At 40.0% G+C, this 251,045-nt stretch overlaps 2 protein-coding genes and 3 long non-coding RNA genes across 11 annotated transcripts; 3 read left to right on the top strand and 2 right to left on the bottom strand.

The window, feature by feature from the left end:
• The first annotated feature begins 5,993 nt into the window (after positions 1-5,993).
• Positions 5,994-10,844, top strand: LOC108403410 (uncharacterized). The gene is made up of 3 exons (XR_001854674.3): positions 5,994-6,763; positions 7,133-7,399; positions 10,747-10,844. It is a non-coding gene; the product is annotated as an uncharacterized lncRNA (long non-coding RNA).
• An 8,345-nt stretch (positions 10,845-19,189) lies between these two features.
• Positions 19,190-152,595, top strand: CC2D2A (coiled-coil and C2 domain containing 2A). 6 transcript variants are annotated; one of them, XM_073237816.1, is made up of 37 exons: positions 19,190-19,328; positions 23,470-23,529; positions 25,548-25,628; positions 27,414-27,534; positions 42,188-42,276; positions 42,612-42,713; positions 45,384-45,485; positions 46,240-46,425; positions 49,450-49,612; positions 53,864-54,000; positions 54,596-54,727; positions 60,240-60,449; positions 60,933-61,039; positions 65,193-65,333; positions 68,323-68,479; positions 69,285-69,526; positions 72,431-72,608; positions 93,924-94,080; positions 96,261-96,408; positions 98,859-98,997; positions 100,908-101,111; positions 102,614-102,706; positions 103,620-103,711; positions 107,414-107,581; positions 109,956-110,061; positions 110,254-110,363; positions 111,645-111,741; positions 112,503-112,601; positions 115,522-115,698; positions 119,917-120,120; positions 125,853-125,942; positions 127,703-127,816; positions 129,807-129,941; positions 138,947-139,069; positions 140,293-140,351; positions 142,144-142,321; positions 149,448-152,595. In XM_073237816.1, the coding sequence occupies exons 2-37, from the start codon at positions 23,491-23,493 to the stop codon at positions 149,634-149,636; spliced, it is 4,869 nt and encodes a 1,622-aa protein (XP_073093917.1). In that variant the 5' UTR covers positions 19,190-19,328; positions 23,470-23,490; the 3' UTR covers positions 149,637-152,595. The 6 variants fall into 6 exon arrangements, with proteins under 6 accessions (XP_073093917.1, XP_017526054.3, XP_073093921.1 ...); XM_017670565.3 differs by lacking the exon at positions 19,190-19,328 and adding an exon at positions 23,217-23,389; XM_073237820.1 differs by lacking the exons at positions 19,190-19,328; positions 23,470-23,529 and having other exon boundaries at positions 25,617-25,638.
• A 138-nt stretch (positions 152,596-152,733) lies between these two features.
• FBXL5 (F-box and leucine rich repeat protein 5) lies at positions 152,734-195,652 on the bottom strand. Its single transcript, XM_036990616.2, has 11 exons — positions 195,459-195,652; positions 182,804-183,019; positions 180,343-180,438; positions 178,885-179,071; positions 176,871-177,053; positions 174,478-174,603; positions 171,643-171,791; positions 170,949-171,031; positions 169,327-170,052; positions 160,886-161,034; positions 152,734-153,528 (listed from the first exon to the last, which is right to left on the bottom strand). Exons 1-11 carry the CDS (start codon positions 195,540-195,542, stop codon positions 153,452-153,454), a joined length of 2,076 nt encoding a protein of 691 aa, XP_036846511.1. The 5' UTR covers positions 195,543-195,652; the 3' UTR covers positions 152,734-153,451.
• Positions 195,653-240,077: 44,425 nt separating this feature from the next.
• Positions 240,078-241,895, bottom strand: LOC118967409 (uncharacterized). 2 transcript variants are annotated; one of them, XR_012131175.1, is made up of 4 exons: positions 241,719-241,895; positions 241,470-241,527; positions 241,034-241,129; positions 240,078-240,379 (listed from the first exon to the last, which is right to left on the bottom strand). It is a non-coding gene; the product is annotated as an uncharacterized lncRNA (long non-coding RNA). The 2 variants fall into 2 exon arrangements; XR_012131174.1 differs by having other exon boundaries at positions 240,078-241,129.
• A 93-nt stretch (positions 241,896-241,988) lies between these two features.
• On the top strand, positions 241,989-250,277 carry LOC140849658 (uncharacterized). Its single transcript, XR_012131797.1, has 2 exons — positions 241,989-242,137; positions 249,893-250,277. It is a non-coding gene; the product is annotated as an uncharacterized lncRNA (long non-coding RNA).
• Positions 250,278-251,045: the final 768 nt, after the last annotated feature.

Genomic DNA, 251,045 nt, shown 5'->3' with positions numbered 1-251,045 from the left:
GGGTGTTGAGTATCCAAGGACTAGCAACAGCAGAAATCCATCCCCACCCCAAGGCCTGAAGGCAGTGGAGAGGCCACAGTGGCTGCTAAGTGCGGTGAGAGCTGGAGACCTGGAAGAAGGGGTGTCCTCCAGGAGCCACGCCCAGAGAAGAGCCCAGCCATGGCCAGAACTACAAAGAAGCAGGAGGGATCGCCTGACCACACCCTCCTCCGAGCCCTAAGTCTCCCCTCTGCACCTTCTGCTGATCAGACCCAGCGACTCCAGAGGGCAGGGGAGTCCGGTGGGGGCAGTCCGCAGGGATGGGCTTTCCGGGCCAAGAGCAGTGCAGAGAAGGACAAACAATGGATGGGGAGCCGAGGGCAGGGTGGGAGCAGAAGGAAATTAAATAGCATAGGCTCCTCTCTTTGATTCCTTCCCTGTCCAGATTCTCTCTAATGCTTCATGCACCTGGTGCAATAAAACAGGGGCCCCATCTTGAGAAGGGCAGAAGGGACACCTGCCAGAGCTGCTCACATCCACCTATAATTTATGCACAAGGAGCCCTCGGGTCTCAGAGGGCTAAGGCCTTACAGCAATGAATAGATTTTGCCAGTGTCCCCTTTGTCAGTCTCTCCCTTAAACTTTCAACAGCCACAGGCAGCTGGTAGAGCATTCAGGGGTTCAAGATTTCAGCCAAGTAGTTTTCCAACTCATCATGAACTAAATGCTTGTCTTATCCTATTAGAGATGAGGAAACTGAGGCACAGAGCCATTGACGAGTTTGCCCAAAGCCAAGCCTTAACAAACGTGGTGTTCAAACTCCTTCCTGTCAGCCTCCAACAGTCATGCTCTGTCATGAGTCCTCACCTGCTGCCCCCTGCCTCTCCAGACCCCTGCAATAAGACACGGTTTCAGACAGATCACTGCACCGTCGGGTAAATGCTTCATGCCTCAATCCTCTTCCTTTGATGCTGGTAAACATCCTTTCCCTCCTGTTTCCGCTGGGGGCTGAGCCCGACACAATCAGCACCAGCCCGTGCGTGATCAGAATATTCAGTGAGGCTCGGCCAGGGGGCTCTGCAAACTCTAAGGAGCCCAGAGTGCACCAACCTCCTTCACTCTGCACAAGGTACAGACGCGGTCCCCCAGGCACCGGCACCAAGTGCATGGGTCTGGCTTAGTTCTGCCAAGAATTTGGGCTGTCTTTTAACGCCATTATTTTTATCATCGTGCTTAGAAGTATCAGGCAGCCTGAAATCCTCTCAGTTTTCCTCACAAGACAGGTCCCTATAGTAAACACACACACACACACACACTCATGTCCAGATTAATCTTAACAGAAACCACGAGCAAGCAGGATCACACTTCCCGCAGGCTTCACGGGGCCCTCAGGGTGGCTTGTAGATCAAGCACTGGAAGTGCCAAAACATTGGGAAACTGAAGAGTCCTTTGGAGGAAAAAAAAATTTTTTAACACATAAAATTTGCAGCAAAGATTTTTTAAATTCTGTACCAGGGTTTCCAAGGAACACACTGACATTCTTTTTCTTTTTGTTTTACATGAGGGTTTCTCAGTCTCAGCAATATTGATATTTGGGGCCAGTTCACTATTATGTGGGTCTGTCCTGTGCATAGTTGAACATGTAACGGCATCCTTGACCCACCCCCAGTGGGTGCCAATAGCAACCCCTCCAGGCATGACCATCAGAATTATCTCCAGGCACGGCCAAATGTCCCCTGGGGACCAAAATTGTCCCCAGCTAAAAAACACCACTGTGTGATCTGGTTATAGGCACAGGGTCTACACCGTCCCCACCGTCTACCTGTTTGCCAACCACCCTTTTCCAACTTACATATTTTTTTTTTACAGACATAACCACATGGGTGGTGACCACTTAAGGTGACCATTCATTCCCTTCTGAGGGAACCCCTAGCTGCAGAGTACCCTGTTCTCAAAGGCACACGAGAAGCAGCAAGAAACTATGCCCTTATCCCAATTCCACCTTGCTGGAGCCAAAATATCTTTTTTGTTACAAAGTCTCCTATTTCTGAGAATTTATTCCAAGAATATAATTAATAATGTGTGTAAAGATTTAATTACGGAAAGAGTCTTGCTGCAAAGTTCATGATATGGAAAATTGGGAAATAACCTAAGTGTCTGATTACAGACTCTTGGTTAAAGCTGCGCTACATTCATCCAGTAGAATATATACGGTGTCCTTAAAAGTGAGAAGGACGGTAATGCACCGCCTCCCCAGCACGCTCATGAAATACTAACAGAACAAAGCAGAGCACCAAAAAATATTTTTCAGTAATTTTCCCACTTTTAAAGTATGTTTGCACATATGCGTTAAAAAGTCTGAATAAAAATAAGTTATTAATAGGAATTTTAAATTTATACCCTTTTGATCTTTATTTTCATTTTTATAATAAACATTTTATTTTACATAAAACCTTTTTGTATAAGCTCTTGGATAGTTAGCATAGTTGCACATTATTATGCTCCCAAAGGATCTCAGAGCAAAAGGCTAAGAAGAGAGAGGGAAAAGCCTTAAAACTAGAGGTTGAGAATGAAACATCATCCTTAAGTTTGCTGATAGCATATCTGGGTATCTATTCCAGAGGACTCTTTAAAGCAAGAATAAAACAAGACCATCTTAGTTCATATAGACTTAAAATTATCCCACCCTAACTTGAACAGGGAAGGAAATGAGTCTTGAGTTGACATCATTTTATTGAGTTTTTATTAGTCCGGAACTATAAGCCCAATGGGCTAGCCACAGTATGAAGTCATTTAGAACCAATGCATTTGTCAGATGGTAAAGGTGTTTATGAGCAGCAGTATGAAGACGACCGAATCCATGGCTTCACTCCAGTGCCATTACAGAGGTGGCAAAATTTATTAAAGTAAAGGCTTGCTCAATCTTGTCAGAATTCTAAGAAATGATCTGAAAGTACCGGATCTAGAGACCATAAACTCGACGGGGTTGCATAGATGCTCTCACATTATAAAAGTGCTATCTTTTATAAGATTGCTTATGAGAGGCTGCCTTAGCTAAAACAAACAACAGGAAAAAGTAAGGTCTCTGTAGTCTATCCCTACCACAGTTTTGAATAACACTCGTGGCACAGCAATGCATCCCTTCTGTTACTGAAATCACTCTGGAACAATGATAGGGAGTGGCAAGGATTTTCTACAGAAAACACCCAGATCTTACTATATTCAGAACTACAAGCACAGCTCCCTGAGGTGTTCAGTTGGTCAGACTATTGGGGGGAAAAAAATAGATGCTTGTAGGAAGGATGGTCAGGAAACCCAGGATACATACGCATCAATATATCAAGGCGCACGCGCGAGAAGTCCTTACCCACGTGACCCTCCCTAGGCATAAAATTCAGAGTAAATTCACAACATCCAATCAGAGTTTCAGATAGACACAACATAATTGTTTAGTATAAGGATATCCCAAATATTTAAGTGGGTGCCTTATATTCTTATTTGCTAAGTCTGGCAACTCTGGGCCCTAGAATTCACCTGAAATGGCAATAATATGAATCCCAGAGACTTTCAGAAGGTCTGTGCTTATAATTTCTCCTACAAAAAGGAGCAGCTTTCCTTAAAAGAAGATGTTGTTAGCTTCCCCCAACGAGTATCAAAGGGTCAAATTTGGCTAAATCCAAAAGACGTAAGAAAAGCTGGGTAGAAAGTCAGAAAACATAAGATTTATCCCCAACAGTCCCAGTAACCAGCCTTGTGTGACTTTTGGACAAGTCGTGTAAATACTGTAGGTTTGTTTCCACATTAGATCCACGGTGGAAAATGGGTGGTTGCCCCTCTTTCTCTGTACTGCAGGCTGACTTTGCTAACCCGTCACAGCATTCCTTCTCCCACCCGCCCCCCGCCCCGTGTCCAGGGCAGCCTCAGTGCTGTCAGCAAGGCTTCCAGGCAGCCTTCAGCCACCAGCCATCAGCCACCAGCCATTGGCCACCAGCCATCAGCAAAGATCTGCCCGTCAGATGAAGCCTAGTTGTCTTCCCTCAAATAAACAAGCCTTGGATTTCCTATCCGTCTCTAATGAAAGTTCCGAATTCTTTGTATTCCCCTTCAACTCTCACAGGCAAGATCACACCTAGTCCCACATCCTCCATTAAAAGCAAAACATGACGACTGTCCTCAGGTAGATTTTCTTTTTCAAGTCCAGAGCAGGCATAATGGGCGCAGGAATACTGCTTTGATCAGACCTTGTAGGAGCTGGATGGCTCCAACTGACCTCAAGAACCTGAGTGGAGGACACAGCAGGTCCCCAACCCTCCCCTGATGATGACCTGGATTCTCCCCCTCTTCATGCTGCTGCTTCTTGCTGCATCGGTGGGCTTCTCATACTACCCACTGGCTTCCACACCCTCTATCTACTTTTTCTACTCATAAATCCTGCTTTCTCATGATTTCCACTCTCGTGTCCTCTCATAGTCCAACGCTAGTTTAGGACACACTTTGTGCTTCAGCTGCCCCTGCTCAGTCTCTGCCTGATTCTTTATTTCCCCCAGAGTGAGGCTGGCTGCCGACTGAGCCAGCATCCTTCATGGATCCTGCCAGCCGGGACTGCAAACCCCTGGTGTAAAACAGAGTTGCCGGGGCAAAGCCCATCAGCAGGACATGTTGCAGGTTTTGCTTTTTTCCAAAAGGGTGTGATGATGTGCATAACTTCACAAGGCCCTTCCAAGGACCAAAAATGATCGAGTATGTCAAAAGCAACTGTTTTTGCTGGTTTGCCCCAGAAACAGACCCTGAGGCAAGGCTTTGAGTGTAAGTAGTTTATTTGGGAGGCACTGGAAACACCAATAGGGTGGTGAGCAAGTGGTCCAGGCAGGGGAAGGCAAGCAATATGTGTTGCTATGCAAACTGCTACAGTAGCTGACTCAAGCTTATCCCAAAGGGAAGCTAGAGGAAATGGGATAAAATGCATCCCCCAGAATGAGCTCACACCAAAAGTGAGGAAACTGGGGCATTTAAAGACCAACTTCCAAGAGTTGTTGGTGGAGGACTCCCCTCAGAATGTCACTCCCCCCAGCACCTTGGGTGCTCCAGCAGAGAGGCTTTTCGAGGTCCTGAGGAAGTGCCTCAGGTGCAGAAACGTGGAAAAGGCAGCCTGAAATCTACCAGGACACCCTGGACTGGCTAAGGACCCAGGAATATGGGAGAGGCCCTGACATCACCTGCCTTAGCACTTGGTCATCTCTCTGAGGGCAGCTCTGTGGGGCGGGCACATAGTGCTGGCACATAATAGGTGCTCAGTAAACGTTGGTGTGATAAATGAGTGAATGGATAAATAAATGAGTGGGTAGATGATAGAAAGTTCCATATAAATGAATGTGATTGTGATTACTGGGGTCACGTTGTAGAGCCTTCTCCTTTTTACTCCTTATGCCAGTGAAGAGGTGTCAAGTCCGGGGAGAGGAAATCCCGGGGCAAAATACCTCTAAAAACCGAAATCAGTCAAAGGGAGAAATAAAGCTTAAGACCCGTGTATTGCTTACAAACTGCAGTCCAGGGCCGTCTCTCTCCTCTGCTTCTAAGGAAGCAAGCAAGCAAACCAGCCCCTCCCCTTAACCTCTCAGGTTCAGACACGCCCTTGGTTGCCCAGGTGATTACCCATCGATGTGGAGATGAACTTCTCTCCGCCCTGAGCACGTGCAAATGCACCAAAGCCAGGCAAGATATTCTAGAAATATTACAATTTTACCCACAAGAGGGAATAAGATGGGAAAAAGCAGTAAAGGGGATAAAGGACCACCAGCTTATACCAAAAGGGCTGAGATTTGATACCAATTCTTTTTGCACCACTACTAAGACGTGGGCAAATGTCTTTCTCCTGCATATACTCCTTAAGTGGTATTTTAATGACTTACTTTTACTATTTGTCGTTTATTTTCATGTTAGTTTGCTTTCTGCTGCATAAAATGATGACAAACGGGGAGGGCAACATGTCTTCTTTCCCCAGTCCTGTGCTCCATAAGGACAATTAAATTCTACAACCATGTGACAAACAAGCCTGCGGTAGGAAGTACTGTGAGCGGATAACACGACCCACCCCCGCTGATCGGATTTGAGCAGGGCCTCCACTTGACCCCACTCCTCCCCTGAGACAGTGCAAAGCCAATTGAGAAATACACTCAGAAGCCACAAAAGGACCAAAAGCTGCCCTTCCTCCTGTATGTAGCACTAAGCCAGAGAGCGCAACGTGGATGTGACGTCCAAACACACGACACAGTGGTTACTTCTGGATCTAGACCTACAGATCAGACATTTCTCCCTTCAGCCTCACAGAGGATCGAGGTCTGCTTCACCCCAAGTCAGATTCATAGACCCCAAGACCGGCCACACCTGCAAGTGGCTATTTACACGCAGCCCACTCCTGGGAGAGACTCAGAGGACAGTGGGTTCCAACTCGTGCCCTCTCACCAGGCAGAGAAATTACTCCTCCTAACCTCTCCCTTTGGAAGGAGCCACTGAGAAATAGAGATAAGTCGTTGCCAATTTCAAGCTAATAGGAGAATAGAAGTTCCTGTTTCTCAGGGTGGCAGGATCTCAGGGAGAGGAAGGAAATCATTCCTTCCCCATCTCCCATCTGTGAGAGAAGAAATCATCTACAAACCTATTTCTCCTTTAATTCTCAGTGAATGGATAGGAGCAAGCCCCCACTGGATATGCTGAGGGGCCTGCTCTGCAGAAGAATCATTTCAGTTTCTCTTTCATCCTGGCACACGGACATCAGCGCATTCAGGTCCGTGCAGAAACCGTATAAGTGCTTCACTAACCAGGGCTGTATCCGCCTCTAGCTCTGCAGAGAGTGTCTAGCACAAGGCGTTTAGGGGTGACAAGCTTTAGTACGTTAAAAGGAAAACTGTTTCTTTGGGAATAATTCTTCTTTCCCAAAACAAAGTTAAAAAAATAGTAATTTTGCTTCTGCTCAAGGTTTACTTTGGTGGCGGAATGGAATGCGACCAGTTTACTTTTTAAGGTACTGACCTCTAGCGGCCAGCACCTGGAACTACTCCACTAAAGGACACATTTTCTTAAGATTTTACACAATCCAAGTGTGAGCTGGGAGAGGCTTTAGAGATCATCTTTCTCTTCCCACTTGATGTTACAGAAGAGGAAACAGAGATCCATAAAGACGAGGGACTTGTCAGTGGCGTCTAATACAGGACTGGAGCCTCAGTCTACTGCCTTCCATTCCGTTCATCTCCTCCCAGTGCCCAGCAGACATTTAAAAGCTGCTCTTCCACAAACGCTTCAATTAACAACAAAATGGAGCGACAGGGACAACACTGCAGTTGCTACTGTGGCTGACCACAGGCCTGACTGGATAACTGTGGAGAGAAGCTCCAATCCCCCTTAGATGGTAAACAGCTAGACGGTAAGGTTTTTTTATCTTAAACATCCCTGAACCTCTTATACCTGCCACCCAGCAAGTCCTTAATAAACATCAGATGCATGGATAGATAAATGTGCAGATAATTTATCATTTGAAATCAGACATCACCTAAAACCAAAAAGCGACTTACCTTGCTATCCAATCAGCAAATGGCAGATACTAAGACCTGAGGCCAGGGGTCCAGTTGTACTCCTAGAACTACCATCCTGACCATTCGCCCTAGGAACCCCTTTTACTGATGACAGGCTTCCTGAACTTCACAGAAGTAGCTTTTCTGGCTCTGGAATCAATCTCACTGGTTCAAGGAGAGATTGTGCTTCTCACACTCTTAGACATAAGTCTTTGCCCTCAAATAATGAAAACTCCCCCTCATGTGTTGGTTTTTTTCCTTTAATCATTCAACACGTATTTATTGAGTGTCTACTATGTGCCAGGTATTACCCTGAGTAATGAGAGCCGAGTGGGAAAGACAAATGATGTGTCAATTGTTATGCTAGTGGTAAACGCAAGAAAGCTAGAGAAAGAGGGAAGCCTTGTTAATAATGATAGATGGTTCTCCAAGGTTAGTGAAGATGTGAGTTAAGATAGCCCTGAAGCATTGTGTGTGTGTAAACCCAGGATCCCTTAGTAAAATAACCCAGGTTGGTAGCGAAGGAGGAGAATTTTCATAAGGTAAATGGCAAAACTCATGTCTCCCTCCCCCAACTAGAAGTCATCTGCCTTTTGAGGATTTGAACAATCTCTACCACCATTCTATTCCTAAAATTATTCTTATCCTGCTGTGCCAAGATGGATAGAAATCCTTTCTGTTTATCCACAGCGCAGAGGACACTATGTTGGAACAACTGTAAGATTTTACTAAAGTCCCCAAGAAAAGAGAGAGGAATTATAGCAGAGTGACTAAAAACTGGCGACTAGATGTGAGAACATGTGGGACACACAGGCCACCCTCGAAGTTGGCCAGTCTCCTCCTGTAGGGTCGCTTCCCTGGTTAGACAGTATGTAGCACTGACCATCTTTGCCTGCTACCCTAGTAAACCCCTCAAGTATGTCAGAGCCCCTCAGAGTCCAAGCCTAAAAGAGCAGAATGATGCAGAGTAGCAAGTGTGCCTTTGCCCTCTGCTCCAAATTCCATCTCCCAAATAGTGAGAACACAAGCAGCTACCGACTTACAGAAGGCCCCGACTCCACAGATCTGCTGGCTTGACAGTTCCCTGGAATCGGCCATGCATTTCCAAAAGCATCAACAGTGATTGAAATCAGAGGCAAGTCCAAAGCAGCTCTATTTATATCCTGGTCCATCTCAGGACGTGAGAAATACAGGCTCCCACTGTGGGCAGAAATCAGACAGTGAGAACAGATGCTCCTGGGTACTCTCTGTATCAAAATATCATCTGGACCAGTATAAAGACCCAAATCCCCCTTCCAGGTCCCCAAGAATTGTGTGTCAGGGGACAAAGCACAATGTCTCTACGGGGGCTTGTGGCTGCAGGCAGCAAGACATAAAAATTCTTGACCTGGAATCAGTAGAGAGTCCATTCCTAAATCAAATCTCGCAAACTGCCTATGTTTCCCAAGCGTTTTAGCTTTTGCTGCATTTGGAGGAAATGCAGTACAATTTGTGGTCTCACAAGACATGAGAAAATAATAGATGGGTCAGAGTGCCTTGTGAACCAGACATAATTTTTTTTTTTTATCGAGATACTGTCGGCTGCTCCCCCTTCTAGGGATCCCAGCAAGTCACCTTGGATAAGATCTTGTTTCAGTGAAGGCTCATTTGAGCGACTCTTCTCGATTATGCAAACATAAGACAAGGGACACCCATCTACTGCCCTGGCAAATGGGGATATAACCGGATTTTCTGTGACATGACTGATGTGCCCTTTTCACATGCCCCTTGTAGTCCTTAATGACAGCGAATAAATTTACAAAATGGCCAAGGAACCTCCAGGGGAATAAAGGAATTTAGACACTAGGCCTCTTTTCTCCTGAATTTCAATAGTTTAAAACCTCTCTGATAAATCTGGCTGGTCCTAATGGCATTAATCAGCCAGAAGGGATATTGGCACTATGGTGGGGAACCCCAACTTGAGGAGAGGAGGTTGTGGACTGTGAACTGGTCACCCAGGTCCAAATCACAGCTCAGAAGGCCACAGGGAGATGAGGGGGGAGTGGAGTTGCTGGCACAGCTTGTGACTGAGATCTTAAACCTTTGCAGATGCTGGGGGCGGTGGCAGATCATATCGGTATAAATGATCATATTAGAGAAACCCGGGTTTCTCAGCCTCCATGCTCCGGACATTTTGAACCAGATAACTGTGTAATGGCAAGGGAAGTGGGGGGCTGTCCTGTGCATGGAAGGATGTTTAGCAGCATCCCTACCTTCTACCCACTAGATGCCACTAATGTTCCCTTGGGACAACCAAAAGTGTCCCCAGACTTTGCCAAATGTCCCCTTGGGAGGGCAAAATCAACATTGGTTGAGAGCGTGGGTATAACTAAAGAAGGTAACCCTAGAATCTCAAATGTGAGGAATCTGGTATGAATATTTGGACTATCAGACACATCAGCACAGCTGCAGGCAAGGGTGTGGGTTCCTGGGGCGCCATCTCCTGCAGGAACCAGCTAGACGCCTCTGTTCTTTCTCCACTGGCATGTGGACCTAGGACTACCCTTTGAAAGGAGTAGGCCTTTCAACAACTCTAACTGAAAATGAGGCTTCAAGGGGGAGACAGTGGACGTCCTGCTGATGACAGTAGAAGCCCATGTTCAAGCGACTACAGGCGTGCTTCAGGGACACTGCGAGTCAGTCCCAGAGCGCCACAATATGCAAATATCTCAAGAAAACGAGTCAGATTAATTTTTTGGTTCCCTAATGCATATAAAAGTTACGTGTAGACTATAGTCTATTTAAAAAGTTATTTGTACGCTGTAGTCTATGTGCAACAGTACTATATCTAAAAATACAATGGACATACCTTAATTTAAAAATATTTTATTGCTTAAAAATGCTAGGCATCATCTGAGGCTTCGGCAGGTCATGATCTTTTTGCTGGCAGAGGCTGCGAGTTGATGAGGTGGCAGTTGCTGAAGGCTGGAGGGGCCGTGGCAATTTCTTAGAATAAGACAACAATGAAATGTGCTGCATTGACTGACTCTTCCTTTCACTGACAATATCTCTGTAACACGCGATGCTGTTTGGTAGCATTTCACCCATAGTAGAACTCTTTTCAAAATTGGAGTCAGGCCTCTCAAACCCTGCGGCTGCTTACCAACCGAGTTTATGCCATACTCTAAATCTTTTGTTGTCATTTCTACGATCTTCACAGCACCTGCGCCAGGACTACGTTCCACCTCCAGAAGCCACTTTCTCTGCCCATCCGTTAAGGAGCAGCTCCTCCGTCTGTTTGTTTAATCACGAGACTGGAGCCGTTCAGTCCCGTCTTCAGGCTGCACTCCTAGTTCTTGTTGTCTTGCTATTTCCACTACATCTGTAGTTACTTCCTCCCCTGAAGTCTTGAACACTTCAAAGTTTTCCATGAGGGACAGAATCAGATTCTCCCAAATTCCTGCAAATGTTGACATTCTGACCCTTTCCGTGAATCACAAATGTTCTGCATAGCGTATAGAACAGTAAATCCTTCCCAGGTTTTCAAGGGACTTTGCCAGATCTACTAGAGGAATCACTATTTATGGGACCTATAGCCTTATGAAATGTATTTCTTAAGTATGAAGACTTGAACGTCGATCTCTCCTTGATCCATAGGCTGCAGAGTGGTGCTGGGTCAGCGGGCATGCAAACGTTGATCTCCTGGTACATCTGCATCAGAGCCCTGAGGTGACCGGGTACATTGTCAATGAGCAGTCATATTTTGAAAGGAATTTTTTTCTGAGCTGTATGTCCAATGGTGGGCTTAAAATTGTCAGTAAACCATGTTATAAACAGATGTGCTGTGATCCAGGCTTTATTGTTCCATTTATAAAACATAGGCAGCGTAGATTTATCATGATTCTTCAGGCTCCTAGGATTTTTGGAATGGTAGGTGAACTAATTCCAATACTGTTGTGTCTTGGTGAATAGGAAGGCCTGAGGAGAGGGACAGAGACAGGGGAATGGCCAGTGGGCAGAGCAGCCAGAACTCATACATTTGTCAGTTAAGTTCACATTCTAAGGTGGGCATGTTTTGTGGTACCCCGAAACAATGATAATAGCAACATCAAAGATCACTGATCACTGATCACAGTGACAAATATAAAAATAATGAAGTTTGAACTACTGTGAGAATTGCCAAAATATGACACAGACACAAAGTAAGAAAATGCCATTGGAAAAAGTGGTGCCCACCGACTTACTTGATGCAGGGTTACCACAGACCTTCAACCTGTAAAAATTGCAATAGCTGAGAAGTGCGATAAAGTGAAGCACAATAAAATGGGAAAGCCTTTAATTAGAAAATGAAAGCATTCTGAAGATATTTGTACCCTGAGCTAGGGAAGCAGGTCATACCAGTGAGATGTACTTCAGGGAAGTAGCTGGAGAGAAAAGAACGTAAAAATTGTAGGAAAATAACCTTTCCAACAAGAAAAACATGAGAATTCTCTGTTCATATTAGAGAAGCAGTTTTCTCTGATATGTCAGAGTGTCTCCAATTAGTTCAGATTATGACATAAGTGTCTAAAGAAAATGAATCTCATAGCATTTTATTCTTAATAGCTCAGAGAGCTCTGTTAGGAAGTGAGAATGCTATGAAATGAAGCAAATCAGAAGAAAGTTGTTGTAATTCAAAACAGGTTGAAAATCATCACCCTGAAGGGAGAAAATTAAATGCCTTTTATCTCCAAAATAAAAATAGGCTACACAACCAATATATCTGAGTCAATAAGGGTTGCTCCCCATTTACTATTAAAACAAAGGTTCGGATTTGCTGGACTTCAAGTTATATTTCAGGAGATGTATATAATTCAGCAAATTAGAAAACATAAATCAAATGTTGAAGAACATGGTTTCATAAAATTTATGATTCAAAGGTAATTCTCAAGTTGGGCCTTGTGTTAGTGATGAGTTTTCCCTTGTGATTTTTCTTTCATGGAGAACAAATCAGCTACAATCAAAAATATTATAAAATTCCAAGAACTGAGTAAGAATCACACATTCATCTAAAGCTGAAATTGGTTCAGGCGTGAAAAACATATTTTAACTATTTGTTGTCCTAATAGAGTACCATTGCAGTTTTCCTCCAAGGAGGATACAGCATAATAGTTTCATCTCAGGTTCTATAATTTTGCCATAATTATTTTCGTGTCCTAATCTCCCAAAGAGGCTTCAAATCCATCATGATGAATGGCATTACCCTTGAAGGCATCAAATGCCTTTGCTTTTTTTTTTAAATATACCTGTAAAATTATATGCTTCAGAACCCCATCCAAAACACAGTGACCTATTTTATTTGTTCATTCGTTCATCTATTTATTCATTTATTTAAAGATATGACTGCTACAGTTACTATTGCTGTGTAACAAATGACCCCAAAATGCACTGGCTTAGAACAATTATTTCATTATGTACATGGATTCTGTTAGCCAAGAATTTGAACAGAGAACAACTAGTTGACTAATCTGTACTCCACAAAATCTGGGGCCTCAGCTGAGAAAACACCAAGTCCCTTGTTTTTGTGAAATTATGTTTTTCACAATTTCACAGCCTCAATGTCTAGGGTCTGGAATCATCCAAAAGCTTGTCCACACCCATGTCCGGAGCCCTGGCCAGGAATGACTCAGAGACTGCCAAACAGAGTACACACATGACCCTTCAATGTACCTGGCTCCCTCACAGTATGGTGGCCTCAGAGTCACCAAACTTCATCTATAGTGGCTCAAGACTCTAAACACAAAAACTCTAGCAAACAGCACAGAAACCAAAACAACAGAGAAAACAAAAGTCATCTTCTGTTACTCAGGAAGTCAGCCAGCAAATCCACATCACTTCCACCGCACTCTATTGTCAACGCGGTTGTGAGTCCACTCAGATACAAGGGGAAAGAAAATAGGCCCCACTTCTTGACGGGAGAAGATTCAAAGGATTTGGAGGTTTTTTTTTTTCAACCACCACAGGGACATAGCAAGAAAGTGCACAGAATTTTTATTAGGAATAAAAAAAAGGATATAGATACAGATATATCAAGTTTAAAAATAATAAGGAATATTGTGAAAAACCTTATACCAATCAATTTCAAAACAAAGAAAAAGCAAAATTTCATAAAAGTATATGATATATTAAAACTAAAAGAAGAAATGTAAAACCTGAATAGATCAATAAGCATTCAAAAAATTGAATCAGTGGTTCAAAATTTAAGCTACAATCATCCCCCCCAACACACATTCTCCAGAAAAGATTTACAGCTAGCCAATAAGCTCAATGAATTATAGTGTTCAACATCACTACTTACAGGGAGACGCAAAACTAAAACCCCAGTAAGATACCACTTCCTATCTACTAGGATGATTATCATCCAAAAATGGGAAATAACAAATGTGGGTGAAGTTATGAGGAAATTCGAATCCTTCTACATGACTGATGGAATGTAAAATGATTCAGCCACTGTGAAAAACAGTTGGCAATTCTTCAAAAAGGTAAATATAGAATTACCGTATAACTCAACAATTCCACTCCCAAATATGCACCTCAGAGAGTTGAAAACAGATTCTGTAACATCCTTCTATACTGACAGACAGCAACTGTACTAGTGGGGGTGAGGATTTAATAATATGGGAAACTATTGAACCACTGTGTTGTATACTTGAAACTAAAATAAGACTGTATATCAATAAAAAAAATCAACCTGTCACATCAAGAAATCTGTGGGGCTTCAGAAAGCAATGTTATAAAGAGAAAATACCAAGGCCTGGGGAGAAGGAGAATGGGAAGTGATTGCTAATGGGCATGGGATTTCTTTTTGGAATGATGAAAATGTTCTAGAATTAGACAGCCATGATGGATGCCTAACTACGTGAATATATTAAAAATCACTGAACTGATAGCACTGAAAGGGCAAACTTTATGGTATATAATTGGCTCAATAAAGCTGTTATTTACAAAAAAAAAAGAGTTGAAAACAGGAACTTGAACAGATACTTCAAGTATGTGACTTGATTGATACACAACAGCATGTGACTGCTCATTGCAGCATAATCTCGCTATCCAAAAGGTAGAAATAAGTGTTCATCAGCAGATGAATGGGTAAGAAAAATGTGATATATCCATACAATGGAATATTATTCAGCCTTAAGAAGAGATAAATACAGACACATGCTACCATATGGATGAACCTTGAAAACATTATGCTAACTGAATTAAGCCAAATACAAAAGAGCAAATACTGTGTGATTCCACCTACAAGAAATAACTAGAATAGGCAAGCTCACACAGGCAGAAAGCAGATTGGTGGCTACCAGGCACTGCACTGTCTTTCCACAATGTAGCGTTTTGTTTAATGGCACAGACTTTCTATTGGGGTAGTGGAAAGTTTTGGAAATACATAGTGGTGATGGTTGCACAGCACTGTGAATGTAACTAATGCCACTGAATTGTACACTTAAAAATGATTTAAATATATATTTGAAAGTTGCTAAGAGAGTAGAGCTTAAAGATTCTCAATCATAAGAAAAAAATCTAACTTTTTGTGAGGTGGTGAATATTAAATAAACTTATTGTGGTAATCATTGTGCCAGATTATGAAATATTGTACTGTACACCTAAAACTAATATTATGCTATATGTCAAATTATAACTTGGAAAAATGGCTAAAATAGCAAATTTTGTATTGTATATATTTGCCACAATAAAAAAAAAATCTCACCAGACCCAAAGAGCTTTATGGACAACTTTATAGAACATATAGTGTGTTTGTGTGTGTGTGTGTGTGTGTGTGTGTGTGTGTGTGTGTTTGAAAAAAAGAAAGGAACAGAAACAGAGACAAAGGGAAAGAGACAGAGGGACAGAGAGAGAGATTAGTCTGCTCTTTTGGAGATTAGAATATCCACTTACTAAAAGAAACAAGAACAATAATACAATTTCAGTGGTGAATATAAAGGCAAAAAAATATAAGTATTAGAAACTAAGTCTGACAATTTTTTTAAATATCTTGACCAAGTTTAGTGTATCCCAGAATTACAAGAAAAGTTCGACATTAAAAAGCTTGTTAATGTAATTCATCACATTAAATGATGAAAGAAGAAAAATCATATTTGAATATCTCAAAAGAACAGAAAAAAAGCTAGTGATGTGTGATTCAATGCTTGTTCTTGATTAAAACCTCTTTAACCAGCAAGGAACACTTAACTTAAAAGAATGAGATTTTTGCATTTTGATTTAAAACAAATCTGCCAAATTCATTTATTTTACTTGTGTAAGAACTTTTTCAAGAAATGATGTTTTTGAACTATGCTTTTTAGTAATTTCAGAATGTTATGAGTATAATTCTTATGAACTGGTTTGGTTTAGTTGAGTTAAATATTAAAGGATAAGGGAAGTCACAATCAAAAGATTAATTAACACAAAAGTAGTGAACAAATCCTACTGTTATGGCAGGTGACCACTTCAAGTCAATCATCTCTTACAATAAACATCTGCTATAGGCTGAACTGTGTCTGCATCAAACTCACATGTTGAAGCCTTAAACTTTAATGTGTCTATTTCCGAGATAGGGATTTTAGGAAGTAACTGAGGTCAAATGAGGTCATAGGGGTAGAGTCTTAATCCAATAGGTTTGGTGGCCTTATAAAAAGAGGAAGACATTTCTCCCTATCCAATGTACCAAGAAAAGGCCATGTAAGAACAGCAGGAAGGTGGCCACCCACAAGCCAGGAAGAGAGCCCTCACCAGGAACTGAATTAACTGGCACCTAGATCTTGCATTTCCCAGCCTGCAGAACTGTGTGAAAATGAACCTCTTTTGTTTAAGCCAGCCACACTACAGTGTTTTTCTAAAGCAGCCTGTGCTGTGTAAGACAACACCCATTACTGTGGGCCAAGACTTGACAAATACTAGTTTAACCAACCTCATAACAACCCTCTGGAGTAGCTACTGTTCTTAATCTCATTTTACAGAGAGGAAACTGAAACCTAAAGAAGTTAAGGAAGTTGACCAAGATCCCTCAGGATCCCTTAAGAGCCAGCATTCAACTTGGTCCTTTCTTCTGTCTTCCTGGGACTCCAGTAGCTAGAGTGAACCTCCTCAATACCTCCTCTGTGTCTTTCATCCACTTTTCCTGTTCTCCTTCTCTGTGCTAAATTTTAATTTCCTAAATCTCTGTTTTACATCATTAATTTTCATTCCAGCTCTCTCATCAGTAGGTTGACCCATCCTTTGCTTTAAAAAAAAAATTATGACTTTCTAATTCATTTCTAAACACTCTAGCTGGTTCTTTTTTACATTTGCCTGATCTTTTTGGTAGTGCCTCACTCTTCTTTCATATTTTCAAAGCCTCCTTTTAAGTCCTGGTCATTCTTTTGTATATTCTCCATTGATCACTGTAGTATCAAAAGCTCTTGGGTATCTAACCATACCTTCTGGTGCCCATGGACTCTATTGTTTCCTCCTGTGTTGTCTAATTTTTGGATTGTGAGCCTGTCAGTAAGGTTTATCTGAGGCCATCCTGAACTGACTACTTGAAGGTGTATCCCTCCAGAAAAGTTTTCTATCTACTCTTGCCTGGCACCCCTCAGAGATACAGCAGCCTGAGAACACTTTTTAAAATTTGTCCCTTAGGGGGTTCCTAAATGATATACAAGTAGCATAAAAATGCAATTAAATAGCATAGTGCAAGCCAATGGTTATGAATTCTCTGGAGAATATTTTCCCACCATACACAGGCAGAGAAGACAAGTTTTATTGTTGTCTGCTTGTACCAGCAGTCTTTCAGTCTAAGACTTTCAATCTAAGCAGTCTTTCTATCTAAAGACCTATTCTTTCACTTCTGAGAGTTTTTCTTATATTACATCTTCAATAAGTTATACCTTTTCATTTTCTTGGTTCTCTCTTTCCATAACTATGAGTGTGGAACTTCTTACCCTGAATCCTCTCATTTTCTCAGTAACACATTTTTGTAAAGGCAATGATGCTACTTTTTTCATTGGAGGATCCAGAAATATCAATATCTGGAATCTGTTCTTTGTGACCATTCAGTTTCTCCATAAAATACTTTTCCATGTTTTGCAGTTTGGTGATGGTGGAGGTGCAGTGGGAGAGCCAGAAGTACATGTTTGGTTGCCTCAGTTCTGTGAGAAGGAGAGTGCCCTGCCCTCCTCTCCACTTCATACCCAGATTCCCGCAGAGACAGACCTGTCCTCTGCCATACCTGGGAACTTGAGACTGGAGCGTCTCTTGTTCAACTTCCCCAGAGAAGAAACCTCCAATCTCTTCTGGGTTACAGAAGAGGGGTTTGGGAGGAAGGGCGCATTCCTCAGGCTGCCAGGAGTACAGGAGGGTCCTCAGGGTCTAGCACTTTCATAGACAGATCTTCGCATCTTTTTGCATTTTCAGCTCCATAACCCTCCCCACTTTCCTTGGTCTCTGACTGTATTAGGTGCCTGGGGCGACTATAACACAGCACTGCAACCTGGGTAGCTGGAAACAGCAGGGAAGTATCATCTCACAGTTCTGGAGACTGGAGCCTAGAAAGCAGTGTGTCAGCAGGGTTGTTCCCTCTGAGGGAGCCCTGAGGGGGGATCTGTTCCAGGCCTGGCTCCTAACTTCCCGGGCTTCAGGCATTCCTTGGCTTATAGATGCTGTTCTCCCTGTTCTCACATCACCTTCCTGCTGTGCATGTCTGTCTCTGTGCCTAAATTCCCCTTTTTAAAGGACACAGTCATATTGGGTTGGAGCCTACCCGAATGACCTCATCTTAAATTGATCACCTCTCTACAGACCCTGTCTCCAAAAATGATCGCGATCTGAGGTATGGGGATTAGGATTCCAAAGTCTTTTCTGGAAGGACACAAGTCAGCCTGTCACACCAGGGAGCCACTGAGCCAAATCCTGAGTCTTTCTAGAGTTCTGCAGAGTGGATCAGCTCATTTCCTCATTCTTATGCCTAGCTGCACCCCTAACACACGCACATACCCTCACATACAGAGACAGCCGAACACAGACACAGACACAGATCCACATGCACACACACAATCATATGCACACACATATATTTGAAGTGTGGCTTTCCTTGGTCTCCACCCACATGGTCTCTTCCATCTGCTTTGCCTCTTCTCCCGTTGCCTTTGCTGTTTGGAGCCGTAACATGTGTATCCTCTTGTGGCGATTTCAGTGGGATACAGAGAAGAAGTCAAAATTAATCTTGTACATTCAATCTCCCCCCATTTAACCAGAAAACACTCCCAAGCCACACTCTCTGGTGCCCAGGAGCCCCTCCACGGAGCCTGTGCTGCAGAGAAGTTAGACATCCCCGCCCTGTCACGGTGACCTGTGCGGTTCTGGGCCTCCCACCTGGGAGCACTGCCTGCCCTTCACCGGAAATGCCCGCGGACGCAGGGGGCGTGCGGGAGGGGCTGCTCCTGGCACTTGACCTAATTCCTGCGGCTCCCCACGCTGATCTCTTTGTCCTTCTCTGTCAGCTGTGCTCCACGGCTCAGCGGCACGTTCATGTCCCACTACTAGAAGTGACCTGTCACTTTAAAAGGAAAAAAAAGCCTCCGGGTGACCTTCCTTAGGAACGGGTTGCTAAGTGGGTGTTTTTGTGGAGACGCGGCTGCAGCTCCAGGAGGCAGCCCAGGGGCCGCCCCAACACTCAGCCTTCCCCTTTGGACTCTTCTAGAAGGTTCAACAGTAAGATCGTCTCTCTCCACTTCCCTTCATCCCAGGAAACGGAATCTGCCAAGTGCCTTTGTAAAGTTTCTTAAGGTAAATCAGTTCTTACGCAGCAGGGCTGCGGCAATGCGTTCTGCTCTCAGTTACCTGGCTTGGAGTTCCGCCTCTGCCCTCTATACCTTAAGATTTCATGAATTGTAAATTTAGGGACTCTCGTCATTATTATTTATGTTTCACTCTCTGGAATTGAAACACACAGCATTGCTAGGGCTGCTTTGATCTGAGCTGCTGCCTGGTGTCTGGTTTGCAGGAAATGTAAGTCTGGCCCGTCACAGCCCCCGGATGGAATCCTCCCAGCCTGCCGCTCCTGCTTCTTTCCTGGGACTCCAGGCCATCGTGGTGCATTCCGGCCTCCCGGAAACATTTGCTGCATGTTGCATTTGTGGGCCTTTCGGTTCAAATTGATTACAGGGGTGAAGTACTGGTTACTGCAAGCTTTGCTCTGCCTGGCACTAACCATAGAAAGGGCTATAAACAAAGGGCTGAGGATGGCTGCTTTCTCCAAAAGGTATCAAGAAAATTTGCTGGCTGCATTTTAAACTAATCGTTTCTCTTCACTGCAAAGAGGTGCTATGAAAAGCTAATAAAGTCTAATGGGAAATACACGTCTGTTATTGGATTTTCATATAACCCTTTCTGCAAATTAAATCAGCACCAGAAAAAAATATCTCTCTATATCTACCTCCTAGAGCTCATTTAAAGTGTCATTCATTCAAACATTTATTGAGCATCAACAATGCACCAGGCAACATGCTGAAGTTTAGAGTATATGCAAAAATGAATTAGACCAGGTCAGAAGCTCAGAGTTTACTGGGAAGATAGACATATAAACAGTTAACAGCAGTACAAAGAGTTGAGTGCCATACAAGATTTACAAAAGGGTCTAAGGTGCTTAGAGCACAGCAGACTACCCCCAGGGAAGGCCTGGGGGCACTTAGTTCATCACGAAGATGCCCTGGCACACATCACCCAGCGCAGATCAAGCCTGGCATTGTAAGTACCCTTCCAGGGGAACATATACTGCATCGGGCTGATTAAATGATTCTATAAAGCTGTATGCATCAAGCTTCTATTAAGGGAAGCTGTAGCTGGGATAGCTTGTCGAATTAGTGAATTCAGAAAGGATGGATGGTGCACTGCTAAAGTTCCAGGTTCCAGCTGTAACAAGACAGGACAGAAAAAGCCAAGTGCTAGACACAGAAGAAAATACCCATGGGGGTGAGGGCAAGGGAAGGCTTCAGAAGCACCATAAGTGAAAACAGAAAGGAAACTGCCCTGGGCCCAGCTCAGGGAAACCAGGAGGGGATGGAAGGTGGGCACCAGAGGTAGTAATGGGGGCGTGAGTGTCACCTAAGGTCTTCCTTTTGAATTCCTCTTGCCTCTCCACCTTCCTTCCTCTGCTTTCCCTCTCTACCACGACCTTTTCTTAAGGATAACACTTTATCAAGACCCCAGTCCAGGCTACTGTCTATCATTTAGCCCTCATAAATCAGTCTTCAAGGGAGGTATTAGGATTGCAAGTTTACAGATGAAGAAATATATTTCCCAGAGATGAAGGCATTGCTCCAAGCTCACAAAGCTGATAAACAGAGTGGGAATGTAATACAAGCTTTTACAGAGGCCGCACTCTTTCCATACCCATGTTTTTCCTGTTCCTCAGTAGGATGCGCACACTGTGTTATCTTTTAAGCAGCCAAGGCTGAAATGCAGTGCATCCGTTGCTCCCCTGTCATTACACCTTCATGCTCTGGTCCCTACATCCGCAGTATTTATCACAGCGTCCTCTAGATGACACTCCGACCCACTGCTCACCCTCAGAAATCTTCCATTTGTCCAGACAGTGTTAGTACTTGCCTTGAAAAATGTCTTCGGGTTTTCTGCACTGAGTTAAATAAATCATTGACCTGAAATTGCCAAAGCTCTTTCTCACTGGGGTGAATGCTCTGCCATTTTCCATTGTAAATATTTCCAGAATAGTGGACTAGCAGTGACTGGTTACAGTAACACTGCAAAAGCAAGAATAAATGCTAAGACAGGTAGAGTGGCATGGGAGAGAACTCTGGAGTCACAGAATCTTGGAGTCAATTCTGAGTATGACATTAATTACTATAACCTTGGGTAAATCATGTAACCCCTTCGAGGTTTGCCTCAGAGGAAACCTTATGTGAACTAAAGCAAGCTGCACTAAGCCATGAGTGCCATTATGAGGCTCTGTGACAACTTGCATCGAGAGACAGAACAAAGTGAGTCTGCAGTAAATCATGGCTCTTATTTTGATGCTGCCAGTAGGAATATATTTAGAAGTGCTCAATGCATATGGGGATGACAAGCTGCATATTAAAGTTAGGCAGTATTGATTTATCTTTTCTTAGCAACCATGTTCATAACAAAATATATTTGGATGTCATTTGATTTCCTTAGACTCTCATTCAAAGGTAATGATCAGGAAAGAATGAGAAGAAAAAAAAACCCATTGCATTTTTCATTTTCTACTTGTATTTCCTTCTTTCATACATAAAAGCTTTCTTAATTTACTGAGAAAGAATCTTTTTTTCGTTACTAAAAACATGTCACGTTTTTTTTCCAGTTCATAATTACCAGAGTTGTTTATTAGAGAGCTTTTGTGTCTGTCAGCATTTCATTTTTATTGTCTGCCCCCTCCTTCTTTCTAGATTATCTCCTCGCTTTGATTTTCTTAGCTGCTTTTATCGTTTCCCTTCATCTATTTTTTGTAGCCTGTTAGGGGGTATAGATGGGAGACAGTAGCATTTCAGATGCTTTGTTTCCCTTTAACATGCAAATTCCCCATTTTTGTCAGTGAGACCTTGAACACTTCAGGCGAGCTGCTTAGAGGACCCAGTCCCAGTTAGGATTCAGAATCCATGGATATTAGGAAGGGCTGATGACCTGTCAGCCCCGGTATTTTTCCCCATGTTTATTCATTTAAGATTCATGGCAGCCCAAAGAGAACAATGATGTTTGAAAGGGCTCCAGCCTGTGGCTGTGGCAGATGCAGCCAATAAACAATGATTTAGTCATTCACTGGATACACATTTATTGAATGTCCATGGGGTGCCATAATCCCAGGCCAAGGGGAAACAGGGGTAAATATTCCTGCCCTCTTTCAGTTTACATTCCAATGGGAATGTGTGTGATAACAAATAAGTGAAAACATCCACTGGTGATAAGTACCAATGGAAAGAGAAATCAGTATAAGGTGGTTAGGGAGCTTAAGGAGGGCGGGGGTCATCACTGCATTGTGAGTGTTCCGGGACAACCTCTGAAATGAAATGGAATCTGAGCGGAGTCCCGAAGGAACCAGCAGAGAGAGAGGGCTGTGCAGGTATCTTGGAAAAGTTCTAAGCAGAGGGAACAGCATCCCTGAGGCAGGAGGATTCAGGTGCAGATCATTGAAAGGGTTTGGATTCTATTCTCTTGGAAAAGGGAAGTCATTGGAAGATATTGAGTGGATGAATGACATGACCTCACTTAAATTTTAAACAATTCACTCGGGCCTCAATGTAGACAATAAAGTACAGGGAAGTGGAGAAGTTATGAAGGTTTTTGATAGACCACATGAGAGATAATGGTGCTTGACCCGGGTGGTAAGAGAGGAGCTCCTTCGGAGGGGTTGGAATCCCAGCATAATTGGAAGGCTAACCTGGCAGGATTTCTGATGGACTGACTGCTCGTGGCTTATCACGCATCAGAGAGGAGTCAAGGATTTCTAGCCTGAGAAAAATGGTGTCCTGTTTGTTGCAACAAGGAAGGTTGCAGATTCAGGGGCAATGACAGTGCAGCGAGCAGCAGGGTGGAGAGCAGAGAGGGAGGAGGGGTGGGACGGTGCGCTTGTGAGAGGAGGGGAGGTGCTGTGATATAATCCCTCCCAGGCTGCCTGCCCAGCCAGGTCTCTGACCGCAAGGGCAGAGGCGTCCCTCAGTCCCGCCCGCTGCGGCAAAGCCAGGCTCCCAGCCACGCTCACGGGGGCGGAAGGGTCTGGCATCTTTCCTTTCCCTCTGGGGTTCATCTCCACAGGAACAGAGTCCATGCGGACGGAATGTCTACTCAGCTCAAACGCTTCACAAACCATCAAGGTCATCTCCATATGTACTAATGGTAAGAAAGATGTTTCGTTGGTTTCAAAAGGCCTGACCTCTTTATTCTTTCTCGTCAGGGAGCTGCCACCACAGCCAAGATGAATCCCAAGGAAGAAAAAGTAAAAATAATTACAGAGGTAAGTGTTGTTTGGATGTCTTCTAGGGGTGTGTTTGTGCGTAGGGAAATTAGGTGAGAAGCAAGCATTTATTGCCTGCCTGACATGGGCGAAGGAAGTGCAGCCCTGCCGGGCTCATGCAGTTTACCTCTGCAGGAATGCCCTGGAGCCTCTGCCACCCTGTCGTTAAGAACGCCACACAACAGCCCTGAGTTCCCACCGACCACCGGCTCCAGCCCTGTTGAAGCACATTGACTTCTAGAGAAATTCAGAATGACGGTAGCATTCGTAGATTATAACCACTAAGAAAAGCCTCCATCTCATGGAGTCCTGCAATTTCTAACTCATTGTGTACAAAACATAATTAAACACAGTCTAGAATGGAGAAGTTCTGGAGAACTCTAGGCCTCCAAACAGAGGAGAAAGTATCTCTTTCAACCCCTTGCTTCTCTTCTGGCTCCAGGGCTCCCTGACTTGAGACCACAGAGTGAGAAGCCAAGATATACACTGTTTTCAGCAGAGTATTTTGAAAAGCATGAAGGAATACATTACCCTCTTAAAGCCATGCAGATTTACCAAAAGTAAGATAACTGTATGGACAAGCCACAGAAACAGACAGCTGCTTATTCATTCAGGGGACAAATATGTAATGTGCCTCTGTTCCCTGGGGATACAGCGGGGGCCAAAACCCTGTGCCCTCATGGAGTTTGCATTCTGTCTAATGGGAAGTCCTGCTGGACAGTTTTCCATTGATGAAACGTTACTGGAAATTTAAAAATGGCCTGTTTTTCTCACAAATTCATTTTAAGCCACTCAGAACTTAGACTTGAATTAAGAACCACACTTGCACACCTAAATACCATTATCATCTTGTAATCTAAGATGGTCATTCCCAAGCTAAGAACACCCCCTACCCAGTGGGCCCTGGGTCCGAGGCCTGAGTGAGAATGGGCTAGCACCCTCAGGATCAGGCAGAGAGATCAGGTGCCACAACAAAGGAAAACACAGGTTACACCCATTGCCCGGTTGGGACCTTAGTTTTCTCCTCTGTAACCAAACTTCATGTCTTCTCTGACCCTGATGGCCAAGGGCATTGACATGTAGTTGGAGGCTAACTCAGCACCTTGCATGATATTTCTTTGAAATCTTACATCAAATCATTAAAATCCATGCTTTTGTGTTCCACGTCTGTTTCAGGATAAAAAACAAAAAAAATTCTTGCTTTAGGAAAAAAAATGTTCTCAAATTTGTTGCACCAGGGAGAGGTTCTGCTTTATCTTGCAACTCCTTTTATACCCAGAGATGCTTGCACCCAGTTTGTAAAACTCTAGGACTAGAAAAGTTTAAAGTTTGAACATGTTAGAAATTTCAGCTCTAACATTTTAGGACTAGAACTTTACAGAGCATAATCTGAAAAAAGAAAATGAAGTTTACACTGTTAAAGGATTTCCGTCTTTTCCAAAAGAGCTGCAAAAATGTCCTTTAAATGGAAACTTCTTCAGTGATTCACCACGTACTTGTCATTATTCTCTACCTGGCAGTTAGCTGGGAACAGAGAAGCTCAACCCTTGGAATCCCTACTAAGACTGACATTGGCCTGTTCTAAACCTGTGCTCCTTCTGAGCCAGACCATCCTGGCCCTGGAAGATTCACTCATTTGTGACCTTCATTAGATTGTGTTTTGAGGACAGGGTGTATCTCTTTGTTCCCAGGACCTAGAACATAATAAACACTCAATAAATATTCTATGCATGAACTAGGGACCATGGAAGTTCCAACATCATCTCATTCATAATGTTTCAATATGGATACAACTTTTTCAAGAACAGGTCGATTTTGAGGAGAGTAGGTGATGATGGCTCCTTAGATCACACTGGCTGTCCCTTCATTCACACTCAACTTCAGTGGATGGAGGCCCCAGAGCAAGATGGTGATTTTTATGTCAATACCTAAACATCATACCCCTCTTCCTCCCCTTACCATTGTTTATGACGTACAGACATACCAAGTGATGACTCTCCCATTTGCATTTTTACAAGGAGTTCACTGAAAATGATGAGGATGCAGATGTGGGAAGGCAGAAGATCTCCAAGGCTCCAAGACAAAAAAGAAAGAAACGGGTATGGAGTGGTAAGAAATGTGTGTCCGTCTGCCTGCGGGGCTGCTGGCTGACAACCTGTCTGTGCCCACAAGGGGCCACACATCGTCCTGTGGGTGCCCACAGCCCACAGTTGCAGGGATGTGGGTAGGATGGTCTGGCATACAGGACCCTGTGTAGGGCCTTACAAATGATGGTCACACTGAGACCATGGTCAGTCCCTGGAGCATTTTTCCTCCAAGGTTTTCCCATCCCCTGGAAGAAGTCTAGAAATGACAGGAGTCATTTTAGTGTTGTCACCAAAGGTCATAAACTAAGACCGGCGATAGATGGCAGTGCAGGATCACAAATCTTGGGAATCTCCCTTTCTGCAACTGTAAGCCCCAATCCTGTCTCAGTCTTACTGGTTCTCCCAGGCCTGCCAGCAGTCCTCCGCCCCCAGCGCTCCTCTCTTAAGGAATTGCCCTCCTGGCTGGGAGCATCCCCCTGCAAGGTCGCCTTCCCAAGGTAAATAAATTCCCCAAGTCCTCATCCTCCGAGGAGGGAGGCAGGAAGATCTTGTGGTGGGTGGTGTGCTTGGAATAATGGAGATGCCAGCAGGGCGGGGGAAGCGCCATTTTGAGCCAGCAGCCAAGACTTGTAGCTGCTGGGGGAGGGTGGCGGCGGTGGGGCAGTGGGGAGGACGCCGGGAGAGCCCAAGTGAGGGAGGAAACCTCCCCTTAGCACCCCCTTCACCAAGCGCACTCCTGCTGGGACAAGCTGGGCAGGGATGCCACCTTCTGCTTCTCCAGCAGCTGGGTTGGAGCCGCCCAGGAAGGGCCCAGGGGCGGGAGACACTGCCCATCCACGTGGCCTGTCCTGCCGGCCACTCAGGGAGCTTTAACCTTTTCCTGCAGGATCGGCTGGTAGCTCTGCAGCCAGGGGCAGTGCAGACAGAAAGAGTGCAAGTCCCTAGCTCAAGGGCCACAGGCACAGCCAGCAACGGTGACCAGGGACAGTAGAAAGGGGCAAGGATGGAGAGGGGAATGTGACGCACTACTAGACACCATCTCATTCATTTTTCCCTGATCACAGACAACAAAGCAGTCTTTCGGGCCACGCAAGAAATCTAAAATAGTGCTTCTTAACCCTGGCGGCACTTGGGGGATTTTTTTTTTTAATTAGATGCCTCAGGTCCACCCCAGGCCATTTATTTAAATCAGAGTGTCTGCACTTTGCCTGGGGCCTGATACACCCCAGGGCTAAGAGTGGGCTGGGTCTGTTTCCCTCCTTTTGCAGACGAGGGAGGGAGGAAGGGAGGAAGGTAACAGCTCGCCCAGAGCCGGGTCGTGACTCTGAGATCCCAGGCAAGCCTCTGTCCGGCCCCAGAGGCCATCACTCAGCTGTGGCCTCCCTTGCCACCTCTGCTCACCTGCCTCCCCTCATCTGAGAGTTTGGGGAGGCTGTTTTTGTCCTGGATTTTCCAGGGGCACTTGAACAGTTGTTTCCAATAACTTGGAGCTGGGACCAAATAGTTTGATTGTGACTCCCCTGCTTCCCTTTTCCCCTAAACTACTGCAGAGCTACACTTTGTACCTAGAAAAAGTGAAACTATTCATTTTAATGTGGGAGCCTCAGAAATTTCCCGAGAAACCTCTTGGAGAAACTCCGGAGTGGCACCGCTTCCCTGACACAGGTGACAGGGGCCAGTTATCTAGGTCTGGATAGTGTGAAGGCCTGGCCCTGCCTAATGACCCACCTCATGCCAGGATAGGATCTCAGTCAACTGAAGCCCTGGGAGTCACAGCCTCTGACCATCTGCCCACAGCTACTGGCTGCCAGTCCCCAGGAGATGGTGTCGGAAGAATCCCACCCGAACAACCAGGAGCCCGTTTCAGAAGATTCGGACACTCAGCCCCTGAGCGTGATGACCCGACGAGGCCCACGGAGTAAGTGTCTCTCTGTTCAGTTCAACCAGTACTTGGTGACTGCTTCTGCGATCAGCACAGAGCAGCATGGGAGGTTTGGATGGGTTTTGCTCTTCACACATGGCACCACCCCTCCACCCCACTACACTCCAGCTCTGTGGGCCATTTTCCAGGGTAGCATTTGTCTAAGAGACAGGACACACAGCTTCAGGACATATTCATGTAATCACATATGTTTGGAAGCATTAACTGCAATAGAAATGGGGCAGATGATCAAATAAGTAGAAATGCAGTGGAGGATGAAATAGGAGGAAGGCATGTGTGTCACGAAGCGGGACTTGAATTAGATGCTCGAAGACATGCGGGAGTTTCTGAGGCTCTGGGTGACCTTGCCCCTTGAGGGCCCCTGCACTTAACCTTCTCCCCACCCACACAAAGTCCCTTCTCCCCTCCAACAACCCAGCCTGTATTTTACAGCATTTGTTCCTCACCACCACGATGGACATCATTAATAACTGCTCATTGTGGAGAAAATGATTACCCCTCACTTGCTTTTCATGAAGAGTGGATTGGACCAGAGGAGAAGGCGTGTCACATTTCCACCCTTACCTAATCATCATGCAGTCATTGCCCTGCCTCCCTGTGCGAGGGCTGGGGAAGAGCCCTGCCCTCTCTGGCTGTGTAGCCATGTGGGAGAATCAGCTGATCAGAGGTCACAGTGAAGCAAGGCAGGCCAGCGGGTAACAGAGTGTCCTGGCCTCCATGCACCACGCCCTTGCTCTATGAGGCTGTGAGGACGCGTACTGGGACGCAGGCTTCTCCCATGAGGTCACATAGGCTGGCTGTCTTTGGAGTAAGAAATTTTTATCACTCAGGTACATTTTCTCCTTGACCATTTTTTAAATTTTTTCTTGTGAAACAGGAAACACAACTTTATTTCCTTTATTAACAACTCTTCAGCCCATCTACTAAGGCTTTATGTATATAGTAGTCAAAATAGCTTTTAATGTTCTCAAAGTAAATCAAACATCACCAACACAAGTGCCAGGTCCTTAAGATCCTAAATGTAATACCCTCTGGGGCCCCTGTTTTCCATTACGAAAATTCAAACATGGACTCAAAAAAGTAGATAAAATACAGTCAGCCTCATGTGTCCATCACCAGGTTCAAAAATTAACAAGATCTTGCCACATTTGTTTCAAGTATCCTTTTTCTCTTTTTCTTTGTTGTCTTTGCCAGAATATTTTTATTTCTAATGTTATAAAAAAAACACATACACAACATAATATTTTCCACCTTAATTATTTTTAAATGTATAGTTCAGTAAACTATATTTATAGTGTTATACAACAGATTTCCACAACTATTTCATCCTGCAAACCTGAAACCCTATACCTATTAAATACTAACCCCCATTTCACCCTCCACTTGGCCCCCCCAGCAACCACCATTCTACTTTTTGTTTCTGTGGACTTGACTACTTTAGACACCTCATAGAAATATATAAAATATTTTTAAAATCATGCAGGACTTTTTTGTGACTGTCAAATTTCACTTAGCATAATGTCTTCAAGGCTCATCCATTTGCAGCATGTGACAGGAATTCCTTTTTAAGGCTGAGTAACATTCTATCGTGTGTGCATACCACATTTTGCTTATCCATTCATTCTTCATGGACATTGACGTTGCTTTTACATCTTGGCTTAATAATACTGCTATCAGCATGAATATGCAAATATCTCTTCGAGGTCCTGCTTTCAGTTGTTTTGGATATATACCAAGAAGTGAGATTGCTAATTCATATAGTAATTCTATTTTCAATTTTTTGAGGAGCCTCCATACTGTTTTCCATAGTGGCTGCACCATTGCCACCAACGGTGCACAAAGGTGCCAGCTTCTTCACAGCCTCACCAACACATTATTTCCTGTTTGTTTTATAGTTGGGTATGAGGTAATATCTCCTTGTGGTTTTTATTTGCATTTCTATAATGATTAATGATGTTGAGCACCTTTTCATATGCTTGTTGACCAGTAGAGTATATCATTTTGGAGAAATATCTGTTCTTGGTCTACTTTCTAATCAAGTTATTTGTTGTATTGTTGAATTGTGGGAGTTCTTTATATATTCTGCATAATAATCCTTTATCAGATAAATGATTTTCAGATAGTTTATCCCATTCCATAGTTCACTTTTTACTCTGTTGATTGTCCTTTGCACAATTTTTAAGTCCAAGGTAGTCCCATCTGTCTAGTTTGGCTTTGGTTGCTTGTGCTTTTAGTGTCATGTCCAAGAAGTCATTGCCAAGCACAACGTCATGAAGACTTCCTCTGTGTTTTCCTCTAGATGCTTTGTAATTTTGGTCCAACATCGAGATCTTTAATCCATTTTGAGTTCATTTTTGTACATGGGGTAATGTAAGGGTCCACCTTCAGTCTTTTTATGTGGATAGTCAGTTTCCCAACACCACTGCTGAAGAGACTGTCCTTTTCCCATTGAGTGTTCTTGGCATCATTGCTGAAGATCATTTGAGTACATGGACTGGGAGTTGTTTCTGGGCTCTCTATTCTGTTCCATAATTGTATGTCTGCCTTCATGCCAATACCACAGTTTTGATTACTATAGCTTTGTAAAGTGTTTTGAAATCAAGAAGAGTGAGACTCACTTTGTTCTCTCCTTCAAAACTGTTTTGGTTATTTTGAGTTCCCTTAATAGTCTATATGAGTTTTAGGATGAATTTTTCTATTTCTGTGAAAAATGCCACTGAGATTTTGATAGGGATTGAATTAAATCTATAGACCACCTTGAGTACTATGGACATTTTAACAGTATTAACTTTTCCAATCCATGAACATGGATGACTTTCTATTTATTTGTGTCTTCTTTAATTCTTTCAAGAATGATTTCTAGTTTTCAGTATATAAGATTTTAATCTCCTTGTTTAAGTTTATTCCTAAGTACATTATTCTCTTTCATGCTATTGCAAATAGCATTGTTTTCTTAATTTCCTTTTTAGATTTTTTACTGTCACTGGATAGAAACACAACTGATTGTTGTGTTGGTTTTGTATCCTGCAACTTTGCTGAATCCATTTACTACTTATAGTTTTTTGGTGTGGAATCTATAGGGTCTCCTATATATAGAGAGAGAAGACCATGTCATCTACACCCAAGGGTAATTTTACTTTTACCTTTCCAATTAGGATGCCTTTTGTAACTTTTCCTTGCTGTCTTAATCTGTCTGGGCTGCTTTAACAAGACAGCAGAGACTGGGTGGCTTATGAACAACAGAAATGTATTTCTCAGTTCTGGAGGCTGAGAGTCCAAGATCAAAGCACCAGCAGACTTGGTGTCTGGTAAGAAGGACCCACTTCCTGGTTTATGAATGGCTCTCTCCTTGCTGTGTCCTCAAATGGTAGAGGATGCAAGGGCGCTCTCCGAGGGGCTTTTCATAAAGGCACTAATCTCATTATGAGGGCTCCACTTTCATGGCCTAATCACTTCCCAAAGGCCCCACCTCCAAATACCATCACACTAAAGCTTCAGTTTCAACATAAGAATTTGGGGAGGACACAGGCTTTCAGTCTATAGCACGTGCCTCATCGGTCTGGCATGATCTTCCGGTACTATGCTGGATCGAAGCACTGAGGGAGCACCCTTGCCTTATTCCTGATCTGAGAGGAAACACTAAGTTTTTCCCCATTTAGTATAATGTTTGCTGCAGGCTTTTCATATATGGCCTTTACCACGGTGAGGCAGTTTCCTTATATTCCTAGTTTGTTTAAAGTTTTTATCATTTAAGGATGGTGACTTTTGAGAAATGTCTTTTCTGCCTCAATTGAGATAGTCCTGTGGTTTCTGTCCTGAGTTCTGTTAGTGAAGTGTATTATATTGACTGATTTTCATATGTTGAACCTTCTTGGCACTAACCCCACCCTGGACTGAGGCTAATCCTCTAAAAATGGCTCATAAGGCTCGTTCATGACTGATAAGTAAATGCTCTTTACCTACATTTCCCTAGGCAAAACTTCAGATTTAGAGGTTTCCCTGTCCCCGACCAGAAAGGGTATGCTAGCAAAGCTACAGGACTTTTTAAGCTCATATGATCCCACTCCATTTTTCTTCCCTAAGCACTTACTAGTTTGCCTGAAGCATCCCCTCCCCACTCCACCTGCAGAGAGAGAGGATAGATAAACACATAGACAGACAGGTTATTAGATAGACAGATGCTAAATCTGACAACCTTGAACTCTGAGATCTTCAGACCGTGTCTGAGCCAGGCAGCAAATTTCTGATACGATTTCCATCAGGATTCTTCCTTCTCTTTCCCTGCCCGTATCCCATTATGTTGCCCAAGATATTAAGAGAAATAAACATGTCAAGCCAGCAAACATTCTGTGAAACCTATAGTAACTGAAATCAGACTTGTTACTACTTTGGGTCATGGGACCTTGAGCAATAACCTCATCTTCCTAAGCCACAGGAACCTCGTTTATAAAATAGGGATAATAAAAGGCCTCATTGCAGCTGTTATGACAACGAAATCAGCTAAAGTACAGAAAGCTCCCTGTAGAGGGTCTGGCACATACATGGCATCCTCCTCCAGCTGGAAGACCTTGACGCTAAATACCTAGCGGAAATAGTTACCATTTTTGAGTGCTATGACATGTCAGGCACCATGCTCAGGTCTTTATGTGCATCACATTATTTAATCCTCAGAACAGGCCTATCATCAGGCATTGTTTTGTAGACTAGGAAACTAAGGTGCAGGGGGAACCAATAGCTGGAGGTGGTGCAGCCAGAACTCAAACTCTAGTCTGCAGACCTTTGGAAACTTGTCCCGAATTGCCGCCCTAGGGCATCGTTCCACACCCACAAATCTTACCCTTACCAACCTCCAGAGCTCACAGTCTAGAGTCACCCACAGAAGGGACAATGGCATTGTGACAGCCAACACTGTCAGCTCCCAGGGCCCCCCAGAGGATGCTTCACATGGAGCACAGGGTCAGCTTAGAGTCTTCACAAGACTGTCAGTCTGGTTGTGCCTCAGTTTTCTCCCAAAAGAGTGTCACTCCAGTAAATTACCCACCTTACTCTCCCCACCTAGACCAACCCTCCTCTATTGGGGGTTTTTATTACTTGTTTTATCCTAGGTATTCACTTTTCCAAATCAATATCATATCACCTCCTCTGGAAGGTCCCCCATACCCCAGGCTGGGCCGAGTAGATTTCCCTATGCTTCATGGCCACCGTGCCCACGTGGTTGTTTAAAATCATCTTTGTATAGGTAGACAGCCTCCCCACTCCACTGGACTAGAAATCTGTGAGGGTGGGGACTATCAGCTCTGCTTAGCATAGTGCTGGCACACAAGCAGCGCTCAGCAATGCTTGAGTGAACACACGGCTCAAGCTGGCCTCTCTGTGGTAGGTATGCTCACTCACACTCACCACATCCTTCCAACCAAGTCTGTTCGCCTGGGTCCACATCTTAGACTCCCTCCTGACATTTTCTTTTCAAACCTCTCATGGGCCTAGCCTGCCCCTCAGTGCTACCACCCCAGCCCACCTCTCCATGCAGCCTTCCTGCAGGTCTCCATGTGTTGTCAAGGTCAGACCATACTCAGGTACTCGGATAGCAGCACCCCTGATGATGTGGCCTCTCCCATGGCACCAGACACATGCCCAGAGGGGCGACCTCCTTGACTGACAGCTGCGCAAATTCCAAGCAATGAAGCTTTGGCTTCCAATTTGCTATTCACAAACATACACGTAGTCATGACATTCCAAATAAAGAAAGCATTTCACTGAATAGGCAATAGTTCCAAATCAAATAAACATCTAGAAAAAAGTACACACGTTTCTCCGATGATTCCAACTTGCACCATCTCTTAAGGGAGAAACTATCAAATGTTAAGTAATTTCTTATGAACATAAATTTCTTCATTACTGACATCTGTTTTCCATTCATTCATGTTCATTTCTCTGATTAAAGCATCATTTCAGAGCCAATTTCTCAGTATTGCTTGAAAAGAAAGTTCGCAATCTGGTGAAATTTGATGCAGATGAAAGGAAATAGATCATTCATTTTAGGCATACTTGTTAAAGTCATCAAGACCTGGAGAGACTGGAAAGAAATGTGGTAAAGTACAGTGTGACACACAGGAGAGAGCTGCCCAGAGGAGCTGGGTGTTGGGAGTAATGCAGAGCCCAGCAGCTGGAGAGGGGAAAGAACATTCTAGTCAGAGGATGTGCATTGGGGAATGTCAGAAAGGTCAAAAAGCTCACCAAAGCTGGAGTTTCCTACCTCACATGGCACTGCAGGGACTGAATGAAAGTCCTAAGACAAGTATCAATAAGTGATACATTGCCTTCCATAATTTTTTTATTTTCTGAATGTTATGTTTGACATCTTAAAAGAAAAAAAAACCTTTCTGTTTGCAAAGATGGTCCAATTATTAGAGACAACAGAGGGACTCAGCCTGGAGCATGCCTTTGATATGCACACTCGCCAACGCAGAGCCCTCCCGTCTCAGCCTGGGGCTCAGACCCTCTCCCAAGAGGGGGCACTCTTCCTCTACCTGAATCGGCCCAGGTCCTGGTACCAGGCAACTACAGACCACGCCCCTAGCCTAGAGCCCAGCCCCAAACTGTGCACCCTGCCTGCCCCTCCCTCAGAAACCCCAGGGAAGGCATAGCCTAAAGCTCTCGCCCTGTTCCCTTCCTCGGCCTCCTGACCACCTTGGTGTCCTTACATGTGGCCCTGGGTGGCGTACCCTGCCTCCTGGCTCTACAACCTGGGGTTTCAGGGAACTTCGTTTCCTGAGTCTGTCCTCTGTCTCCTCCTGTGGCCCCACCTGACTGACCACCTCCTAAAAGAGTACAAAGCATAGAAAACACATCCGTCATTAGGATTGGTTACAAGGAAAGGCATTTTCCAGAAAGCTCCTTTACAGGAGAATTCCTCCAGGGTCTCTATTCCCATTTAATCTCCAGTCCTGAACGCGCTTCAGTCTGATTCACACCCCTAGCCCCATCACAGTTGTTCCTGCTGAACTGCGTGTGCACTAAACTCAATGATCAGTTCTCGGGCTTTGCCGTATTGTGTAGATATCATGTATATAACTGTCCAGTCCCAAATTTTCATCTCCAGCCTGCTCCTCTCTCAGACTAAATGTGCAACCACCTACTCAACAGCCACTCTGGCATATCTAATAAGACAACTCACATTTCAATTGCCTTATTGAAGTATAATTTACATACCATAAATTCACCCATTGTAAGTATACAATGCAATGATTTCTAGTAATTTCTAGACTTGTGCAACCATCACCACAATCCAGTTTTAGAACATTTTCATCACCCCAGAAAGTCCCTTTATGCCTATTTGTAGTCAATCCCCGCCTCACCCCCAGCCCTAGGAAAACACTGATTTGTTTTATGTCCTTATAAATGTGCCTTTTCTAGACATTTCATATTAATAGAATCAGACAATATGTAGTGTCTTGTGTCTGGCTTCTTTCACTTAGCATAATGTTTTTTGAGATTTATAAATGTAGCATGTATCTGCATTTTGTGCCTTTTTATGGCTGAATTACAATCCATTGTATGGATACGTCATATTTTATTTTTTCATTTACCTGTTGATGGACAGTTGGGTTATTTTCAGCCTGGAGTTATTAAGACTAATGCTGCTCTGAATATTTGCAACATGTCTTTGTATAGACAGATATTTTCATTTCTCTCGATAAATAGTAGAATCTCTGGGTCATGATTAATTAATATTTAACCTTCTAAGAACCTGCCAATCTGTAAAAAGAGGCTGTATCATTTTACTTTCCTACCAAGAGTTTCGTGGGAGTTCCAGTTTCTCCATGTCCTTGCCAATAATTGGCATTATCTGTTTTTAATTATAACCTTTATAGTGAGTATATAGTGGTATTTTATTGTGCTTTTAACTTATATTTTCCCTAGTGATTATTTTTTCATATGCTTATTATCCATTTGTATATCTTCTTAGTAAAATGTCTGTTTAAATGTTTGTGCATTATTAACTTGATTATTTGTCTCACTATGGAGTTGTAAGAGTTTTCTATGTATTCTGGATCAGATATATAATTTACAAATATTTTCTCTTGTCTTTTCATTGTTAGTGATATCTTTTGAAGCATATAAGTTTTTAATTTTGATGAAATCACATTTATTACTTTTTTTCTTTTATGTATTGTGCTTTAGGGAGTGTATCTAAAACTTCTTTGTCCAATCACAGGTCATGAAATGTTTTTCCTGTATTTTCTTCTAGAAGTTTTATGCTTTTAGCTCTTATATTCAGTTAGGTCTATCATCTGTTTTCAGACAACTGAAATTCTACTTGACTGAAACTGAGCTCTGATCTTCTCCCAATCCAACATGTTTCTGCTACAGTCTTTCCCATCTCACTAAATGGACGTTTTATTTTTTCTGTGGCTTGGCTCACCCCTAACTCCCGTTGTTTCATCTGCCCACATCCTATCTGTCATAAGACCCACTTGCTTTACCTTCAGAACAGACCTGAACTATGACCGTCCCTCCTGCCTCCACCACTGCTCTCCTAATCCAAGCTGCCTTCACCTCCCACCTGGAACACTGCAGACCAGCGTCCTTGCTTCCTTCCTCACCCCCCATTTCCAACCTAGCAGCCCAACTGGTCTTATGACTATAAAGTCATGCCATCCTCTGTTCAAATCCTCCAGTGACCTTCACTTAATTCAGAATTAAAGACAAGTTCTGTAGGGTGACCGACACAGTCTTTCTCCTCCTTACTTCTATGGCCATATATCTAGTAACCCATTTCTCACCCCCTGATTATCCCCTTTCTGCTCTGGCCTCACATTTGGCGGGGCCGTATCTCAGAGTCTTTGCACCAGATATTACTTGTTGCTAAAATGCTCAACCCCCAGATATCCACAGAGCTTGATCACTCATTTTTTTCACCTGCCTAATGTCACCTGGAAGCCTTTGCTTGGCCACTGTCCTTAAAACTACAATTCCCCTCGTCCCTGGCCCTCCTTCTCCCCAATTCTGCTGTGTCTTCAGACCACCTGTCACTGTCTGCCATACTAAACAGACTCTATGTTGGTGGACTGTCTTCCCCACTAGCAGACACACTGCATGAAAATGGTATTTGTTTTGTTCACTGTTTTACCCCTCGTACCTTGTACACATAATAGGTGTTCAATAAATGTTTGTTGGTCGAATGCTTGAAAAGTGAAGAGATTCTCCAATCTAGCACTTCCCAAACATGATGGTGCGGAGCACAGGGGCAGAGAGCAGGCTTGGCAGGCCCTGTCTGCTGCGTCTGATGATCCCTGTCGCAGTCAGCGTCGGCTACCGTAACGAAGTCTCATAGACTGTGGGGCTTACACAGCAGACATTTATTTCTCACAGTTCTGGAGGTTAGGAAGGCCAAGATCAAGGTGCTGGCCAGTGTAGAGCCTGGTGGGACTCTCTTTCTGGCTGGCAGATGGCCGCCTTCTCCTATGTCTTCACATGATGGGGAAAGAGAAAGAGCTCTGGTCTCTTCCTCTTATCAGGACACCAATTCCATCATGGGGTCCCACCCTCGTGAGCTCGTCTAAACCTAATTACCTCTCAAGGGCCCCCTCCTCCAATTGGGGTTAGAGTTTCAACCTCATTTGGAGGCAGGGGAATCACTATTCAGTCCACAACACTCCCCAAGCCCGGGTGGTGTGCTGAACGGTAAAGAAGCAGAAAGGGGCGGTGGGCGGAGCCAGCATCCTACGGTCCAAGCACCCTGCGTCAGAGGAGGTTTATGCCTTAGAGTAAACGCCTCCAGTGTTCAGGTCACGTAAACGTAATGTTAACGAGACTATGAAGGAAACTCCTGAAAAAGTGCTCAAGGAGCAAAGGTGAACCATCAGCAGGACTGAGGCTTAAACCCCAGTGCAGAGCCTGCTGTTCTCAGCCTGTTTTGACTTCCCATTCTTATAACCCAGTGACAACCACCAGTCACCTTAAGACCCTTCCTTGTGCTTGGACCGACCCCGCCAGAGGAAATCCTGTGCTCCCGGACGGCTCAGGGGCTGCAAGGAGAGCCCGTGTTCTGACACCCGTGTGCTTTGGTGACCGTCCGGCTGATTGTCCAGCTCACTACATTGTTCCTCTCTGGTCTTGGGGGTATTGCCTCCAGTTTTCAAGCTGGCTTCTGCCCCATGCTCTCCCTTCCCCCCAGCTCCATATTGATGTTCTACCCCTGGAATTTTACAGCAAGGGGAAAATTATTTACGACAGGAAGAGGAGAGGTGGCAGTCAGAGGCTTTCAGGCCAGAGTCCTCCCAACCCTCTTGTCCACTAGCCCTGTAAGAATTGTGCTTATGTGTAAGTTGTCATTAAAAAAAAATGTATCATACTTTTGAGTAATATACAAAAGACTTCATCTATAGCATATTGGGCATATTAATGTTTTGAAATAAAATTGTGTATCATTCTTAAAGCTACCTAAAAGAATTCTCAATGGGCCAGTGATTTGATAACCACCATCACCTATTTCAAAAATCATAAGCTCTCTGAACAGTTGGAAATTTTACCATTCCCTTTTCTTCTTTGGACTCCTTCATTCAACTCCCCCACTGAAGAATTTTAAATAATATATTTCTGGGCTTAAAAGTCTTTTATCACCCATCATATTAACAAACTGAACTTTTGATTGAGCTATTGTTATAATAAAATAGCACACAACTGATGAAAACATAAAGATACTATAAAATTTGGTAAATATTTGTAAATCATAAAAAGTAAAATAAAGAAATAAAACCTTTTAGAAGCTATCCTTTAACTAGAGCAGGAAGGTGGAAGAGGGAAACCCTCAAACAAGAATCGGCACTATGCTCCCCTATTCTATAACCCATGTGAATTCAGATGACTCCAGTGCAAAGCCAAACTCAAATACCCCATTTTATAATTTTATGTCAAGTTCTTGGAAAGTCCCTGTATTCCCCAGGGTATACAAAGAGCCCTGGTCTAGGCAATGATATTCACAGAAAAATGGCCTAGTGAGAAGCATGGGCATTTCTGCAGAAGTAAGCAGGGAGGCCTTCCAGGTGGCGGAATAAGGCCCTTAGAAAAACCCTTTTCTCCCTAAAGGCAGTGAGGTCCCATCAACTCGGGGACATAAAATGAGAAAATTATTTCAAAATGCCTTGTCTATTAGGAGACAGTTGCATTTTCTGGTTCAGGTATCAGTGAAGAGTGGTGAAGAGAAAAATGGAACGTGTTCACCATTTTTTGAAGCCATCTATGAAGGAGAGTGAAATGGCGGGTTTGGGTGGCTGGGAAAAGGAAACAGAGCTCCAAAATTGCTGGAAGCCCCTCGCAGACATGAGGCTGATGAAGGCTTGGGATTAACGGATTTGCTGGGCAGCCAGAGCCACACTGTGGAGCATGTCATCCTTGCTGCCGCTGATGAAAAACATCACTTTGTCAAGGAAATCCGTATTTCATACTAATTAACATTCATGCATTTTAATGGGTGTCTTGACATCCTCTCATTATCCATAGGTTATTGCATGCCCCCCAAATCAAATCTTTAATGATTTTAAGAATTATTTCCACCAGACTCCTTGCATGTGATGCTGCAGAAACGTCATTCAGGCCAGGTTTTCTTAGCTGTGTCAAGGAGCTTCTTTATGTAAATATAGTTTATGTAAATCACACCCTTCCTCAAGCTTAGCAAACCAGTCCTTATCCTCAGGACAGGAAAAATGGTGATGGTTTAGCCTCACATAGCTGATTTGTAACTGGAGTAAATGAGAATAAATTAGGGGAAACATGTTTTAGGAGGGTCATTGGAGTACTTCTAGCTGTTTAAAGGAACACCGTTCTCCATATTCCACCAAGATGAAAATAAAAGCACTTAACACCTATTAGCTGTTATGTCAAAGGGAGTGAATTAGCACACATGGTTTTCCATGGACATCATGTTAGTAATATTACCTTAAAAAAACAGTTGTCGTCATCGGGTTTCATCCAGATGAGGATTATATATGTTTTGTTTGGAATACCACCCTAATATCCCTCATAGCCTTGTGGGTCCTTTATATGTTTCCCTTCAGTGATTTAGTGCTACAAAGTATCATGCACAGAAGTCCCCAGCAGGGTCCTTGCCCTTAAGCTGGTCACATCCTAGCTGGGAAAGTGACTCCTCACCAACCAGTTGGACAGATCAGATTTGGAAATCTTTATACCCTCTCAATGTCTTTCACTAGCACAGACTTTTTTTAAAAAGTTGGGCAAAAACTACTTTTAACCATTCCAAATTTTTCAAGGTTTTACAAAGTAATACTAAGCAAGCCTCTCCAATTTCTGTATTCAGAGGAGATCATTTTTAATAAAATATCTGTCTCTTGTTTAATGATCATTCATTATATTATTCTAATGAGCCACATATAGGTAGCAGCTATTTTAAGTAAACTTGAAAAACTTTTTTTTTTAAAGGAGAGGGAGTAAATACACAAGATTTTTGTGTGGGTTCAGAGACATTTATTGTTAACCATAAAGGGCAGAAGAAAGCTGGGTGGTCAGCCAGAGGAAAGGGTAAGTGGGCGGCAGGAAGCTCAGCCGGAAGCCCTCCCTGACCCACCCACGGGGTCCATATGCACGAGTGACCCTCAGCACCTGCCCTGTGCGTCTGGGGACCATGACACCCGAGGCAGGAAATGGGTATTAACCTTATAACCACACACACACACATAGTCAAAATGTGATAGGTGGGATATAGGAAAAGTCTTGGGACTCTGTGTGTATAGCAGGGGATATGCTCTCCCACAGTTACATGACCTTTAAAATAGAAAATGATGCGATATTTTTGAGTTAAAAAGAACGCCTAAGGCCCTTTCATTGAGCTGATCGATATTCTATTAAAGAAACTGAATCTCAGCCCACACATGCAGGACTATACTATCAATATCTCACGCCTCCACAGAGGCATTGCATACGTGGCGTGCTTGGAGCCTGATGTAAGCAGGGTTTTCTATCTTCCTGTCACAAAAGGAGGGGAGCACGGCCTGAGAAGCTGAGTGGCCAGGCGCCGGCCGTCACCGTCTCCTCTGACATAAAGCAGATGCTGAGGGAGCCTGCAAACCCGTGGCCTGTCGCCTCTGCCCTTCCGTCTCTCTGCCGCTTCCCTCCTACCTTCTGATGAGACATCTCCACTTGTCTTTTCCTCTCACTTGTCAGCCTTCCTCCCTGGGCAGTGCTGATGGCCACAGATGTCAGCACCCTCCTCTTTCTGCCTTCCTTCTAGCCGGGCCCCTTTCCGAGCTCAGGTGTCGTAAGAGCACACATTTCCACATCCCGCGAGCACCTGCAACTTGTCCTGTTGCCACACAAACTCACATCTGTGTCATCTCCTGACACCTTCACCTTCTCCTTCTTAACCCAGGGGTCCTCCAACTCGATTGTGCATTTGAGTCACCAAATAGCCACCAAACAGCCACATTCCACCTGCATGTGCTGAGTCAGTAGGTCTGGGCGGCACCGAGAGCTCATATGCCCAGCGAGTGCCCAGCAGCTGCTGCCGGACGGAACCCAACTCCGCCCTCCCTCTCCCACTGGGTACATGTCTTTTCCTGCTTCTGGCCTCTCCTCAGTCGCTCCCAAACTGCCTCCCCTTAGAATCTCACCAGGACATCTGAGCTGGGGCCCCTGGGCCCTTACCCATCCACCCCAACTGTCCTGCACCTGCCACGTCAGGTGCACCTTCTCTCTACGCTCAGCCCTGCCCACGGGCTGGAGAACACACTCTAGACTCCTTCGCATGACGTGAGAGGCTCCCCGAACTTGGCGCCAAAGTCCTTCAGCAATCATCTCCTGCTTCATCCCAGGAGGGCCCTTGTGCTCCAAGCATGGGAACATCCTGTTTCCCAAACACTTTGATGTGCTTCCACCTCTTTCCTAACAGGCTGGACCATCTGGGCACAATAGGAATTGGACCGAATCCCGTGCATTCTTTATCCTAGGTGTGGGATCATAGACACAGTCACTTATCACAGAGGCTGTAGAGTCTCCACCTGCAAAGTACCTGGTGGAATGACATCTGTGTCCTGGCAGGGATGGCGTGAGATGGATGAGAAACTGCATCCAACACGTGTATCAGAGCATCTGGCATACAATAGCTGCACAACACTGCATGATATTTATGTATATATTTACTATGTCCAAAATACATGCTGTCTCTATGGTATAGCCAGGGGCAATGGCCTGGGCCTGTAGAAAAGGGTTTCTGATTAAAGTTTGCTGTTGACAGTTGAACCCCAAAATCACTGAACCCAAAAATTAACCTGATAAGCCTGTTTCTCAAGTCAACAAACTTGAAAGCCTCTTCCCAGTGGCAACTGAGTTGGAAAATATGTCTGTGCCTTGAATAGTCAAGTGTCATTTGTTTTATTCTTAGTTAAGTTGATGTGACACTCCTGGCAGGACTGAGGTTTTTGCTGTCAGTCTCAAAAAAGCCAAGACATGTGCTTATTACGTCAAATGGACAGTTGTCAGCATTATCTCATGCTGCTTATGTAAAGTTCTAAACTTGCAAAATAAAATTACGTTCTCATGTTATTTTTTAATCTAATCTTCCCTTTGGAAAAAAAATATGTGGTTTTAAAGAACTTTCCCTGTATTTTTTCAGGCTTACCTCCAATTCCTTCGGCTTCCAGAACAGGCTTTGCAGAATTTTCCATGAGGGAGCGCATGAGGGAGAAATTACAAGCCGCAAGGGTGAGAAAAGCCCCGTGACTGTTTTGCTGGGTGCTGATTGCCGCTCTCCGGGTCTTGTCTGGCTCATTTGTTTGCTCAGAGCTGCGTAGATTTGAATATTGTTGAATTTGTTTTTCATGTTTCACATGTTAATTCAGTATTTAACATCCTCACAGAGGAAAATTATGCTCAAGAAAAATTTAATGTAATTTTTCCCAACTATGTCACTTGCTCTTCTCCCTTAACGAAGCCTACCATGGATTTTTTACTGATTATTTTCTATGGGGACAGTGACTGAGGGTTTCACAGCATTGCTGACATCATGTAGGCAGTAATTTTCTCTGTGACTTTTTTAGTCCAAAGCAGAAAGTGCATTGCTGCAGGAAATCCCCACCCCTCGGCCCAGGCGCCTACGAAGTCCTGATGAGAAAGAAGTGGAGACTGAATTTGGCACAGAGGTGAGAAACGGGCCATCTCCACTTTACAATCAAAGACACTGAAGCAGAATATAAAAATTCCAGCCAAAGTTTCTCGAACAGCGCTATGCACAGAGGAGACATTAAATGCTTATTAATAATTGTAAGAGCTACTATTTATGGAACACCACTCGGGGCCAGGCATTTTGTCTATTTTCCTGTTATCAGATGTCATACCCTATACCCCGATGGGGTAGGCACTATTTTTTTTCATTCACATTTGTGAGATGGGAAAGCTGAGGTTCAAAGTGGCTTCAAAGCCATCCCCAGGTCACGGCATGTATGTGGAGGAGTCGGGACTTGATCCCAGCTCTGTCTCATTCTCAGGCTATCTCATAGGTTCGCCTTACTGAACCCATAGATCTTGCTGCAAAGTGGAGAGAGAAATAAGAGTGTGGTTGGGAAGTAGGGTCCCCAGGGTGATGGGGGCCTTGAATGTTATATGAAGAAGCTTCAATTGTTTGCTACAAGCTGTGCTGACCAGATGGGGAGGTGGTTTGATGCACTGGAGTGATTTTTGCTTGAATCTGACGTGCTGATGGGGCATCTCAATGTGAGCCCCCCCAGAGAGACATCCAGAGGAGGGCCTGGAGAAGCAGGCTGAGGGTGCATGTCTCCTGTGGTGAGTTTTGAAGCTTTGAGTGTGTCTTTGTGTCCTGAGAAAAAGAAGGCCGACTGAGGAGGGCCTTGACCTTACAGAGACACTGACACTAGGCCCATGAGTTGGAGAGGAAGCAGTAAAAGATAAAAGACTTGTCAGGGATGTTGACTGTTTTCGCCACTGAAACAAACACAAGCATTCGAGATATTTCTGTGAAACAACCATTGATATCTTAGATAATGCCTTTTCTTTTTCTATGGTGAGATGTTATGAAAGTTTACCTATTCATCCCAAGCAAGCCAAAAATTGCATGAATCCAAGGCAAATGACAGCCCGGCTCATGGCTCTTCAGTAGAACTCAGTCCAATGAAATGGCTTTATGACAAGCTGCTACTCTATTCTACTGGGAGACATTTCTTCCTCTTGGATTCCAATACATTTCTTTAGTGTAAAAGCCATAATTTTAAAATATTGGAAATAATTTTTTAAATTCCTGAAATACCATCAGCCTGATGCCAACACTTCAACTCTTTTGGATGGTGTATAAATTTCAGCATCAGCATCTGGTCAAGTGGTCTGAGTGATAGAAGGGGTATCTGGTCCCTTATACCTGGGCTTGCCTGTAGCTTATAGTTGATAATCATTATACAAAATCATCATTGCTCTCATGTCCCAGGCAGGCACTTCTGAGAAGCGTTCTACACGACTCCTCAGAAGGGCCCAGCAGGATCAAATTCTGGTTACCCATGCAGTACCAGCTTAATAACATTCTCTTGAATTGACTCTCACTCCTGTTTTATTCTTCCCAGCCCCCAACTCCTGTCTTTGGTGCCACTTCTCAAAATAAGCCATAGGTACCAAAAAACCCTTGCCTCAGGCTCTGGTCTAGAAGGCTAAACTACAACATTTATAGTCATATTAAGTACATACAAACCAGAGAGAGGAAAGATAGACATGTAAGAAGAAAACTGATACATTGACAATAGTTACTACTAATGAGCCACAACAATATGTATGCTTTAGGCACATTCATTGCCTTATTTGATTCTCAAACAAGTGGTCTAAGCTTTAAGTGGTAGAGTTGGGATTCAAAGCCAGACAGTCAGATTCTAGAACCCAGGGCTTTGATTACTAAACCATACAGAACAGCAACCAATATGACTCAGATAATAAGATTCTAGCTGAGAAAGCTCATTTGAGGGCGGTGTAGTATGAGAAAGGTAAGAGCTTTGTACAGTCTTAAAAAACCAACAGGACTTATGAAGAGTATGTTGAAGGGACTCCAGTTTGGGTATACTATATCCCATGCATAATAATGGAACTATTCCAAGCTGTGAAATAAGTCTCAAACTAGACGATAATCATAAAGCTTCCATCACAGGTAGCATAAGTTTGTCCCTTATTATGAATGTCTTGATATATATTTCTGGGATGGCTTAGGACTACTCAAAAGGAAGGCTTGGCATTTGGATCATGCTACGGTACAAAGGAGTGGTTAGATTCTAGAATGGGTGGATTAGAAGGAAAGATGAGGGCAAGGTAGAAACAGCACCTGGGGATTGGCTATCAGAGGAGAGAAGGGCCGTCCATAATGAGAATGAGCACCTGCCGCCAACAGAGGCAGACGGCTTAGCCTCCAGTGGGGACAGCAGGCTCAGAGGCTGACAAGAAGGACAGGCCTTGTACCCTGGAGGGTAGATGTCAGATTTATTTACAATCAGACATTATTGATGCTTTTTGTCATTGACTGTTTGGAAATGATCCTCTGTGAACCAATCTATTGATGTTCAAGAGAAAGAACACTTTTCATTTTAGGATTTATTGAATATGAAACTTTACATCTGTTTAGTCTTGAGAGAGACAGAGCTAAGACAATATTGAGCAACATTAACCTTCAAATATACTTAACATTTATAAGCATTCCATTCCTTAGGAAGGGGGGTCTGCGTCAGTGGTCAGAGATAAGCCTTTTGAGGGTTAATGCTTATTCTAGACCATCCTTAGTTTCTTGATTTAAATGGCTTATCTGTCATTTTTTCCCACTCATACAGCCAGGTGGAAAGGTACAGAGGGCTCAGCAGGAAGGGGACTCCCAGAGCCAGTCAAGAGTGAAGTTCCGGGATTCTGCACGAAAAATCAAGTCTAAACCCCTGGTAAGAAATTCCATCTTTTAAAATCATGTTTGTTTTCAATTATGCATGCTTTAAATCATGTTTTTTATTGGTGTGTTTGTATTTTTCAAAAATATCCAATAAGTGATGACTGCCTACATCACCTGACTCCTAACACTATGGAGTTTGCAAGAAAAAGTACGAGAAAGGATCCTATTTTTAAAATCCTAGAAACTAGCTGGAGAGATTAGAGTGCTGCCTGATTTGGGGAAGGGAGACTCATGGAAGGTCAGGAAATGTTAGTAAGACTATTTGTTCAGCTCTGACGTTGCACCAGCTTTCATCATGGGGTAAAATGGGGGTTATTAATTCAGAATCAAAACAAATAAAATAGCTTTTTTAAAAAAAGAGATAATAAACCCTGTATTGCTCATTATTCAACAAAACTATCTCAGCACTGGCCTATAAAACACTGAATCCACCTTTTGGCCTTTTAATCATCTTTTCTAAAGCTTTTACTGCTACACATAATATCTTTGTGCTTGTTGGAATGTAAAGAACTGCTGGTTTATAAAAAAGTAACTCATTAAAGTTACTCATTAAAGAAGGCCACCTGCTGCCTGTTGTACTTGTTCAAGTCCATTACCTCTGATCTCATACCTTTAACAAAAGTAATACGCTGAGGATGCCCAGAACGTCCCTGACGCCATTAGCATCAAGCCAGCTACCAGCGGGCCAGGTGGAGCTCATTTCCATTTCTATGATCTGCAGTCCGTTGCTCACTGCTTCTCCTTAGGTTCCACCCGGCTTCCCTTCTGCTGAAGAAGCCTATAACTTCTTTACTTTCAACTTTGATCCCGAACCAGAGGAAGCAGAAGAAAAACCGAAAGCGGAAAGAAGAGATGCAGCTGGTCAAGAGGAGGAGGAAGGGGAGGAAGGGCAGGAAGGAGAGCCGCCTGCACAAGAAGAAGTGAACAAAACGGTACTTAACATAGGGATGGGGGTGAGGACGGGGATGAATCCTAGCCAGGAAGAGGGCTGAGGGCGGCCCGGCCACCGCCACACAGAGCAGCTCAGCATGTCTTTGCTGAAAGCACTACAAGTACTAGGTTCACATTACTTTTCTGTAGCCTTGGACTTCACCCCACAGTGTGGGTAGAATGAGTCTTGAGTAAATCTGTCCATATCTCTTTTGTGGGGAAATGAAAGTAGAACAAGGTGGTTTGCCTATTTTTCTCGCTAGACTCCACACAATGATGAGCATTCATTTCGTACACAAGTCGGTTGCTTGTCCAAGGCAAGTGAAACCTTGTGTCTATCTCCCCACAGCCATATAGACAAGCAGATTTTTGTGCCCCCACCACACCCAACTCAGACTCCATAATCACGGGTGGTATGTGCAAGATAAAAGAAAACACACCATTAAAAAATGGGCAAAGGACTTGAATAGATACCTATCCAAAGAAGATAAACAAGGCTGATAAACACATGAAAAGGTGCTTAACAGCGCTAATCATTAGAGACATACAAATCAAAACCACAGTGATATACTACTTTATAAGAATTAGATGGCTATCTTAAAAACAGAAAATAACATATATTGGCAAGGCTGTGGAGAAACTGGACCCTTGTGTGTTGCTAATGGCAACATAAACAGGATCATTTCCAAACAGTCTATGACAAAAAGTGTAGCTCCTGTGAAATACATTCTGATCATTTCTCAAAAATTTAGATATATAATTACCGTACAATCCAGCAGTCCCACTTCTGAATATATACAAAATTACAGAAAAGCAGGCATTCAAACAGATATTTGTACACTCATATTGATAGAAGACTTATTCACAATAGCCAAACAGTGGAAGCAAGTCACTGTCCATCCATGGATGAGTAGATAAACAAAATGTTACATACAATGAAAAATCATTCACCATTAAAAAGGAAATTCTAATAGATTCAGAAAAAGCATTTAACAAAATTCAATATCCAACCATGATAAAAACTCAACAAATTAGGCATGGAAGGAACATATCTCAACATACCAAAGACTTTATATGACAAGCCCACAGCTAACATCATATTCAGTGGTGAAAGGTTGAAAGCTTTTCCTCTTAGATCAGAAACCAGACAAGGGTACCCACTGTCATTACTCCTATTCAGCATAGTAGTAGAAGTCTTAGCTAGAGCAATCAGTAAAGAAAAATAAATAAAAGATATAAAAATTAGATAACAATAAATAAAATTGTCTCCACTTGCAAATGACACAATTATATGTAGAGAAAATCCTAAAGAATCAACCACAAAACTGTTAGATTTGATCAATGAATTCAGTAAAGTAGCAGGATACAAAATTAACATAAAAAATCAATAGTGCTTCTATATACTGACAACAAATTTTCTGAAAAAGAAATAAAGAAATCGATCCCATTTGCGATAGCATCATAAACAATAAAATACCTAGGAATAAGTTTAACTAATGAAGTGAAAGATGTATACTCTGAAAACTGTAAGACACTGATGAAAGAATTCAAAAAAGCCACAAATAAATGGTCCGGGAGGAAGTTATCTCCCTGCAAAACCTTTGTTGTCTCTGCATGAGACCCCCTATCTGGGCGGAGTTAGGACGGCTTTTTCCTTCTACCTTATCTGGGTGGCTTCTTCTCTGAACTTTACCTTCCCCCTTTTCCAGGTGCTCATGTCTATCTTCCTACCTAACATTCCTCCTCCTAACAGTAGGAGGCCTCAGTTCAGACCTCCCCAGAAAAATGCCTGAGTGTCCTCATGATGTGACAGCAAGTGATCCAGTAAAGAGCAAGGAGGAAGCCAGGTGCCTTTCATGACCTCGTGTCAGAGGCCACACACCCATGCTCATATTGCGCGTATTAGAAGCAAGGAGGAGAGGCGGGGTCTGCTTTTGGGAGACACGACTCTCAGCAGATTTGTGCGCTTCTTGAATCACGACACTTCTCTCCAAAAGCCGCTTCCTTTTGGCTTGTTCTCCCCTGGGAGCTGTGTGTTTCTAACAGCCCCTTTAAATCATGCACACTTTGAAGCCCCTTCCTCATAGTTCATGCTCTAATCTGCACAGATCCTTTTCAGGATCTCATATCAAAGTGGATTTAGTCCTTAGCGGAGGTTTTTGATCATTTGCAGGCCTCTTTACTAGCTTCCCTTTTCTGCCTTCTCTGCAGTTTTTTTCCATCTGTTTTGCTCACCACAAAGCAGAGGTGGGTCCAAGCAAGAAAAATCACACACTGATAGCAGGGTTTTATTCTCTTTTTATTTTTTTGACTCTTTTGAAATTCTCTGTCTTCAAGTTATGCTGACAGTGGTTATCATGTAGATTTCCTTTTCTCTCCTTCCCGTTTTGTATAGTTGGGGAGAAAATTCAGGAGGCAGAGAGTTGCGCTACCCCCACTATATTCAGCCACCCATAAATCTCCACAGGATTTGTTAAAATGTTGCTCATAAAGGCCACCAGGCTTCAATTTTAAAAAGAAGAAAGAGGAGAAAGAGAAGGAGATTAGTAAGAGGGAAATGGAGAAGAGAAGGAAAGAGGGAAAAAAGTTTGGAAAATAATTAAACAAAATTAACCTACTTCAGCTAACATATGTGAATACGGGTCCTGTGCTTAGAATTTTTACAGGTGTCATTTAACTGTATACCTACAAAACCATAAGAGGTCATCTTTACTAATATCTCCATCTTAGAGTTGAGAAAACCAAGAATCTGAAAGGTAGATAAGTTCTCTGAAGCTTAGCAGGTCTCTTCAGCCCATTCTGATTTTGACCTTTTCCAAGTACGTAGAATAGTGTAAAACAAAGAAAATCTTTTTGTTAAATATGAAAGACCACATAGTTTCATGTTTTCATTTTTAAAAAAAAGATTAATAAATGAAAAAGGTAACTTCATCGTAAAATATGTTGTTTGATGAGTTTAACGTTATCATTATTCCTAAGAAAACTAATAATCTTGGCATGACCTCTTATTTTTTGATGTAATGCAGGACAAGGAAGAGCTGCTTAATGGTAAAGATGCTGAGGATTTCCTATTAGGCTTAGAGCACGTGGCTGAAGATTTCGTGGCAGTCAGACCTGCGGATTACGAAAGCATCCATGTTAGGCTGCAGATGGAAAAAGAGCTCCTGTTCACACCCAGCAGGCAGACAGGTACATGCCCTTTTTATCTTCCTCCTTGCCTTGGACAGCATCATTTTCCTTCAGATGAATGTGGCTGGTATGCAAGGAGGTCCCATGTGCACAACTGGTCCCAAGTTCTAATCTGATTTAATAATCAAGAAATATCTTCCGTTTAAAAGTATAGAACATGGAAAGATACTCATTCAACAAACATTTACTGTTGCATTAGCAGAAGAAATACCAGGATGCTGGTGGGGGCGGGGGGTGAGGGCCCTGCATCAAATCAGTGGCCAGTTTTGGGGGCAGAGTATATGAGACTCTGAGATCCCAGCTGTGAAAACGAAAAACATCTTCTGCTCACACTCAACACTTCTTGAACACTTCTGTGCCTAGGTTTTTCCCACACTGACCAATTCTCCGACACCAGCAGGCTGTCCCACCATTCAATTCTGACACTACCGGCCTGGGCTTAGCACAGACCCCACAAACTAAGGGCTCAGCCCCACAAGACTGCCTTCTACTACAGATGCCAATCACAGCCAGTGGGTCCCCAGGTTCCCACACTTCTATTTGACTTTGCTACAAATCAGGGACCCCCAGGATGACCTCCTCAGGCTCAATAACTTGCTGTAACAGCACATAGAACTCAGGGAACCACTTCCTCATAGCTGCTGTATTTATATAATGATGGAGGATACAGATGAAGAGCTGCATAGGGCAAGGTATGCGGGAAGGGGCACAGCGCTTCCGGGCCCTCTCCAGGCGCAGCACCTCCCAGGACCTCCCCACAGTCACCAACCAGGAAGCTCTCACAGCGGAACCTCTGCAGGGAGGATATTCCGGGTGGCTTCACTATGTAGGCGCAACTAATTACATCACTAACCTCGGTGATGCAATCTCTAGTCCCTCCTCTCCCAGAGGTGGTGGGGGTGTGAGGGCTGTAAGTCCCAGCCCTCAACTCACAGGGCTGCTTCTCCTGTCTACCAGTAAGGTCAGGGACTCTTCGGGAGGTCCCAGCCCTGGCCCTCTCATTAGCACACGAAAGGACATTGTCCCTGCTGAGATTCCAAGGGTCGGAGGAAACACTGGCCCCACCAGCGGCTATAGGGGAAATGGCCAGGGTCTGGCTGCCGGGACCACAATTAACTCCTGGTTGCCGCTCCTTGCCCCCTTTCTGCCCTGGAATTTCCTTCCCTCCTGAGAGGGCTTGAAGGATCTCTGCAGCTCAGGATGCACACTGAAAATGTCACTGCAGCCTGAGTGCTGTAAGGAGCCCCCTGGGGCTGGCAAAGGGGCCTGCGTTCACCTTACTTGGAAGCTGGATTTCTTTCGTTTGTCGGGTTCTGAGTCCCAGTTAAATGCTGAGCCAAGGATACAGGACTGTTATGTTTTGATGAGTCATTTTCAATCACGTGTTCAAAGTATTACAATTTGTTGGACATCCCAAGTTTCCTTTTCAAGTAGGTAGCTGACAAAAGGGCCCAAAGGTTATAACTTGCAATGGTAAATAATAATCATAATTAGAGTGAATGCCTTCTATGCATTTACTCCACCAGGTAGTTTTCTAGTGCTTGATGTGTATCAAGTAACGTGGCCTCACCCCAAGACTGGAGAAGGGGTCTTTTTATGCCCATTTTACAGATGAAAAAGTAGAAGCAGAGAGAAGTCAGGGACTGGCCCACAACCATGAAGCCAGGAAAGTGAGGGAGGCAGGTCGCTGATGTGGGTGACCTGCTCCAGGGCCATGTGCCTAGCACAGTGTGTCCTGATGCTCCTTAGGGGTCTGGAGAAGCGCGTGCAGCAGCCCAGCCAAGGAGGAGCTGTGTCACCTGTGCTTTTGCTCAGAGTACTCACGGTTAGGACTCTCCCTGCAGCCTGGCTGGGTTGGGGGTGGAGGTTAGAGCCCCGACAGCTGGCTCACACAGGGCTGGAAACAGGAGTTGGCAGTGGTCTTGACAGAGGTTTAGGGAGTTCTGCAGCTTGCTCTGGGTGGGGAGCCAGAGCTCAGAGCCATCTTCCGTGTTGCTCTGCCCTAGCGGGGGGAGGGCCTGTGAGGAGGGGACCTATCCCCAGGAGTTTGGGAGCCACACAGGCCCAGCTCCGCCCTCCCGTCCTTCCTGAGGTGCGACCTGGGGAGAGTGCCTCTAGTCTCAGGTGCCCCCCAGGAGACCGGAGGCACGGAAGCTATCCTATAAGATGATTCTGAGCACTGATTTCTATCTTGAGCCTTGAGGAAATAATATGCGTGAAGTGTCTCTGTTGGACAAGCACAGAGCAGGGGATCAAAAATAACAGCCTGTGTCCCTGTTGCTGTTACTCTTGCTGCTGTTTAGACGGTGGTTCCAAAGCAGGGCACATCCACCCAGAGACGTAGGAACAAAGCATGAAGACTTCTACTTACATTTATTTTTAAATCTCATTTTCTTAATTTAACTTTGAACATGTTACGGTGCATACATAATATATATATGGTGAGTACCCAAAACTGTTTTGATGCACTGATGTCTAGACATGCAAGTGGATGGGTGGGGAACAAAAAAAAGAGTGAAACAATAGTTTGCCCAAGTTTTCTGGGACTGGGAGCTGAGTTTACTAGGACTCCTGGCATGAGTTGTTTTCTGTGGATGGGTTTGGGATGCAGGGTGTCCACATGGCCACATGCAGGAAAATTAGCACATTCAGGGATTTGGCATGGTTTAGAGTGAAACAAAAGCAAGTCTCCACCTTTAGTTGTTAATTCCCAAATCATTCTGACTTCCTAGGCCAGCCTCTGCTGGCTCTTCTATTTCTCCTCCAACCCACTCTGGCAAAGCAGGCTGGTGATCTTTCTAGAACTGAAAGTCCGCTCGGCCACTCCCCAGGACAGAGCCCTCAGTGGACCCCCCCCCTCACCTGCAAGCTCTCTCTCTGCTCCCCCTGACCCCCTGCCGCTACACCAGCCTCACCTGCAGGGCACCCCACCCCCGTCACAGCTCTGCAGCATTGGGGGATCACTGTCTTCAGACCCACCCACTCCTTAGGACACCTGCTTCCTAGGCAGATACACTTCCTTGTCCCACCACTGGCGCCCTCCTTCTCAGCCTTCAGGTGTCTGGGCCTGCATCCCTCACAGAATAGCCTTTCTCCAGCACTATTGCTCGCGTTTATCCCCGCACCGCCAGGAGGTACCTTCACCTGGACCTTTTCCTCTCCATACTCACCACTTGCTGAAATGATCCTGCTCGGACCTTTGCTCACCATTGCTACCTGGGGCCCCCCTGATTCTGCAGAGCCCCCTGAGTGCCTGGCACAGGGAGACTCAGAAAAGATTTGTTCTATGAGTGAATCAGGGTGAGGGAATCAATGAAGTAATGGACAAATGAACAAGGAAATTCACAAAGCATTTCCTCTGTTAAAAAGGAAGACACAGACCCAACACAGTGTCACTCCTGCCAGGCCGCATCACCGAACTGGGGCTTCATACTTAACCTAGTCAATAGTTTCAACCTCCCCCAGAAATGTAGCCGGTCAGGAATTTCCTGGTGAGCAGTGATAAGATAATGTCCCATGTGTCCTCTCCATCCCCAGAGGCAGATGAGGTCATCCACCTAATGAGACCCTTTCCTTGCCCCCTGCCACATATACAGATAGCCCTGGAATGTGTCCAGCATGGTCCTTTAGGACACTAACTAGATGTATGCATGCCACACTGGTTGATGTATTGATAAATGTAAACATCTTTCCTGCGTGTATTCTCTTCTGTAGAGAAAGTCCTTAAGATGTCTCCGAACCCAAGGGGCTTTAGAGTAGTTTATGAGAGCACCCTGACAGGCCGCTCCAGGGCCACGGTCCTCAGCAGGACTGTGCATAAACTATCTTTCCTAAATGTAACAGTCGTGTTGATTTCAGTCAACACCTCATACTTTACTTCACTGCATTCTGCCAAGGACCCAATGAGTAGGTATTCTCATCCCTTTTGTACAGAAAGAAAGAGTTCAAAGGAATGCCTGGCCAAATGCATACACTTATGAGCAAGCAAGCTGGTTGTCTGGCCTGCGTTTCCCGGCCCTCCCAGCCTGCCACACTGCTGAGTTACTGAATCATTTCATGCATCTACAACATGATCTTGTTGCAAGTAAGCACTTTGATCTTTCTCTTGGTTCCACTTGTAGAAATTAACTTGCTGCATTTGCAGTTTATAAGAACATAAGGAAATCTCCAGTGGTTTTAATTCACCAACTTGCAGTTTGAAATGCTTAAGCTGGCACTAATGTTGCTCGTATTTATTCGTAAACTATCTAGTGCCTACGTATCAAAAGCTTCCTGAGAACGTGCAACCCAGATTCCTGGAAGACGAAGGTCTATACATCGGGGCAAGGCCAGAGGTGCCACGTGCCAATCAGAACATCATGGAGAACCGATTGCTGAAACAGGAGCCCGTAAGCACACAGCCCCTGCCCCCAGGAGCGACTCATAGAAGTTCTTGCTCCTGGCTGGGCAGTCATTGCACCATTGTACCCATTTCCTCTTGGGTCCACAGACAGTGGTTCGATATATCTTCTTTTAATTTGTCTCTTGGTATGTTGAGTGATCCTCAAACAACGCACCTCTCCACTGCTAGAACCCATCTGCTGCAGCTGCATTCAGGCTTCTGCTAAATCAGATGTTGGCAACCCTCTCCCAACCCTTAGAAATGTTTAATTGTCCCCAGGAAGAATATTCGTGATTGTTTTTCTCTTGTGGCTTTGTTTTCTCTTAAATGTTTAATGAATAGAAAGCAAGTTTTTTCTTAAGCACTCATTTAAGCTTTTTCTTTAGCTTTTTCGGGGTGTGAGGACTATCTCTTAAATTCATTCTAGGGGGTGTTAGTGAAGACTTTAATAGAAACAGACACTTTAAAAGATTTACCGGGACAGGGGGAGGGTGCATGAAATGTGTATGTTCACACAAAGTTTTCCTGCAAATGTTTATTTTGTAAACCATTTTCTGGCCGATTAGAAGAAAATGTTGTCCTTCCCTCTGCTTGATCTGCAGGGGAGAAGGTGGTTCGGAGATGATGGCAGAATCCTAGCCCTGCCAAACCCCATCAAGGCGTTTCCTTCAAGGCCACCCACCTTGGCACAGGAGCCAGAGATTAAGGCAGAACTTGAAACCTTGTATAAAAAGGTAAGCACCCTCCTGCCATTTTTAATACATGAATGTGGTTGAAAGTGCTTTGCTCTTTGAATAGCTGGGGAACAAAATCCGTGCCGTACTACTTTGATTTGGCAGGTCCTTCAAGTAATTCCCTATCTTGCACATAAAGCACAAGCAACAGGCATATAATACAAGTGAGTCTCTGGTACCCACCCATCTCCTTCCTAGGGTAGGAATGGCCAAGTCAGCGTCTTTATTTGTACATTCAGGTTGACTGCCCTTAATTGCCTTCTTTTCTCTCTGGCATCTCACATATACTGCAGGATTAACTCCCACTTGTGTTCTCTTTACCATATAGCCAAAAATGTTCTCTCCCGGCACGTCCTCTTCACTGTTTTCCTAAGGTCTGGTGCCAAGCTGCGTGAGCTGAGTCTGGCATGACCACACTCTGGACAAGCGGCCCCTGATCTCTCTGTGCTGTAATTTCTTCATCTGTCAAATGGGCATAATAATAGCAACCACCTCCTAGGGCTGTTGTGCAGATTGGCTGAGATAATACACATAAGTGCTTAGAGCACAGGAAGTGTTGGCTCATGTTAAATAGACAGATACCTGCCTGCCTTCAAGTTTAATTTTATTGTTCCTGTTTTCTGGAAGTGCTGAGCAAGGACCATCTCCACCATTCTATAAAGCCCGGTGATGAACAGAGAAAACATGAGCACAATTCAGAGAATCTGAGCAGAGGTGGGCTATCCTACTAACTAATTTGTGACTTTGGGCAAGTCCCTTAACCTCTGGACCCACTTCCTTGATTGAAAAAGTGGAACAATGATAATCTTCTTTACTCATAGGACCCTTGTATTGAGATGGCATATCTGTATGCCTTTTTTCTAAATGTGCATTTCTATAAAATATTGTTAATTACAGGCAAGTATTAATGAGTAGCTACTTTGTGAAGAAATGTGATCCAGGGAGGAAGTAGATTTACAAAATGAGCATTAACCCTAAGCCCCAGTCCATGAGGGATGTATCCTTTGTTTATATGACAAAGACACATGATATAATTAGTGATCAAGACAGTTACCAACATATGCATATATCTAATAATCCACCCATCTCTTTACCCATCCACCCATTTCAGCTTGAAACACTGATATAATAAATCACTAAATTATAGGCTAAAATTAGAAAACATAAGAGTAATTACTATGGCCAGTGGGGTACTGAGGGAGCCAATCAGTCTTATCTGTCTCCTTCAGAAGTTCTGAACTAACTGGGAAATGCACTGGAGTCAGAGAGGGCTGCAGATTTCAGTTGCACTAAGAGTAAAGTGAGAGTGAAAAATTGGGTGGCAGAATGCCCCTTCGACCCAAGACCAGATAGGCTCTGGCTCCATCACCCATGAATTATGTTCCCCATCTGGACGCAAGCTGGGCAGCTAGAGAAATGCCCGGGTGAGTCCCATACAGAGTGTCAAGGAGGACACATGGGGCCAATGAGCAGGCTCTCTGAGAAGGACCTTAGAGCTCACTGGTTACTGTCCAACAGAGAACGTGGACCAGTGGATCTTGGGCTCCAGCTGACTCTCCAGTTAGACACTTCTTAGGAAAGTGGAGAAACAGACAGCTCCGCTAGGAGGGACTGGTCACCCAGCCTCACAGAGCAGAAGCTGGGGAAGGGAGAAATCCAAAGGGCGTGAGTCTTCCAAGATCATTTCTTAGAGGGAGCCAAGTGTGAAGAGTACATTAGAAAGCATGAGAAAGATGCAGAGGGGTTTCAGTTACAGGAGGAGATACTATACCTGTCTCTCTCTTTCTCCATAACAAGCTACTTGTAACCTTTCTATTGATTTGTAAATCTCAGTCTTTCTCTTTAATATGGTCGTGGAACCTTCCTGTGATTCAAAACATAATGCATTTCTTTCAAAATAATCATTTTTCTAGTGTTATTGATTTACTATTACCCTTTCCTACATGTATTCAGATCTGTCCAATACCAAAACCCATGCTTTTGCTACATGTAATAGGCTTGCCTTTAGGAAAAACTATTAAATGCCCATGGCCTATATTTTGCATCTTATGTCCAAACATACCTTTTGTCTGGGAGCTTTGACCTGATGCAGGAGCAGAGAAATAAACAGGCAAAGGCTGTTTGATTCACAGCCTGTCAATCCACCATCTCTCTCCCCCCTCTGCTATCCTGAAAGTGGATCCCGGGCAAAGACTGGGTTTTCTTCTTTTCCCCCTCGCACTGAGGAGGAGGCTGGCACATAGGAACAACTCAATAGAAGTAAAAATTGAATATCATTAAAACGATTTAGCTGAACTGAATGGATCTGGAAGAAATTCCTTCCTTTCTACTCCACTCCTCAGCTGTCTCTCCAGCAGAGCCATGATTTTTCTAGAACCTGGCTTAATTCTGGCATCCAAGTGATGGGAAACCAAGCAGGATCAGGAGTTGGCCATTCCTTGGGCTGTTAATGGAGGCTTGATGAATTTGTGCCTCGGCGTTCACAGGTGGGACGATGACCCGCAGGCTTGACCAAACCCTTCCCCATCCCCCACCCCCGTTAGAGTCAGCCGGTTATTCTTTGATTTGAAATACTAGATTGCCATTCATATGATGGATTATGTGCCTTCCCATTAGACAATTTAGGAGTTTTGTTTAGAAGGGAGTTCATATTCAGCCCTACTTTTTTTAACATCTTCCTTAATTATAGAGGGAAAAAAAGTAATTTTTTAAAGTGAAATAACCCACTCTTCCTAAATGGAGATCTTTTTGAGAGACTATTAAAAACCAAGAAATGCAGAAAGAGATTAGATACTGTGCAAAGAACAAAGTTAAACCTCAAATGAGGAATAAGTCAAATGAAGTCATCTTAAGAAGGAACTAATCCAAAACAAAAAAAAATACAAATGCCAAAGGGGACATTGCATGCAATGAATTAGTAAAACTGACAGTCTTCAGTTCACTAATAGTGAAAAGTCTCTTCAGAAAGTCTACTATAGTCTGAAATACAACTGAAAGTCTGCATAGTCCCAGTGGTGCTGAACCCTGGGGATGCTTTGCCTTAGAGAGACTGTCTGCCATGTGGGGAGACTGAAACGCCATCAGAGTTAAAGACACTGGGATTACAAGTCATCCTGGCATTCCTGGGGCCATGTGTGTGGGAGCCTCCCCTTTTCAAAACTGTTTACCAATTTGAGGAGTTCATCGTGATTCCAGCCCCCTTAATTACATCACCACTTGGTGAAGTGATCACTTTCCCTCCCACTGTTCTCACCTGTTTTCACAGAATAACGTTGCACAGTCTGTTAGAAGTACTGTATTAGGCGGCTCTTTGGGCTGCAAGGGACAGAAACCTGGTGCAAACTAGCTTAAGCAAAGAGAGAGCTTGGTGGCCCACAAAACTGGAAAAGGGCTGGAGAGAAATCGTAAAACCGAAGGAGGGGCTTTAGGAACTCAGGGGCTGGGACCAGGGACTCCATTGCCAGCAATCTCTCTCTCCACCTCTTTTTTCTGGTTCTCCTTGAATGTTGACTGGCCTCATTCTCTCCCAGGCAGCAGGCCAGCATTCTCCACATGTTAGGGGATGGATGACCCCTGATAATCCAAATCTAGCAGTTCTAGAGGAAAGGATCATCTCTTTCCCCAAGGCTCACATTATCTGTACAAAGGACAAGCTGGCCAGTTGTAAGTGGCTATGGGCCCCCTCCCCCAAACCTCATATCCAGGAGAAATTCCCAGAAGATGGGGACTGCCCAGGGAAGACCAGAACAATGGCTGTAGAATCTGCTGAAGGTGGCAGGCTGGATTCAGGCTCTGTCACTATTATTTGCCCAGAGCAAACACAGAAGCTGGTTTTTTAATCCCACCAGGGATTATTCTTTTCTCTGTACAACTTTAAAATGTTCTCTCCATTGGCATGCATCTCTGTGTGTGCTGAGTGCCCTAGCAGACAAGCATCACCTCTGACAGTTCTGGTGTTTGCTTTCAAATGAAGACTAAAGAATCGAGCCACTTTCCAAATTAAAATAATATGCCCTATGAATAGTATTTTATCTCTTGTCTTCAAAGACATTGGTGCTACTGTTTACATTATAGTTATGAGTGTAATAAAAAGGAATATAAGAAAAGGAGTCAGGATATAAGAAAGGCAAACAGATGTAACAAAAAGAAAAACAAGGAACTGGACTCTTTCTCCCTAATAAGAAGAGAGTTGGGGTCTTTGGGGCAGTCTAGCCCATGATTACCAGGAGTTCTCGGAGGTTTTTTAACTTAATTGAGCTGAACTTAAGGCAGAGACCACCAGCGACCATCTGAACTTGCGCTAACACAGATTTGGGGAAGGAAGCAAAGTGCGGTGATAGGTAACATTTCAGGGAAATAGAACCCAGCCACCCACGTGACTTACACCAAGGACAGTATGAGACGGAACCTGAGGGCCGCCCTCTGAGTGACTCATGGCTCCAGGACCCCCTGGGGAGAGGAACGCCAAGCATGGACCACCACGGGCACAGCAACTAGAGAGGAATTTCCTGTTAAGTCCGTGGAATGACATTTAGTTGTACATGTCCTTCTGAGGTGGATGTGTTTTAATTAATCCAAGTAGTCTGGCTGGTCATAAGACACAGAGTGGCCACATGCAGATTAAAAACTTCTGACATGAATGCAGGTTATAATTGAATAATTTTATCTGAATGAAAGAAAAAAGAAATGGGCCTCCGTTGTCACAGTCCGAAGTGTAGGGTACCAATCATCAGAACTGAAGCTTTTCATAAGGCATGAAATATGATCTCCATAGGCTGGTATTTCCTCCCTATAAATCCAAATGGGATTCAGTTCAGCGTATTTTGGGAGGTACTAAGAAATAGTCCATTCTTACTCACCCCTACCATATTTGCAAGCACATCCCAATTTTACAAGGACTTTTTTTAATTTAAAAAAATCTATAGGTCTTTTCATCAAACACAGACTGAATGTTATTTTATAGGAGAAAACCTGTTATGTTATTAAAATAAATGTAGGATACACTGTATTGGAGTCCAGTCCTAAATATACATTAATCGTCTACTAATCTAGGGGGAAAGAGTATGAAATCGAATGGCTAGAGAGAAAAATATGTGTTCTTACTTGGGAATCCCAGTACAAAGCAGACAGCAATACAATCCAAAGACAAGTTTACTGGTAAATGAAGACTTGTGTCTGCTTTACCCTAGATGTAGTATAGGGACTGTTTTGATGACTAGTAGTAACTGAAAAGCAGATCACCTTATCTAACAAGCGAGAATACATTTCTGTCCATATACACACGTCCACACACAGAGTCTGGACCTCTCCGTTCTGTTCTGAGACTGACAGGGCCCTGAGAATGTTAGGATCTTACAGTGGTAGGACTCCAGGAAACAGGGAAAAAAGCAGATTCTCCTGGCTTGACCAGGGTGGGCGGTATTTTGCATCTATTTTCCCATCATGCATAGTTAGATCTTTATCTAGTAAGTGCTTCGACTGTGTTCCACACACACTCTGCTCTCTCTGGCAGGCAGTGAAATACGTCCACAGAAGTCAGCACCTGATGGGCTCTACAGACCCTCCTGGAAATTTCCAACTGGACATTGACATTTCAGGATTAATCTTCACTCATCATCCCTGTTTCAGCCGAGAGCACGTTCTGGCAGCCAAGCTGGCCCAATTGTATGACCAGTACCTTGCAAGACACCAAAGAAACAAGGCAAAATTTCTTACTGACAAGGTACGTTCTTCCACACTTCCTGCTGATGGGCTGGTTCTTCTGATCAGCCCAAACATCTTCCTCTTTAAAACCTTATTGCCCAGACAGGACATGATTCCACAGCACTTCCTTTTACAAGTTTCTTTACATCACAAGAACATCACTGTACCTTCAGGAGCCAGAAAAATCTACTTTTAGCCTCGAAAGAAAACTTACTTCTGAGGCACACATGAAAGTAACATTTGTCATAAGCAGTTTGATTATCTGGGCCACAGACCAAGGATGGGTATACACGGTTCTTTATTACTCCATTTTTTTAAGAATAAGAACTATTGCTCTGTATCAGAGTTCATGATGGTAAAAGTATGGAGACAGCTGGGTATTGAACATCCATACACAGATAGCTGGCATCATTTTTCCCTGGAGAAGTGAGTGGGTCCAAGCATGTAACTTGCAGTTGGGAATAAGTTTCTAGCTCAAAACTTGTATTCATTTCTTTTTAAGCTCCATGCTCTAAGAAATGCTGTTCAGATGAGTCTTAATCCAGCAACAACTCGTAAGTCTCTTGACACAACCCAAAAAACCATCAATGAGTATAAATCTGAAATTTGGTGAGTGAACTTTTTCCTGTTAGATGTCTACATGTTGAGATCTTATATTTTCAGTTGTTCTGAATGCATTGAATACATGTGAAAGTATGCCAAGTGAAGTAATGAGATACATCCAAGATATTAACACTGAATTTGAAGTCCAAGAAGGAATGAAGATGTAGTAGGAACTAGCACGCTCTGCTGGTGGAAACAAACACTACTACAGTACCAACTACAGAGAGCAGCCTAGCCACAGGGGAGCTCAGTGTTGAAAATGCTGGTAAAGTAAGAGCCAGAAATACTGCTCTAGGTGTGTGTACTCTAATGAGCTACATGCACATGTGCACATGGAGATGTGTGTAAGGATTTCACAGCATTGTTTACAAAGGAAAAAACTAGAAATAACCCCATACCAGAATGAACATATCTGGTAGAGTCTTAAACTAAATGTCTGTACCACAGTTAAAGTGATGCTGGATTAGATCTGCGTACATCACTGTGGATCAGACAATGTTGAATGAACAAATCCAGGTGTAAGAGGATACTCGCTGTGTGTATGGTTCACTAAACTTAACACCTGAAGCAATACTCTTGTTCTACGTACGCACATGCGTGGTACATACAGACAGAGAAGACACCTTAGGGAGGGAGAGAAAATGGAATGGGAGAGGTCTTCACTGCAACTCTAATATTTTGTTCAAAAAAACCCTAAACAAAACTCTGAGTGAACATGACAAAATGTTAACAAGTGTCATATTAGCTATTGCAGGCCCTTTCTATTTCTTGGAATTTTTTATAATTAAAATTCAAAAATTAAAACCTGATCATTACCAAACAATAAGGAAACACATAATGTAGAATGTGAACATCTTCTAGAGTGCCATCCCAAAGGGGAAGCTGTGGGAACAGCTTTTTGCTGCTCTTCCACATATATTTATGTGTGTGTATTTGTACTCATACTTACATAGATGTGTTTGTGTGTCTATATTAAGAAATCACTGCATGTACCATCTTGCAACTTTTTTATTTAAAATGCATGTTAGGCCTTTGTTACAGTACATCTAGCCTATATCATTGTTTAAAGGCTGACATAATTTTATATCCTCTATTGATAGATATTTGTATTATTCCTATTTTTTTCATTATTTAAGTTTCACTACCATTCCTATGTATGTATATTTGTGTGCCCATATGAGTATTTCCACAGAATAAATTCTTAGAACAGGAACTAATAATCAAGATGTTTAAATGTATACTTCTGTTTTTACAATCTAGCCTTGAGTTGGAAATTCTTCCAGCAAATTAGTGATGGTTATATACTGTAATTGTAAAAGTATGAAGAGTATGTTTTAAAATGAGAATTCTTACTTATGAGAAAAAAAAAACACACTGCAGCCTCCTTGGGAAAGTAATTTTTGTTCTAGCAAACACTGGGTAAGGAAAAGGGGCGAAAGCTCTTCTGAATACAGTGACAGTTTTATATAGAATTATATTTGTTAATCAGTATTTGAAAAACAGTAGCAGACCTGTGGGTGAGACCTACAGACAAGGCGGATGGGACCCTGTGAGCGGACCGATGCAGTTATGCGGCCACCCGTGCGATTCAAGCCTCTGAGATTCAGCATTTCTGACGCAGTGAAAGAGTGGAGTTTAGTCCTTCACAGACCTTTCACTAGGTGGTAAAGCAAATTCTAAGCAGATGATCTCTTCCAGATGTCCCATCAAGTGGGCCTGTTCCCTGAGCCCCCAGGAGCTGCTGATCAGCTGCCCTGCAGACCCCGGGCATCTGTGGAACCCTCGGCTGAGCAGCTAACCTCAGCCAGCAGCACATTAAGCCTTTTCCATCTTGTTTTCCATGAGCGGCATCAGGACCACACTGCCTGTCCTCTGAACTGGAGCCGGCTCTAAGGCAGGCAGCATGGGCATTCTTGGACCGGAGAAGAGCCATATTTCACCCTCTCGGCTGGATCTTTACCCTCAGACATGCTTCATCTTGAGCAAATGCCAATTCTGACCCCCGATCCCCATCCAGCTACCACTTTATTTCTGCGGTTCCTTCACAGCCCAACCGTTGGAGAACATTTACCATCCATGCTGCTCTCCCCTCTCCCCTCCCCCCGTCCCATGCACCTTCCAGCCCATCCCCCTTCCTGGCCCTGCCTTTCCTCGGACGCTGATCTTGCCACAATCGCTGGAGACCTCCGTGTTGCTAAGCAGAGGGGAACCTCTCTGCCCCGCGTGGTACGTGGCCTCTGGGCAGCATGAGGCACTGTCCCTGCAAGGCGCCCACGGAGACGTTCTCTTCCCTTCACCCCCCTACACCCTCTCCTCGATGTCCGTGCGCCTCCCCAGCCACCTGCCCTCACCATCCTTGGCCAAATCTTCCTCATCTGCCCAGCTTCTGAATGTTCAGAGTTCCTCATATATTTTTTCTTTTTTAACCTATCCTTCCTGAATCCATGTTTTCTCTGGAGCTGAACCCAGTCCTGTGGTTTTCGATCTCATCTGGATGCTGGTGGCCCCCCACTTCTGGGCTGGAACTCCCTCCACATTCCAAACCCCATCTGCATCTGGCTTCAGAAAAATGTCACCTGGATCCCTAGTCAAAATTGCTTTTTAACTCTTTCTCCACAGCTCTGGCCCCAATCTGTAGTGAAGTATTCTTTTGCGATTCTTTGCTTCTTTAGCTCATACATCAAATTTTTCTTGCTTAGCATTCTTTTTAGTATTTCTGAGAAACTGATTTCTCAGGTACTAAAAATGGAAATACAAAACCTATCAGATGGCCTCCAGGAGTCACATAATTTAGCAAAATAATTTTATATTGCAGTTTATAAAAAGGAGGCAGGGAGACAGCAGCTAGAGGCATCAGAGAAGAACAGACCACTTGATGAGGACAGATTAACATTTGTGGATCGCTTACCACACGTCAGGCATGATTCTTTTACGTCTTCCAACCGCCCTGTGAAGTAGATTCTCCTGGCATCCCTAGTTTACAGATAAAATGTGGAGATGATAAGCCAGCTGCCCAAGGCCAGCTAGTAAGCAACAACCTAGATGTGAACCTGGGTGCGCTGGTTCCAACATCTGGACCCTCAACCACAATGATTTGCTGCTCCTCAAAAAGAAAGCTTCTTATTCTAGTTCACAGCTTTCTTGTTGTTCTAAGGTCTTCAGAGGGTCCTGAATCTCAGCCACCCAACCCCTAACAGGCTGTCACGTTCTGCCATCTTCCTTTCCCACAGACACCCATCAAATGATTAGAAAGCCAGACCCTGTGCTTCTCTGTACCTTCTCCACAGACCAAGTCATCACAAGGATAGAGTCAGGTCTTCCTTCCGGAGCTCAGGAGGTGCTAATTCATGAAATGTCACCTCCACGGTTTCATAAGGCTAAACTATAAATTCCCTGAAAACAGAGATACTTCCTACCCCTACACACTTCTGAATCCCTTGTAAAGTAATAGAAAAGAAGAGAAAAAGTTGTCTAGTTAATTAATTAGCTAATTATTTGATGGCATATTAGAGTACATTTGGGTCTGGAATTGGTTATCATTCATAGAGTGAGTTGAAGTAAGCATTAACTAATTCCCAAACACTTTAAATAATGGAAGTAAAAACAAAAGCATTTTTAAATAATGCCTCTTCAAATCAAGCAAAAAATCTTATTAATCTATTTAGCACTGAAAACTCACTAAGACAAGTAATAATAGCATGACTTCATCTCCTAAATGCAGAACTTGTGATTTGTGTTAACACAGACTTTAATATACTTAATATAACATTTAATAATATGTTAACCAGGACAGCAGCATACTTTCCTATGTTTATAATAATTTAAACCATGAGAATTGCATTTACTGGGCCCCTTATTTTCATTACTTCAAAGGTGGCTCTTTGTTTAAAGAGTCATAGTAGTTGGAAGAATTTTTAAAGGAGACTTAGTTTCATTGAAGTTAGCTTCACCTAGAAAAAACAAAATCAAATAACCTCTCAAAACAAATCATCATCCTATTGTCTTTAAATTTGCATTCATATTTTTGGTCTTCTAGGACTTAATATTATAGCCACCAAATCAAATATACAACCACTGTAGCATTATTAGTTTCTTCTGGAAAATTTGGAAACATGCCTGAATAACTTTTTAATATACAGCCATGTATTATGCCTTCTAGGCAAACAAGAAAACTGCGTGATGCAGAACAAGAAAAAGATCGAACACTGCTCAAGACCATCATAAAAGTCTGGAAAGAGATTAAATCCCTTCGAGAGTTCCAGAGATTTACAAATACACCCTTGAAACTTGTTTTGAGAAGGTAAGCTTCTTTCAAAAATTGTTTACTGGGCTGTGTCATGCATGGGAAAAAATGTATACAATATAGATACAGTTTAAAAATAATTACAAAAAAAATAGTTACAAATGAATAGCCATGGAACCACTCCCCAGGTTAAGAAACACAACACTACCAGTGTCTGGGCAGCCCCCTGCCCCGGTGCTCCTAAACCCAACTAACATCCCCCCCATCCCAGCAGTAACCATTTTCTGGACACTTCCGATAGTTGTTTCCTTACTTTTATTTATACGTTTGCCATCTCAAGAGATCCCTAAGAACATATGGTTTACCATTGCCTGTATTTAAGATATCCATAAATGAAAGTAGGTTGTGTATATTCTTGAGTAAATGTATGTTTCTTTTTTTCAGTACAATGTGAGATTCATCTGTTTTATGGCACATAGCCATAGTTTGTTTTTCATACTTTATAATACTTCATTACATGAATATAACAAAACTTGTCCATTTTACTGTTGATGGACAATTGAGTTGATTCTATTTCTCAGTGGTTATACACAGCACTTCTGTAGACATTTTTGTACATGTCTTTTAGAGTATGCATGCCCAAGTTTCCCAGAAATATACTGGAAATGAAATTGTTGAGTCTTAGGGGATGAACTTCTCCAAATACTTAGATGCTGAGGCCAAACCCTTTTCTAGATTTATACATTAATAAGTGTCCCCATCAGTCCGTATCACCCATATCATACCGTGTCACCCGGCCTTGTCACACAGTAACATTTTGCTAGTCTGTCAGTTTGTTTTAATCTGTATTTCCTGCGCATGAGCTGGCCATTTGGATTTCCTCTTTTATGAAGTATCCGCTCAAGGTTTTTGTTGGCTTTGGAGCTGGATTGTCTGTCTTTTCCATCTTTTTTATAACTTGTAGCAGTTTGGCATAGACCCTGGCCAGCAGACATTTATTGATGATGCTTTTCATATATGTCCTCATCCATTCTGTGCTTGTCTTTTCATTCTTCTTTACAGCTTTTTGAAGAACTGAAGTTCTCAAAGAGTTAGAATATATTAGTCTTTTCTTTCATGATCGGTGCTTTCTGTATGCTGCTTTAGAAATCCTTCTCCCAAGTCACCTAGATACTCTATTGTCTCCTATAATCTTTATAGTCTTTTACATTTATCTTTAATCCACTTGGAATCGATCTTTGTGTTTGGTGTGGAGAAAGTACACTTTGATTATATTTTTGCGCCTAATTCACTAGATTCAATCCATGATTAAGAGTACAGCTGTTACAACAAAATCACACTCCGTATGTTAATTCAAGAGCGTCTCTGCTGTTTTTGGTCCCTTCCTGACTGTTCCTTCTGAGTAAGTGCTGTGCCCCTACAACTACGTGCAATGACAAATGTGGGCAATTATCTGATACTTCGCTTTGAAAACAGACATGTTTTGGTCAAATGGAGCTACAAGTTGTAATTTTAGGGGGTTGGAATTATAAGACTGAGAAACATCCTACTGTTCTGAGAACAAATACAAAACTGTGCTTTATGAGGACGGGGCCTTGTCGCCATTAGATATCTGGTCCCAAACAGAGCACCTGCCACTTATCTGCTCAGTTAATATTAGCCGACAAAAACAAATTCAAATAGTTTGTCCCACAGAAACCGTGGGTGTCTCCCAGAAGTCCCATTGTTTCAGCTTCCAAATTCCATCTCCCCGAGTACCCCTCCCACCCAGAAGCAGAACATAAATATTGACCATAGTGTTTTCTTTCCTTTCCTTCCTTCCTTAGAAGCTTAGGATAAATTAAAATGTATAGGGCATTTGCCCTTAAACTAATCTCTAAGTTGCAAACTTCCTTTTTGTGAGACTTGGCACCCCTCCCCGCCAAGCAGCTGACTCCTAAGTTCTTGTGGAGTGCCCCTTTTTCACATTCTTGATTCATCTAGCCACTTTATGACTCTGCATAATTGTTTTTCCTGTAAAAGTATTCCAACTTCAGCTAGTTTATTCATGCCTCTGAATAACAAGCAGAAGAGTGAATGGTTCTCTCTGATACATATATATCAGAGGTAGAACATAATTCTCCAGCCACATTTCCCCAAGGTTTATAAATTTCAGGTACCACTGTATTTCCAAAGTGATTTCTTCATGAACATTCTAGAGATCTGCAAAGAGACTGTGCCAGGGAACCCTTAGCTGCTAAGCCACCAGGCAACATGTGTGCACAAGCACTTGACTGAGTTTCTCTAAAGGGACAGGAACTTTCAGATCGAAGCCGTAGGCTGTGAGACTCAGGTGAGCTGTAGTGACTCCACAGTGCCTAGGGAGCATGTGTTGGATACATGGTTTCCACTCCCTCCTGGAGAATCAGCCTGTCTGCAAAGATGAACAACAAGGAAACTTTCACATTTGTTTGATCACAAATGTTTGATTTGGCCACGGCACCTTTTTTTGCAGGGCATCCCCCAGACCTAATGTTCTACAGAACACCCCGGGGGGAGCACTGCTTTGGATCTGGGCAAGTTCCTAAGGGAGTGTCAGCAGAGAAAAACTCAGATCATTCATCCACAGTCAAATAAGTGGTTTCACAGACTTGGTAGCAACATATTGAAGTAGTTCTTCAGAGACTTGAAGAATTAATAAAATAACTACAATGAAACTTTTACCACTGTCAGTTGAGAATTTACAGGCACTGTGTCAGGATGCCAGGTGGATCATCTAACTCAGAGTGGCATTGTTCCTTAGCAGTAAATAGAGGGCTCATATGCCAGCTCTTCCACTCACCAGCTGTGTGTTATTGGGCAACTTACTTAACCTCTCTGTGCCAGTCTCCTCATGTATAAAATGCAGATGGTAATAGTATCTGCCTCACAAGGTCATGAGCTGACATATGCAAAGCTTTTAGAAGAGGATCTGCCACATAGTGAGCCCAACACAGGTATTTGCTATTATTATAACTCTGTTACTTAATTTCAAGAAATTACCAAGGTACTGTAAATTATTTTAAAGGGAAAAAGTTGAGCAGGAAGCTGATGAAACAGCCTATGAAGCAGAAATTCAAGCTGAAATAAGTGAATTGTGGGAAGAGTCCATGGAGGAGTACCAACAGAGGCTGGAAGAATACAGAGGAGCCCACCAGCAGTGGAAAGCGTGGAAGAAGGCCCAGGTGCAACAGGCTGACCCTCGGGACAGGAGGGGTCTGGGAAGGCGCCCTTGAGATGGGAGGAGGGAGACTGGGCACACCCACTGGGGTCCCCTGCTAGCTCTGCTCTGTCCCCCTGCTGACCCCCTTGCAAGGGGACAAAATTTGAGTGAATGAACTGGTCAATGCACTTGTTTAAAAAGCCACCCAGCTAGCTGCTACCGGAGCCAGCTGTTTCCAGAGATAGCTCTCTGGTGTCACTCTGTGGCTATTTGAGGAAACAAGCCAGTAAAAACATGGTAATCGCTCATGTCTGTGTCAAGCACTGTGCTAACTATTTTACATGCATTATCCACGGAATACAGGGTACTGATGCTTCTGGGCTTCCCTCAGAAAGTGTGTGAGTTTGCACACATGACCCTGCAAAACTGAATCCAAGGGCAGTGAGAGATCAGGGCAAGCTGCAATGCCAGTTGTGCTCACACTTTAATTTCAAGTTGTTCTAATTTCCTTGGCCTTTAGAACCCATATTAATGATCACACAAATAATGTTTTTTACACTCTTTCTACTTGCCAGGCACCGTGGTAAGTGCTTTAGAGCCATTACCTCATTTCAGCAGCCCTGGGAAGAGTCTCCTATGACTGTCCCCATTTCGTAGATGAGAAAACTGAGGCGCGAAGCCATCCAGCAGCTCAGTGAGTGACCTGCCTGAGTGCAGGCAGCTGGCTGGGATGGAGCTGAGTTTGCTTCCCTGTCTGGTTCTGAAGACTGTGCTCTTAAATGAAACCCCAAAATTCCTCTTACGTAAGGTTGCTTCTTACCCAACAGAGGGCCAAGAAGAAGAAAAAGAAACAAGGAGCTGAAGAAGAACCACCCGATGACGAGGCTGAGGAGTCACGTCCCGGGGAGGATCCTGTGAAACCGGTCCCTCCGGAGCCCACTGACCGCGCGGTGATGGAGCAGCAGGTGAGGGAGAGAGCGGCGCAGAGCAGGAGGCGGCCCGGGGAGCCCGCGCTGGCCCCGGAGCTGAGCCTGGCGGGGAGCGTAACGCCCAACGACCAGTGTCCCAGGTAAGCAGATGCCAGACCACAAATGCGGTGGACATGTGACACACGCGGGCACCTGCGTGCACACACACTCACACACTGTGGAGCGTACGTCTGCTGACCGGCACGATATGATCAGAAGAACCATTAACTCTGTAAATATGTATTAGGCTGAACACATGAAATTGCAGCTATTTGTCCATACTTCGGTGATTGATAAGGTTCACCTACCTGATGCATCCCACGGACCTCTCAGGACGCAGTAAGTAGGGCTGCCAGCAGGGGGCGCTCCTCACGGTGGCATTTCGTGTGGCCTTTAATTTGGCGGTTTTTGCTGCAACCACTGCGTGTCTTTTCTGTCCACTGACAGCGCAGTGCCCAGACTCTCTGACTCCTTGGCCCTTGATCTCAGCGGCTCCGGAGGCCAGCTTCTCTCTTTGAAGGGCTCTAGAGCCTCACATAGGGGCTGTGGATGTTCCCTTGTGCTTGGATTGAAGTCAGACCACCTGAAACACACCAGTTTGATAAACATATTTCCAGTCCTTCATATGTGATGCTGTCTCACCAGTGGGTTTCAGCCCCCTCAAGTTCACTCCTGATTCAGTCAGACAGAAAAATGACAATGGAACGTCCTTGGGGTTTATACCCAGCTTTATTCCCACGGTGGCAGGTGAAGAGCTGGAATCCCCTCGATCAGCCTCAGGGCGAGTCTGCAGGCAGCAAGCGGGCCCCTGCCTCTGTGCCTCTCCCCCCGGCAGCCGTCTCAGTCTCTGTCCTCAGCCCTGCCACCACTCCAGCCTCTGCTCTCCTGCAGCGGTTCAGCCCTGAGCACTGGGCGGAGCTGTTTATACAGGGTCAATAATAACATCCCACACGTGTGCAGTGACCCAGGTGACCTGGGCCAGGTGAGAATCCTCACCGTAAGAACTTTCATTTTCTCCACAGATGCCTAAGATAGAAACAATCAGAATCTACCCTTTATGTATTATACACATAATAAATTTCTAAACATGCATGCCTATGTTCATCCTCTTTTTTAAAATTATAGTTTAGTAAAAATATTTTTTAATTTATTTCCTACACCCTATAGCAATACTTCTCAAAGCACAGCCAGGGAGGGACTGCATCACTGGAGAACTTGTTAGAAATGCAAGTTCTTCGATCCTACCTGAGACCTACTGGATCACAAACTCTGGGGCAGGGCCAGAAAACTGGGTTTTCACAAGATCTCCAGGTGATTCTGAGGCATGCTGTAGCACATCATAATCAATTAAAGGGAACCTATTAAAATAACCAATATGACCAGATCCCAGGCTTGATGTCCTGGCAAGCATATCATTCTTATAGCTAGGAAGTTAAAAAAAAGTTAAAACCTCCAATAAATAGAAGACTCACTATGAACACAGGAATACCTGAGTCTAGAATCTTCAATATTCCAGCAGAGGAAGTGAGAAATCAGTCAAGTTGGTCATCCTCAGAAGTACTTAGGATGCGGAAATTAATTAGGATGTCATTATAAGACTTCCTACAGCTTCCCGAGTTTCAAACTTCTGTTAGTGTACTAACAACTTGTTTATAAGTTGTAGCCCTTCTTGCACACTTCATGTGTTCTCCCAACTTCATAGCATCAGATACTGTGCCTAAACTATTCCCCAGCACTAAATTAGCTATTATCAAGCCACAAATAGTATAGCATGTAGTTTGGTAATGAACATTCAAAGTATGTGATTACAGGTTTTCTTAAGAGATCTGGGCTTGATTTGGCAATCTGTTGTGATGAGTCCCATCTTGGGGCTGTAACCCAGGTTCCCCCGAACCAGTGATGTTGTGGGGTGGGGGTGGAACACCATGCAGAGGCACAGCACTTCTGGGAATAAGCCTTCAAACGACTCTGAGTGGGGTCTCTGGGTATCTTCAATACTTCTTGAAATTTGGTTTTTAATAGAAAAAAAAATGTTCACGTCATTTGAGTAGCTTTGTATCTGAGATGGGCCTAACTAATGGAGATGTAAAAAGTTACACCTACCACCCAATATAATAGATACCAAATTTCTATTTGGGATGATGAAATGTTCTGGAGAAGAATGGTGGTGATGGTTGCACAACATAGTTAAGGCCACTGAATTGTACACTTAAAAATAGTAAACATGGTGTTATGTTGTGTATGTCTTTCCAGAATATTTTTAAAACATTATCAGCCAAGAACCTGAGTGTGTTTTGGATTTTTTTTCTCACCTTCGGTCCTCAACAAGTGTGAGCTGTTACTCACTTACATTTTGGTAGTTTGGGTGGGCATCTCTGCAAATATATACAATAAGATTAAAGACAACTCTTGGAGGTTTGATTTTTTTTGACTTCCTACCTATAAGAATTATATGCTTGCTAGGACATCTTTTATTGGAATTAAAATACCTTTAAACAGAAGGGACATTTCTTAATCCCCTGCATCCATGAGCAGACACTCACCATCTAAAGTGTTGAGAAAAAGCTTGGATGGTGGAGAGACAGACTCGACCTGTTATAATATGCTCTTATATTTTTAGGATAAAATGTCCTACCCAAATATAAATCATGGCTGACCCATATGAACTGAATTCACTCTATTTAATAAGGAATATGTTTCTTAAAACTCTGGACACAAACATAAGACTTGTTTGAAAAAATGAAGGAGACCGTACGGAGTGAGGTGAGCAATGCCTGGACCTCAGCTGAAACCTGTTGTGGCCTTTTCAGTGCCTCTTGGTCCCTATCGCACTTTTTTATTATATGAAGCTCTGCAAGACCTGCGTCTGTTTTGGTGCAGTGATGGATAAAGTGACTGCCAGTGTATCTTATTCTGGCCAGCTGCCATTTGTTAAATGCTCCAGTTATCCCTGGAAAATTAAGGATAATTTCCTAATCTCAACTGCTAATGGTCTCACTTTGCAGGGCCGAGGTCTTGCGAAGGGAGGATGTCAAGAGGCGCTCGGTGTATTTGAAGGTGATCTTCAATGACAAGGAAGTGTCCAGGACTGACAGTCGGCCACTCGGGGCAGACTTCCGGGTTCATTTTGGGCAAATTTTCAATTTGCAAATATTCAACTGGCCAGAGAGTTTAACACTACAGGTATGCATTTTAATTATAGTCACCATCTCAAGGATTTTTGGTCATCACAGTTGTGAGGTGGCCGTGGGTCCCAAGGCCCTGGGTGCTCAGGGCTGCATCCACGCCAGCCCTCCCTCCCTCCCTTCTCCTCTGGGGCTGCTACTGAGGTTGAATGCCTGCCCCACTGGGAGGGCTCCTCTTCCTCTGTCCTCACAGCAGAGCTCTGTCTGTCGGGCTCTGGAATCCCGCTGCCTCACCTCCCTGGAACACTCTGTGAAATGCACCATTACCTGTGCCCTTAACTGGCATGGACCATGGTTCAAAGCCCCAGTCCCATGTCAGATATGTTGGAATGAGAAAACCCAGTATTCTCTGCAGCAGTGACACCTGGTTAAAAGAGGCCTTTCTTTATGGGGATTCCCTGCAGCACAGAGCCCTTCTGTTAGGATGGTGAGGGCTTTGGGAACACTTAAAATCTGAATGCCTTTGTGGGGAGGGTTGCTCTCTGCTGCTTCCCACATGAACCCTCCTGCCCTGGCCCTGAGCACGTGTGCTTCAGCTACAGTTTCAAGTAAAACTTCCTGCACAAGGACAGTTGTCTAAATTAAGAATAAAACTTCATAAAGTAAATTTACACAGACTCCAGAAGCCAGCTTGATGTTTTGGGATCACCTGCCCTTAATACTGAGGGTTGCTGGAGGCCCCTCCGTGAGTCTCTCCCATTCTACATGCACACAGTAGCAAACATTTCAGTTATTCAGAATCTGTCCCCTCATTTGAGATTCATCCTTAACCAGTCCTCTCCATGCCTCCCTGTGGAGAAAAAGCTGATGCAAAAAAGACCAAGATTAACATGAGAAGACCAGATAGAGAGCTAGGGTGAAGCAAGGGAAAGCAGCAGATGAGATGGCAGGTCGGAAAGAGAGGGAGCCCTTGAGGGGACACCCATTGAAAAGAGTCCAAAGGACAGGTACCCAGCCTGCCCCTGCCAACTGGTGAGAGCTCAGACCACCTGCTCAGTCTGTGAAACCTCCTGCTCTGGGCAGTTCTACATTTTTCTGAATTACTATGGAAGGAAACACATCCTCTACCTTCCACTGGTGTACCAGTATTAGTTCACATATATTTCAAGATATAAGGAAAGCCTCCTGTACTATCTCCTACATACTATCTTGAATAGCTTGCTGTGAATCTTACAATCAAAAACGGTAATGTTTTTGTAAGTAATGTGAAAAGATCATAGAAAACATTCTATAATATTATGAAGTGAATTTTTAAAACAAGCAAAGTTTTATCCTTTGCTTGTTTTAAATACTCATAGGCAATTGTCTTGGCCCTAAGAGCTGAATCATGTAATCTTTTAAAAATTATAAAGTAAAGGAACCTTGGCTAAATTCTTAAGCTATCTACAGGGATTAGATAACTGATCCCATCACATATCATAATGGCTCAATGTCATAATTGTTTATGATTAAGTAGTGGTTACAGAAGAAATTAATTTCACAGATATTGTATTTCAACTCTCCAGGAATAGAACTATGCCATTTGGAAACTTTTCCAAATAATTGCAAGTTTTGGATTGGGGAAGTTTCAAGCATTGCTGGCAACTTTAAGAGGGTAAGAAAAAATTGCCTTAAATGCATCTGTTTATGCCAGTGATATCAAATTCCTAATTTTAGAATCTAATGTAGTTCAGAAAAAGTTCCAAGGTTCTCCAGATGAAAATGCATCAAATAATGACTCACCAAAAAGCCATGAGTGTTTGCTGCTTGATGAAGAGCCATCTGAGTGTGTAATACTGAGCCAGGGGTGTGGCGGAGAACTGGACACCATGAATAAAAAGGGGTGCACATAAAAATGGTCCTGTGTTGGGGAGCTTTAAATGCAGCTAGAAAACAAGAGGGAGAGAACTCAAAGCAACAGTACTCAGCAGCATGCAGGTGTCAAGGACCATTGGCGGGAAGAGGGTTGATGGTGACTGATTTCTTGGGTGGTTTGAACCATGAGGCTCGGTGCTTCCTAGGCAAGCTTGAGACAGGAATGTCAAGGCAGTCTGGCAAAGCAAAAGGTGAGTCCAGGGACTGGCACAAAAAGCCAGCAGAAGAGGATAGGATTGGGGCCTGGCACTGGAAATGGGAGCAAGGAATTAATTAGAGCAACATCAAACCTTGAAAGAAGGGATTGCCAGGACATGACACTTGGATCTGAGAGAGCGGAGGAGTGAGTAGATCACAGGCAGTCCCAAGGAACCGGTGAGATTGGGTTTCACCAGCAGGGCAATGGGAACAGGCCCCAAGTCCTTCCACAAAGGTCTTGAAAATCTTGACTTATAACATCTTGCCAAAATAAATGCTTGGCCTTTCTCAAAGATGAAGTTTGATCTAGAAATATTATAAGCTTTGTGAGGACTACCTTCATCTCTTTATCGCTCACATCTATGGTGTCACCCCACATTCATCTCCTTGGCTCGCCAAGCTAACAGCTGCTGGGTCATGCTGCTGGGAGCTTTCGCATCATCCAGCACAATTACTTTACCTTATGAATCAGTCCTGTCGAGCTGGCCTGTGGATTAAGAGAGGGGAACTTTCCTTTGCTCCTAGATGGCCATTACTTGAGTTTCTCTTTCCAGGTCCTCTCCTGACTCCTGTGGTTCTTCTGTTCATGTGCTGTTGGAAAACAGTTCTCTTTGGAGACATGTCCTTGTTAACCCCCAGCAAGCTCACTTTGGTGGGTGCTAGTGGTCTTTGTGGACGAAAGTCCAAAACAGATTTACTTTTTCACATACGTCTTACTTATGCACTCACCTGGATGACAGTGAGGCAGATCCTTGAAAGCTGACCCTAGGGACCAAGAAGAGTAAGTGTGCCAAGAACAGCGAGCAGGGCAGGGGCTGCCGCAGGGAGGATGGACTGCCAGCGGCAAGCTAACGACAGGTGCAGTCACCGAACTGTAGGAAGATGAGGACTTGGACTGGCAAGTGGAGACCGTCTCTAGGAAATAACATTTATTAAGCACCTGCCGCGGGGTCAGGTTCTCGGCACAGGCTAGCTCATGCTGCCCTGGGAAAGCCATGAGCACTGGATCTCTCCTCATTTTAAAGATGGGAACACTGAGCTTCCCATTTGGGGAAGGAAGACCTTCCCGAACTGAGATATTGGGTAGCTTCATAGCACAGAGCAAGTCAGGTGGCAGAGGAGAATTCAGGCACAGGTCTGTCTAAATGTTATGCTCATTTCACCATATGAATTGGATATACTGGTAAAGAAGAGCAAAGCCCCAAATTTGACATCTCCCTGTCCTCCAAGAACTAGTTACTGTGGGAGAGGTCTTTGAAACCAATCAGGTATCACTATGTATTGGGTTGTGTTGATAGTTAATGATGTCTAGTCTAAGGTAACAGTTGTTGAGCACTATAATATGCAAGGAACCGTTTTTGTTTATAAACTCAGTTAGTCTTCACATTAATCCTGTGGTAACTGTGTTGTTATTGTCTCCATTATACAGAAATGTGGATACACAGCCAGAAAGTGCCAGAGGCAGGGCCCAGATCCCAGAACCAGCTGCAGCTCTGTGTAGTTTCTACATCCAACCCCGCAAATGTTTTATTAAATGTATACACTGCACAGGGCACTGTAAGATGCAGAAGCTGAACTACACGTTGTATCTAGCATGGCAATTAGACTGCTCTGAGGAAGTGACATGAGGACTTGGTGACTGGGGTCTGGTAGGACAACGGGAGAGAAAGTGAAGCCACCACATGAAGGCTTCTTTCAAAAAACTAAAAAGAGAAATACTATATGACACAGCAATTCCACTTCTGGGTATTTACCCAAAGAAAACCAAATCACTAATTTGAAAAGATACATAATTCAAAAAGATAAATGTTTGTTGCAGCATTCTTTACAGTAGCCAAGATAGGGAAGCAACCTATGTATCCATTAACAGATGAATGGATAAAGAAGATGTGATATATATACACAATAGGACATTTCTCAGCCATAAAAAGGAATGAAGTCTTGCCATTTGCAACACTGTGGGTGGACCTAAAGGGTGTTGTGCCAAGTGAAGTCAGTCAGTCATAAAGTAACCGCACTAGTGGGGATGAGGATTTAATAATAGGGGTAACTGTTGAATCACTGTGTCGTATACTTAAAACCAATATAAGATTGTATATCAATGATATTTCAATAAAAAATTTTAAAACTTAAAGAAGAAATAAGTCAGAGAGAAAAAGACAAAAACCATATGATTTCACATATATGTGGAATCTAAAAAGAAAGAAACTAACTAAAAAGAAATAGACTCATAAATACAGACAGTGGACTGTTGGTTACTAAGGGGGGACAGGAGAATGGGTGAAATAGGTGAAAAGGATTAAAAGATACAAACTTCAGTTATAAAATTATGAAACAAATTAGTAACAGGAATGGAAGGAAGCACAGCATAGGGAATATAGCCGATAATATTGCAGAATCTTGGTATAGAGACAGAGGGTAACTATACTTACCGTGGGGAGCATTAATATAATTGCCAATTCGCATGCTGTGCATCTGAAACCAATATCATATCAACTATATTCCAATTTAAAAATCTATGAAAAAATAAAAAGTAAATAGAATTCATGTCATGTCTGTGAGGTAAATATGTTTTTCGCCACTTTAGGTGAGAAAATGGTTATCAGAGAGGTAGGACCTTGCTCAAGGTTACACAGTAGTTGGTGAGAGAGCTTGGAACCTTCCTGACCAAGGAAAGAAAGCGAGAGAGAGAACAGAGGCTGGGTGGGGAAGGGAACCGGTCGAGGGACTTGAAAGGGGATCATGGATTCCTTTAGGGCGCATCTGACGGGGGCTTGTTTGTCAGCCATGAGAAAAGCAGCCACTGCAGAAAAGACTGATGCCTTTGAAAAATCCAAAGGAAGTAGTGGTGGGTGGGGAGGGACCAGACAGTACAGGACACGGGTGGGATCAAGGGGGGTGGTTCCGAGGCGGCAGTGACGACCCCTGGGAGGCAGGAGGGCAGGACTGTGAGGGGCTCACATCAGATGCCCGCAGCCCATTCGGTGAAGGGGGTCAGTGGGCTCAAGAGTAGGAAAGGTTTGGCTCAGGCCCGAGGGAAGTGGGTCATCAGCCAAGACAAGCTGTGAACAGCATCGCGGGAGGCGACTGCAAAGAGCAGCCACTTGGCCGAGATCCAACACTACTGGGGGGAAGATGTGGGACTGTTCTGTGGTGTTTTGTTTTAAAATACGAGAATCATGATTGAAAACCATGCAATACAAACTCTACACCACAATGGAATATAATTTTTTTATTTATCTTAAAGGCTCTACGTTTCTAAGGTTCATCCTATCTCTACAATTTTAAACCATGTTAGCAGGGAAATACGCCCCAGATTTTTGAGTTAAAGCAGACAATATTCCAAATGCAGGAGGAGTAATAGTAATGCCATAAATAGCCTCAGTTTGGTAGCACTTGGTGTGATTGCCGCTCCAAACTCACTGCTTTCCTTAGGCAACAGAGCAATGTTTGAACAATTGAGTGTAAATAAAATTGTAATTTCTTTCACATTTCTCCACTAACATTCCACCTTCAGATACACACACACACACACACACACACAAGCACACACAAGCACACATTTGCTTAAGCAGTGCTTCTCAAATAGAGGTCATTTTGCCCCCCACGGGGGACAGCTGGCAGTGTCTGGAGACATTTTTATTATCATATGTGGTGGGGAGCTACTGGCACCTCTAGTGGATAGAGGTCAGAGCCATTGCTGAACAACCTACAGTGAGCCCAGCAACTAACACCCCACAACAGGAACGATCCAGCCCAAAATGTCAAGAGTGCTGAGGCCGACAACCCCTGACTTAGAAAGAAAACAGGAATTAAACAATAATTATACAGAAAGCCATTTACAAACACCTATTTAAAGCCCAAAGTGCCCATTTTCTGATTTCTAAAAAGAGCACTGCATCCTAGCATTAAATAGAACGGCCAGCACCTTACAAACATAGGTTGGAAAGTTTGGGGGAATTTTGGAGGCTTTTCGTTCTGTCAGATGGAATCTGTTTTTCCTTATTTATAAAGGTTATAACTATCTTAGGAGACAGTCCTCCCAATCAGCAGGCACCATCCCCTGGAGTTCATAATTGCCTCTGTGCTACAGACAGCACCAACAGCCCCCACTCAGTTCCACTGTGACACAGGAGCATGGTCCCGACACTGGCAACAAGGACCTTTCCACTGACGCCCACCAGAAACACCCTGTATGCATAACTACATGTCTTATTGGTCAACACTAAGCATAGGCGCCAGCACAGGGCAAACCCACAAGGAATAAAACCCAAACAGAAAAGCCCAGAAGCAATTCTTGTGGTCCCTTCCACAATAAAATATTTGATGCTCTATTCAAGTCCAGCAAGAATGTTTTTGCAAAATCATTGGAATCATAAAAAACTTTGACCTGTACAGCTGAGTAAACAAACACTGGGTTCTTCTATTATGGAAGGAGATGGAAGATACTGAAAAATATGTGGATCTGTTCATATTTCAACATGTTCCACACTCTGATTTGCCTGCACTGGCCAGTGGAGTGTTTGGAGTTCGGCAGTCATAGAAGTCAAGAGTCACCAGGTCAGAGACACATGGCTTAACCAAACACTAAATACTACATTTATGTCACTTTTGAAGCATTTTTACCATCACAAATGCTATTTTCTTATACCGATATGCTTTCTCTTCCCCTGACTTGAGGTAATATCAGGATTTTACTAGATCCTGAGTTTTTAAAGCATTTAAGCCATAATGTAGTTCATTTTTCAGCTTATTTTCAACTTCTTACCAGAAATATAGGTAATTTAATTAAAAATTTGGATATGCCATAAAATTCCTATAAATCCTCTCCAGTTTAATGTCTTCCTTGAAAAAAAATTAGGGTGTTTTGAAAGACAGATCTTACAAGTTTAAGTTTAATTTATTTATTTATTTTTTTTTTTTGAGAGGGCATCTCTCATATTTATTGATCAAATGGTTGTTAACAACAATAAAATTCAGTATAGGGGGGTCAATGCTCAATGTACAATCATTAATCCATCTCAAGCCTAATTCTCGTCAGTCTCCAATCTTCTGAAGCATAACGAACAAGTTCTTACATGGTGAACGAATTCTTACAGAGTGAATAAATTCTTACATGGTGAACAGTACAAGGGCATTCATCACAGAAACTTTCGGTTTTGATCATGCAATATGACCTATAAACCATCAGGTCAAATATGAATATTCATTTGATTTTTGTACTTGATTTATATGTTGATCCCACATTTCTCCTATTATTATTATTATTTTTATTTTTAATAAAATGCTGAAGTGGTAGGTAGATGCAAGATAAAGGTAGAAAACATAGTTTAGTGCTGTAAGAAGGCAAATGTAGATGATCAGATGATCAGGTGTGTGCCTATGGACTAAGTATTAATCCAGGCTAGACAAGGGCAGCAAGACATCCACGGATGCAGAAGATTTCTCTCAAAGCAGGGGGGGTGAGGTTCTGAGCCTCACCTCTGTTGATCCCCAAATTCTCACCTGATGGCCCCCCTGCGACTGTGCCTGTCTTAGGTTGTTCCTCCCTTGAGGAATCTTACCCGTCTCTGGCTAACCAGGCATCTTCCGGGGCCATACAGGGTAATGTAAAGTTGGTATGTGAGAGAGAAGCCATATTGTTTGCAAAGGTTAGCTTTTTACTTCTTTGCAGATTTATGCCCTGTGGCTTCTATGCCCAGCACTTGTCTCGAGGTATCTTTACCACCTGGAGGAATTATGATACTCGGTAAATTCGATATGAGGCACGAATTCTATTTAAGGTTTGTAATTAGGAAGGAAGAAGAAAAGCTATAGATGTAGCATATGAAGGAAACTTGGGAGGATTGATTATTTCTTTGACATATCTTCTTGTATAGTACCTTAAGTATGTATAGGTTTTAAACTACTAACTAATTTGCACACACATATTAACATAATAGGAATACGGTGACATAAACAAAGCAAATCTATAATTACCAGCCATCTCCAGTGAAGCCAAGAAAACCATTTAGGCACCCTAGGCATTTGTGAAAATTTATCTATAATATGATGGATATTTTCCAACTGTACTTGAACCATCAGACAAATTAAAGCAGCCCATTTCTGGGATCTGTTCACATCCCATATGTTCTTTTAACCATAGATAGTCTATAGTCATGAGATTTTGGGGTGCTACAACTTGCACCCCTCCCAACTCCTGGTTGAGTTCCAACAGTACAGATCCAGTCAAATTCGTTGTCTCACTGTATGCACATGCCAGCCTAGACATCTCCCTCCTCCTTCTTATGGCAAGTCCAGGAGACGGTGGGCTGGATGCAGCCACAACCGCAGCATCGTCCGGATCCCTGGGGAGGCTTTTTGATGATCATCCCCCGGCACGAGTCCTCCAGAGAGTGCTGATGCCGGAAGCTCCTCCTCATATCGTATCTTATTTCATTTTCTGGGTATCCAAGCTAGGCCTTGATCTTCTGCGTAGAAACAAACAGACCCTTTGCCCACACTTTAACATGCCCTCTATACCACTGTGCAGAACTCATTGGAGGTCAGCACACAGTAACTGCTTTTTTTTTTTTTTTTTTTAATTAAGAGAAAGGAATATTATCAGAAAAGAGTACCTCCATAGCTGATCATCTGACACCCTTTAAGTGATCAACATTAAGGATATTTAAAGCATGCGTTGATCTTTGATTTACCAATAGTTTTATCCTGTTAACGAGTAATCCCCTTTTCTTTCTTTCTTTCTTTCTTTTTTTTTTTTTTTTTTTAAATTTTTAATCTACCCTTACATGAAGAATACTATGTTTACTATGCTCTCCCCTATTATCAGGTCCCCCCTAACAACCCCATTACGGTTACTGTCCATCAGCTTAGCAAAATGTGGTAGAGTCACTACTTGTCCTCTCTGTGTTGTGCAGCCCACCCTCCCCTTTCTCCCTCCCCCCCATGCATGCTAATCTTAATACCCCCCTTCTTCTTCCCCCCCCTTATCCCTCCCTGCCCACCCATCCTCCCCAGTTCCTTTCCCTTTGGTACCTGTTAGTCCATTTTTGGGTTCTGTAATTCTGCTGCTGTTTTGTTCCTTCAGTTTTTCCTTTGTTCCTATACTCCTCAGATGAGTGAAATCATTTGGTATTTCTCTTTCTCCGCTTGGCTTATTTCACTGAGCATAATACTCTCCAGCTCCATCCATGTTGCTGCAAATGGTTGGATTTTTCCACTTCTTATGGCTGAGTAGTATTCCATTGTGTATATGTACCACATCTTCTTTATCCATTCATCTACAGATGGACATTTAGGTTGCTTCCAATTCTTGGCTATTGTAAATAGTGCTGCGATAAACATAGGAGTGCATCTGTCTTTCTCAAACTTGATTGCTGCGTTCTTAGGGTAAATTCCTAGGAGTGGAATTCCTGGGTCAAATGGTAGGTCTGTTTTGAGCATTTTGATGCACCTCCATACTGCTTTCCATAATGGTTGAACTAATTTACATTCCCACCAGCAGTGTAGGAGGGTTCCCCTTTCTCCACAGCCTCGCCAACATTTGTTGTTGTTTGTCTTTTGGATGGCAGCTATCCTTACTGGTGTGAGGTGATACCTCATTGTAGTTTTAATTTGCATTTCTCTGATAATTAGCGATGTGGAGCATCTTTTCATGTGTCTCTTGGCCATCTGTATTTCTTTTTTGGAGAACTGTCTGTTCAGTTCCTCTGCCCATTTTTTAATTGGGTTATTTGTTTTTTGTTTGTTGAGGCGTGTGAGCTCTTTATATATTCTGGACGTCAAGCCTTTATCAGATCTGTCATTTTCAAATATATTCTCCCATACTGTAGGGTTCCTTTTTGTTCTATTGATGGTGTCTTTCGCTGTACAGAAGCTTTTCAGCTTAATGTAGTCCCACTTGCTCATTTTTGCTGTTGTTTTCCTTGCCCGGGGAGATATGTTCAAGAAGAGATCACTCATGTTTATGTCTAAGAGGTTTTTGCCTATGTTTTTTTCCAAGAGTTTAATGGTTTCGTGACTTACATTCAGGTCTTTGATCCATTTTGAGTTTACCTTTGTATATGGGGTTAGACAATGGTCCAGTTTCATTCTCCTACATGTAGCTGTCCAGTTTTGCCAGCACCATCTGTTGAAGAGACTGTCATTTTGCCATTGCATGTCCATGGCTCCTTTATCAAATATTAATTGACCATATATGTTTGGGTTAATTTCTGGGGTCTCTAATCTGTTCCACTGGTCTGTGGCTCTGTTCTTGTGCCAGTACCAAATTGTCTTGATTACTATGGCTTTGTAGTAGAGCTTGAAGTTGGGGAGTGAGATCCCCCCTACTTTATTCTTCTTTTTCAGGATTGCTTTGGCTATTCGGGGTCTTTGGTGTTTCCATATGAATTTTTGAATTATTTGTTCCAATTCATTGAAGAATGTTGCTGGTAATTTGAGAGGGATTGCATCAAATTTGTATATTGCTTTCGGCAGGATGGCCATTTTGACGATATTAATTCTTCCTAGCCATGAGCATGGGATGAGTTTCCATTTATTAGTGTCCCCTTTAATTTCTCTTAAGAGTGACTTGTAGTTTTCAGAGTATAAGTCTTTCACTTCCTTGGTTAGGTTTATTCCTAGGTATTTTATTCTTTTTGATGCAATGGTGAATGGAATTGTTTTCCTGATTTCTCTTTCTATTGATTCGTTGTTAGTGTATAGGAAAGCTACAGATTTCTGTGTGTTGATTTTGTATCCTGCAACTTTGCTGTATTCCGATATCAGTTCTAGTAGTTTTGGAGTGGAGTCTTTAGGGTTTTTTATGTACAGTATCATATCATCTGCAAATAGTGACAGTTTAACTTCTTCTTTACCAATCTGGATTCCTTGTATTTCTTTGTTTTGTCTGATTGCCGTGGCTAGGACCTCCAGTACTATGTTAAATAACAGTGGGGAGAGTGGGCATCCCTGTCTGGTTCCCGATCTCAGTGGAAATGCTTTCAGCTTCTCGCTGTTCAGTATAATGCTGGCTGTGGGTTTATCATAGATGGCCTTTATTATGTTGAGGTACTTGCCCTCTATTCCCATTTTGCTGAGAGTTTTTATCATGAATGGATGTTGAATTTTGTCAAATGCTTTTTCAGCATCTATGGAGATGATCATGTGGTTTTTGTCTTTCTTTTTGTTGATGTGGTGGATGATGTTGATGGATTTTCGAATGTTGTACCATCCTTGCATCCCTGGGATGAACCCCACTTGGTCATGGTGTATGATCCTTTTGATATACTGTTGAATTCTGTTTGCTAATATTTTATTGAGTATTTTTGCATCTACATTCATCAGGGATATTGGTCTGTAATTTTCTTTTTTGGTGGGGTCTTTTCCTGGTTTTGGTATTAGGGTGATGTTGGCTTCATAGAATGAGTTTGGGAGTATTCCCTCTTCTTCTATTTTGTGGAACACTTTAAGGAGAATGGGTATTATGTCTTCTCTGTGTGTCTGATAAAATTCCGAGGTAAATCCGTCCAGCCCCGGGGTTTTGTTCTTGGGTAGTTTTTTGATTACTGTTTCAATTTCTTTGCTTGTAATTGGTTTGTTTAACTTTTGTGTTTCTTCCTTGGTCAGTCTTGGGAGGTTGTATTTTTCTAGGAAGTTGTCCATTTCTTCTAGGTTTTCCAGCTTGTTGGCATATAGGTTTTCATAGTAGTCTTTAATAATTCTTTGTATTTCTGTGGAGTCTGTCGTGATTTTTCCATTCTCGTTTCTGAGTATGTTGATTTGTGTTGACTCTCTTTTTCTCTTAATAAGTTGGGCTAGAGGCTTATCTATTTTGTTTATTTTCTCAAAGAACCAGCTCTTGGTTTCGTTGATTTTTGCTATTGTTTTATTCTTCTCAATTTTGTTTATTTCTTCTCTGATCTTTATTATGTCCCTCCTTCTGCTGACTTTAGGCCTCATTTGTTCTTCTTTTTCCAGTTTTAATAATTGTGATGTTAGACTATTCATTTGGGATTGTTCTTCCTTCTTCAAGTGTGCCTGGATTGCTATATACTTTCCTCTTAAGACTGCTTTCGCTGCATCCCACAGAAGTTGGGGCTTAGTGTTGTTGTTGTCATTTGTTTCTATATATTCCTTGATCTCTATTTTGATTTGTTCATTGATCCATTGATTATTTAGTAGCATGTTGTTAAGCCTCCATGTGTTTGTGAGCCTTTTTGTTTTCTTTGTAGAATTTATTTCTACTTTCATACCTTTGTGGTCTGAAAAATTGGTTGGTAGAATTTCAATATTTTGGAATTTACTGAGGCTCTTTTTGTGAGCTAGTATGTGGTCTATTCTGGAGAATGTTCCATGTGCACTTGAGAAGAATGTATATCCTGTTGCTTTTGGATGTAGAGTTCTATAGATGTCTATTAGGTCCATCTGTTCTAGTGTGTTGTTCAGTGCCTGTGTGTCTTTACTTATTTTCTGCCCGGTGGATCTATCCTTTGGGGTGAGTGGTGTGTTGAAGTCTCCTACAATGAATGCATTGCAGTCTATTAGTATTTTGTTCTGTTAGTTCTGTTAGTATTTTCTTCACATATGCTGGTGCTCCTGCATTGGGTGCATATATATTTAGAATGGTTATATCCTCTTGTTGGACTGAGCCCTTTATCATTATGTAGTGGCCTTCTTTATCTCTTGTTACTTTCTTTGTTTTGAAGTCTATTTTGTCTGATATTAGTACTGCAACCCCTGCTTTCTTCTCACTGTTGTTTGCCTTAAATATGTTTTTCCATCCCTTGACTTTTAGTCTATGCTTATCTTTGGGTTTAAGGTGAGTTTCTTGTAAGCAGCATATAGATGGGTCTTGCTTTTTTATCCATTCTATTACTCTATGTCTTTTGATTGGTGCATTAAGTCCATTTACATTTAGGGTGACTATTGAAAGATATGTACTTATTGCCATTGCAGGCTTTAGATTCGTGGTTACCAGAGGTTCAAGGTTAGCTTCTTTAGTATCTTACTGCCTAACTTAGCTCGCTTATTGAGCTGTTATATACACTGTCTGGAGAGTCTTTTCTTCTCTCCCTTCTTATTCCTCCTCCTCCATTCTTCATATGTTGTGTGTTTTGTTCTGTGCTCTTTTTAGGGATGCTCCCATCTAGAGCAGTCCCTGTAGGATGCCCTGTAGAGGTGGTTTGTGGGAAGCAAATTCCCTCAGCTTTTGCTTGTCTGGGAATTGTTTGATCCCACCATCATATTTAAATGATAGTCGTGCTGGATACAGTATCCTTGGTTCAAGGCCCTTCTGTTTCATTGCATTAAGTATATCATGCCATTCTCTACTGGCCTGTAGGGTTTCTGTTGAGAAGTCTGATGTTAGCCTGATTGGTTTTCCTTTATAGGTGACCTTTTTCTCTCTAGCTGCCTTTAAAACTCTTTCCTTGTCCTTGATCCTTGCCATTTTAATTATTATGTGTCTTGGTGTTGTCCTCCTTGGATCCTTTCTGTTGGGGGTTCTGTATAATTCCATGGTCTGTTCGATTATTTCCTCCCCCAGTTTGGGGAAGTTTTCAGCAATTATTTCTTCAAAGACACTTTCTATCCCTTTTCCTCTTTCTTCCTCTTCTGGTATCCCTATAATACGAATGTTTTTCCTTTTGTATTGGTCACATATTTCTCTTAGTGTTGTTTCATTCCTGGAGATCCTTTTATCTCTCTCTCTGTCAGCTTCTATACGTTCCTGTTCTCTGGCTTCTATTCCTTCAATGGCCTCTTGCATCTTATCCATTCTGCTTATAAATCCTTCCAGGGATTGTTTCACTTCTGTGATCTCTTTCCTGACATCTGTGATCTCCTTCCGGACTTCATCCCACTGCTCTTGCATTTTTCTCTGCATCTCATCCCACTGCTCTTGCATTTTTCTCTGCATCTCATCCCATTGCTCTTGCATTTTTTTCTGCATCTCTGTCAGCATGTTCATGATTTTTATTTTGAATTCTTTTTCAGGAGGACTAGTTAGGTCTGTCTCCTTCTCAGGTGTTGTCTCTGTGATCTTTGTCTGCCTGTAGTTTTGCCTTTTCATGGTGATAGAGATAGTTTGCAGAGCTGGTACAAGTGACCGCTGGAAGAGCTTCCCTTCTTGTTGGTTTGTAGCCTTTTCCTGGGAGAATAGCGACCTCTAGTGGCTTGTGCTGGGCAGCTGTGCGCAGACAGGGCTTCTGCTTCCTGCCCAGTTGCTTTGGGGTTTGTCTCCGCTGTTGCTGTGGGCTTGGCCTGGCTGGGGCTGTTCCTCCAAAATGGTGGAGCCCCGTTGGAGGGGGAGCAGCCAGGAGACTATTTATCTCCGTAAGGGGCCTCTGTGCTCCCTGCTGCCCAGGGGGTTAGAGTGCCCAGAGATCCCCAGATTCCCTGCTTCTGGTCTAAGTGACCTGTCCTGCCCCTTTAAGATTTCCAAAAAGCACTCTCCAAACCAAAACAACAACAGCAACAATGAGAGAGGGAACAGAAAGAAAGAGAAAAAAAAAAAAAGGAAAAAAAAGGAAAAAACAAGCGATTTTTTTTTTTTTTTTTTTTTTTTTGTCCTCAGGTGCCGGTCCCAGGCACCCGCTCACTGGTCCTGCTGCCCTGTCTCCCTAGCACCAGGGTCCCTGTCCTTTCAAGGCTTCCAAAAAGCACCCACCCACCGGTCCCGCAGGGAAGGAACGCTCAATATTCTTTGTCCTCAGGCACTGGTCCCACGCACCCGCTCACCAGTCCCGCCGCCCTGCCTCCCTAGCACCGGGGTCCCTGTCCCTTCAAGGCTTCCAAAAAGCACTCGGCAAAAAGAGAGAAAAAAAAAAGGGGAAAAACGCGCGATTTCTTCCGTCCTCAGGTGCTGGTCTCAGGCACCCACCCACCGGTCCCACAGGGAAAAATGCGGGATATTCTTTGTCCTCAGGTGCCCGTCCCAGGCACCCGCTCACCAGTCCCGCCGCCCTGCCTCCCTAGCACCGGGGTCCCTGTCCCTTTTAGGCTTCCAAAAAGCACTCGCAGAAAAGAGAAAAAAAAAAGGGGAAAAACGCGCGATTTCCTCTGTCCTCAAGTGCCGGTCTCAGGCACCCGCCCACCGGTCCCGCAGGGAAAAACGGGGGATATTCTTTGTCCTCAGGCGCCAGTCCCAGCCACCCGCTCACCAGTCCCGCCACCGTGCCTCCCTAGCACTGGGGTCCCCGTCCCTTCAAGGCTTCCAAAAAGCGCTCGCCCAAAAGAGAAAAAAAAAAAAAAAGGGGAAAAACGCGCGACCTCCTCCATCCTCAGGCACCGGTCTCAGGCACCCGCCTCCAGGTCTCGCAGGGAGAAACGCGGGATATTCTTTGTCCTCCGGCGCCGTTCCCAGGCACCTCCTCACCGGTCCCGCCACCCTGCCTCCCCAGCAACGGGGGCCCGTCCCTCTAAGGCTTCCAAAAAGCGCTCGCCAAAAAAAAAAACCGCTCCGGTTTCTCTCCACCCGCCGGGAGCCGGGGGGAGGGGCGCTCGGGTCCCGCCGGGCTGGGGCTTGTATCTTACCCCCTTCACAAGGCGCTGGGTTCTTGCAGGTGTGGATGTGGTCTGGATGTTGTCCTGTGTCCTGTGGTCTCTATTTTAGGAAGATTTTTCTTTGTTATATTTTCATAGCTCTATGTGTTTTTGGGAGGAGATTTCCACTGCTCTACTCACGCCGCCATCTTGGCTCCTCCTCCAAGTTTAATTTATTTTTTAAGTATCATTAATATACAATATTATATTGGTTTCGAATGTACAACCCATATTATTAAATCCTCACCCCCTCTAATGCAGTTACTATCTATCAACATAGAAAGATGTTACAGAATCACTGACTATATTCTGCATGCTGTACTACCATCTCCATGACCAATTTTTATTGTGATTGTAAATTATTGTTCCCCTTTATCCCCCTCACCCACCCCTCTACCCACCACAGCTCCTTCCCCTTGGTAACCACTAGTCCCTTCTCAGTGTCTATGAGTCTACTGCTGTTTTATTCCTTCTATTTTGCTTTGTTTTTATACTGCACAAGTAAGTGAAACCATATAGTATTTGTCTTTCTCTGCCTAGCTTATTTCACTGGGCATAATACCATCTAGATCCATCCATGTTGTTGCAAATAGCAGGATTTCTTTTCTTTTTATGGCTGAATAATATTCCACAATGTATATGTACCCCTCTTCTTTATCCTTTCATGTATTTATGGACACTTAGATGCTTCCGTATCTTGGCTATTACAAATAGTGCAGTGATAACAAAGGGGTGCATATATCTTTTCAAATCAGGGATTTTGTTTTCTTTGGGTAAATTCCTGGATCAAATAGTATTTCTATTTGTAGTTTTTTGAGGAACCTGAATACAGCTTTACATAGCAGTTATACCAATCTATATTTCTACCAACAGTGTAGGAGGGTTCCACTTTCTCTGCATCCTCGCCAGCATTTGCTCTTTCTTGTTTTTTGGATGTTGGCCATTCTAACTAGTGGTGATATCCCATTGTGGTTTTGATTTGCATTTCCCTGATGAATAGCTATGTAGAGCATCTTTTCATGTGCTTCTTGGCGATTTGTATTTCTTCTTTGGTGAAATTTCTGTCAGGTCCTCCACCCATTTTTTAATTGGGTTATTTGTTTTTTGGCTATTGAGGCATATGAGTTCTTTATATATTTTGGATGTTAACTCCTTATCAGATGAGTCATTTGCAAATATATTCTCCCATACTTTAGGATGCCTTTTTGTTCTGCTGATAGTGTCTGTTGCTATAGAGAAGCTTTTTCAGTTTGATGTAATCCCACTTGCTCATTTTTTATTTTGTTTCCTTTGCCCAAGGAGATGTGTCCAGGAAAAAATTGCTCCTGCTTATGTTCAAGAGATTTTATCTTTGTTTTCTTCTTAGAGTTTTATGGTTTCTTGTCTTATATTCAGGTCTTTGATCCATTTCAAGTTTACTTTTGTGTATGGAGTTAGGCAGTAATCCAGTTTCATTCTCTCACATGTTTAGCTGTCCAGTTTTCCCAACACCAGTTTTTGAAGAGACTGCCCTTTCCCCATTGTATATTCATGGCTCCATTATTGTATATTAATTGACCATATATATGTGTGGGTTTCTATCTGGGCTGTCTATTCTGTTCCATTGATCTATGGGTCTGTTCTTGTGCCAGTACCATACTGTTTTGATTACTGTAGCTTTGTAGTACAGCTTGAAGTCAGGTTGTGTAATCTCCCCAACTTTATTATTCTTTCTCAGGATTGCTTTGGCTATTCAGGGTCTTTTGTGGTTCCATATGAATTTTAGACCCATTCTAGTTCATTGAAAAATGCTGTTGGTATTTTGATAGGAATTGCATTGAATCTGTAAATTGCTTTGGGCAAGATGGCCATTTTGACAATATTAATTCTTCCTATCTCTGAGCATGGGATAAATTTCCATTTATTGGTGTCTTCTTTAATTTCTCTCATGACTGTCTTACAGACAGTCTTTCAGAGTACAGGTCTTTCACTTCCTTGGTTAGTTTATTCCTAGGTATTTTATTCTTTTTGTTGCAGTTGTAAATGGAATTGTTTTCTTGATTTCTCTTTCTGCTAGTTTGTTGTTAGTACAGAGGAATCCAACAGATTTCTGTGGATTAACTTGTATCCTGCAACTTTGCTGTATTCAGTTATTAGTTCTAATAGTTTTTTTGGTGGAGTCTTTAAGGTTTTATGGTTATGATATCATGTCATCTGCAAATAGTGACAGTTTAACTTCTTCCTTATCAGTTTGGATGCCTTTTATCTCTTTCTTTTGTCTGATTGTCATGGCCAGGACCTCAAGTACTATGTGGAATAAAAGTGGTGAGAGTAGGCATCCTGTGTCATTCAAGTTTAATTTAAATAAAATAAATTCTTATTGTGTAAAGTTTATTAAAGTCAGTTGATTAGCAAGATTTAATAAGGCATTTGAGAAATGCAATCATGTTTATGAAAGACTTTTGTAAACCATAAAGTGCTATAAAAATGCATATGCTTATTGTCAATTATATGCCTAGAGGAAAAGAAATATTTATTGAGCTCATACAGAAAAAAATAGACTTTTCATCCATCTCAGCTAAGCTTCATCACTGCTTCCCTGCTGAAGTAACATCCTCAGCCTACAATGAGAGCACAAAGTGGTGGAAATGTCAAGCCCAAAGTCACACAACATTTAAGTGTCAATATCAGAGTTCGGGCCCAGATCTGTTTGAACACAAGGCTGCTCTATCCAGTTCATCACATTGCCCTCTGCAGGCTGTAGGAGGAGTGACAGTCAAATGGAGAGTAAAGTGAGATAGGAGAAAATCTTGAGAGCCACACTACACCCAAGTCTACCAGCTGTTCAGAGAAGAGAACAGTTCCATTCCACAGATTCATCCTCTAATGCCCTACTTCTAGTAAGAGTTAACATGATGTCTTCTAAGTATATGAATTCCCTGTTGGCAGCCCTGGGCATTCAAAGGGAAATCAAACAATAACCTTTCCCTGAGGAATTTCAACATCTAGTGAGACAAACAACCCATAAACAAGAACCTCAATAGAGTGGATAATTGTTTCTATAGGGAAACCACAGGGCATGGCGGTGTTACATTAGTGGGTATCAATAGGCAAGGGGCAGCTTACTGTATGCTCATGTGGTGCCCAGTACAGGGGCACCTTACAGTGAGCTAAAACACCTGCACTGAAGTGAACATTGCACCTTTGCTGAGACAGCAACCCTCTTCAGAGTTCTGGGCAACCACAAAGTCTGAGACCAGAAGAGCTCCAGGGTCTTTCAGTTATGATTGCATATGCTTAATTTGATTAGAGTCTGCTCTGATTAGAGCCATTGTTTTTATAGTACTTCCATGTGTCATTGCTCTTTTGTTCAGATTTTAAATTCTCTTTCAATCACAAGTTCTCCCCGATTTGTCTAACCTAATTATATTTTATGGTTCATGGTAATAACTTTAAAAGGACTCTGAATTGTTTAATCACCTTTCTGATTTTCTCTGGCCCGTGAGGAAAACATAGCAGAAAGTGTATGAGTTTTAAAGTGAGGTGGTTGTGGATGCTGGTCTTCAAATTAAGCCTCCAATCTGTCACCTAGAATTGCTGGGTCTGGTTTCTTACTTAATCTTCACTACAAACCATCCTTCATAAGAATGTGGTAAAGATTAAACAGGATAACACAGGTGAATGCCCCTAGTGGGATTCACACAAAGGGTTGTCTCAATGAATTACAATTTTGGCAAAAAAAATAAAGCTTAAAAAAGGAAAGAAAACACACCATTTTCTCAAGCTGAAACTTCAAGATAATGGATCTATAACTTAAGAGGTCAAACCAAGGCTTCCTGTGCAAGTAAAGACAATTTGCCCTTTGTTCTTTAAGCTCTGTAAGATCCAAAACAGCAGGCTCTTATGAGAGGTTGGGACAAGCAATAGATGGCACTCCTTTTTCCACTAGAGTTCTGAAATGATAAAAATGTGGGGAAAAGGTGTTGAGAAGTAACAGATGTATAAAAAGAGAGGCTGGGTCACCCATAAATTAATAAAGGCTTGAGAGACTCACTGGTCAATTGTAATGTATGGAATACATTTGATCCTTATTCAAACCAAGTATACCATAGTGATTTTTTGCAACTCTGGAGGAAATTTGAAACTTACTGATACTTGACATTATTAAGGAATTACCATAATGATAGTATCATAATTATACTTTTTAATATCCTTCTCTTTCAGAGATACATACTGAAATATTTACAAGTGAAATGATGTCTGGCTTCCAAATATTGGTGGAACGGGAAATGGTTGAGTGCATAGATGAAACCAGATAGGACATAATGATAGTTGAAGTTAGGTTATGGGTTCAGGGTATATCATTCTTCTAGAATTACATGTTTGAAATTTTCCAAAAAATGTTTTTTAATATAAATCAAAATATAATCTTTTTACTGATAAAGATGCATTTGGAGAGCATGGGTTAAGTGTGCCATTCACAGGCTTCTCACTGAGCCCCTGAATTAGGCAGATTTGGCCACTTGGCACATATAAGCCCTGAACAGTACAGGTCTCTTGGAGCACCGGTCTGTTAGAATTAACTCACATGCTATTAAGTCTGGGGTCCTGAGTTTGGTTTCTATGCAATGCTTGCCTTTATCTTTGCCCTGGTAGCCCCTCTAAGCTCAGTCAGCCATCCTGCAGATGTGAGCTGGTAGATACTAGGGAGATGAGGCTCTGGTGGCAGACCAGCACAAATTCATCCTCATCCCCATCCTTGGCAAAGAATTCATATCATACACCCTATAAGGGAAGGTGGGTGGAGAGAATGTATAGTGTCATCTTTGTGCATTTGAGTGGTAAGTGGAAAGTATTAATCACAGGGGGACTAAATTGCATAAGAGGCGAAATGAAGATTCGATCAGTAGAAATAAAAGGAGTAAAATCAGCCTCTTAGACAAATGTGTACCAGGCAGAAACCTCCTGGAGAGAAAGAATAAAACACAGGAAAGAAGTCAGCAAAGCTGTGGAATATTTTATCATCTTCTTATCACAAAAGTAAAAGGATCCAAGAATACAAGGGAAATTTGATCAAATGGAGCAGAGGGTCCTATGAAGGCTGCATTTTATATTCATAATCTGTGGTTGCCCTGACGATGGGTTGTTCATCTCATAGTGATGACATTGTGATAAGATATACAACAATAATTAGTATCAGAGCTGCAGATAGTCCAATTGGCTCCATCTCGGGGGAGGTCTGAGGAGAGCTGGTAGGGTTTCAGCAGCTAACAACTAAAATGAGGTCTTAAAAGGGAGAATCTGATAGATTAATCAAATAGTAGATTTTAATCGGATACTCTACAGTAATAAATTTGGTGCTTCTCCTATTGACTTTGAGGTTTGTCTAGATAATAAGTCATCTAAGAGCAGCATGTCCACATTATCTCACCCTTTCTACCTGATGCCATTTGTCTCTGAAATAACATCAGTCAGGAAAAGGAGGAAGTCCATTCTCCAGGTTACCTGTGTATTAGTTTGTTCACCTTGGTTAACCTCTCCACCCCAGGAGATCAGACTAGGCAAGAGGACAGGTGTCAACAAGTTGGCTACAAATAGCATGTAATCTGGCCTCATGGGGACCATAGTAATACAACTCAGCTTTGCATTCTGAGGTGGGTGCTCTGGCCTTGCACAGTGATAAGCACAGACAAATGGACTAATTGAGATTGAGCACATTCTACTGATGCTTTTATTCGTTTCTCTTCTTTGACTTCAGGTATATGAAACAGTGGGACACAGTGGTACCACCTTGCTGGCAGAAGTGTTTCTGCCTATTCCCGAAACTAGCGTTGTCACTGGAAGAGCTCCTATTGAAGAAGTGGAGTTTAGCAGTAACCAGCATGTGACATTGGATCATGAAGGAGTTGGAAGTGGTAGGGAAGACGAATTACCCTCAATGGCTCACAGTTTCACTGTCATAGTTGAACATCTTTTTTTTCCCTTGTCAAACAACCAGATAACTATAAAATTGCTATCAGAATTTCAACTTAAAACAGGGATATACAGCTTTTTGCAAGGTCATTATTTACATACTGTTGGTAGCCAGTAAATTCATATAACTATACAAACATACAGTAGTTTGACAGTGCGAATTAAGGACCTTTAAAATGCCTTGGAGGCCATAATTCTTCTTCTAGGAACCTTTCCTAAGAAAATAATTTGAGAGGAAGACAAAGCTTTGTACATAAAAATACATACATCACAGTGTTATATATGAGGCTGAAAAGTTTGGAAAAAAATTAATTGGGTGAATTTTAATTAATATTCTCTCTCTTGTCTCCTTTGACAAGTCTCTTTAGATATATGATGGACTTTCTCTGTCCACGTTTCTTACCCTCTCTATAATATATTTGATATCTTCTTGTTTCACTGATACATTCTGTATATTTCTTTAAATCTGTCTTCCCAGTCATTTATTCTCTCTTTGACTGTGTCTTATCATTGAAACTCATCATTGAGTCTCTCATTTCAGTTATTTTATTTTTAACCTCTACAAATTCTATTTAGTTATTTTCCATTCAGTCTGGTCAATTCTGATGACTTTTTGTCCTTTCTTCAAATTCTCAATCATTTCTTTTATCCATTCATTACTCATTTTTTTTAAAACATTAAAAATATTTGTATCTGATCATTCCAATACATATCTGCTTATTGGTTTGATTCTGTTTCCTCTTGCTCATAGTGGCTTGTTCCCTCATGTGTCTGTTTTTATTGAGCTCATATCTGGAAATTTATCACAATTTTTATTGTGAGCTCATATCTGGAAATTTATGTGCAAGGATTCTTTGAATCTTAAGCCCAATCACCAGTCTAAAAGTTTGAACCTAGAGTTTAGTTCCAGCTCTGACACTGACAAGCTCTGTGACCCTATTAATTATGCAATCTCTTTGAGTATCATTTTTTTTATTGATGAAATGAATCTAATATACCCCCTTTAGTGTTTTATAGGGTTATTTTGAGGATCAAGATGGGATATTCAATATGAAGGAAAGACTTTTGAAAAACACAAAAATGCTATCACAGAATACTAGTGATATTGTTTTGCATTAGAAATATTAACTGAAACTCCAGAGTGTAAAGTTGCTATATTTCATGCTTGAAAAATCTTTTCTTCCTTTAGTTGATTGAACATACTGATTAATTTCCAATTGGTGGAGGCCAAATCAGTGAGGCTTTGCTGTCACCACAGTAGCTTAGCAATAGCTAACATTTGTTGAGTGGCCCCTGTTTGCCAAGCACTGTGTGTTTTGCAAGTAAACCTCACTTAGCTCACTCTTCCTCAGTCTAGGCACACTTCCACTTCAGAACACTTGCACTACTTGTTCCTCCTCCCAAGAATGCTCCTTCCCAAGATACCTACATGTCTTATCTCCTCACTTTCTTCAGGCCTTTATTCAAAGGTCCCCTCTCATGGAGCCTCCCCCGGCCACCCATCCAAAAGTGTAACCCTCTCCTACCTTCCCAAAACACATTTTCTGTATATCTTCCCTAATTTATGCTTCTCCTTCACAATTATCCTAAATACTACACATTTCTCTTACTTATCTTGAAGGCCCACCATGCCTACTCACATATAAACTCGATGAGAAGAGGCATTCCTACCAGTTTGCTTCTTTACTGTCACCTCCATCACCTAGAATAATGCCTGGCATGCAGTAGGAGTTCCAATAAGTATCTGCCGAATGAGTACATAAATGATGTCTTTACAGTAAACTTTTGAAGGCAGTGTTATCATTATCCCTGTTTTATACATAAACTAAGGTTCAGGGAAGTTAAGTAATTTATTCATGGTCACACAGCTGTTAAGTGACAGAACCATAATGTACACACAGATGATCCCACTCTGAAGTGCCTCATTCATTAAAAATATATACACTCTGCTGTCATAGACAGAGCCAGTGACCAACTGTGAGCATCATTACCTGGAGAAGCTCAGTGGTGTTGATTTGAATTACATGTCCCTTCCCCCACCCCCTTTTGTCTGCTTTCTTACCAGGACTGGGTTCACTCCCTTTTTCTAAACAGCATCCTGTTTAATCTGGTGTTTCCCTAGGAGTGCCCTTCTCATTTGAAGCTGACGGTAGTAATCAACTGGTTCTAATGACCTCAGGGAAGGTGTCCAACAGTGTGGCATGGGCCATTGGAGAAAATGGGACACCTCTAATTCCTCCATTGTCACAGCAGAGCATTGGATTTAGGAGGTAATGTGTGGTGAGAATAAACTGATGGGCAATGACAGTGTTCACATTAATGATGTTCAGTAGGAAAAAAGGTTTGCGATACCACATTCTTTCCTTTTATTCTCATGTACATGTTTTCAGGGATTTTTATTATTCTTAAGGTGAAAATTAAAATATTAATAGCATAACAAATATTGAATGTTTATCAGTGTACAGTGAAAAGCACTTTATCTGATTTAGTATTCCCAGTAACTCCCCATTTTATAGATGGGAGAAGTGTGTAGTATAAAGCTGGCTTTATTTGGTCCTCAGTAAAGGTTTGTTGTGAATAATGATTGGTGTAGAACCTTCTGGTTATATGAAAATCCCTATTCTCAGTCTCTGTCCTTGATTGCTAGATCCCAAGGTTTCTACTCAGAAGAGAAGAAAGGGACTCTGGGCCTCGCCAGTTTACTCCTAGGCAGGCTCTATCTCCTCAAGGTTGATGCCTGACGAGGCAGCCTGCCCTGCAGGAGCCAGGTGCCCTGGGTTGGAGTCTTGCTTCTGTCTTTCCCCAAAAGATGTGTCTTAACTCGATCCTGGGCCTAAGTTGCCTCCACTGTAAAATAAAAGGACTTACCCTGATCATCAAAAAAACATTTTTCATCACAGACAGTCATTTTCAAAATGTGGAAAAACAGAATGGAGCTTATTTACTCCCTTTATGTGCTCTCCATCCCGGGACAAACATCCACGTCCAGGTGGTGTGAGTGCCAAGGCACTGCTGCCCTTTACCTCCCCAGTCAGGGGATTGGTGGCCATCACCAGGGGAGGCTTGTCTATACCTTTGAATACAAGCATTTTGCTTTTATCTCATTGAGTTTTGCACTGGGGAAATTTCCTGGGGATCAAAGCTCCAACTCCTCAGGATGGTGCTATAAATGCAGCACTGTTACTAAAGCCCCAGCTCCCCCATGGCAGCCCTGGCCTCCTCAGAATTTAGTCATTTTCAAGGTTGGTACTTAAGTTGGCTGCATGTTTCTTTTTTCTCTTTTATTTTAGCCTCAGCTGCAAGTGGTCCCCAGCTGTCTGAGAAGTGAGGCTTTGGGGTGTCCTGCACTAGATGCAGAGACTCCTTTTCACCAGCCTGGGTCCAGGGACTGGGGACACTTTTGTGTACTGGGAAGTATGGCAGGAATGGGTGACATTTACTTTCCTTACATTCATTCTGCTTTTTTCCCAGTTGTATTGAGATATGGTTGACATCTAACTTTGTAAAAGTTTCAGTTATAAAACAAAATGATTGGAAAATGTATATATTGCCAAATTATCACCATAACAAGTTTAGTTAACATCCATCTCGACACCTAATCACAAATTTTTTTCCTTGTGATGAGAACTCTTAAGATCTACTCTTTTAGCAACTTTGAAGTATGCAATGCAGTATCATTAACTCAAGTCACCATGCTCTACGTTAGATCCCCAGAACTAGTTTATCCTATAACTGGAAGTTTGTACCTGTGGACCACCTGCATGCATTTCCCCTCCCCACCTCAGCTCTGGCAACAACCAGTCTGCTCTCTGTTTCTATGAGTTTGGTATTTTTTAGACTTTTTTTAGGTCATACAGTATTTGTATTGCTTTGCTGACTCATTTGTTTAAAATGATGCCCTCAAAGTCTGTCCATGTTTCAAACAGCAGGATTTCCTTCTTTGTATGTCCAAATAATAATGCATTGTGCAAAAATGTACCACATCTTCTTTATCCATACATCCATGACTGGACGCTAGGTTGTTCCCATGTCTTGGCTATTGTAAAAAATGTTGCAGTAAACATGGGGGTACAGATGCCTTTCAGGATAGTGAATTCTACTTTCAGGAAGTAGAATTCTTGGATCATATGGTAGTTCTACTTTTACTTTCTTGAGGACCCTCCCTATTGTTTTCCACAGTGGCTGCACCAATTTACATTCCCACAAACAGTGCAGGAGGGCTCCCTTCACTCTGCATCTTACCAGCACCTGTTACTTCTTTTCTTTTGGATAGTGGCCATTCTAACAGGTGTGAGGTGACATCTCATTGCAGTTTTCACTTGCATTTCCCTGATGATTAGCGGTGTTGAGCACCTTTTCATGTACCCACAGGCCATCAGTATGTCAACTATTCAGCTCCTTTGCCCATTTTTAATTAGGTTATTTGTTTTATTGCTACTGAGCTATATGTGTTCCCTATTCATTTAGGATATTAACACCTTATTAGATGTGTGGTTTGCAAATATTTTCTCCCACCAGTCATACTTCTTTATTATCTTCATAACATCTATCTAACAGCAGTCATCAAGTAAAGAAAAAAGGCAAGAGTCCTTCCTTAGGACCAGCTTTTCTCTCATAGAGGCAAATAGCCTCCTGAAGCGGTGCTGTCCCTGGGATCTTGTGGGCCCAAGGCAAACTGCTCTGGGGTCAAGTCTGTCTCATGGAATCAACTTTTTTTCAGTGCTTTGAAGAGAGCAGATGCCATCTCATCTATTGGTACATCAGGACTGACAGACATGAAAAAGTTGGCCAAGTGGGCAGCAGAGTCCAAGCTCGACCCGAATGACCCCAGCAACGCCCCGCTGATGCAGCTGATCTCGGTAATGTGGCAGGAGAACTGTGCGCACGCCCTTTCTCGACTTGGCAGGACAGTATTAGAAATTGCTCACACCTTACACACTTGCTGTTCACACCATGCAGTAGTGTGTAATAACGACATGAGTGCTGGGCTGAATGGCAGGTTTAAATTCCAGCCCTTCCCTTGCCTGCCTGTGTGACCGAAACGAGCCCTCACGACCTAACCCCGTGACGCCCTCACAGTGTGGTTGTGAGGCACTGAGCCGCAGCCTGCCAGCCCTCAGCCTCTAACCTCTGTAAAACCCCAAAGAAGGCTTTATTTGACCCCCCTATAGAGAGGAAACTGAGTTCCGACACTCCGAGTTACTTGCTCAAAGCCACACAGCTCGTGAGTCCTGGGATTCTAGTCGACCCGATTTCTGATCCCCTGCGTTCTCCATCACACCCGGAAGGACTGAGGGGTGTTCTCAGAAACAGTGGCTTTGCTTGTTTGCTTCCTTGTTTGGTGATTTGCTAGATCATTTAGGTTTCATTTAAGTATTTATGAGATAGATTGCTTGTATCAATCATGTCATTTAAAAATTCTTCAGTGAATCTATAAATAAAATGACACATATATTTATCAGTAAATGATTTTTCTTGGTATCCAATAACAATCACTTTTACTGCAGTGTCCATAATTCCCACAAAAACATAAAAAGTAAGGTGGCCCAGGAAGTGGCCACTGCACTGTGGTGCTCACGTTCGCAGCGTGAGTTCACCAGCAGGTGACCGTGCCCAGGATGAGCGTATCCATCTCTCTCCTAGTCCCTCTAAGATAAATCCCAGAGCAAGCTTTGGCTTATTCTGACTTTTGTCTTTATAAACTCTCCTTCCAACATACTTCCTAATGTGGATTTGAGAAATATTAGAAAGAATAGGCCATCTTACCTAAAATGTCATCTATTCCATGTGAAGTTTTCAAATGACATTTCAATTACTATCTTTCAATCAGTAGCAAAGTGGTACATGTATCACCTTCATTTTTTTCTATTTAACTTTTTGCCTTCCCCTAGAAGGATAAAACACAGGAATGGCCTGCCTGACTGGTCTCTTTGTACAAACCAGGATTTTTGCTTCCCAGTCACACTTCTCACTGGGAAGCTCAAGCAAATCTGCACCCCCTGGTTTGCCCTCTGCTCAGGAGGAGGTCACAGCGGGCAAAGCACCCAGCAGAGGGTCCAGCAGATGCCTGAGCAGAGTGCGGCCCCCAGGCAGTTCCCTGAACTGTCCTTTCTGTGCCAGCGTCAAGGGTATTGGAGGTTGGCGCCTGGTTCCATCTGCGGCTCTCTCCCCAATGACTCAAGCTACGAGGAGCTGTTCAGAGACAGGAGAGAATGCCCATGGGGCCCAGGGAAGCTGCTCGGCTGATCTGGAGCCTTTATCTACATATGCGATTAGATATATTTTTATAGTTATACTTAAAAATATTTTAAACTGTACTTTATTAAAACATTTTTAATAGTTTAGTATCTATATTTAGTGTTTGTAATACTTAAATATATTTAAAGTGCATCTATTCATTTTTATATACATTGTATATATGAGTAATCCTATTTCCAGTAGGCACCTAGTAATGCACTGATATAAATATCTCATCTTTCAGTCTGTATTTTTGTATAACATCTATTAGGGAAGCATATATGCCAAAAATGAACTTTTAAATTTATTTTTTGAAAAAATGATTTGTGGTACTTTCTATAGCTACTGGATGAACATTAACAGCATCTGCCTCATTACTTTTGTATTGTATTTTGTCTTTAAATGAAATGCTGGAGGTTTCAAGTCTCTCAGTCTATGACTGTTAAGCTTCTATTTCCAAAAGCTTGGAGCCAGATTTCAGTGGATGAAACCTACCTGTCATCTCGAGTTTTGCATCTTCTTGTTTTCAAAGGTGGCCACCAGTGGCGAATCCTACATCCCTGATTTCTTTCGACTGGAACAACTGCAACAGGAGTTCAACTTTGTTTCTGATGAGGAATTAAGTAGATCCAAACGATTCAGGCTTCTTCATCTTAGAAGCCAAGAGGTGCCAGAATTCAGAAATTACAAGCAAATTCCAGTGTATGACCGAGAAATTATGGAAAAGGTATTCCAGGTAAGGAATTACCATAAAGGAGTTAATAAAATAATAAAATATCTTCTGTACTATTTGCTATAAGATTACATAGGTATTTTGTTGTTATTTTCTCAATAGCAATACTGATTTCTCTTTAGCACTTTCTTTATATAACTTCTCCATTATTTTTCTTGATTTCGATGCTTAAATAAACTTTTTGTCTCAACGTAATGACATATAAATCAACAAAATGTAGAATTGTAGGGTTGAAAAAATAGCTTCAGTGCTAATATGGTAAATTATCCTGTTTTAGACAGGAATGCAAGTCCATTTTAATCCAGTAAATATTTACCAAGCACAAAGCACAGTGTGAACACTGGGGGGAGAGCCAGCCTTGGGGAGCCCCGGGGAGGGCGGGGCAGGAAGGAAGTGGGGGATAGGGCTGGGCGTCCTGGGCCAGGGCAGAGGCGGGATCTGGCGGGCGTGGGGGTGGGGAGCCTTTGAGGAGTTGCTGGTAATCACGCTGTGTAGATGAGACAGGCCAGTGAAAGCCAGCCAGGCAGGTTTGTGTTCCGTGAGGTAAATGGAGAGCCATTTACCAGAGATTAATACCAGTATGATTTTATGCAGAAGCTATTTTGGTTGGTTGGTTCTTCTTTGTATTAGTTTGGATTTGGGATTGTCAGTGATAAAAACCCAGTTTGAAATGCCTCAGGCATAGGAGTTTACTGGATAATGAAAAACCCCACGATAGGGTAAAACGTCTAAAGACATGAGTGCCAGGAATTAATCTGTGTCTCAAGACACCTGATCCAGGGCCTGCATGCTGCCAGGACCCCTCTCCATCCTGCCCGGGCCTCCCGTGGGACTGTGGCTTTATTTCTCTTTGTGGACAGATTCTCTACGTGGCTGCACAGTCTCCAACATCATCCAAGTTCACGTCCAGTAGTTTCAGCCACAGGAGGAGATGTGTCCTCTTGTCCCAAGTTTGAAAACCTCGGCAACAGGTCTCGAGTTGCCTCGCCTGGGTCAGGGGCCATGCTCGGTACTTCAGAGAAGGACTGAAGGGGGACACTGCAGTCCCCTGGGCATTTTACTGAGAGGAAAAGAAAGACAAAGCAGCAAGACAGGTGGCCCAAGTCAGCTGCAGCCAGATGCTGCTTACCACCTTTACAATGGCTTTACTTACAATAGAAAAGGCAGGATTAAGCAGAGGCTTTGGCTAAGTTGCTTGGGTGAACTTAGCATCTTGAACTGTAGCAGCTCTCTTTGACCTCTATTTCTTCCTGCATGAACATTTTAAGCTGTAATTACTCTATGGATTTATCTTCCACTTATAAAGCAATTCAGCCAACTGATTCTGAATTCTGGATTCTGCATCAAAGATCAATTTTGAACCAAAAGTTAAGAGGAAGGTGGAAGAAACATTTAGAACCATAATTTGTAACTTCAACCCTATGTGATAAATTCTCTAATCTCAGGAAGGGTATGAGGGACTACTAGTACTTTAAAATCATAAACTTATTCCTTTTTAATTTTAGGACTATGAGAAACGAATACGAGACAGAAATGTAATTGAAACCAAGGACCACATAGATACCCATAGGGCCATAGTGGCCAAGTACCTCCAGCAGGTAAGAAAAATCAGTGTAAACACTCCTCACAGGGGGTAAAATAGCCAGCATCCTAATATGGGGAGAAATGGGTCTCTATTCTTTTAAGTATCTATGTGGTACTTAAAAGTCATGTAATCTCTCTAGACTTATTTTCTCATAACTACAGATATGCAATTGATTAACAGCTATCTTCATCTTTTGAACATGCGAAAACACTAGGATGAGTTGCAGTTTATTATCACTTGTTATCTTAACTGGGGTTTGATTACAAGGGACTCAATTTTTAAGTCAGGATTTTTCTAATATTTGAATGTTTGCATCCTATCTCCTTTGTAATACAAAGAAGTTTTATAAACCATACAGTAACTGCCCTTATGTACTAGAAAATCAAAATATCCTTTTGTGCTTCCTTCCTTTAATAAATTTAACTTGCATGAAATGCTGTGGTGACTACAAAATATTTTTCCCATCCAGTTCATCTAACCTGTGACCTACGTATAAAAAACCCATTTATGATATGTAAGAGGTCCTGTTTTTAAGGAATAATTACAGAGTAAGTCAGTCTGAATAGGGGAAGAACTTAAGGATTAGTTCTAAAATGTATGTCCTTCAAGACCCATCCTACTTTTTGTAATTGTAAACTCATTCATTCAGCAAAGTCTCACTATCTCTTCTGGCAGCAACTTGCCCAGGTCTCAAGAATATAGCAGTGAACAAAACGGAGACACCGTGCCTTAGGGAGCTAACACCAGTGAGGGGAGCTGGAGGGTTTACAGTGGGAGGAGATCGGGGCTGGGAGAAAAGTGCAGGTGGGCTACAGGGGGACAGGGGCTGCACTGAGGTGACGTCAGTGTGAAGGCTCAGTGGGAGCGGGGAGTGAACTGTGACGTTTCTATGACAAGAACATTTTAAAGCATATTTCTGTCCTCAGGTTAGAGAATCAGTGATAAATCGTTTCCTAATTGCAAAACACCATTTTCTTCTTGGGGATTTGATAGTAGAAGAAGAAGTGCCCAATATCAGGTAAAGACAAACACATCCTTTGTTACTTCTTATAAAAATGATTTTTATTGTATTATATGAAAACTTCCATGTACATATAATGTTTTTATCTTTGTGTGGCACATGCATTGGGCCCCTGATAATCCTGGAAACTCGTAAAACCTAACGCCTAATGGTTACATTAGGTGAGGGGTTTCTGTTAGAACAAGTCACACGAGATCCTCTCCATATGCAGACCCCATGTCCCCCCGCCACCTCGTGAGCTTTGCCAGCCATTCTGATCCCACTGCGTGCGGCAGCGCTTCCCTCGGCACAGGCTCCACCTGCTCTCATCATCCCAATGCCGGCCTGACTCTCCCACGACAGGCAGTGGGGTGGCTGAGAACTTGCCCACTGAGGTTCTGAGTGGCAGGGAGAGCTGTTTCCAGCACCACAGCTGGGAGGCAGAGGCTGTGTGTGTGGTGAGGGGCAAGGGCTGCAGGGAACATGTATATTTACAGAGCACTTGGGAATTGGCTGTATTTGCTTACTTCTCTCCCTATCATTTAGAATAAGTCCTCAGGGCATCTCACCTTGGGGTGAATGCATAAAAGATGAAAGATAACTTCCTATGTCAGTGGTCTTATGCAGGCCGTTAACTCAGGACCCTTTCTATGATTAAACCCTTGGTCTCCTAAAAAGGTTGTTTCCTATTCATACTTCTGCTCCACCATCAATTTGGGGAGGAGATAAAAATTGCGCCATCGTGGCTGCCCCTGTCTTTGGCTTTGTCTTCGTCCATACATGGAGGGGAGGCTGTGCCCACATAAATTCATGCAAACCCTTTCTTGTTATCCAAGGCCTAGAGTCCAGTGAATGCATTTCTTTTTCAGTCATGAAAATTACCCTTTAGAATGCATGATGATTTTGTATGCTGTTTTCCCATTTCTTTTCTTTCTTTTTCTTTTTCTGCTTTACTTTCTGCATTAAGTTCTGAAGGCTCAGGGTATGTTCTTTCTTCTTTTAATTTTGGTTTGTTCTTGGCTTTAAAGTATTTCTGTATTTAATGTAGAGAATATGTATGTATGTATATATATATGTGTGTGTGTGTGTGTATATATATATATATATATATGTATATTTACATATATATATAAACCAGCCACCAGGATGTCCCCATGCTGACCACTAGGAGGGCAGCAAAGTGTTAGGGCATGATTCCCCTCTGGGGAAGAAAGGAAGTATTGACAAAGGGAAGGGATGCACCATATAGGACCACCTGGCAAAGGTCCCTGGGCCCCCAGGTTAAGTAGCCATCCTGGCAGAGTAACTGAGATCTACTGTAATTTGCAACAACCTGGACCTTGGTGGTATTATGCTAAGTGAGATAAGTCCCAGAAAGACAAATACTGCGTGATCTGACTTACCCAGGGAATCAAAAAAGCCACACTCAAAAACAGAGTAGAGTGGTGGTTACAGGAGCTGGAGGGCAAGGGGAACTGGGATGTCTAAGGAGACAAACTTGCAACCAATAGGTAATTAAGTTCTGGAGACCTAATGACAGCACAGTAAATAGAGTCAACAATATTGTATTACAGACTTCAAAGTTACTAAGAGACTAGATCTTCATTCTCACCACAAAAAGAAAAATAAAACAGTAATTATGTGAAGTAGTAGAGGGATTGGCTAATACCACGGTGGTAATCATACTGCAATATGGAAATGTTTCAAGCCACCATGGTGTCCACTTTAACCCTATACAATGTGGTATGTCAAATCTATCTCAATAAAAATAAATTTAAAGTAATAAAAATAAGATGCAGCCAGTAAGCCACACACAGAAAAAGATTTGCAATGAAACATGTCTCTCTTTGTTTTGGAAAGGATAGTTATTTTTCATAGTTTTACATTATGTTCGTGTGTAATGGGTTTATTCTTATTTTAAATGAGTTAATGAATAAATATATGTAAGTACTAGAAAAAAAAAGAAGCAGGACAACATAGATGGAACTAGAGGTATTAGGCTCAGTGAAATACGCCAGGTGGAGAAAGACAAGTACCAAATGACCACTCATTTGTGGAGTATAACAACGAAGCAAAACTGAAAGAACAAAACAGCAGCAGACTCACAGACTCTGAGAAGGGACTGGCAGTTACCAAAGGGGAGTGGTTCGGGGGAGGGTGGGTGGGGAGGGAGGGAGAAGGGGATTAAGAGGTATTATGATTAGTACACATAATGTAGGTGGGTCACAGGGAAGGCAGTACAGCACGGAGAAAACAAGTAGTGACTCCACAGTATCTTACTACGCTGATGGACAGTGACTGCAACGGAGGGGGAGGGAACTCAATATTATGGGTGAATGTTGAAACCACAATGTTGTTCAATGTTGTTCATAAGATTGTGTATCAATGGTACTTAAATACAAAAAAAAAGAGGCAGCAGCAATTGGACTGTGGCTTCCGTGATCGGAGTTTGAACCCAGCCCCTCTCCTCCTCCTCTTGAGCCTTCAGCAAGTCCTGTCACCTCTCAGAGCCTCCAGTTTCTTCATGCAAAAAATGGGGTCAATATTATCCTCGCGAGGATTAGAAACACTCTATGGAAGGCACCTAGCACTCTGCCCAGGTCGGAAGGTGCTGACAAACGCGCTCTGTGGGCAGGACACCCTGGGGAACAGACGGAGAGCAGCTCCCCGGGGGCCGCGATCCCGCCAGCTGGCAGGTGGCCCTCAGGAAGAGGACTGCAGGCCAGCGCAGGGGCAGCCCCCGCACGCGGGGCGCAGGGAAGCGTGAGCGCGGCAGCCTGCGGGCCTCTGCGCAGCTCTGGCTTTGCCCGGTGCTGTTGGCTTGGTCATGACGTCGCCTTCCAGATGCAGGCACATCTGTGTTTCTGTTTAGTCTCTGGGCCGGAATTTAATTATTGGCTCCTTGGCCCTTTCTGCTGTGATTCAGCAGCTGTGTCGCTGTCATCTTGCAAGAAGTGTGTACCCAACATGATCCTCCTGCTCCCCTGCCCCTATCCTGTCCCACCTCCTCCTCCTCCACCAGAATCGCTGGCATCCATCGGCATCTCTCCAGTTACCGTTTTAGGGCATGTGGAGTTCTAGACCAGTGTCCGGTGCTTTGCACACACCTCCTCACTGTATCCTCTCCACACTACCCCCAGCTTGGCATCATTCTCCCCATTTTACAGAGGATGAGATGGAGACTTAAAGAGGTGAGATGATTTGCTCAGGGTCATAGCGGAGCTGGGAGGCATGCCAGTCTTGTCCAACTCCAGAGAGCGGGACTGCCCAGGACGTGGCCGAGCAGGCCAGGCTGGAAGCGTCAGCTGCCATTCTTGGGGCCGGCTGAGGAGCGCTGGGGGGAGCTGGGCCTCTGCAGCAGGGAGATGTGGCCCTGAAGAGTGGGCAGTTGAGGAGGAGAGTGGAGGGGGCGGTCCATGTGCAGGGCCAGCTCCAGCAAAGGCAGAGAGCAGGAGAGCAAGGGCAGGTGTGGGACTGGGGAGAGCAAGGCAGGGGATGCAGGGAGCGCCAGAACACGCTTTGCTTCCTCCCAGCAATAGTAGCCAAAAGAAATGTCAGCACTGTCTTCCCCAAATGGATGTCTTGACGATTTCCATCCCCCTTAAAAAGACAGTTTTTCAGGGCCTGTGAGGGACTGTAAGTCACAGTTTAGGAAATTGTCTCATGATTTTCCAGGCCTTTCTTTTCCTTTGAGTCCTAATCCTGCCCTGTAATCATTAGCACTTTGGGGCTAAGCCTTTTCAAGCTGGCTGAACAGAAACGCCCACTGAGGCCAAGGAGAAAAGGTCGGAGGAAGGTGACAGCCCCAAACCTGTCTGATGGCGACATAAAGCTGCTGGTGAACATTATCCAGGCTTACGACATTCCAGTGAGGAAGCCAGCAACAAGGTGAGAGCCCTCGAAATAGCCCTGGGGTGGAATGTGCAGGAGCTCAGCCAAGCTGATGGCTCCTTTATAGCATGTTCACTCCATTTTTAACAGTTGTTACTCTGCTGGGGCCAGGGGGCTGGGGTGAGGGGCGGGGTTCCTGCTACAGTCAAAGTCCCTATTGGTGCAAGTAACAGAACCTACTCAGTCACGTTAGGCTAAAGACTAAATTTCCCAAAGAACTCAGGACGAGAGGCACAGATGAACTCCATCGCAGACTGTAAAGATGAAGATGGTTTTCCGAGGCCCCTCTGCCTTCCTCGAGTACCTCCCGCTGTGGATTTGCTTCATTCTCTCCATGGGATAGAAGTACCCCATCCACATAGGGTACCACCCCCAAGCACCCGCTTCTCAGGAGAGAATCTGAAGGTCCTGACTTGGATCGGGTGTTGATCCATGTTCTCATCAACTACAGCCAGAGAGGCAGGGTCGTCAGGACCAGTCCTGAAGGTGGGAACGTTCTCAGAGCAGTGGGTGTAAGCTGGGCAGATACCCAAAGGTATACATGCTGATTCTGAAACATACATGCCAGGAGCATATACACGTGACTTCCCTCTATCTGCTCAGAGAAGCAAGGCATGCCTACAACCTGTCACTATGCTAGGGCAATGGGGACCCCTCCACCCCAGGTCAGGTGAGCCTGAACATCTTATCCCCTTAGAGAACAGAGATAGAAGGACCAAGAATCAAAACTTCTTTTCGCTGGTTCCCTTGCCCGTGTGATGAGGGCCGCTATCATCTGTTGTACATTCACCGTGTTCCAGGCACTCCGCTAGGCACTTCCATATGCATTATTTTACTTCCTTCTCAGTACTACCACTGTCCCTACTTTACCAAAGGGAAATGGAAGTACAGGGACACCCAGCGCTGTCGGACTCCCAGAGGAGCACCGTTCCAGCTTTAGGAATCTTCTTTCCTCACTAGATTCTTCCCTTTAAATGTATCCTGCACCCCACTATTTACCTTATTTTTTCTTTTTACTGACCAACTCCTCCACCCCTTACAGACCTGATCGTAATCAACTGTTCCCAACATTTTGTTCTTGTAAATGTCCATTTAAGTCCTTGAGTGTGGCAGAGCATTGCTTCCTGGAGCCATACCCTTTCATGGCTAAGAGCAAAGCTCAACTGTGGGGCAAAAAACTTTTTAAGACTTTATAGGTGTTTTTATTTTGGTCTCTTTAGAGTTTATTTTTAAGAATTAACCCATTTCATTCGAATAGTTGCAAGGAAGCAAAGCTGATTCTCTGTGTTACACACTTCAGTTAGACTCATCAAGACAGTGCAGATACCAATTCTTGCATGAAGTCTGCCCAAATCTTTACCCTCTCTCCTTGTATCCAACTAGACAGGATTTTTCATCTCCCTCTCTATACTCTCATGTCCCATGCCCACCCCTCTAATCTAACGTGTATCCCTCTGCACGGTTAGTCTTTGCAGCCCGTCCCAGTCTGAGCTGAAGTGCCTTACTTGTCTCGCAGCCCCAGCATCTGATACAGGGCCTAAAATGTAGCAGGTGCTTCTCAAACGTTTGTGCAGTGCTGTAGTTGATGGTGTTCCTGAGAGAAAAAGGCTTTCTTTAGCAGCTGTTGTGTTAAATGTTCCACTTTTATTTTTTCATAGTTTGTCTGGAGAGAAGTATGATGACAGTCTGGTAGAAAGAGATGATTTATCCTTTGCCCAGTGATCAATGTGAGATACTTGGTAACCATAAAGTTCAGTACAAATATTCAGGGCATTGCTGGGATGAGGGGGAAGGTGTATGGAAGAGATTCTCTAGATATGATCTTATTTTCTTCCTTTAAGAATAGCAGCTCAATAGGGAAAGAGGGCAAAACCTATTGATCCTAAATCAAGCTGGGAATCCCTGACCAGTGCCTGGTCTTTTCCCAGTGAGGCTTGGCAAGCCCAGGGAGAAATCGCTTACTTGGGTTATGAAGCTCGAGCTTCCTGGAGAGTACAGGCTCAAAAGAAAATGCAGTGGGAGAGCAAGTGGATGGAGTCAGGGCAAGCTGGTCGGAGAGCTCAGGATCCTGCCACCTGAGAGGGATTGAGGCTCTCATTTATGGAGGAAGGCAGGCCACCACTCAGGCACTCCGAGGAGAGAAGGAGAGAGCCAGACATGCAGGCCAAGGGGGAGAAGCTGGAGAGGGTGTAGCAATCACTGGGGACTGAGGAGGACAGGTGCATACTCAAAGTTTTCCGAAGTGTCCACACGCTGAGAGTATCTGTCGCCAAACCCATCAGGGCCATCCATCTTTGGAGAAAGCATCTTGCTCAGTGTATCATTTGACTTTCTCCATCATTTATTTTTTTTCATACATTTTCCATCCTAGCAAATTCCAGCAACCATCAAGATCATCAAGGACTTTCAGCGAAAGGCATGCTGCCTCCCCAGTGACACACAGCCCGACCCACAGCGCTGACTACCCCCTTGGCCAGGTGATACCCACATGCGGAATCCCAGCTTAGAATCTCACTCCTTATGTTTTTAAGAATTGCCTAGAAACTTCATACTCTGTTTTCTGCTTTGTTTTATTTGGCAACACACTCTTTAGTAAACATATTCTACTCCTGCTAAGAGCAAAACCATTCAACTGTTATGGACCCTTATGATTTGCTCTTGATTTTAAGGTTCTAGTACGCCCTTTTGTAGAAGTTTCCTTTCAACGAACTATTTGCCACACGACGACGGCTGAAGGGCCAAACCCCAGTTGGCATGAAGAACTTGAACTTCCGTTTAGGTGAGCATATTTTCCTCTGTAAAGAACTATAGGATATTTTGAAGAAATGTGAAGCAAACAGAGGCTTGGGGTGGGGGGTGAACGGCTAAGGGGAGAGGGTTTATAGCTAGTGAGCCGGAGCAAGAACCAGGCGTCCTGACCCCAGGTCCCGTGGTTTTCCTCTTGAACCACAGCTTACCCCAATCAAGAATAAAATGGGAAAAAGGCCAGCTTTTGACACTCAGGCTCATTGCTGGCACACCTCCCTCCTCTCTGAGCTCCAGCTGCTTACAGTCTAAGCCTGCCATTCCTCGGGCCCCCTGCCCTACATTGCATTTCCCTTCTTCCTTGTCTCCCCAGCTCGGCAAGCTTTAAGTCAATTTGAAACTCCCTAGTTCTCATACATAATGTCTTCTCCCTCACCAGAAATACATAGACATTTAAAATTTTTGATTGTATGATTTTAGATATTAAAGGACTCACTATTTCAGGTCTTGAATAACCTTAGAAATCATCCAATGCAGAACTCTACTTTATAGGAAAGAAACTGAAACCCAAAGATGGACAGTGACTTGCTTAAGGCCACACAGTAAATTAGAGACAGGGCAAGGATTAGAACTAGTTATGTCAGAAGAGAGGGACGGCTACCTCTATTATACATAGTACAAGCAAAAAGAGTAAGGAATGTAAAGGCAAATGCTCAACAAAATGCATGCAATAGCCCAGCCTTGAGCTGGGCCATGGAGCGGCCTGGGGCCTGGCCCGGCTGGACTGAAATCCCAGGTGATATTACAGGAGGTAAACCCCCTCTGCATTGCTTTACTTACGTATGGGGAAGCAAGAGGGAGGCAGGGACCATTCAACCAGCCGTATAATAAGATGTGGTTAAGACGGAATGGTCTGCTAGAGAAGAACCTTCCAGAGCCCAGTTCCTTAGGGAGTCCACATAGCAGCGCCAGTGTGCAGCTGGAGACCTTGTATGTGGCCCATCTGCTGAGCCAGCTCAGCCCCAGCCGCTGGCGCCATGCAAAGATCACCGATCACCATAGGGGGGATGGAGGCCCCCAAGGACCAGCCAGCAGGTTTCTCTGTATGCAGCCTCCAGATGAGTCCCTTCCCATTGGAGTGAGGGGTATTATGCTATAGGATCCCTGTAGAAGCATAAATCCTTGAAATGAAAGCCCTACTTTTGTTCTCATAACTATGCTTGTATTTGGGTATTTTTCAAATTTTGATATTAGAATACTCATTATTTCTGTTTTGCCTGTTTTCATGCTTCTGGTTCCATGTGCCTATTTGCAGGGCCCCTAATGGGGATTACAGCACAACCAGTTTGCAATCGATAAAAGATGATGTGTTCATCAACATTTTTGATGAAGTACTACATGATGTCTTAGAGGTAAGTTCACAGTTCTCTACCCCAATCGTCTGCATTCTAGAATAACCCTATGAAGGAGATTTGTTATTGGACCCCAAAGGCCAGGTTCTTGAGTTTCATTGTTATAGAAATGAACACTGAACTGGAAAGAAAGAAAGCAGGTGGAGATTATTAGAGACAGCTTGTACACAGGGAGTGGACAAGAAAGAGAAAGTCAGGGGCTCTTGGAAAGTGGCTAGTGTGGGGTCTGTAAAGGCAGCCTTTGAAGGTCTAGGGCTTCAGAGGTATGACAATGATTGCTCTTTCTTGATGATTTCATGCCTATATGTCTCCGGATGAGGCACTACTTTGACATTTAACAGATGTCAGTTTATAATCTCAGTCTGTTAGTCAAAAGGTTTCTTTGATGCCCTAGAACAGAGGTCTTTCAGAAAAAAAGAATGTTAATAGTAAATCATCACAGGTGAGGTTAACCTAAAACTTGTGCTTGAGCAGGTGCTCATCCAAGGATATGCTTTCAAGTTAGGTACACATCCCAAGATGGGGTCCCACTTGTTCCATCCCTACCTGTTTCAGACTGTTAGGTCTATAGCTTATCAAAGAAGAAGCTGAGATACAGAGAGGTTAAATGACTTTCTTAGGGTCACAAAACTACTACCTGCCTGAACCTAGTCTGATAGTCTAGCCCACGTGCTCTCAGCTGAAATGCTTTCCTGTGACCGAATTAATGAAATAAATGTCTGGAGTTATTAGACAATTATTACTTCCCATACCTCCTTTAGGATGACCGGGAAAGAGGAAGTGGAATCCACACCCTTATTGAGAGACACTGGTTGGGATGCGTGAAAATTCCATTCAGCACAATATATTTCCAAGCAAAGGTAAGCATCTGAAGTCAGAATTCCATAGGGAACTGCCCTCCCCATTTCACCTGTTAAAGCCTTCTTTATGGGTATATACTGTCAACACTGCAAGCACTTGTGTGCAGGCTGCTATTGGAAAGATAAAAAAAAAAAAATACCATGCAAAGCCACTGACCTGTCACATCTTCATGACTGCTCAAACACCCAGCTCCTGCAGAGTAAGCGGGTCAAGTGTGGCTGATCCAATCTGAGAATTTTTCTAACATTTAAATAGAAGCAAAGAAGAAGGTGGGACAATGTGGAAAATTGTCAAAATGACAGAAGTGGAGCCCGGGAGTGACTGGAAGACAACAATCAGGACAGTTGATGGCCGCTTTAGTCAGTAAAAAATGACAAATACACACGCAACTGTACTCCAGTGTGCTGGAGGTTTGCTTCTGGAGTCCTCACTGTTTCCAACAGGAGAAATGGTTAGCAGGGACTTGCCCAGCACCCTTCTTTAGCAATTCTGCTTCAGGGGATCCATTAGGTTAACAACTCTCCAGTGGCTTAGCCGCCCTAATCTGGAACAGCGAAAGAGTCTGATGTGGCTTTAATATCCCAGCATTAAATCCATGCAACAGGAGGCCTTGAGCCACAAGACTGTAGCTGATCTCACACTGCAACAGACAAAACAGTTCAAGTCCACACATGACGGCCACGTGGAGCACATGCTGCCAGGGCTGCAGAGCCTCAAGCAAGACCAAGACTGAACCTCCTGAGAGGCTGGGTCAGTTGGGATCTCACGGATCAACTGGAATCTTCCCTCGGTAAAAGGGACAGTCTGCAACGGTGTCCTTGCCAAAGAATTTACATTTCCCTCCTGGAACAGATCTTAAATGAGAAAAATTTTAAAGAGCCTATATTGCTTTGCATTTGAAGCAGCTCATGTTATTTGTCATTGCTTAATTTCACATTTGAAAGGGTACTCAGAAGTAGCTACTCCAAACCCCTTCTTGATAAATATATCTCCATTTCTGTATCTTGGTAATATACTCTACTTGGATGCCTCTAGAAACAGGGACCTCATTACCTCATACCTCACTACCTCCTCTTTTGCCAATAGCTCTAAGTTTCTTCTTTGAACTGGGCTGTAATCTATGTGCTTCCCTGTATCCCCTGTTCATAGGTCCTGTTTGGAGCTCACATAACAAATGGAATCCTGAATCAGTAATAATAACAGGATAACTATATTTATTGTATTATACACCATTACTAGCTACTTTATATGTCATGTCGGTTAAATCTCACAATCCAGAAGGCTTTATCATCCTTTTTACAGATGAACAAATAGAAGCCTAGAGAGGTGAAGAACCACTCAGATCCCCAAGTTTACAGCAGAGTGGGACACAGCATTACCAACTTCCACATGCTTACATTGCTTATCCCTGAGGAATGAGACTGGTAAAAGGAGATAGAACTCTTCAACTTGTAGGTTTATACCTTTCAGTATTACTTTTGAGAGTTCATTACATTTGTCATTTTAAAAGCTTTGCCTGACCAAAGCTCATGCCGTTGAACAACCCACAGGGGACACTGGCAATATCTGGAGACATTTTTGTTGTCTCCACTACCACTAGTGGGGGTGCAACTGGCATTGTGTGGAGGCCAGGCAGGCTGCAGACATCCTACAATACACAGGACAGCGCCCACAACGAAAGCTGTCTGGCCCCAAACATCAAGAGTTCCCAGGTGGAGAAACCCTGTCTTACATTGTCACACCTCAGGTATTTGGAGACAGTGTCTATTCCCTCCTGGGTCATTTTTACAGACCAGATGTGCTCAGTTCTTAGCTGTACTTTATATGGCAGTGTTTTTGCACCCTTCTTCTCCCTCACCCTCTCATCTGCCTGACTACAGACTTTGGGACACTCTACCAATGTGAGCTGGAAAATAAACAACAGCTTACTTAATTCCTCCCTAGAAGGCATGTTCACTGGAAGTTTAAGTTCTTTCTCTATTTCTCCTGAGCATAAATGCCACTAAAGACTCAAAAAAAATTGGGTTCTTTGCAAGTCTGTGAATTTCAAATTCCAGCCCTGAATAGTTTCTGTCGCACTTGACAGCCCTTAACAAACATTGTTGCTTTGACTACAAAACGTGCAGAGTAAAAAGTTCTGCCTTTTTGAGCCTTTATATAAGGTTATTTTACATATGTGGCTTGTAATCCTTTCAGCCCACATTCTTTTGAGCACCCGCTGTGTATACAAAACACTGTTATATATTGGGTGGTACCTAGGGAATGAAATACAGATTCTGTTCACAGACAGCAATTGTGAGAGGAAAATGATAACTATGCATGCAACTATAAGGGCTGGCAGAATGTGTCAATGTGACAGGTGAGAGAAACTACATGTGAGGCTGATGGAGATAACAAAATAATTCATGAAGGAGACAACATCTAACCTGAGTCTTGAAAAATTATTTAAATTCTGAAAGGTGGGGATGAGATACTGGGGCATTCCAGAGGGGAATGGCTGCACATGAACACTCACTGAGCACTTACCACATGCCAAGCATTGTCCTTAGTGTTTTACATCTATTCACTCATTCAGTACATACAGCTACATAAGCTACCAAGCGGGCACTATGATGGCCTCCTTTTCACAGATGCATAAGCTGAGGTGCTTGAAGTTTAATCCAGGATGTGAAGCCAGGCAACCTAGTGTCCCTGTCAACCTGAACACTTGGACTCGCTCTGCTGAACCAAGACAGGGCAGGGAAATAGAGTGCCCTTTCTGTGAGAGCTTGAGAGACAAGCCTTGAGAGATGGGGTACACCGTGAATGCCAGTCCGAGCAGTTTTTATTGAAATCATCAGACCATGGGGAGCTGGCACCTGTCTTTGAACTTCTATTGGAAAACCACCAGGTTGCTTACAAGTTGTATTTTCTTCACAGATTGAGGGAACATTTAAAATAGATATTCCCCCAGTTCTTCTGGGCTACAGTAAGGAGCAAAGTGTGACCACTGAGAGGGGACCTGACTCTGTCCGAGGCCTGAGTGATGGCTCCTACCTGACCCTGTTCATCACCATGGAGCCTCAGCTGGCTCCCGGGGAGTCAGTGCGACAAAAGGTAACTCTGCTTACACCTTGGAATCGCGTGTCTGAAGTTGACAGAGCATCAGAAACACTTGCTAGGCTAGTTTTATAAACTTGCATGCAAGGCACAAGCGGCGCCTCCTTACTTCAGAATCCATTTCTTCCTCTTTCACTTTGGACAGAATGCAGGTGAAAATTGTGGTTTTGACCCTCCATTGAGCCAATAATTAAGTCACTCAGCAAATGAAACTTTTAGGCAAAATAAGACAAATATAAATAAGCTCCACTTTTAGAAGAATTTTCTCAATGGGAGAAAATGAAATATGACAAACTAGAAAACAGATTGCTCTTTCAGCTTGACATTTATTGGCAAGCATGCTGAAATACATCCCACGTCTGACCTCACATCCTTGTTTGCGCTGCATGTTGAATTGCCTCAAAGGACTGTGAGGCTATGTGACCTTCAGGGGTCACCTCATTCCATTTCAGTGCCTTTGGAGTGAACAGATAAATATAGGCACAAGCACTCTATTTTTTAACAGCTTTATAAAAAGAGTTTCCAGAACTTACATTTGTTAGTGACTGTTTCCCAGCCTTCCTAGTTGGGGGGTACTTTCTTAGCGTAACCATGCTCCTGTAGCACTGATGCATCCTGCCCTCACTGGTTTAGGGAGAAAGTATTGATCATGATCTCTTTTTACCCTCAGCACGAGGTCAGACATTTGACATGTGTTCTCCCCTTTAATGCTCACAGCAGTCCTGTATGACGGGTCTCCATTCCAGACAGAAAACGATGCTTAACTCACCAAGTTCACCCAGGCAGTATGGCAGATCAAACAATTAAATGTCTATCTACCTCAAAATCAATATATATTTACCTGGCACCTTCTACACAATAGGCACTTTTTATTCACTGGTGATACAGCAACCTAGAAAAACAGATAAAAATTCTACAGAGTTTATATTCATGTATAAACCCAGTTGTTACCTACTAAGCTAGACTAGATTAATATGTTGACTCTACTTTATCTGTTGAAATTAAGTCTCAAATGGGGGATGAAAAAATGAGCACAATCAGTGTTACAGTATTACAGAGAAAAATACTATCACTATTTCTGCTTAGCAAAGAATAATTGGAAAAATAAATCTACTAAACTTCAAACTAATCTTACCTGCTAGCCATTGTCACTAAAGCTGTGACAAGTATCTTCTCTAGAAAACAGGTTAGAATATATTTGCATTTCAAAATATTTCTAGAAAGGGAAATCTATTCTGAATTTTTTCTTCATGTATAAACTCAAGAGAAAGCCAGCAAGCAGGTTTATGCAGAAAAATGCTCACAGACAAAAGAAGATTTTTCTATTTCTGTGTATTCTTAACAGAAGGAAAAATACTCCATCTGGAGGTGAGCTTCCAAAACATGTGAAAGCCCTCTGTGGCTGCCTGGAAGACGAAAACCAGAGACTCCTTAGCACTTGGTGTACTTCCCTGGCACTGACCTCCCACTGGACTTTTAAGAGGCTTCCGGGGCTCTGAAACCACCCCCCAAGCCCGGCAGCCTTCCTTGCCCAAAGCCAGGAAAGGAGGCTGTCTGCTGCTGCCTTTGGTGGTGTTTCACTGCCCCGTTGTGGCTGTGTGAAGCATTTCTCTTAGACTTCTAAAATGAGGGCCTAAGAAAACCCCCTGGCAGGCAAATTCATTGCCACTCGGTAGGAAGCCACTTGGCCTAACAGGAACCTGACGTTCTAAGTACAGTAGCAGAAAATACCACTCAATGATACCCCTGCAGATTACTCAGGAAAAAGTTCCCTCCCTGAAATAAGAGAGAAGACCACAACTTGACACTGTTTTCCACTTACAGCAACTTACTGAGTTAGTAGATTAAGAGTCTCTCCTCTACCATCATCCCATATGATTGGGGTGATTCCATGTGATTTTTTAAAGGAACTTACTCCTAGGATTTTCTTAAAAATCAGTAGCAATTCCTGAAACTCATACCCCACTTTATATGTCTTGGTAAAAACAAGTTTTTTTAAAAAAAAGACTATTTATATTAACAAAGTCTTCCTCTCATTTTTTTTCTTTCTTGCATCTGATAGATGAGTGACATGCTTTAAAAGGTATAATGTTTTCTCATTCATCAGCCAATAGCTATTAGGCTTTAATTAGCTGCTTTTGTCCCCTGCCACTTTATGGGCCCTGATGTACGTGTGATGGCATCCTAGTAGCCTAAACAAATTAATGACCATTAACAGACCCCTATTACATGCTTACCTTGTGCATGCTCGGTGCAGAGAGGAGCACAGAATGATTCAAACATGGCTCTGCTCTCAAGAATACTAGTTACATAGCCAATACACAACAGAACATCCAAGTCGAAGTGGCAGCAAGTTTCAGGTGCACTTTTTTCAACTTGGAAGGCTAATAGTCGGTACTAAGTCAAGACTGTCATTGTTCACTCTGGAAAATGCCTATAGCTGCCTCCCTTAAATACTCCCACAGCACCCTGTGTCTGCCCCCAGAGAATCACTGGTCAAGTATTTCAAGCACCTGATTGCTTATTAATGCTCTCCTCTAGACTAGAAGTTCCTTGAGGGGACTGTTTCATGCTCATTTATCCAGAGTGCCTGGAACCTTTTGCTAGGTCACAGCAAACATGTTCCAACTAGTTGGATGAATGAGTTTAAAAGAAACAGGGATGGATTCAACTGGGTGCTTTTTTTCACACCACGCTTGTTTCATCATTCTCCATCTTCCTAAAATCACAACTACTTCTGGCTTGATACATCTACCCTAAGAGTCTGTGACACACCCATACCAAAGTCTTTATAAGCTCACCTTTTTCATTTATTCATGTCTTCATCAAAACACCTGTTGGGTAGCTGCATGTCTTGGCACTATGTTGAGTGGTAGGTGGTTATAACAAATGATGATGATGCTGCCAAAACTGGGATGTCGGGGACATCCCATAAGGATATACATGAGGTTTTTGGAGATGCCGGCATTCTACCTAAGCCCCGCAGCTTCTAGCCCAATTTCTCACAGTACAGCAACCAAATTAGAAAGGAACCAACAAAGGCCAGCTCTAAAATAAGAGAAGTCAAGAACAACTAGGATATTTTCGATTCTATTTGAAGTCATAAAAAAGTAACGGAATGTTTTCTGTGCACTCATTCACTCACTCAACAATATCTGTTAAGCACTTACCAAGTGCCAGGTAATATTTTCCATACTGGAGATAAAAAACAAGATCAAAACAAAATCCCTGACTTCAGGAATCTCACTCTATGGGGGAGACAAAGTCAACAAATATGTCACATCAGCAGTTTTAAATGCTAAAAAAATAAAGCAGAGCAAGAGTGGGTAGCCGGACGCATTTACTGCCTCAAAACCAGAACAAAACACAAAACAAAACAGAACAAAACTTTCAAGCACTGCCTAGAATCTAAATGATACTTAAAAATTAATTTTCCTCATAAAATTTTGTCTTGAAATCCTTTGAAATGTAAGCAACCATACATATATTTTTATACTAAGCAACAAAAATCTTATCCAGACATTTAGATTACCTGCTTTTCTTGTGTAAGTTTTTAGTAATAGCTTGAAGGGGAAAAATGACAACATCTATCTAAAAGCAACTGAAATTTGTCCTGTTTTATCTGTTTTGAGTCACTTTAAAAGTCTAGGAATTAGTAAATATCTCATCTTGGATCAGAGAATCATGCAAAATAACTATTTTACACTTGACCTTTCTAGATCTGCTTCCTTTTTCCCTGAAATCATTACTGTTGATTAGTACACTGATTATGAGTTTAAACTTTTAAACACATCCATATATATTTGTAAATTTGTTTTTAATTTGAGTTGTTTAAGCTTTACATTTGAGATGTTAGACTTCTGAGCTGCTCTCCCTCTAAAGCCAACATCAAAGTACACATAAAACTGTTAGTTGATCTCACTATCCAGAATTAGTACATCACAGTCTAATTATTATAGGTTGTTTTTTTAATCCAATAGTCTCGACATGGCTGCTCACCTGTTGACATATCTTAAGTATTTAATGAATCCATCTAATTTTTAGATAATAAATATAAGTAAAGCTTCAGGGATACCAGGACATGACAATTTAGTAAGGGGTCAGTGATCATACTTCCTGAAACACCCGCTTAGTTCAGGTGGACTATGGGATCTGAAAGTTCAACTGTGATTCCTGTAATCATATGGAAACTCCACAGTGTCTTTCTTTTTGAAGTTTGATTCTCAGGAAGATGAGAAATTGCTTCAAGAAACACAGAAGTTTCAAGCTGAATGTGCCTTAAAGTTTCCAAATCGTCAGTGTGTTACAACAGTGATTGACATAAGTGGGAAAACCGTCTTTATCACCCGTTATCTCAAGCCTTTAAACCCCCCCCAGGAGCTCCTGAGTGCCTATCCCAGCAACCCACAGGCAACAGCAGTAAGTATTCAGGGCCAATCAGGGTTGGTGGTAGAATGGTTTCAAAATGTCAATATATTGTCCTCTTACCATGTTTCATAGCACTTAAGACAGTAACTACATCAAGATCATTGGTGATTAAAGTAATGATTTAAAAAAACCTTTTACTACCTTGAAGCTTACTCTCTGTAGGGAAATCTGATGGTACCAGAGAAGGTAATGTCCTTAATTCATTCTTTCAGTGGACAATTACTGCGTGCTTACTGTGTCCCAGGCTCTATATTGGATGTTGAAAAATTAACATTTGGAAGACACTCTATATTTTCACAGTGTCTTACATAAACACGTTTCCACTACGTATTCTCAGTAACTTTGCTAGGATTTGAACTCGAACCTAGACCTCTGACTTCAAAACCCATGCACTTCCTACTATACCAAGTGAACTGTTCAGTATTATATACTTAATGCTGTAAGCACCACTGATTGAAATTAAGCGAAAATTGTTTCCAGGATTTAAGTATGTGTAGCATGTAGGCCATCACCCCAAAGCACACCCATTAGGTACACATGCACCATCCTCTGGCTGCAGAGCACCATACCCCCCTCAACCTCACATGAACAGAAGCCGTGTGCATGTTAAACAGGCTTTTCTTAAGTGAATATTGTAACCATAACTGTCTTTGGAGGGTGGATAGTATAGGAAGTGATTGCTGCTTATAAGTCATTAATATAGTAACTTAGGAACAGGGTGATATCTACTTGAAGATATAGACATATCCAAAAACAATAAACAAAATAGCCTCATGTTCCACATTTCACTTGCTTTTTTATCAGTTGATTTTTATTAAAAATGATAATGGGGATTTCCATTTTCTCTAGCACAACAGATATGCAGAAAATGTCTCCCGGGAGAGAATGCTTCTGAGTGATAAATATATTTACAAACATTTTAGAAATCACAGCTGAAGCAGAAATAAGGTCTGAGGGCAACCCTGAAACAGGGAACAGGAAAGCAAGATTCCACAGGATGAGGGCTTGAAACAGTGTGTGCTCCGAGGCAGTCCAGTCATTCTGGAAGCCTAGAGCTGGGTCCCAGTGGGCCAGGGGCTGCTGGAGTGGAGGCTCAGGTACAGACGGGGACTCTGGGAGGGTAACGTCTTTGGTGGGCAAACTAGGAATACCTGCTTTGCAGAAGGAATCCTGCCTGTCTCAGCCTTGACTCTGAATGGAAGAGAAAAAAATCAAAGTCTGCCCCGAGAATTCCTAGTCATTAAGCTGTATCTATTCACTTCTGGGACTGGAATTTATATACCTGGATGACCCAAGCAACTTCAACCGCAAAATGGGGTAAAGTGTTCCCTGTCGGTAATGCTCCTAAATCCTTATAGAAGCAAACACAAATCCTTCTGGGAGAAAGCCCTTCAAACTCAGCCTCAAAACAAAAACAAAATTCCCAGCAACAGGAGCAGATAAAAGACCATCCATGAAGAACTAAGTCCCCGCAAGGAAGGTAAGAGTTAGAGAAACAAGAAACTGCAGAACTGGGCCACAGAGGCTTGCAGATACTAGAATTATCAGACTCAGAATATAAAATAAACATGTTTAGTAAGTCCAAGAAATCTAGGGAATTGAAAATGTAACAGAAGAACAGCAGACTATCAGAATTGACAGGCAGACTGTTAAAAGTACTTGTAGAAATAACAGAACAGTTAAAGCTAGAAACTGAACAGTTTGAACAAAAAAAATTAAATACAGTTTCACAGACTTAAGCTACATACAGTTAAACACGGAAGTAGTGAGCTGGGATATACATGCAAAAGAATCAGTCGTAATATAACACTGTGATAGAAAGAAATGAGTGATATAAAGGAATGATCAAGAGACATGAGGATGGAGGGAGGAGCATCAAACTGTATAAAAGGAGAAAAGCAATATTCAGAGTTAAGAATTTTCAGGATTTGATGAAAGACAATATTCCTCTGATTCAAAAAGCCCAATGAATGTGACACAAGAGAAATAAGATGAATTGAAAGCAAGATAAATAAGATGACACCTAGGCTTGTCATAGAGAAGTACAAAGAAAAAGATTATCTACAAAAGAACAGTGATTAGACTGATAGACTTTTCAACTGCACAAATGAAAAGCCAGAAAAGGAATAATATCTTCAAAAGGCAGAAAGAAAATAGCCATCAAGCTAGTGATTTAGATCCAGTGAAATTATCTTTCACACAAATATTAGAAGTATTTACAACCAAAAAAAATCTCATGTAAGGAATTTCTAAAAAATACACTTCAAAGAGATGGCTCTCAGAAAATCCTAGCTGCACCACATAATGATAGGTAAAGAAAATAGGACATTTAAGTACGTAAATCGAAACAAGCATTATCTTCAAAGCAATGATAATGGCAATGTGGGTGAAATATCAGGACAAAACAAAAATCCTGAAAAAAAATGCATTTATGTCAGGATAGGATTGATCAGAGTATCTAAATGTTCTCATATTTTCCAAGATGAGGTCAAAGATAGTTATTAACTTCAGAGTTTAAGTTAAATATTCCTGCTGAAATGTCTAGATTAAACACTTAAAAGGATTTTAAAAAGTGAGTATACCTTCCAAACTAGAAGATAAAAATTATGAAATGGGGTAAAGAGAGTGGCAAGGAGAAAAGGAGAAACACAGAAATGTGAAAAATAAGAAGTCCAGAATAAGGTAGTAGAAATAGTACAAATAATTTACCAATAATCACAAAGTGAAGGGACTAAACTATCCAGTTAAGAGACAAAGACTGACCAAGCTAGATATCAGGCAGTTTTTTGTAGAAATTGACAAGCTGGTTTTTAATATATATATATATGGCAGCTCAAAGGGCCAAAAATAGCCAAAGCAATTCTGAAAAATAAGAACTCAGTGGGAAATTTTGCCATACCATATGTCCAGACTACCTAAGAGGCCACAGTGATTAAGGTAAAATGGTATTGACACACAGGTAACAAAGAAAAAAAATGGAAGAAAATGAAAAGCACAGAATAGATCCACTTAAATATGACCCACTCAAACTTGATATATGGCAAAGCTGGAATTGGAGATTAGTATTAAGAAAAGATCAACTATTACATAAATTGTACTGGGATCATTGATTTTACACATGGAAAAAATAAAAATAGATTTCTATTCAACACCATTCAATTGCAGAAAGATTGATGACTTAAATATAAAAGGTATTTTTGTCTTTATGACCTGAGATAGGAAGAATTTCTTAAACAAGATAGAAAAAAAGCACAACCCACAAAAGACTCCCAAAGATCCAACACAATGTTGAGAATGAACAAAGCTGGGGGTTTTATGTTCCCTGACTTCAAGCTATACTACAAAGTTACAGTAATCAAAACAGTATGATACTGACACAAGAAGAGATACATAAATCAATGGAACAGAATAGAGAACCCAGATATATAAACCCACACACGTATGGTCTATTAATGTATGATAAAGGAGCCATGAATATACAATGGGGAAAAGACAGCCTCTTCAATAACTGGTGTTGGAAAAACTGGACAGCTACATGCAAGAGAATGAAACTGGATTCTGTCTAACTCCATCCACAAATGTAAACTTGAAATGGATCAAAGACCTAAATATAAGACATCAAACCATAAAACTCCTAGAAGAAAACATAAACAAAAATCTCTTGGACATAAGTATGAGCAATTTTTTTCTGTACATATCTCCCTGGGCAAATGAAAAAAAATTAAAAAATGAACAAGTGGGACTACATCAAACTAAAAAGTTTCTGTACAGCAAAGGATACCATCAGCAGAACAAAGAAGGCAATCTATAGTATGGGAGAATATATTCATAAATGATTTATCTGATAAGGGGAAATATATAATATATATATTTTTATATATAATATATATATTACATATATTTTATATAATATATATGATATATATATAATAATAATATATATATACACTTTATATATATATATATATATCCAAAATATATAAAGTACTCACATGACACAAAAGCAAAGAAACAACCTGATTAAAAAATGGGTGGAGGACCTGAGTAGACTTTTTTCCAAAGAAGAAATACAGATGGCCAACAGGCAAATGAAAAGATGCTCCAAATATGTATTGCTAATCATCAGGGAAATGCAAATCAAAACCAGAGTGAGATAACACCTCACACAAGGTAGGATGGCCAACACCCAAAAGGCAAGAAAACAAATGCGGGTAAGGATGAGAAGAGAGGAGAACCCTCCTACACTGTTAGTGGGAATATAAATTGGTATAACCACTGTGGAAAGCAGTATGGAGATTCCTCAAAAAACTAAATATAGAAATACCATTCAACCCAGTAATTCCACTTCCAGGAATTTACCCAAAGAAAACAAAATCCCTGATTCAAAAAGATATATGCACCCCTTTGTTTATTGCCACATTATTTACAATAGCCAAGTTATGGAAACAACCTAAGTGTCCACCAATAAATGAATGGATAAAGAAAATGTGGTACATATACACAATGGAGTATTATTCAGCCATAAAAAACTCCAAAATCCTGCCATTTGTAACAATATGGATGGATCTAGAGGGTATTATGCTAACTGAAATAAGCCAGACAGAGAAAAACAAATACCTTATGATTTCACTTATATGTGGCATCTAAAAACAAAACAAAACAAAATGAACAAAATAGCAGTAGACTTAAAGACACTGAGAAATGACTGGTGGTTACCATGGGGGAGGGGTTGGAATGGGTGGGTGGGGAGCATGAAGGGGATAAAGGGGCCCAAAAATTCTCAGTCATAATATAAATTGGTCACAGGGCTGGTAGTACAGCATGGAAAATAGAGCCAATGATTCTGTAACATCTTCCTATGTTGACAGATAGTAACTAATGGGGGTGAGGATTTAGTAATATGGGTAACTGTTGAACCAGTGTGTTGTATACTTGAAACTAATATAAGATTGTGTATCAACTATACTTTAATTAAAAGAGAAAAAAAACACAAGCAATAAAAGAAAAAGAACAATAAATTTGAACACATTAAAACTGTTAAATTGGGTTTATCCAAAGATACCATGAAGGAAATGAAATAACATGCCAAAAATCAGGAAAGGATGTTTACAACATATATTATAAGCAAAGGGATAGTAACCAGAATATATAAAGAAAACCCTACAAATCAATAATAAAATGTACAAAACACCTAAACGGGAATTCACAGGCATGGAAACATGAAAGGCCAGTAATCATATGAAAGGATGTTCAACCTCCTTTCCTTAGAAATTACAGAAATATGAGTTACAACTACAATGAAGCCCTGCTCTTGGTTTCTAAATATTATTGCCTCTAAAAGGAAGCAGGACTCCCTGGAGAATGGCTGCTTCAGGACTAGTCTAGAGAAAATATAAGATGGTCCTAGAAAGTCTTCTTATACCAGAAAGTAAGGATGTGCAAAGAAAAAAAAAAAAGCCCATGAGAACATTTCAAAGATACACAGGAGTCAGTTTCTTCATCTGTAAAAGAATGGATATTCTTCATGGATAATAACCATGACCTTCCTAATAGAATGTTTGGAGAAGATCAAATGATAAATATCAATACAAAACTTAGCACTTGGTGAGAATTTGTTTCATTTTGTACATGTTTGTCATGTATATTCTTGCAAGAAATGAGGTAGAGGATCCAGCTTTCAATTTTATTAGAAATTATTTTTTAAAACTAGTTTTGTTTAACAGGAGCTGGTGGCTCGATATGTGTCACTGATACCTTTCTTGCCTGACACAGTTTCCTTTAGTGGCATCTGTGACCTGTGGAGCACATCAGATGTAAGTATTGTACCTCTCAGATCTACTAGTTTGTGTGCTTACCTCATTGAATATGAGCTAAATAGCTTGGCTAATTTTAAATTGCAACATTCATTAGTCATTATAAAAACCTACTTGGTCATCTGTTTACCAGAATAAGCTAAATTCTGAAATATTTTTTTCTTTCTGGTTCAGTTTGCCTGAAGTTCAGAAGTTATGAAAAAATTAATTATTTGCACATAGAATATAATCACTTCAGATGTCTAAATGTTGATTTATCATCCCTATCTTAACAATATCCCACTTTTAGTCATTAAAAAAATCAAAATTATACTTTGTTACATTGAAAAATGTATATTCCTTAATTCATGGGCTCCTTAACGTAGGCCATGTCATTATTGATTCAGCTTGTATTTCTCAGTCACCTACCACATATCAGGCACTGAACTATGCTCTTGCTATGAGCAAAATAAACATAGCTGCTGTCCTTCTGGAATTTAATCTATGTATGCTACATAATTTCCAAATGGATCTTAGGTCATTTGAAACAAACATCTTATCACTGGTATACATTCTACGTCTGGATCTCATGTTGTACTGCTTGCATAAAATGAAACTTTACTACACAACTCCCTTTGAAGGCTGTCTCAAAACCAAAGAAATTTAAGTACACTTTAAATTTTTTGTTCAACCTCCTTTCCTTAGAAATTACAGAAATATGAGTTACAACTACAATGAAGCCCTGCTCTTGGTTTCCAAATACTATTGCCTCTAAAAGGAAGCAGGACTCCCTGGAGAATGGCTGCTTCAGGACTAGTCTAGAGAAAATATAAGACGGTCCTAGAAAGTCTTGTTATACCAGAAAGTAAGGATGTGCAAAGAAAAAAAAAGAACTCATGAGAACATTTCAAAGATACACATCGAAAGATGCAATATTGAAAATGTTAGACATATCATTTCCACTACCTCAAGAGATCTATAAGAAGATACACAAAGAGTTCATGTGCTGGCTTAACCACTTCCTACATATCATCTCCCCTCTCTTCTTCTTCTGTAAAATGAGAAGAGTAGCTCCCTCAAAGGTTTGTCCTAGGATTAAGTGAGTTAATGCAAGCAATGTGCTTAGAACAATGTGGGGGCAGGCCAGGGGGGTGATATGACTAGGCAGAGGACCAATAATTTTCAGGGCAGTGAAAATAATGATACAATCATGATGAATATGTGTTATTATTGTCAAAAGCCATAGAATGTACAACACCCAGAGTGAACCCTAACATACACGGTGGACTTTGGTAATTATGAGATGTCACTGTAGATTTATCAATTGTAACAAATGTACCACTCTGTTGCTCTGTTGGGGGCTTAAAATGGGGAGACTGTGCACATGTGAGGGTAGGGGATATATGGGAAATCTCTGTACCTTCCTCCCAACTTTGCTGTGAAGATATAACTGCTCTTAAAAATAGTCTTTAAAAAGACTGTTCAGCACCTGTGAGCTACCATATATAAATTCAAAATGAAAATAACTTTGAAATTTGTCTTCCCCACCCCACAATGTTAACTGATTCTAGAAATCTGTATCCTCAGTGTCAGAGGACACACTGTGTCCATTAAAAGTGTCTTGGTTTTTTAGTGTCCAGTACCAAACTTTGCAAAAAGACTTTAAGACCAGGTCTTATACTTTAAGGCACTAATTTTAACAATGACTTTTTAAAAATCCTGTACAGCCAATACCAGAATAGAGCAGTCAGTCAATGCAACATCATTGTTTTTTTCATCAGCAATTCCTTGATCTCCTGGCTGGAGACGAAGAAGAGCATGCAGTCTTACTATGTAATTATTTTCTCTCCCTGGGTAAGAAGGCCTGGCTCCTGATGGGCAGTGCTATTCCTGAGGTAAGACCACGCAGACTGGCTCTAACAGCGAGGTGTAGTTGTCTAATATGGTCATATTATGTTCCAGATCATGGACAGGACTTAATTTTCATAGCGATCTTTTGAGTTGCAAGGAAGGTTCCCAGAGATTTCATAATACACAGAGAGAGCCAGTGATAAGGCATGAACTGGCTTTGGGTGGTACTCGGGCCTTACACAATGCTTGACATTGGTTTTTGGCAAATCTGAACCCTTTACCACCCAAAGCTTCTGCCTAGATCAGTCCCTTTAGTATAAGCCCTGTCCTGCCCATGTTACTATGAATTCTGATTCCCTTAGTGATCTTGTGTTATTCAGGCTATGGAGTAAAGGGGATGCGATGAAGTGTGGCAAGGTTATAGATTTCTCCTTTCCTGCCTACTGCTACAGGCATCTGATACTAAGCCAGCAGACAAAGGGGAACAAAGCAGATAACCACAGTAGCTAAGACTCTGAGCAGCTCTATTTTTATATTATCACTGTTATTTTTATTAGACTGGAGATAGTGACACTTAAAATTTGTTGCTGAAGCCCACAGCAAATATCCCTAAATTCTGGACATATTAGGGCAATTTTGGGTACAAGTTTAGAAAATCTACATGGATTGAAGCAGCTCATCCAAAGAGTCTTTCAAAAGGAGGCCAGGAAGCTCTAGGAATCTTGGAAATTAGATAGCAGGGGTTGCTACTAGGCAGGTAGTATCATATCTGAATCTAAATTCATTCTCCATCATTATCTCCCAGATAGCCTGGTACAAGGGAAAGACCGTTGGGCTAGGAGGTCACAAGGCCTGGGTTCAAGTATCTGCCCATTCCTCATGAGCTGTATGACTCTAGGTCACTTCACAACTCTGAGCTTTATAAGGAAACTGGGATAATAATTTGTGTCCTGCCTTCCCCAGAAGCTATGGTGAACATCAAATGAAATTATACATGAGCAATAAATTAACAAATTCTTGCAGTAAAAAAAAAAAAAGGATCCAATAATACCTAAATATTATGGTAAAAAGTTAAAGTCTCAAGTCAGTCTCCAACCTCGGGTTCAGGTGTATTCGCTGTTAACAGTTTGGTATGTATCCTTTCAAAACATCTATGTGTCCCATAATTATAAATGTATATCAAATATTAGATACTGTATTAGAAATAGAAGTAGTGTCCAGATATAGTCAGCCTTCTAAATACACAGAAGGCCATCTTACTTCCTGAAAATTCAATGCAGTGACTACTTATTTCCATTAATAATTCATCAATCAATCTTAAGATATTTGGGGAAGTAACATGACTTCTGTCCCTATTTGGTCACTACATTGCACTAGTAGCAGATCAAGAATTTCGCAAAAAGAAAAATTTTATTTCTTAAATCTGGTGTAATCTCACACTTCAAACTAATTTTCACCTTTAGCCACGGATTTTAGATATTAGGGGTCCAAACTAGAGGGTATTATGCTCAATGAAATAAACCATGTGGAGAAAGACAAATACCATATGATTTCATTTATTTTTGAATATAAAAACAAAATAAAATAAAGTGAACAAAATAAAAGTAGACTTACAGACACTGAGAAGTGATTGGTGGTTACCATGGGAGGTAGTTACTCCAGCAGGTGGGTGGGGAGGTTGAGAGGAATAAAGGGGCACAAAAATTCTCAATCATAATGTAAGTTGGTCACAAGGATGGTAGTACAGCATGGATATAGCCAGTGATTCTGTAACATATTCCTATGCTGACAGATAGTAACTGCACTAGTGGGGGTGATGATTTAATAATATGGGTAACTGTGGAACAACTGTCATAGACTTGAAACCAATATAAGATTGTATATCTTATATTGTATATCTTATAAAAATACTTCAATAAAAAAATGAAAAGAGAAATAAATTAGGGGTAGAACTAATATAATGAATTGTCTGTGCAAACTACCTTTGACCTTAACAAATAGTTAGAAACTGTTTTAATGTATGTTTTCCTTCAGGGTCCAACTGCCTATGTGCTAACTCAGGAGCAAAGTCACTATTTAATTTGGAATCCCTGCAGTGGACATTTTTATGGACAATTTGATGCATTCTGCCCCTTAAAAAGTGTGGGCTGTTTAATAGGTCCTGATAATGTAAGTACTACCATTTCCTCTTAAACATGGTTGACTCTTGCTTTCTTTTTTTTCAAATTGGCCTACTGATTTAAATAATATTTTATGTATCAAAAAACTGAATGTAAACATATAGAGATACCAATTAAAGAAATGTAGTGTCAAGCACAGTGGTAGAACTGTCCTAAATAAGAACTTTTCATTCAATTAGTCACTTGATCTGCAGAGAAGCAGAATGACATTGAAGAAAGAATATAGGATTTAGATTCCAAGGACCTGGGTTTGTGTCCTGGCTCCGTCCTCAATTTTCTCTTCCAAAATAGCATTTATAATGCCTAATTCACATTTTGGGAGCTAAAGGAGGCAAATTTATCACCTGAGAAGACTGAGTTTCTTTCGTTCAGTTCCATCCTCTCTTCCTCCTGCTGCTTCCTAACTGAAATCCCAGAAACAAAGCCGCCAATAAGGGGGACGACGGTCCCCCGAAACCTCGGCCGCCCTCTACCTTTGGATCAACAGCCTTCTCCTTTACTCTTTTGCCGAATCTCTCCCTTTTCCAGCCAAGTTTGCGTTTCCGCTTCTACTCCAAGACTTGGTCCCTTAACTGCTCCACCTTGCCCCTATGTTCTCTCTTCTGTCTACCTCTTGATGCCCTCAGAAGTCCAACAGTTCTAAAATACGCTTTTCCCAACCCAGCTACACCCTAAACCACCACTGCCCCTTTCCTTTCCTTCCAAAGTTCTTCAGACACCAATTATACGCCCTGCTTCTACATTTTCAATAAACTCAGACTTTAGCCCACTATCTTGCTCCCCTTCCCTGACCATACTGCAGAAATGAAACTGAGAAGTGCCAACCACTGCCCTGCTAATGGGCAAATCACTCTCACTTCTCACTCTCCTCTCCTTTTCTGTGGTACATGACACGACTGAGCCCCACGTCTGAGGAGACACTTGCCCCCCCCCCCTTGGTTTACTGATGAAGCTCTGTTTGGGTTTTATTTTTCTGCAGTAGCTTCTTAGGTTTCTTCCACTGGCTCTTCTCACCCCTTGACAATAAATGTTCCTGAAGATTCTTATATATTTAGATTTCTTGCAGGACCACACCTATTACTATTAATTGTAGCTCTTTATCCTGGCAGAGAGGTTCATAATTCTATCAGTAGCCCCAGAATCCTTCTTTGGGTCCTAAAGTTGCAGCTGTTTGCTAGACACCCAGGTGCTTTACCAAAATTGTAAATTCGGCACATCCAAAACTCACATCATTTCCCCTTTGCCTCCAAAATCATCATCTCCTCCTGGCTTCCTATTTATGTGGATGCCAATCACCTAGATTCAAACCCCAGAATTGTCCTTGATTTCCCCTCTCCCTTACTTCCTCCTATTTCAATTCTATTAACACAGATACCAAATCATAAAGACTCTCCTATTCTGTTTCCCAGGTTATGCCATTACTGTCTCACCCTGGATTACTGTAAAGAGTCAACTAAATAATCTGCCTCCCACTCCATTCCTTTATTTGGTACACGGTTGCCTAATTTAAGTTTCTGAATGTTCAGCGTTCAGCATTCTATGGCTCAAATAGTATTAGGGGCACTTCACTGCCTACAGATTTAAGAATAAACTTCTCAAACCTGAATTTCAAAACCCTATGTAATCTGCCCTTAACTTTTTTCGAGCACTACTTCCCACTACTTTTCTGTACATTTCCTACCCAGGTTCTTAAAGACCTTGACTTCTTAAAACAATTTCTTCACTTGGATTCCAAGTACCAAGATCTCTTATTTCTCTTACTTTTGCTGCTTTTTCATTATTTCTCCAAATTGAAAAATCAGAGTTCATCAAACCCCTTTTTTCTCTATCTATACTTCCTCCCTAGAAATACAGATATTCTGATGACCCCCAAATTTGTATTTCTAGCTCACCTAGCTCCTGGAACTAAAGACACAAATATTCAACTGCCTACTCAACATCTTCATGTAGATGTCAAATAGACATCCCAAAGTAAATATGCCCAGACTCAAACTCCTATCTCCCTTTTGTACTTTTCCTGATCTCAATAAAAGGCAACTCCATCAGTCAAGAAACTTAGGCAAAATCCTTGGAGTCATCTTTGATTCCTCTCTCTTTCTCTCCCATCCAGTCCATTAGCAAATCCCATTGTCTTTACCTTAATATATCCAGAATCTGACAACAGGTCACCATGTTCACTGCTACCATTTTGATTCACACCACTGTAGCTCTCATCTGGACTATTCAAAACAGCCTCCTGACTAGAGACTTCATTTCTTGCCCCTACCTCATCTAGTCTCAAAACAGCAAAGAATATTTCTCTTAAAATGGAAGGCAAATTCCAAGAGAGATTACAGATGGTGGCATGAGAGGTGAGACAAGAGAAGTCCTCCCAAAACCACATATAATACAAAAATATAGTTAATACAACTAATCCTGAAAGAGCAACAGGGAAGAGGGCTGCGCCAGACTGCATACACCTGGAGAACAGAACAGACCTCACGAAACGGCACCAGCCACTTCCCTGTGAATCCCGACATCACTCCAGGGGTTGAACAGCTCCAAAGACTAGAGCTTCTGGGCACAAGAGGGCACACATACAAATATGAAACATCAAAGGAACCTAGTTCAAACAAAAATCTCACAAACACCAGAAAAATTAAAATCAAAAACATGCTCCTGGAGGTACAGAAAAATATTCAAGAACTCAGGGACAAATTTAGGATGGAGATTCAATCATTAAGAAATTCCATATCTGAAATGAAACATACAATGGATGGATTTAAAAGCAGATTAGTTGTAGTAGAAGAGACAGTAAATGGGAAAAAAATTAGAGAAGAGGAATATAAAAAAGCTGAGGCACAGAGAGAAAAAAGGATCTCTATGAATGAAAGAATATTAAGAGAACTGTGTGACCAATCCAAATGGAACAATTTTTGAATTTTAGGGGGTACCAGAAGAAGAGAGAGAAAAGATAGAAAGTGTCTTTGAGGAGGTAATTGCTGAAAACTTCCCCAATCTGGGGAAGGAGATAGTCTTTCAGGCCATGGATGTGCACAGATCTCCCAATACAAGGGACCTAAGGAAGACAACACCAAGACATATAATAATTAAATGGCAAAGATCAAGAACAAGGACAGACTTTCAAAAGCAGCTAGAGAGAGAAAAAAAAATGAAAACACATACAAAGGAAAACACATAAGGCTATTAACAGACTTCCCAACAGAAACCTTACAGGCCAGAAGGGGGTGGCATGATGTATTTAATGCAATGAAACAGAAGGGCCTTGAACCAAGAATACTCTACCTGGCAAGATTATCATTTAAATTTGAAGGAGGGATCAAACAATTTTCAGATAAGCAAAAGCTGAGAGAATTTAACTCCCCAAAACCACCTCTACAGTGTATTTTGGAGGGACTGCTATAGATGGAAGTATTCCTAAGGCTAAATAGTTGTCACCAGGGGAAATAAAACCACAGTAAAGAAAGTAGAACAATTAATTACAAAGCAGATGCAAAATCAAATCAACTACCTGCAAAGTCAATCAAGGGATAGACAAAAAGTACAGAATATGATACCTAATATATAAAGAATGGAGGAGAAAGAAAAAGGAGGGAAAAAAAGAAACTTCAGGTTGTGTTTGTAATAGCATACTAAGTGAGTTAAATTAGACTGTTAGTAAGGGAATCACCCTTGAACCTTTGGTAACAACGAATCTAAAGCCGGCAATGGCAATAAGTACATACCTATCAATAATCACCCTAAAGGTAAATGGTATGAATACACCAATCAAAAGACACAGAGTCACTGAATGGATAAAAAAACAAGACCCATCTATATGCCGCCTACAAGAGACTCACGTCAAGCCCAAAGACATACACAGACTGAAAGTAAAGGGATGGAAAAAGATATTTCATGCAATTAATAGGGAGAAAAAATCAGGAGTTGCAGAACTTGTATCAGACAAAATAGACTTCAAAACAAAGAAAGTAACAAGAGACAAAGAAGGACACTACATAACAATAAAGGGGTCAGTCCAACAAGAGGATATAACTATTATAAATATCTACGTACCAAACACAGGATCACCTACATAGGTGAAACAAATACTAACAGAATTAAAGGGGGAAACAGAATGCAATGCATTCATTTTAGGAGACTTCAACACACCACTCACTCTAAAGGACTGATCAACTGGGCAGAAAATAAGTAAGGAGACAGAGGCACTGAACAACAGACACCACAGAAATACAAAGAATTATGAGAGAATACTATGAAAAATTATATGCTAACAAATTGGATAACCTAGAAGAAATGGACAACTTTCTAGAAAAATACAACCTTCCAAGGCTGACCCAGGAAGAAACAGAAAATCTGAATAGACCAATTACAAGCAATGAAATTGAACTGTTAATCAAAACACTACCTAAGAACAAAACCCTTGGACCATATGGTTTCACTGCTGACTTTTATCACATTTAATGAAGACCTAATACCCATCCTCCTTAAAGGTTTCCAAAAAGTACAAGAGGAGGGAATACTCCCAAACTCATTCTACGAGGCCAGCATGACTGACTCTAACACCAAAACCAGGCAAAGACACCACAAAAAAAGAAAATTACAGACCATATCCCTGATGAACATAGATGCAAAAATACTCAATGAAATTGATTTGGTAATTTAAAAAAATACCTAAGAACAAAATACCTGGTCCAGATCACTTCACTGCTGAATTTTATCAAACATTTAGTGAAGACCTAATACCCATCACTCTAATACCAAAACTAGGCAAAGACAACACATAAAAGAAAATTACAGACCAATATCCCTGATGAACCTAGATGCAAAAACACTCAACAAAATATTAGCAAACCAAATTCAAAAATACATCAAAAAGATCATCCATCATGATCAAGTAAGATTTATTCCAGGGATGCAAGGATAGTACAACATTCGAAAATCCATCGACAACATCCACCACATCAACAAAAAGAAGGACAAAAACCACATGATCATCTTCATACATGCTGAAAAAGCATTCAACAAAATTCAACATCCATTCATGATAAAAACTCTTCAACATAATGGGTATAGAGGGCAAGTACCTCAACAATACCATATATGACAAACCCACAGCCAACATTATACTTAACAGCGAGAAGCTGAAAGCTTTTCCTTTAAGATTGGAACAAGACAAGACAAGGATGCCTACTTTCCCCACTTTTATTCAACATCGTTCTGGAGATCCTAGTCATGGCAATCAGAAAACACAAAGAAATAAAAGGCATCCAGATTCGCAAGGAAGAAGTTAAACTGTCCCTGTTTGCAGATGACATAATATTGTACATAACAAAACCTAAAGAATCCACTCCAAAACTACAAGATCTAATATCTGAATTCAGCAAAGTTGTAGGATACAAAATACACAGAAATCTGTTGCATTCCTATACACTAATGATGAACTAGCAGAAAGAGATATCCAAAAAACAATCCTATTCAGAACTGCATCAAAAAGAATAAAATACCTAGGAATAAACCTAGGTATTTTCCAAGGAAGTGAAAGACCTATACTCTGAAAACTACAAGACACTCATGAAAGAAATTAAGGAAGATACCAATAAATGGAAACACATCCCATGATCATGGATAGGAAGAATTAATATTGTCAAAATGGCCATCCTGCCTAAACCAATCTACAGATTCAGTGCAATCCCTATCAAAATACCAACAGCATTCTTCAACGAACTAGAGAAAATAGTTCTAAAATTCATATGTAACCACAAAAGACCCTGAATAGCCAAAGCAATCCTGAGAAGGAAGAATAAAGCTGGGGGAGATTACACTCCCCGACTTCAAGCTCTACTACAAAGCCACAATAATCAAGACAAAATGGTACTGGCACAAGAACAGACCCATAGACCAATGGAAAAGACTAGAGAGCCCAGATATAAACCCAAGCATATATGGTCAATTAATATATGATCAAGGAGCCATGGATATACAATGGGGAAATGACAGCTTCTTCAACAGCTGGTGTTGGCAAAACTGGACAGCTACATGCAAGAGAATGAAATTGGATTATTGTGTAACCCCATGCACAAAAGTAAATTCAAAATGGATCAAAGATCTGAATGTAAATCGTGAAACCATAAAACTCTTAGAAGACTACAATATAAACATGAGCAACTTTTTCCTGAACGCATCTCCTTGGGCAAGAGAAACAAAATAAAAAATGAACAAATGGGACTACATCATGCTGAAAATCTTCTGTACAGCAAAGGACACTATCAGCACAACAAAAAGGCATTCTACAGTATGGGTGAATATATTTGTAAATGACATATCTGACAAGTGGCTAACATCCAAGATATATAAAGAACTCACACACTTCAACACCCAAAAAGTAAATAACCCTATTGAAAAATGGGCAGAGGATGTGAACAGACAATTCTCCAAATAAGACATTCAGATGGCCAACAGGCACATGAAAAGATGTTCCACATTGCTAATTACGAGGGAAATGCATATTAAAACCACAATGAGATATCACATCACACCAGTTAGGATGGCCAACATAGAAAAGACTAGGAACAACAAATGCTGGCGAGGATGCAGAGAAAGGGGAACTCTCCTACACTGCTGGTGGGAATGTAAACTAGTTCAACCATTGTGGAAAGCAGTATGGAGATCCTCAAAAAACTAAAAATAGAAATACCATTTGACCCAGGAATTCCACTCCTAGGAATTTACCCAAAGAAAACAAGATCCCAGATTCAAAAAGATATTTGCATCCCTATGCTTATCGCAGCACTATTTATAATAGCCAAGATATGGAAGCAACCTAAGTGTCCATCAGTAGATGAATGGATAAAGAAGAGGTGGTACATATACACAATGGAATACTATTCAGCCATAAGAAGAAAACAAATCCTACCATTTGCAACATGGATGGAACTAGAGGGTATTATGCTCAGTGAAATAAGCCAGGCAGAGAAAGACAAGTATCAAATGATTTCACACATTTGTGGAGAACAAAGCAAAAATTGAAGGAACAAAACAGCAGCAGACTCATAGAACCCAAGAATGGACTAACAGTTACCAAAGGGAAAGGGACTGGGGAGGGTAGGTGGGAAGGGAGGGAGGGAGAAGGGAAATAAGGGGCATTACAATCAGCAGATATAGTGTAGGGGGTGGCATGGGGAAGACAGTGTAGCTCAGAGAAGACAAATAGGGACTCTGGCATCTTGCTATACTGATGGAAAGTGACTGCAATGGGGTATGGGGGGGACTCAATAATAAGGGTGAATGTAATAACCACATTGTTTTCCTTGTGAAACCTTCATAAGATTGTTTATCAGTGATATCTTAATAAAAAAATAGAAGGCAAATTATGTCACTGTTGTGCTTAAAATACTCCAGTGGGTTCCTAGATCACTCTAGAATCAAAGCCTAAATATTTAAAATGGTCCACAAGGCTTCCATGATCTGACAGCCACCCTACCCACCCCCATCCTCTGCAGATCTCACCTCCTACTTGTTCTAATTTGTTCACTCCCCTAAACCCACTGTCTGCCTTGCTGATCCTCAGACACATCGAGCACTCTTGGCATTTGCTGTTTCCTCTGCATAGATGACCCCTCCCCTATCAGATATCTTCATAAATTCCTCCCCCACTTCCTGCATTTCTGACCAAATGCCATCTTTCCAGTGAGAACATCCCTGGCCACCCTGAAATTTCATCTCTTCCCACATAGTTGTCCCCATAGCCCTCGTACAGGTAGCTATTGCCACATGAAGTGAGTACAAACCCATTCCAACCTTTGGGCTTCAAACATTTCTTGGATTTCTGGGTCAGCTGGGAAGGCTCTGTTGTTCTAGGTTGGGACAGCTCTGCTCCATGTGTGTTTATTCTGGGGCTCGGGGCAATGACAACATCAGAGGCATAAGCAGGCAAGCAGGAACACACAGCCTCTGACTCAGGCATCACAATGATACTTTTGTCCCATTCTACTGGCCCAAATTCAAGGGGTGAGCAAATACATTTCCTCCCTTTTAGTGGGAGGAACTGCAAAGTATCAGCAAAGAGTATGGGCATAGAAAGGGGTGAGGAATCAGGGCCAATGGTACCATCTACTACATCATGTCCTCTGATATCTCATGTATTTACTAATTTGTTTGTGCTATCTTTTCATTAGCTACTGCATGAGGGTAGGAACTCTGTTTCATTCACTACTTTACCCTAGTGATTAGAACTGAGTAGATACTAACATAGCAGGTACTCAATATACTGAATGGGTAGATTTACCACTCGCACACACAGTCATTCAATATGGCTACTGTATGCCAGGAACTATGCTAAATGGTGAAGATACAGTGGTGAATGAGGCACATGACAAATGTGCTCAAGGCAACAAACTAGTAGTCTAGTGAGAAGACAGATGAATAGACGGGCAATTATTAACATGATACATACTAATAGTAGTAAAATAGCTAACCCAAAGTTAAACAAATCATCCGTGGTCACACAGCTCATAAATGTTGGAGCCAGAACTCAAGTGCCCATGGTCTGGCTCTAGAACCAATATGCTTCACTGCCTCAGCACAGGTGCTATCTCAGAGACACGGCCTGCTGTGGAACCAAAGATGTAGACACATGACAAGGCTGGGAGGGGCGGAGTGAGGAAAGGCTAGTCTGAGAAAGGGTCAGCCTTGTCTGTCCTCTCCTAGAAAACTTTAATTTTCTTATCACCAGGAACTACATTACTTCATGAACCTAAAACCAACAGCAAGGCACACCTCAACTTCAGATAAAAAAAACGTGAAAAATGGCCAATGACAACTATATCATACCACTGACTGTAAAATGCATATTGGTTTACAAATCAAAATATGACTAAAAAAGTGTGCATTCTGCATGTCTTCTTGCTGTTTCCTCTGTATATAATACATACATGCACACACATACATATGAGTGTATCTACTACATACACATTAATGCAGTCTTGTCTTTTTTAGATTTGGTTTAATATTCAACAGTATGACTCCCCATTAAGGATCAGTTTTGATGTCACCAAGCCTAAACTATGGAAATCTTTCTTTTCAAGGAGGCTTCCATATCCTGGTCTTTCCAGTATTCAGGTATACTTCTTTTATTAACAATTAAATGTAGACAAAGTGAGGAATTTTAAATCATTATACTGGGTAGCCAGATATTTTTGACCCTTAATTCTAATCCTAGCTATTTATTCTATAGTAATATTTGTTTTCCAAACTTAGCTGAGCCCGATTCATAGTAAGAAATACCAGCATACCGTGAACAAGTATACAAATACATGAAAGAAAAAGTTTTGATATGCAGTCCCATGACATAAAAGTACCATCAAGTATATGCAATTTCATTTTTTCAATGCTGGTCTCCACTCACTATATTGTTTCATGACTGCTATTGAAACATAAAATCAAACTGCAGGACATAATCCACTAGGGGCTCATAAAATTAACTTAAAGGGTCTTGGTGAGCAGTAGATTATAAGAAGCACAAGAACTGTTATTAAAACTTTGCTTTGATTAGCTAGTTATGTATGTTTATACTGGGTATAAATATATATTTTTTACTGTGATCCAAACCTCTCAAAAAAAAAAGGTTTAAAAAACACCATCCTAGAGAAATTCTCCCATGTGTATAAGGTGACATATACTGGATTTTCTGTAGAAACACTGCTTGCAATAACCTATGAACTGGAACAAAAGAAGGGACAAATGATGGTACATAATTGTAATATTTTACAGTAGTTGTATGAATTAATCAACATTAATGAGTCTTAGTAAGCATGCTAAAAATGTTTGCTATCATCTCTAAATACAATGTTAAGGATGAAAAAGCAAATTGCATAGTCACGGTATTAAAACTTATATTAAGTTTAGAAAACATGTAAAACAATACAATGTATTGTTTAGGGACACATGTCTATAATAAAATCACAACACATCTTATTAATTTGCCTGTCTTTACTGACTATAATGTAGCAGGCAAATATATTCATGGTTATATCCTGTAAAAATGCCTGGCACACAGTAGGTACTCAATATATGTTGAATGAAAGAGGGCTAAAAGACAAAATCAGGTCATGGCTACCTCTGTGGTAAGAGAGAGAACAGAAATGAAATTGAGAAAGAATTACATAGTACTGTAATTTACTTGTGATATTTTACTTCAGGTGAGTCATGGGTACATTACATTATCCTTTCTATCAGAATGAATACCTGAAACTTCATAATTTAAAAAATATTTAGAAAAGGATACATAGCTATTCAAAGTATAACTGATCTGTAGAATTTTTTAACTATTTTCTCCTTTATAGCCAGAAGAGCTAATTTACCAGCACACAGACAAGGTGGCTGCAGCTGAGCTACAAGACAGGTGGGTCACATTATACCCATAAATCCACACATCATCTGTCACTAGGAGTGTAGTAGCAAACTAAACGATTCTCAACCTGGATCAGTGTGAAATAATTTGGGCAATTAAACTTTAACTCCTATTTATGGACACCAACTACAGGTGTGATCTCTAAGTCCCAGGGCTCAGAAGGAGGCTTTAGCATCAGCGTGGTGTGGGACAAAACAGAAGTGACCTCCAGCAATGACACATAGTTCTCCAAAACTTTACTTCAGATTAGAGCTCAACTTCATGTTGTTATGGGTCTTGTTCAGAAATACCATAATCCTTAGCTTAAATATGCCTCTTTTGTACAATTAGTGGCTTACTGAACTTCAACTGGCTTGTAAACTTAACATACAGAGACAGCTCATAAGAGCCCATTTGAGACCTTACAACCCTTATAACCCTGCAAAAAAAACTTACTCTCCTGATTTCACAATGTGGAAACTGAGTTTGAGAGAGGAGCACATACTTGTAAAGTGCAAGAGGGGGCTTCTGAGTCCAGCCAGATCTGATTTCAAAGCCCATATGCCCTTCCTACTCTATCTGCTATATCAAGCCGTGTGAAGAGCAGGATGTCAAATGACATGAGAATGAATGTGGACCTTTTAATGTATTATTCCTAGAAAACACTAATTTCTTCTCAGTTTCAGACTTCAAATAAAGCCTTGTTTGGGATCCCCACCTGTAACAGCTAACTCCCTCCAAAATCCTTTTTGTTTCTTCTAGTAGTTCCACGATATTTTTTATTAGACTCACATCATTTACTGCCCCGTTACTGATGAAGTGCAAGCCAATGCATCCACACTTTCTTGCCCAGACCAGCTTGAAACCCAAAACAAAGGTACCTGCTATGTACCAAAAGTGGATCCTCTAGCTATTGAGCAATAGGAAGCTGGCTGGATCCCTAAATCTGCATTTGGTTAGGGATGAACAAGAGGCTTTAGAACTGGCAACGTTTCACTTCAAGTCCCAGCTCCCCTGCTTCATCAAGCCACCAACCATATCTCAAACTGTCCTCTCATAATTGGGACAATATCCCCTACCTCATATGGTTATTAGACTGTAAATATAAAAAGCACTTAGCATAGTACCTTGTACATTAGGACTCAACAAATGATAGCTATTTTCTGTGGTGTTTAAGCTTCACATCCTATGGCTCCAATACCTAGCACGTTAACCATAAAGCAGGATATCAAAACTTAAGTTGCAGTGATGATGGATACTTTAAAAACAGCTTTAAGGTAACTTAGCAGGATAATCCTCATGAACAGTCATGGGAGGAAGAATCACTGTGCAACATTAGTAGCCCTACAAATATATAAAGCTTTCAACATAAACCCCCTCTTGTGCCTGGGTCTAACTTACCCGCCCGTATATACATTACCAATGAACAAAGTGATAAAACACAATAATGGAAAAAGCTTTTGCTAAATGTATTGAATTTGGCTACCCCCCAAGCTGTTCAGGGCTCCCTTTTGTGTTACACTGCAAGCACCTGTTCTGACCTTAGGATATCATATTCCTTCTATTTATAGATCTATTCCACATCCCAACCATACACAATCCTTGAGGGTACAGATCACCTATGTTAATTTTCGAATCATCAAGGATTAGCCCACATTGGGTGCTAACTATGCCTAGTGAATGACAACTCCCCCAACAATGTGATCAGATAACCACCTGAATCCCCACAATATACAAATAATACTTTTGCTTACAAAAGAAAAAGTCAAATCAGCAAATAATGGAACTTACTTTTTTTGAACAGGATTGAAAAAATACTAAAAGAAAAAATCATGGACTGGAGGCCTCGCCATCTAACTCGGTGGAATAGGTACTGTACCTCCACACTACGTCACTTCTTGCCTCTGTTAGAAAGAAGCCAAGGAGAAGATGTAGAAGATGACCACAGAAGAGAGCTGCTGAAGCAGCTGGGAGACTACAGGGTAAGCACAAACGGCTCTAAGCTGGGCCAAGAGCTTCATTTTAACTGGGAATTGCTCAGTAATGGGTTTTTGGAATCAAAATATCTACATTGCTCACCGAAGTACAAAGCAGCAACAGCCTAGACTTAAAACTATTTACCCACAGCACTCCTCTGGGAGCAGTGGGGAACTGGGTCTTTGCAGAGTTTGGTGGGTGAGATCATCCCAACACCCAAGGCCCAGTGGCTACAGGCCCTGGTGCCTCCTAATCACACCTGAACCCCTGCAAGGAATCGACTGACTGGGAAGATGGCAGTGAAATAGAAACCTCTTCCCAAAACCACATATAATACAAACATATAGCAAACACAACTAATCGCGAAAGAGCGGTCGGAAAGAAGACTGTGACAGACTGCCTACATCTGGGGAAAAGAGAAGACCTCATGAAAAAGTGTAAAGTAGCAAAGCTGCAATCCAGTGGGACCCTAGCCCTTCCCCTACCCCAGCTCACCAGAGAGAAGAGAAACAGAGCAGGAAGCAGGTAGAAGCTAGGACTGCTGAACACCCAGCACGGGAGATCTCCAGGAGCACGAACCTACATCACAAGGTGCTCTGGAAATCAGTGGGGTTGGAAAGCAAAGACAGGCAGAATACTCAAAAAGACTGAGATTCCAGGCACTGTGGAGAACAAGTACCCACAACAGGCTGCTCTGGGACAAAAGAAATGTGGGCACTTTGAAAGACTTCCAACAGCAAGAGGGCTGCTAAAGGGACAAGGATTACACAGAGCTTGATAATCAGGAAAAAGGACAGGTGAACAAAATTGTCCTGGCACGCTCAGCCAAGCGGATTGGGACTTTCAGGAGCTTCACGCGCTCCATCTCCCTGGCTGGCAACACAGCACCAAGGCCCCCCACTGCAATACAAAGCCAGCTGCTCCTTCCTCCCAGCCGGCATCAGTTCACAAACAGGCTGCCCCCACCCCATTGTGCCAGATCAGCCAGAGGGTGGCCCCACTTACAGCAGCTACAGGGGCGTAATGCAGAGGCTCCACCCTGTGTGCTTGGCCCACTGGCTCTAACAGTGAAGCAGGCACTGCAACTGGGAAGCAGAAAAGAGCTCTTTCCTCCCAACAGGCACAGGTGCCACTTGCCTGAGAACCCACTATCGCTCCAGGTGCTGGGCAGGTCCAGAGAGTAGAGCTTCTGGGCACTAGAGGGTGCTGCCTACACAGTTATTATTCCATAGTAATCATTACAAATATGAAACGGCAAAAGAACCTGGTACAAACCAAAATCCCACAAACACAGAAAGAGGGCTAAATGAAACTGAAATCACCAATATTCCTGATAAAGATTTCAAAATAAAAATCATGAACATGCTCAGGGAGCTAGAGAAAAATATTCAAGACCTCAGGGAGGAATTCAAGAAAGAAATAGCAACTTTGAAATAGGCAGTATCCAAAATGAAACATGCATTGGAGGGATTTAAAAGCAGCTTAGATGAAGTAGAGGAGACAGTAAATGAAATAGAAATTAGAGAACAGGAATACAAAGAATCTGAAGCAAAGAGATAAAAAAGGATCTCTAGGAATGAAGAATATTTAGAGAACTGTATGACCAGTCCAAATGAAACAATATTTGCATTATTTTGCATTACAGGGGTACCAGAAGAAGAAGAAAGATAAAAAGGGATAGGAAGTGTCTTTGAGGAGATAATTGCTGAAAACTTCCCCAATCTGGGGAAGGAGATAGTGTCTCAGGCCATGGAGATGCACAGATCTCCCAACACAAGGGACCCAAGAAAGACTGTTTCCAAGACATATAATAATTAAAGTGGCAAAATCAAGGATAAGGACACAGTATTAAAAGAACGAGAAAAATGATCACAAAGGAAAACCCAGCAGGCTATCAGACTTCTCAGCAGAAACCTTACAGGCCAGAAAGGAATGGCATGATTTAATGCAATGAAACAGAAGGGCATTAAACCAAGAATACTCTACCTGGCAAGATTATCATTTAAATTTGAAGGAGGGATTAAACAATTTCCAGATAAGCAAAAGCTGAGGGAATTTACCTCCCACAAACAGTCTCTACAGTGTGTTTTGGAGGAACTGCTAGAGATGGAAGTGTTCCTAAGGCTGAATAGCGGTCACCAGAGAAAATAAGACCACAGTAAAGGAAATAGTCCAATTAATGACTAAACAAATGGAAAATTAAATCAAGTACCCCCCAAAGTTAGTCAAGGGATACACAAAGAGTACAGAATATACCTAATATATAAACAATGGAGGAAGAAGAAAAGGAAGTGAGGGAAAAAAAGAACCTTTAGATTGTGTTTGAAATAGCATATTAACGAGTTAAGTTAGACTGTTAAGACAGTAAAGAAGCTATCCTTAAACCTTTGGTAACCATGAATCTAAAGCCTGCAATGGCAATAAGTACACATATGTCAATAATCACCCTAAATGTAAACAGACTGAATGCACAAATCAAAAGACACAGAGTTACTGAGTGGATAAAAAAACAAGACCCATCTATATGCTGCCTACAAGAGACTCACTTCAAACCCAAAAACATACACAGATGGAAAGTGAAGGGATGGAAAAAGATATTTCATACAAAAAATAGGGGGGAAAAAGCAGGAGCTACAGTACTGAGATCAGAAAAGTAGACTTCAAAACAAAGAAAGTAACAAGAGACAAAAAAGGACATTACATAATGATAAAGGGGTCAGTCCAACAAGAGGATATAACCACTATAAATATCTAGGCACCCAACATAGGAGCACCTATATATGTGAAACAAATACTAATAGATTTAAAGGAGGAAATAGAATGCAATGCTTCATTTTAGGAGACTTCAACACACCACTTACTCCAAAGGACAGATCAACCAGACAGAGGCACTGAACAACACATTAAACAGATGGACCTAACAAACATCTACAGAACACTCCACCCAAAAGCATAAGTATACACATTCTTCTCAAGTACACATGAACATTTTCAAGAATAGATCATATACTAGGCCACATAAAGAGTCTCAGTAAATTCAGAAGGATTGCAATGGTACCAAACAGCTTCTCAGACCAAAAAAGTATGAAACTAGAAATAAATTATCCAAAGAAAACAAAAAAGCCCACAAACACATGGAGTCTTAGCAACATTCTCCCAAATAATCACTGGAACCATAACCAAATGAAAACAGAGATCAAGCAATATATGGAGACAAATGAAAACAATAACTCAACACCGCAAAAAATCTGTGGGATGCAGCGAAGGATGTGCTAAGAGGGAAGTATATTGCAATACAGGCTTCCCTCAAGAAAGAACAATCCCAAGTGAACATTATAAACTCACAATTAATGAAACCAGAAAAAGAAGAACAAGTGAGGCCTAAAATCAGTAGAAGGAGGAACATAATAAAGATCAAGGCAGAAATAAATAAAATTGAGAAGAATAAAAGAATAGAAAGAATCAATGAAAGCAGGAGCTGGTTCTTTGAGAAAATAGACCAAAACAGATAAACCTTTAGCCAGACTTACCAAGAAAAAGAGAGTGTACACACATAAACAGATTCAGAAGTGAGAAAAAAAATCACCACAGACACCACAGAAATACAAAGATTTTTTATTAGAGAATTCTATGAAAAATTATATGCTAACAAACTGGATAACCTAGAAGAAATGGAACACTTTCTAGAAAAATACAGCCTTCCAAGACTGCCCCAGAAAGAACTATACAGGGCAAGTACCAACATAATAAAGGCCATATACGACAAACTCACAGCCAGCATCATACTTAACAGCGAAAAGCTAAAAGCTTTTCCTCTAAGATTGGAAACAAGACAAGGATGCCCACTGCCCCCACATTTATTCAACATAGTACTGGAGGTCCTACCCATGGCAACAGACAACACAAAGAAATAAATGCATCCAGATTGGTAAAGAAGAAGTTAAACTATCACTATTTGCAGATGACATGATATTGTACATAAAAAAAACCTAAAGAATCCACCCCAAAACAACTAGAATAACTGAATTGAATAAAGTTGCTGGATACAAAATTAATACACAGAAATCTGTTGCATTCCTGTACACTAATGATGAAGTAGAAGAAAGAGAAATCAGGAAAACAATTCCATGTATAACTGCATCAAAAAGAATAAAATACCTAGGAATAAACCTAACCAAGGAGATGTAAGACCTATGCCCTGAAAACTACAAGATACTCATGAGAGAAATTAAAGACAACACCAATAAATGGAAATACATCCCATGCTCATGGATAGGAAGAATTAATATTGTCAAAATGGCCATCTTGCCTAAAGCAATCTACAGATCCAATGCAATCTTTATCAAAATACCAACAGCATTTTTCAATGAACTAGAAAAAATAGTTCTAAAAGTCATATGAACCAAAAAAGACCCCGAGTAGCCAAAGCTATCCTGAGAAGGAAAAATAAAGTGGGGGAGGATTACACTCCCTGACTTCAAGCTCTACTACAAAGCCACAATAATCAAGAAAATTTGGTAATGGCAAAAGAACAGACCCATAGACTGATGGAATAGACTAGAGAGCACAGATATAAACCCAAGCATATATGGTCAATTAAAATGTGATAAAGGAGCCATGAACATACAATGGGGAAATGACAGCTTCTTCAAGAGCTGGTGTTGGCAAAACTGGACAGCTACATGCAAGAGAATGAAACTGGATTATTGTTTAACCCCACACACAAAAGTAAACTCGAAATGGATCAAAGACCTGAATGTAGGTCATGAAACCATAAACTCTTAGAAGACAACATAGGCAAAAATCTCCTGAGTATAAACATAAGCAACTTTTCCTGAATGTATCTCCTTGGGCAAGGGAAACAGAAGCAAAAATGAACAAATGGGACTACATCAAACTAAAAAGCTTTTGTACAGCAAAGGACACCACCATTAGGAGAAGAAAAAGGCATCCTACAGTATGGGAGAATATATTTGTAAATGATATATCCGACAAAGGGTTAACATCCAAGATATATAAAGAACTCACACACCTCAACACCCAAAAAGCAAATAACCCTATTAAAAAATGGGCAGAGTATATGAACAGACAATTCTCCAAAGACATTCAGATGGCCAACAGGTACATGCAAAGATGCTCCACATCACTAATTATCAGGGAAATGCAAATTAAAACCACAATGAGATATTACCTCACACCAGTTAGGATGGCCAGCGTAAAAAAGACTAAGAACAACAAATGCTGGTGAGGATGTGGAAAAAGGAGAACCCTCCTATACTGCTGGTGGGAATGTAAACTAGTTCAACCAGTTCAACCATTTGTGGAAAGCAATATGGAGGGTCCCTCAAAAAACTAAAAATAGAAATATCATTTGAACCATGAATTCCACTCCTAGGAATTTATCCAAATACAAGTTCTTAGATTCAAAAAGACATATGCACCCCTGTTTATTGCAGCACTATTTACAGTAGCCAAAATATGGAGGCAACCTAAGTGTCCATCAGTAGATGAATGGATAAAGATGTGGTACATATATGCAATGGAATACTATTCAGCCATAAGAAGCAAATCCTACCATTTGCAGCAACATGGATGGAGCTGGAGGGTATTATGCTCAGTGAAATAAGCCAGGGGCAGATAAAGACAAGTACCAAATGATTTCACTCATTTATGGAGCAAAACAAGGCAAAACTTAAGGAACAAAACAGCAGCAGACCCTCAGACTCCAATAAGGGACTAGGGATTACCAAAGGGAAGGGGTTAAGGAGGGTAGTTGGGGAGGGAGAAGGCAATTAAGGGTCATTATGACTAGCGCAAATAATGCAGGCGGGTCACAGGGAAGGCAGTATAGCACAGAGAAGACAAGTAGTAACTCTATAGCATCTTACTACGCTTATGAACAGTGACTGTTATCAGGTGTGGGGGTCGTGATAATATGGGTGAATGTTGTAACCACAATGTTGCTCATTTGAAACCTTCATGAGATGGTGTATCAATGATAACTTAATAAAAAAAAGAACAAATTCCAGTGTAAAAAAAATTAACCTGTCATTAAATAGTAAAATGCATCTATAAAATGAAAATACCATTTCTTATAAAAGGATCCTATAAAAAATACCTTTTATAAAATACATTGCATGAGTATTATATTAAATGAAAACATCTGGCACATCATTTTAGACTCAAGTGCATGAAGGTGAAAGCAATCACTCCATCAAGTTTTTCAAAGGTATTTTATAGTTATTGCTTTTCACTGCTAAGAAAAATTCTAAGACAGTATATCCTATCTACTGCCTGCTAATGGTGTGTTCACATCCCACAGGTGAATAATAAAACCAAGAAAGCAGTTTCAGACTAAGGCAGTAAACCTTGTTGGCTGAACAGTGTGAAGTCAGGATGGACATTTAATTCTGGTCACTGGCTGAGTTACCCTTTACCTTCTAAGACCAGGTTTTCATTTTCCAGCCAGGATGTTTCCAAGTAACAGAAAACTTGGTTCAAATAGGCTGAGCAATAAAAAGAATGTATTGGCTTATGTAGGAGGTGTGTAGATATCAGGACTGTATCACTTATCTCCAAGTCTTCCCACTCTGCTCTCCTACCTGTGATGGCATCATTCTCAGACTGGCTTTTTTCATGGCAGCAAATGGCTGGAAGAGTTCCAGGCAGGACTCAAGCCAGGATACACATTGTCCAAAGCAGGACAAAGCATCTGCACACCTTTATTCCTAGCAGACTTCCTGAAACTCACTTGGATCACACAGCCATCCCTGTATATCAGTCAGTGTGGCCAGGGGGATAGAATGTGTTGATTAGCTTAAATCTAGGTCCCTGGAATTACATGAGTTACTCTGCAAATCAGGGGCTAGCAGAAGAGGGAATAGTGGTGGGTGGCTGAGTGACTAACAGGTATCTAATAACACTAGGTCAACATGTTAGCCACTAAGAAGACACTTAGCCCCTTCTCCATTTTCTGTATTGCTATATATAGCTCAACAGAAAAACAATGACTTCAAGATGCAGAACTTATTAAAAATATTAAGGGTTGCATACATTTATAGAGAAAAAATACAGTGAAAACTTCAGGTGTCACTGATGCCTACAAATCTTTTTTTTTTTTTTCTCCTTCAGTTCTCTGGATTTCTCCTTCACATGCCCTATTCTGAACTGAAGCCTTTAATCGAAGCTGTATATAGCACTGGAGTACATAATATTAATGTTCCTAATGTTGAATTTGCTTTAGCTGTATATATCCACCCATATCCCAAAAATGTTTTGTCTGTTTGGATCTATGTTGCCTCCCTTATACGCAACAGGTAATTTTTTATTTGTATACTTTTTATATCACGTAAAAACTGTAATTAGGATGTGAGAATACTTTTTTAAGTGATGTTAATCACAAGAAAAGAATATCTGCAAATAAATAATCATTTTCAAACTGTGTAAAGTAAGTATTTTTATTGAGTAGTCTGCCTTGTCTCTGCCATTCTGACCCTGAATTCAACTGACACTGCCACGGTTCCCCCTTACACTAAGTCTCCTATTTCTGTGCTTCTGTCCTTGCTCATCTTCTGCTTGGAATGCCCATCTTTGCCTGTGCAGAAAATTAATCACACTTTTAAGACCAGAAAAACACCACAAACTTTCTGGGATAAGGGGGAACAATTTTACAAAATATTATTTCAATTTTTAATGCTGAATACCTAAGATTTTATCCTGCAGAAACACTGAACAGACACATGTAAACACATTTGCATATATAAACATACACCCATTGAGCAATATAGTATTTTAGGGGAAAAGGGAATATATTTAAATATTTATCAGAAGGGAAGCACCTTAAAAAATCAAGACACTGTAATGGATTGAATGTTTGTGTTCCCCAGAATTTGTATCTTGAAACCCTGATACCCTATATAATGGTGTTTGGAGATAGGGCCTTTGGGAGGCAGAGGCAGGAGCAGGCTTGCCTCCTCTCTAGACCATGTGTGGATAAAAGGAGAAGAGGCTGTCTGCAACCAGAAAGAGCCCTGACCAGAAATCAGACCTCAGCACCCTGATCCTAGAACTCCCAGCCTCCAGGACTGTGGGAAAAAACTGTCAAGCCCCCCAATCTATGGTATTCTGTTATAGCAGCCCAAAGTAAGACAAACAAAATCACGTAATACTACACTAAACCATTAAAAAGGATTAAAAAATGTGCTAACATGGAAAAATGTCCACAGAATACAAATACATTAGGCAGGATTTCTCACAGCAGCACTAATGACATTTTGGGGCAAGTAATTCTTTGTTCTCAGTGAGGCTGTCCCATGTGTTCTGGGATGTTTAGCAGCATCCCTGGCCTCCACCCACTCGATGCCAGTGACAACCAAAAATATTTCCAGATGTTTCCTAATGTCCTCTTATGAATAAATTGTCTCCAGTTGAGAACCAGACACAACTGGAATATGATCTCACTTAAAAACAAAACACAAAGGGACCAAATTAAGGAAGACTTCACTTCCACCTTTTGCTTTATTCCCTTAAGCCTTCCTCTATCAGATTATACTACTATTATATGTATACATACCTCTGATACCTCTCCTATGAGCTCTTCTAGGGAGAGTTCAAGGACTAACTCATGACAGTCATCACCAGTGTAACAACATACAGACAGGACAGCACAGTGGTTAAGAGCATAAACTAGAGAAATCCCAGTTCTCACACTAAATAGCTGGGTAATCAATGGACAAGTTACTTAACCTGTTACTTATTTTCCCCTTAGACAAGACAGGCATAATCACATTACCTATGTCCTTGTATTGCTGTAATGACTAAGTCAGTTAGTATATACAAAGTATTTAGACACTGCCCAGCACTTAACATCTGATGTTTGTCAGGCACCAAAAGCATTTTATATAACTGTTCCCTCTATTTCTAACAATGAACAGTTTCAATAATTCATCAAATCAATCACAAAATCACAGATAAATTTAAAACAAGTATAATAGTGTTTCATTAAAAACTCCCCTTCAGTTAGTAAAGCAGCAGCAATACTGTATAAAAATTAAATGCAGATTATGCATCTCCCCATACAATTGGGGGGGGGGGGGTAAGGAGGATAGTAAACACTGAGTTTCCATCTAACAATGTGCCAACATACTGAAGTCAGTTTGGTTCAGGATTACTGCCAAGTCCTATTTAATGGTTTGCTGACATCAAGCAGCATAGGACAAAGTCCCTATAGGTAATAGACACCTCAATTACCTGGAACCCCTGGGGGAAACAGCTGCTCAAGTTAAATGATTTAAAAGGATAACAGTTAAAGTACTAAAACATCATTAATGACTTTTTTCCATAATTAACAAAAAATTTCCCCCAAAATATACTGTTTTCTGATTACATGGGGGATAAACTTTAGTCCTCCCTTCCTGACTGAGCCATGGTTTTATATGAGTAATTCTACGATGCAGTTCATGTAGACACAGGTACGATCAAGTATGGAGTTGGATGGGACTCACTGCAGAAGAATTTGAAACGGTCGCTGATGTGAACTTTTCAAATTAAAAAACACTTGGGAAACTACAAAAGTCAACCTTATAGAATAAACTGACCCTGTAACTGCTTACTAAGCTCAGATTTCTTTTCACATTCTCTAAGGGAATCAACATTTTTACTTCGTGCTTAGGCCACACTTCCAAGGAGGAGCCCAAATGTAGCAGTGCCCCTAGACAGAACTGCCTGAGCGTAAGGCAGAATCACAAAAGGGAAGACCGTCTGCTTATACAGATGCCCTGTCCTACATACAAGGAAGGTGAAATTTCAGTCATTTGATACCTTTAGAGCTGATCTTCCCTTTGAGTGTTTCATTAAAATGTTAGTGAAACTTAAAAGCACAAGTGAATTCTCCTAACTTATATTCCTATCAAATGAGTCTTCCTTCATCTTCAGACAACTCGGTCTAAAAGTTTTCTCTTAGCCTGAACTGAAATCTGTCTACCTCTATTATCTTTCTTTCACCTACTACTCCATAAAACAAAATACTTGGGTAATAATAATGTAAAATTACCCCCTCTCCCAGAGCCTTACATCTTTTCTAAAAATAGATGGCATGCCATGTACTATTTTCTTCTTCATAACATAAAATGACATACAGTATTACATAAAACTGATTCAGTATGTGCCTTTCTGAATACTAAGTCCCCACTCCTATTATCTTTTCACACAGCAATGAGGGTTACAAATTCAAATATTTTGAATACTGTATAATTAACTTCAAAAAGACAATTCAGCTCAACAAAATTAGTTATCTGTCTAAAACTGTTGGTCAGGGTCACGATTTCATGGAAAAACTCAAAAGACAAAAGATTTAATTCTATTTTACAAAACAGTAAACCTGCACTCAGATTATAATAAAATCACAACACAGAAGAAATTACTTGGTAAAGTCCTCAAAGTAGATTTTATTTATACACTTCTTCAAATGATTGCGGAATTTTAAAAAATCCCTCCCAAACTTGACAATTTAGGGACAGTGGTAAGAACCAGCGGTGGTCTTTAAAGAAGGCAAATATAAATACACTGGTGCTTTGCTAGCTCAGTGAGCTAACAGCAAGAAGCCAATTTATAATTTCAAAGAATCTTATATGTGTATGTTTGAATTGGCCCTCTGAGAATTGTTCAAATAAAGGAAACATTATGGAAAAGAGACTAGTGTCTAAATGTGCAGTTTTTGAAAATAAAACTTTAGAAATTTATGTTTGAAATGATCTGCAAAGCTTGGTACAGTGTTTATATAGAGAAAACCAATAACCCCCATTGACTTTAAAACTCAAAACAATCAAGAAAATACTTTAAATGGCATGGCATTAGTAACATTCTTTTCAAGGCATTCAATTTAAAAGAAATCGGATAAAGCTGTTCTTACACTTGTGAAAAGAACTAATCCCCTTTCTAAAACAAAAATGTGATTTTCAAGAGAAACAACACTGTACAATTCACTGGTAAGTTAAAATTTGAGGCTGTAGTAAGTAATGGGGCCAAAACAAGTCACTCAAAAAGGGATGGTTAACACAAGAAATGTGCTGTAAGTAAAGTGCATGAAAGGAAGCCTGCTCAGCTAAATGAAGTAGACAAAGGTCAGAAGTCAAGGGTCATTCGCCAGAGCGGCAGCAGGCTCGAAAACCACACTGCAAATTCTGGCATCCGCTGGCGGTATCAGCATGAGGACCTGTATAAAAACAGAGAAGTGTGAAAGGAGGAATTTCCTAGAGATCACATAATAATAATCTTGTTTATGAAAGAGCTGATACATTGACTTTTTTTTAATAGCAATACATGTTAGCATATAAGTAAATCTCACAATGAGTGTATAAGAAATTATTCAGACACAAAAACTGCCCATAGCAGCTTGACTTTAATGAATATATCCTTATGGTCCAAAAGCTAAACAAAAGAAGGGAAAGTAGTAATTTTTGGCACCCATCTTACAAAATAAAAATCTAAGAAGAAAAGGAGATAATCCACAAAAGGACGACTGCCATAGCTAACTTAACAGATTTCTTATTTTGAACATCCTTTCCAGAAATAGAAGGCAAAAGAGCCTTATCTGTAAAAAGATCAGCTAAAGAATCCAGTATTGAGCAATTACAATAAACATTCAAAATTTTTAAAAAACTATATAGACCTAAAAAATAAACTATGTAAATATATATAGACTTAACATGTTTGCTATATGTTTGTTCAACATCTATAGCCAAAATAAATCAGATAGGGTTAGGTAAAATTATCTTCCAGAGTTAAGTATATAATAAGTGATTAACTGAATGAACACATCAAAGACTTAATAAAAATTGTGATTCAATTACAAAGAAAGGTAATAGAACACTTGTGGAATAAGTGACATTTTATCCCAGTCACATTATGCTACCCAGACACTAGATAAAAGATCCATTAGGGAACATAGCTGAGAATTAGAAAATGTCAAGGAAGAAATATTATGGCACATATTCAAATGTTAAGTACTCTAAATGAATCATATTCAGTTTTCATAAAGGCAGGCAAATGTGGAGAAGAATGTTTAAGCCATAATGAAGCTTCCGTATGTCTGCACCATGAGCAAATAAAGAGCACTTAATTATTTACTCAAAACCAAAATACTTGCCATTTTGATATGTAAGGATCATATTAAAAAATATATGAAATGAGTTATGACTGAAAAATCTTAGTACTCTGAAGTGATATCTAGGTTAATTCAGAAACATTTTTTACATTAGCTTTGTTTTTTAAAGTAGCAATTCATTAAAGTAACAACTCATAATCCAAAGAAGGCAATAATGCTAATAGTAACTACTCGCTATTGAACACACAGGACACTTCTTCCCATCATTTAACATTTCCTTGTATTCCTGAAATGGCATATATGAAATACAAAGGACAAATTTCTTAGGATATACAGTCAACAAAGTATAATGTTCATATGTTTCACTATGCAAGTAATAAAGAAAAGAAGCTAATGAACTTTACAAGCATATACAAAACCATAATAGCTTATGGTTTCATTTATTTTCAAATACTTACATTTAACTTTACTTATGTTTAACTGGAATATGGGGGGCAGGTAAGAGAATGGGCAATAATATTTGAAAGAGCATTCGTCAAAGGTTCTAACTACTGAAGCTGGTAACACATGAGGATTCACTCGATCATTCTATATGTTTGGAATTTTCCATAATAAAGTGTAAAATTTCAAATATGCAATTGAATTACCAAAAGCCCATTATTTAATCAAAATTAAAATCTGTTCTATTTTTAAAAAAGAAAAAAGTTGAACATCAAATCACAAAGTAGCATTTTTGTTAAGATTATTTTCCCTTAAAATAAGATAACAAGGTTAGTCATCTTAACCAAAGTCAAAATACAATATCTTAGTGCAAATTATCAGATATTAGAAAAGCCCTGATAAGAAATCCTATGGTTTGAAACTCTTCTCCTACCGTTAACCTTTGCCCAGGTTTTCTCTTTGAACGTATTTTCAGCTTTACTATAAGCATCACCCAACCCTCCACACTGCCCCTTCTTAGCTTGTCTTTCCTCACCCCTTACACACAGCAGGTCACTGCTTTGCCAGCCAATCACTTAGCACCTTCAAGACCCAATCATCTGCCTTACTACCATTACCCTGCCCTGACTTTCTGGGATGAAATGCCTGAACTAATTATTTTTCCAAAGACGTATCTATAATTTTCTCAGTATGTAATTCTATTCTAATTTTTTTAAAGGACAAACTAAGAAGAAAGAGAAATAGAGACTTTTGTACAATTTTCCAGACTAAAAAAAATACATATTTCAAAATGACTATATTCCTATATTTTTAAAAACAGGTAAGGAAGAAACTTTACACTGAACTCAACAGTGGCCTGGGAAAAAGTCATAAGCAGTGTCTGAAAGCAATGAAAGTAAAGTATGGTACTAGTTTTCAAGGGAGAAACTAAAAGGAATCCTCAAAGAGCCAAGTGGATCAAGGATGCTATTCTAGAGATTCACATTTTTCCAAATACTACGCAATTTTCCATCATCCTCTGCAAAAGACAAGGGCCCAGCATCCTCAGGCCCACCTTGGCCACATGGGTCACTCTTTGTTCCCAAAATCTAAGGGATGGTAGTAGGAATTGGGAATTACAGAGGAAGAAAAATACAGTAATACAAACATGTGCCCTCTATTAGGCAGAAGTAACCCAATTCTGCTAGCAGTACATCGTTAGCCATCACAAAAAGAAGTTCTCGCTCACACTGACATAGAATGTGCCCCCTCCCTCAAATATACATTAGAATATTTAAGCATCAGTATAAAGAGAAGGAACTTATCAGTGTTCCAAATTTGAAAGCAGAATCTACATAGAGAAGCTTATGGGTTCTTAAACAGTAACTATAATACTACCTCAAAACTACAATCCCATCATAAGGTCAATGACAGTGTCTGATCCTAATAATCCATCAAAATGATGTCATCCATGGGGAAGATTTTATTCTGAAGGCCTGAAGCAAAGCAAAAGTAAAGACAACCCTGCTTTTAACTTAGTCTCATATTGTACAAAATAGGAGAACAATTTCCAAAACATGAAAATCAGAAGCAATGTTAACATAAGACCCTTAGGCACAGAAGGACTGTTAAGGAATAAATGGACAACAGAAAAAGCAAGGCAGCATTAGGAAAGAAATAGGACTATACTGCCAAGTATCTCAAGCAGACATGAGGTAGGGCAGGGACATGGGACAAGCATCATGATGGACTTTTTCTGCCTATGATGAAAAGTGCAAAGATATAAACAGTTTAGTAAGAACAGGAAGGACTCCATCTAAAGGCTAAGATTTCATATGAAAAACCAGGGACTTAGAAGGCAAGATTCCTAACATACTCTTTGGTAATCAGCTAATGACCGACCCTATCTTAAAGCCGGGAAGTAGTCCTAATGATACATCCTCACTACTGGAGGGTAACCACTAACTCTGGAGTAGAACAGAATCAATAAATTCCTTGTGTTAAGTTTATTTTACAGAATTATCTAGAGGACTGACTGGGTGGTGACATGACATCTTTCACCGGAGGGAAACATAATGAGACCACTTGTCAAGCCTATAGGACCCTGCCCCGCCCTTTGCCCCATTCTTGAAACCCTTAAAAGATCGAATCCTAAGCCCTTATTATGTGCACCTCCTCTCTGAGGTTGCCTGCACTCCCCTTTCTTTGAGTATTTATTTTTCGCCTTAAATAAAGATTTCTGACTGTTCAACTTACTGTGTTTTGTGTTTGTTCTCTTTCAGTGGTAAGCATCTTTGTTACTTCACTATTTCACTCAATCTTCTAGACATTGGCAAAAGTCTTCACACACAGGGAAGGGTTGGTTACTGAGATCTCTGATTTGGGATTGCAAGTTTCCGTTGCCTGGGTGACCCAGACAGGAATGCAGCTGTACAATCATGCTCTTTACTAGCCTGCCCAAAATCTCCTTTCTTTGCCTTTGGGAAGTTCTCAGAACATAATCTCACTCCATCCAGTGCTCTGAGACTCCCCCAGATCCTGGGGTGATAGGGGCTTAGTTCCCACACTGTGCAGATTCAAGAGGACACTGGAGGCCAGGTGACCCTGGCTTTAGGAGTTGGCAAGGTATCTGCCTCATACCGAGTAGGAACTTCCCTTTCCTCCCTGTGCTCTTCCTTGCTCTCTGCTGCCTGCACACCGGCTGACATTCGCTACTACTCTTGCTGTCATGAATTCCTTCCTTACCTACACTCACACAACCTGTTTGAGAATTCATTCTTGATCAGAGTCAAGAAGCCTCCCCCGCCCGGGGTTGAGGTTTCACCTAGTGTGCAGGGAGAAATCTCCCCAGATGCAGCTGCCCAGCAACAGACAGATGTGCTTCTGTAGACAATGAAATTCAAAAGGTAGTTTCCTTCAATTATTTACCACCAGCAAATGTCTATACAGGATAGAAAACTCAAATGGTTATCACACATGAAGGCTAAATTACATTAAAGAATAGTAAAGAAAATAGGAAAATAAAATTTGCATAATCATTAAATAAAATCTTAAATGGTAAAAAATAAATTTTGTAAGAACGCATTTTTTAAAAAAATTAGATAAAAAGAGCTATTAAGATAGCTACAGTTATTTTTCAAATTTTTATTATTAATTGGTTTTTCCTGGATTTTAAGCATGTTACTTTACTTATGCTTGTATATCTGCACTTACCTTCACTTACCTTTAATTCCTCTTTAACTTAAATTAGAAACATAAAAGAGCAAATCATCTCAAACTGTTTTACCTCCAGAACTATGAGCTAATCTACCTTAATTCACAAATTACATATATATAATGAAATGCAAATCAGTTCAAAAAGTTTACTTGCTATCATGGTTCAAATGTTCTTCAGAGCTCTAAAACTATGCAACTCCATTTAACACCTCTTAAATAACAAAGACTGTTTTAAATGTTATGGCTAAGAAATTTCTTTTATTTAAATCTTAACTTTAACAATCAACAAATTTAAATGTCATGAAGAATCATTCAGAAGAATCAAAAATGGCATTTTATATCAGTACAGTATCTTGCTCACAGTAGATCTTGTCTAAATGTCTGATACTAATTTATCTTCTCCAAAATTTCTGGTAGTGCTTAAGAAACACACCACTCTGCTATACTTATCTCTTGTTATTCAGTTTATGAATATTGTTTATCAGTATTTACTTCTTTTAGTTAGTAATCTGGTAGTTAACTATAGAAACTTTCTTTGACAAAATACATTTTTAGTTAACTCTTACTGTCAAATATTTAAAATATAATGTGCCACCTAACTATGCTATTATTCTAAGACCATGCATAAAACATATTAACTTTCAGAATTAATAAAAATTAATAATAATAGAAAGGGAGCCCCCTAAGCAGCCACCGAACATTTACTTTAAAAGCTGAGGTGTAGTGTAGTATAGTGTAGACACTGGATCAATCCTGTCATCTTGCAAAACGGGATACACTGCAGCCTTATTCTAACACTTTTCTAGTTGTCCATAGTCCTTTTAAGGAAGAGGTTATAATCAGAGCATTGCTTTAAGAGCAACTAGCTGGAACTCCGGAACACAAGTTAATATCACAAGTCACCCTGTGAAGTTTAAAGAATTTCCATTTTCCCCCAAATCATGTTTTAAGAAGCTGTAAAAAGAGACTTAATACTGGATTATACAAGCACTGTCAATTTCCTTTCAAATCTTCCAGATATCTTCATTAACAGTCATTTATTGAAAACTACCATTTACTTATCAAAAAAAATCTTATATTCAACAAAAAGAATGTAGCAGCTCCTTTGGAATACTTTAATGTTTATATATTCAAAACCAGCTAAGATGAAAGGAATTCTGACATCCTAACAAAGTACAAAAGATTTTAGATATTTAATTCTCTCATTATATAAATTATTTCAAGATGTTTTAAAAATAACAAACACAGAACAAGTAGACAGATCATAAAAATGAACTGAGACCCAATTTCCACCACCCCGTTACATCTATATACCCAAAAATAAATACGATGAATTAGGTTGTGAGATTTATTCCCACAACCATACCCTATGCTGAAATCCATGTGGACAATGCAAGTTCAATGTTTAAATGTTTCCTTACAGAAATAATTGCTTACTGATTACTTCTTATTATGTCCTATAAGCCTTAGGGTAGTACAACACTGAACCTACAATGACGTAACTGTACATTAAAAAAAAAAAACTCCCTTCTCAAACTCTCTGCATCTGCAGAAGCAGCTAGTGCTTCACTGCATCAATCACACTTTAGTTTTGCACCCTTAGCAGGTTTTAACTAAAATGACATTTATTTTCACCATTCATTGATTATATGCTGAAAGCAACAGAGAGCAAAGAAATGCTCCCACCTAGTATCACTATTTCAAGAAACTGGGGAGGTCATCTCCTTCATCACCAATGTGATTTCAGAAATAAGAGAGCTGTGATCTCGTCTCTTCATAGATGTTTTATGTTTAAGGAAAATCTAATCTCCCAGAAAGAGCAGATTTGCTGGCTTTTCTGCTGCTGGCCTGTCATTAAAGGAGACCTCTCCTCTAGTCCTCCTGGCTCCTGTCAATTATTCAGCCAGAGAGAAACTCAGCTGATCTTCCTGTCATCTTAAGATATATTCAGTTCTCAAAGACAATAGTATACAATGTAAAAAGTCAGGGGCACAGAACCTGAACCATGTAAGTTCTTTTCCAGTTATAAATACAGGAAGGAGGTTAATTTGCTTACTAATAAGCAAATTTTTATGCTTCTGGGAACTTTAGTGTCTACCAGTGACTATCAAATGCCAAAAGGGTACAGAATGTACTTTGAAAAAATATATTCAACAGGTCCATTGCAGGGTTAAGAATAGGCTTAAAAAACAAAACAAAACAAAAAAATCAAGAAATATTTATCTGATGATTGTTAAAAGCAGGTTTAGGAATCAACCTCCAAAGTACTGTGGGAATTCTCATCATGTCTAAAAAGCACCCCAGACTCTTTCCCAATACCACATACACCCCACTCCTCAAACTTCCATGAAGATTTATTTGGAACCATATCCCAGATCCCTGAGGAGTTCAAATTACCAATATCCTCATTTTTCTACTGCAATTTATAAAGTTGTCCTACAAGAAAACTAAATCAATCATCCCTAAGAAGTTGCTGTACCTAGAACATCAATGCCTCCAAACTGAATGAGTGCTACATTTTCCCAAAATTTTATAGGAATGTTAGTATTTCCACAGCTTGCCTTTTTGGAATGACAAAACTATTACATATCTCAAAAATCTGGAAGAATGGGTATCTGAAGTACCTATCCACAAGAAAAACTTACCTTTTAGAAGCTAATAATGATTTATTTTATTTATTTTGTGATTTATTTTATCATATGTAAAGGACTAAATCTGAAAGTAAAAAAGTTTGGTAATTAGAAATCGAGCAAAGTAAATAGAAACCCAGAACTGTTAGAAAATTTTAAATCAATTCCTTCAAAATTATCTCACTGCTAAAAGACATTACCGTTAATGTTGTCACAGTAGTAAAAGTATTCATCATTTAGGGAAGGACATGCTGAAACCAAATCCTGCAGGCCTTCACCAGTTACAGTAAGACAACCAGAGAGATTAAGGTGCTCCAAATAAGGCAGCCCTCCTCCCAGAGTCAAAACCCTGCAAGAGAAGCAATTCAACAATTAAAATATATTAATCTATGAAAACTTATGTATTCCTATGGCCCACTAGATCACTATGAACAGAACTTGCAATTTTGTAATAAGAAAACTTAATAATTTCTATAACACAGGACAATTAATCTCATCTTTTGGCAGGAATACATTTAACAGAGAAATTTTTCTACATTTTTCCTAAAAATATTCAATCAACAAGTCTATGAAATTTTTCTTTATAAGAACATTAGGGTAACTCAATTCTTAGAGGAAAGAAGTGCTGAATCCTGGAACTGTAATATTCATTCCCCCACCAGGCTAAGTGAAAATTACCAAGAAAATTCTGACCAGTTTGGCAATTCCTCAAAGACTGAGTTAGCAAATGATCAAACAACTCTTCTTCTAGGGTTATACCCAAGGTAACTGAAAACACATCCTCACACAAAGACTTGCAAATGAATGTTCACAGCAGAGTTATTCATAATAGCCAAAAAGTGGAAAAAATCCAAATCCATTAATTAATAAATGGATAAACAAATATTACATAGCCATAAAGTACTGATACATGCTACCACATGGATAAACCTTGAAAACTTCATGCTAAGTGAAAAAAAGCCAGACACAAAAGGACATATGTTATATAATTTCATTCACATGAAATGTTCAAAATAGGCACAAAGGCAGAAAGCAAATCAGTGGTTGCCAGGGGCTGGGGTCAAAGGGGAATGAGGAGTCACTACTAATGAGTACAGGGTTTCTTTTTGGTGTGATGAAAATGTTTCTGAATTAGATAAGAGTGATGGTTACCAACCTTGTAAATATATTAAAACCACTGATCTGTACACTTTCAAAAGGTGAATTTAATGGTCTGTGAATTACATTTCAAAAATGACAACCTAATGGCATACCCTATTTATAACACTTATATAAATAGGATAAAATGAAGAGTTAGCTAAAATGACAATGACAGAGCCAAAAAATATCAAGAACAAAACAACAATCTTCCATACAATGTTTAAAGCAGTATTAAGAACAGTAAAAAATTAAGAAAACTGGAAAGTCTACCTCTAACAATACAATAAATTCAATAAAAATAATTAACATAATTATGTAGATTTATGGAAAGTAAAAAGTAAGGTTAGGTAAAAGTATGTAAACTATTAATTGGGATTAGAAGAAATTATGGAAATATTAATATATTCAGTGAGGGATATTGAATGGCAAGGATTAAGAGGGCACATATTAAAGTTTTGTAACTACATGTTCAAAAGAGGAAACTGATCTATTAAAAACAGTTTATCAAGACCCCAAGCCCCAGGAGATTTAAATGCCTACTTCCCCTTATATTTTGACTGAAAATAAATCTTAGATTTCTGTGATCCATCCCTATAAGCTATAAACTAACAGGTGCAGTTCAGCATCTCAGTGGTTTGACTGGGTCACAACAGTTAGAGGCAGCAGTCTTTAAAAAAAAACAATACAGAGTTTAAAATTTACTAATTCTTTTCCTGTAAAGTTGAATAGCTCGTAATAAAAAATCAGCTTTCAAAAAGTGGTAGAAAAAATCTCAGAAGATACCTCAGTGAAGAGACTGCTTGTTGTAACTGAAGACAGACTGAATGGAATATAAAACTTTGTATTATAAGTATACTTGAATAATAAACCAGTTGTGCAGTCACTGGCCAAAGGAGGGTAGTGTAAAATCAAACAAAGCAAAAGTAAATTAGCAATTATAATACTGTATGATGAATACTCTCCTGGGAACATACAGAAGGGCCTTGAAGGGATCTGAAAAGGTTTCCCTGTAAGAAGTGACATTTAGACTATGACAGACACAATGTTAGCCAATAAATACATGTTACAAAGAGAGCAAATACAAATGTCTAAAGATAAGAAATATGATACCTTGGAGGAAGAGAAATAGCTGAGTATGGCTAAAGAAAAGGTAGCTGTGAGTATATTGTTTATCTGGTTGTCTTTTTTGGTAGAAGTGAGGATGTAAGTAAAAGTAAGAGACTTAAGGAAGATAAAAAGATAAACTACAGAGGTAAGAAGAGCCAAGAACAAAGTACAATGCATGCAATATGAAAAAAAGAGTTATAAAAATATATACAAGATACAGAAATAGTACAAACCAGGGTGTGACTTGAATGTAGGAATCTTGAAAGAAATAGAATAAAATCCAGAATTCAACAAGGTACAATTCACATTATCTGGTATATAATCAAAACCTACTAGATATTCAAAAAACCAAGCGAAAAAACTAGTCAAAAGGAACAGACCAATAAAGATGATAAATATGGAATTCATAGACAATGACTTTAAAACAGCCTTTATATTTTAAATATGATTCAGGATTTAAAAGGAAATACGAACATAACCAGAGGAACAGAAAAAAAGGATATAATTTAATATCTCTGTGTATGTTTTTATATATTTACATATATCATTATGTAGTTATATATGTGTATATAAATGTATATGGGGGCGCACAAGTACACTAAATGTTATATACGCAAAGCCAATATAATGTTGTATATCAACTACATTTCAATAAAAAAAAAGGAACTTAACAGAGATGAGAAATATAATATCAAATAAAAAATATACTGAATGAGATTAGCAGTGATTAGACATTGTAGAAGTGATTAGTGGACTTGAACATACAATCAGATTAGTCAAAACAAAATACCAAGAGAAAAAAAGAACAGAAACAGTAAGAAAAACACCTTGGTGCTATGGTTTGAGTTGTGCCCCCCTCTTCCCCAAAAACAGATATGTTGAAGTCCTAATCCCCAATATCTCAAACTCTTCTTTTTTTTTCAAGGATATCTCATATACACACTCCTCACCACTACCTGTGAAAACTATAAGGAAGAAAAGTAACATTTCCACTCCCAACACCAGTAAATTACGCACTTAGTTATTTCAAGGTTAACAGTACCATAATTTAATAACAAGTGCCAAAATCAGACTGTGAAGTTCCCTCAAAATGACTTTCATGCTTTTCTTCAAATTTCACTTAGACACTCTAACCCCCTGGGCAGCAGGGAGCACAGAGGCCCCTTACGGAGATAAATAGTCTCCTGGCTGCTCCCCCTCCAACAGGGCTCCACCATTTTGGAGGAACAGCCCCAGCCAGGCCACGCCCACAGCAACAGCGGAGATAAACCCCAAAGCAACTGGGCAGGAAGCAGAAGCCCTGTCTGCGCACAGCTGCCCAGCACAAGCCACTAGAGGTCGCTATTCTCCCAGGAAAAGGCTACAAACCAACAAGAAGGGAAGCTCTTCCAGCGGTCACTTGTACCAGCTCTGCAAACTATCTCTATCACCATGAAAAGGCAAAACTACAGGCAGACAAAGATCACAGAGACAACACCTGAGAAGGAGACAGACCTAACTAGTCCTCCTGAAAAAGAATTCAAAATAAAAATCATGAACATGCTGACAGAGATGCAGAAAAAAATGCAAGAGCAATAGGATGAGATGCAGATAAAAATGCAAGAGCAGTGGGATGAAGTCCGGAAGGAGATCACAGATGTCAGGAAAGAGATCACAGAAGTGAAACAATCCCTGGAAGGATTTATAAGCAGAATGGATAAGATGCAAGAGGCCATTGAAGGAATAGAAGCCAGAGAACAGGAACGTATAGAAGCTGACATAGAGAGAGATAAAAGGATCTCCAGGAATGAAACAACACTAAGAGAAATATGTGACCAATACAAAAGGAAAAACATTCGTATTATAGGGATACCAGAAGAGGAAGAAAGAGGAAAAGGGATAGAAAGTGTCTTTGAAGAAATAATTGCTGAAAACTTCCCCAAACTGGGGGAGGAAATAATCGAACAGACCATGGAATTATACAGAACCCCCAACAGAAAGAATCCAAGGAGGACAACACCAAGACACATAATAATTAAAATGGCAAGGATCAAGGACAAGGAAAGAGTTTTAAAGGCAGCTAGAGAGAAAAAGGTCACCTATAAAGGAAAACCAATCAGGCTAACATCAGACTTCTCAACAGAAACCCTACAGGCCAGAAGAGAATGGCATGATATACTTAATGCAATGAAACAGAAGGGCCTTGAACCAAGGATACTGTATCCAGCACGACTATCATTTAAATATGATGGTGGGATCAAACAATTCCCAGATAAGCAAAAGCTGAGGGAATTTGCTTCCCACAAACCACCTCTACAGGGCATCCTACAGGGACTGCTCTAGATGGGAGCACCCCTAAAAAGAGCACAGAACAAAACACACAACATATGAAGAATGGAGGAGGAGGAATAAGAAGGGAGAGAAGAAAAGACTCTCCAGACAGTGTATATAACAGCTCAATAAGCGAGCTAAGTTAGGCAGTAAGATACTAAAGAAGCTAACCTTGAACCTTTGGTAACCACGAATCTAAAGCCTGCAATGGCAATAAGTACATATCTTTCAATAGTCACCCTAAATGTAAATGGACTTAATGCACCAATCAAAAGACATAGAGTAATAGAATGGATAAAAAAGCAAGACCCATCTATATGCTGCTTACAAGAAACTCACCTTAAACCCAAAGATAAGCATAGACTAAAAGTCAAGGGATGGAAAAACATATTTCAGGCAAACAACAGTGAGAAGAAAGCAGGGGTTGCAGTACTAATATCAGACAAAATAGACTTCAAAACAAAGAAAGTAACAAGAGATAAAGAAGGCCACTACATAATGATAAAGGGCTTAGTCCAACAAGAGGATATAACCATTCTAAATATATATGCACCCAATACAGGAGCACCAGCATATGTGAAGCAAATACTAACAGAACTAAAGAGGGAAATAGACTGCAATGCATTCATTGTAGGAGACTTCAACACACCACTCACCCCAAAGGATAGATCCACCGGGCAGAAAATAAGTAAAGACACACAGGCACTGAACAACACACTAGAACAGATGGACCTAATAGACATCTATAGAACTTTACATCCAAAAGCAACAGGATATACATTCTTCTCAAGTGCACATGGAACATTCTCCAGAATAGACCACATACTAGCTCACAAAAAGAGCCTCAGTAAATTCCACAATATTGAAATTCTACCAACCAATTTTTCAGACCACAAAGGTATGAAAGTAGAAATAAATTCTACAAAGAAAACAAAAAGGCTCACAAACACATGGAGGCTTAACAACATGCTACTAAATAATCAATGGATCAATGAACAAATCAAAATAGAGATCAAGGAATATATAGAAACAAATGACAACAACAACACTAAGCCCCAACTTCTGTGGGATGCAGCGAAAGCAGTCTTAAGAGGAAAGTATATAGCAATCCAGGCACACTTGAAGAAGGAAGAACAATCCCAAATGAATAGTCTAACATCACAATTATTAAAACTGGAAAAAGAAGAACAAATGAGGCCTAAAGTCAGCAGAAGGAGGGACATAATAAAGATCAGAGAAGAAATAAACAAAATTGAGAAGAATAAAACAATAGCAAAAATCAACGAAACCAAGAGCTGGTTCTTTGAGAAAATAAGAAAATTAACAGTCTGCCTTGGAGGGAAGTGGGGACAGAAACTCTGGTATTCAAATAAAATCTTTTAATCCTGTTTTTATATCAACTATCCCCCCTTATAGCATTTTTCAGGCCTTACATGGGAAGTTTCCAAATCCTTTTTCACTGGAAACAAATGGAAGACACCTCTTAACTAGGTTCACCAAAATTTTGACCAGAATTTTTAATTAGTTCTGGCTTATTTAAAAATACCCTGATAAAACTGAAGATAGGAAAACTCACTTGATCAGACATCACTGCAATTCTGAAATATTACAAAGGGGTGTATGTGTTACTTTATTCTTTAAACAAACAATAAAACTGGTCATGTTGAAAATACAACAGAAAAAAGCCACAAATAAATTTTAATAAAGTATAATGGTCATGAAAAGATAACACTGGAAAATGAATCATTAGATTTTAAATTGAACTAAACATTCCTTCTACTTTAAAACCAAGTTACATTCAAAAACAACTAAAACCATATGAGTTAGGAATACATATATAAAAATACAATAAAGATTTTTAAAAGGAATAAAATCCAGAATATGGTTTTTTTGCTTCTTATTGTTTTAATTATAATATATGCCATTGGGTTTGAATAAACAGAAAATTAGTGGAATGTACAGCAGCCAAACCACAGTCAGTAGCTACCTCAGGGGAAAACACTTTTGGTTATTGTACATGACTTCCGAAGGATGTTTTTAATAATCTCATACAAAGTATTTCTTATCTAGTGATAGGGAATATCAGGTTTTGTGCAGGATGAGTTTTTCATTATAACAAACCTGACATCCCATTATTAAAGAGATTGAGTAATATTCAAATCTATTACAGGGCAAAAGAAAAAATGTAATCAATCTCCAAAGGCTCACTCATATCAAAGATAAACAATTACTGCACTGCAGTTACCATTCACTGAAAACCTACTCTGTGTCATCTATTCATTTTATGTAAGCCTCAGGTTAAGTATTTTGGACAAAGCCGGTTATGCAGAAAAAAAACAGTATCAACCCACACCAACTCTGGTCCCATAGTATTTTCTCCAACACTGTGCAAAGAACACTCCTAATCTAACAGAGATCCACAGGAGTCCTATAAAGCATACAGCAGAATCTCCCTCTTGGGAAGAACTACTTCTTTGGGCTAATGTTTCACCTCCATCCTTCCTTTGTTCTAGGTAAAAAGAGATCAATTTAGTCTGCGAAAGATCATGCTTCCACAAACAAGAAAGTAAAATAGAGAACTTCTCTCACATATTCTCTTTAAGACTTAAGAAGGCAATATAAGTAAGCAAATCATGATCAAAGAGCAAAAATTCTAAATTCTGGGTACTCAATTCCAATACTGCTGAGCAAGTGCTTTGCTTTTTGTAAAAGCTGTAAAAATAGCACTAAACTATTTGCACAGAAGCTTTTCCACATTTTCCAAAATCCCCAATATAAAACCCCAACTCATCTTAAGCCAAAAAAGAAAATTCTAAATACAGAAGAGTAGTGTCATTCTGTACCCCTTAAAAATTTTAGAAGACCAAATTCTAGTATTGTCAATAAATTAGGACACAATTACTTCCTTTCCAAAAGGTTTTACAAAGATTTCTGTAAGCTAATTTCCCCACAGATTTAAAATAGGATTTTATTTATAAGTGTTATAATTGCAAATAACACTTCAGGAAACTACTGAACCACATGGGGATACATTTGAAATATTTTATACAATGCTTTTTTTTTTAAAGGACCCAGCTTTCTAAAAAAAAGAGCAACGAAGAAGGCTACTCAAAAATACTATTTTTCTGGTTGGCATTCATACTTCCCATTGATACATCATCCATATCTGTATCATTTCCTTTAATAGAACCAAACTGTCCAATACATTTCCTTTAATAGAACCAAACTGGAAAACTAAGTCTCCTCTGAACATCCCCCACTGAGTTCAATTTAATCTGCTAAAGATCATACTTAAAAGGAAAGAGGGAATATTAGGCTTTATGCTGGATGAATTTTCATTGTTTAAAATATCTGACACCCCATTATTAAAGAGACCCAGTAAAATTCAAGTCTATTACAGGGTAAAAGAGAAAGTATACTCAATTTTCAAAAGTACATATCAAAGATAATCAATTATTAAAACTAATGCTGAGAACAGCCATAACAATAACCTAGTGGTGGCTATAACACAGTGCTATACTGTGTGCTCAAGTGATCCCCACTGCTTGGACTGGTGGTTTCCCCCACTGCCACTTAATCAAAATCCTTCATCTTTCACCAAGGTTCAATTCAGTGCCATCTCTTTATTAAATTTTTTGGCTGTTTAGTGCAATTGGATGAGAGGTCTTTCTCCTTTGATCCCTATAGAATCAATCTTCAACCTTTTTTAAAGAACATACACAAATAATCCACAGCAACAGAATACGGTATGCAAATTTCCTTCCCCGTTTCAAGTCCTTGAGGGTAAAAACTGTACCTTACTTATCTTTACATCCACTAAAGCACCTTAAAAATGTGTTGTAGGCATTTACTAAGTATTCATTAAACTTTTAAATTTGTGTTCTTCCACAAATCACTAAGGATTTGAACTAAAATGAAATGTCATGCTGAAGTCATATTGTTCCAACACTCTGAAGCAGGACAGATCCTGGCTAACTCTTCTGATTAAATAAATCAGTGGAAACGAATGACTTAGACTCAAAATTTTATATTCTACTTGAGACGGGAACATGACCGAACTAATACCCTGCAACTGATTACTTACCTGAGACCATGGTCTGTGATCTGATAACATCCAGACAGACTGAGAAACAGGAGTAAACGTCCAGTCTCTTGATCAGATTTTTCACTCCCGAAGTATATTAAGTCTTTGCCTCTATGAATTCTAGTCCTTGATGCTTTTCTACACAATGCAGAAGACTCTGGGAGTGCTGACATAGTTCTTAGAGCTGTTCCTGTACAACAAAATGAATGACCACAATATGCAAAGGCCGGAGAAGCACAATGCTGCTGCCAACAGAGAGTAGTCCTTAGTCCGACAATATCCTTACTGTAACAACCAGAGGAGGAACAACTAAAGTTGGATGCTGTTTCCATTACACAGAGATTTTCAACATTTCTATGTCTCCATTCCACAGCATCTTCAATATCGGCCAAATCTTCGGCATCTAACATCCACACATACGGAGAAGTGAAATTTTCAGAAGAAACAGGCTTAGTCCAGGGGTGTTCATTATCCATTTCTTCTCTAACGTCCTTGTTAGTTAAATCGTGCAAACAAGCATACTGCTTGGGGGACTGCACGGTAATGTCTTTATTTTTCCATGTAGTTGAAGGAATTCTACTTGTAGAAGCTTTCAAAAGGCCACTCTGATGAGATGTCAGAATTCCAAGAGCTCTAGAAATCTTCTCTAGAGACACATCTGTAATTTTTTCACATCCAGAAAGATCAAGATGCCGAAGACTCTGACAGCAGCCAAGCCAAGACCAACTGAAATTAAGAGGTAAAAAAAACACTACTAGTGGATATTCTTAAATTCTTCAAAAGATTTTGACTATAAAGCAGATAGAAACTAGAAGAGTTTAAATCTAATATAATCAAAGATCTTACTGAATATTGTCAGGAACTATTTTAGATGCTAGAGATATGAAAAGACAGTAAGAATAATTAGGAAGGAACTAAGAGTGTTGCTAACCTAACAGAAAGGTAGGAAAGGAGACGGTATGGAAAGGTGAGAGTTTATTATCCTGAAAAGTAACCAGTAGAGGAAAGGCTATACACACATGAAAGAAAGAAAATAACGAGTGATTGAGGTAGACGCAGAAGAAACAAGCTCTAAAGATTGGTACAGAATTACCCTCAGGCTGAGAAGAGTACACCTCTCCCTCTGAAATGGGTAGAGAGGTGCTGATACAAATGCTGGGGCGGGAAAGAGGAGGGTGAAGCAGAGTAGGAAGCAGTAGCGTCCAAGGAAATAAAATCTGTGAAGACTGTAGCTTCAAGAACGTACTACAATTTCAGATGATGATGAACATAAGAGGGAGCTCTGCCAAATAACCCTTGGAGCCCCGCTGAAATTGGAACCTTCTTAAAAACATATAGTTCCAATCTACATGGCTGCACAGCAAAACTCAAAGGCCTAGACTCAGTGCAGAATTATAAAGATAACAGGATGCCAAAGACTGAGGTTTTGGATCAGCTGGGACTTATGAACAAGAGGCAAAAAACTGGAGGGTGCTGTCAAGCACAGCCACATGTAATAAGATTTGATAGCAAAAAATAATAGTGTGATTAAACTGCAGTTAAGCAAATGAGAAAGCAGAGAATAATTCTAGTGAATCCTAGTAAGAAATCATTATTTTTAAACATTGAAAAAAATAACTAACCTGTCAAATGCAGAATCTGAAATGTCGGTCTGGGTAAGATCCAGATGCTCCAGGTTAGGACAAAGCTCTAAAATCTGCCTAACCTAAGAGGGGGAAAAAACTCACTGTAACTATATGAAGACTTTTAATTAAAGTAAGAGACAGGTAAGTTTTAGTAAGCAATATAATCCAGTGGTTCTCAAACCTTTGTGCATGTAAAAATTATTTCAACTGCATTACAAACATATTCTGAGCTTAAACCCCACAGAATCAATTTTAGTAATTATGAGAACAAACTCAGGCATTTTACATTTTTAAGAAATACCCACAGAGATTTTGAGGTAGATATCACAAGATACACTTATATAAAACAGTGATTTAATTTCACTTGCCCATTTTAGCACACCTTACATATTAAAAAGAATCATATAAAACTAGGCTTCATCACTTAATATCTGTGAAATTGAATAAATTATTTAACCTCTCCTAGTTTCTGCTTCTTTTTCTATGTTTAGACAATGATATATATGTACAAACACTTCTATGAGAATTGAAATGAAATAACATGAAAGTTAGCAGTATATGCCTACCCATGGAAAGGTGCTCTCATGGATAAATTGGGTTTTTTCCTTAATCTAAACTCAGGAATAAGCAAACCAAATTTAGATGACTGCTGCTTTTTCTTAATACCCAAACTAGTGCTAATTATACATACCATTTTGCTGGAAACTGCAGAGCTGTATGCTAATACTAAAGTTTTTACAGAAGTACCAACATACGGTAGAACATTATGAATTAAGCCATGGAGTAAACGTTTTTCCATTTGTGCAATGCTGATAGCAATCGATTCCTCTGCAGACTCTTCTGTAAAATGAATCAAAAGTCTAAGAACACTAATTGATAAACTAATTATAATTAGACTACTCAAGGAATCATCAAATCACTAAATATTAAGTACTTTTTGCTATCCTTAAACTCTCTTATGTATGCAAAACAAATTAAAGGGGCAAAGTCTCAATCTCTAAGACATAATATTTACCAGGTCTCATAACAACTAAAAAGAGACAAAAGAGAAAAAAGTTTCCAATGAGAACAATGGAAAGTATTTTTCATTGAAGGCTGAAGGTGATTTTCCCATCAAGGTAGGGAGCAGAGGGAAGGTAAAAACAACTCCATTTGCAGGCACTCAAAAAATTTTGGAAAAATAACTCTAAATACTTAAAGAATAGTAGAAGTTCTTCAACAGAGTATGAGACATCAAAAGAAAAATGACCCAAAGTAATTAAGTATCATTCATTATCTTTTTTTTTGAGAGGGCATCTCTCATATTTATCATTCATTATCTTGCCAAAATAAAAGGGACACAGAGCTAGGAGAGATCTGAAACAAGTAAGTTAGCCTGGTCCTACTGAATCAAGCAAAACAAAGTACCACAGACCTTTTAAGAAGTGAAAAAGAACATGGCTTTGCTTTTTGCTTAGTAACCTCTATGGGTGTTAGATGCTTCCAAAAGGATGCACTACTGTGACAACAAACAACAAAAAAGCTACAATTTGATTTAAGGTAAACAACACACCAACTAGACTAAAAAGAATGAAGTAATAATTTTTTGACCTTTTACAGATCCTTGCTATTATCCTTACCTAAAGATCTAATCTTAATGTCTCTAAACATAAAACAGTTTAGAAGAATTAGTTAAGGAAGTCTATTATTAAACAAAACTGAATGTAGCTGACAAAAGGAATATAAGTAGAAATGATAATTCTGAATTAGTTCCATGCTTACAGATTTTTATCCTAAATTATCCCTGTACCCAGACATGTATGTAAAATACAGAGATAAAAATGACTTTTACTGAATCCTATTTATTCTACTATAATTTTATTCTCAAATGATTCTTTCGCTTCTGCAGCCCTCCCTATCTAAATGTATACTGTTCACTGTGAAATCCTAAAATAAAATTTTAAAAACCTAGACATCTTGAAGAACAATTCCCCTGCAGCAGCTAAATTGAAAAAGCAATAATACAGACAGCAGATCGAAAGTATAGTCTTAGATCCACTGAAGAACTGAGCAGATACACCACCTCAGAAAGGCTGTCATTACAGCTTTAACCTTTCACACTCGACATGAAGGAAAACAGCAGCCTTCTCTGGTCATCTTCAAGTGTTGAGACAAATACACTAGGTTTAGTAAAGCCTTCAAAACTCAATATGGGTTTTATGAATTAATTTTCTAGAATGGATAAATCAAGTCTTCCCTCATCTGATATTTTGAGATCTCAACTCAATTTCCTCAGGGGACCTTTACTAACCACTCTATTTAAAACTGTGATTTCTTTCCTCTCTAGCACTCTTTCCTTTTTCTCCATAGCACTTGACACTATCTATTATATAGTATATATTTTGCCTCTGTTTATTATCTGTCTCCCATCTCCAAATTTTAAGGCCAGGGATTTCTTTCCCCCATTTTGTTCACTATTAACTTCATGCCTAGTAAGTGCCTGCCACAGGATAAGTACATGACCAAATCAAAACGGAAAAGATTTCATCCTTGTATAGTACCTGCCAAACATTCAAAGCTATACCAAAATCTGGTACCATCATTTCATAAAAATAAACTTACTACTGAAATAATCATCTTTATCTCTGCAATCCTTCCTTTCCACATGTTTAGCTCTTTTGCCACACCCACTTACTATTATAAGGGGGCAACTTATATAGAAATTCTCTATAGTTTCAGTTTGGCCAAGTAAAAGAATGTCTTATCCATTAATTTTTTTACTCCTTCACCATCTTTTAGTAATTATTATCTAGAATGGTATCTAAGAATTTGTTTTCCTCCTCCATACTCCCAAATAGCATCTTTCCGCAACCTTTATTACAGCATTTTTCAGTATGTACCTTAAGAATTAGGTACTATAAATTTTCCCTGGTTTGTGAATTCTTGAGGGTAGGGATAAAGTCTTACTCACCCCAGTTCTCCCACAGTGGTTACTGAATGGCTACACTAGCTTTTATAATCCCTTTTTTACAAAGAACTTCCATATATATATATATATATATATATATATATATATATATATATATATATATTACTTCTTAATTCTACAACAACCTGTGAGAAAGGTATGAATAAAGAGATTCAAGAGCCTCATGTTTCTTCCTCTGGACCACAGATTACTCCATAAAACTGCTGAACTGATCAAATGAAATAGCCCTAAAAAACATGTTGTTAACTGCAATGTGCCATAATGAACATACATTATTTCAATAAGGAAGACAGCCATCATTTTCTCATTTTTTTAAAGTACTGAAATATAAAAACAGATAGGAATCAACCCTATACACATTTAACAAATACTTCAAACAGAAAACATTTTTAATTTATTTTTCCTTCGTAAGTTACAAAGTAGTAGGCTTAAAAACACCAGTTGCTCTAACTACAGAATACATACATCCTAACACCTACTAATTTATAAGTACTTAATTGTTAAATATGTTAATTATTAAAGCACCATATAATAACTTTAACTGCAAACACAGCTTACCAGATTCATCTATATCAGCATCTTCATCCCACTCCTGAAAAGCACGACTTTCATCTTTTCTGTTTTTCACCCATTCCTCATCAGGTTCAGTATCAAATTCAGTAGCTGGTCCACTGTACCAGTCACCTACTCAACAAATAAGAGGAACAAAATAAGGTTAGGTAGGTTACCATCACAAGAAAATAACTTATTTATAATAAAAATCACTACACACAGAAAATATGTGAGCCCTAGACAATGAGTCAGACAATGCTAGAAATATTCAATTGTAGTAAAAAAAAAAAATCACACTAAAATAAGCAAAGGATTTAATTTGACACACTAAAAAGAACTATGAAAAATAATTCTCTATTATAGTCTTACATACAATTTTAGAAATCACTGGAAACAATCTAAGCTTTTTTTCCCCTACTCTGGTTTCACACTGGCTCCAGCAATACCCTCATTACAATGACAGCTTATAAACAAAAGGAAGCAAGACTTTTGGCCCAGTAGTGAATTAGTTAGCCATTCAGAAGTAGGTAGGAACAGAAGTCAAAGGGAAAGATTAAGGTAAAGCTAAGCCATAAATTAAAGGATCCTACTGAACATAATGCAATTAAATTATATGATTGTGAAGTAGAAGACAGTGCAGAATAAATTTACTGAACTCTTCACATTACATCTAAATTAGGGTTTGTCAACCTTGACACTATTGACATTCTGGGCCAGATAATTCTTTGTGGTTGGGGGTTGGGCATAGGGTGTTGAGCAGCAACTCTAGCCTCTACTCACTAGAGACCAACCAAAATAATCCCCCAAAATGGGACAAAAACATTTCAAAATGTCCCTGGGGAGGGCGGCGGGGAGGAGATGAGTGGTAAAATCAACTGATTTAGAACACTGGAAATAAATACCATAAGTAAATAAAAATAGATAAAACTATTTTTATTGGAACTTTTTGTTTAAACATATTAAAACAGGGAAAAAAAGAAGACTTTTGACTGGGCCAAAAGTCTTGCTTCCTTTTGTTTATAAGCTGTCATTGTAATGAGGGTATTGCTGGAGCCAGTGTGAAACCAGAGTAGGGGAAAAAAAGCTTAGGTTGTTTCCAGTGATTTCTAAAATTGTATGTAAGACTATAATAGAGAATTATTTTTCATAGTTCTTTTTAGTGTGTCAAATTAAATCCTTTGCTTATTTTAGTGTGATTTTTTTTTTTACTACAATTGAATATTTCTAACATTGGTTAATTTCACAGAAGTCTAGCACAGCATTATCATATTTGATCTTTCTATCAAGTAATAATTATGTATTACTTCCTAATAATTAATTCTTAGTTAAAAATATAGCTAAAAAAAGCATTTGATATAGCCATATTTACCTTATTTGAGTTTTCACTTAGTATTTCATTATCCTATAACTTATAAGAAAAATTATTCCACATAAGAATAATAATTTTAATCATTTGGATGATATAATTCTAAGCATTACTCCAAAGAGCTTCACTCACAAATATTAAATATCTAACAACAGCTTATTTTAGAAGTGCTACATATTAATTTAAGAAATCAAATTTCTTAAATCTGACTCATAATCATCTGAGAAGTATTTCCATGCCAAAGGGCCAAATTATAGTAAAATAAAAATAAAATTAACATGAATTTTGAGTCTAATACTCACGTACAAGAAATTGTTTTAACCAGTGACAGAAAAATGTATGCTACATTAGTTGTATTTATCTCATGACTGCACTATATGCTCATGAACAGAAAATTTTAATTGTTCACATGTAAAAAAGTAACTTACCACAATGAAGTTAATATGAAATTGTGATTTGTAAAATGATGCATTGCCAATCACAAAAAAAATACGCTAAAACAAAATAGATTCAGTTATTTTGAACCACTACCAAAAGGGAGCCATAAAGGTGCCTCTTCTTTTAACTTACAGAAATAATTTATTCTCTAGTTTTTAAATTCCCAAATAATCAAATTATTTAAAGTTGTTCTGATAACCTATTACTTTTATTTTTAACTTTCATTATGAAAAATTCCAAGCATATTCAAAGGGAAGAAGTAGCATAATAAATAAAAATTTAATATAAGACCCATCTAGTCATCACTATCTTCAACAATTATCAATATTTTACCAATTATTTTGCATTCCGTCCTCTATTGTTTCCTAGTTACTCTAAAAGAAATTGCACACATCACATAATTCACCCATGAATACTTTAAGACTGCTAGTTTTTCAAAATGTATTCAAAGAATACATTATCTAATATGAAATCTACTTTTTGGACCACCTTTCAGAGATTTCCTTCCTGGCTTGTTTATTACTGTCAGTAAGTGATTATCTAAGAGAATAGACTGAAATATTGTGAAAACAATCTAGAAGTGCCATTTACCTACCTCTGGCCCAATGGACAGGGTAAAGGTGTTTCCAAAGAGATCCAGTTTTTGCCAGCTGAGACCATTTAGTGCTTACTTGACTGCATCGACATAATTCTTGAGGATTAAGGTAACTGAAAATTGACAGCATTACCTCAGGAGGAAGATGGGTTATACCTGTGGATTGTTCTGACACTTCTGCTTCTGAAATAAAAAGAGAAAAACTTTAACATTCAAGGCTATAAGATCAAATGCAATACAAAATCACACTCATATTTCTGTAAATAAAATTCAGTGCCTAGAGTCCATTCCTTCCTGCTTCCAAGATGTGAAAAGGAAATAACATGGATTACGGGTAACATGGAGATGTTAAGCTTGTTAAGAAACCCGGAGGGTTAAACTATCATGGCCCAAATCACCCTTCATCAGTGGGAGCTACAATAATGAACACAGAGTTGACTTCCTCTTACAAAGGCATCACAGAAAAAACAATACTCACTTTGTAGCATAAAGACACATCATTTGAAAAAGGGACCCAACAGGTTATACAGCTTTAAATCAACAAGTGTAGAGTCGGCCAGATTATGAGATCTCCAAGGCATTTCTAATGACACACACAAATCTCACATTTTCCATTCACACATTCAGACTCCTTCCTGTCTGTATCCTCATGTTCCCACTTTGATTTTCACACTTCATATAAAAGGTCTGTGAAATCGGACTTCTTTAACTTACAGGTGTCCTAACCTATGTAGACTACTTATGAGCCAGCTGAAACACAATGTAAATATTTCTAACACTGGTATATATTTTATCGGGAATCTTTTGTCAGCAACTCTTGTAGAAAGTTATCATTGGATGTCCAATTTCCTATAATGTATTATTTCAGTAGTAATTTTCTGGAAGAAAAATGCAAATGAAGTACAATAATAAAGAATATAAATACAAAACATTCGCTATTAAAGTAGGACAAAGAATTTGACTACCTTGTATATCTGATTTGTCTTCACAAAGAAACTTAAATATAGAAATGCTGTGATCAAATTACTTTAACCTAACCCTTTTTAAATGGCAAATATTTTAAACATAATATAGCTATAATTTGCTTTGAAGGAGTGGAAAATTAAATGTAGTAAGTGTGATGCTTTGAAACCCTATGTTATTATTACAATTAAACTAGACACAACAGGTATTGGCTTGGTGTCTAGAGCACAAGCTGCATTTCTGAGTGTAGTACACAGGCTTTATGGGTTTAATTACAGCTTAACCTACAGAAACATTTTTGTTTCAACATGTATCTCACCTACTTTGTTAAATAAAAACAAGAGAAAAGGACCAATTTCAATGAATTTTAAGCTATTTTAACAGGAATTTCATTTCTATTGTCCACCTATAAAAAGCAAAGGAATTTTTACTAGCCTAAAGATACCAGTTTTCTTTAATAAAAGGCTCACCTTTCAAAGATAAATAAGAATAAAAATTAGGAAGTAGTCTATTAAGGAAAAAAGCAGGCATATTTTATTTGCATTTCTCACCTGTTTTCTCCAATTAACTGTATACAGAAAAACTGTGTCTCCCCTACTCACTCCCCTGTTGATTACTGAATATAAGCTAAGAGAATGACACATGGACAAGGGTGGAGATAAAACTAAAAGTGTAAATGTTTTTAAACACTGACCAAAAAGACAAAGCAGAACAAAAGCAGCCACCATGGTCACTGGAGCTCAGCAAGTTGGATGATACGGCAAAAGTGTTCTGTATATGGATAATTTGTTTGGCCAAAATAATAACAATAATTTTTATTATAATTATTAATGTGTATATGTAAATTCCTTTAAGAAACACTGTATTGCATAAGATGTCAAATTATCACAGGTAACACTAAATTCTAAAACAGAAACTACTGTCTTCAATTAAGTTTATATTTTAATATAAATGGCTCAAATAATTCCTCAAACAAAATCTAAAGTTCGTATCAGCAAGATGCAAATGGCCTTGGAACTAATCATTTGCTATCTAGACATATGAATCCCACCTTTATCTGATTTCTCATCCACAGAATACTTAAAAAATTTCTGTCGTTCCTCAGCTTGATTCCAAAGGCTGAGACCTCTAAGGAGTTCCGCAGTATCCTTCTGAGAGCAGTGTTGTGCAATCACTTTTTTTTTAATATCCTTAAGCTCTTCATAGGTAAAATATTCCATTAACATGGGCTGAAAAACCTAGATTAAACAAAATATTCATAAGGAAAGATGCTTAGTTTTCTTTTACTCTACACCTTTTAATTATTAATGGTCAAGTGTAATATTATGACCACACATTTTAAAGACATAAAAATTTTAATCGTTACCACCAAGTTAATTTATCCAAAACTACAGAGAAGAATATCACCAAAAAGATCCTTCTTTCTATAGCTTCTCTGGCTAATAAGTCAATCCCTAAACAACCTAAAAGCATCAGAACCAGATTTTCCTGTACTGTCAAATGCACTTAGTCATTCTCCTATGGTTAGACAATCAGGTCAGTTAACTGCCTTATGCTACTACAGTAACTGAACTCTACAGAGGGCCTTGACATCTTTTGAGAATAGAACTCAGTGTACTGGAACCCTAAATCAGAGATCTACTGAGACCTTGAACTACACATTATTATCTAGGAGATTCGTTCTCCAAAACCAATGTTTAATTCCAACATCTAATTTATAAAATTAGAATCTTTATAGGTGGAGTCAAGCCTTTTTTTTCTGCTCTTGGTTCCACAGGTATTTTGATGCGCATCACATGTTAAGAAAAACTGCTCCAGTAATTCAGTGCCTTCAATGCTGGTTGCATATTACAATGACTTTGGGAGCCTTTAAAATATACCCATGCCAGTATCTCCCACATTATTTAATTGGTCCAGAAAAGACTTGAAAGTAGGTTTGGCTTTGTTTTTAAATACCAATGTGGTAAAAAAAAAATTAAATTAAATAATAAATAGAATAAAAATCAAATCAGTATTACAACTGGTAAGTTGAGAATCACTGTAATAACTGATTTACAGTTGAACAAGAACCCAGCTCCTCATAAAATAATTTTTCTATTACTTGTCAATATTCATCCCATTTTTTAAATGCCCACTGCTAAAAAAAGAACACTAAAATTTCTATGAACTAACCAGTAAACATTGAAAAGCCTAAAGAATCCTGTAAAGGTTCTCAAAAGACATTAGAATGGCATAAAAACAATTATTAACATTCAATACAGTACAATCTACATAATAAGAAAATAAATATTTGTTGAGTAAATGAATTAAATGCATTCCATGAAAAGCAACATCCTGAGGGAACAAAATTAATGCTTTTATTTCTTGGGTTTTTCTTCATTTCCTTAAATGAACTTAAGGCTTATATTCCTATGTACTATTTTGAAGAATACAAACCAAAGTAAAATTTCAAAAATTCTGTAACTCAAGACCCCTCATTTTGTAATGCAAGGGAGAAAATTATGCTTACCTCCTCTTCCTCTTTCATGTGAGGAAGAAAATCTCTTGTAAAAGCCTCCAATCTCTCTTTTAGCTGTTTTGCATAATTTAATTGCTCATATTCATTCTAGAAATAAAATAAAATTATATTCTATAAAACTTTTGTTTCATTATTTTTGTTGCATCTGATCCTAAGAAGTCAATTTAAAATGCAACATAAAATCTCAGAAAAACAATAGACTGACGAATAGTAAAGTGGTCTCTATACTTTTCTAACTACAAAAGATGTCCTTAAAACATCTTTTAAAGGAAACTTGAATTCCTCAGTAATGCCATCTATTTTAAAATGTCATAAAGTCTAAAAATAGCATGTTCCCAAAATTTCTAGTTGATTTCTAATGTATATTTATGTAATTCATATAATTTCTATGTGTCAGTTTTCTCATTACATCTCTGAGCAGAAGAGCCTAATGAACTATATCATTACAAAATCCATTCAGGGTCATGTAGTGTATCCCCCACTAAACAATTCAGAATACCTGTCACATTACCCTGATAGAGGACCATATACACTTCTAAAGGCAAAGTATCAACATACTTCTAAAAGCAAGGAGCTCACTACCTAAGAACATAAATCACTCTAATTTTGGACAACAGCTAAAAAGTTCTTCATGTGAACTAAGATCACATCTCCCTGTAACTTATCCATTTATATCAGCCCTCTCAGCTTAAAACATGTGGAAAATTTACAAAATAATAAACTTTTTAAATGTGGGAATATTTTAAACCTGCTGAGCCCTCTCTAGTCTCCTCATTTTTGAACTATTTTATTCAATTGCTTCCCAATAGTCCATCCAATGTCCTACTTTCTTAGGATTTCACACATTTTTCCCTAAGCATGCCCAAGTGGTCTCCATTACCACTTATGTGCCAATAATCATCAAATCTGCCTTTCCAAACCAAATTACTCTTCTGCCCTTCAAACCATCTATGCCTCCTCCTGTTACTAAATGCACCCATGAATTACACTAGCAGTTCAAAACCAACCTCTCCAAAATGGATCTTTGTATTCCCCAAGCCTCTCTGATATTCCCAAGAAAGTCATGCTCAATTCTCATTACTTCCTTTCTTTCTCCTTTCTCCCTCCCTTTGTGTGCAAGCACTATATTCTATCAATTTTATGTCCTACATAATTCTCAAGTCTGCTCCCTCCCCTTTATCTCCACTACTCATTACTTTAGTTAGATCTTAATCATTTTATTGAATAGGGAATACAAGAATATGACATAAAGTTTGAAGAGTATGAAGGAATATTCAAAGGCAAATACCCATCTACACAGTACCCTACCCCTACCATGTATTCTTCCTAAGATTACTACAATAATTTTTTTATAGTCAGTTTTTTATAAACTGCCTTCCTGTTTGAGTCTTTTCTTTTCCCTTCAATCCATCCTCTTCCCTGCTGAGAATTAGAACACAAATCTGTAAGTGAAAGGTTTGACAGAGTTGCAACTTAAGTCTATGCTTAACCAAGCACAAAGGGTAAACAAAGAGCAAATTTCAAATGTCCCATAATACACAAATATAAATAGGAAAATTTCTCTATATCATTATACTAAATTATATGCAAAAATATCTTCAATTTTATGCTATACAATTAAAAAGTATTAACCACCACCTATGCATCTTAAAATATGGCAAAAGAAAATACAATAAACATAGCTAAACTCAATTTTAAGACAAAGTTAATAAAATTATAATGTTTATTCATTTTAAACAACAATTTTCTTTCGTTACCAATATCCACATTTAATATAGCTTTCTTTTAAGAATCCAACAAATGTTATCAGGAAGTTAAAAAATTATGATAACTGAAATTTCAACTTACAAAACAACTTTAAAATTTGGGAAGTAGGACTCATTATAAAACTTTAAGGACAGTAATAAAGAGGTACCTGACAAAAATTCTCATCAAACCAATGTCAGCCTCCTTTGAGCCCTCTTCTCAACTGAGCCTCAACCTTGAGCTCTGTCCTTAGCCCACTTAATCTAACTTTAGTAAAAATCATCCTGAGTCAGTTTACCAAAATCTCCCAACCAGTCATACACGACTTCCCTTGACATCTATCCATCCTCAGTATCTTATAACCCTGGTTTACCTTCAGAAACACTCAGTTCTAAATGGGTGTAGCAAGAATCTCCCTAGACTTGATGTTTCCTCTTAGTAATTTTCCTGACCTCCACCATACACTTTGGCTATAAATCCCCACTTGTCCTTGTTATATTCAGAGTTGAGCCCCTCTCTCTGCTACTGAATGCCCCATGCAGTTAGTTGTCCTCTTGAATAAACTCTTCCTTACTGTCTTCAAGTATCAGAACAATTTTTTTTCTTTAATAGAACATCATTTACTATGAAATGATAACATGTTTTTCCCAATGACATAGCAGAAGATGACAAGCTGTGAAAGTTATTACCCATTTTTGCAACTCACCTTAACATTCTTCAGTCCCTTTTCAAAGAGGCTAAGCATCTCAGAGAGTTTATTGTCAGAATGAACATTATAAATGGTCTGGCTGCGTTGTTGAAGCAAACCAATAATGTACTCATTTTCTATCTGCTCGTGCATTTTGAACTCCTTAAAAGTAGCATACAAAGACTGCAGAAGAGCACGGAAATCGTTGTTGTTGGAAAAGTTGGTTTTAGAAAGCTGAAGAAAAATTTTAAAAGAAAGGCATCATAAATATATGTAGATATGCAGCAGCATTCTTATTTAGTTTTACACATAGCAAAATATCTCCCTTACGCCAAGTCAAATAAAGGGACTTTGTAAATTAACAAGTCATGGTGGTACAATAAAAATGCAGCAGGCCAGGAAGTTTATATTCTGAAGGGCTTGATGATACTTTTAGAAAAATGACACACATACCAACAGATCACACAGTTTCTTTACATAAAAAGGATTAGGCCAGATTCCCTCAAAACTTAAAATCCCATTATTCTATACAGACATTTTGAACAGATACTCCACAGAGTTATACGTAAACTTTAAATAGTTGTGTTAGGTTGATAGGTAAGTGTTATTTCTTTGTTCTTTATTCTATTACTTTTACACTGTAAAAAATTCAAAACACTTCTATTAAAATTTGCTTAAACTTAATATCAAAATGAATCTGATCTGTCTGCAAAGTAATTATAAAATATTGAGCTATTAGAATATTATTAGGTAATTCTAAGGGAACAAATTTTTTTTTAAAAAAGAAAATTGGGATAAACACTTAGCAGCTTATATAAGAAATGATGTGCTTTTCTGGGAGGTGGACGCATTGCAACAGTACAATGTAGAAACTTAACACATCAGGGCATGAGAAAGTACACCTGAAGGAAAGATACAAAATCAATGAAAATATAAAGAAATATACACACTGTCAGTATCTTTAATTCTATTCAACAAGATAAGATGACTATTCTGATGTAATTTTGACTTTTTATATTTAATGGCAAATCAAATTCTCATATTTAAAGCATATATATTATCAAGAAACTTGATTCAAGTTAAAGTTCAAAATAATGTTGAAAACCTCCATTACCTCCACTGCCATATTACATCTACCTTCTATTATATCAATTCTAACTTCAAAAGTCATTGTAAAAGGGAAAATCTGATTAGGTTAAAACCAACAGATAATAAACTGAGGGGGAGAAGCTAGTAACACCATTATTTCCTAGACTTGATTTGTCAACTGGATCAGTCTAAGCTCTCTTAATTGCCTGTTCTTGGCAGGAATAGTAGTAGCTCATGACAAAACATCAGAAAAGATGACAAACTCCTAAAGTAAAACTATTCCACTAAACTTTGAACAGAGTTAACTACATATTTTCTGCAAAAGGCAGTATTCATTCAATGTGGAGTCATTTTTAGAAAACCGGACCTATCATCAGATTCTACATACCAGTTTTGCCATTAATGTAGCTGTGTAACACTGGGTCAGTCACTTTTCTCCCTCCCTGTCTTAGTTTCTTCTTGATGTTAAATGAGAATAACAGCACCTGTACTTTACCTTAATAAAAATCCGTATGGTTGCTGTGAGATCAAAATGGTGCTTAATAAATGTTAGCTATCATTATTTTGACATAAAGCATTTATTTTTATAAATGCATACCTTTTTTACCCTCTTCAATTATTTAATGAACAGCTATTATGAGCCAAGCACTGTTTCTGGTAATTAAAATATTTCTATAAACAAAACAGACATCTCATCCTTTACAGAGTTTACATTCTAGTGAAGGAAAATACAAGGAATAGTTACCAAATAAATAAGTAAATTATTCAAAAACAGTGGTTGGCAACTTTTTCTGTAAAGGGCTAGATAGTAAATATTTTAAGTTTTGCAGGGCATACTGTCTGTACTAAATATTTAATCTAGCTGTTGTAACGCAAAACTAGTCATACGAATGAGTGTGGCTGTATTCCAATAAAACTTTATTTATGGACACTGAAATACTGGATTTCATATGATTTTCATATGTCATAAGTATTACTTTGATTTTTTTTTTCCAAGTATTTAAAAATGTAAAAATCATTCCTAGCTCATGAGCCACACCAAAACAGGCAGTACAGATTTAGTTAAACCAATATTGTAGATTTTATCCAGAGAAAAGCCCCCAAGATCACAACAAAATGCTCTAGTGGTTAATTTCAGCAAATACTATCATGTGTCATCTTATTTAAAACAAAAATTTTTTGAGTCTTAGTGGCTAAGAAGTAAATGAAAAGAAAGCACTAATAACAGCTATAAATGTTTTTTAAAAGACAAGGCAAAAAAGGTAAAAAATTCTCTCAAGTGAGTTAAGGAAAATAACATCTCAAAAGACATACAGGAAATTTTGCAAACATTCTAATTAGACTATTAGGAAATCTTTCAAATTTAATGAAGAGCTAACATAAAGCCCAGGTTCATGCTACAGATTGAGAACCAAATTAGATATTCAAAAGGCCTCTACATTATACACAGAGTCAATCCAGCATTGTGGTACTGACTCTAGAGCCAAATTGTTTAGGTGTGTATTTATCTCTGCCAGCAAGTTATTTACTTGCTCTGGACCTGTTTCTTCATCTGTAAAATAAGGCTAATACTATTAAGTACTTCACAGGGTTCTTGTGATGATATAGTAAGTTAATATACTTAACACAGAATATAACATACACAAACCCTATGTTACTTTTATATTTAGCCCAAATAAAACTATCATTTGAAGTCCTTATACTACCCAAGTCAGGTTTTCTACACATGAAAACAGCAAACAGGGACTTCAGGCAAAAAAGATGGTAGAGTAGGAAAGCAAGGTGGAAACCTCTTCCCACATAGACACCAAGGAAGCATCTACAGCAAAAATGACTAACCCTGAAAATGACCTGAAGACTGCAGAACAGACCACTACACTGGGTGAAGAAGAGAAAACCACTGTCTGTACTAAATAATAGAGAAGGATAAAGTGGCAGAGATGCCATTGAGTGGGACCCAAGCCCTTCACCCATCCCAGCCAACAAGAGGGAGGGAGAGAACAGAGCAGGAAGGGGATAAACACTCAGGAACTCTGCACTTCTGGCCCTAGAGATCTGCTCTAGCAACATGAGTACACATTGCACTGGGTTCTGGTGATAAACAAGGCTGGAAACCACAGAGAGTTGGAGCACTCTGGGAGGCTAAGACTCCTGCCACATGTGGAAGACAGGCATGCTCCAGTGGTCCCGCTGAGACCCAACACAGAGGGGGAAGTTTAAAAGATTTACCAGCAGCAAGAAGGGTGCCAGAGGGGTGGGGATTGGACAGAGCTCTCTTTGAAGGATAAGGGCAGGTAGATGATGCTTTCTTAGCCTTCCCTCAGCCCATCTGGTCATGCACAGACAGTAGCCAGCCTCAAAGGTTCTATCCCTCCTGCTGGTGGCTCAGCACTGAGGAGCTTCTCTGTGCACCCTCCTGCCTGTCCCACTAGGCCCAGCAGTGGTCAGAATTTGGTGCCTGGCAGGCAGAGGAAGGCTTTCCCAGCTTCCCTGGTCCTCTCTCAGCCCAACTGGATAGGCACCTGTGGAAGCCAGCTCCAAATGCTCCCTCCTCTGCTGGCAGCTCAGCCCATAGCTGTGTTCCCACACACACCTGCCCCACCCACCCCATCAGCGCAGAGGAGCTGCCATCGCTGCAGGGCAAGGAGAGGGCAACTCCACCCATAATGATCCCTGCAGAAGTGCCAGCTGCATGGCTCACAAAGGGCCTCTACTGACAGAGATCAGCCACTGCCAACAAACAGGCAGCAAGGCGGCCCTGCCCAAAGCCTACCAACAGCAACTGCAGCTCCACTGCAAAGGAGAACCAGGCACAGGTGAGCAAAGAGCTCTGAGCCTCTAGGCACTACAGGATGTCTGTTTCTTCTTCACAAAGGTACTCCTCTCTAAACCAGGAGACATAGCAGATCTATCTAATACACGGGAAGAAACACGGAGCCATGACAAAATGAGGTGGCAGAGGAATATGATCCAAACAAACAAGACACCAGAAAGAAGGCTAAGTGAAATGGAGGTCACCAATCTTCTTGACAAAGATTTCAAAATAACAGTCTTAAATATGTTCACTGATCTGCAACAAAGAGAAGATCTGAAAAGGAGTCACTCAGAGCTGAAGAATACAGTAACTGAAAATGAAAATACAATGGAGGAGATGAATAATAGATTGCTGTAAGTAGAGGAGACAATGAGATAGAAATTAGAGAATAGAAAAACAACAAAGCTGAGGAAGAGAGAAAGAAGAATCTCTGGAATCAAGAAGATGCTAAGAGAGCCGTGTGACAACTCCAAATCAAACAATATTCACTTAACAGGGGTACCAGATGGAGAAGAGAGAGACAAAAGAGTAGAAAGTCTCTTTTTAAAAATAATTGCTGAAAACTTACCAATCTGGGGAGGTAAACAGATACCCAGGTCCTGAAAGCACAGACAGCCCCTAACAAAAGGAACCCCAGGAAGACAATACCAAGACAGGTAATAATTAAAATGACAAAGATGAAGGTTCTGAAAGCAACTACAGAGAGGTAAAAAATTACTTATAAAGGTAACTCCATAAGGCTATCAGCAGATTTCTAAGCAGAAACTTTACAAGCCAGAGGGAATGGCATGAAATACATAATGTATTGAAACAGAAGGAATTTCAACCAGGAATTCTCTACCCAGCAAGGTTATCATTCATAATTAAAGGAGAGATTAAAAGTTTCCCAGATAAATTAAAGTTAAAAGAATTAACCGCCACTAAGCCAGCATTATAGGATTTGTTAAAGAGACTTCTGAAGATGGAAATATTCTTAAACCTACATAATTTTCATCAGTGAAAATAAATCCACAGTAAAGTAGAAGACCAATAACTTACTAAGCAAGTATGAAGTTAAAAAAAAAAAGAAAATCAACTACATACAAAATCAGTCAAAGGATACACAAAAAATGCAAATTACGACATCTAATACATAAAATGTGGGGGAAAAAGAACAACAAGAAAGAAATAATTCAAGACTTTGTTCAAAACAGAGTGATCAACTATAAGACGGTTATATATTTAGGAAAGAATCTAAGAACCTTATGGTAACCACAGACCTAAAATCTGTAATACATATACAGATAACTAAAAAAAATAAAAGAAAAGAAATCCAAGCATAACACTAAGGAAAACCATCAAATAACAAGGGAAGACTATAAGAGAGAAAGAAAGGATCAGAGAGGAACTACAAAATAACCAAAAAATAAAAATAAACAATTAATAAAATGGCCATAAGTACATGCTATCAATAATTATCTTAAATGTAAATGGACTGAATACACCAGTCAAAAGATATAGGGTGGCAGAATGGATAAAGAAACAAGTCCCACCTATATGTGCTGCCTACAAGAGACTCATTTTATCAGCAAAGTTGCAGGATACAAAAATAATACACAGAAATCTGTTGCATTCCTATACACTAACAACTAACTAGCAGCAAACAGAAATCAGGAAAACAACTCCATTTATAATTGCATCAAAAAGAAAAGAATATGTAGGAATAAACCTAACCAATGAGGTGCAAGGTCTGTCCTCTGAAAACTGTAAGACACTCATGAGAGAAATTAAAGACACCAATAACTGGAAATTATCCCATGCTCATGGACCTAAATAATCAATATCATCAAAATGGCATCCTGCCCAAAGCAATTTACAGATTCAATGCAATCCTTATCAAAATACAAACAGCATTTTTCAATCAAATTAGGACAGATAGTTCTAAATTCATATGGAATGACAACAGACCCCAAATAGCCAAAGCAATCCTGAGAAAGAAAAACAAAGCTGGGGAGATTACCCTCCCTGACTTCAAGCTATACTACAAAGCTACAGTAATCAGAACAGTATGATACTGGCACAAGAACAGAACCATACACCAATGGAAAAGAATAGAGAACCCAGATATAAACCCATGCACATATGGTCAATTAGTATATGATAAAGGAGCCATGAATATACAGTGGGGAAAAGACAGTGTGTTCAACAACTGGTGCTGGGAAATCTGGACAGCTCCATGCAAGAGAATGACGCTGGATTACTGTCAAACTCCATACACAAAAGTAAACTCAAAAGATCAAAGATCTTAACGTAAATCATAAAACCATAAAACTCTTAGAAGAAAACATAGGTAAAAATCTCTTGAACATAAGTATGAGCAATTTTTTTCCTGGACACATCTCCTCAGGCAAGGGAAACAAAATCAGAAATGAGCATGGGTCTAAATCAACTAAGAAAGCTTCCATACAGCAAAGGACATCATCAGAACAAAAACGCATCCTACAGTATGGGAGAATATATTCATAAATGATTCATCTGATAAGGGTTATCATCCAAAATATATATAAAGAACTCACATGCCTCAACACCCAAAAAACAAATAACCCAATTAAAATATGGGCAGAGGACTTGAACAGACATTTCTCCAAAGAAATACGGCCAGCCAACAAGCCCATGAAAAGATGCTCCACACTGCTAATCATCAGGAAAATGCAAATCAAAACCACAATGAGGTATCACCTCACAGGAGTTAGGATGGCACTATCCAAAAAGACAAGAAATAACAAATGTTGGCGATGATGTGGACACATAGGAACCCTCCCATGCTGTTGGTGGGAATGTAAATTGTTGCAACCACTGTGGAAAGCAGTATGGAGGTGCCTCAAAAAACTAAAAATAGAAATACCATTTGACCCAGTAATTCCACTTCTAGCAATTTACCCAAAGAAAACAAAATCCCTGATTTAAAGATATATGCACCCCTTTTTATCACCGCATTATTTACAATAGCCAAGTTATGGAAGCAACCTAAGTGTCCATCACTAGATGAATGAATAAAGAAGCAGCAGTACTTATACACAATGGAGTATTATTCATCCATAAAAAGAAAAGGAATCTGCCATTTGCAACAACATGGATGGATCTGGAGGGTATTATGCTAAGTGAAATAAGCCAGGAAGAGAAAAACAAAACCATATGATTTCACCTATTTATGGAATATAAATACAAAGCAAAACAGAAGGAATAAAACAGCTATTGACTCACAGACACAGAGGAATGAATGGTGGTTACCATGGGGGAGAGGTTGGGATGGGTGGGGTGGGTAGGGTGAGGGGGATAAAGGAGCACAAAATTTATCAGAATATAAACTGGTCACAGGGATGGTAGTAGAGCCTGGACCACACACACACACACACACACACACACACACACACACACACACACACACACACACACACACACACACACACACACACACACACACACACACACACACACACCTGTAACATCTATGTTAACAGTAACTGCACTATTTGGGGTGAGGATTTAATAATGTAGGTAACTGCTGAACCACTGTGTTGTATACTTGAAACTAATATAAGATTGTATATCAGTTATACTTCAATAAAAATAACAACCACAAACCGAACATTTAGAAAATGTAAAATAAAAAAAGAGCAACTGTTTTTAAACTGGTACCTAAATTCAGTTCATTTAGCAGTTAAAAGAATAAACAGCATATACAATTTAACTTTTTAAACATCTGCTTATAGGAATCATTTTTGAAAAATCTGTTTGCTTCTACAAAGTTATCCAATGATAAAGATTTGGTTGAGAAAAAAATAAACCCAGACACTAACAATATCCGGGACATACATACTGAGGCCTATGATGTGTTAGGTACTATTCTATGTAGTTTTAGATATTATTAGCAATAACCCTAAGAAGTAGGTATTATAATTCCCTTTTTATAGGTAAAAAACCTGAGGCTCAGAGAAAATAACTTACTCAAAATTATATAACCAACAGACAGCAAAACAGATACAATGTCTAACTCTAAAACCTACCTTCTTTCCACAGGATACAATGCTATTCCCAATCATAAAACTACCCTTTTCAGATTCAACAGAGTAGAGACTCCAAAAGAATGCCTGCTCTAAAACAACAGTTCTCACCAGGGGTCAATTTTGCCCCCCAGGAACTAAGGGCCAAAGTCTGGCAACACTCTTGATTGTCATTGCTGCAGAAGTCCTACTACCATCTAGTGGGTAAAAGTCAGGAATCCTGCTAAACATCGCACAATGCACAGGACAGTCCCCAACAACAAAGAATTACCTGGCCCAAAATGTCAACAGGGCTGTGGCTGAGAAATGCTGCTCTGAAGGAACATGTTTAACCATAACCTTCACTATGAAATACAGCACAACCTACACACACATACCACAAACATTTCAAACAAATTTCAGGGAACGGTATTTCCCTCTCTAACCTGTGATATACTCTAATATTTCTTTTCCCATTTCATTTTTAAAATGCTGTTTCTGACCCACAAAACTGATTTCATGACCCACTAATGGGTCACAGGACACGCTCTGAAAAACATGTTCTACAGTAGGATTTCAAAGTTCCTAAGTGACCTATAAACTTGTATACTTTGATGCCTGGCAAATTCAACAGGATCCTATGTAGAACAAAATACACATAATCAACAAACAGTAACAAGCAGTAACATGGTATCTCCCATATTTTAAAAGAATTAATAACTGACTTTCTATCTGAAATACTCTACAACCTAAAATCTTAGACTGGCATCAAACTGATTTGAAAAACTATTACTTAAAAGACTATGATCAAAATTAGACATGAAAAATAGCAAACAAAATCCCAAACACTATTACCCCAAATGTTTTTACTTTTTGTTTACTCAGCCAGACTTTCATTTAACCAAAGGAGATTTACACTCAATGAAGAAACCTTCGTCACTGGTCAAAATAACTTTACAGATCAAAAAAAAAACAGCTGAAATGTTTTGCATAAAATTATATTATAACTAGTAATAAGCAGCAGAACCAGTAAGGTAATGCAAAAAAAAAAAAAAAACTCATGGGTTTCATATGGGGAAAAAATTCCTAAGATTAAAATTCAGGCTTCCCTAATTATTATGTGAGTGAACTGGTTACTTAGCACTAAGTCTGTTTCCTCACCTTTAAATGACAGATCATACTTGCCTCACAGGGCTCTAATGAGGATTTAAATAACATAAGCATGTAGTAAGAACTCATTTAATTCCCTTTTCCTTCCTCTCCTAGCTATCAATTCAGTATTCTCTCCAATTGACCAATCTTCCTAATACTGGTCAGTAAGTTTTATAGGCATGCAGAGAAATAGGAAACTCATTTTTCATAAAGCTATTGTATGTATAAATTCTTCATAATCCAATTTAAGCTTATTTTCTCCCTAAGGCTTTGGTCATAAAATGTCCTCTCTTTACAAAATAATAAAGTAGATGGCACTTTTAATATCCTTACCAAAAACTGGACACTCCATGAAGCCTCTGCCACTTATGTATTAGTCTGGGAATCTCTGTGCTATGTCCATCCTGACATTCACCAACTTTGTTCTTAGAAATCAGTTCAAAGAGACTACAAGACATATATATACCTTTCTTGGCTTCCACTGTAATGCATCTGGATTTCCATTGTAGCACAAATGTTAGACTGCAAACTCCTTAAGAATAAGGACATCTCACATCTTAAACACAAATTACTACAGGGTCAACTGACAGTAGAAACTCCACTCTCACTGGCAGAATTGTCATTAAGTTTTGAGGATTAGAGAAAAAACAGGAATGGAGTAAACTAGAAAAAGGATGTCATCCAATGCAAACGTTCACTAAAATCATCCTAATTTGGAAGGTCAGTCAGTTAGTAAAAAGATTTCTTAACAGATTTTTGCCAAAAATTTTCAGAAACTACTCTGGTTTCATACGAAAAAATTAAACAAGGAATCGTTATCCTGATCCTTGGGTTTCCACTTGGAATTATCTGCTCATGTAAACTTTGTTTAGCAATTTAGGCCTCCAAGACCCCAGCTATAAAACAGAAATACCCCTGTCTTTACGTACCTCAAAGGACTATTGTTCTGGATAACAATGAAAAACCTAGCCATAAAACCATTTATAAATGTTAAGAAATCCAAGAGAAAAATATTAAATTTGGTATTACATAGCAATACTTAAAATGGCCTACAAATTCAGAATAAATTAGTCTAAGTAAACTAATTTAAAATGATAAATGATTGAGTCAATGCTAGTAAATAAAATGAAATCTAAAATATACTGAACCAGAAAAGTTCAATACTGGAAATAAAACTGACTTTTTTATAATCACTATGCATTCACAATCAACATTTGGAACACAGTGAAATAACTCATTTTATTTTGAATATAAAAAACTAGTTCTCATTTTGTAAAGTTTTACTGTAGGTTGTTTGACTTGGCTATCCCTGGTCTATACAACCAAAAGACAGTGAAGGCAAAACTTGAGATGGCAAATTAATAAAAACAAATAGTCCTTTAAGACTATTCAATCATCACAAAATACTTATTTTTCCATTCTAGCTCCCAAAGGACGTCCTAGGAGAGATTTCCATTAGCCATTAGTATCAAGAAGAAATCTAGATGTTGTATTCCTATGCAGGTTTTTTTTTCCTAAATCACCTTGGTCTCTGATCCACAGTTCAGAATACTGGACTGTTAATCTCCATGATTAATATATACAACAATCTCATTAACCATATCTAATTAATTCAGAATTAGTGATAATTTTGACTTGGCTATGCCAAATTAAAATGTTTTCTTAATTACTGCAAGAGGGAACATTTAACTACTGAGAGAGTCTCATTTGACTAAGGTATTGTTTTTAAAAATGGCACTGTACTTGTACTTTCAAAATTTATTCTAATATTCTCAATCATCAGGTAATGACACACAAATTTAGTGACTGGCTTCTTCACTAAGATTAACTTCTTAGTTTTAAACTTCAAGTTTTTTAAATAAGGCTGGTTAGTCTTGTATGTACAACTAAATACATACAAGCTGGGATTCTTAACTATTTGGGAAGTCACAATTATTTGGAAATCTGATGAAAGCCAAAAACTCCCTAGGAAAATATACACATACACGAAAATTTCCTTAACAATTCAGGTGATCCCCAGACTACCTTTCCCCAGTCTAACCTAGAGAGAAGACCTCAGGTTCCATTAGTCCTCAATAACTTTCCCTTTTCAATTCTGAGAAAGTACAAAAAGCCTTCCCCCTTTTTTCTTACCTGCAACTAAAGGATACTGCCAGGATAACTAAGTTCAAAAGCCAGAGAAGGTTAAAATCACTACAGAAAGCTAATTCAAAAACTCAAGGCTGCACAGCTTAACAAGAAGCTTACCCATTCCTTATGCTTCTGGACAAGTGGTTCTCACCCTTGGCTGAACACTGGACTCACCTAGGGAGCTTTACTTGCTGACTGGGTCCCACCCTCAAAGGGCCTGATTTTTGTGGTTTGGGCATGAGCTTTCAGGGTGATTCTAATGAGCAAGCAAGGTTGAGAATCACTGTCCTACACTGTCCTATTTAAACCTATATCAGGATCAGGTATTTTTCCAATTTTCAAAATGGAGAAAGGGAAAGAATGGTTGTGGGTGCCTTTTAAACTGTTGGTCTTGAGTGTGGCCTAGCCCTGAACACAGGGTATTCTCCAACCACCACTCTGGCCAGTAAAAACTCCTCTTTTCTCTCAACGGTGGTTCTGCTAAATGCAATGTAATTTCTGAAAATTAACAACAGTTGATTTTTGTGATCAAACAATAGTTGTTTAAATGCTTTTTATCTGGTTCATTTCTACAAGAAACATTATTACGCGAAGTTTTCAAGGTATCCCTATGTGGACTTTCCCTAACATAAATGGATAAAAATGTGGAATCTAAACATTGTTTTAAAATCATTTGTAAAAGACCCTTTTTCAACTTATGCTGCATCAATTAAGAGTCCAAACTTCTTCCGAGGCCCCTGCTTTCTGAGCCCAAAGAATTCCAACAAAGAATAGCTGTCTTAAGACGTACATGGAGTAAATGCTCCAGGGCAATAAAAGTTGCAAGGAAAAAGGAAACCACAAATGAAGACTGAAAGTCCTCTAGTTCCTAAACTAAGAAACTGGGTTTCCTCTCAAACCAAACTAGAGACAAAGATGGGGCATAAAATGGGCAGGAGGAGTTGGAAGAAGCTGCCCGTTGGGCTAGGAAGCTAGCTAGAAGCTAGAAGTTGGGAAGGATGGAAGGGGTGTTTGCTGCGGAGAGCCTCGAGGAGCCCCACACAGGCCGCGGGACGGGAGGGGGCAGTGATGACGGGGAAGGCGGGGCGGGGGGCAGCGGCAGAAACGGCCTGCCCCAGGGGGCGGGAAACCCACCGCAGATGGCCCACGCGGGGCCCCGACAGCCGGTCGGGAGCGAAGGGGCCCCTCTCCCCGACGCGGCAGGGGCGGGAGGCGGCCCCGAGGGCGGCGGGTGGCCAGGAGGCGGCGTCGGCGGCGGGCTGAGGGCCGCGTCGCGAGTCCCGAGGGCACCGAATCCCGGCGAAGGTGCGGCGGGGCCAGCGCGGCGCTGACAGCTGCGCAGGCGGCAATTCGCGCGGCACGGCCGCGGGGGGCTGCAGGCGCGGCGCAGGCCAGGCCGCCCGGGAACCTGGCCCGCTCCCCTCTCGGCCCGCGCTGCCCGAGCAAGAGGCTCCCACTCCTTTACCTTGTCGCAGTAGAGCCCCACCAGCTGCTTCATCCGCCAGTGCGGGGCGGTGAAGACGTCCACCTCCTCGGGGAAGGGCGCCATCGCCACTGCCACTGCCTCAGCCTCAGCCTCAGCGGCCGCCGCCTCTCCATAGACACCCTAGCCGCGGGGCAGAGGCGGCGCGCCCCCCTGCGCATGCGCCCGCCCCGTCGGCGCGCGCGCCCGGGCTGCCAGGCCCGCCGGGACGCGAGGACGCGCGGGGCGCCGCCATGCGGTCCCCGAGGCCCACGTGACCGGGCGCGCGGGGGCTCGCGCTTTCACCTACCACTAACGCTCTCCCCATTCCCAGTCTTCTTCACTCGCAGGAAAAAGAAACCAAGCCTATTTCCTGTTTCCCAACATAAAACACATTATCCGAGGTTGGTGTCATTTTATGTGGGCTTCTCGCGGTTGCCGCTACGCCCACCAGGCCTTGAGGCCGAGTAGCCGAGCACAAAGGCCGCGGTGGGGCCGAGAGCTGTGTCTGGGCGCTGCGCAATGACGCCAGGTTCGCCTGGGAGCTGCGCTGTGCGCGACCCGGGTCCTCCCGAGCCGCCCTTGGCCTCGCTGCCACTCGGGGGTGGGGGAAGCATCGACCACCGGCCCCAGCGTCCACCTCCCTGCACGCGGGTCAAAGGCCCCAGCGGCTGGGCGAACCGGGACTGGGGCGCCAAGACCTTGAGACCCACAGGGAAAATGGTGACGTGTGACGGGATCAGGCACTGATGGCCCTCGTCTCAGGGCGGGCGTGGAGCCCGGGTTGGGTCAGGTCGGAGACCACGCATCTTCCATCTCCAGGGAGGAAGAGAAGGAGAGCCACGTGGAATTACGGCGACTCCAAGGAGGGAGAAATGTCTCCTGGGGAGGCGGGAGGCGGGAATGTACCTGAAGCACAGGAACGCCAGGTCAGGGATGTTAGAACTGCCTCGGGCGGTGGGGGAAAGGGTTAATCACAGCCGAGAAGTGCTGAAAAGAACCCTGATACACACCCCTCCATTTTTAAGCGGGGCTCCGGGAGAAAAAAACAAAAGGTCACTGCAGAGAGGGCGGTCAGTCTGTCTCTTCCCTTAAGGCCACCTGGTCCCCTCCCCAGCCATACAGAAGACCTAGGGAGACTGTTACGGGATCCGTTCATCTTGATCAACACTCAACTTCTTGGCTGAAGGAGTAAGGGACACACTGAGAAATGGGAGAAAATAGGGAAAGGTTTTGTTTTGTCTAACTATAAACTGCAGGACGGACAGCAAGAACCAGATGGTCACCCCTTATATCCCTGTTATCTATCACAGTTCCATGACAACATAGGGGTTTGATAAATACTCAGCAAATGATGGAGTAGAAGATAAGAAAGAACCGTGCTGTAGAGTGCATCTGTAATCTTAAGTGCCATTTATTGACAACCAGTGTCGGCAGTAATTAAGAGCACAGACTGGAGAGGAAGGTAGAATCCTAGTTTTGCCAGATACTACATGCAAGACTTCAAGTTCTCTGTGCCTTTTTCCTCATATATAAAATGAGAGTAATACTGCTGTGACCTAAATGCTTGTGTCCCCCCCTCAAATCCATATGTTGAAACCTAACCTCACCTTGCATATGATATTAGGACGCAAACTTGGGAGTGATTAGGATTAGGTGAAGACATGAAGGTGGAGCCCTTATAATTGATTGGTGCCCTTGTAAGAGTCACTAGAGAACTTGCTTAGCTTCTTGCCTTTTGCTATGTGAGGATGTAGAAAAAATTGGCAGTCTGAAACCCTGAAGAGGGCCGTTACCATGCTGGCACCCTGATCTTAGATCTCCAACCTCCAAAACTATGAGAAATAAATTTCAGCTTAAAAGCCACCCAGTCTATGATATTTTTATTATGTCAGCTTGAGCTAAGACAAATACCTCATAGGACTGTTACAAGAATTAAGAGAGTTTATAAATTTGAATTGCTCCTAATAGTACCTGGCACATAGTTAAGTACTGTCTGTAAGCTATTATTAAATAAAACAATTCTATGAGGTGGTTCTGTAGGAATCTTAAATCTTGAAGACAGTCTAGTAATTGCCTAGTATCCCACAAATTAGTAAGTGAATAGTCTGGCCGTATGAGTCTAAGTCCACTAACACCGTACCAGGTGCTGTATTGGTTGTATGGGACACAGAGATGATGGTTTATACATAGTATGTCCTGAACAGGAATAATGCTTCAATAGTGGAATATAGATGTCCTTAATCTCGCTCTCTCATCCTCTCCCTGACTGTTTCTTTTTAAACTCTACTCTCACTAGGGCTTTGTCTCTGTAATTTGTAATAGCCCTCCGAGGACATTTTCTTTTTTTAGCCCTATTTCTTTACTTCCATGTACTTTGCTTGATCCTCAGCCCTTAGGGCGTTGCCTGTCATACAGTTAACACTCAATATTTGTTGAATAAAAAAAGACAGAATGAGGGAAGTTCATAGCCTTCTGCAATTTCCTCATTTTAACTTTTAATATGTCATGTTTTATTTCTCAATACCTGTTTGTGTCTGTGTTGTTCACCAAAATAGCCCTAGAACCAAGCAATTAAATAGGTGTTTAACAAGCAAGAAAGTTCCATCCACACACGGTTTCACTGTAACCCAGAATTTGAAGCTGTGTAGTTAGCTAAACAGTAATAGCAGCCACTTTGGGCCCTGGCCATTTCAGAGAGTTATTTAAGATGACAAAATGAAGGAAAGTGACAAAAACAACTCCTGTGGGTCATTCGTCCCTTGTAAAGCTGCTGATACTAGCTCTATATGCTGAGTAATGTAGCAATTAATCACCTGATAATACCCAGAATAAATGATTTACATTAAACTTTAGCCCCTGGAAATAAACATGGACCAGTGTAGTATCATTATTATAGGTTAGTGCAACTACTGCAAATCAGGAACTTACTAAGGCTAACGTTGTTTAATCACATCTCCATGATTTCTTCTGGTATATGACAGAAATAATTCTAACAGACTATCCAGCTATTGGCTACCACAGAGAAACTGGATAATGCATATGAACAGAGCTATGAAAACCCGCATCGAATAGTACCTGGTGGATTGGTGGTTCCTTCTTTCCCCACTCTATCTCTGAAAAACTGTATATTACAGCAGGAAATAACAAATCATTCCCTGGTGACCTAAAAATATGACACTAGGCCTCTTCACTAGGATCTTCCAAACATAGTTTTGAGGGCTCTGGAAAGGGTGGTCAGGGAAAGTCAATCCTAAGGCATTTAATTTTGTTTGAGTATATGACACAGCAATTTCCCCCATAGGGAGTGAGTTGAGAAAACAAGCAAGGGAAGAATGTTGCTATTGCAAAACAGTTGGAATCCCAGTTCTAACTCAGTACTGGAATTGATCCTCACGGTCATTCAAAGTAGACAAAACAATTGCTTTAGCAGGCTAGGTTGATTTAGGAGTAAAGGTTTTAGAGGGGTTGATGGCATTATTGAAAGAAAAGAAAGCCATTGGGTTGAAATCAATACCAGATGCTATTTTGTTTGCTTTCATTTTTCTTTAGGATGCCTTATATGCAAATAGACTTCAGAAAATGAAATATATATAGGCCTGCAGTTTGCTTCAAACCCTAACTTTTTTTTTAATCTAAATAGTGAATGCTGTTTTCCCATTGGTTTTCACTATATAATTGTAGATGAATTGCTGTGTATATTAGTTTGCTAGGGCTGCCATAACAAAATACCATAGACTGGGTGGCTTAAACAACAGAAATTTACTTTCTCACAGCTCTGAAGGTCAAATTTCAAGGTATCAGCACATTTGATTCTTGAGGTCTCTTTGCTTGACTTGCAGGTGACCACCTTCTCACTGTCTCCTTACACAATGTCTCCTTTGTGCCTGTGTATGTGTGGTGTCTCTCTGAATGTCCTAATCTCCTTTTTGTAAAAGAATACCAGTCACATTGGATTAGGACCCACCATAGCCACCTAAATTTAACTTAATTACCTCTTTAAAAAGATGTATCTCCAAATACAGTCACATTCTGAGATACTAGGATTTAAGACTTCAATATATGAATTGTGTGTGGGGTGACAACATAGGAATTTGGAGGGACACTATGGAAAGAAAGGTTTGTCACAAAGATATAATAAAACCTTTTGCACAATGACAAAAAAACTGGAAACAGTAGATGTCCCTCAGTAGATTACTGGACATTAGATAAATAAATTACAGCACATTCATTCAATAGACAAATATGCATTTGTTAAAAAGCATAAGATCTATATTTGCTGATATGGAATGAAGCCAGTATTTTCTAAGTTAAAAAAAAAACAATGTAGAGAACACTGAGCATATTTAAATACCCCCCTTTGTGTTAAAAAAAAAAGTGTATGTGCCTAGAATAACATAACAAATTTGTAGCCAAGTGTTATGGGACAGTAAGTAGTTACATATCTTTTAAATATGTACTGTTTGGTACAGTTTTAATATTTTACTAAGTCCACTTACAGCTTTTACAGTTATAAAAAGTTGTTAATAAGAATATATTTTTTCTAATTTAGATAATAACTTTTAAATCTTTAAAAATACTATTAAAGGGAAAAAATGTCTGGTTATATATAGTCAGTATCAGTGCTAATTCCAAGTAGTGCCATTTTATGTTTATCCCCAAAGTTAACTCTAATCTGTGTTGTACATCTGCTTGGCTTCTGGGTTCTCTGTTTACATTGCCCATTGGTCCACATCCACCTTTCCCATATGACTGAAAGCATCTTTGAGGATAGGGAGAGTATTTTTAACGGCACTGGAGAAATGGGTATGGTATAATGTTAACTGAAAAAAGTAGAATGAAAATTTTACATACGGTGTAAAAGTTTACAAAAATGCATAAAGAAGATAAAAACTAAATGACACAAAATTGTAACAAGTCTCCCTTGAGTGATAAGAATTATAGGTGATTTCCTCCCTCCTTTTTCTATTCTTTCCAGTGTTTTAAAGGAGCATATTTTACTTTTAATGTCAGAAATACAGAAATGATTGTGTTGCACACAATTTGATGACTGTATTTTATATACATTTTAAAGACGCTAAAAGGAAATATATCAAAATGTTGACAATGACTGTCTTTAAGTGATGGGACTATGGCTAATTTGGGTGAGAGGGGAGCATTTGCCTCAAAAATTCAACAAAAGTTTTCCCCAAATTTTGTAAGTGAAAAACAAAATTGGAGTTTGATTTTGCACTGGAAGATTTCAGTTTAATTAACATCAACCACACTTAGATTCTATAAAGCCAGAGCTACATCCTGTCTCTCTGAGGCCCAGACTACCTCTTAGACATTTTGGATGCTTCCTGTAGCTGTGCCTGAAGATCTCTGCCTTCATCTCCTGCCACATGGTCTCATCCTTCTGACATGGGACTCTACCAACTTGTCACTAGGAAGCCATTCCCCCTGAGTTCTAGCTGGATTCTAGTCCTTAGAACACCAAGCCCCTGTAGCACTTTCTACAGGACACACACAGGACCCTCTTCACCTTGGCTGGGCCACCCTAGCCAGCCAAAGTGCTACCAACTCTTCTAAAATTCCTAGAAGTATGGGGGACATTTTCCTGCACATTGGGAATTTTCCTGTTCACTGGCCTTTTATGCTCACGAGTCTCAGAGTCCCTTCCTGGAACTTTAAGTTCGCATTTTTTAAGTACATGCTTCCCATTCTTGACTAAAATGATGGGGAATGGGATACAGGGGCTACTTTCTGTGCTCTTCTCTCAATATGTGATGCTCTCTTCCCTAAAGGTGACCCACTGATGCCTTGTACATGAGAAAAAGAAATGCTCGGACATACACAAAGGCATAGGATAACAGAAGAGTGGAGAAGAGGAAGAGGTATAAAAGAAAAAGGGATGGACAGGATAGAAATTAAAAGATGAGGAAAAGCTGGCTTGGGGAAAGAGTAATGGAAAGAAAAAAGGTACAGTTAGAAGTAAAGAGAAGAAAGCAGTAAGTAAAATGTTTTCAGGTCTTACTGCATAGACAGTACTAACTTGTCCAAGGTCACAGAGCTAGTTGGTGGAAAATCAGGGATCTAAATCTACATCTTTCTTGTCCTAGAATATGGACTTTACCTTACACTGAAAGACAATTCTCTGTCATTAGTTTGTGTCAACAAACTAAATGACTAATATATGTGCTATTAACCTCTGAACTGGAGACAAAGGAGACTAGGAAGAATTGGGCTACACTATAAACTACACTAAGTGTCCAAATATAGCATAGTCCCATTCCTTAGCTTACCTTTTGAAGACAAATAGTTTAAATAATGCTATAGCCATTCATTACAATAGAGATAATAATGTGTATAATGGTCTAATATTTCTTTGCAAAAGTTCCAGACAGATAAGAGCTTTCCATTTCCTAAACATGTCTGTGTGTCACTTATCTGGTTCTTAATAAATATTGCCAAGTCAACAGCAACTCCTAGATTTCCAATCAAAAGCTCTATTATAGGCTGATCTGCATGGAACAGGATGGTGCAGTATATATGGCCTTAGGGAAAGGTGGCTAGTCTCAAGAACAACTTGATTCAGCTGTTTGCACCATGTAGCAAGGGAAAGTATCACAAGTTTCTGGAACAGAAAGGAACGATAAGCTTCCCGTAAATTGTCAGGCTTACATTCATTGTAATGATGAAATCTGCCAGGTGATTGCTTAATCCCTGCCTATAAAGACTGAAAAATAAAGTATTTAAGGAAGTGTCAGCTCTGTCTCCTTCCTCCTTACCCCTAACATTTTAAAAAAATACTCGTAAACCCAAAACAAGGTACAAAAAGTATCCCATTACATGAGGCAACTTCCAGAAAACTTGAAAATGCTGAGCTATGTAGGTAGAAAGAAACAAGAGTGTCATATATCCTCTGATTCCCATTAACTAATAGCTTAAAAAAAAAACAGCCTGGTTAATACATAAAACAGTGACCTGAGCTCAAATTCCACCTCTAACCTCTACCAACCTACCCATAGGACTTTGGGCAGATCACCTGTCCATTCTGGGGCTTCAGTTTCCTCATCTGTGCAGAGGTGCACAGATAAAGTCTGAGATGCTTTTAAGAGTGATGAAGCATGATAATTAATACATATTAATTAACTTACAACACATGTGAAAGGACTCTTCCAGGCAAGTTCTTACCTTTTATGGGAAATCAGTCATCAACCACCCAAATAAGTCTGTCAAGAATTAGTGGACCTTTAGCCAATCCTTATTCTTTTGTGTGTAACTAGTTTAACTGTGATTAGTTCCATTCCCTTGTCCTAAAATGTTTTTACCAAGGTGATTCATTGGACTACTGCTGATCTTTTTTTTTCTTATGTGCAAGGTTGTAATAAAACATCCACACATGCTTGTAATTGACATATGACATATTTTTAAAAAGTATTTTTAACAGTAGAGAGACAGTAAAGCAAAGTGGATAGGAGTGTGGATCCAGCTTCCTCATCTGTCAAATGGAGGTCTCTACCTCACAAGATGTCTCAAGAATTACATGTTGTATACACCTTGGTAGAAAGTCTGGCATCGGAAGTACTAAATTCTAGCTATTAATTTTACATGTTATGAAGAAATTAGATAAGATGCTCTCTTCTGTCTCCTACAGTTCTCAGTTTCTGGAACCCAAGGAATAGCATCTTGAAGGCTATTTCTTTAGGTTAATACTACAAATTAACTGGAGAAGGGAGGCTCTCGGAGTTACATTTGTCTGTGAGTAACTGAAAACACAAAATGACAGTGGCTGAAACAAGGTAGAAGTTTTCTTTTTCTCACGGTATTAGTTATCTATTGCTGCATAACCAATTACCTCAAAACTTAGTGGCTGAAAACACCTGTTACTTCACAATTTCTGAGAACCAGGAATTCTGGAGTGGCTTAGCTGGATCATTCTAGCTTTGGTTCTCTAATGAGGTTGCAGTCAGACTGGCAGCAGATCTGTAGTAATGTCAAGGCTTAACTGGCACTAAAGTGCTAGAAATCTGAGCTCAAGATCAGGAGATTTAGGTTCCCATCCCAGCTCCATCCACCCATGCTGTGTGACTCAAGGCAGATTTGTTATTTCTTGAATTTCTAGGTCCTCACACATAAACTAGGAGAAACTGTAATATATACCTCACAGTGTTGTGACAATTAACTGAGTTAATAAGTGTAACGGGCTTTACACAATGTCTGGCATAGAAAGAATTCCATGCCATCTTTTAACATTATATACATACATCAAAATAAGAATATCCCGAGATCATCAGACATACCTTGTTACTTTGAAAAGCCAGGCTTAGAAATTATTGGCAATAAAATGCCCAATTTGTATAATTCAAGTAAGCTTCCATTTACCATTCCCAGCCTAAAATATAAAAATCCCTTTTGTTAATAGCATTCTAGAGGAAGTTAAAACTGTATGAATCCATTATCTTTGTGTATCAACAACCTAGGTAGTTGATACTGTAGTAGATTTTTCTTTGCAGAGTTAGTCCTATTGCTGATAAGGAACAGCAGAATAATGAACAGGTTTGTAGTTTAACAATGTTATTCCCCAAGGGAAAAAAGTGTAAGTGTTCGTATCTGTTGGCTACCACACCTTCAACAAAGTTCTTTCAGTAGTTGAATATTTGATCTGCAAAATAAAATAGTAAGTCATATTGACATAGTTTGCAGGATAAACAATGAATAAATAAGAGATGGTTGTGAAATATTTACCAAATGAAAATGTCCAATTTAGGTCAGCTTTAGGATAGGTTGAAATAAGAGGAACTATTATTCATGAAGAATTACAATTTTGCACATTTAATATTGCCATCCTCTAACTGAATGTTCATGAGATATGATATCCCTCCTTTTACAGACAGCATATTTCTATGATCTTCCTCTAAAACATAAGGGTGCACTATACACATGGATGATAGCCATCAATTACTGAAAGACTATATACATATCAGACATGTTATATAACAACATTATGAAGCAGGTTCTGCCAACGCAATTGTACAGGTGAGGGAACTAAAGCTCAGAGAAGCAGAAGGAGGACTTGAAGTCAGTTCTCTCATTTTCACTGCTCCCCAGTGCTTTACTGTGGAGCTATCACATTAAACACAATTCCTATTATGGAGCCTCACTGGCAGCTTCAACAGTGAAAAGGAGTGCAGAGAGTGGGAAATAACACACAGCAAAACAGGAGGCCGAGTACAAACAGCTGTGAGCTCTTAGCTAAGTGCTTGCTCTCAGCTAAATTCACAATAGATCTGAAATAATAATTGAGAGGTAAAACTGTATGGTACTAACAATTCAAGTGCATTAAGACTTCAACTAGAGAGCTCCAATGCCAGGAGAACCTGCACTAGCTCCATCCCTTACAGCATTCCCTAAAACATGGTCCTTGAGAACCTGCCTTTGAATCACATCAAGTCCTTTTAAAGATTTAATTTTGGAAATGTGATTCAGTACTTTTCGGGGAAGATCTCGGACTCTGTATATGATTCTTATGTAACTGAAGTTTGAGAAATACTATTCCAGTTACTACTTATGCTTCCAAAATTAAACTGCTTTTCAAACTTGATAAGGTGGCTGTGGAATTCATGGAACACAGTATCATTTGAAAAACACAATGACATGATACATTAAGTGTAATATAGCTAAATTTGGAATATAGATTATTATAGAAATAGTATAGATTTTGGGTATAAACAGATCTGAGCTCGAATCTCAACTCTGCTGCTTAGTAGTTATGCAACTACAGGCAAGTTTCTGAACATCTCACAGCCTTAGTTTCCACTACTGTAAAATATTAATTGTAACACCCTGATGGGTTATTGTGAAGACTGAAGACAGTATATGTGTAATGCCTAGCACACAGTAGCCATTCAATAAATGACCGCTATTTTTTAAATTAAATATCTAACACTGTGTAAAATAGGATAACATATCTTAATAGACTCTAGTAATAAGAGATATAAGGGGCCAGAGGTTTCAAAATGGTTGAAGCCATTGCAGTGGTTCAGCACACCAGTCTTGCAACCAGAATGTTTGGGTTCAAATCCCAGCTGGTATACTTTCTCACTTACTACCTGCAGAGTAAATCAGAATTTTTTGCCTCCTGGGAATGAGGCTTCTGTTAATAATATTAAGCCACAAACCTGTACACTGTTCTTTTAAATAAACTGTGAAATGAAAACAATACTACCTACCTGCCAGGATTTGTGAGAATTTAATGAGATTATACAAGAGTTTATGACAGTGTCTGCCATATGATAAAAGTGCTTTAAAAAAGAAAAATTTCATTTTGTTATTCAACAAACACTGTTATTACCACGTGTCAGAAACTTAAGTATGTTGGAAAGTGAACACACCATTTCCTGTGCTCTGACTTTGCCAACCCTTTTGTATTCTCATCTCAGTTCTATTACTGTCATCTAGTTACCTTAGCTGGAATAATGATGGCAAGCAAACACAAGTGCAAGGCACTATTCTCAGGATCTATTGGTATTAAATTTTATCTACTCACACAGAATGACTGCCTGAAGCATAGGTTCTATCATCATCAGATGTTTTTACAGATGAAAGAACAGAGATGGAGAGGATACAGTTTGCCCAAGACGATCCCGTTAATAGCAGAGCCAAGATTCAAACCTAGGCAGTCTAGCTCCAGAAACTGTCTTTTAATGTACATGGTACTACCTCTAGAGATTTGTAGTTATTTTAAAAGCTCTCACTCTCCACCACTTCAATATCTAATAAGATAGATCATCCTCCTAAACATCTCTACTCCACCCCCTCTTGTCTACTCACACTAATATAGACCTAATTTAGGCCCACCTTCTGCTAAAACTACAGGTCTCAATTTTAGCTTCTCCTTCAATTGTTCTGCCAAACCAATTAGAAATATTTCTAAAGCATAGATCTGATAAACCTCTTAGTTAAAAACACTTAACTAAGTAGAATTGGTGCCCCAATTTCTACAGAATAGGACCCAAATATTCTTCAAAGAATCACATAGAGCACTACCTCATTTACAATGAACACATTGCATGTTTTTTTTCATTGGTATAAACATGTCTTTTTCCCTTAGAAAGTGAGCCCCTTTTTGAAAGCAGGGACACTTTTCTTCATCTTTATGTATCTCCCATTTCCCCTGATCCCCAAAGCCCAGAGATACAAATGAGGTCACATACCATTAATAGATGAATCTTAAATAATTCATTGCCCCACTAGCCAGTGAAGAGCCTGTAGCTTCTGCAAAATCCTCCCCCCAACCACAAAGCACTTCTGATTTCTCAGGTATGTTCTTCACATGCTCAGTAACAAGTTCACTCCCACTATAGTTATGCTGATACTACAGATAACAGGCAAGCCACTGTGTCTCTCCCATTCTTCCTCTGGGCTCTTTATTCTCAGATTGTCATCATGAGTTTGGGCACCAAGCTAGTATAAAGAATGGCCTTCTTAGTAACCTACTATTAAAGAAGTCCCAGTGGAGGGCTGCTTCAGCCCCATGTACTCAATGCATTAGCTTTTCCCTTAGAGCCTTCTAGCTGCCTGGGCATCAAATATGCTCTCATGGGTCTGAGTCAGGATAAATTTTAGGTACAGCCATATTGTATTCAGAATCCCTCATTTATTCCAACAATGGTTTTAGTATTGGTCCAACTCATCTTTTCTCCTGGGTTGATTTACCCCAGCAAGCTTGATAAAACTTTTATGGGGCCACCTAGTATCCCAGATATATCTAAAACTGTCTGAATCTCAGAGTGCCCAAAGAAATGATCAAGATACACAGTCCAAACTATTACCTGTCTAGGCCTTCCCACTTCCTTCTCCAACTCCATTGCTTAGCATGGAGTTTTGTGCGTATTAGTCTGAAAAAATGTTTTAAGTATGTGATAAATATAAAATAAATAAAACATAAAATTTTATGCCACTTGAGCAGAGCCGAAGTTTATCTGAGGATAGGAACAAAAACTTAGGATGAAACTATCTGGCCCCAAGCCCAAAACTACACAGAAATCCTGATATTGAGGAAAAAACAAAAATCATGGACTGAGAGTTGAAATGGATTTGACTGTTGCCAGAACTCTGTGGCTATGGTATACATGTGGTTATGGTCTCCAAAGAAACCCTTCAAAGAAATCTGCATCACAAGTGAACTGTTCAATACCACATGCTATGCTTTGTTTTTTTATTAATGTATCACTGATAGACAATCTTATGAGGATTTCACATGAACAACATTGTGGTTTCAACATTCACCCATATTATCAAGCCCTCACCCCACCCCCCATTGCAGTCACTGTCCATCAGCATAGTAAGATGCCACAGAGTCACTACTTATCTCCTCTCTGCTGTACTGCTTTCCCTGTGACCTGCCTATACTGTGATTGTGAATTATTATGCCCCTTAATCCCCTTCTCCCTCCCCAACCCCTCTTCTTTGGTAATCACTAGTCCCTACTCAGTGTCTATGAGTCTACAGCTATTTTGTTCCTTCTGTTTTGCTTTGTTTTTATACTACACAAATAAGTGAAATCATTTGGTACTTGTCTTTGTCTGCCTGACTTACTTCACTGAGCATAATACCTCTAGATCCATTCATGTTATTGCAAATGGTAGGATTTCTTTTCTTTTTATGGCTGAATAATATTCCATTGTGTATATGTACCACCTCTTCTTTATCTACTTATCTATTGATGGATACTTAGGTTGCTTCCATATCTTGGCTATTGTAAATAGTGCAGCAATAAACATACGGGTGCAAATGTCTCTTTGAATCAGGGATCTTGTTTTCTTCAGGTAAATTCCTAGGATTGGAATTCCTGTGTCAAATAGTATTTCTATTTTTACTTTTTTGAGGATTCTCCATATTGCTTTCCACAATGTTTGAACTAACTTACATTCCCACCAACATAGAAGGGCTCCTGTTTCTCCACATCCTCGCCAGCATTTGTTCTTTCTTGTCTTTTGGATGGTGGCCATCCTAACTGGTGTGAGGTGGTATCTCATTGTGGTTTTAATTTGCTTTTCCCTGATGATTAGTGATGTGGAGCACCTTTTAATGTGCCTGTTGGCCATCCAATATCTTCTTTGGAGAAGCACCTTTTCATATCCTTTGCCCATTTTTTAATTGGGTTATTTGCTTTTTGGGTGTTGAGGCATGTAAGTTCTTTATATATTTTGGATGTTAACCCCTTATAAGATAAGTCATTTACAAATATTCTCCCATATTGTAGGATGCCTTTTTCTTCTGCTGATGGTGTCCTCTGCTGTACAGAAGCTTTTTAGTTTTATATAGTCCCATGTTCATTTCTGATTTTGTTTCCCTTTCCCAAGGAGATGTGTCCATGAAAAAATTGCTCATACTTACTTTCAAGAGATTTTTGCCTCTGTTTTCTTCTAAGAGTTTTATGATTTCATGCTTACATTCAGGTCTTTGATCCATTTTGAGTTTACTTTTGTATATGAGTTTGACAATAATCCAGCTCCTGCATGAAGCTGTCCAGATTTTCCAACACCGTTGTTGAAGATGCTGTCTTTTCTCCATTGTATATTCATAGCTCCTTTATCATACATTAATTGACCATATGTGCATGGGTTTATATATGGGCTTTCTATTCTATTCCATTGATGTATGGGTCTGTCCTTCTGCCAGTACCATACTATTTTGATTACTGTACCTTTGTGACATAGGCTTGAGGTCAAGGAAGGTTATCTCCCCAGCTTTGTTCTTCTTTCTCAGGATTGCTTTGGCTATTTGGGGTCTGTTGTCATTCCATATGAATTTAGAACTATCTGTCCTAATTGATTGAAAAATGCTGTTGGTATTTTGATAAGGATTGCATTGAATCTGTAAATTGCTTTGGGCAGGATGCTATTTTGACAATATTGATTCTTCTGGTCCATGAGCATGGGATAATTTCCATTTATTGGTGTTTTCTTTAATTTCTCTCATGAGTGTCTTATAGTTTTCAGAGTACAGGTCTTTCACCTCCTTGGTTAGGTTTATTACTAGGTGTTTTAGGCTTTTTGATGTAATTTTAAGTGGAATTGTTTTCCTGATTTCTGTTTTTGTTAGTTAGTGGTTAGTATATAGGAATGCAACAGATTCCTGTGTATTAATTTTGTATCCTACAACTTTGCTGAATTAAGTTATTCTAATAGTTTTTGGTGGAGTCTTTAGGGTTTTCTATGTATAATATGTTGTCTGCAGTGACAGTTTAACTTCTAATTTACCAATTTGTATGTCTTTTCTTTATGCTGTCTGATTGCTGTGGCTAGGACCTCCAGTACTATGTTGAATAAAACTGGTGAGAGTAGGCATCTTTGTCTTGCTCTCAATCTTAGAGGAAACGCTTTCAGACTTTTGCTGCTAAGTATGTTGGCATGGGTTTTTCATATATGGCCTTTATTATGTTGAGATATGTACTCGCTATAACCACTTTGTTGAGAGTTTTTATCATGAATGGATGTCGGATTTTATCAAATGCTTTTTCACTGTCTATTGAGATGATCATGTAATATTTGTCCTTTTTGTTGCTGTGGTATGTGATGTTGATTTTTGAATATTGTACAATCCTTGCATCCCTGAATTAAATTCCACTTGGTCATGATGGATAATCTTTTTTAAATGTTTTGCTAATATTTTGCTAAGAATTTTTGCATCAGGGATATTGGTCTGTAATTTTCTTTTTTTGTGTGTGTGGTGTCTGTCTGGTTTTGGCATTAGAGTGATGCTGTCCTCATAGAATGAGTTTGGAAGTATTTCCTCTTCTACTTTTTACACATGCCACACTTGGGCTCAAACAAGAGGGAGTTGGTTCAGTTTTCTTGTGACCAGTTGCAGACAGAATTACCTCAACTTCCTATTAATACATTCTTTTGAAAAGACCATTTAGTTATCTTGTTCATATAATGCCAAACTTTTAGGTTGAATTTACTTTTCAGGTTTTAAATTGATGAGGTACTTGTTGTTATTTTGATGAAACTGTATGCCTATTAGGCAATGTAGTATTAATGGAAAAAAGTCATCCAATTGCCAACTAGATTAGGGTTTCAAATATTAATGGTGTTTTCAGCTCACTGGTATTAAATAAGATTCATTAAAAAAGAACTTATTAGTTGTTGAATACTTTATACTTTATGTGAACATTAAAATCATATTATTCTTTCTGTGCTTGATTTTGTACCTTCTATTACGGTCTTCAAACTTATCTTTTCTTCTACAATGTCAAATCTGCACCTGGTGTTTTATATTTCACATTGTTGTTTTCATCCATACAAGTTTGACTAGTGGTGTTACCTTCATGCCACTAAACTTTTTAAATTAAGATAGCAATGATATACATTCTTATGAAGGTTCCACATGAAAAAAATTCATTACTATATTCATCCATATTATCAAGGGTCCTCCACAAACCCATTGCAGTCACTGTCCATCAGCATAGTAAGATGTCAGTCACTACTTCTCTGTACTACACTTTTTCATGAACCCCACCACTACACACACCATGTGTGCCAATCACAATGCCCCTCGATCCACTTCTCCCTCCCTTTACACCCATCCTCTACCCCCCTCCCCTTGAGTAAATGCTAGTCCCTTCTTAAAGCCTGTGAGTTTGCTGCTGCTTTGTTCCTTGTTTTTCTTTATTGTTTTACTCCACAAATGAGGCAAATCATTTAGTACTTGTCTTTCTCCACCTGGCTTATTACACTGAGCATAATATCCTCTAGCTCTATCCATGTTATTGCAAATGGTAGGATATGTTTTCTTCTTAAGGCTGAATAATATTCCATTGTATATATGCACCACATCTTCTTTATCCATTCATCTATGGATGGACACTTAAGTTGCTTCCATATCTTGGCTATTGTAAATAGTGCTGCAATAAGCATAGGGATGCAAGTATCTTTTTGAATCTGGGATCTTGTTTTCTTTGGGTAAATTCCTAGGAGTGGAATTCCTGGGTCAAATGGTATTTCTATTTTTAGTTTTTTGAGGATCCCCATACTCCTTTCCACAATGGTTGAACTAGTTTACATTCCCACCAGCAGTGTAGGAGAGTTCCCCTTTCTCCGCATCCTCGCCAGCATTTGTTGTTCCTAGTCTTTTCTATGTTGGCCATCCTTACTAGTGTGAGGTGATATCTCATTGTGGTTTTAATTTGCATTTCCCTCATAATTAGCAATGTAAAGCATCTTTTCATGCGCCTGTTGGCCATCTGAATGTCTTATTTGGAGAATTGTCTGTTCACATCCTCTGCCCATCTTTTAATTGGGTTATTTGCCTTTTGGGTATTGAGGTGTGTGAGTTCTTTATATATTTTAGATGTTAATGCCTTATTTTCAAATATATTCTCCCATACTGTAGGATGCCTTTTTGTTCTACTGATGGTATTCTTGGCTGACCAGGTTTTTAGCGTGATGTAGTCCACTTGTTCATTTTTGCTTTTGTTTTCCTTGCCCGAGGATATGTGTTCAGGAAAAAGTTGATCATGTTTATTTTCAACAGATTTTTGCCTGTGTTTTCTTCTAAAAGTTTTATGGTTTCATGACTTACACTCAGGTCTTTGATCCATTTCGAGTTTACTTTTGTGTGTGGAGTTAGGCAGTAATCCAGTTTCATTCTCTTACATGTAGCTGTCCAGTTTTGCCAACACCAGTTGTTGAAGAGGCTATCATTTCCCCATTGTATGTACATGGCTCCTTTATCATATATTAATTGACCATATATGCTTGGGTTTATATCTGAGCTCTCTAGTCTGTTCCATTGGTCTATGGGTCTATTCTTTTGCCAGTACCAAATTGTCTTGATTATTGTGGCTTAGTAGTAGAGCTTGAAGTCAGGGGGCATAATCATCCCAGTTTTATTCTTCCTTCTCAGGATTGCTTTGGCTATTTGTGGTCTTTTGTAGTTGCATTTGAATTTTAGAACTATTTGTTCTAGTTCTTTGAAGAATGCCATTGATATTTTGATAGGGATTGCACTGAATCTGTAGATTGCTTTAGGCAGCATGGCCATTTTGATAATATTAATTCTTGCTATCCATGAGCACAGGATGTATATCCATTTATTGGTGTCTTCTTTAATTTCTCTCATGAGTCTTTTGTAGTGCTGAGTATAGGTCTTTCACCTCTTTGGTTAGTTTTATTCTTAGGTATTTTATTATTTTTGATTAAACTGTGAATGGAATTGTTTTACTTATTCCTCTTTTTGCTAGTTCATCATTAGTATACAGGAATGCAACAGATTCCTGTGTGTTGATTTTGTATCCTGGAACTTTGCTGAATTCAATTTCTAGTAGTTTTGTGGTGGATTCTTTTTCTTTTTCTTTTTCGGTATCATTAACATACAATTACATGAACAACATTGTGGTTACTAGATTTCCCCATTATCAAGTCCCCACCACATACCCCATTACAGTCATTGTCCATCAGTGTAGTAAGATGCTATAGAACCACTACTTCTCTTATCTATGCTATACTGCCTTCCCCGTGCCTCCCCCACTGCACTATATGTGCTAATTGTAATGCTGTCTTTTCCGCTTATCCCTCCCTTCCCACCCATCCTCACCAATCCCTTTCCCTTTGGTAACTGTTAGTCCATTCTTGAGTTGTTGGGGTGGATTCTTTAGGGTTTTTTAAGTACAACATCATGTCATCAGCAAACAGTGACAGTTTAACTTCTTCCTTACCAATGCGGATGCCTTTTAATTCTTTGTGTTGTCTGATTGCCATGGTAGGACCTCCAGTACTATGTTAAATAAAAGTGGTGAGAAGCTTTCAGCTTTTCACTGTTAAATATAATGTTGGCTGTAGGTCTGTCATATATGGCCTTTATTATGTTGAAGAACTTGGCCTCCATACCCATTTTGTTGAGAGTTTTTATCATGAATGGATGTTGAATTTTGTTGATTGCTTTTTCAGCATCTATGGAGATGATCATGTGGTTTTTGTCCTTTTTGTTGATGTGGTATATGATGTTGATGGATTTTCAAGTATTGTACCATCCTTGAATCCCTGGAATAAATCCTACTTGATCATGATGGATGATCTTATAGATGTATTTTTGAATTTGGTTTGCTAATATTTTGTTGAGTGTTTTTGTATCTATATTCATCAGGGATATTGGTATGTAATTTTCTTTTTTTTGTGATGTATCTGCCTGGTTTTGATATTAGAGTGATGCTGACCTCATAGAATGAATTTGGAGGTACTCCCTATTCTACTCTTTGGAAAACTTTAAGGGTGATGGGTATTAGGTCTTCACTAAATGTTTGATAAATTTCAGTGGTGAAGCCATCTGGTCCAGGGATTTGTTCTCAGGTAGTTTTTTCAATACTAATTCAATTTCGTTGCTGGTAATTGTTCTGTTCAGATTTTCTATTTCTTCCTGGGTCAGCCATGGAAGGTTGTGTTTTTCTAGAAAGTTTTCCATTTCTCCCAGGTTATCTAATTTGTTAGCATACAATTTTTCATAATATTCTGTAATAATTCTTTGTATTTCTGTGCTGTCCATCTTGATTTTTCCTTTCTCATTTCTGATTTTATTCATGTAGACTCCGTTTTTCTTGCTAAGTCTGGCTAAGGGATTATCTATCTTGTTTATTTTCTTGAAGAATTAGCTCCTGGTTTCATTGATTCTTTCTATTATTTTATTCTTCTCAATTTTATTTATTTCTGCTTTGATCTTTAGTATGTCTCTCCTACTTTGTGCCAAATTTGTTATTTTTCTAGTTTCATTAATTGAGAGCTTAGACTATTTATTTGAGACTGTTGTTCTTTCCTGAGGTAGTCCTGTCTTGCAATATAGTTCCCCCTTAGCATGGCCTTTGCTGTGTCCCAGATTTTGTGGTGTTGACTTATTGTTTTCATTTGTCTCCATATATTGCTTGATCTGTTTTTATTTGGTCATTGATCTACTGATTATTTAGGAGCAGCTTGTTAAGCATCCATGTATTTGAGTGTTTTTCATTTTCTTTGCATAATTTATTTCCAGTTTCATACCTTTATGGTCTGAGAAGCTGGTTGGTACAATTTCAATCCTTCTGACTTTAATGAGGCTCTTTTTGTGGCCTAGTATATGATCTATTCTGGAAAATGTTCCATGTCCACTTGAGTATAATGTGTATCCTTTTGCTTTTGGGTGGAGTATTCTGTAGATGTCTGTTAGTTCCATCTATTGTAATGTGTTATTCAATGCCTCTGTGTCCTTATTTTCTGTCTGGTGGATGTGTCCTTTGCAGTGAGTGAAGTCTCCTAAAGCAAAAGCATTGCATTCTATTTTCCCCTTTAATTCTGTTAGTATTTGTTTCACATATGTAGGTGCTACTATGCTGGGTGCATATTTATAATTGTTATATCCTCTTGTTGGACTAACTGCTTTATCATTATGTAATGTCCTTGTCTCTTCTTTGTTTTGAAGTCTATTTTGTCTGATACAAGTACTACAACTCCTGCTTTTTTCTCCCTATTATTTGCATAAAATCTCTTTTTCCATCCCTTCACTTTTAGTCTGGTTATATCTTTGGGTTTGAAATGAGTTTCTTGTAGACAGCACATAGATGGGTCTTGTTTTTTATCTATTCAATACTCTGTGTGTTTTGAATTGCACATTCAGTCCATTTACATTTAGGTTGATTACTGATAGATTTGTACTCATTTCCATTGCCAGCTTTATATTTATGGTTACCAAAGGTTTGAGGATAATTTCTTTACTATCTAATATAGTAAATAAACTCTTTTAGTATGCAATTTCAAACACAATCTAAAGGTTCCTTTTTTTCCTTCCTTTCCTTTTCTTCCTTCTGGTTCTTAATATATTAGGTATCATATTCTGTACTTTTTGTGTATCCCTTAACTGATTTTGTGGGAAGTTCATTTAATTTTATATTTGCTTAGTAATTAATTGATCTATTTCCTTTACTGTGTTTTTATTTTCTCTGGTGATAGCTATTTATATGTGGGAATACTTACAACTATAGCACTCCCTCCAAAATCCACTGTAGAGACAGTTTGTGGGAGGTAAATTATCTTAGCTTTTGCTTATCTGGAAATTGTTTAATTCCTCCTTCAAATTTATATGATAATTTTGCTGGGTAGAATATTCTTGGTTTCAGGCCCTTCTGCTTCATTGCTTTAAATATATCATACCACTCCCTTTTGACCTGTAAGGTTTCTGCTGAGAAGTCTGGTTAGAGCCTGATGAGTTTTCCTTTGTATGTGATCATTTTTCTCTCTCTGGCTACTTTTAGTAGTCCACCCCTATCTTTGATGTTCCCATTTTAATTATTATATGTCTTGGTGTTCTCTCCCAGGTCCATCGTTTTCGAAGATCTGAGTACCCCCAAGGTGTGAGAGACTATCTCCTTCCCCACATTGGGGAAGTGTTCAGCAATTATGACCTCAAAGACTTTCTATCCCTTTTTCTCTTTCTTCTTCTCTGGTACCCCTATAATGTGAATGTTGTTCCATTTGGATTGGTAACACAGTTCTCTCAACATTCTTTCATTCATAGAGATTCTTTTTTCTCTCTGTACCTCAGCTTCTTTATATTCTTATCCTCTTTCTATTTCATTTACCATCTACTCTACTTCATCTAATCTTTTTTTCCCTCAACTTTTTCTTTGGTCTCATTAATCTACAATTACATAAAGAACATTATGCTTACTAGGGTCCCCCTTTCACCAAGTCCCCCACACAAACCCCATCAGTCACTGTGCATCAGCATAGTAAGATGCTGTAGAATCACTACTTGTCTTCTGTGTTGCACAGCTGTCCCCATGCCCCCTCCCACATTATACATACTAATCGTAATACCCACTTTCTTTTGCCCTGCCCTTATCCCTCCCTATCTTCCCATTTTCCCCAGAGCCTTTCCCTTTGGTAACTGTTAGTCCCTTCTTGGGTTCTATGATTCTGCGGCTCTTTTGTTCCTTTAGTTTTTCTTTGTTCTTATACTCCACATATGAGTAAAATCATTTGGTATTTGTCTTTCTCTGCCTGGCTTATTTCACTGAGCATAATACCCTCTAGCTCCATCCATGTTGTTGCAAATGGTAGGATTTGTTTTATTCTTATGACTGAATAATATTCCATTGTGTATATGTACCACCTCTTCTTTATCCATTCATCTACTGATGGACATTTAGGCTGCTTCCATTTCTTGGCTATTGTAAATAGCACTGTGATAAACATAGGGGTGCATCTGTCTTTTTCAAAATGGGCTGCTGCATTCTTAGGGTAAATTCCTAGAAGTGGAATTCCTGGGTCAAATGGTATGTCTATTTTGAGCTTTTTGAGGAACCTACATACTGCTTTCCACAATGGTTGAACTAATTTGCAATTCCATCAACAGTGTAGGAGGGTTCCCCTTTCTCCACAACCTCACCAACATTTATTTTTGTTTCTCTTTTGGATGGCAGCCATCCTTAATGGTGTGAGGTGATATCTCATTGTGGTTTCAATTTTCATTTCTCTGATAACAAGCGATGTGGAGCATCTTTTCATGTGTCTGTTGGCCATCGAATTTCTTCTTTGGAGAACTGTCTGGTCAGCTCCTCTGCCCATTTTTTAATTGGATTATTTGCTTTTTGTTTGCTGAGGTGCATGAGCTCTTTATATATTTTGAATGCCAAGCCTTTATTGGATCTGTCATTTATGAATATATTCTCCCATACTGTTGGGTACCTTTTTGTTCTATTGATGGTGTCCTTTGCTGTACAGAAGCTTTTCAGCTTGATATAGTCACACTTGTTCATTTTTGCTTTTGTTTCCCTTGCCTGGGGAGATATGTTCATGAAGAAGTCACTCATGTTTATGTCCAAGAGATTTTTGCCTATATTTTTTTCTAAGAGTTTTATGGTTTCATGACTTACATTCAGGTCTTTGATCCATTTCGAATTTACTTTTGTGTATGGTGTTAGACAGTGATCCAGTTTCATTCTCTTACATGTAACTGTCCAGTTTTCCCAGCACCATCTGTTGAAGAGACTGTCATTTCCTCACTGTATGTCCATGGCTCCTTTATTGTATATTAATTGACCATATATGTTTGGGTTAATGTCTGGAGTTTTTATTCTATTCCACTGGTCTGTGGCTCTATTCTTGGGCCAGCACCAAATTGTCTTGATTACTGTGGCTTTGTAGTAGAGCTTGAAGTTGGGGAGTGAGATCCCCCCCACTTTCTTCCTTCTCAGGATTGCTTTGGCTATTTGGGGTCTTTGGTGTTTCCATATGAATTTTTGAACTATTTGTTCCAGTTCTTTGAAGAATGCTGTCAGTAATTTGATAGGGATTGCATCAAATCTGTATATTGCTTTGGGCAGGATGGCCATTTTGATGATATTAATTCTTCCTAGCCAAGAGCATGGGATGAGTTTCCATTTGTTAGTGTCCTCTTTAATTTCTCTTAGGAGAATCTTATAGTTTTCAGGGTATAGGTCTTTCACTTCCTTTGATAGGTTTATTCCTAGGTATTTTATGCTTTTTGATGCAATTGTGAATGCAATTGTTTTCCTGATTTCTCTCCTATTGGTTCATTGTTAGTGTATAGGAAAGCCACATATTTCTGTGTGTTAATTTTGTATCCTGCAACTTTGCTGTATTCCCATATCAGTTCTAATAGTTTCAGAATGGAGTCTTTAGGGTTTTTTATGTATGATATCATGTCATCCGCAAATAGTGACAGTTTAAGTTCTTCTTTACCAATCTGGATTCCTTGTATTTCTTTGTTTTGTCTAATTGCCATGGGTAGGAGCTCCAGTACTGTGTTAAATAACAGTGGGGAGAGTGGGCATCCCTATCTTGTTCCTGACCTCAGAGGAAAAGCTTTCATCCTCTCACTGTTCAGTATGATGTTAGCTGAGGGTTTATCATATATGGCCTTTATTATGTTGAGGTATTGCCCTCTATACCCATTTTGTTGAGAGTTTTTATCATGAATGGATGTTGAATTTTTGTCGAAAGCTTTTCCAGCATGTATGGAGATGACCATGTGGTTTTTGTCTTTCCTTTTGTTTATGTGGTGGATGATGTTGATAGATTTTTGAATGTTGTACCATCCTTGCATCCCTGGGATGAATCCCACTTGGTTGTGGTGTATGATCCTTTTGATATATTTTAGAATTCGGTTTGCTAATGTTTTTTGAGTATTTTTGCATCTACGTTTATCAGGGATACTGGTCTGTAATTTTCTTTCATGGTGTGGTCTTTGCCAGGTTTTGGTATTAGGGTGATGTTGGCTTCATAGAATGAGTTTGGGAGTATTCCCTCCTCTTCTATTTTTTGAAAAACTTTAAGGAGAATTGGTATTATATCGTCTCTTTGTGTCTGATAAAATTCCGAGGTAAATATATCTGGCCCAGGGGTTTTGTTCTTGGGTAGTTTTTAGATTACCATTTCAATTTCTTTGCTCATAATTGGTTTGTTTAATTTTTGTGTTTCTTCCTTGGTCAGTCTTGGGAGGTTGTATTTTTCTAGAAAGTTGTCCATTTCTTCTAGATTTTCCAGCTTGTTAGCATATAGGTTTTCATAGTAGTCTCTAATAAGTCTTTGTATTTCTGTGGGGTCTGTCATGACTTTTCCATTCTCGTTTCTGATTCTGTTGATGTGTGTTGATTCTCTTTTTCTCTTAATAAGTTTGGCTAGAGGTTTATGTATTTTGTTTATTTTCTCAAAGAACCAGTTCTTGGTTTCATTGATTTTTTTCTATTGTTTTATTCTCCTCAATTTTGTGTATTTCTTCTCTGATCTGTATTATGTCCCTCCTTCTGCTGACTTAGGCCTCATTTGTTCTTCTTTTTCCAATTTTGATAATTGCAAAGTTAGATTATTCATTTGGGTTTGTTTTTCCTTCTTTAAATATGCCTGGATTGCTATATACTTTCCTCTTAAGACTGCTTTCGCTGGGTCCCACAGAAGTTGGGGCTTTGTGTTGTTGTTATTTGTTTCCATAGATTGCTTGATCTCTATTTTAATTTGGTCACGGATCCATTGATTATTAAGGAGCATATTGTTAAGCCTCCATGTATCTGTGAGCCATTTTGCTCTCTCTGTACAATTTAGTTCTAGTTTTATACCTTTGTGGTCTGAAAAGTTGGTTGGTAGGACTTCAATCTTTTGGAATTTACTGAGGCTGTTTTTGTGGCCTAGTATGTGGTCTATTCTGGAGAATGTTCCATGTGCACTTGAGAAGAATGTGTATCCTGTTGCTTTTGGATGTAGAGTTCTATTGATATCTATTAGGTCCGTCTGTTCTAGTGTGTTGTTCAGTGTCTCTGTGTCCTTACTTATTTTTTGTCCAGTGGATCTATCCTTTGGAGTGAGTGGTGTGTTGAAGTCTCCTAAAATGAATGCATTGCATTCTATTTCCTCCTTTAGTTCTGTTAGTATTTGTTTCACAATATGCTAGTGCTCCTGTGTTGGGTGCATATATATTTATACTGTTTATGTCCTCTTGTTGGGCTGTGCCGTTTATCATTATGTAATGTCCTTCTTTATCTATTGTTACTTTCTTTGTTTTGAAGTCTGTTTCGTCTGATAGTAGTACTGCAACACCTGCTTTTTTCTCCCTGTTGTTTGCATGAAATATCTTTTTCCATCCCTTGACTTTTGGTCTGTTCATGTCTTTAGGTTTGAGGTGAGTCTCTTGTAAGCAATATATAGATTATTCTTGATTTTTTATCCATTCGATTACTCTGTCTTTTGATTGGTGCATTCAGTCCATTTACATTTTGGGTGATTATTGAAAGATATGTGCTTATTGCCATTGCAGGCTTTAGATTCATGCTTACCAAAGGTTCAAGCTATTATAAACACTGTCTGGTGATTCTTTATTTCTCTCCCTTCTCATTCCTCCTCCTCCATTCTTTATATGTTGGTTGTTTTATTCTGTGCTCTTTTGTTTTTCCTTTAACTGCTTTTGTGGGTAGTTGATTTTATTTTTTGCCTTTAGTTAGTATTTGGTTGGTCTGCTTTCTTTGCTGTGTTTTTATTTTCTCTGGTGACATATATTTAGTCTTAGGACTGCTCCCATCTAGAACAGTCCCTCTAAAATACCCTGTAAAGGTGGTTTCTGGGAGGCAAATTCTCTCAACTTTTGCTTGTCTGGGAATTGTTTAATCTCTCCTTCATATTTAAGTGATAATCATGCTGGATACAGTATTCTTGGTTCAAGGCCCTTCTGTTTCATTGCATTAAATATATCATGCCATTCTCTTCTGGCCTGTAAGGTTTCCATTGAGAAGTCTGATGATAGCCTGATGGGTTTTCCTTTGTAGGTGACCATTTTTCTCTCTCTAGCTGCCTTTAAAACTCTATCCTTGTCCTTGATCTTTGCCATTTTAATTATTATGTGTCTTGGTGTTCTCCTTTGGTCCCTTCTTTTGGGAGTTCTGTGTACTTCTGTGGTCTGAGCAATTATTTCCTTCCCCAGATTGGGGAAGTTTTCAGCAGTTATTTCTTCAAATACACTTTCTATCCCTTTTTCTCTCTCTTCTTCTTCTGGTACCCTTATAATGCAGATATTGTTCCTTTTGGATTGGTCACACAGTTCTCTTAATACTGTTTCATTCCTGGAGATCATTTTATCTCTCTCTGTGTCAGCGTCTCTGTGTTCCTGTTCTCTGATTTCTATTCCATTAACGGCCTCTTGCACCTCATCCAGTCTGCTTTTAAATCCTCCCAGAGATTGTTTCATTTCTGTAATCTCCTTCCAGACTTCATCCCTTAGCTCTTGCATATTTCTCTGAAGATCCATCAGTATGGTTATGACCTTTATTTTGAATTTTTTTTCAGAGAGATTGGTTAGGTCTATCTCCTTCTCAGGGCTTGTCTCTGTTAGTCTGGTCTGGATCAAATTCTTCTTTCTTTTCATGGCAATAGAGGTAGTTGCAGGGAGCTGGTGCGTGTGGGTGCATGTGTTGGCTGGGAGAACGTCCCTTCTTGCTAGTGTGGCCTTCCTCTCCTCGGAGAACAGCAACCCCTAGCAGCTTGTGCTCGGCAGCTGCATGCAGATGCGGTGTGTGATTCTTTCCCAGCCGGTGTGAAAGCTCTGCCCAGTTGCTGTGGGTGTGGCCTCTGCCACTATGGCAGAGTCACACCAGAGGGCGAACAGTGGAAGGCTGTTTATCACTGTGAGGGGCCTCCGAGCTGCACTGCCTCCCAGGGGGTTGGGGCGCCTGGAGATCCCTGGGATTCCCAGTTACTGGGCTGTGAGGCCCCTTTCCCTTTAAGATTTTCAAGGGGCACTCGCTTTTCTTTGTCCCAGGGGCACCGGCTGTGGAGACCCGCTTGCAGGTTTTACTGTCCTATTTCCCTAGTACCCAGCACTCCATGCACTGTGTGTCTGTGCTCCAGTGGTGATGGCTAGGGCTGGATATTTAGCAGTCCTGGGCTCCCTCTCCCTCCCCACTATGACTCCTCTCCTCCCACCAGGGATCTGGGGTGAGAGGCGCTCAGGTCTTGCTGGGCCGTGGCTTGTATCTTACCCCCTTCGTGAGGCGCTGGGTTCTCCCAGGTGTAGATGTAGTCTGGCTGTTGTCCTGTGTCTTCTGGTCTTTTAAGAATAGTTGTATTTGTTGTATTTTCAAAAATATATATAGTTTTGGGAGGAGATTTCTGCTGCTCTACACACTGCCATTTGGCTCCTAATGTTTTTAAATATATCCATTGTTTCATTTAGGGTACTGTATTTTTTGAATTTCCTATCTCTTTCTTGAATTCCTTCCTGATGTCTTGGATATTTTTCTGTAGCTCCATGCACATGTTTATGATTTTTATTTTGAAATTTCTTTCAGGAAGATTGGTGAGTTGTTACACTTGGCCCTCTTTCTGCTGTCTGTGGGATATTGGTTTGTACCAGGTTTTTTTTGACACTTCATATATGTACATGGTGCCATCTAGTGCCAAGAAACTTTACTCTCTGGAGCTTCTCAGCCCCTGGAGCAATGGTAGGGGTTGCAGGCAAGTGCAGCTGTTGCCTCCTTGTAAGAAAGAGCTCTTTCCTGCTTCCTACGTGCAATGCCTGCCTCCACTGCCAGGGCCACTAGGCCAATCAGAGGGAGAAGCCTCTATGCTACACCCTTTTAGCTGCCATAGGCAGGGCTGCCCTCTGGCTGGCCTGGTGTAATGGCAGGGGCAACACGTCTACAAGCCAGTGCTTTCTGGGAGGAAGGAGAATCAAGCTGCATATCATGGTGAGGGTTTCATAGCTGCATTGCCAGCCAGGGGGATGGAGTGTCTGAAGCTCCTGAGTTTCTAACATGCTGGGATGAATGCACTGGGACAATTCTATCCAACTGTTCTTTCTCCTGAGCATTAAGTTTTGTGCCATCCTTGCCCTTTTAGCAGCCCTCTCAATGTTTGAAAGTCTCTGAGTGCCCACCTTTCTTTTGTCTGAGCAGCCAGCTATGGGTGCCTGTTCTCTACAAGCAGCCATAGTATGTATTTCCAGTATTCCGCCTGTCTTAGATTTCCAACTCCACTAATCCCAAGAACACCATGTAATGCAGGTTCGTGCTCCAAGATCAGATCTCCAGGGCTCGGTGTTCAGCAGTCCTATGCCTCCACCCCCTCCCTGCTCCATTTCACTTCCTCCCACTGGTAAGCTGGGTTGGGGGAAGGGCTTCAGTCCCACTGGATCATGGTTTTGGTACTTTATCATTTTCCATGAGATTTCCTCTTTTCCCTAGTTGCAGGCAGTCTGTCACAGTGTTCTTTACTGTTGCTTCCAGGATTTGTGGTATTTGCTGTATTTTCATAATATATGTGGTTTGGAAGGTTTCTGTCTCACCCCTCACACCACCATCTTTAAGCCAATCTTGACTTCCCATGCCTCTGAACTTTTTGAACAAATGGAGAAGTTACAATATAGTGTCTGCAAATTCTAACATGTTTCACTTTGTCTCATTATGGTTCCTATCTTCCTGCTTATATACAACCTTGGTAATTTCTGATAGGATGCAGACATTAGTAATTTTAACTTTGCAGGTACTGGATATTTTGTATTTTTATAAACCTTTGTTCTGGCTTGGATACTTGGAAACAACTTTGCACCTTGTATTTTTTTAAATACAAGGCAAGACAGAATAATCAGCCTAAGGCTAATAATTCCCCACAAAGGAGGTGAGGCCCTTCTATCTAATCTCCCCCAAGCTCTGTGGATGATGAGGTTTTCCATTGTCTTGTGGTGACAGCCATTCCCAGCCCTGAGTTGATCTATTGCCTCTAATACTTTTCGGTGATCCTTTTCTTGGTTTTAGGTAATTTCCTCATCTGCATGGACTAACCAGTACTCACCTGGAAAGTCAAGGGAGATTCATTCCAGATTTCTAGAACTTTTTTCTGTGCAACTCTCTCCTAATACTCTGTACTACAAACTCTAGCCACTTTGGTTTTACCAGACATTCATCTCTGTTCATCAAATCATGAATTCTACCAGGCTCTCCCTGCATTACCTTTTCCCAGTGCTGTGGCCTGGAAACTGTTTCAAGGCAGTAAACTGGAGCATTCATAGAAGTCACCTTGTTTGTTTCCTCCTGATCATGGTTCCTTTATTGCCTGATGTCCAGTGTCTTAAAAAATGTTGTTCATATACTTTGTCTATTTTTTACTGTTACTGGCCTGACTCAGACTTTTTTTTTTTGAGAGGGCATCTCTCATAATTATTGATCAAACGGTTTTTAACAACAATATAATTGTGTATAGGGGAGTCAGTGCTCAATGCACAATCATTAATCCATATCAAGCATAATTCTTGTCAGTCTCAAATCTTCTGAAGCATAATGAACAAGTTCGTACATGGTGAACAAATTCTTACATAGTGAATAAGTTCTTACATGGTGAACAGTGCAAGGGCAGTCATCACAGAAACTTTCGGTTTTGATCACGCATTATGAACTATAAACAATCAGGTCAAATATGAATATTTGTTTGATTTTTATACTTGATTTATATGTGGATCCCACATTTCTCCCTTTATTATTATTATTATCTTTATTTTTAATAAAATTCTGAAGTGGTAGGTAGATGCAAGATAAAGGTAGAAAACATAGTTTAATGTTGTAAGAGAGCAATTGTAGATGATCGGGTGTGTGCCTGTAGACTATGTGTTAATCCAAGCTAGACAAGGGCATTAAAACATCCACGGATGCAGATTTCTCTCAAAACAGGGGGGTGAGGTTCTAAGCTTCACCACTGTTGATCCCCAATTTCTCACCTGATGGCCCCCCTGCGACTGTGCCTGTCTTAGGTTGTTCCTCCCTTGAGGAATCTTACCTGTCTCTGGCTAACCAGTCATCTTCCGGGGCCATACAGGGAGATGTAAAGTTGGTAAGTGAGAGAGAAGCCATATTGTTTGAAAAGGTTAGCTTTTTACTTCTTTGCAGATTTATGCCCTGTGGCTTCTATGCCCAGCATTTGTCTTGAGGCATCTTTACCACCTGGAGGAATTATGATGTCGGTAAATTCGATATGAGGCACGAATTCTATTTAAGGGTTGTAATTAGAAAGGAAGAAGAAAAGCTATAGAGGTAGCAGATGGAAGAAAACATGGGAGGATTGATTATTTCTCTGACATATCTTCTTGTAGAGTAACTTAAGCATGTATAGGTTTTAAACTACTAACTAAATTGTGCACACACATTAACATAATAGGAATACAGTTACATAACCAAAGCAGATCTATAATTACCAGCCATCTCCAGTGAAGCCAAGAAAACCAGTTAGGCACCCTAGGCATTTGTGAAAATTTGTCTATGATATGATGAATATTGTCCAACTGTACTTGAACAGTCTGAGAGAAATCAGACAAATTAAAACAACCCATTCCTGGGAACTGTTCACATCCCATATGTTCTTTTAACAGTCTGTAGTCGTAAGATTTTGGAGCGCTACAACTTGCACTTCTCCTAATTCTTGGTTGAGTTCCAACAGTATAGATCCAGTCAAATTTGTTGTTTTACTGTATGCAGAGGCCACCTTAGATATCTCCTTCATTCCAATGGCAAATCCAGGAAATGGTGGGATGGATGCAGCTACAACTGCAGCATCGCCCAGATCTTTGTGGAGGTTTTTTGATGATCACCTTCTGGTATGAGTCTTCCAGAGAGTGCTGATGTTGGAAGTTCTTCTTCATATCGTATCTTAGTTCATTTTCTGGGTAGCCAAATTAGGCTTTGATCTTCTGTATAAACACAAACAGACTCTTTGCCCACATTTTTATATGCCCTTTATACCATTGTGTAGAACTCATTGGAGGTCACCACACAGGAACTGCTTTTTTTTTTTTAAGAGAAAGGAATATTATCAGAAAGGTGTACCTCCATAGCCGATCATCTGACACCCTTTAAGTGATCAAAATTAAGGATATTTAAAGCATGCGTTAATCGTTGATTTACCATTAGTTTTATTCTATCAAGGAGTAATCCCCCTTTTCTTTCTTTTTTTTAAATCTTAAATCTACACTTACATGAAGAATACTGTTTACTAGGCTCCCCCCTATACCAGGTTCCCCCTATAAACCACTGTACAGTCACTGTCCATCACCATAGCAAAATGTTGTAGACTCACTACTTGTCTTCTCTGTGTTGTACAGCCCTTCCCTTTCTCCCTCCCCCCCATGCATGCTAATCTTAATACCCCCTTTCTTCTTTCCCCCCCTTATCCCTCCCTACCCACCCATCCCCCAGTCCCTTTCCCTTTGGTAACTGTTAGTCCCTTCTTGGGTTCTGTAATTCCACTGCTGTTTTGTTCTTCAGGTTTTCCTTTGTTCTTATACTCCACAGATGAGTGAAATCATTTGGTATTTCTCTTTCTCTGCTTGGCTTATTTCACTGAGCATAATACCCTCCAGCTCCATCCATGTTGCTGCAAATGATAGGATTTTCCCTCTTCTTATGGCTGAGTAGTATTCCATTGTGTATATGTACCACATCTTCTTTATCTATTCATCTACCGATGGACATTAAGGTTGCTTCTAATTCTTGGCTATTGCAAATAGCGCTGCGATAAACATAGGGGTGCATCTGTCTTTCTCAAACTTGATTGCTGCGTTCTTAGGGTAAATTCCTAGGAGTGGAATTCCTGGGTCAAATGGTAGGTCTGTTTTGAGCATTTTGATGAACCTCCATACTGCTTCCCACAATGGTGAACTAATTTACATTCCCACCAGCAGTGTAGGAAGGTTCCCCTTTCTCCACAGCCTCACCAACAATTGTTGTTGTTTGTCTTTTGGATGGCAGCCATCCTTACTGGTGTGAGGTGATATCTCATTGTGGTTTCAATTTGCATTTCTCTGATAACAAGCGATGTGGAGCATCTTTTCATGTGTCTGTTGGCCATCTGAATTTCTTCTTTGGAGAACTGTCTGGCCAGCTCCTCTGCCCATTTTTTAATTGGATTATTTGCTTTTTGTTTGCTGAGGTGCATGAGCTCTTTATATATTTTAAATGTCAAGCCTTTATCGGATGTGTCATTTATGAATATATTCTCCCATACTGTTGGGTACCTTTTTGTTCTATTGATGGTGCCCTTTGCTGTACAGAAGCTTTTCAGCTTGATATAGTCCCACTTGTTCATTTTTGCTTTTGTTTCCCTTGCCCAGGGAGATATGTTCATGAAGAAGTCACTCATGTTTATGTCCAAGAGATTTTTGCCTATATATTTTTCTAAGAGTTTTATGGTTTCATGACTTACATTCAGGTCTTTGATTCATTTCGAATTTACTTTTGTGTATGGTGTTAGACAGTGATCCAGTTTCATTCTCTTACATGTAACTGTCCAGTTTTGCCAGCACCATCTGTTGAAGAGACTGTCATTTCGCCATTGTATGTTCATGGCTCCTTTATCAAATATTAATTGACCATATATGTTTAGGTTAATTTCTGGAGTCTCTAATCTGTTCCACTGGTCTGTGGCTCTGTTCTTGTGCCAGTACCATATTGTCTTGATTACTATGGCTTTGTAGTAGAGCTTGAAGGTGGGGAGTGAGATCCCCCCTACTTTATTCTTCTTTCTCAGGATTGCTTTGGCTATTCGGGGTCTTTGATGTTTCCATATGAATTTTTGAATTATTTGCTCCAGTTCATTGAAGAATGTTGCTAGTAATTTGATAGGGATTGCATCAAATCTGTATATTGCTTTGGGCAGGATGGCCATTTTGATAATATTAATTCTTCCTAGCCATGAGCATCAGATGAGTTTCCATTTGTTAGTGTCCCCTTTAATTTCTCTTAAGAGTGACTTGTAGTTTTCAGGGTATAGGTCTTTCACTTCGTTGGTTAGGTTTATTCCTACGTATTTTATTTTTTTTGATGCAATTGTGAATGGAATTGTTTTCCTGATTTCTCTTTCTATTGGCCCATTGATAGTGTATAGGAAATCTACAGATTTGTGTGTGTTAATTTTGTATCCTGCAACTTTGCTGTATTCCGATATCAGTTCTAGTAGTTTTGGAGTGGAGTCTTTAGGGCTTTTTAAGTACAATATCATATCATCTGCAAATAGTGACAGTTTAACTTCTTCTTTACCAATCTGGATTCCTTGTATTTCTTTGTTTTATCTGATTGCCGTGGCTAGGACCTCTAGTACTATGTTAAATAACTGTGGGGAGAGTGGGCATCCCTGTCTGGTTCCCGATCTCAGAGGAAATGCTTTCAGCTTCTCGCTGTTCAGTATAATGTTGGCTGTGGGTTTATCATATATGGCCTTTATTATGTTGAGGTACTTGCCCTCTATTCCCATTTTGCTGAGAGTTTTTATCATGAATGGATGTTGAATTTTGTCAAATGCTTTTTCAGCATCTATGGAGATGATCATGTGGTTTTTGTCTTTCTTTTTGTTGATGTGGTGGATGATGTTGATGGATTTTCAAATGTTGTACCATCCTTGCATCCCTGGGATAAATCCCACTTGGTCATGGTGTATGATCCTTTTGATATACTGTTGAATTCTGTTTGCTAATATTTTATTGAGTATTTTTGCATCTACATTCATCAGGGATATTGGTCTGTCATTTTCTTTTTTGGTGGGGGTCTTTGCCTGGTTTTGGTATTAGGGTGATGTTGGCTTCATAGAATGAGTTTGGGAGTATTCCCTCCTCTTCTATTTTTTGGAACACTTTAAGGAGAATGGGTACTATGTCTTCTCTGTGTGTCTGATAAAATTGCAAGGTAAATCTATCCGGCCCCGGGGTTTTGTTCTTGTGTAGTTTTTTGATTACCGTTTCAATTTCTTTGCTCATAATTGATTTGTTTAAATTTTGTGTTTCTTCCTTGGTTAGTCTTGGGAGGTTGTATTTTTCTAGGAAGTTGTCCATTTCTTCTAGGTTTTCCAGTTGTTGGCATGTAGGTTTTCATAGTAGGCTTTAATAATTCTTTGTATTTCTGTGGAGTCTGTCATGATTTTTCCATTCTCATTTCTGATTCTGTTGATTTGTGTTGATTCCCTTTTTCTCTTAATAAGTTTGGCTAGAGGCTTATCTATTTTGTTTATTTTCTCAAAGAACCAGCTCTTGGTTTCATTGATTTTTGCTATTGTTTTCTTCTTCTCAATTGTTTATTTCTTCTCTGATCTTTATTATGTCCCTCCTTCTGCTGACTTTAGGCCTCATTTGTTCTTCTTTTTCCAGTTTCGATAATTGTGATGTTAGACTATTCATTTGAGATTTTTCTTCCTTCTTCAAGTGTGCCTGGATCACTATATATATACTTTCCTCTTAAGACTGCTTTCGCTGCATCCCACAGAAGTTGGGGCTTTGTGTTGTTGTTGTCATTTGTTTCTATATATTCCTTGATCTCTATTTTGATTTGTTCGTTGATCTATTGATTATTTAGGAGCATGTTGTTAAGCCTCCATGTGTTTGTCAGCCTTTTTGTTTTCTTTGTAGAATTTATTTCTAGTTTTATAACTTTGTGGTCTTAAAAATTGGTTGGTAGAATTTCAATATTTTGGAATTTACTGAGGCTCTTTTTGTGAGCTAGTATGGGGTCTATTCTGGAGAATGTTCCATGTGCACTTGAGAACAATGTATATCCTGTTGCTTTTGGATGTAGAGTTCTATAGATGTCTATTAGGTCCATCTGTTCTACTGTGTTGTTCAGTGCCTGTGTGTCCTGACTTATTTTCTGCCCAGTGGATCTATCCTTTGGGGTGAGTGGTGTGTTGAAGTCTCCTAAAATGAATGCATTGCAGTCTATTTCCCTCTTTAGTTCTGTTAGTATTTGTTTCACATATGCTGGTGCTCCTGTGTTGGGTGCATATATATTTAGAATGGTTATATCCTCTTGTTGGACTGAGCCCTTTATCATTATGTAGTGGCCTTCTTTATCTCTTGTTACTTTCTTTGTTTTGAAGTCTATTTTGTCTGATGTTAGTACTGCAACCCCTGCTTTCTTCTCACTGTTGTTTGCCTGAAATATGTTTTTCCATCCCTTGACTTTTAGTCTGTGCATGTCTTTGGGTTTGAGGTGAGTTTCTTGTAAGCAGCATGTAGATGGGTCTTGCTTTTTTCTCCATTCTATTACTCTGTGTCTTTTGATTGGTGCATTAAGTCCATTTACATTTAGGGTGACTATTGAGAGATATGTACTTATTGCCATTGCAGGCTTTAGATTCGTGGTTACCAAAGGTTCAAGGTTAGCCTCTTTAGTATCTTACTGCCTAACTTAGCTCACTTATTGAGCTGTTATATACACTGTCTGGAGATTCTTTTCTTCTCTCACTTTTTATTCCTCCTCCTCCATTCTTCATATGTTGTGTGTTTTGTTCTGTGCTCTTTTTAGGAGTGCTCCCATCTAGAGCAGTCCCTATAAAATGCCCTGTAGAGGTGGTTTGTGGGAAGCAAATTCCCTCAGCTTTTGCTTGTCTGGGAATTGTTTAATAACGCCATCATATTTAAATGATAGTCGTGCTGGATACAGTATCCTTGGTTCAAGGCCCTTCTGTTTCATTGTATTAAATATATCATGCCATTCTCTTCTGGCCTGTAGGGTTTCTGTCGAGAAGTGTGATGTTAGCCTCATAGGTTTTCCTTTATAGGTGACCTTTTTCTCTCTAGCTGCCTTAAAAACTCTTTCCCTGTCCTTGATCCTTGCCATTTTAATTATTGTCTTGGTGTTGTCCTCCTTGGATCCTTTCTCTTGGGTGTTCTGTGTATTTCCATGGTCTCTTCGATTATTTCCTCCCCCAGTTTGGGAAAGTTTTCAGCAATTATTTCTTCAAAGAGACTTTCTATCTCTTTTCCTCTCTCTTCTTCTTCTGGTACCCCTATTATATGGATATTGTTCCTTTTGGATTGGTCACATAGTTCTCTTAGTATTGTTTCATTCTTGGAGATCTTTTTATCTCTATGTCAGCTTCTATACATTCCTGTTCTCTGGTTTCTATTCCTTCAATGGCCTCTTGCATCTTATCCATTCTGCTTATAAATCCTTCCAGGGTTTGTTTAACTTCTGTGATCTCCTTCCTGACATCTGTGATCTCCCTCCGGACTTCATCCCATTGCTCATGCATTTTTCTCTGCATCTCATCCCATTGCTCTTGCATTTTTCTCTGCATCTCTGTTCATGATTTTTATTTTGAATTCTTTTTCAGGAGGACTGGTTAGGTCTGTCTCCTTCCAGGTGTTGTCTCTGTGATCTTTGTCTGCCTGTAGTTTTGCCTTTTCATGGTGATAGAGATAGTTTGCAGAGCTGTTACGAGTGACAGCTGGAAGAGCTTTCCTTCTTGTTGGTTTGTGGCCTTCCTCTCCTGGGAGAATACCGACCTCTAGTGGCTTGTGCTGGGCAGCTGTGCGCAGACAGGGCTTCTGCTTCCTGCCCGGCCGCTATGGAGTTTATCTCCGCTGTTGCTGTGGGTATGTCCTGGCTCGGGCTGCTGCTCCAAAATGGTGGAGCTCCGTTGGAGGGGGAGCAGCCGGGAGGGTATTTATCTCCATAAGGGGCTTCTGTGCTCCCTGCTGCCCAGAGATCCCCAGATTCCCTGCCTCTGGACTAAGTGTCCTGCACTACCCCTTTAAGACTTCCAAAAAGCACTCTCCAAACCAAAACAACAACAGCAACAACAAAAGAAAAAAAAATTAAATAATTTTTTTAAAAAAAAAAAGAAAAACACACGATTTTCTTTGTCCTCAGGTGCCGGTCTCAGGCACTCTCTCACCAGTCTTCCTTCCCTGTTTCCCTAGTATTAGTGTCCCTGTCCCTTTAAGACTTCCAAAAAGCACTAGCCAAAAAAAGGCCGCTCCCGTTTCTTTGTTCTCCGGTGTCGGCCTCAGGCACTCCCTCACCGGTCTTGCAGCCCTGTTTCCCTAGTATCTAGGACCCCACGGGTGCACTGTGTCTGCACTCTGGTCTGGATGGCTGGGCCTGGGTGTTCAGCAGTCCTGGGCTCTTTCTCCCTCCCTGCTGACTCCTCTCCACCCGCCAGGAGCTGGGGGGAGGGACACTCGGGTCCTGGGCCGGGGCTTGTATCTTACCCCCTTCGCGAGGCGCTGGGTTCTTGCAGGTGTGGATGTGGCCTGAATGTTGTCCTGTGTCCTCTGGTCTCTATTTTAGGAAGAGTTGTCTTTGTTATATTTTCATAGATAAATGTGGTTTTGGGAGGAGATTTCTGCTGCTGTACTCACGCTGCCATCTTGGCTCCGCCCCCGATGACTCAGACTTTTAACCATCACATCCCATAAAACAAACTTAATACATTCAAGAAAAATGTCTGGATAGTTTCATTTGGTTTCCCAAATTCTGAATCAAATATTGAGTTATCTTGGTGATTAAAGAATATAAGATATTACAAGTTGCTTTTCATGAACACTAAAAAATGATCAAGACAGCAAATTTATCATTTTTCTGGATGAAATAAGACTGTTTATTGTAAAGCAGAATTAATGTAGTACTACTTGTTAATACTTTTAATAGTCAATCCAAGTAAAAACAAAGGAAAGAAAGGGTGACTAGTGGTATTTGATGTGTGAGAATTGCTCTTGTGCATCCCCGACCAGAATGAACTTATGAACAGACAGCACACTCATCACATTTGTTGAAAAGAAACACACAGGCTTAACATGGTGTCATTTCTAGGCCACATCACCAAACTGAGACTTAACACATAAACCTAACTGGTTTCCACCTCCCCCAAAAATGTAGTCAGTCAGGAATTTTCTGGTCAGCACAGAGATAAAATAATGTCACATGAGCCTTTCCATCTTCCCTAATGTTTATTCTAAGATCCCCTGCTTTTCCCCCAAGAGAAAGTGACCTTGTCTGAAACAATCTCTTTTCTTTTGCTAGTAACTTTCTCCCACCACCTGTCTATAAACACCTTCCATTTTGTACAATTCCTCAGAGCAATTCTCTACTTGTTAGAGGGGATGCTGCCCATTCATGAATTGCTAATAAAACCAGTTAGATCTTCAAATTGACGAATTTTGGGTTTTAACACATTAAACAAAATGTTCTCCAATTTTTATTTGCATTGTATTTATTTGGGATTACTTCTCTATGTGCATTTAAATATTAGTGAAATGATATATGACAATAACTTTTATTTTCTTACAAAGGTATTGTATCATGAAACTTTCATTCCTTTCTAACAGCTAACTCATTTCTGTTGTTAGAAAAATAATCAAGTAATGGCTCATAGTGATAAGTTAATTTGTCGTATACCTACAATTGTTCCTGCAAACTCGTGTCAGTTCCCCGGTAGTCTCTGAAAGTGAAAACAGTGAGCCTGCCACTACAGACCAGTTTTACACATCAAATAGATGAAGCAACACTAAGAAATTTCAGTGAAGTGTAACCAGGCTTATAGACAGTATTTTCGCGTCACTGATTTCAGCATCTGTTCTTATGTAAGCTTGTAGAGGAATGTATTTTCCTCCTAGTTTTCACTTCCTACATTTTTTTACATAATTCATTTTCTTCAAATTAATATTAATTTAGTCAATATTTATGATCAAAGTAGTAAGTAGAAACTAAAATGAGAAACAAAGCATACTAGTATGAAAATGAACAAATGCCACAAATAAAATTTAAAACCAAATAACCAATTACTAGCGTTGCCTATACATTTTATCGCATTCTTCCTAACCTGGGTTTACTAGGCCCTCTAAAGTCCTTATTACTTTCAAAGTCAAGCTTGTGCTAGCACCCTGGCAGTACAAAAACCACAACCTTGTAAATGAGGTGAAAGTTTACTATGTACTGTGTCTTATCTTTCAGTCACAAAAACACTAGTTGGACAGGCAGAAATATCATTCTGACCAGCTTTAACTGACCTATTTCTGATTCACAAACACCTTCAGATAAAGGTATCTCAACTGAGGCAAAATATTAAAAGTAGAAGATGGAAGAGTCCTTCTACAATCAAATTAGCTGTTTGACCTTTGGACAAATATTTAATACTCTGGCCTTCGTTTCCTCATCTGTAAAAACAGGGAAGAGGGAAGTTAGAAGAGATAAGATCACAGAGGAACACAGCTTATAGAAATCGTATCATATTTTGTAATCTTTAATTCATATATATTAGGGCAGTTTCAAAAATGTTATTGAAGCATTTCACTTCCTGATATGAAAGCAACAGCATGTTTATAAACCAGAAGTATTTTTGCCCACAAAAGTTAAACTTTAATTAGTCAGCTACACTTAACTATCAGTTTATAGGAAACACACAGTTGCGTGAGATAGTATGAGGATGAAATCAGCCAAATCCAGAATATAGTAAATTCAACTATACAAATAATGTAATCTCTACAACAAACAAATGTCAAGGAAAAACAGGAGAGCCTGTTACATATTGAGAGACATAAAAATTACCAAATTAAATGTACATAGTTTAAATCCTAATCCAAAGAAACGAGTATGAAAATACTTTTTTGAGAAAATTAGAGAATATAAACACTGGATATCAGATAAAATGTTATGGTGGCAAGATTTGCTTTAAAATAATTCTGGCTGAGAGTGGGTGAGGTGTATAAAGTGTGTATATGTCAGGGGTGAAGGTCAGAGGAATAGAAAAAATTGATTTTAAATATGGATAATGGATGAAGCTAGTTGTTGGGATGTTTGGTTCATTTTACTATACTTTGAAAATTTTCATAACAGTTGAACAAAGTATGACTTTCATATCTATTAACTTCGTATACATGTTACTTGATATATCATTAGTCCTTATTGAAGAAATGGAATTGAGTTTTTACAAAACTTAACAAAAAAGAACCAGTCACTAAATGTCTAATTATCTAACAAGTGATGCATTTCGTATCTAATAAACCACTGAAGCCTGTAAAATTAACACACCAAATCAGCTTCAACTCTTCTACCTTCTACCTTTTTTTCATCTAAAACCCCATCCAAGATACCCCAAAAGCCCTGGTCTCCAGACAGAAATAATGGCTTTTAAAGAGGCTTGTTAATTTGATTTTTATCGAGTTGCTTTGAATATAATTTTGTTTTACTCTTTGGAGCAAAAAACATTTTGTATACTTAGGTACTCTTAGCTCTAATGCCCACATTTTATAGTTTCAATATCATGCACATATTGTTAAGCAATCATATATCATTTAAAACAAAGAGTTGCAATTACTAGCAGATACCAAGATTTATTAAAACACCATAGTAATTAAAACAAGATGATGCTGGTCTAGAAGGAGACAATAATAGAGAACAGAAAGAGACCCACAGCACATGCATATTTGATGTATGACAAAGCTGCCACTGTTGATCAGCTAAGAAGGCTATTCCATAAACAGTACTGGGAGAACTGTTATTAATATAGAGGAAAATGAAATTATATACCTACCTCACACCAAACATGAAAAATCAGTTCCAGGCAGATTAAAGATTCAAATGTAAAAGTAAAACATTCAGAAAAAAATATAAGGGTATCTTTTATTTACTTTAGGGGATGGGAAGAATTTCTTAAATAAAGATAGAAAAGAAGACAGACCATTAAAGAATAAATCTTTACTTTCATTAAATATAACTCCTATCCATCACTAAGAAGAGGGGACAAAGATATAACAGGCATTTTAAAGATATAAAAACAAGAAACATAAAGACATTCAACTCTTAGTTTCAAGAAAAGAAATTAAAATGACAGTAAGATTCCTCTCCCACCAGACTGGAAAAAGTAAAATCTGACAAGGATGTAGAGTGTAGAGTAAGAATTCTCAAAGCCAGTAGGATTACAAATTGATCCAACTACTTAAGAAAAAATATCAGCATTACAATTAAGCTGAACATGTACATAATCATACCATATAGCAATTCTAATTGTATTAGTTTGATAGGGTCAATGTAACAAAGATTCTATAGATTGGATGGCTTTAGCATCAAATTTACTTTTGTCAGTTTTGGAGGCTAGATTTCCCAGATCAAAGTGTCAGCAGGTTTAGTTTCTTCTGAGGCCCCTCCCCCTGGCTTGTAAATGTCCTTTTGCAGTGTCCTCACGTGGCATTTCCTCTCTGCATGCACATACCTGTGTCTCTATGTACTAATCTTTTCTTAAAAGAATACCAGTCAGATTGGATTAGGGCCCCCCCTCAGGTTTCATTTTAAGCTAATTACCTCTTTGAAGTTCCTATCTGCATATACATTATGAGGTACTGGGAGTTAGGGCTTCAGTATGGGGGAAAAACAATTCAGTCTGTAACACCACCTCTAAGCATTATTAGCCAGAGAAACTTTTGCATGTTTGAGAATGCCGATTTTAGTTCATGACAGTTAATACACTGGATAATTTAAGTGTGCTGTACTTCTAAAACAAGATACTATAGTGAAAAGGAATGAACTTGTCTTGCCTGAGGGTTTCAGCCCCAAAGTTCATTATGGATTGGGTGAGACCAAGAAATGACGACAGAACGTTCTTGGGGTAAAAGGTCTTACACCAAGCTTTTTTCTCAGGATGGCAGGGCAAGCGCTAGAATCCTGTCTGCCTCTGGGGCAGTTCTGCATGCAGCAAGCTGTTCTCTGCCTCCAGGTCTCTGCGGCCTTGCAGCCCCAGAGCACTGGATGGAGGAGCTCTTTATAGAGTCAATAATCGCTTACTGCCAACACGTGTGCAAGCCTGTGCCTGCGAGCATTGCACTTGTGCAGTGGGTAAGTATATCAGGGTAAAGTGAGAATCCTGACCATGGAAACTTCACTTTCCTTAAAAGCTATGAAATAAATGTGGACTACTCCTGGAAAGTGTGTGGCTTCAGGTGGTGGGAGTTCCCGGCCTAGGGCAAGCTCTCTATAAATCCAGGACAGGCTGAAGGAAAACACGGGTGAGAGGTTGGTGAAAGGTTTTTTTTTTCTCACAGCTCAGTCTCTCTCCTCTCCAGCCAGTGTTCTCTGCCCCCTTGCTTGGTGCTGCGCCCCAAGCTCCAACCCTCTGGCCACAGGGTGTGCCAAGCTGCCCCCTGCCCCTTCCTCCAGGAGGAACTCTGTGGGCAAGTCCATGGTGACTGGCCGGCACCTGACCAACTAAGTACCAGGAAAGGAGGGAGCAGAGAATGGCTGCCAAGTCCACCCCTCACCCCAGACTAGCAATCCTATGAGGAACCAGAGGCTCTGCCGTGGTAAACATCACACTGATGTGCAAAAAGGCCCTTCTGCGTATATCACTATCAAGGCCAGATGAAAAATTCTGGTTGAAAACTTCTATTTACCCAACAGTGTTAAGTGTAAAAAGAATTAGTTACAAAAGTATATATGCAACATAAGTTCATTTATATTAAAATAAAATAAGACAGGTACAATGTGTATTTTGGGATACATCTATGTAGATTTAGAACTATAATAAAATAAAGAAAAGCAAGGTAATGAGTAACACAATTCAGGATAGCAGTTTCCTCTGGACAGGAAAGAGGAATACGTTCAGAAAGAACACAGGAGACTTTAAAAGGCACTTTAGTATTCTATTTCTTAACTTAGAGGTGGGGTATGTATGTTGATTTTATCATTCTTTTATGTTTTAATAAAACATGTATTTAATCTTTGTCCTTGGTTCCTGATACAGACCTCTTAAAATCTGTGTAATATGAGTAGTCTTTTGTTGTTCAAGTCCCTTTTAACCGCATCTGGGTTTATGCTAACGCGGTGACTCACGGGAGTGGGGAGTCAAGAGACCCTAGACAGCTTCAGGATAGAAGCTGGTCACCAAAAAAACCAAGCCTAGAACCTTCAGGTCCATCCCCTGGTTTCCGGAGGAAAGGGACTAGAGGTTGAGTTCAAACAGCCAGTGTTAAATCAATCATGCCTACTCAATGAAATCCCCTCAAAATTCTTGTAACAACGAGACTCAAGCTGCTGGGTTGGTGAATGCACCAATGTGCAGAGAGGCCATGGTAGCTCTGCTCTGGCTGCTTCTCATACTTTGTCCTATTTTTATCTCTTCCATTTGGCTGTATCCATTATAAAATTGTAATAGTAAGAAAAGCACTTTACTTAGTGCTATCAGTTATTTCTAGAGAATTATCACACCTGAACGATTATAAAATTGTAATAGTAAGAACAGCACTTTCCTCGGGTCTATCAGTTATTTCTAGAGAATTATCACACCTGATGGGCTGGGGGTGGGGTTGGTGGTCACATGTATTCCCAAATTTGTAGTCAGCTAGGTAGAAAAGCAGGTAGCTTGGGGATACTTGTGGCTGCTGTCTGGAAGTGAGGGCAGTAGTGTAGGGCTGAGCCCTTGACCTGGAGGTCTGCCCTAACTCTGGGTACTTGAATTACTGTATACCCATCCTTGTCAGAGAATTGTTGTTGGAAATCACATATCTTTGAGTGGGGTGTGCGTGTGTTAAGTGCATCTATGTACTCTCTTGTTATATATATTTGAGAAAAATTCTACTGTGCACTTAAAGTAAACAAACACTATGAAGTGGCACATACCTTTAACCATGGAGCAGTTGTTACCCATAGGCCTTAAATCTCAAGAGCCAGGATTTTTGTATTTTCACATTTGGAATTTAACCTATCAGTCTAATAAGAAGGGCTTCAAGGAGTTAATATCCAAAACATATAAAGAACTCATGTCTCACTACCAAAAAACAAATAACCCAATTAAAAAATGAGAAGAGAACCTGAACAGAAATTTTTACAAAGAAGAAATATAGATAGCCAGCACACACATGAAGATTCTTCACATCATTAATCATCAGAGAAATGCAAATCAGAACCACAGTGAATTATCACCTCATACCAGTTAGAATGGCCACTATCCAAAAGACAAGAAATAACAAGTGTTGGTGAAGATGTGGAGAAATGAAAACCCTCCTATATTGTTGATGGGAATGTCAATTAGTGCAGCCACTGTGGAAAGCAGTATGGGTTCCTCAAAAAAGTAAAAACAGAAATACCATACGACCCAGTAACTCCACTTCTAGGAATCTACCCAAACAAAATCTCTGATTCAAAAAGATACATGAACCCTTATGTTTATCACTACATTATTTACAATAGCCAAGTTACGGAAGCCACCTAAATGTCCACAATAGATGAATGGATAAAGATGTACATATTTCTGTGTTGACAGATAGTAACTATACTATTGGGGGTGAGGATTTAATAATATGAGTAACTGTTGAACCATTGGTTGTACACTTGAAACTAATAAAAAGATTGTATATCAACTATACTTCAATTTAAAAAAAGGGCTTCATTAATTTTATACACAAAACATTATTAATCTGGCCATTTCTGACATATCTCCCAAGAACTTACTAAGTATCTGGCACACTAAAAATTGAACTCCATTGCTATTTGCCTCAGTCCAAAAAAAAAAAGTAAAAGAAAAAAAAATAAACTTATTCCCAGGTGGCATTATAATGACAATCATTTGACTCTCCTACAAGTTCAGAATTCTAGACTTTAATAACTCAGGGAAGCTACAATTCATGAAAAAAAGAGAAGCTATGTTATTTTTATAATAGGTATACTATATATATATACTACATACATACATCTGAAATATTTGCCAGGTAACAAGAATGGGATAATTTTGGGGTCAAAAAAGTCTTTCAACATTGTTGCTAAGTACAATGCTCATTTAAATATATTTACCTGAAACTAGTTCTTAAATATTTAAAATTGAAATTAGCATTATCTAATAAATCACTTTTTTTTTTTTAGGAGAGCAAGGTACAAGCTTTTATTTAGAAATAAAGTGAAAGGAAAGAGCTCCTGGCTTAAGCCAGGAGGAGACAAGAGAGCCCTAATAAATCACTTTTAATCATAATATTTTATCACACAGAAAAATATATTTATAAGGTCACTTAATGACATAATTATGTATCTGTGGGTGTACATATGTATACTATAAATTTATCACATATACATTGAGACCCCTGTTATTTTCTCTATATTATACAAGCACTTATGGTTTTCAATCCAGTAAATTTTTAAATGATATACACAGACTGTGACTCAATTTTAATTTTATTAATTTTGTAATAAAAATTGACAAAACTTCCAAAACACTTTCAAGAAAAAAGTAAAATAGTTAAAATAACTTTAAAGGTCACTGTTCACCTTCCTTATGTTTAAATGAAATAATAAACTGCTAAAAATTCTATTTCTCACTCCACTGCAGGTTCATATTTACAGATCATGATGGTGTATTTAAGATGTGAACAAATGTTTCATAAAAGTTTTATTGACAATCATAAATACAAAACAAATCCTTCACAAACTACACTGATGAAAGTCTATCCCCAGGACTAACCTCAGAATTCCCAAAATAGTAATAATTATTCAAACTAAAATCTTTACTCTCTAATAACTTTTACCTGTCCATTCAGAAGAAATTATTATAGAAAATACACTTAAGTAATCATCTACCCATGTCTCTTCTTTTTCTGAGTTTTTTCTGTCATGGAGCAAGGCAGCATAGTTTCATCACAAAGGATTCTTTTGATTCTTCTTCACATTGTTGAATCTATTTAGAAAAATGTCTAAATGTACAGTTTAGTTAAAAAAAAAACCACTAGTCTCAATTCAACACCGCCTTTTATAATTACTTTTCCTGTTATGCAGCAATTTATTTTTGATATATCTTTCATCTTTCTAACTCATATTCCCAAACCATGCAGGACTTTACTTACAAATTTTCTTGTCTATCAAAAACATCCCCCCAATTATATTTCAGTTGTTCCCAATCCCCTTAAAAAAAAAAAGCAGTACCTCTCATACTCTGAATGGGAGTATAAAATGGACCAGTCTGTGAGGGCAACTGTCAATATTTACATTTACATTTATAAATACACATCCTCTTTGATCCAGCAATTTGCTTCAGAGAATCTGACAGTTACCCCTGCAAATGTAGGAAATGACATGGATTCATTGAACCATTGTTTCTAATATCCTAAGACTGGAAACAACACAAGGGTCCATCTACAGGGGATTGGCTATAAATTGGAGTATATCCGCAAAATGTAATCTGTGACAGCTAAAAAAAATTTTTAATGAAGAAGTTTAATTCGATAGTTATTAGGAGGCATATCCAGAATATATTGTTAAGTGAAAAAAGTAAAACGCAGAACAGCACAGAAAATACTGAAGGATAAATAAGAAACTAATTAAAACCAGTTACCTGTAGAAGACTATGAGGACGAGTACTGGATGGAAAGTAGGTACTGAGTCTTGCATTTCTTTTAACTCAGCTTGAGCCACGTCAAATACATATTTACTAATCAAAAAACAGTTTAAAAAAAATCACCGAGAGAAGTAGAAACATCTTTAAATCTGTCTTTGTTCAATTCTGCAAGTGAAAAACTTAGCAGTTGGGAGGGCAAGAAAGACTGACAACATCCTGTGAAGTTTTAAGAGTTGAAATGAAAAATTTTTCAATTAAAAAAAAATCTACCATTGTTTTCTATTTCTTAAAATTGTAAAAGCAGTAAATATAGCAACCTGAAAAACGGTTTATTAACAAACATGTACTTCTTTGCGCTTATTTTGTTAATAACTAAGAAATGTGTTTTAATAAAATCCTTACAGGGCAGAAACAGAAATACGTATTTACATACGTTTTGAAGTCCATATGGTGAAATGCAGATTTATGTTAAAAATCAGTGAACTGCTAACCTGAAGGAACACAAGACTACTATGATTATTAAATACGGTACGGACCTCCACGTAAATAAGGTACAATGATACTAAAATTCAAAATTCTCCACCATCTCTTACAAATACTGTTAGAATTACTAGAGAGCGCTCGGGGGTCACACAGATGGGCCGGGAGGGCGAGGGGCGGCGGAGGCCGGGGCTGCGCTTACCTCGCTGTGGGTGCGGCTCAGCGCCACCACCAGCTTTCCTGATTGCGGCGCGGCTGCTGCGCCAGCTGAAGGGCCTCTTTAATCGGCAGCAGCCGCTTTTCATCCTCCATGGCGCCTGGACTCAGCCGACAGTCGGCCGCGAAGCTCCCAGAAAGTACTTAACGTCCCAGCGTTCAAATAACTCCCGCGCAAGAAGAAAATACCGCGAGACTGATGCGAGAGTCTTCGGGAAGCGAGATTGCGTAACCGGACTGTAGTTTCGCGCGTGCGCAGAACACCGAACCAGTCCTTTTTCGAGGGGAAGTGTGGTTTTATGAGTGCAGAGGTTAGGCCGGAAATAGCGTTGCGTAGGTAATGGCGGGGTGAGCTGAACTGCGGCTCGACGGGCGAGACTGATGGATTGCGGTGCTGGGCTGGAGGTGAGAAGGAAGAAGGGCAGCCTCTGATGGCAGTGGATCAGAGTCTGTTAAAGGGAGGCGTTCTGGGGTTCGTTGCAGGAGGCACTGTGTGGTTTTTGCTTAGGGAACGAACTGGGGTTTCCCAGAGGGTAGGGGGTAGCGATCCAGCATCTAAGAGGAGATACTCTAGGGTCGGGTGAAAGGGGCAGGCTGAAGCTCTTGGAGGGCCTCGTTAGTCCCGGCAGGGCTGGAGGGAACAGTCGGGAATCCGCTGGGAGGAGGGTTACAGTCTAATCTGCCTACGGCTGATACCCAGGAGTCCCTACCGTTAGGACCTGGTGTCCTAAGTGTGCCCAAGGACAATGCGGGAAACAAAGGGGAGCACAGGAGATAGAAGGTAATTTTAAGTTACTGCTTATGGGACGGATTTGCGATGTCTTCAGGAAGAAATCAAGCCTAAGACATCCTTTCAAAAAATAGAAAACTTTAGAAAGATAAAAGGCAGAAGCAAACTACATTTAATGCTTTTGTACGTGGCACCCGATCGAAGAAACACAGTAAACGAAATCCTTTGCTCCACCCAATCTCATCCTGTTCCCTCTTACCCAAGGAAACCAACCACTCTCCCAAGCATCGTTATATTTTATTTTAATTAAATAATATTGTTTTGCCTAGTTTTAACAATCATTGGTAATAATACCAATTTATGGTTATGAAATTGCACATATCTTTTGCAGCTTGCTTAGATTTGTCAATGTTATGTAACTGAAGTTAATTCATTGTAACTGCTGAACAGGTGTTCAGGTATTCCTTTATATATTTCTGGTTATGTTTTCATGCTTTGTAATCCCAAGTGCCTGATGCACTGTGAAGTTTTTAAAAGAATGCTGCAGCAGTTGAGCTAAATCAAAAAGAATAAATATAAATTGAAATGACATAAGGATGCAAGAAAAGTATTCCAGGCAAAGAGAATACTAACCAGAACAAAAACAGAAGCATGAAAGTGCATGTTGTATTTCAAGAACTTCCATAGTCTGAGAGCTTGAAATGTAGAATTGAATGGAGGTATGTGATGAAGGAGAAACCTAGAACAGTAAAATAACACTTAACTTAAAGGATATTGTCCTGAGGAGTTACACTAGCTCAGAACGACTAGGGGTTTTTGAATTATGAAGAAACTGACCCAAGCTGTATTTTTAGCCATGCAAGAGGCATATGCCATATATTTAGGAGATAATATTAACACCATGGAGAAATATCCAAGAGGAAAGAATAGAATCTAGTGGCAGAATCTAAAGACCACCTATCAAGCATTATAACAATAATGATCATTATGTTAAGCATCTACAACAGTCATGCAGACTTCCTTAAAATCCTGAAACATTTTCCAAGGTTATTCATAGTACTAATTTCAAGGCAACTATTTTATACCTTCTTTTGTCAAACTTGGAACATTTTCAACTCCTGCCTCCCATTTAGCTGATACCTTGCACCCTATTTCAGTTAGAAAAGGATGATGCTTTCATTACATCCACCAGGTCTCCCTAAAGCACTACCTCTGCTGTTACTGTAGGCAAATTGTCTGATTCTTTAAGAATATTTTTGAATACAAGAATCTGAAGAGTAGCCAAACTCCCAAGGAAGATTGGGTTGAAACAGAAATAGTAAAAATATAAAAAGAACAAAAAGATTAAATGACAATCATTTTTGTCTAAAAGAATAAATAATAATTATACCTATAGTAATATAAATGAGATACTAGTATTTTTATGTGGGTTTCTTATTTTCAGGTAAATTTAGGTGTTAAGTTTTATAAGCTAAATCTAGACATAGTTCGTGTTTGTTTTTATAGGACCACTGTTTCTACTACTTGACATTTTAAGCAGCTTATTTTGAAATAGGGTATCTTTCATGATCTTTTTTTTTTAGTGGACTTTTTATTGTGGAAAATTCTAACATGTACAACAGCAGGGAGTATAATCTAATGAGCACCATGTACCCATCACCCAGTTTCAACAATTACCAACATTTCCCCAGTTTTTTCTTTAAATTGTCCTCCCTACTTTTTTGTTGTTGGCATATTTTTTTTTTATTTAAGTATCATTGCTACACAATCTTATGTTGGTTTCAAATATACAGCACAGTGTTTCAGCATTCACCCATATTATATAAGTCCTCACCCCCTCCAGTGTGGTCATTGTCCATCAATGTAGTGAGGTGTTACAGAATCATTAACTGTATTCTCCATGCTGTACTACCGTTCCTGTGGCCAACCTATATTGTGATTGTGAATTATTGTGCCCCTTCTCCCTCCCCTCCCCTCCTCTTTAGTAATCACTAGTCCCTTCTCAGTGTCTACAAGTCTACTGCTCTTTTGTTCCTTCTGTTTTGCTTTGTTTTTATACTGCACAAATAAGTGAAACCATTTGGTATTTGTCTTTGCCTGCCTGGCTTATTTCATTGACCATAATACCCTCTAGATCCATCCATGTTGTTGCAAATGATAGGATTTCTTTTCTTTTTATGGCTGAATAATATTCCATTGTGTATATGTACCACGTCTTTATCCGTTCATCTGTTGATGGACACTCAGGTTGTATCCATATCTTGGTTATTGTAAATAGTGCCATGATAAACATAGGGGTGCAAATGTCTGTTTGAATCAGGGATCTTGTTTTCTTTGGGTAAATTCCTAGGAGTGGAATTACTGGGTCAACTGGTATTTCTATTTTTTGTTTTTTGAGGAACCTCCATAATGCTTTCCACAATGGTTGCACCAATTTACATTCCCACCAACAGTGTAGGAGGAGGGTTCCTATTCCTCCACATCCTCGCCAACATTTGTTATTTCTTCTCTTTTGGATAGTAGCCATCCTACCTGCTGTGAGGTGATATCTCATTGTGGTTTTGAATTGCATTTCCCTAATGATTAGTGATGTGGAGCATCTTTTCATGTGCCTGTTGGCCATTTGAATGTCTTTGGAGAAGTGTCTGTTAAAGTCCTCCACCCATCTTTTTATCATGAGCTATTTTTAAAATTGTGTTTTGCTAGCCTTTGTCTTACATATTACCAAATTGTCCAAATATAGTTTGGTAACTTATTTTTCACTAATAAAAATGATGTATAGTGTATGGTTTAATACAGGTGTTATTCATTTTCTCAGCTGGTTTTTCAAATACATTTATTGAGTACCTATCCTGACAAACACTATTCTAGGAACAGATAGATAAGATTCATTAGTGGAATGTCACTAACCTGAAACCATATCACGTGACTATATTAGTGCACCTTGGAAACTTACAAGTCACCTTAATTGGAATTCTTCCCTAAAGGATGGCTAAGCTAGATACACACATGATTAAAGAGCTTTATTGCTCCAAAATGTGGCTACAGCAGTCAACTTCAATGCATACATTTTAAGCATTAGTGCACATATTTATAGATCTTTGAAGTTTTGACCAGAGGGACCTGTCCCAGCAGAACCCCAGCAGGGTTATAGGATCACTTACCAATATTTGTACTTGTAAAACATTTGTACAACACTTGCAACTAGTATACTTGCTTATGTTATGATACATAGTGTTTTGATTTACATTGAGTTCTAATTGAGAATATCTCCATTTAAATTCAAGTTCCAAAACTCGTGGTTAGAAAAATACCCCAGGTTTGAAACTATTCCCATAAACTACTCTGACTCCCATTAAGGTGCCTTTCAGAGATATTAGGTACAGAAAGGAGAAGGCAAACAAAAGACTTTGGAGAATGTATGTTTAGTTCTGTTTTTCTTTAGGTATATAAAGTAAATAGTTGAAATGAAAAATATTTGGAGGTAGGTGGCTACAGGGTAAAATTCTAGTTTGAGATTTGGAGGAAAAAAGGCATTAAAAACTGAGCATCTTTATTTGGTACTTATAACTAAAAGAAGAGTCATTAGTTATTTCTCACCTATTAAGGGCAACTATATGTCAGATTCCTTTAAGGCTACTGCAGATTGCCCTACAAATCTTTGTATTTATTCATTAAAAAGATTTAGATTCAGTTGCTTTTCCAGAAGTTTTATCCCGGCTTAATATAATGTACAGCATGCTCTGACATGCAAGAGGCATATGCCATAAACCCTTTACTTTAGTCCACTATCTACCTTGGCAGACAGGACATGAGGCCTTCAAAGAAAAGCTTTGTCTCTTTCAGACCAAGGTAAAATATTTAGAACATGCCATCTTTTGAGGAGATATCTAACTCAGATTAAGTCAGAGGATCTACCAGGCCCTGAATTCTCTCCCAGATGCGCACCTTCTTAAGTATAACTAGGTACCATATGCAGTAGATCTCTGGCTACTTAGCCATAGTTAAAGCATTTGTGATAACTAACGAAGTTGATATTTTCAAGCTCCTCCCAAACAGAAAACTACAAAGAGAGTGCTAGAGACGTGGTGATATATTTTGCTATACTATGTGTTACAACTTAATCCTGCTCCCTGTAGCAATAGCTGCTTTCTCAGGTGGCGCCTGCTGCCACCTTCCTGGGACCTTCCTGCAGCTTCATTCCAACAGCATTGTTCTAGGATACCCTTTAAACCTTTTGGTGTCATATACAGTTTTGGTCCTTAAATTCAAAACTGAACTTTTGTCCAATACTAAACAGACCAAATTTGAGAGTCTTCTTTTGGTAGTTCTCCACATCACTCTTTTTTCTGAATTGTACCAAATGATGTTTACCCGTCTCACCAGCCACCTTTACTCCTATAAATACCTTCAGGACTTACTCTCCTCAGTGCTGACAAGGTTCTCTTTCTGACTGTTCCTGTCAGAGAGGCCAACAGGGTAACTCAGCAGGCTAGGCCATCACGTAACAGCTTGAGATCCTTGGCATTATTTGAAGTCTGTCAATATGAATGAGTTACCTTAATAAAAGTTGATGCTGTTGGCCCCCCCACCCCCCACAACCAAAAGCAACATCTGTTCTTGTCTATAAATCATAGCCTGTGCCCACAATTTTGGCATGCTCCAGCCACAAAAAGATAACGCAAGCTTTGCTGGGCTCCTCAGTAAATATGCACAGTACACACAATCCAGTGACCAGGCTCCTTAGCTTTTACCTGAAGGAATTGAAACCATATCCACACAAAAAACTGCAACCAATGTTTATAACAGCATTATTCATAAGTGCCAAGATTTATAAGCAACCAAGATGTCTTTTAGTGGGTGAATGGATAAATAAGTGTATTACATCCAGACAATGGAATAGTGTTCAGTGCTAAGAAGAAATGAGCTATCAAGCCATGAAAAGACTCAGAGGGACTTTAAATGTGTGTTACTGAGTGAAATAATCCAGTCTGAAAAGGCTACATACTGTGTAGTTCCACTGTGTGGCATTCTGGACAAGGCAAAACCATGAAGACAGGAAATAAAGATTGTGGCTGCCAGGGGTTGGTGGGAGGCAGGGAGGGGATGAAAAGGCAGAGCAGAGAGGGTTTTTAGGGTGGTGAGAATCTTCTGTGTAATACCACAGTGATGGGTACATGTCATACATTTGTTAGAACCCATAGAAATAGAACACCAAGAGTGAACCTTAATGTAAATTATGGACTTGGGGTGATTGTGAGGTGTTAATGTAGGTTTATCAGTTGTAACCAACGTACTGCTTTGGTGGGGGATGTTCATAATGGGGAAGACTAGGCGTATATGGGGTCAGGGAGTATGTAGAATTCTCTATCTTCTGCTCAGTTTTGCTGTGAACCTAAAATTGCTCAGAAAAAAAAGTCTACAGTGTTTTTTGAATGATTTATACATGATAGAGTATAATTCTCCTTCAAGTTTACTATTGTTAATAGTAAAGCCCATGTGGATGTAACAATGAAGTCTCACAGAGGAATGTCACCAAGACTATACCACCTCCCTTCTGGCAACATCTTTCTTGTTTCAAGGTCACCATCTCTTATGATGAGTCCTTCACAGCTGGCTTTATTATTAAAAGGTTAGGCTCCCATGTAAATACTGTAGCAGCAGGCTGATGCACATCAATGGCATTCATAATTTGTAGCATATTTTTTAGGGCTGCCTTGTATTCCTAAAACCTAGCCCTTGCTGGTATGTGGTACTATACTCTTATTTCACCCATAGGGGGAAGGATACATGATAACTAGAATGAAAAGTTATTTGGTATATTTGGGGGTGGGGGAGATTCCAATCTTCCTCTCAAGTGATTGGGGAGAATCCCCAAGTAATAAAAGTAATCTCAAGATACAGGTGTTTCACAGAACCCAAGAATGGACTAACAGTTACCAAAGGGAAAGGGACTGGGGAGAATGGGTGAGAAGAGAGGGATAAGGAAAAAAAGAGGCATTACAATTAGCACACATAAAGTTGGGGTGGGGGCACAGGGAAGGTAGTTTAGCACAGAGAAGACAAGTAGTGATTCTATAGCATCTTACTACACTGATGGACAGTGACTAATGGGGTATGTGGTGGGGACTTGATAAGGGGGGGAATCTAGTAACCAAAATGTTGCTCATGTAATTGTATATTGATATAAAAAGAAAAAAAATTCTCTAATAGGTTAAAAAGAAGTTTTTTTTACTGCAGGTGTTTCAGTTTTAATACTGTGACTTCCTGTAAGAACTCATGGAATGCAGTATATTTTTACTAAAAAGTCACAGCTTATGAGGAAAACAGGATTATGGTCAAACTGTAAACCTTTGTAATCAGAGAGCCATAACAATATTAAAATTATTTAAAGCATACCCTTGAAGAGAAATACAGACACAGAAATGATTGTCATGATGTAGGAAGTTTTAATACTCATGGAACCCTAGAAACGGGAGGTAGAGCATGCAACACCATGCAAGGGGGCCACAAGGGGAGGCCCCAGGATTGGTCAGGACGCAGAGGGAGTGGAAGGGGAACCGCAGGAAAGCCTGTGCAGTGGTTTTCTAGAGAAGGAAAGGGCGAGGCAGGACAAGCAAGCCGAGTAAGTTTAGGATTGGCTTCAGCAGGCCCTAGGGTATGGAGGCTTGGTATCTGTCCCTGGGTGATGAAGGCAGGGGCAGATTGGTGGTGTGTAAGAGCCTGATCATGGGGGTTAAGGTGGGGTAGGGTCTGGATTGGTTAGTTTGCATATAAAAGTTGTGCCCCTGGGTTGAGCTGTTTGCTACCAGTGGAGTGTGCCATCTCTCGGAATTAGCTGACACTGGAAGGGTCAGTCCCTTCCTGATCAGGGAAAACCCAGATGCAGAGCATCAGGAATACAGAAAATAAGAAAATATACTTAGTGCAAACAATCCTACCAAAAGTATTAATGCTGTTAATATGTTGAATTTCTAATAAACACGACAGTAAGTATTACTTTACACTCACCCCCTGCAAAAAGGACAAGGTGGAAAGATGTGTTAGGAAGTACTGTTTTATGGTGATGAGGCTCAAATACACTAAGATCAAAGAGAACAGCACAATGAGTATGTAAATTCTAAGGTAGGCATGGCCATACTGAGCTAATGAACTATACTCATGGCTTGCTGTTTTCAGCTTTGTCAGTGTGCTTTGCAACTCATGATGCTGACTCCCAGGTTTTCCTGCCATCATTTTTTCTATTTACCAATCCTGGTTGAGGTGCTATGCCTTACAGAAATAGGTCTAAGCCTATCTAACATAGCAATGAAAGAAGCTACAGGCTTTTTGCTTTACCCATTATCTTGAATATGGCATAGGACCCCATAGCTGGCAATAATAATACTCTGTATAATGCTTTAATGTCATGTCTTTGGTCTTATTTCCAGGTCAAGGATGCATTCTAAGAAAGTTTTAAAGTATGTGAGCAGCTGCAACCTGAGAGTTGACCTAGCCATGGAAAACCTCATTGGCTCTCACTGGATCAGACCATAATTGGCACTCTTAAAAATTTTTCCCATCAAATTGTATCAAGAATGAAAATCTAAGATACACCTACCACTTCAGGAAAGTTACTCTTGCAGCAAACAGTCTAGCAGATCAGCTTGTTTCTTTGACCATCAAGGAGACATACTCAAGCTACCAACACAACAGAGGAAGATGTCTGTATCGGAGCTATTCACATTATGTGTTTGACCCATTAGTAGGTCCTGAAATTAATTCTGTGAGTCATGGTGGACATTTTTTAAAAACAAAATAAAATATAAAATATCAGAGTGCTTCCACGAATCCTTTGCTAGAATTGTTCAAGTTGCAATGAATACTAAAGTCACTTTCAATATGTGAGAAGATAATTAATGGAGAGGATGTGATGAATAGAATTTATTAGCTAAGAAATGGTTTTTCAGTCATTTGTCCACTGGTGTCTTAATTTTCATGAAAATAAGTTAATGTTCTGTCTAATTTTGTATTACTATGACTTGCAACTAGATGTGAATTCAGATGTTCAACTGAGATTGAATTGCAAACTGCATTTTTTGCAACATATTATCTAAGCTATATATATACACATGTGTTTTGAGTTAGCAAGTATAACATTTTAATCAGTTACTTTTAAAATGGATCATTTCTTTTTTAAAGAGAAATAATGAAATGAAATATGCAGAAGCATGTTCAAATTCAACCATTGGATCTGAAAATATGAATAGCAACAGTACTGAAAAAAATATCGACTCTAATCTGCAAACTTCAACTTCATTTGAGCCACATTTCAAAAAGAAAAAAGTAAGTGCAAGATGTTACAATGAAGATTATTTAAAATATGGTTTTATCAAATGCGAAAAATCCTTTGAAAATGATAGACCTCAGTGTGTTATTTGTAATAATATTCTTGCAAATGAAAGCTTAAAACCTTCAAAATTAAAAAGGCACTTAGAAACTCACCATGCTGAGCTTATTGATAAGCCTCTTGAATATTTTCAAAGGAAGAAAAAAACTGTAAAATTATCAACACAGTTTCTTAGTTCTACAACTGTTAGTGAA

This window comes from Manis javanica, chromosome 5, assembly GCF_040802235.1.
Source record: "Manis javanica isolate MJ-LG chromosome 5, MJ_LKY, whole genome shotgun sequence".
Taxonomy (NCBI): domain Eukaryota; kingdom Metazoa; phylum Chordata; class Mammalia; order Pholidota; family Manidae; genus Manis; species Manis javanica.
Note: the sequence above shows the minus strand (reverse complement) of the source record. Positions and strands in the feature narration are given on the sequence as shown.

Bases quoted from the DNA above. Each gene is read 5' to 3' on its own strand.
- CC2D2A (XM_017670565.3), top strand. From the start codon at position 23,342: ATGCGGACGGAATGTCTACTCAGCTCAAACGCTTCACAAACCATCAAG. The intron at 69,527-72,430 runs GTAAGCAGATGC...CTCACTTTGCAG, and splicing joins CCCAACGACCAGTGTCCCAG to GGCCGAGGTCTTGCGAAGGG. The intron at 110,364-111,644 runs GTGAGCATATTT...GCCTATTTGCAG, and splicing joins GAACTTGAACTTCCGTTTAG to GGCCCCTAATGGGGATTACA.
- FBXL5 (XM_036990616.2), bottom strand. From the start codon at position 195,542: ATGGCGCCCTTCCCCGAGGAGGTGGACGTCTTCACCGCCCCGCACTGG. The intron at 171,792-174,477 runs GTAAGCTGTGTT...TTCATTTTACAG, and splicing joins TGCTGATATAGATGAATCTG to AAGAGTCTGCAGAGGAATCG. The intron at 161,035-169,326 runs GTAAGTAATCAG...CTTCTCTTGCAG, and splicing joins ATCACAGACCATGGTCTCAG to GGTTTTGACTCTGGGAGGAG.